The 270459-nt window shown below is 46.3% G+C and overlaps 1 protein-coding gene across 1 annotated transcript; it reads left to right on the top strand.

Annotated features, from left to right (window-relative positions):
* The first annotated feature begins 55898 nt into the window (after positions 1-55898).
* Positions 55899-200708, top strand: LOC141059050 (uncharacterized). Its single transcript, XM_073555259.1, has 16 exons — positions 55899-55942; positions 72020-72130; positions 72603-72720; positions 81043-81129; positions 88582-88734; positions 128444-128498; positions 131720-131771; positions 132316-132407; positions 144496-144633; positions 169110-169163; positions 170651-170791; positions 182415-182482; positions 182869-182923; positions 183145-183208; positions 183303-183364; positions 200564-200708. The coding sequence occupies exons 2-16, from the start codon at positions 72028-72030 to the stop codon at positions 200585-200587; spliced, it is 1266 nt and encodes a 421-aa protein (XP_073411360.1). The 5' UTR covers positions 55899-55942; positions 72020-72027; the 3' UTR covers positions 200588-200708.
* The last annotated feature ends 69751 nt before the right edge of the window (positions 200709-270459 follow it).

Genomic DNA, 270459 nt, shown 5'->3' with positions numbered 1-270459 from the left:
ACACTATCTATGGAAGATAGGGATAAGTTGGAGTCTCCTATCACAGTAGAGGAGTTGGAGATGGCTCTGCATGGCATGACTAATGAGAGGGCCCCGGGAGCAGACGGTTTTCCTGCGGAAATATACAAACACCTAGAAGAAATTCTGCTACCCAAGCTATTAATAGTGTTTGAGGAGGCTATGAAAGAAGGGATTTTGCCTGCGTCTATGCGGGAGGCGGTGATAGTGGTGATTCCTAAGGACGGTAAAAATCCAGGAATTCCAGATTCATACAGGCCAATATACTTGCTGACAGCTGATGTGAAAATACTGGCTAAAGTGCTGGTGAACCGACTAACTGGTGTTGTTGATACATTGATCCATATGGATCAATTGGGGTTTATGCCCAACAGATCAACAGCAGCCAATATACGGAGACTATATCTCAATCTGCAGTTGCCAGTCGATAACCCAGGTGGGAGGGTGATAGCCTCACTTGATGCCCATAAAGCCTTTGACTCTGTAGAATGGTCATACCTGTGGAGAGTGCTGCATAGTATGGGCTTTGGTCCTCAATTTACAGCGTGGATTCAGCTATTGTATACTCAACCCACAGCTAGAGTTAAGATTAATGGGGTAATGTCCGCGGGAATACAGCTGCATAGAGGAACGAGGCAAGGCTGTCCACTGTCGCTATTGCGATAGAGCCATTGGCGGATACTATTAGACGCAACAAGGCAATAAAGGGGTTTCAATATGGCGATTTGGAGGAAAAGGTGGCCCTGTATGCGGATGACCTTTTGTTATTCCTAGGAGACCCCTCGGCTTCATTGGATCATGCTGTGCAGACCATTGAGATCTCAGGACTGACCATAAATTGGTCTAAATCAAGCCTATTTAAAGTGGACAAGGAGGTGGTATGGACTCAGGAAGACATAGGGGCCAACAAACTACAACGTGTGGAAATGTTTATATATTTGGGGATACAGGTTTCCCTACCGGTGACTGAGTACCTTAATACTAATCTAGTACCCCTAATGGCAATTCTAAGAACTAAGGTGGATACTTGGAACAAATTACACTTGTTGGTGGTGGGAAGGATTAATATACTTAAAATGGTTTTAATGCCCAAGCTTTTCTATATATTACACAACTCCCCAATCTGGATACCACAGAAAAGGTTCGGAGTGGTGAATTTACTGTTTAGGGCCTTGGTATGGGGTAAGAAACAACCTAGAATAAGGCTTGAAACCTTGCAAAGACCAAAGGATGAGGGGGGACTGGCACTACCAAACCCAGAACTGTATTTTTTAGCTGCCCAAAGTCAACATCTCAGAGGGTGGTCTAATCAAGAGAAGGCAGGCGTCATCAGAGGAGTGCTGGAATACGTACTAAATAGAAGCCCGTTGATACTTGGCCTAGAGGATGGGAAGATGGGTGTAATGGGAGACGGGTGTCCCACTCTGCAACTCTTGCAAGACCTGTGGAACAGACTAAAGAGGGTGAGAGGGGTGACCGGGTTGACTAGATTCACAGTTATATGGGATAATAGTAACCTCCCAGAGATTCGGAAACTTGGGAGACTGGAAGGCTGGAAATGTAGGGGGCTGACATTAATGTCTCAAATTATGGATAACGGGGAGCTGAGACCATTTGTGCAATTACAGAGTGAGTTTCAGTTGCCAGATTCTGAATGGTACCACTACAGTGAGGTAAGGCATGCCATTACGGCTCAAAAGCTTTCCAGAAACCTGCAGACACAATCTGACATAGTGTTGGACTATATATGTGGTGGTGCTGGACTTACGAAAGGGGTAATTTCTAACACCTACAAAGATTAATTGCATACACATTTAATGGGCTTCCCGCTTAAAGCAAGATCCAAATGGGAGGGAGAGATTGGGGTGATGACTGACGAGGTATGGGGCAGCGTCCTAGAATATGTCCCCAAACTCACTATGAGTGAACCAGCTAGGTTGTCCCATCTTTATGTGATCCATCGTGTGTACCGTACCCCCCTTCTGATGTTTAAAATGGGGCTGAGGGACAACTCTGACTGTCCAAGGTAAGGGGGGTCTGATGCCGGAATCCTTCATATGATGTGGACTTGTCCCACGCTATCTGCATTCTGGTTTAATGTCATTAACAAAATAAAAGGGGCTTTCGGAAGTGTTATACCCAAAAACCCACTGGTCTGCATACTGGGATCTGTGGAGGAAATTGAAATAGTTAATAGTGCAAAGCTTGCTATAGCCAGACTACTATATGTAGCAAGGAAGCTGATTGCGAAGAACTGGATCAGGAAAGAACCACCTTCTGGGAGAGAGTTTGTGAAACAGGTGTCTTGTATCATCCAGTTGGAGGAAAGGATATATGCTAAAAGAGGCAATTCTAAAACCTATGAGAGGTTGTGGAATCCCTGGTTTCAATACAGTGCAGTTAACTGATGGGAATGTGCTATATTTTACAATGCTGGTGTTGTGGATAAACCATTAATACCCGGACATAGGAACATTTCTGATTTGTATGGTTTGATTGACAATATGGGTAAAGAGGATGACTAATGGTAAATTACGGTGTAATAGAAATCTTATGGAGAAAAGAGTTACCGTATATATGCTGTCTACATGGGGGGGGAACAGGGATGTTCAATTTGTAAATTTATTGTTTGTGGAAGATTTAAGGTATATTCTGTATTTTGAATTCTGATTAATAAAAATCTATTTGAGAAAAAAAAAAAAAAGATATTTCCACCACAGTTATACCAGGCCTCAGCCTGAGATAACAGACTGTATTAATTTCCTTTTAGGTTTTGTGTTATTTTTTGGAAAAAAAAATGAGTAGAACAAGGCTAGTGTAAGAAAAAGTCCTACTGAGAGCTGGAAGAGTCGGGAAGAAGTTCCACAGACGATCTCTTATCAAGCTGAGGTTGAAGGTTTATTCGGAGATACACGGCAAAACAGGTACAGAATAACAGAGGAGTTGGTATATGCGGGCAAAAACAGGAATTCAGACAGGCAGAGATTTGCTAGGAGGTCTAGCGGTGATAAGGCTCTGTGCCCTGGCCATGGTGAGGCACAGTGGCATGATGGCGATGGAATGGCTCTGTGCCCTGGCCATGGTGAGGCACAGTGGCATGATGGCGATGGAATGGCTCTGTGCCCTGGCCATGGTGAGGCACAGTGGCATGATGGCGATGGAATGGCCCCGATCGACAGTAACAGGGGCTTCTTATACATTACCAGAACAAAGAAAGCTGCATTTTACCGCAGAGGGCGTTAACATTATAATTCTAAGGCGTTTTCATGGTAATCTACAGAAACGTGGTTTAGAAAAGAGACTATAATGACATAATACGAAGATATTAATTAACATTTCTTCAAGCAACACTAAAACCCATAAGTCATTGGTATCTATGGCTACTGTCCTAAAATCTTATCATTGTCTCCAGTCTAGGTCCCTAAATTCTTACAGCCTGACATTTTAACTACTCTACACTTCGCTACCACACTATCACGTATAAGCATACTGACCATATATTTGGTAACCTGTGACCCTATTGATTGATCCAATCTTCCTCTACGCACATCGGCTGAGGTTGCTAGGAGACATGATCTCATTTTCCATCCTCCATTTAATACATTTTATCAGCTCTTTTGTAAAAGTTGAATCTTCTCTAACTTTCAACAAAATGGCTGCTAGAGACAACATGGCCGCTCAGTATATTATGACTGACCATTCTCTTACAGCTAGCAGACAGAACTATGCAATGTATAACTGTGAAGCAAAGATTTTAACACCAGGCCTCAGCCTGAGATAACAGACTGTATACATTTTTTTTTTGTTTTTGGATTAAAAAAGACTGCTGGATTTAACAAGAGTGACAGACTGCCAAAAAAAGGGAAGTTAGGCCTAAAATGTCTCAAATTTTGGCACACAGATGTATGAGGCGTTTCACATATAGACCCCACTGTAAACGGCCGCCTGTTTTTTAAGATAATGCAACATAGTGCTGGATGTAAGCACAGTTTCACCCAGGACAAAAAAAGAACACTGCCGTAAACTGGACAAACTTTGAGCACTCACAGATATGAGCTGCCACGGAGATACCACTATGACAAATATGTGGCCTGTATTTTTTTTTTTGGCTAAATACAGCTGTATTTAACCAAAAGTGACAGCCAGCCCAGAAAAAGAAAACAGACGTAAACTGGCCATACTTTGAGCACACACAGATATGAGCTGCACGGAGATACCACTAACCACTACAACAAATGTGTGGCCTGTATTTTTTTGGCTAAATACTGCTGTATTTAACCAAACGTGACAGCCAGCCCAGAAAAAGTAAACAACTGTAAACTGGCCATGCTTTGAGCCCACACAGATATGAGCTGCATGGAGATACCATTAACCACTACAACAAATGTGTGGCCTGTATTTTTTTTGGCTAAATACTGCTGTATTTAACCAAAAGTGACAGCCAGCCCAGAAAAAGTAAACAGCTGTAAACTGGCCATGCTTTGAGCACACACAGATATGAGCTGCCACGGAGATACCACTATGACAAATATGTGGCCTGTATTTTTTTGGCTAAATACTGCTGTATTTAACCAAAAGTGACAGCCAGCCCAGAAAAAGAAAACAGATGTAAACTGGCCATACTTTGAGCACACACAGATATGAGCTGCACGGAGATACCACTACAACAAATGTGTGGCCTGTATTTTTTTTGGCTAAATACTGCTGTATTTAACCAAAAGTAACAGCCAGCACAGAAAAAGAAAACAGCTGGAAACTGGCCAAACTTTGAGCACACACATATATGAGCTGACAAGGAGATACCACGCCAAAAAATGTGTGGCCTGCCTGTACTTTTTTTTGGCAAAATACTGCTGTATTTAACCAAAAGTGACAGCCAGCCCAGAAAAAGTAAACAGCCGTAAACTGGCCAAACTTTGAGCACGCACAGATTTGAGCCTGCACGGAAATACCACACAAAAAGTATGTGGCCTGTATTCCAATTACACCTGGGGCTAGCTATATACAGCTAATATATCCTACAGGTAGCAGCAGCAGCACCAGAACACAGGAAGGGAATGGACCCTCTTGATGTATGCAATGATATGTATATACACACATACAGTGCCTGCAGGCCTTGCACTGATATGTATACTGTGATGTACACTACCCTGCCTACCTAACACTGGAACCTATATACTCCTAAATTAGTCCTTAGAAGAATTGTTGGTTTAGCTGGATGTGAGTATTTAGGATGGTAGTCCCCACACTAGCTAATAAATCCCCAATTATGACCCTATTACATTCTCTCAATCCGGAGCTGAATGCGCCGAGCAGGGCGGCGTCCGGTCTTTTATAACTCTGATGATGCTATGTGGCCAGCCAATCACTGCACGACCACAACAAAGATGGCTGTGCTCGCCGAGTACACCGAGTACGGTGAAACTCGGGCGAGAACCAAGTAGTGGTGAGCACGTTCTCTCATCACTAGTAGAGTTGAGCGATACCGTCCGATACTTCAAAGTATCGTATCGGATGGTATCGGCCGATCTTTAAAAAAAGTATCGGTATCGCCGATTCCGATACCGGAAGTCCCATTCAAGTCTATGGGACTTCCGGTATCGGAATAAGAAAAACCCTTTCCTGCCCTTGTACAGCCTCTCTGGGGTCTGTACGGGCCTTTCGGGGGGCTGTGCCGGCCTGCCAGGGGGTCTGTGCAGGCTCCGGTGGTCTGTGCCGGCCTGCCGGTGGTCTGTGCAGGCTCCGGGGGGCTGTGCCGGCCTGCCAGGGGGCTGTGCAGGCTCCGGGGGGCTGTGCAGGCCTGCCGGGGGGCTGTGCCGGCCTGCCGGGGGGCTGTGCAGGCTCCGGGGGTCTGTGCAGGCATCGTCCGATGGGACTACAAGTGCCATCGGGCGATGCCTGCTACCATGACAGTGATTGACACATTAGCCAATGATGGGACAGTAGTAGTCCCATCATCCGGCTAATGTGTTAAATGTAAAAAAAAAAAAAAAAAAAAAAAAAAAATTACATGCTACATACATACAACATGCATACTACATACATGCTACATTCATACTACATACTACATACATGCTACATTCATACTACATAAATACTACATGCAACATACATACTACATATATACTACATGCATGCTACATACATACTGCATGCTACATACATACCACATATATACTACATACATACTACATGCATGCTACATGCATGCTACATGCTACATACATAACACATATATACTACATGCATGCTACATACATACTACATGCTACATACTACATATATACTACATGCATGCTACATACTACATGCTACATACATACTACATACATACTACATGCATGCTACATACATACTGCATGCTACATGCATGCTACATACATACTACATACATACTACATGCTACATACATACTACATATATACTACATACATACTACATACATACTACATGCATGCTACATACATACCACATACATAACACATATATACTACATGCATGCTACATACATACTACATGCTACATACATACCATATACATACTACATGCATGCTACATACATACTACATGCATGCTACATACATACTACATGCTACATACATACTACATATATACTACATGCATGCTACATACATACTACATGCTATATACATACTACATATATACTACATGCATGCTACATACTACATGCTACATACATACTACATATATACTACATGCATGCTACATACATACTACATGCTACATACATACCACATACATACTACATATATATTACATGCATGCTACATACATACTGCATGCTACATGCATGCTACATACATACTACATACATACTACATGCTACATACATACCACATATATACTACATACATACAATACATTCATACAATACATACATAGACATACAGTACATATAACATAGAGTAACATACTTACCAATACTTGTCACATTGTTCCCCGAAGCCATTGTCTTTTCCGGAATAAATATTAACATAACAAACCACAAAAATACTCACCCACAATCCGAAGCAGTCCACGAGTGTGTCCCACGACGATCTTGGGTAGAGAACTGCAGCATCAGCTGTTGCTGCCGTTCTCTACGGGCTGCAGGAATCCAATGACGGAAGGTAGGTATCCTTCCGCACTGTATTCCTCCGCCACTTAAAAAAAAAAAAAAGTCCCTAGTCTCACTTTATGCCATTGCTGTGTGGGAAATTCCCACGCAGCAATGGCATAAAGTGAGACTAGGGACTTTTTTTTTTTTTAAGTGGTGAAGGAATACAGTGCGGAAGGATACCTACCTTCCGTCATTGGATTCCTGCAGCCCGTAGAGAACGGCAGCATCATCTGATGCTGCAGTTCTCTACCCAAGATCGTCGTGGGACACACTCGTGGACTGCTTCGGATCGTGGGTGAGTATTTTTGTGGTTTGTTATGTTAATATTTATTCCGGAAAAGACAATGGCTTCGGGGAACAATGTGACAAGTATTGGTAAGTATGTTACTCTATGTTATATGTACTGTATGTCTATGTATGTATTGTATGAATGTATTGTATGTATGTAGTATATATGTGGTATGTATGTAGCATGTAGTATGTATGTAGTATGTATGTAGCATGCATGTAGCATGTAGTATGTATGTAGCATGCATGTAGTATATATGTAGTATGTATGTAGCATGCATGTAGTATATATGTAGCATGTATGTAGTATGTATGTGGTATGTATGTAGCATGTAGTATGTATGTAGCATGCATGTAGTATATATGTAGTATGTATGTAGCATGTAGTATGTATGTAGCATGTATGTAGTATGTATGTGGTATGTATGTGGTATGTAGTATGTATGTAGCATGCATGTAGTATATATGTAGTATGTATGTAGCATGTAGTATGTATGTAGTATGTATGTAGTATGTATGTGGTATGTATGTAGCATGTATGTAGCATGCATGTAGTATATATGTAGTATGTAGTATGTATGTAGTATGTATGTGGTATGTATGTAGCATGTAGTATGTATGTAGCATGCATGTAGCATGCATGTAGTATGTATGTAGCATGCATGTAGTATGTATGTAGCATGCATGTAGTATGTATGTAGTATGTATGTAGTATGTATGTAGCATGCAGTATGTATGTAGCATGTATGTAGTATGTATGTAGTATGTATGTAGTATGTATGTAGCATGTAGTATGTATGTAGCATGCATGTAGCATGCATGTAGTATGTATGTAGCATGCATGTAGTATGTATGTAGCATGCATGTAGTATGTATGTAGCATGCATGTAGTATGTATGTAGCATGCATGTAGTATGTATGTAGTATGTATGTAGTATGTATGTAGCATGCAGTATGTATGTAGCATGTATGTAGTATGTATGTAGTATATATGTAGTATGTATGTAGCATGTAGTATGTATGTAGCATGCATGTAGTATATATGTAGTATGTATGTAGCATGCATGTAGTATGTATGTAGTATGTATGTAGTATGTATGTAGCATGCAGTATGTATGTAGCATGTATGTAGTATGTATGTAGTATATATGTAGTATGTATGTAGCATGCATGTAGTATGTATGTAGCATGCAGTATGTATGTAGCATGCATGTAGTATGTATGTAGCATGTAGTATGTATGTAGCATGCATGTAGTATGTATGTAGCATGTATGTAGTATGTATGTAGCATGTATGTAGTATGTATGTAGCATGTAGTATGTATGTAGCATGCATGTAGTATGTATGTAGTATTTTTTTTTTTTTTTTCTTTTTTTTTTTTTTCAACATTTAACACATTAGCCGGATGATGGGACTACTACTGTCCCATCATTGGCTAATGTGTCAATCACTGTCATGGTAGCAGGCATCGCCCGATGGGACTTGTAGTCCCATCGGACGATGCTTGCACAGACCCCCGGACATCAGCACAGCCCCCCGGCAGGCCAGCACAGCCCCCCGGCAGGCCGGTACAGACCCCCACAGGGTGCACAGACCACCGGCAGGCCGGCACAGCCCCCCGGCAGGCCGGTACAGACCCCGGGCAGTCCGCACAGCCCCCCGGCAGGCCGGCACAGCCCCCCGGCAGGCCGGCAGAGACCCCCGGAAGGCCCGAAATGACTGCGCATCATGATGCGCACACACCGCGCATCATGATGACGTCAGGCCGTCAATCAACTGAACTTCCGATTCCGATGCCGAATTCCGATATTGAAAAAATATCGGAAGTCGGTATCGGAATTCCGATACAGCAAGTATCGGCCGATAACCGATACTTGTGGTATCGGAATGCTCAACACTAATCACTAGTTATTAATGAAAAAAAAATGAAAAAAAAAATTACACTCTGCAGCTCATCTGATCTAGACACACCCCCTCCCCTCATCAAACATGTCCCCCTGTGCTCCCCCACTCATCACACAGCACCGCTATCCTAGCCAAAGTAATAACAAAAGCATTAGTGGAAAATTGATGATTTACCGAACTGTAACAGAATTTTGCCCACTTTAAGTAAAAATGCTTGTGAAACCGAGCACAAATACAAGTGTTCTACGTTTCTTGCCAAATTTGAGATTGGCGATTGCTTTCCAAACACAGTTGCTCGTCTCTAGTGATATATGATGTTCAGTACATTATTCAGGCTTGAAGGGAAGACCAAGATGAAGCTTAAGGACATGACAGAAGTCCTGAAGGATCAGAAACTACATGTGACTGGTGCTGAAATGCTGGAAAGAGCAGCACGTACAGTATGTGCATTGTTTCTTCCTTGCTATGCATTCCAGTAAAACGGCAGGAAAAAGCTTGAAGTAAAACACCGGTTTTTATTTATTATCAAAATCTTTTTATTCGTTTTTTATTTATAATATTGCTTTACGACTTATGTAAATATAGAAAAATTTCAAGCAACAGATTTGTCATAACATTTGTATATATTGTATATATGGTCGAATACACACATAGATTTAACAATCCAATCTGAAATACATTAATCATCATATAGAAAGAAACTTGCATATTTCTAAAGGTAAAATAAAACTGAATACAACAAGTATTTAGAAAACAGCATGTCTGCAACTACTGTATTTGGGGAGGTAGGAAAGTGGGGTTGAAGAGTGGGGGAGTCGTTATTGTGCATATTGCTGAAAAAAGCTGGGTGGGCAAACTCAAGGGGCTATTATGGGACTGTAATTGCAACGGATTTGAGCAAAACACCTTATTTATTCAGCCAATAGCCACGTGATATGTGAAGTGTTATTCTTCATACATAATTAAGCTTTTGGTTACAAAGCACAGTTAAATAAAGTCACTGAACTTTGGGTGCCATTTACCTTTCTTCTCATTTCTCAATGTAGTCTCTGTTCAGCTCATGGATAAAATCAGCAATTGTTATTTTGCAGATGTTCACGGTCACTGCTCTAATTTCTAATGTTTTTCAAAGGAAGTAACTTTAAATGTGACAAAAAGAAGCTTGTGTTACAATAATATAGGTTTCTATTACCTTAGATAACATGTCAGAATATACTGGGGCACATTCATCATTCAACAAAGTTTCAAAACAATATGTTCTGCATAATAATGTGTGCAACTGTATACCCACTCATGGATGTCATACATTTACAACAGGATTTTTGCTCCAAAAATAATGAAAAATAATAAAATAATGAACAATGAACAAACAATACAGTTGTAGGATGGATATATTAGCCCCTTAACAACCCCCGATACGCCTTTTAATGGCGGCAGTTAAGGGTACTTATTCCTCAGCTCTGCTTTTTAATGGCGCTTTGAAATAAGTGTAGAGTGCCCCCAGAATCAAAAATTCTCCAGGGTCTTGGATACTGGGGGTAGCTGAGACCCCGGAGAACATGATTCGGGTCAGTTTTTACCGACCCCAGTGTTGCGATCAGCATTATTCACGGAATATTGGCGACCGCAAAAAAAAGTCTGATTTCCCATTTAATTTCTCTTTCCTCTGATGTGATTGCACAGCAGAGGAGAGAGAAATGGGGTCCCCCAAGCCCTCCCCAGTATGTTCGGTGTCCCTGGACCCTCCTGCATCCCCCGGTGATGTCCTCCAACTGTCGGCGACTTTTTCCGGGAAGAAAATGGCGGGCGCATGCGCCTTTCACAATGATCAAAATAAAAAATTACAAATCAAACTCCCCTTTATCACCCCTTAGTTAGGTATAAATAATAAATTAAAAAAAAAATTTATATCAAGAACCCTGCTGCAGACTTACAGCAGGCGTCTGCACACGAGTTCTAAGAGGTCAGAGAGTGCGTGAGGAGAGCTGCGGCGAGCTTACCTGCCGGAGCGCAGGGCCTAAAGTACTTGACCACCGGGGAGTGGCTGGAGGTGGAGTCAGACGAGTAGTAGCGGTGACCGGCAATGCCGGAGAGTAGTTGGAATGTGCCAAAGTCAAGCCGGGATGTCAATGTAGTGCTGAGGGGTGAGACGCAAAGAGTGGTCGGGACGTAGCAAAAGGTCAAGGAAGCTTAAGATAGTGGCGCAGTACAAATGAGGCAGGCAGGTGGGAAGTAAGAGTAATTAAGCCAAAGGTCAGAGCCGGAAACAGACAATAAGCACAGAGTCACAAGGAAATGCACAGAATGAGAAAACAGACCGAGTCGTACACTAAGAGGCTGTTAGGGCTGGTGGAAAGCACCAAATAATAAAAGATGGTAATAAGGTGCGTTCGCAGCCCGGGGTCCACCGTGCAGAGATGGTAGACTGCTGCTCGGTAATGGCGGACGGAAAGTAGCGGTATAGCAAACACACGGGTTAACGTCACCCGGTGAATAGGAGGCGGACCCTGTTGCTTCACAGGGCCGCGATCCCGCAAAGTGAACGCTAGTGTTTTGGTTACAGGACCCTGCCCCAAGGACATGGGGTTAGAGTCCCTCTAGACCCACTAGCGTTCGGCACCGCAACTGCGACGACAAGGAGAGACCCTTACTGAACGCTGTGCCCCGTTAACAGTCACAAGGTGCAGCTGATAGATAAATACCACACAAAGTACATACAGCGCAGCTCTGGCAGATGCCACTAACCAGCCTAAGCTTTGGTCTGGAAAGCGCATTAATGGCTCACGGCACCGCTCTGAGTGTAGTTGCTGAAAGTGCGGTACCCTAGTGCATAATGTAGTGTGGAGCACACTGGCACTAACATGTGATAGGAGCTGGGAGCACTGCAGCGCTAGGCAGTGCCCCTACTCAGCACTGACTTGAAACTCTAAACCCTACTAACTTTCGCAAAAGTCGGGTTTCATGAAACGAAACCCGACCATAGCGTGAGGTCGGCCACAAGGTCGGCGACCATGGCGCCAAAGTCACGTTTCAATGATGCTTCAGCGCCCTTTTTCAGCTAATGATGGAGGACGCACACTGTGGGCAACGCGATGACATAGGCAGCGGTCACCACCATCTTTGAGAAGGGCATGCAAGTGATTGGCTTGCTTTGTGTGGTGTCACAGGGGCTATAAAAGGGCGTGCACGCCGACCGCCATCTTACTTCTGCTGATCTCAGAATAGGGAGAGCTGCTGCTGCTGCTGATGATTCTGTAGGGAGAGCATTAGGCAGGAAAGAAGATACAAAAAACTGCTTCTGCTGCTAGCGATTTTGCCTGTACAACACACAAGTTAGTGTGCAGTGCAAGGGGAGGCTATATTTTGGTGCATCAGCTCTGTTGGTTATTAGGCTGCCTTATAAAGCTCCCTGGTTTTCACACTGCTGCGTAAACTGCTTTTTTAAAAGCAAAAATACTTTTCATCCTCTTTTTTTCCCAGTTACCAAGCGTTCATTTTTACACACTTTTGTCTGCAGCAGTCCTGCTTATTAGGCTGCCTGCTGCCATACTTGGGACTGAGAGCATCATTGTCAGCTTGCTAAAATCTCTAGGGAGATTCAAATTCTCCCCAGTCCTATATAGACATTTTATACAGCATCCAATTTCAGCCTGTTATATTGAGGTGTAATCTACACTGGGCCTGAGATAATAGTTCAGTGTCCTCAAGTCTGTAGGGAGATTCAAATTCTCCCCAGTCCTATATAGACATTTTATACACCATCCAATTTCAGCCTGTTAGATTGAGGTGTAATCTACACTGGGCCTGAGATAATAGTTCAGTGTCCTCAAGTCTGTAGGGAGATTCAAATTCTCCCCAATACTATATACACCTTGTACCTTGTTTTACAGTACCATATTGCTGGTGGTATTTTGGGTACATTTTCCCAAAAATGAGGAAGTGTGTTGGAAGAGGCCGTGGAAGTGGGCGGGGGTTGCCAGCTGGTAATGATGGTGTTGGTGGTGGTGGTGGATCTGCTGGTAGTGGCAAAAGCACAATAGCACCTAATGCAGGAGGTGCTGAGCCTGCATCATCGTCTGGCTCCACAAGGCCTTGAAGGCTCCCTTTTCGGAGAGTAGGTAAACCGCTTTTAAAGCCAGAGCTTCAGGAACAAGTTTTGGCTTACATTGCTGAAACAGCCTCCAGCTCTATCGCCTCCTCTTCTGAACTTTCAAAAAAATAAAAGCACTGAGTCATCATTGCAGGCTCATGGTCAGGAACCACACCTTTCCTTGTGTCCTTCACCCCTACCAAAAGTAAAGGATGCGGCAGGCCACACTACGCTCTTTTCACATACCATGCCTGGGTTATCAAATCAAATCGTGAATTACCCAGTCCTAGAAGAATCTGACATGGAGTGCATCTGCTGGTACATTCACTCAGAGCACTACATTGTCCTCGCAGTGTACTGAGCCAGAATCTGACCCTGATGAAACTCAGGTGCCCCTTCCCGCATACTATACCACCTTACATGGTGATACAGAGGAAGGTGCACATGACATTGAAGAGGAGGTGATGGATGACCAACTTGTTGACCCAGATTGGCATCCAATGGGGGAAGAGGGTGCCGCTGCTAATAGCTCAGAAGAGGAGGAGGAGCATCCGCAGCAGGCATCGACATCGCAACAGCTGTTATCTGGCAGGCCCGGAGCAGTCAAAAAACGGGTTACAAAAACCAAAAGAGTTGCAGGACAGCTAGGTCAGACGGTCAATTTAGCACAGCGTGCAAGGCCTCAAAATGTCTTCCATAGTAGGAAGAGTGCAGTGTGGCGTTTTTTTTTAACAAAATCCTAATGATCAGGCAAAGGTTACCTGTAAGAAGTGCGCAAAGACCTTTAGCCGAGGGAAAAATCTGAGAAATTTGAATACCAGTTGCATGCTTAGACATTTAACCACCATTCACTTGCAAGCGTGGACGGACTACCAAACCTCACGTACCACATGTGCAACTGCTCCCAATGAAGGTAATCAGCAACGCTACATCGTTTCCCCCACTGTAAGCCCACCGGTTAGCACACCACAGCAGCAAATGTTGAGGTGTCGTTGCAAGGCCAAAGCAGTCAGGGAATCACAATGTTATTGCTACGAAAGACTGAATCTAGGCCATCAGAAAGAACACCAACTCCATCACCATCATTAACCCTCTCTCAGTCCACCATGTCCACCGCTAGTTCCACCATATACAGCTCACAAGTCCAGTTCACCCTAGCAGAGACTATGAGTAGGACAAGAAAGTACTCATCCTCTCATCCATGTACACTGGGTTTGAACGCCCACATTTCCAAACTAATCTCGTTAGAGATGATGCCCTACCGGTTGGTTGAAAGCAAAGCTTTCCGCGAACTCATGGCCTAAGCAGTACCACGCTATGACCTACCCAGTCGGCACTTCTTTTCTCGCAAAGCCATCCCAGCCCTCCACCTTCATGTGAAAGACAGCATTGTCCATGCACTCAAGCAATCAGTGAGTGGAAAGGTGCACCTCACAACAGATGCATGGTCCAGTAGGCATGGCCAGGGCCGTTACGTGTCCATCACTGTGAACTGTGTTAATGTGGTAGATGCAGGGTCCACTGGGGACAGCGGCGGTGGGACAGTGCTGCCTAGCCCACGGTATAGGAAACAGTTGGGTGTAGGCGTTCGACCCGCCTCCTCCTCCAGAAGCGAAAGCTCGTCCACAGAGCGCAGTCGCACGAGCACTCCATCCGCAGCTGCCAGTGTTGCACACAAGGTGTCCCACTATCGAACAGCTAGTGGTAAGCGTCAGCAGGCTATGTTGAAGATGATGTGTTTGGGTGACAACAGACACACCGCGGAGGTACTGGCCGACTACTTGCAGCGACAAACTGAGTCATGGCTGGGTAGTCTACATCTTGAGGCAGGCAAGGTAGTTAGTGATAACGGCTGGAATTTTGTGGCAGCCATAGCCCTTTCAAAACTCCGACACATACCTTGCCTGGCTCACACCATGAACCTGGTGGTGCAGTGCTTCCTCAATAATTATCCGGAGTTAACAGGCCTGCTCCAGAAGGTCCGAAGACTGTGCTCGCACATCCGCCGGTCGCCCGTACACTCCAGTCGTATGCAGAAGCTGCAGCGATTGCTCCAACTTCCCAACCACCACCTAATTATCGACGTTGCAACAAGGTGGAACTCCACCCTGCACATGGTTGAGAGGCTGTGCGAACAGAGGCAGGCTGTAATGCATTTGTGGGAAGATACACGGCCAGGCACTTTGAGGGCAGACATGGAGTTGTCGGGTGTGCAGTGGTCAAAGCTGAAAGACCTCTGTAAAGTCCTTCAGTGTTTTGAGGAATGCACATGACTTGTAAGCGCAGACGACACCATCATAAGCATGAGCATCCCACTTATGCGTCTGCTCATGCAAACTTTGACGCACATTACGGAGCAGGCGTCTGCAGCCGAGGAGGATGAGGAAGAGGAGGGAAGCCTTGATGACAGTCAGCCACTGTCTGCTCCGGGACCTCTCCTGGATGAGGTGGAGGAAGAGGAGGAGGAGGATGATGAAGGGGATGATTATTTAGGGGAGGAGGATGCTTCTCGTGGGGCAAGAGAAAATATTGGCGTGGCAAGGTCAGGTACAGGGTTTGTGCATGACTGGAGGGATGTGGATTTGCCAGAAAGTGCTCCTCCACCCAGCACTCGCAGTGCATCATTGACACCTGGAACATTGGCCCACATGTGTGATTATGCCTTGCAGATCCTAAAAAGGGACCCCCGCATTGCCAAAATGATGAACGATGACGACTACTGGTTGGCCAGCATCCTGGATCCACGCTATAAAGGCAAATTCCAAAACATCATGCCACAGGAGAACCTTGACCTAATATTGGCTAACAAACAAGCAACTCTGGTAAACCGTTTGTTTGAGGCATTGAGCACACAGTAGCGGTGATGGTTAGCCAAGGAGCTGTAGGGGGCAACATGGAAGAGTTGTTCGTGGTGCACACATCAGAAGTGGCTTTGGAGACAGGGGTTTCATGACCATGTTGTGGACTGATTTTTCAAGTCCCGCTCACACGACTGGTAATACTGCATCGATTGAAAGTGACAGGAGACAGCAGTTGTAAACTAAGGTTACAAACTACTTCTCGTCCCATATCGATGTTCTCCCTCACAGGTCATTCCCCTTTGACTATTGGGCCTCTAAACTGGACGCCTGGCCTGAATTGGCACAATATGCCTTACAGGAGCTCGCTTGCCCTGCTGCTAGTGTGCTATCGGAAAGAGTCTTCAGTGCTGCTGTCTCAATCCTGACAGAAAAAAGGACCCGTCTGTCGACCCAAAATGTTGATGATCTAACTGTCATTAAAATGAACCATGCATGGGTTTCAAAGGATTTTGTCTTACCTTCCCCTGATGACACATAGGTTGCCAGAAAAATGGCTCGCTTTTGTCCTCCTCTTCCTCGGACTTCTCCAATTCCTCCATTTGCAGTTGCTGAATGTCCAACATCTGCCATTTTTTAAACCTCCCTAACTGGGCTGCCCCCCCCCCATGGCCGGGGTCACCACCTTGCGCACGCAACCATGCAAGTGCCATTGCCCTGGACAGGTGGGTGGGCCGACTCTTGGGCGCCAGCACTGGCACAGGGTCCCTCATAGTGCAATCAAGTGTCTCTGACAGTGGGGGCCCACACCCGCCGTCAGACACACCGGCATACTATGAGGGGCCCAGTGCTAGTACCTACGCTCACAAGTGGGCCCCCCTTGCTTGGGCAGGGCCCCAGCATTTGCAATATTTACCTCTCCCTGCTCCTCCACTCTGTAGTCTGGGCTGTCAAATCCTTCCCTGGGATTGCCACTACAAATTTGGTGAACTGATAGATGATGGTTAAGACATAGCTATGCCCTGTCCTGCTGGCCGGGCTCTAGCTTCAGATGATCAATGCCTTCCATTTCTTATGGACGTCGACTCACAATGAGATGCAGTGGTGGTTTATCATCAGCTTTCACAGTTTTCCTACTCACAGACGTGTGACATTCCTGCCCACATTTTTAAATGTGCCCTCTCATGCCAATCCAATAGAATTGCCTACAGCCTGTGGCTTCTGTCCTTTGCACTCCAAAGTTACCTGACAGATCATGATAGGCAGTGAGGACCATGTCTACATCTCTCCCTGTGATCAAAATTTGATGGAGATGAGTAACGGTGATGGGATCAACGGTACTGCAATACAGCAACCCTTTCTTCACAAAGAGCTGTTTTCGCTGTCTCCACACACAAAGTCATTGAGGGTCAGCATCGCCTCTGAGAATTCTCCAGGGAGTTTTTCCCGTGATTAGTAATTCCTAAATTTCTGCAATCACTCCACTTTATGTCTGTACTTTTATCCATCTCGTTTCCTCTTGTGGAGAGTCTGGACTGTCTTACTGAGACTGAAATATATATGAAGATTTAAAAATACCCCAACAGTGTATACTGGTGTACGCTTCAAAAACATTTCCTTTTTTCTACTTTTTAGATTGTTGTCTAATCCATACTGAGGCTGTGAGTGTCTTTGTCGGACTCAGGAAATAAACACGGAGATTTTAAATGTTTAAACTATGCTATATATACCTGTTATCCGGTGATATTGTACCCTTTCTCAACTTTCTGCAATCTTGTCGAATCCATACTGTGCCTGAGACAATCTGAGTCTGCCTCCTGATTACAGATGAGTGGTGTTTGAGTGGAACTGTTGGCCAAGTTCAAATTCTAGCTGTTTTGGGCAGTGTTAGATCCGTTCGTCGAACTACAACACTTTGATTAAAATTCGGCTGTTCGAGTTTCTGTTCGAGAACGTTTTATTAAACAAAAGTGTATCTTTTTTTTCACATTAATAATGGTTTTCAATGATAATAGACAGTTTTAGGGCATAGTAGCGGTGTCTGGTAGCCAGCGGTGTAGTACACCTGTGAAGGAGCTACACCGTGTGTTTCTAATAATTTTTTACCGCATATTGTCCTGAAAATCCTTTTGGGCCTAGTAACTGTGTCTGCTAATCAGAAGAGTAGCCCACCCATGAACCGAGCTATGCCGCCTGTTTATGAAAGAACCAGTTTTTGACTGCATTTACACCACTTAATACTTTGGGCCTAGTAACTGTGTATGCTACTCAGCAGAGTTGGCCACCCGTGAACCAAGCTATGCCGCCTGTTTATGTAAGAACTGTGTGCTGCTCAGCAGAGGAGCCCAGCTGTTAAGCAAGCTACAGCACCTGTGGTTTGGACACTTAATTTTTTCACATTCTTTCTGGAAGGCCGTTTAGGCCTAATTCCAGAATTACGGTTGACCTGCACTTACTGGGAAATGCTTGATCGCGGGGAAGAATTGTAATCCCAGATCCCCATCACTAACAGGGTTCAGCATGTTATCCGCACCTGTAAGCGATACACGCTGGTGCTTTCATTAGATTCAAAACACATGAAACATGCACAAAAACTGAACGGGTCAAAGACCCTGTTCACACCACCCAAGAACTAAGACACAGAAACAGAACACAGTATGACAAACGTGCATAAATACTCTGCTGTAAAATATATGTAACTGTAAGTAGCAAGTGCTAGCGTACATTTTTTTGCAGAAAAACGTATCAACAAAATACCCTGGTTTTGTTAACATCTTTTACTAGCACTTGCTACTTACAGTTACATATATTTTACAGCAGAGTATTTATGCACGTTTGTCATACTGTGTTCTGTTTCTGTGTCTTGGTGCTTTCATTGTAGCACCCGTGCAGCCCCGGACATGTAAGGGCATGACAGACCTGTTATTGGCCGATTTCGCGTGCCAGAGCCTCGCGTGTCCCTCTAGTAAGCTGGACGCGGACCACGGGGGCATGCCTGAGTCTCGTTCGTTAACGGAATTAAGCTTGCAATCTGTGCAGCTTTTTTGTGGATGGCATGGTTGAGGTTGCCCGTGTTGAGTCCAATTAAGCCGCAGGCTCCACTACTGGTGTTGCCCTTCTGGACATTCATTTAAGGTTCAGCTTTGCAACCATACTGCCCCCGGAAACCAAACACTTTTCCTGACAGTGACATTCTGGTCAAAGAGCGCGATGACATCACATCTGGACGCCCTCTGCCTAAACAGTTCAAGTGCAGAGAGATGGAAGATGGGGATGACGAGGAGTCCAGAGTACAGGGACTCCCTAGCGAGGAAACTTATTTAATTGTTTTAAAGGTTGGGAGCAATTTTTGGGGAGCACGATACTCTGGAGAATGATATCTGGGGTCCACCATACACTGGAGCATTCCAAAGGTGGACATCAGTCACTGGAGCAGAATTTACAGGGCCCATTATACACTGGAGCATTAGAAATGGGGCCCATTATATATGGAGCATTATTTGGTCCCATAAGACACTGGAGCTTCATCCATGGTGAACAACATATACTGTAGCATTATGTGGAGCTCATCATATACTGTTTGGAACATTATATGGGACCAATGATTCTGTATGGAGAAATATATGGGCCTCATTACTCTGTATGGCGCACTATGCGGTGGCCATAATACTGTATGGAGGAATATACTGTCTGTTTTTGGAGCTATTGGAGAATTTAAAATGGATATCAGTCATGTGATGTAAGAATTGAAGTATTTTTCATTGTACTGTACCGCTATTTCTCTGCCGTATCAAAGGATCATGAATTGTGTCATGTGTTAAAGGAGCCCAGCGACACTCTTTGGCCCTGAGCCCACGAAAATCTGGAGCCAGCACTACCCTCCCCACAACTTTAGCCAAATAATCCCCAGTTTTGAATGCCTAACTATTATTATAAAGTAAATTAAGGTTGACAAGCTTAAGGAATAAGAATTGATGTGTTGGCATTAAAATGGGCACTGTAGGTGTGTTTCCTGTTCTCCACTCACTGCCGACTTTTCTTCCCCATTGACTTACATTGGGTTTTGTGTTTCAGTCGGACTTCGACTTTTCACAATAATTGTCTGATTTCGTTCGACCCGACTTTTGCGAAAGCCGGGTTTCGTGAAACCCGACTCGACCCGAAACAAGGCAAAGTCGCTCATCTCTACTACTAACTAGAGAAGAGAGAGAGAGGATTCAAAAAGATATAAATAAACTGGAGCAGTGTTATGATTGGGTCACCAAGGAGGAAAACCAGACCAAGGTAAGCTACAGAAAACCAGAGAGGTTGGTAACTGAACGGATTGCAGACCCCTGATCCTATCCACACAACTAGCAGTAGCCGTGGAGCGTGCCTACGATGATTCTAGATGCCTCGTCACAGCCGGAGAACTAAATAAGCCTAAAGCAAGAAAAGGGGAAACCTAAACTGCCCCAGAGCAGACCCCAAAGGAATAGACAGCCCCCAAACATATATTGTCAGTGAGATAAGATGAAAACACAAACACAGGTAGGAAAATAGGCTGAGCAAACGATGGGGCCCACACTAACTAGAAAGGACAAGAAAGGAAAGACACTGTCTGCAATCACGCAAAATACCCTGCAAAAATGTCCAACACTTCTGATAGCAAAAACTCTGAAGTCACTAGACTTCTCCCACTATATCAGCACTCTGGCATATTCTGAAAGCAGAGCAAAAAGAGGTCAATCTAATAAGGGACAAAAAACAAACTGACACAAACAGTAACATAAGGATGGAAATTCAGCACAGCCCCAGCCGGGCTGGCTGAGCACACAAAACTGAATAGAGAAAACCAAATCAAATGTGAAAAATAGCATAGAACACTTAGCTTGAGCATGCAGGGACTGAACTGGAAACTAAGACCTCAGGAGGCAGGAAAAATCACCAGCAGGGATAGAGGGAGTCGGCTGTCTTAAATCCAGTCAGAGACTCCAGATGTCCAATCGTCGTCCTCATTATCAGGAGGCAGGCCTCTGTCAATTAGATCAGCTCCATTACATCCTGTAACCACCAGAGGGAGCCCGGAAAGAGAACTCGCGACTCCTCTGTCAATACAACCAGCTCGACTACCTTCACTAGCAATCAGAGGCAGGCCAGAAAGTGAATTCACAACAGGGCAGCAACTAACAGAATGGTTTTTAACAGGGAAAAATGCAAAGTACTACATCTTGGCAATAAAAATGTAAAAAGCATATACAAAATGGGAGGAATAGGGCTAAGCAACAGCACATGTGAAAAAGACTTGGGTATACTAATTGATCACAGACTGAATATGAGTCAACTGTGTGATGCAGCAGCAAATAAGGCAAATACAATTCTAGGATGTATAAACAGAAGCATACAGTTTAGATCACGTGAAGTCATTATTGCCCTCTACTCTTTGGTCAGATCTCATCTGGAATACTGTGTCCAGTTTTGGGCACCACATTTTAAAAAGACATCAACAAACTGGAGCAAGTTCAGAAAAGAGCGACCAGAATGGTAACCGGTCTGCAAACCCCTTCTTATGAGGAAAGGTTGCAGGATTTGGGAATGTTTAGCTTGCAGAAGAGAAGACTGAGAGGAGACTTATTTGCTGTCTACAAATATCTCAAGGGCTGTCACATTGTAGAAGGATCAACTTTATTCTCATTTGCACAAGGAAAGACTAGAAGTAATGGGATGAAACTGAATGGGAGGAGACACAGATTAGACATTAGAAAAACCTTTTTGACAGTTAGAGTGATCAATGAGTGGAACAGGCTGCCATGAGAGGTGGTGAGTTCTTCTTCAATAGAAGTCTTCAAATAGAGGCTGGACAGACATCTGTCTGGGATGATTTAGCAAATCCTGCTTTGAGCAGGGGGTTGGACCAGATGGCCCAGGAGGTCCCTTCCAACTCTACGATTCCATGATTCTATGCATATCAGCGGGAAGGGGTTTCGTAATGAGTCAGTCAGTGTTTCACAAGCATCCATCATCACACATGCCACTACAAATTTCAGACTATACTAGCGCATGGCCATGCGGCCGTGCAATCCTTTTATAGGCGCATCCTTCCGGGACCTTCCTGATGGCCCAATTAGAGCTGCTTGAAGACCTGAGCATGTGACCCCCAGCCTCCAATGAGAGGTCGTCCCATGGGCATGCTCAGAAGGCTGCAAAAAGGACAGCCTCTGGAGCTGCTTGCTGCTGGCTAGTGTGGATTGCCAAAGCTGACCCAGAGGTGGCAGCAGCAACCAACCTGACAGCACAAGCCTGAGCAAGACACTGGGAATGATGTCTTTGCTAAGCAGGCTCCTCTGCAGCTGGAACTGAATGGGGGACCACAGAAGGCAAGGCTCAAGATTCCTCCTGTGCAGAGGCAATCGGATAAAACAGTATACAAGCACACCAGGGGGTCAGACACACAGCCAAGAACGAATGTATCACTGACAAAGATCTCCAGACGGAGGCGGGCACATATAGCTCTCCCCAAACTAAAAGGAGGCCATATAAACTTAACCTTGCGAGAACAGGGAAGGGAACCCTGTCCACAACCATGACAATTTATTTCCATTTTTTCATTAGGGTTATGGTTGGGGCTATTGTTCGGTTTGGGGTTAGAGCTAGGGCAGGGTTTGGGCTATGGTTAGTGTTGTGGCTAGAGCTAGGGTTAGTGTTGGGCTAGGATTAAGGTTGGGCTGGAGTTAAGGTTAGGGTTGGGGCTAGGTTTAGGGTTAGGGTTATGGTTTTTGTTTGGGCTAGAGTTAGGGTTAGGATTGGGCTAGGGTTAGAGTTGGGCTAGGGTTAGAGTTGGGCTAAGGTTTGGGTTGGGGATAGTGTTGGGGCTAGGGTTAGGGTTGGTGCTAGGGTTGTGTGGGGGTTAGGGTTGTGCTGGAGTTAGGGTTGTGTTGGTTTTAGGGTTGTGTTGGGGTTAGGGTTGTAGTGTTGGGGTTACGGTGGTGTTGGGTTTAGGTTGGTGTTGGGGTTAGGGTTGTGGTTAGCGTTATGGTTGTGGTTATGATTGGGTTTAGGGTTAGGGCTGGGAATAGGGTTAAGGGTAGAGTTGAGCGACTTTTGGTTTTTTAGGGTCGCGTTTCGTTTCGTGAAACCCGACTTTTCCAAAAGTCGGGTCGAGCAAGATCGTCCGATTATAGGGAAAAGTCGGGGTCGTCCCGAAACATGAAACCCAATGTAAGTCAATGGGGAATAAAGGTCGGCAGTGAGAGGAGGACAGGAAACACACCTACAGTGCCCATTTGAATGCCAAAAGCATCAATTCTTCTTACTTAAGCTTGTCAACCTTAATTAACTTCATAATACAAGTTACGCACTGAAAAATGGGGGTTATTTGGCTAAAGTTGTGGGGGGGGAGGGCTGGCTGCAGGTTTTCATGTGCCCTGGGCGAAAGAGCGCCCCTTTAACACATACCACAACTCATCATGCTCCGATACGGCAGAGAAATAGCGGTATAGTACAATGAAAAATACCTCACTTTTTACATCTCATGAAGAGGCCCATCTATTTCTCCATACAGAATCATTGGTCCCATATAATGTTTGAAACAGTATATGATGAGCTCCACATAATGCTACAGTATATGTTGGTCCCCATGGATGAAGCTCCACTGTCTTATGGGCCCAAATAATGCTCCAAACATAATGGGCCCCATTTCTAATGCTCTAGTGTATAATGGGCCCTGTAAATGCTGCTCCAGTGTCTGATGTCCACATTTGGAATGTTCCAGTGTATGGTGGGCCCCATCTATCATTCTCCAGAGTATAGTGCTCCCCAAAAATTGCTGTCCCAACATTGAAAACAATCAAATAAGTCTCCTCGCTAGGGAATCCCTGTACTTGTCTGGACTCCTTGTCGTCCCCATCTTCCATCTCACTACACAGTATTTCAACTTTGCAAGTGCTGTGATCCTGAGCAAGCAGGGGGGGCCCACTCGTTGGCGATGGCACTGGCACAGGGCCCCTGATAGTACGGTGGTGTGTCTGATGGCGGGTGGGCCGAACCTGCACTTTCATCTGCAGCTTCCTCTTTGTCACCGTGTAAGATGGAACTGTATATGGGAAGGGTAACCTGAGTTTCATCAGGGTCAGATTCAGGTCGTGTAGCGTGCGAGGGGAATGTAGTGGTCTGGGTCAATGTACCAGCAGATTCATCGAGCAGTGGCTGGGCATCAGTGCACTTGTGTCGCCCCCAGGAGTACGGTCGCCACAGTGGCATTACCTTCTTCCTAGGGAGTGTGATGTCATGCTTGGGAGCAACGAAGGATCTCTCTAGCAGGTTAACTGATTGGGCGGCGTTATTCCCACGAGTCATGACCCTCCAAACAGCGTTCATGAAGGCAAAGTGTTTGTTTTACGTGGGCAGTATGGTTGCAAAGCTGAACCTTAAAGGAATGTCCAGAAGGGCACCACCAGGAGTGGAGCCTACGGTTAAATTCAACTCCACCTGGGAAACCTCAACCATGCCAGCTACAGAACAGATGCACACATTGCAAGCTTAATTCCGTTAACGAACGAGACTCCGTCATGCCCCGCGGTCCGAGTCCGGCTTACTAGAGGGACACGTGAGGCTCTGGCACATGAGATTGGCCAATAACTGGTGTGTCATGCCCTTACATGTCCGTGGCTGCATGTGCGCTACACTGAAAAGGCCAGCGTTTGTCGTTTACAGGTGCAGATAACCCGCTGAACAACGTTAGTGATGGGGATCACTGATTACAATTATTACCCGCGAACAATGATTTCCCAGTAAGTGCAGGTCAACCGCAGTTCCGGAATTAGGCCTAACCGTCATTCCTGAAAAAATGAAAAACTTACGTGTGCAAACCACAGGTGCTGTAGCTTGCTTAACAGCTCGCCAGCCGTTCTCACGCCCAGTATGGATTACACGTGATTGCACAAAGGTGAGAAAGGGTACCGTATCCCCAGATAACATGTATGGATAGCGTACACATTCAAAATATATGTCTCAGGAGGCAGGCTCAGACGGTGTCAGGCCCAGTATGGATTGCACGTGATTGCACAAAGGTTAGAAAGGGTACCGTTTCCCCAGATAACATGTATGGATAGCGTACACATTCAAAATATATGTCTCAGGAGGCAGGCTCAGACGGTGTCAGGCACAGTATGGATTACACAGCGGAGGAGCAGGGAGAGGTAAAGATTGCAAATGCTGGGGCCCTGCCCAAGCAAGGGGGGCCCACTCGTGGGCGTCGGTACTGGCACTGGGCCCCTCATAGTACAGCGGTGTGTCTGACGGCGGGTGTGCACCACCACCGTCAGAGACACTTGATTGCACTATGAGGGACCCTGTGCCAGTGCCCGCGCCCAAGAGTCGGCCTACCCACCTGTCCAGGGCAACGGCACTCGCACGGTGTCGTGCGCTAGGTGGTGACCCCGGCCATGGGGGGGGAGGCAGCACAGTTAGGGAGTTTTAGAAAGTGGCATATGTTGATGTTGGACATTCAGCTAATGCAAAAGGCGAAATAGGTGAAGTCCCAGGAAGAGGTGGACCAAAGCAAGCCATTTTTCTGTCACCCTATGTGTCATCAGGGGAAGGTGGGACAAAATCCTTGGAAACCCATGCGTGGTTCATTTTAATGAAGGTTAGATTATCCACATTTTGGGTTGACAGACGGGTCCTTTTTTCTGTCAGGATTGATCCAGCTGCACTGAAGACTCTTTCCGATAGCACACTTGCAGCTGGGCAAGCGAGCTCCTGTAAGGTATTTTGGGCCAATTCAGGCCAGGTGTCCAGTTTAGCGGCCCAATAGTCAAAGGGGAATGACCTGTGTGGGAGAACATCGATATGGGAGGAAAAGTAGTTTGTAACCATAGTTGACAACTGCTGTCTCCTGTCACTTTCCATCGATGCAGTATTACCAGTTGTGTGAGCGGTATTTGAAAAATCAGTCCACAACATTGTCATGAAACCCCTTTCTCCAACGCCACTTCTGCTGTGTGCACCACAAATACCTCTGCCAAGCTGCCCCCGGCCCGTACGGCTCGTGTGAGAACCATCACCGCTGCTGTGTGCTGGGAATGCCTCAAGCAACCGATTTACCAGAGTTGCTTGTTTATTAGCCAATATTAGGTCAAGATTCTCCTGTGGCATGATGTTTTGTAATTTGCCTTTATAGTGTGGATCCAGGATGCTGGCCAACCAGTAGTCGTCATCGTTCATCATTTTGGCAATGCGGGGGTCCCTTTTTAGGATCCGCAAGGCATAATCTGACATGTGGGCCAATGTTCCCGGTGTCAATGATGCACTGCGAGTGCTGGGTGAAGGAGCACTTTCTGGCAAATCCACATCCCTCCAGTCACGCACAAACCCTGTACCAGACCTTGCCACGCTAACATTTTCACTTGCCCCACGAGATGCATCCTCCTCCCCTAAGTAATCATCCCCATCATCATCCTCCTCCTCCTCTTCTTCCTCCACCTCGTCCAGGAGAGGTCCCTGAGCAGACAATGGCTCAATGTCATCAAGGATTCCCTCCTCCTCTTCCTCCTCATCAACATTGGCTGCAGACGCCTGCTCCTTAAGGTGCGTCAAAGTTTGCATGAGCAGACGCATAAGTGGAATGCTCATGCTTAGGATGGCGTCGTCTGCACTTACCAGCCGTGTGCATTCCTCAAAACACTGAAGGACTTTACAGAGGTCTTTCAGCTTCGACCACTGCACACCTGTCAACTCCATGTCTGCTCTCAAAGTGCCTGGCCGTGTATCCTCCCACAAATGCATTATGGCCTGCCTCTGCTCGCACAGCCGATCCACCATGTGCAGGGTGGAGTTCCACCTTGTTGCAATGTCGATAATGAGGCGGTGGTTGGGAAGGTGGAGCAATCGCTGCAGCTTCTGCATACGAACAGAGTGTACAGGCGACCGGCGGATGTGCGCGCACAGTCTTCGCACCTTCTGGAGCAGGGCTGTTAACTCCGGATCATTTTTGAGGAAGCACTGCACCACCAGGTTCAAGGTGTGAGCCAAGCAAGGTATGTGGCTGAGTTTTGAAAGGGCTATGGCTGCCACAAAATTACGGCCGTTATCACTAACTACCTTGCCTGCCTCAAGATGTACACTGCCCAGCCATGACTCAGTTTGTCGCTTCAAGTACTCGGCCAGCACCTCGGCGGTGTGTCTGTCGCCCAAACACATCATCTGCAACACAGCCTGCTGACGCTTTCCACTAGCTGCTCAATAGGGGGACACATCGTATGCAACAGTGGCAGCTGCAGATGGAGTGCTCGTACGACTGCGCTCTGTGGACGAGCTTTCGCTTCTGGAGGAGGAGGAGGAGGAGGGTCGAACGCCTACAGCCAACTGTTTCCTATACCGTGGGCTAGGCAGCACTGTCCCACCACCGCTGTCCCCTGTGGACCCTGCATCCACCACATTAACCCAGTGCGCAGTGATGGACACGTAACGGCCCTGGCCATGCCGACTGGACCATGCATCAGTTGTGAGGTGCACCTTTCCGCTCACTGACTGCTTGAGTGCATGGACAATGCGGTCTTTCACATGATGGTGGAGGGCTGGGTTGGCTATGCGAGAGAAGAAGTGGCGACTGGGTAGGTCATAGCGTGGTACTGCATAGGCCATGAGTTCGCGGAAAGCTATGCTTTCCACCAACCGAAAGGGCATCATCTCAAACGAGATTAGTTTGGCAATGTGGGCGTTCAAACCCAGTGTACACGGATGAGAGACTGAGTACTTTCTTGACCTACTCATAGTGTCTGGGAGGGTGAGCTGGACTTGAGAGCTGCATATGGTGGAAGTAGCGGTGGACAGGGCGGACTGAGAGAGGGTTGATGATGGTGATGGAGTTGGTGTTCTTTGTGATGGCCTAGAATCAGTCTTTCATTGATATAACAGTGGGATTCCCTGACTGCTGTGGCCTTGCAACGACACCTCAACATTTGCTGCTGTGCTAACCGGTGGGATTACAGTGGGGGAAACAATGTAGCGTTGCTGACTACCTTCGTTGTGATCAGTTGCACATGTGGCACTTGAGGTTTGGTGTTGTGTCCACACTTGCAAGTGCATGCTGGTTAAATGTCTAAGCATGCAACTGGTATTCAAATTTTTCAGATTTTTCCCTCGGCTAAAGGTCTTTGCGCACTTCTTACAGATAACCTTAGCCTGATCATGAGGATTTTGGTCAAAAAAGTGCCACACTGCACTCTTCCTACTTTGGCAGACATTTTGCGGCCTAGCACGCTGTGATCTTTTGACCCTTTGGACAAGCTGTCCAGCAACTCTTTTGATGTTTGGAACCTGTCTTTGGAGTGCTCCGGGCCTGCCAGATAACAGCTGTTGCGATGTCGATGTCTGCTGTGGATGCTCCTCATCTGAGCTATTGGAAGCAGCACCCTCTTCCCCCAATGGATGCCAATCTGGGTCAACAACTGGGTCATCCATCACCTCCTCTTCAATGTCATGTGCACCTTCCTCTGTGTCACCGTGTATGGTGGTATAGTGTGCGGGAAGGGGCACCTGAGTCTCATCAGGGTCAGAATCTGGCTCTGTACACTGCGAGGACAATGTAGTGCTCTGAGTGAATGTACCAGCAGAATCATCCATCAGCGGCTGTGCATCAGTGCACTCCATGTCAGATTCATCTTGGCCTGGGTAATTCACCATTTCACTTGATAATCCAGGCATGGTATGTGAAAACAGCTCCATGGAGTAATCAGTAGTATGGCCTGCATCATCCTTCAATCTTGGTTGGGGTGAAGGACACAAGGAAAGGTGTGGTTCATGAACATGAGCCTCCAATGACGACTCAGTGCTTTTACTTTTTACAACTGAAGAAGAGGAGGCGATAGAGCTGGATGCTGAGTCAGCAATGTAAGACAAAACTTTTTCCTGATGCTCTGGCTTTAAAAGAGGTTTGCCAACTCCTAGAAAACAAAGCGTTCGAGGCCTTATGTAGCCAGACGATGACGCAGGGTCAGCACCTCCTGCATTCGGTCCTATTTTGCTCTTGCCACTACCATCAGATCCACCACCAACACCATCATTACCAGCTGCCAACTCCCGCCCAATTCCACGGCCTCTTCCACCAGCCTTCCTCATTTTTGGTAGAAATGTAGACAAAATCCAACAAACTATATAGTAATGTAAAACAAGGTACAAGGTGTCTATAGGACAGGGGAGATTTTGAATTTCTGCAGACACTTGTGGACACTGGACACTTTTGGATTGTGTGAGGCCCACTGATATCTGAGCGCTATGTGACAGGCTCGATGGCACAGCTGTGACCAAAGTGACTAGAGGATAAGGGAGATTTTGAATCTCTGCACACACTTTTGGACACTGGACACTTTTGGATTGTGTGAGGCCCACTGATATCTGAGCGCTATGTGACAGGCTCGATGGCACAGCTGTGACCAAAGTGACTAGAGGATAAGGGAGATTTTGAATCTCTGCACACACTTTTGGACACTGGACACTTTTGGATTGTGTGAGGCCCAATGAATATCTGAGCGCTATGTGACAGGCTCGATGGCACAGCTGTGACCAAAGTGACTAGAGGATAAGGGAGATTTTGAATCTCTGCACACACTTTTGGACACTGGACACTTTTGGATTGTGTGAGGCCCAATGAATATCTGAGCGCTATGTGACAGGCTCGATGGCACAGCTGTGACCAAAGTGACTAGAGGATAAGGGAGATTTTGAATCTCTGCACACACTTTTGGACAATGGACACTTTTGGATTGTGTGAGGCCCACTGATATCTGAGCGCTATGTGACAGGCTCGATGGCACAGCTGTGACCAAAGTGACTAGAGGATAAGGGAGATTTTGAATCTCTGCACACACTTTTGGACACTGGACACTTTTGGATTGTGTGAGGCCCAATGAATATCTGAGCGTTATGTGACAGGCTCGATGGCACAGCTGTGACCAAAGTGACTAGAGGATAAGGGAGATTTTGAATCTCTGCACACACTTTTGGACACTGGACACTTTTGGATTGTGTGAGGCCCACTGATATCTGAGCGCTATGTGACAGGCTCGATGGCACAGCTGTGACCAAAGTGACTAGAGGATAAGGGAGATTTTGAATCTCTGTACACACTTTTGGACACTGGACACTTTTGGATTGTGTGAGGCCCAATGAATATCTGAGCGTTATGTGACAGGCTCGATGGCACAGCTGTGACCAAAGTGACTAGAGGATAAGGGAGATTTTGAATCTCTGCACACACTTTTGGACACTGGACACTTTTGGATTGTGTGAGGCCCACTGATATCTGAGCGCTATGTGACAGGCTCGATGGCACAGCTGTGACCAAAGTGACTAGAGGATAAGGGAGATTTTGAATCTCTGCACACACTTTTGGACACTGGACATTTTTGGATTGTGTGAGGCCCACTGATATCTGAGCGCTATGTGACAGGCTCGATGGCACAGCTGTGACCAAAGTGACTAGAGGATAAGGGAGATTTTGAATCTCTGCACACACTTTTGGACACTGGACACTTTTGGATTGTGTGAGGCCCAATGAATATCTGAGCGCTATGTGACAGGCTCGATGGCACAGCTGTGACCAAAGTGACTAGAGGATAAGGGAGATTTTGAATCTCTGCACACACTTTTGGACACTGGACACTTTTGGATTGTGTGAGGCCCACTGATATCTGAGCGCTATGTGACAGGCTCGATGGCACAGCTGTGACCAAAGTGACTAGAGGATAAGCTAGATTTTGAATCTCTGCACACACTTTTGGACACTGGACACTTTTGGATTGTGTGAGGCCCAATGAATATCTGAGCGCTATGTGACAGGCTCGATGGCACAGCTGTGACCAAAGTGACTAGAGGATAAGGGAGATTTTGAATCTCTGCACACACTTTTGGACACTGGACACTTTTGGATTGTGTGAGGCCCACTGATATCTGAGCGCTATGTCACAGGCTCGATGGCACAGCTGTGACAAAAGGGACTAGAGGATAAGGGAGATTGGATTGCTTTTAAAAAAGCAGTTTGCAGAGCAGTGGGTAAACAGCAATGCCAGCCTGTCAGGAAGCCTTAAAAGGCAGCCCAACAACCAACACCACTGATACACCACTATATAGCCTCCCCTTGCACTGCACACACAGTGACTGGTGTGTTGTGCTAGCAGCAGAAGCAGTTTTTTTGTCTTCTTCCCTGCCTAACGCTCTCCCTACAGAATCAGCAGCAACCTCTCCCTATACTGAGATCGGCAGAAGTAAGATGGCGGTCGGCGTGCACGCCCTTTTATACCCCCTGTGACGCCCACCAAAGCAAGCCAATCACTTGCATGCCCTTCTGAAAGATGGTGGTGACCCCTGCCTATGTCATCACGTTGCCCACAGTGTCCGTGGATCCTGATTGGCTGAAAAAGAGCGCAAAACAAACTTTTGAAACGCGACTTTGGCGCGTAAGTCGCCGACCTCGTGGCCGACCTCATCCTAGGGTCGGGTTTCGTTTCATGAAACCCGACTTTGCCAAAAGTCGGCGACTTTTGAAATTTTTCGACCCGTTTCGCTCAACTCTAGTTAAGGGTGTGTTAGGGTTGTGGTTAGGGTTATGGTTAGGGTTGGGATTAGGGGTGTGTTGGGGTTAGGGTTGTGGTTTAGGTTATGGTTACGGTTGGGATTAGTGTTAGGGGTGTGTTGGGGTTAGGAATGTAGATAGAAATGGGGGTGTTCCACTGTTTAGGTACATCAGAGGGTTTTCCAAACCCGACATGGCACCCACAATTGATTCCAGCCAATTTTGCATTCAAAAAGTCAAACGGGGCTCCCTCCCTTCTGAGCCCTACCATGCACCCAAACAGTGGCTTTCCCCCACATACGGGGTATCATGTACTCAGGAGAGATTGCACAAAAAAGTTTGTGGTTTATTTTCTCCTAATTCTCTTGTGAAAATAAAAAAAATTGGTTCCAAAGTAAATTCTTTTGTTAAAAAATATAATGTTAATTTTTTTCCTTCTACATTTCTTTAGTTCTCGTGAAGTACCTGAAGGGTTAATAAACTTCTTGAATGTGACCACCCAAACTGACTTCAAATGTGAGGTGGTCTCTAAAAAATGGTTTTGTAAATTTTGTTGGAAAAAAGCGAAATCGCTGGTCAACTTTTAACCCTTATAATATCCTAACAAAAAAAATTATGTTTCCAAAATTGTGCTGATGTAAAGTTGACATGTGGGAAATGTTATTTATTAACTATTTTGTGTGACACAACTGATTTAAGGGTAGAAAAATTAAAAAAATGTAAAATTGCAACATTTTCAAACATTTTGCCAAATTTCTATATTTTTCACAAATAAATGCAAGTTATATTGAAGAAATTTCACCACTACCATGAAGTACAATATGTCATGAAAAAAACAATCTCATAATCAGCGGGATACGTTAAAGCATTCCAAAACTATAACTTCATAAAGTGACAGTAGTCAGAGTTGTAAAAATTAGGTTGGCCATTAAGAACCAAATTGGCTCTAAGGGGTTAGACCAGTACAACATAAGTGTGAAATATTGTGCTGGTGCATAGCAGTTCTACGATGTTGCAATGCGTCTACATATTAAAAAGCACTTGTCGGCCATCTTGATTTCTTTAAGTAAATATAATTCTTCATAAAATAACAATTCTAGAGCAATTTTCCTTAGAAATATGTAATGTTTTGTACTGTACATTTTTCCTTCTAGAGAACTGAGAATTAATTGAAAATTGGTCATTAAAAGCAAGAAATGTGTTCCCACACATGGTAGTACTGTCCAGTAAGTGCTGAGAGAACTGCCAGCATTGTGTTAAAGTCTATCCATCACCATTGTGGTAGCCAGCCACATCCACAAGTAGAACGTGGTCATTGTCATTATTAGAGTTGAGCGAAACGGGTCGAAAAATTTCAAAAGTCGCCTACTTTTGGTAAAGTCAGGTTTCATGAAACGAAACCCGACCCTAGGGTGAGGTCGGCCACGGGCTCGGCGACTTTAGCGCCAAAGTCGCGTTTCAAAAGTTTGTTTTCCGCCCTTTTTCAGCCAATCAGGATCCACGGACACTGTGGGCAACGTGATGACATAGGCAGGGGTCACCACAATCTTTGAGAAGGGCATGCACGTGATTGGCTTGCTTTGGGGGGCGTCACAGGGGGTATAAAAGGGCATGCACGCCGACCGCCATGTTACTCATGCTGATCTCAGAATAGGGAGAGCTGCTGATGATGATGATTCTGTAGGTAGGGAGAGCGTTAGGCAGGGAAGAGGACACCAAAAACTGCTTCTGCTACTACCGATTTTGCCTGTACAACACACCAGTCACTGTGTGTGCAGTGCAAGTGGAGGCTATATTTTGCTGGATCAGCTGTGTTGGTTGTTAGGCTGCCTTATAAGGCTTCCTGATAGCTGCATTGCTGTTTTCCCACTGCTCTGCAAACTGCTTTTTTAAAAGCAATCCAAATTTGTTTTTTGTCCTGGTGAGGTACTGAGCGTGCACTATTTCACACCATACAGTGGTGTACGCTCCTCACACAGTACCGTGTAACGGCTGTTATCACGGCCACAGTGAAGCTATCTGTGTGTGACTCTGTAAGAATAAGTCGAGGACATGTTCTGTTCTTACAGACCTCCACCTTCTAGTTTTGTCTGCTTTTCAAACAGTTAAGTATATTTGCTGTTTGATCACATTCAAAACTATAGAAAGACAGCGTGTGTCAGTCCGTACACTTAAAAAACACGGAGCTTGACAATTTTACGGACACCGGACAGCGGTGTACGTGCACGCTCCTCTCTCAGTACCGTGTAACGGCTGTTATCACGGCCACAGCGAAGCTATCTGTGTGTGACTCTGTAAGAATAAGTCGAGGACATGTTCCATTCTTACAGACCTCCACCTTCTAGTTTTATCTGCTTTTCAAACAGTTACGTATATTTGCTGTTTGACCACATTCAAAACTATAGAGAGACAGCGTGTGTCAGTCCGTATACTTAAAAAACACGGAGCTTGACAATTTTACGGACACCAGACAGCGGTGTACGTGCACGCTCCTCTCTCAGTACCGTGTAACGGCTGTTATCACGGCCACAGTGAAGCTATCTGTGTGTCACTCTGTAAGGATAAGTCGAGGACATGTTCCGTTCTTACAGACCTACACTCTAGGGAGATTCCTATTCTGCCCAATTCTATATACACCTTGTAGTTTGTCATACACTAGCCAATTTCTGCCTGTGACATAGCAGTGTGATATTTACTGGGCCTCACACAATCCAACAGCGTCCACAAGTGTGTTCAGAAATTCTACATCTCCCCTGTCCTATAGTGACATTTTTCACACCTACGACATTGAGCCTGTGACATAGCGGTGTGATATTAACTGGGCCTCACACAACAGAGTCCACAAGTGTGTTCAGAAATTCTACATCTCCCCTGTTCTATAGTGACATTTTTCACACCTGCGACATTGAGCCTGTGACATAGTGGTGTGATATTAACTGGGCCTCACACAATCCAACAGTGTCCACAAGTGTGTTCAGAACTTCTACATCTCCCCTGTCCTATAGTGACATTTTTCACACCTGCGACATTGAGCCTGTGACACAGTGGTGTGATATTAACTGGGCCTCACACAACAGTGTCCACAACTGTGTTCAGAAATTTTACATCTCCCCTGTCCTATAGTGACATTTTTCACACCCGCGACATTGAGCCTGTGACATAGCGGTGTGATATTAACTGGGCCTCACACAATCCAACAGTGTCCACAAGTGTGTTCAGAAATTCTACATCTCCCCTGTCCTATAGTGACATTTTTCACACCTGCGACATTGAGCCTGTGACATAGCGGTGTGATATTAACTGGGCCTCACACAATCCAACAGTGTCCACAAGTGTGTTCAGAAATTCTACATCTCCCCTGTCCTAGTGACATTTTTCACACCTGCGACATTGAGCCTGTGACATAGCGGTGTGATATTAACTGGGCCTCACACAATCCAACAGTGTCCACTAGCGTTGAGCGAAACGGGTCGAAAAAATTCAAAAGTCGCCGACTTTTGGCAAAGTCGGGTTTCATGAAACGAAACCCGACCCTAGGATGAGGTCGGCCACGAGGTCGGCGACTTACGCGCCAAAGTCGCGTTTCAAATGTTTGTTTTGCGCTCTTTTTCAGCCAATCAGGATCCACGGACACTGTGGGCAACGTGATGACATAGGCACGGGTCACCACCATCTTTCAGAAGGGCATGCAAGTGATTGGCTTGCTTTGGTGGGCGTCACAGGGGGTATAAAAGGGCGTGCACGCCGACCGCTATCTTACTTCTGCCGATCTTAGTATAGGGAGAGGTTGCTGCTGATTCTGTAGGGAGAGCGTTAGGCAGGGAAGAAGACAAAAAAACTGCTTCTGCTGCTAGCGATTTGGCCTGCACAACACACCAGTCACTGTGTGTGCAGTGCAAGGGGAGGCTATATAGTGGTGTATCAGTGGTGTTGGTTGTTGGGCTGCCTTTTAAGGCTTCCTGACAGGCTGGCATTGCCGTTTACCCACTGCTCCGCAAACTGCTTTTTTAAAAGCAATCCCAATTTTTTTTTTTTGTCCTGCTGAGAAGAAAAAAAAACTGCTTCTGCCGCTAGCAATTTGGCCTGCACAACACACCAGTCACTGTGTGTGCAGTGCAAGGGGAGGCTATATAGTGGTGTATCAGTGGTGTTGGTTGTTGGGCTGCCTTCTAAGGCTTCCTGACAGGCTGGCATTGCTGTTTACCCACTGCTCCGCAAACTGCTTTTTTAAAAGCAATCCAATCTCCCTTATCCTCTAGTCACTTTTGTCACAGCTGTGCCATCGAGCCTGTCACATAGCGCTCAGATATCAGTGGGCCTCACACAATCCAAAAGTGTCCAGTGTCCAAAAGTGTGTGCAGATATTCAAAATCTCCCTTATCCTCTAGTCACTTTTGTCACAGCTGTGCCATCGAGCCTGTCACATAGCGCTCAGATATCAGTGGGCCTCACACAATCCAAAAGTGTCCAGTGTCCAAAAGTGTGTGCAGAGATTCAAAATCTCCCTTATCCTCTAGTCACTTTTGTCACAGCTGTGCCATCGAGCCTGTCACATAGCGCTCAGATATCAGTGGGCCTCACACAATCCAAAAGTGTCCACTGTCCACAAGTGTGTGCAGAAATTCAAAATCTCCCTTATCCTCTAGTCACTTTTGTCACAGCTGTGCCATCGAGCCTGTCACATAGCGCTCAGATATCAGTGGGCCTCACACAATCCAAAAGTGTCCACTGTCCACAAGTGTGTGCAGAAATTCAAAATCTCCCTTATCCTCTAGTCACTTTTGTCACAGCAGTGCCATCGAGCCTGTCACATAGCGCTCAGATATCAGTGGGCCTCACACAATCCAAAAGTGTCCAGTGTCCAAAAGTGTGTGCAGATATTCAAAATCTCCCTTATCCTCTAGTCACTTTTGTCACAGCAGTGCCATCGAGCCTGTCACATAGCGCTCAGATATCAGTGGGCCTCACACAATCCAAAAGTGTCTAGTGTCCAAAAGTGTGTGCAGATATTCAAAATCTCCCTTATCCTCTAGTCACTTTTGTCACAGCAGTGCCATCGAGCCTGTCACATAGCGCTCAGATATCAGTGGGCCTCACACAATCCAAAAGTGTCCAGTGTCCAAAAGTGTGTGCAGAAATTCAAAATCTCCCCTGTCCTATAGACACCTTGTACCTTGTTTTACATTACTATATAGTTTGTTGGATTTTGTCTACATTTCTACCAAAAATGAGGAAGGCTGGTGGAAGAGGCCGTGGAATTGGGCGGGGGTTGGCAGCTGGTAATGATGGTGTTGGTGGTGGATCTGATGGTAGTGGCAAGAGCAAAATAGGACCGAATGCAGGAGGTGCTGACCCTGCGTCATCGTCTGGCTACATAAGGCCTCGAACGCTTAGTTTTCTAGGAGTTGGCAAACCGCTTTTAAAGCCAGAGCATCAGGAAAAAGTTTTGTCTTACATTGCTGACTCAGCCTCCAGCTCTATCGCCTCCTCTTCTTCAGTTGTAAAAAGTAAAAGCACTGAGTTGTCATTGGAGGCTCATGTTCATGAACCACACCTTTCCTTGTGTCCTTCACCCCAACCAAGATTGAAGGATGACGCAGGCCATACTACTGATTACTCCATGGAGCTGTTTTCACATACCATGCCTGGATTATCAAGTCAAATGGTGAATTACCCAGGCCAAGATGAATCTGACATGGAGTGCACTGATGCACAGCCGCTGATGGATGATTCTGCTGGTACATTCACTCAGAGCACTACATTGTCCTCGCAGTGTACAGAGCCAGATTCTGACCCTGATGAGACTCAGGTGCCCCTTCCCGCACACTATACCACCATACACGGTGACACAGAGGAAGGTGCACATGACATAGAAGAGGAGGTGATGGATGACCCAGTTGTTGACCCAGATTGGCATCCATTGGGGGAAGAGGGTGCTGCTTCCAATAGCTCAGATGAGGAGCATCCACAGCAGACATCGACATCGCAACAGCTGTTATCTGGCAGGCCCGGAGCACTCCAAAGACAGGTTCCAAACATCAAAAGAGTTGCTGGACAGCTTGTCCAGAGGGTCAAAAGATCACAGCGTGCTAGGCCGCAAAATGTCTGCCAAAGTAGGAAGAGTGCAGTGTGGCACTTTTTTGAACAAAATCCTCATGATCAGGCCAAGGTTATTTGTAAGAAGTGCGCAAAGACCTTTAGCCGAGGGAAAAATCTGAAAAATTTGAATACCAGTTGCATGCTTAGACATTTAACCAGCATGCACTTGCAAGCGTGGACACAACACCAAACCTCAAGTGCCACATGTGCAACTGATCACAACAAAGGTAGTCAGCAACGCTACATTGTTTCCCCCACTGTAAGCCCACCGGTTAGCACAGCAGCAAATGTTGAGGTGTCGTTGCAAGACCACAGCAGTCAGGGAATCCCACTGTTATATCAATGAAAGACTGATTCTAGGCCATCACAAAGAACACCAACTCCATCACCATCATCAACCCTCTCTCAGTCCACCCTGTCCACCGCTACTTCCACCATATGCAGCTCTCAAGTCCAGCTCACCCTCCCAGACACTATGAGTAGGTCAAGAAAGTACTCAGTCTCTCATCCGCGTACACTGGGTTTGAACGCCCACATTGCCAAACTAATCTCGTTTGAGATGATGCCCTTTCGGTTGGTGGAAAGCACAGCTTTCCGCGAACTCATGGCCTATGCAGTACCACGCTATGACCTACCCAGTCGCCACTTCTTCTCTCGCAAAGCCATCCCAGCCCTCCACCATCATGTGAAAGACCGCATTGTCCATGCACTCAAGCAGTCAGTGAGCGGAAAGGTGCACCTCACAACTGATGCATGGTCCAGTCGGCATGGCCAGGGCCGTTACGTGTCCATCACTGCGCACTGGGTTAATGTGGTGGATGCAGGGTCCACAGGGGACAGCGGTGGTGGGACAGTGCTGCCTAGCCCACTTATGCATCTGCTCATGCAAACTTTGACGCACCTTAAGGAGCAGGCGTCTGCAGCCAATGTTGACGAGATGGAAGAGGAGGAGGGAATCCTTGATGACATTCAGCCATGGTCTGCTCAGGGACCTCTCCTGGACGAGGTGGAAGAAGAAGAGGAGGAGGAGGATGATGATGGGGATGATTACTTAGGGGAGGAGGATGCATCTCGTGGGGCAAGTGAAAATGTTGGCGTGCCAAGGTCTGGTACAGGGTTTGTGCGTGACTGGAGGGATGTGGATTTGCCAGAAAGTGCTCCTCCACCCAGCACTCGCAGTGCATCATTGACACCGGGAACATTGGCCCACATGTCAGATTATGCCTTGCAGATCCTAAAAAGGGACCCCCGCATTGCCAAAATGATGAACGATGACGACTACTAGTTGGCCAGCATCCTGGATCCACGCTATAAAGGCAAATTACAAAACATCATGCCACACAAGAACCTTGACCTAATATTGGCTAATAAACAAGCAACTCTGGTAAACCGGTTGGTTGAGGCATTCCCAGCACACAGCAGCGGTGATGGTTCTCACACGAGCCGTACGGGCCAGGGGCAGCTTGGCAGAGGTGTTCGTGGTGCACACAGCATAAGTGGCGTTGGAGACAGGGGTTTCATGACAATGTTGTGGACTGATTTTTCAAGTACCGCTCACACAACTGGTAATACTGCATCGATGGAAAGTGACAGGAGACAGCAGTTGTCAACTATGGTTACAAACTACTTTTCCTCCCATATCAATGTTCTCCCGCACAGGTCATTCCCCTTTGACTATTGGGCCGCTAAACTGGACACCTGGCCTGAATTGGCACAATATGCCTTACAGGAGCTCGCTTGCCCAGCTGCAAGTGTGCTATCGGAAAGAGTCTTCAGTGCAGCTGGATCAATCCTGACAGAAAAAAGGACCCATCTGTCAACCCAAAATGTGGATGATCTAACCTTCATTAAAATGAACCATGCATGGGTTTCCAAGGATTTTGTCCCACCTTCCCCTGATGACACATAGGGTGACAGAAAAATAGCTTGCTTTGGTCCTCCTCTTCCTGGGACTTGAAAAATTTCGCCTTTTGCATCAGCTGAATGTCCAACATGAACATATGCCACTCTCTAAAACTCCCTAACTGTGCTGCCTCCCCCCCATGGCGGGGTCACCACCTGGCGCACGAAACCGTGCGAGTGCCGTTGCCCTGGACAGGTGGGTAGGCTGACTCTTGGGGGCGGGCACTGGCACAGGGTCCCTCATAGTGCAATCAAGTGTCTCTGACGGTGGTGGTGCACACCCGCCGTCAGACACACCGCCGTACTATGATGGGCCCAGTGCCAGTACCGATGCCCACGAGTAGGCCCCCCTTGCTTGGGCAGGGCCCCAGCATTTGCAATCTTTACCTCTCCCTGCTAATACGCTGTGTAGTCTGGGCCGTCAAATCCATACTGGACCTGACACCGTCTGAGCCTGCCTCCTGATCTATAGACATATATTTTGAATGTGTACACTATGCTATCCATACATGTTATCCGGGGATGCGGTAGCCTTTCTCACCTTTGTGCAATCACGTGTAATCCATACTGGGCCTGACACCATTTGAGCCTGCCTCCTGATATATAGACATATATTTTGAATGTGTACACTATGCTATCCATACATGTTATCCGGTGATACGGTACCCTTTCTCACCTTTGTGCAATCACGTGTAATCCATACTGGGCCTGACACCGTCTGAGCCTGCCTCCTGATCTATAGACATATATTTTGAATGTGTACACTATGCTATCCATACATGTTATCCGGTGATACGGTACCCTTTCTCACCTTTGTGCAATCACGTGTAATCCATACTGGGCCTGACACCGTCTGAGCCTGCCTCCTGATCTATAGACATATATTTTGAATGTGTACACTATGCTATCCATACATGTTATCCGGGGATACGGTACCCTTTCTCACCTTTGTGCAATCACGTGTAACCATACTGGGCCTGACACCGTCTGAGCCTGCCTCCTGATCTATAGACATATATTTTGAATGTGTACACTATGCTATCCATACATGTTATCCGGGGATACGGTACCCTTTCTCACCTTTGTGCAATCACATGTAATCCATACTGGGCCTGACACCGTCTGAGCCTGCCTCCTGATCTATAGACATATATTTTGATTGTGTACATTATGCTATCCATACATGTTATCCGGTGATACGGTACCCTTTCTCACCTTTGTGCAATCACGTGTAATCCATACTGGGCCTGACACCGTCTGAGCCTGCCTCCTGATCTATAGACATATATTTTGAATGTGTACACTATGCTATCCATACATGTTATCCGGGAATACGGTACCCTTTCTCACCTTTGTGCAATCACGTGTAATCCATACTGGGCCTGAGAACGGCTGGCGAGCTGTTAAGCAAGCTACAGCACCTGTGGTTTGCACACGTAAGTTTTTCATTTTTTCAGGAATGACGGTTAGGCCTAATTCCGGAACTGCGGTTGACCTGCACTTACTGGGAAATCATCGTTCGCGGGTAATAATTGTAATCCCAGATCCCCATCACTAACGTTGTTCAGCGGGTTAACTGCACCTATAAGCGACAAACGCTGGCCTTTTCAGTGTAGCGCACATGCAGCCACGGACATGTAAGGGCATGACACACCAGTTATTGGCCAATCTCATGTGCCAGAGCCTCGCGTGTCCCTCTAGTAAGCCGGACTCGGACCGCGGGGCATGACGGAGTCTCGTTCATTAACGGAATTAAGCTTGCAATGTGTGCATCTTTTTTGTTGCTGGATGGTTGAGGTTGCCCGTGTTGAGTCAAATTACGCCGTAGGCTCCACTCCTGGTGGTGCCCTTCTGGACATTCCTTTAAGGTTCAGCTTTGCAACCATACTACCCACGTAAAACAAACACTTTGCCTTCATGAACGCTGTTTGGAGGGTCGTGACTCGTGGGAATAACGCCGCCCAATCAGTTAACCTGCTAGAGAGATCCTTTGTTGCTCCCAAGCATGACATCACACTCCCTAGGAGGAAGGTAATGCCACTGTGGCGACCGTACTCCTGGGAGCGACACAAGTGCACTGATGCCCAGCCACTGCTCGATGAATCTGCTGGTACATTGACCCAGACCACTACATTCCCCTCGCACGCTACACGGCCTGAATCTGACCCTGATGAAACTCAGGTTACCCTTCCCATACACAGTTCCATCTTACACGGTGACAAAGAGGAAGCTGCAGATGAAAGTGCAGGTTCGGCCCACCCACCGTCAGACACACCACCGTACTATCAGGGGCCCTGTGCCAGTGCCGTCGCCAACGAGTGGGCCCCCCCTGCTTGCTCAGGATCCCAGCACTTGCAAAGTTGAAATACTGTGCAGTGAGATGGAAGATGGGGACGACGAGGAGTCCAGACTAGTACAGGGATTCCCTAGCGAGGAGACTTATTTCATTGTTTTCAATGTTGGGACAGTAATTTTTGGGGAGCACTATACTCTGGAGAATGATAGATGGGGCCCACCATACACTGGAACTTTCCAAAGGTGGACATCAGACACTGGACCAGCATTTACAGGGCCCATTATACACTAGAGCATTAGAAATGGGGCCCATTATGTTTGGAGCATTATTTGGGCCCATAAGACAGTGGAGCTTCATCCATGGGGACCAACATATACTGTAGCATTATGTGGAGCTCATCATATACTGTTTCAAACATTATATGGGACCAATGATTCTGTATGGTGAAATAGATGGGCCTCGTCATGAGATGTATAAAGTGAAGTATTTTTCATTGTACTATACCGCTATTTCTCTGCCGTATCGGAGCATCATGAGTTGTGGTATGTGTTAAAGGGGCACTCTTTCGCCAAGGGCACATGAAAACCTGGAGGCAGCCCTACCCCCCCACAACTGTAGCCAAATAACCCCCATTTTTCAGTGCGTAACTAGTATTATGAAGTTAAGGTTGACAAGCTTAAGTAAGAAGAATTGATGCTTTTGGCATTCAAATGGGCACTGTAGGTGTGTTTCCTGTCCTCCTCTCACTGCCGACTTTAATTCCCCATTGACTTACATTAGGCTTCGTGTTTCGGTCGGACCCCCGACTTTACTCTACCCGACTTTTGGAAAAGTCGGGTTTCATGAAACGAAACTCGACCCTAAAAAAGCAAAAGTCGCTCAACTCTAGTCATCATCATTGCTGTCAAAATCATCACCATCTACTGGATTTTATAATCTGATTTGTCCTCTTCCTTCATTCCATCATCAGTTCTTCATAAATGATTGCATGACCATTATGCAAAAGTATTCTACCGCCTCAACGCATTAACCTAACTATCTTTGTGTTGCCCATTCAAAATTTTTACCATATCCAGGTTCTTCGTATCACGTTCTCACATGATTTATGCATTTAATAGCCCTCTGTGTCTGTACTGTTACATCCTTAGGCTGATAACCGGTACATGAACACCCGATTCTTACACTATGGCTGATTCAATCCCCTTTTTTCCTCATAGATTGTAAGCTTTATTGCTATTGTCTATACAAGTCCCCTCTAAAATGTAAAGTGCTGCGGAATATGTTGATGTTTTATGTTATCTGCTTGTGTGTCAACTATCTCCCACCTGGCCAAATTGCTGGTACTGCATTGTATTCCACTGTCTTTAGTCAACTGAGGTCATGCACTCAGCCTCAGTGAAGGATACCTATTATTTTATCTATTACCGTATATACTCGAGTATAAGCCGACCCGAGTATAAGCCGACCTCCCTAATTTTGCCACAAAAAACTGGGAGAACTTATTAACTCGAGTATAAGCCTAGGGTGGGAAATGCTCCATAGATTATTCCCCCATATGGTGTCCCCATAAGAAGCTCCATAGATTGTTCCCCCATATGCTGCCCCCCATAAGAAGCTCTATAGATTGTTCCCCCATATGCTGACCCCAGAAGAAGCTCCAGATTATTCCCCCATATGCTGCCCCCATAAGAAGCTCCATAGATTGTTCCCCCATATGCTGCCCCCATGCTGCTGCTGCTGCATGTAAAAATAAAAAAAAAGACATACTCACCTCTCCGTCGCTGGGTGTCAGGTGCCGGTGTCACTGCTGGCACCTGAGATACTCACGTGTCCTGCGTCCATGGCTGCTCACCGCTATCTGCCACGTCATCAGTCAGTGACGTTCAGACTGCAGGGGGCGCGGCGCGCACTAACCACGTCACCGCACCCTCTGCTGTCTGAAGTCACTGACCGATGACAGACAGCAGCAAGCAGCCATGGACGCAGGACAGGTGAGTATCGCTATACTTACCCGTCCTGATGCTGTGTCTTGAGCCCCCAGCTTCTCTGCGCTCTCTCTTCCTGCCTTCAGCGGTCATGTGGTACCGCTCATTAAAACTCATGAATATGCGCATATTCATGAGTTTTAATGAGCGGCACCACGTGACCGCTAAAGGCAGGAAGAGAGAGCACGGGGAGAAGCTGGGGGCTCAAGACACAGCGTCAGGACGGGTAAGTATGACCTGACACCCCCGCCCCCCCTCCCCCTCTGACCCCCTTTGTATATGACTCGAATATAAGACGAGAGGGGGACTTTCAGCCCAATTTTTTGGGCTGAAAATCTCGGCTTATATTCGAGTATATACGGTACCTCATGATTTCTTCAGAAAGCCATCCCCAGCATGGTGGAGAATGTGGGCTGCTCCTTGAAATAGTCATTTTGGTGGCAAAGAGTAGTCTATCATTGACAAATAGGTCAGGCATTATGGCCAAGAACAATACATGCCTTTCACAGTCCATTGGATCAATGTTTTGCTTACCACCAGCAATGATGCACCACTGCACACTGAGGCTAGCTGCTAGTGATAACGTCATGATCAAACAGGTTTGGTTCCAACATCAGACAGTGCTTATCTCATCTTTCCATTCCTAACAGCAGCAGTGCAAAGCCTTGATTCCACTCCCCCTCAATCAGTTCATATGTGTAAGCTGAGGTGTTGCCGTGTTGTCTTACAATTTTGCAGAAGAGTCTATCAGTCTGCCACAACTGAGCACCATAGTCAGTGACAAAGGCAGAAATTTTCTGGCTCTATTGTCATTGGGCTATGATTATATTCTCCCTGCATGGCAACATGTTGTAAATTTGGAGGTGTATTGTTTTTATGTTTTTTAAAAACCAATAGCAGCTTGAAGAAGGTTATGCCTATTGCCAAGAGTGTTAGCACATTTCAGCACATTCTTGGAATCAGTGGGATCCATTGAAACATTCCAGAGTTATGACTTTTACCAGTATTATCGAGTACAATGTGTCATGAAAAAAACATTCTTGAAATCAGTGGGATCCATTGAAACATTCCAGAGTTATGACCTTACAAATTGACAGTGGTCAGAATAGAAAAAACTATGAGAGACAAAATCTAAAAATAAAAACAGGAGATCACATTGTATGATTTTTTTTTATAAATAAATTGCATTTTATTGCATAAAATAAGTTTTTGATCACCTAACAACTAGCAAGAATTCAGGCTCTCATAGACCTGTTAGTTTTTCTTCAAGAAGCCCTACATTAGCACATTACCTGTATTAATTGCACATGTTTGAATTCATTACCTGTACAATAGACATGTCACAGGGATACCGCAACAGAGAGGAGCCAGAAGACCACAGCATCTGATTGCTCCTACTCCTGCGCTGAAAAGAAGCACTTCACCTTCTTTTTAAATGGTGTTAATTTTTTTGGCAGAACAGTGGTTAATTGGCCATGTTGGGAGATATGGGAGTCCGAGTTTTCAGCTGAGCTCAGTTAGCCACTCCTATCCCCTATATAATCTGGGTCCTTACTGAAACACATCATCAGAGCTAGATTATGCTGCACGACAGCTCCCCTCTTCCTTGGATAGGGAAAGGGAACAGATGGAGGGCTGATTCAGGAGGTAAGGCAAAGTTGGAGGCCCTGGTATCTTAAACTTCAGCAGTATCTCGGGGAATAAGGCGAGCTAGGGCGCCCCCTAGTATTAGAGACAGGGAAAGAGCACCTGGTCCTGGGTCACCCGACAGCTGAGTCGTGACATTAGCTCTGACCGTAACCATTTTTTTCTATCCGTTATGGATCCTATTACTGCTCTGACAGGGCAACTGCAGCAGCTCAGTCTTGAGGTGGCACTGTTGTTTTGCAGCAGTACTCTAGTACATCTGGTGTAGGAATCATGTCTCCCAGGCAAACCATAGAGTAGCACAAAATCGCTTTGCCTGATAGGTTCTCTGTGGGGGGCGTAACAAGTTTGTTGTTTTCACAAAGGCCTGTAAACTGTACTTTAGGCTACATCCTGTTCCCTCAGGTAATGAGGAGCAACGAGTGGGGATAATAATCATGCTCCTTCATAACTCCGATCTGGCTCCCAGTCACTTCAGATGGTGGAGGAATTTTTTCTGGCACTGGGTCTTATATACGATGACCCCGACCGCATATCCTTGACTGAGTTCACACTGCACCAACTTCAGCAAGGAGACTAGCTGGCGGAGAAGTATTGGAAGTGGACCACGAACCCTAGGTGGAATGACCCCCCACTCTATAGCCAGTTCTGTGAGGGGCTTAAAGTAAAGGTGAAGGACACCTTAGTCCTGTGTGAGCCTCCAGTTTCCCTTGAAGCGGCCATGTCTCCAGCAATCTGAGTTGATCGCTGTCTTCGCGGGTCAAGGGTGATTGGGACTGAGTCATCTGAGGAACCCATGCAGGTAGGTGTAGCAACTCACTCTGGAAAACTGTCTGTTGTTCTGCGCAAAGGGGAAGTATGTTTTTAAAAAGGGCCATTTTGTGGGCACATGTCTTTCCCTACCTCACAGTAAAAAGTCGCCGGAAAACTGAGAAGTCCGGGTTGCAGGGAGGTTAGCAACCCGAGTGTACTCATCACATCTGTGGGTAGAACACAATTTTTTCTGCCAGCTGAGATTCACCTGGGTGAAATTAAGGTAGATGTGTCTGCATTTCTGGACAGTGGGCCGGGGTTTAACTTGATCGATGCTAGGTTCATCCAGTTCCGAGCCTTCAACCCACATACTCTGTACAGACCCATACCCATAATCACCATTGACTATGCCCCTTTGAGACAGGGATATTTTATTCAAGTTAACCAAGTTTTACATCTTCAGGTAGGGGGCCTTGTACTCAAAGGTAATAGACTGTTATCTGCTAAAGGGTCTGCCCTCATCTGTGTTTCTTGGACTTCCTCGGCTCACTTTGCAAAATCCTGTGGTAGATTGGCAAACTCAGTAAGTGGTAAAGTGAAGTGAGTATTGTCAAGGACAATGCTTGGGCACCCAACTTGCAAGGGTGGAAATCCAGTGACGAAATACCTGTCTGACTTTGAGGATGTGTTCTCAGAGCAGGGCTGCCAAGAAATCCTTCTCCATCATCCTTTTGACTGCCCCATTAATATTGTTCCTGGGTCCAAGCTGCCTAAGAGCAGACTGTATAATATTTGTATTTTGGAAAAACCAAAGGTCCTCTTTATGTAAGGTTCAGGGAACATTATAATTCCATTAGTACGGGAAAAGGGGTGCCGCGGTTAATTGGGCATGTTAGAGAGATGCATGCGGGAGATCCAGGTGTCCTGTCCTTTGCTGGGCTTGAAAGGGTGTCTTTACCCTCCCAAGGAGGGGATTTGCATAGGCTTTTACTTAGGAGAGAAGCAAGATGGATTATGCGCACACGGGCGCAGAAATCCTCTGGCTTGAATGAGAGAATTGAAATGTCCATTTTTCTATGAAAGTCTACTCATTTATTATGTATATCTCTATGTGTACATTATGTATTTGTATTTTTTTAATTTTCTTTTTGTTGCTGCATTTGTGTTATGCGTCGGGAGAGTCCTTTTCTAGTGTGGCGCCCCTGAGGGTTCAGTCGCCACAGAGGTACTGCACCTCCTCCTGAGGTGTGGTACCCCACCATCCAGGTAAGGTGGAGACACCTGACTGACCACACTCCAACACCTGCATCCCACACAACATAGTAGTGTAGCAAAGCATCCTTTGGTGGCTCCCTGCTTGGAACACGAAGCGTGCTGGGAGGCGGGTGGAGTTTAGTTTTGCACCAAAAGAGCGGGAAGAGTGTAGGATTGGGTCAGTTGGTCACAGGAGTCTGACGAGGTCAGTCTGTGAAAGGAGATCCCCGGAGTGGGATGGAGGAAGGATGGAGGAAGGAAGTGCTGCAGCCGACCTCAGTGACCTGGGTGCGCTGGCACAGGAAAGGAACATTGATAGAAAGCCTGACTCTCCATAAGAAGGAAAGGATTAGTATGGAACAAATATATATTTGTATTTGAACAAATGTCTGAACCTATGCAATGCGATGGGGTTTTGTCTAGGGCGCAACATCGGGAGTTTAGAAGGCGTAATAAGCTGTGTATTTTCTGTGGAGACGCCTCTCATACTATTTCTTTCTGCCCTAAACGAGAGAAACGTGTTGCACACACATTTGCTTTTGGCAATTACTCTGATCTGATTCTTGTCCACATTTTCCACTAAGGCTTTTGTGGACTCAGGAGCAGCTCTGAATTTGATGGATTTGGAGTTTGCTAAACGTTGTGGTTTGTCCATGACGCCTCTGCAGATGCCTATTCCTTTGAGGGGTATTGATGCCACTCCCTTGGTGGAGAATAAACCTCAGTTTTGGACCCAGGTGATAATGCGAGTTGTCCCAGACCACCAAGAAAATTGTAAATTTTTGGTGCTGCATAATTTGCACGATACTATTATTCTGGGGTTCCCCTGGTTGCAAACTCATAACCCAGTTTTGGATTGGAAATCTGTCTCTGTGGTGAGTTGGGGTTGTCAGTGTGTTCTTAGGGACGCTCCTGTTTTCTCCACCTCTCCTCAGTCTCATGATGTTCCTGATTATGTGCTGATTTCTCTGATGTATTTAGTGAGAGTAAGTCTGCGTGTTTGCCTCCTCATAGGATTTGGCTTTTCAACTTATCTGTACTCGAACATGATGCTATGCGATCCTATATTAAGGAGTCGTTGGAGAAGGCTCATATTAGACCATCCTCATCACCTTTAGGTGCTGGGTTTTTTGTGTGGCCAAGAAAGATGGTTCATTAAGACCGTGTATTGATTATCGTTCCTTTAACAAGATGACGGTTAAATATCAGTACCCGTTACCTCAGATGTCTGATTTATTCTCCAGAGTTAAGAGTGCCTGATGGTTTACTAAGCTTGACCTCAGGAGGCGTATAATCTTATTCGCATCAAGCACGGGGATGAATGGAAGATGGCATTTAATACTCCGGAGGGACATTTTGAGTACCTGGTGATGCCTTTTGGGCTCTCTAATGCCCCTTCTGTCTTCCAGTCTTTTATGAATGATATTTTCCGAGACTTTGTGGATAAGTTTTTGATCATCTATCTGGATGATATTTTGATCTTTTCTAGTGATTGGGATTCCCATGTGGAACATGTCCGGACTGTGTTCTGGATTTTGAGGGAGAATTCCCTGTTTGTTAAGGGATCGAAGTGCCTCTTTGGTGTACAGAGGATTTCATTTTTGGGATTTATCTTGTCTCCATTGACTATTGAAATGGACCCGGCCAAGGTACAGGCCATTTATGATTGGGTTCAGCCTACTTCTTTGAAGGCTCTCCAGAAGTTTTTGGGTTTTTCTAATTTCTATCGTAAATTTATAGGTAATTTTTCTAGTATTGTCAAACCACTGACTGATCTTACCAAGAAGGGAGCTGATGTGCTGAATTGGTCTCCTGAGGCTGTCTCAGCATTTCAGGAGCTTAAGCGGAGATTTACTTCAGCTACAGTTTTACGGCAATCTGATGTCTCACTTCCATTTCAAGTGGAGGTAGACACTTCTGAGATTGGTGCAGGAGCTGTTTTGTCCCAAAAAGACCCTGTGACTTCTAAGATGAATCCCTGTGCCTTCTTTTCTCGAAAGCTGGTACCCTTGTTTTTACAACAGGTGGTTCGGTTACACGGGATTCCTGAGAACATTGTGTCCGATAGAGGGGTCCAGTTTGTTTCCAGATTCTGGAAAGTCTTTTGTTCCAATCTGGGAATTCAGTTATCCTTCTCCTCTGCATTTCATCCCCAGACCAATGGGCAGACTGAGAGAACAAACCAGACCCTGGAGTCTTATTTAAGATGTTTTATATCTGCTGATCAAGATGATTGGGTCTCATTTTTGCCCTTGGCCGAATTTGCGCTGAATAATTGAGCTAGTTCTGCCACTTTGATGTCACCCTTTTTCTGTAATTTTGGGTTTCATCCTCGATTCTCTTCAGGACAAGTGGAATCTTCGTCCTGCCCAGGTGTGGACACTCTGGTTGTGAGAATGCAGCAGATATGGGACCAAGTGGTGGATAAGTTGTCACTCTCTCAGGAAAAGGCCCAGCGTTTTTCCAACCGGCATAGGACCATTGGTCCCCGGTTTAAAGTGAGTGATATGGTTTGGTTGTCATCTAAGAATATTCCTATGAAGGTTGCATCTCCAAAATGTAAGACCAGATTTATTGGACCTTATAAGATTTTGGAGATTCTTAATCCTGTTTCTTTTCAATTGGCTCTTCCAGTTGCATTCAAAATCCATAATGTATTTCACAAGTCACTGTTGAAGATGTTTGTTGAGCCAGTAGTTCCTGTGGCGGCACCTCCTGACCCTGTATTGGTTAAAGGCAATGTGGAATATGAGGTAGAGAAAATATTGGATTCTCGTTTGGTTAGATGGAGACTCCAATATTTGGTCAAATGGAAGGGTTATGGCCAGGAGGATAATTCTTGGGTCTCTGCCTCTGATATTCATGCCAATAACTTGGTTCGTGCTTTTCACCGGGCCCATCCTGATCGGCCTGGTGGCATGGATGAGGGTTTGGTGACCCCTCCTCAAGGGGGGGTACTGTTATGTGCTCATTTTCTGCTCCACCAGTTGAGAGTTTTTCTTCCGTTCTCCCTCTGGTGGTGACAGGAGGTAGTGAGGTTGGTTTAAGTGGTAGTGATCTGCCACCTAATGAGAAGGATAACGTTTGGATCTCTGGAGTATCAGACTGGATATAAGACAGCCGACGCCCTATCCTGGTGCTGGTGATTCAGTTTGCTTCTCAGGTCTTGAACTTCAGCTCTCTTCCAGTCTTCTCAAGTTAAGTTTGTATTTTGCTAATGTTCACACTTGCGCTTGTTGGTCAATTCAGCTTCTTGTGTGGTCAGCTTGCCCCTGCTGGGGCCATGCTGAACTTCCACTCCTATTTATCTGTATTTGCCAATTTGCCTTTTTGTCCCTTATTAGATTGGCCACTTTTTGCTCTGTTTCAGAATATTTCATAGTGCTGATATAGTGGGAGAAGTCTAGTGAATTCAGGGTTAATTTTGCTATCAGACGTGTTGGACATTATTTTGGTAGGGTATTTTGGCAGATTGCAGACAGTGGCTTTCCTTTCCTGTCCTTTCTAGTTAGTCGGGCCCCATCGTTTGCTCAGCCTATTTTCCTGCCTGTGTTTGTGTTTTCATCTTGCTTCACCGTCAATACATGTGAGGGGGCTGTCTTTTCCTTTGGGGTCTGCTCTGGGGCAGTTAGTTTTCCCTTTTCTTGCTTTAGGTTTATGTAGTCCTCTGGCGGTGACGAGGCATCTAGGAACAACGTAGGAACGCTCCACTGCTACTGTTAGTTGTGTGGTTAAGACCAGGGATCTGCAATCTGCATAGTTACCAACCTCTCTGGTTTTCTGGGACTTAGCTTTTTGCTGTTCCTACTCGGTGACCCATTCATAACACCTGACTCTCCATAAGAAGGAAAGGATTAGTATGGAACGTGAGGAGAAGAAGAGAACTAAGGATTAGGGTTAGAGGAGAACCCTTCCCAAGTTCTAAGCGTAAGGCCGAGGTCCGGTCCCCGAGGTTGTATGGATACTAATGGTCCTGCAGCAGACACCGGAGGAATAGAAGTTGTCACCACTTTATTCCCACACCAGACTTGGGGGCACAACAGCATCGTGAGTGATCCGGCACTAGGTAGTAAGGAGTCCCCGAAGCAGGCTACAGCTGTCTGCCGTACAAGTAGAGTTCATAGGAACATCTGACAGGAGGAACTCCAGTGTAACTCAGTACTGTGAGTACTTCGCTAAAGGCACAATAAGGGAGACGTTCAGAAAAGGCACATGTTGGCGGAGTGTTGGAAAGGAGGACTTCATCTTGCCTGGAAGTTGGCTGAGCTCCTGACCCGGAGGACACGGCACGGATGAGGGCTCTGGTGCCACAACAGACTGTGAGTAAAGCTTTGGAACTACATGCCCTGGTGTCCTCCACTTATTCCTGCGTCAACCTGCTTGGCACTGCTATATCCCCCCCTGCGCCTGACACTACACCATCTACGTGTCACTTCACCTACTCTGCCCTGTGACTACAGCCCTGCCTGTGGAGGGCTATAACATCATTGCTGCACCACACCATCTGTCCCAGAGGATCTGTCTGCAGTGTCGGCTTAACATCTTCATTGCCGAACACCACAGGTGGCGTCATGACGCATTCATTCATAAACTCTAATCATCCTAAGCACACTGAACATTCCCCTTTTACAATGGGCGCCCAGGGCCACGGGCCGGGTCCCAGCTGCCATGACATCTCCCATTGAAGCTCATCGGGCCCGAGTACCCCACAGCCCTGGGAGGGCGACCCAACTAGCTTTCACCTTTAAGTTGCTACGTCAGCTCCACTCACCTGTGTGACCCGTAGAACTGCAACTCCAGCGCAAAATGACTATCATCTCCTGCACTTCCGCTCCCATCCACCCGATGTGATTGTTTTACTCATTGGAATAAACAGTGAGTTTTACCGGTGAGCTCCATCCACTTTTTCTTTTCTATTGAATTTGTATATCTCTGGTCCAGAGAGGCAAGCCGTAAAGGACTATATCGCGGAAAGTTTGACAGAGTCATATCAGACCATCCTCATCCCCCATTGCAGTGGGGTTCCTTTTTGTAAAGAAGAAAGCTGGGGGGTTATGCCCATGCCTAGATTTCTGCAAAATCAATATGATCTCGGTCCGGGATCCATATCCACTCCTTCTCATCCCGGCCGGACCTCTTTAATCAGATTGTTGTAGCAAAATGGTTTTGAAAGATGGAAATCAAAGGGGGAATAATTTTGGTGAGGCCATTTGGGTTGACGAGCACGCCCGCCGTGTTTCAGCACTTGGTAAATGACATCTTTAGTCACCTGGTAGGCAGATTTGTGGTTATCTATCTGGTGACATTAATTTATTCACCTGACCTTGAGTCACATCAGGTATATGTCAGGCAGATCTTACATATACTCAGAGAAAATAAATTATTTGTCAAACCGAAGAAATGTATGTTCTCAGTTGAGGAGATCCCTTTCCTAGCATATGTTTTATTATCCACTGATTTTAGCATGGATCCGGCGAAAGTACGGGGGGTATTGGATTGGGATCGTCCTGATGATTTGAAGGCGTTACAAACGTTTTTAGGTTTCGCCAACTGCTACCATCATCAAAATCTTTTCGGTAGTAAACAAATCCCTGACAGATATGAGTTTTCCAAGTGGTCCAGTCCAGCGCGGGAGGCATTCGATACTTTGAAGGCGTGTTTGAAGACTCCAAAACCTCAGGTGACCATCACCATGACTCTTTTATCCTTGAACTCCTCAAAATGGTGCTTCATAATAACTATTTTGCTTTTGACCATGTCTATATTAGACAAATTATTGAATATACAAGATTTAACAAAATTATCTTAATTCAAAATTAGACAAGCAAAACAAGATGTGATTTAAAAACAAATAAAAGACCCAAAGGTTTATAGATGAACAACAATATGGAAGGTCATATAAGTACCCTCCAGTCTCCTCCACTATGTTCAACGGGAGTATAGAAGCTTGCAGTGCTGCAATCCGTGCACAGTACTGACCTGGAGACTTCCTGGCATGCACTGCGCATGACACAAAGTCTCTCAGCTCTGGTAACCTGGATGTCATCATGACGACATTGGGTTACCATGGGAGCAATCAGGACCCCGCGTCATACCGCGGGGTCTCCAATCCAAAGGCAGAGGGGCTGTCAGCCCTGTATGGTGGCATCAGAATGCTGCAATCTTGTTTGATCGCAGTGTTCCGGGGGTTAAAGTGCCGGGAGCAGCCCGTGACCACTCCTGGCACTTAGTGCCGGGTCTCAGCAGTGAGAATCAGCCGACACCCGGCCGCGATTGGCCGCACCCCCCCGTGTGCATGGCCAATCGCTAATGACATAATATTCCATCAGATAGACGTAATAGAACGTCTAATGTCAGAGAGGGGTTAAATGGGGGGGCAGTCATGTTACTGTGCAGAGCGTCACTATGTCGCTTTTTGCTTTTCATCAGGTGTAGTCTAGAAGTTTGGAAAAATTAAGTAATGTATTCTGCAAGCGGTGCTCTAGCTAGCTATGCTATTTTCTCCAGAGACGAGCCCTGGCAGGAAGAAGTGATGGCAGTCTGTGCTGGATGAAGATGAAAAGCAAAGTTGAAGGACTTCACCTAGAGATGTCACTGGTGAGTCAGTGTGTTACCTGTACACTGACATTATACACTATATATTATATACAGTGGTCCTGTGTACAATGTCACCAGTGATCACTTTATTACCTTTACATTGAAACTATATACAGATCTCCTGTGTATAATGTCATTGATCACTGTATAACCTGTAAAATATATACAGTGCTTGTGTGTATAATGTTACTGTTGATCACTGTATTACCGGTATACTGATACTGTATACAGAGCTTCTGTTCATAATGTCACTGGTGATCACTGCATTACCTGTACACTGTACACTATACACAGAGCTCCTGTGTATAATATCACCGGTAATCACTATTACCTGTACACAGACACTGCATACTAAGTACAGATCTCCTGTGTATAATGGCATTTATGGTGATATTCATATTGTTTTTTTTATTAATGATCAGTCTTGGAGTATTCAGTCACTATGCAGTGGTAATGTTTTCTGGCCATGGTGTGGCGGTATTTGTTCCTTGTATGTGCTGTTATATGGTCATTATCTGGTGGTAATATGTGGTCTGGTCATGGTGTGGTGGTATTTGTTCCTTGTATGTGCTATTATTTGGTCACTATGTGGTGTTAATATTTGGTCTGGACATGGTGTGGTGGTATTTGTTCCTTGTATGTGATGTTATTCGATTACACTGGTGGTAATATGTGGTCTGGACATGGTGTGGCTGTATTTGATCCTTGTATGTGGTATTATAGGTCACTATGTGGTGGTAATATGGTGTTTAGCCATGGTGCGGTGGTATTTGTCCCTTGTATGTGATATTATTGGTCATTTTAAAAATTGAAAAATAAATAAAAATATGCCAAAATTGTATTGGATATTTTAACAAATGATTAATAGGTCAAAGTAGAGTAGTGCTCAGCCAAAAGAGTCTACCTTGTAGTGGTGGCGGCTTCAAAAATCTTTTGGCCAAAACAAAGGCTGCTGGCTATATGTGTGATCTGATGATGGGAACTGTTAATGTGTGATTGGTGAGAAGTGGAGTTTTTCCAAGAGAGAGCGACGGGGCTGTGCACAGTTCTAGGGGTGGAACCTGGGCAGAGTCTCAAGGGGGCCCCGAAAATTTTGCCAGTATGGGGCCCCAAAATTCCTAGTGGCAGCCCTGTTAGCACCACAACGGTGCTGAAATAAAAAAAAACCACTGGAGCGGTGATTTATCTTTATGTCTATGAAGAGAATGTAGAGCTCCGCATGAGATAAAGTAACTCTTGATCTCTAAAAAGATATTTAAAGAATTAAACAGAAGAAAATGCCTAGGCATGATATACTGTTAAAATTGGACATTTAAATTAATGTCTTCTGATTTTGTGTTTCTCTAGTTTTTGTAATTTTGCTGTGGAGTAAAGCTCCATAAAATCTTGTTTTCTTTTTTTTCTAACAGTAAAATTATTATAAATTCAACTATAAGGGCTTGCCAAAAGGATAGGTAAACATGACATTTACTTATCTTTTTTATTGGAATAGCATCAATGCTCATAAAGATAATCATAACTTGATATTATATATACTTCACTGAACAATTGTTTGCATTTTTATCCCTGTGTATATATTAAATGAAACAGCCAGTCGCTTGTTCCAAAAGAGTGGCACAAGAAGTCTGTCCCGTGAGAGGTTGTATGTTCTTGTTCTGTTATTTTCTATAGTTTTTCTTAATTTGATATAGTAGCTTAATAAGCGACTCTCTGTGAATATTTGTCTATAAATTAATTTCAAATACTAAAGTAAATCATAGATCTAATATGTATAGTTTCATATTTGGTAGGAATTTCACAAAAAGAAAAATATGGAGAGTTTTGTGACCAGGATCAATGCTATGAATGAGCATGTCCCGGTAGACTGTCAGGGAATTAAAGATTCTGGTTACAGCAGAGACTGTTTTCTTAATAAGATGTAGTGGACCTATACTGTATTATACCGTGACCCCCAATGATACTGGGAACCAAGCACTGAAGAGCCATGTACACTTCTACTCCATTCATTCTTATGGGAGCGAAAAAGACCAAAGACCAGCTGAGCACAATTTCTCCGCTATCTCTGGCAGTCCCACTAAAAGTTTATGGAGCAGCGTTTTGCAGCACCTAGTTTTTGAGATGAGTGGAGGTCCCACTGGTCAGTCCCCCATCGATCTCGAAATTATCCCCTATCCCATGGATAACAGATAACTTCAAAACTTGAAAATGCCCTTTAAAGGGCTTGGTCACACGAGCATATATCACAGCCGAGTACTAGCCGATTAGCATAATCAACCTGATTCTTTAACATGAGAGATGGCCGTAATACCCCAGCCAAAAGAAGATGATGGCAAAGAAAAATGTAAAAGAAGTAGCAAACACAGCAGTAGATTTGGTCACTAAGGGGTCAATTCAGCAAAGCTATTCTGCTATAAGACTGTTGTAAAACCTTTGAAAAAAAATTTTAGCAACAATTTTTTGCCATTTTTTTCATTGACTGTTCTGTTCTGGCTTTACTGGAACAAGAGAAAGGAGGAGATTAACTAGTAGGTAAAAAAGTGCTCTGAACAGCCCTGTCTTGCCAAATGTACACCAAGCACCTCATCGGCACTTTTGAACAGAGACCAATTTCTGGCAAATGCAGCAAAGGATTTTAACTCTAAAGGTACGAATTTTTTTATTAGGGCTGTGCTATAAGGTGCTATGATTAATTTGAGCAGCCACAGTCTCCAAGTTTTTTGGATGCCTAAACTTGTTTATGAGTTGTGTAAGAATGGGAAGCTAAAATAAAATTGTAATTTAAAATATCTAGCTTAGCAAATATTCAAAAAATTTAAATATAATGGAGGTGTAAGCTACATTTACCTGCTTTGGTTGTTGGAATTGGAAGGTGGTGCCATTAGGACTTCCCGCTAAAACACAGGTTAGGGCTCATTCACACATCAGTTTTTCTCATAGGAGTGCTATTCGTATTTCTCATGGATAGCTCTCGTAAACATAACAGTGAATGGAGCTGTTCAAAAAGCACAAAAACACGTCCAATATTGATCCGTGTGTCAGATCCAAATCGGCAATACAAGTTTATGGGACTGTAAAAAATTTGGCCAGACGAGTGTGGTCCAATATTCATGGACTGCTAGATAGGAAAAAGAGCAGAGCTTTTTGAATTTTCCAAATATCAGAAAAATTGATGACGCTCAGACTAAACTCTGATCAAGGTCTGATCCAAAAATTCCATCCCCTTTCCTTCTATGTAGAAAGTACTAATGTCTGAATGAGCCCTTGTGCAAAATATTTTCACACCAAGCTATATACAGTATGAGCCCTCCCTGGCATATTTCATAAATATTCATAAATATTAAAACATCATGAGAAAAAAGGGAAGAAAAGAAAAAAGGGGGGAAGAGAGGAGATGGGGGGGGGGGGGGGGGGGGCAAGACATGTCTTCCTCCTCTATTTGCTACTATTCGTCCATCCTTCCCCTGCATGTCTTTCTGACTCCTTGGACACAGTTTTTCCTTCCCACAGCCAGCCTTCATGTGTTATCAGCCGACAGCTTCAGACAGAAGGTCCAGTGAGTAAGTTATTTTGTGGACAGCACAACGATGCAAAATCAATAAACAATTACTGATAGAATCAAGCAATTAACATTATATTTGGAAAAGGTAAAATTATTGGATTTGAGTTATCTTTACGTGGAGCACACTTTTAATATTCTCCGTGGGTGCACGCAGATTGAATGATATTTTCAGCAGGACTACACTTTTTATTATAACTGTTTGCTTTTGCTTTTTTCTTGGATAATCAATGGACTGAAAATCATTAACTGTGCTTTGTCTTAATGGGTCTGCTTTAGTATGTATACTTAAATCTTTTGCTTAACATTTTACCAAAATTTTGGTTCTACTTTTGTATTTGCTTCTTACCGAGTGAGCAATGTGACAGATTCTCTCTTATTTATTTCTCTTAATTTCCCAAATACATTGTCACTCAGGATCTGTGTATCTGTCTGCAGCTTCTTCACATTCAGTCTATCCTTATCTTCAAGGCTCTAGTATATATATATATATATATATATATATATATATATATATATATATATATATATATATATATATATATATATAAAATGGTGTAGTAACTACTGTGTCCGCTAGGGGGCGCTGTGTGGGTGTCCCAGGACAGGCAGATAGCCATGTCCAGAGTGGTAATAGGAGCAGTGTCCTAAATGACCGTTATGTATCCCAAAGTGGGTGGCCTTGGGATGAAGGCTTGATTATGTGCTGATAAGCAGAGCTGATGTTTTGTTCCAATGTGTTAGGAAGAAGCCTTCAGGTGATTGGTGAGACGGGTGGGATCAATCACCTACAAAACCACCTAGGGGCGGGTGTTTAAAACGCCCATAGTAAAGCGTATGTGTACGACTGGTTGTAGGACCTGCGATGAGGTCATAGCCATGTGATCCCGGTGGGCGTGGCTATGGACCATATAAGGTGACCAGGGTAGGTCACATGAGTGAATGCTTGGACCCGGTTGGTCCGTATGGAAGGTCTCGTCTGGCTGACGTGTCTGCCTTCCTGAGTGCACGTGGAGACGTGTATCATGGCTGCACATGTCTGAGAGTTCCCAGGAGAGGGAATGAATGTCACTAGTGAGAAGCAGCTATGAGGTAACCCGGACAGGGGAAATAACTGTGAGGCTAGAGAGCCTGTGTACCGGATATAACAAAGCCTGTGTGACCACGGGGTTAACAGAGAGGAGCTCTGTCATGGCCGCTATGCTGATCTGATATGAACTTTATGTTGCTGTTGATGGTTTATGCTGAATAATAATCCGCATGGACTGAGTTATGTTTGAGAAACCCGTGCCGGACCTGGTTATTTGGCTGCAAAGTGAGTATCCCCAACCTGAATAACAAGCGCTACCTTACACTATATATATATATATATATATATATATATATATATATATATATATATATATACACATATATATATATATACACACACTCACTGGCCACTTTATTAGGTACACCATGCTAGTAGCGGGTTGGACCACCTTTTGCCTTCAGAACTGCCTCAATTCTTCGTGGCAGAGATTCAACAAGGTGCTGGAAGCATTCCTCAGAGATTTTGGACCATATTGACATGATGGCATCACACAGTTGGCGCAGATTTGTCGGCTGCACATCCCTGATGCGAATCTCCCGTTCCACCACATCCCAAAGATGCTCTATTGGATTGAGATCTGGTGACTGAGGAGGCCATTTGAGTACAGTGAACTCATTGTCATGTTCAAGAAACCAATCTGAGATGATTCGAGCTTTATGACATGGCGCATTATCCTGCTGAAAGTAGCCATCAGATGTTGGGTACATTGTGGTCATAAAGGGATGGACATGGTCAGCAACAATACTCAGGTAGGCTGTGGCATTGCAACGATGCTCAATTGGTACCAAGGGGCCCAAAGAGTGCCAAGAAAAAATTCCCCACACCATGACACCACCACCACCAGCCTGAACCGTTGATACAAGGCAGGATGGATCCATGCTTTCATGTTGTTTACGCCAAATTCTGACCCTACCATCCGAATGTCGCAGCAGAAATCGAGACTCATCAGACCAGGCAACGTTTTTCCAATCTTCTACTGGCCAATTTCGATGAGCTTGTGCAAATTGTAGCCTCAGTTTCCTGTTCTTAGCTGAGAGGAGTGGTACCCAGTGTGGTCTTCTGCTGCTGTAGCCCATCTGCCTCAAAGTTCGACGCACTGTGCATTCAGAGATGCTCTTCTGCCTACCTTGGTTGTAACGGGGGGCAATTTGAGTCACTGTTGCCTTTCTATCAGCTCGAACCAGTCTGCCCATTCTCCTCTGACCTCTGGCATCAACAAGGCATTTCCGGCCACAGAACTGCCGCTCACTGGATTTTTTTGCTTTTTCGGACCATTCTCTGTAAACCCTAGAGATGGTTGTGCGTGAAAATCCCAGTAGATCAGCAGTTTCTGAAATACTCAGACCAGCCCTTCTGGCACCAACAATCATGCCACGTTCAAAGGCACTCAAATCACCTTTCTTCCCCATACTGATGCTCGGTTTGAACTGCAGGAGATTGTCTTGACCATGTCTACATGCCTAAATGCACTGAGTTGCCGCCATGTGATTGGCAGATTAGAAATTAAGTCTTAACACACAGTTGGACAGGTGTACCTAATAAAGTGGCCAGTGAGTGTATATATATACAGCTCTGGCAAAAATTAAGAATCCACCACATCTAAACACTAGCCCAGTCTGCAGACCTGAACCCCATTGAAAACCTCTGGAATGTAATCAAGAGGATGATGGATTGTCACAAGCCATCAAACAAAGAAGAACTGCTTATATTTTTGTACCAGGAGTGGAATAAGGTCACCCAAAAGCAGTGTGAAAGACTGGTGGAAAGCATGCCAAGACGCATGAAAGCTATGATTTTTCCACAAAATATTGATTTCTGAACTCTTCCTGAGTTAAAACGTTAGAATGGTTGTTTCTATATGACTATGAACTTGTTTTGTTTCCTTTGCATTATTTCAGGTTTGAAAGCACTGGTTCTTTTATTTAATTTTGACCATTTCTCATTTTTAGAAAAAAAATACAAAATTTATTGCACGGAAATTCAAAGACATGTTGTCAGAAGTTTATAGGATAAAAGTGTGACGGGAGTATTCTCCAGAGCAAGGAGGGACAACAGGCCTGGGAACAATCCAACAGATTTATTGACCAGAACACAGGAACAACACGAAGGTAATTTGCAGAATCCCAAAATAAGTCCACAGGAAACTGATTCGGGGGCACCTCCCGACAATCCTTGTGCCAGATCACAAAACCATAGTCCTTTTAGAGTCCCAGAAATCCGCCACGATCACACTAAGGCCGAGGCTTCCTCAGACAGCCTCGCCCTTCTCTTTCAGCATCCAACTCACATCTGACTGAGTTGCACAGGGATCTAGTGTCTCTGCTCCTGGATCAGCCCATGTGTGTAGTGGAGGAGGGTTCCACTCCTCCTATGCAATGGTTTGGCCCACAGCAAGGCACCGCTGTGTCTAGGAGGATGTGCATTGTGAGTCCTCCCCCTGCTGAGGAGAACAATGGTGATTCCCCTAGCTGTGTTGACCCAATCCTGAATTCAATTATGGTCTAGATACACAAGTCTTGTGGAAAGGAGACAGGTTACTTACATAATTACATTATAGTCCCAGAGACACAGGCAATGGGGGAAGGAAACATATTGTTACAGGTACACACAAGACATTGCAAAGTATTGGGGAAAAATACATATCATGACAATCCCTTCCCCTCCTAATTTGTGTACGTACTAGGGACCTCTACAGGTCACTGGTTAAGTACACAAAGGCATGGCGTAACTTACATGTGGCTTCATGCAGCCACGAATTGGCATCGTAGCTTTCCCACATCATTGCCCAGGAGAACAGCTGCAGGCAGACCACCCATCACCCCAACCACACATTGCCTGACCCCAAAACCAAAGTTCAGATCCACAGTGGCTGTGGGAATAGTCCTCCATTGTCCACCAGCCAGTTCAATGACAATCCCAGGTCCTCTATGGATTGCCTCAGGCCGAACCACTCGGGGATCAGCCAGTGTGAGGAAAGCCCCTGAGTCACAAAATCCAACAAGTCTTTGTCCATCCAGCACGACCTCCTGCAAGTGCTTACCTCGATGAGCTGAAGTCGTCATAGCTGCGGGTCGCACACCATAAACTCCTAGTGGTGCAACATGGGTGGGTGAGGCACTAGGCCAGTCCTCACGTAGTGGTGACACGTCTTCCTCCATGGCACTTGGCTGTACATAATTAATAATATGATTGGGTACAGGATCAATCCTCATTTGAACAGCTGGGCAGGAGGCTTGCAGATGCCCCGGCTGCCCACATCGATAGCATCTGCTCTGTGTCTCACTCCATCCAATGCGTCCTCTTGGGCGAGGAGTAAGGGAACCTGCCGGTCGGCTCCCACCTGAAGGTGCTGTAGGGGTTTGAGGACGATTCCTCCATGAGCTGGCTGGACATGAGGCCTGCAGATGCCCCGGATGCCCACAACCATAACACCTGCGCTCTGCTACTTCCTCTCCTCATCGTATTCCAGAAAACGCAGTGGAAGCAACAGGAGGCACATTGACACAGGTATCAACACGAGGTGGTGGCTCAGAGGAACGGGGAACAATGGGGACAGAAGAACTGGGGGCCACCGGTGTTGTGGAGCTGGTAGGCCTCTCTCCATCCTCCAACAGAACTCTCCACCGAGGCTTGATGGTGAGAGCCTCATCAGCGAGAGATGCAGCTTTTTCCACTGTAGCAGGTTTCCTCTCACGCACCCATTCCCTGATCTCAGCGGGGCACTGGGCAAAAAATTGTTCTTTTAGGATAACCTGGAGACAGGTGTTCCAGGTTAAGGCCTCCTCTGCCTCCAGCCAGCGATTACATATTTGTTTGAGTCTGTGGGCATACATCTTGAAAGACACTTCCTCATTACAGGCTAAAGTACGAAACTGGGTCCTGTAAGTGTCTGGGGTCACAGCATAATGTTCTAGAACAGTCCGTTTAATCTCTGCATACTCACAGTTCCACCGAGGGTCCATAGCTCTATAGGCTGCAGCAGCTCCACCCTCTAAGAGCCCCACAAGATGTCGGACGTGCTCCCTTTCCGGGACTTCCATTAATCGACACTGATGCTCAAAGTCCAGGAAGAATCCCTCAATGTCACCGGAAGCCTCATTAAACGGCTTGAAGTCTTTGCGGGACACTCTGGGGAGTCTCTGCTCCTGGATCAGCCCATGTGTGTAGTGGAGGAGGGTTCCACTCCTCCTATGCAATGGTTTGGCCCACAGCAAGGCACCGCTGTGTCTAGGAGGATGTGCATTGTGAGTCCTCCCCCTGCTGAGGAGAACAATGGTCATTCCCCTAGCTGTGTTGACCCAATCCTGAATTCAATTATGGTCTAGATACACAAGTCTTGTGGAAAGGAGACAGGTTACTTACATAATTACATTATAGTCCCAGAGACACAGGCAATGGGGGAAGGAAACATATTGTTACAGGTACACACAAGACATTGCAAAGTATTGGGGAAAAATACATATCATGACAAAAAGAACAATTTACATTTTGCTCAAAAATATACCTATAAAGAGAAAAATCAGAAGAGAAAAGACTGAAAATTTTGCAGTGGTCTCTTAATTTTTGCCAGAGCTGTGTATATATATATATATATATATATATATATATATATATATATATATATATATATATATATATATATATATATATATATATATATATATATATATATATTGCATCTTTTATAATTACCTGGGAGGCAAACTTTTGAAACATTTGGTGTAAGTGTACACGTAGTTTTTAGGTTGTGCGGATTTTGTTGAAAAATCCGCAGGTAAATCCGCAGAACAAAAGCCCTGCGGCTTATCTGCAGATTAGCCTGCGGTTTTGCCCTGCGGTTTCACACCTCATAATGATAAGGTGTGAAACCACAGCGGAAACCGCACAAAGAATTGACATGCTGCGGATTGTAACCCGCAGCAAATCCGCAGCATGTGCACAGTGTTTTTTTTTTCCATAGGAAATAAAGGTACTGTACAACGCAGCAGAATCTGCTGCGGACCCGCAGAGCCAAAACCGCTGTGGATCCGCAGCAGAATCCGCAGTGTGTGCACATACCCTTGCTCAGATTAGAGCAGGGGAGAATTAGCTTTGCTTTCATAATATAGCTTGACATGGAAACATAAATTTGTTGAATTTGAGATTTTTTTTTGTTAAAACCTAGAAACCGCGTTGTTCGGTCTCCTTTGCAGACATAAGACATTATAGTAACATTATGAGGAATGACTCATTTCATCAAAACAAAGTGGACCAGCGATAGCGAAGTAAGGACATGTTGGACCTCATTAATTCACCCCTAGGCTGCGATAAAAAATATATACAGTATATATTGAAAATATAGAAATAACAAAGTAGCCAGGACTTTAAATATAATAATGTTAAAATGCGGGTTATTTATTGACCCTATACACATGTCCATATTGTACAATAATTTTACTAAAGAACATAAAGAAAGCGTACTCACAGATGGCTACATCATATAATATATCAGATTGACCAATATTAGAACTAAACGCTATCTGGTTCTTGACTATGTCACAAACAAAAAACAAATAGATGCACACAAAAGTAATGAGCTACAGTCAATCTTAAGAGAGTCTGGTTTCAGTTTTAACATGTGTGTAATGAATCAAAGCATTGGTCTCGTGTGGAAGTTTGTTGGCATCTTATAATAATACATTTGCCTCCTGTTGTCCTTACTTGGCCATCTGTCATTAGGTTTATATTGATCAAAATACTTATATTTTTAATCACAGTCATTGGTATCATGAGTAGCTTAGGAACAATTTCTAATAAGGAACAATTTCTGGATACTAATTGTTGGAAATTCCATCTAATCAAGTTTGTAAACTATCGCACGGTAAGTGCCCAAATTTAGGGTGGCAAACTTACTATACACAAGTAGCTAATTGACAGTGGTTTGCTTTACACTTATCCCTCTAGTGACATTATCACTGTGATTTTTTGACAAGTAACACTGCATAGGTGGGGTACAACAATGTTCTATTGGTTGATCCAATTAATTGATCAATTGACATTTTGTGTAACTAATGCAACGAATAGTCATTACCAAATTTGTTACTTATATGTGGGAAATTTTTGTGAATAACAGATGCATCTTAACAGCTTTCCTGGCTTCCACAAGCTCAGCTTTAGCTCAATTACTGTAAAAAAAATAGGATAGAAAAGTTGCATAAGTTTAGATGTATTCTTTAAGTTGATATAAAGGGGTTATTTTATAAAGAGGCCATTTTTATAAAATAACTGTACTCACCTCTGGTGCAGATTCCTTCCAACGATTTCAACACTGGCTCTCCTGGAGCTCAAGTGACAATATTTTGTCACACAATCCCTGCACCCAATCAGCAGCTGCATCACTCTCCACTGCACAGAAAAATCAGATATCCAAAGAAAAGAAAATAGGTATTAGACCTACCGGTAGTGATGTTTCCAGGAGTCCATCCTGATAGCACCATGGAGGACGTCCTCCTCCTCCTTACAGGGACAGGAAAAGCACACGAGAGGTTAAAAGGTTCTGCCCCACCCATCTCCCTCAGTGATTTGACAAGTACCACGATGTGGATAATGCACATAAAATTTTAATGGTACAATCATATTACAGCATATGGCATGACATATATAACATAATATAGCATAGTATAATATAACAGGGAGGGAACTACCCGTCCTGTCAGGATGGACTCCTGGAAACATCATTACCGGTAGGTCTAATACCTATTTTCCAGGACGTCCCCCTGACAGCACCATGGAGAGTACCAAAGCACCTCCCCTAGGGTGGGACTACCACCTGGAGAACCTTTCTCCCAAATGCGGTTTGCTGACTAGCCGTCACATCAAGCTTATAGTGCTTGCAGAAAGTATTAAGTTTGGCCCAGGTTGCTGCTGTGCAGATCTGATCAATCGAGGTGCCCGCCCGTTCGGCCCATGAGGCCGATACTGCCCTGGTAGAGTGGGCCCTCAGTGTATCTGGCGGGTTTGCGCCTTCCGCCTGATAGGAGTCGGCGATTACTGCCGTAATCCATCTGGCGATAGTTGCCTTAGAGGCTTTTTTCCCCCTATTTTTACCCAAAAAAAGGACGAATAGATTTGGGTTGATACGCCAACTGTTTGTGACTTCTAAATAATTAATAACCATGTGTCTCACATGCAGCGAGTGAAGACGCTGCTCTTTCTCGTTCCACGGATTGTCACAGAATGATGGTAACACTATCTCCTGGTTTATATTTTGCTGGGAGGCTACCTTTGGGATAAATGCCGGGTCTAATCTCAGAACTATACAGTCTTCTCTGATCTGGAGATATGGGTCTCTAGTGGATAGGGCCTGGATCTCTCCAATTCTTTTGGCTGTGGTAATGGCTACAAGGAAGGCCGTTCTGCGGGTGAGAGTTGAGATAGACATCTCCTTACCGGGAATGCCGGAATCCCTACATAAGAACCTGAGTACCAGGCCAAGGTCCCAAGGCGGGGTGATCTGTCTAATCGTGGGGCGAAGCCACTGTGTGGCCCTTACAAATCTTATTACCCAGGGATGAGATGCTAACGGGTAATCGAAATATGAGCTTAAGGCCGAAATTTGAACTTTCAAAGTGCTAGGCTTAAGACCTTTATCAGACCCTGCCTGTAAGAAGTTTAAACTACTAGGGAGGTCAGGGGTACCCCCCACAAGATCGGACCTGCCACCATCCAGACAAAACCTCTTCCAGATCTTCCGGTATATTGCAGATGTAACCAGCTTGCTGCAGCTGGCCTGTAGGGTAGATATGACCTGGTCTGATAAGCCCTTTGCCTTTAAGATGTTCCTTTCAGGATCCAAGCCGAGAGGTGAAGTCTTGCTGGATTTTGGTGGCAGATCGGGCCCTGGTGGATGAGGACCTTCCATGGAGGTAGCTCAACCGGGTTTCCCACTGCCATGGCTCCCAGTAGGGAAAACCAACTTCTCTTTGGCCTGTATGGAACCACCACTATTACTTTTGCGTGGTCCTCGCGGATCTTCCTTAACACTGTCGGTATGGGAGCCGGGGGTGGGAATGCATACGAGAGGGGTTCTTTCCGAGTCTGGCTCAGGGCGTCCACCCCTTCCGGGTGGTCTGCCAGGTTCAGGGAATAATATCTGGAGACCTTTGCATTTCTTTGATTTGCGAACAGGTCTATACTGGGGGTTCCCCAACATTGACACAGCCAATGAAAAATTTCTCCGTTCAATTCCCATTCCATCGGGTAGACCTGTTGTCTGCTTAGGTAGTCTGCCACCACGTTCAGGGAGCCCTCTAGATGGACTGCCGTTACCGAGAGCACTGTTCTTTCTGCCCAAGAGAATATTTTTCCCGCTAAAGCCTGGAGGGGTTGGTACCTGGGTCCTCCCTGGTGTTTCAGGAATGACACTGCTGTTGTGTTGTCGGATAACACCTGGACGTGTCGATTCTTTATGATTGGACGGATCCACAACAGAGCTTCCCAGACCACGTAGAGCTCCCTGTAGTTGGAGGTTTTGTTTCCGAACTCTGCCAGCCATCTCCCCTGGAAAATCTTCCTTTCTACGTGGGCTCCCCATCCCCACGTACTGGCATCTGTGGTGAGTACCACATATGGAGAGTTTGTCCATAAAACACTGACCTGGAGATTTCTGGCCCGTGTCCTCCACCGTAGTGACTTTCTCGCTGGCCCTGACAGCGTTATGGGTCCATCGAGCGAAGTCTGCCTCCTGTTTCATACCTTGAGGATCTGCTTTTGTAACGGTCTCGAGTGGAACTGGGCTCATCTGACACACGGGATGCAGGCCGTCATAAGGCCCAGGACCTCCATTGCTTCTCGTATGGAAGAGCGATGCTTTAAGAGGTCCCTGGCTCTGTTCTGAATTATCTTCAGCCTGCGCTCTGGTAGCAGGGATATCCTCTCTTGTGAATCCAAGAGTACACCAAGGAAGACCTTCCTGCGTTCTGGTATAAGGTCTGATTTTTGCCAGTTGATTTTCCAGCCGAGGAACTCCATTAGAGATGTTGTTTGGTTTCTGTTTCGGATGAGCGTTTCTTCTGATGCTGCCACCAGGAGGAAGTCGTCTAGGTATGGGATGATTATGATACCCTGACTCCTCAGGAAGGCCCCTACCTCCGCAACCAACTTTGTGAAGATTCGGGGGGCCGAGGCCAGGCCGAATGGAAGGCTGTTATGAATGGGTCACCGAGGAGGACAACAAAAAGCTAAATCCCAGAAAACCAGAGAGGTTGGTAACTATGCAGATTGCAGATCCCTGATCTTAACCACACAACTAGCAGTAGCAGTGGAGCGTTCCTACGATGATCTAGACGCCTCGTCACCGCCGGAGGACTACATAAGCCTAAAGCAAGGGAAAACTAACTGTCCCAGAGCAGACCCCAAAGGAATAGACAGCCCCCACACATGTATTGATGGTGAAACAAGATGAAAACACAAACACAGGCAGGAAAATAGGCAGAGCAAACGATGGGGCCCAAACTAACTATAAAGAACAGGAAAGGAAAGACACTGTCTGCAATCTGCCAAAAACCCTACAAAAATAATGTCCAACACTTCTGATAACAAAATTAACCCTGAAGTCACTAGACTTCTCCCACTATATCAGCACTCTGAAATATTCTGAGACAGAGCAAAAAGAGGCCAATCTAATAAGGGACTAAAAAGCAAATTGGCAAATACAGATAAATAAGAGTGGAAATTCAGCACAGCCCCAGCCGGGGCTGGCTGAACACACAAAAAACTGAATAGACCAACAAAATCAAGTGTGAACATTATCAAAAACACTTAGCTTTGAGAAGGCTGGAACAGAGCTGAAAACCAAGACCTGAGAAGCCAGAAGCAATCACCAGCACTAGACTAGGGCGTCGGCTGTCTTAAATCCAGTCTAAGATTCCTGAGGTCCAATCGTCATCCTCATTATCAGGTGGTAGATCTCTCCTGATTAAATCAGCCTCACTATCTCCTGTTACCACCAGAGGGAGTCTGGAAGGAGAACTCACAGCTGGTGGACCAGAGAATGAACTCACAACAGAAGGCATTGGAACTGGAAGTGGCAGGTCCGGGTTGGAAATTTCACTGCAAATCTTAGTAAACTCTGGGATGAGGGGTGGATAGGGACCTGACGGTACGCACTCTTCAGGTCGAGAGTGCACATGACCGCGTCTCTATTAACTGTATTGCAGACCGGATAGATTCCATCCGGAATCTTTTGTACCTGACCCAGGTATTTAGAGGCTTTAAATTTATAATAGTCCAAGCCTCGCCAGACGGCTTTGCGATGGAGAACAGGGAGGAGTAGTGTCCTCTTCCCCTTTCTGTCAGAGGAACTGGCACTATAACCTCTGACGTGATCATGTTGTGTATGTCCGCCCACATTGGTAAGTCCCTCTGGACTATAGTAGGGATAGTATATCTGTCGGGGGGAATAGAGCTCTTTCCTGTAGCCCTCCATGATGGTTTTGAGGACTCACTGATTCTGGGTAACCCGGGACCAGTTTGCCGCCAAATGGCGAAGTCTTCCCCCAATACCTATGGCGTCATTGCCTCCTAGATCGGCCCTTGCTTCTCCCGCCTTGGCCGTGGGGGCTTCTGTACGAGCCCCTACTAGACCTAACCTGGGTCCTAGGATCTGTCTGTCTCCTATAGAAGAATAAAAGTCAGTGATAAGCGGTCATAGAGGAGCGCTTAGGAAGCAACCCAGGGGCAGACAAAAATGTCAGGTCTCCACCACAGCTCCAGCCGAAAACCTCCAATGGAGGATAGGAGCAATGAGAAAATGGAAACGGTCTTAGGAGCGCACGGAAGAGACTCAGACAAGAGATGGGGTTAAACCACAACGCTTTTCGAGGGAGGATCCGTCTTCATCAGGTGGAAGTTTCCTCCGTCGAAACACGATGTGGTTTAACCCCATCTCTTGTCTGAGTCTCTTTCCTGCGCTCCTAAGACCGTTTCCATTTTCTCATGTCTCCTATAGAAGGGCACTCTCCGAAAGGGCTGGGGCCGCTTAGGCCTTTCCTCTGGGAATCCCTTATTTTTGTCGGACACCAGCTCCAAGATATTATCCAGGGCAGGTCCGAAAACTCTTAGACCTGAGAAGGGAAGGGAACAGAGTTTTGCTTTAGAGGCGTTGTCTCCTGACCATGATTTAAGCCAGACCGCTCTTTGGGCGGCATTAGAGAGGGAGCTATTTCTGGCTGCAAATCATACTGATTCGGCCAACGTATCTGACAGGAATGCCGTGGCCGACTTCATGAGGGGAAGGGAAGCTAGAATCTCAGACCTAGGGGTCTTGTTGGTAAGGTGATCCTCCAACTGCCCCAACCACAAAAACATAGATCTGGCCACCGAGGTGGCTGCTATGTTAGCCCTGATAAGGGCCCCGAGGTCTCCCAAGTTCGTTTTAATATAATGTCCGCCTTCCTGTCCATCGGATCCCGGAGACTAGATGAGTCTTTGAATGGTATGGCGGTCTTCTTGGTGACCTTGGCCACCGGAACGTCAATTTTCGGAACCTCCTCCCACGACCGTGTTTCCTTCGGGTCAAACGGCAGTCGACCTTTGAAGTCCCGGAATAGCACCAGACGTCTTTCTGCATTCTTCCACTCCTCGCGGATCATTGTCTTTATGTATTCGCTTACGGGAAACACTGTCTGAGTTCGAGACACAAGACCTCCAACCATTAGGTCCTGCCTGGATTGCGTTTTAGGAACTTCCTTCATTTGCATGGTGTTCCTCACCGCCTGGACTAAATCGTCCATGTCCTCAAGTCTGAACAGGTATTTCCTGCCTTAATCCTGCTTGTCCGCCAGGATCTCCCCTTCCTCCTCTGGATTTGAGTCCCGGAAGTCGGACCTCTCCTCGGAGCTTGGCTCGAACATCTCCGCCTCCCACCTGGGATGCTTCCGGCTTGGCCCTGGGCTGGTGGATCGCTGCTCAAGACTGCCTCTGGAGGCTCGGACCTCCTCATGAATCAGGGATCTCATCTCAGCTAGGAGAGATGGCTGCTCTTCACCTATCACCCTTGACGTGCAGGGCCCGCAGAGGGTTTTAGCGTAGGTGTCTGGCAGCTTTACCCTGCATACCGGGCATTTGACCCTTTTAGACGCGGCCTTTGCTGGGTCCTTGACCACTGTCGGGGTGGGCACTGGGGTTCCCTTATCTTGGTGATAGAGGGTAGGGTAATCAGGCTATTACATTGGCCGCAGAGGGTGGCATGGGGAGGGAGCTCAGCGCCAGGCGCACTTACCCCTCTGACCATCTATTCTGCGTCTATCTTTCCTGCGCTTCCAGAGAGATGCCAGGCTCCTGGAGCGCGCGGAGACATTTGAAAGCCGGCGCGTGACGTCACTGGAAGTGACGCGCGCTCTCTGTGATAGGCTGGAAATCTCCTCTGGCCACTTCCTCCTACGCGCCCCGCCTCCTGATGCCACTACCCACCCGACCAGCTGCCTGCGGGGGACCAGCGTTCGCCACACCGGTGGCCAAACATGGAGTCGAGAGCCTCACGCCGGGAGGAGCGGCTCCTCCAGGAGCGACGTCCTGCTCCTTGGCTTTGGGGCAGAGGGACTCCCCACCGGGAAGTTTCGGCCCTGGGCATCTTCGCAGGGGGAAGGCTTGGACCGGCCGCACGATCCCCCTGAGCCCGGTGAGTACGCTTGCTGCGCTCCTCTCGCGTGTCCCTCCATGCAGGGACAGGAAAAACACTGAGGGAGATGGGTGGGGAGGAACCTTTTAACCTCTCGTGTGCTTTTCCTGTCCCTGTAAGGAGGAGGAGGATTTCCTCCATGGTGCTGTCAGGGGGACATCCTGGAAAGAAAGTTTGAGCTGCGCATGGTGGGGAGAGTGAAGCGGCCTATGATTGGCTGCAGGGATCACACGACACCATAATGTTATGCAAGCCCTGGGAGAGCTAGTGCTAGTATAGCTGGAATGGCATCAGCACCAAAGGAAAATAGGGCTTCTGTTATTTTAGAAGGGGGAATAAATGATTGAGAAGAGGTTGTCTTAGTAGTGAGCAACCTTTTAAGCATTATTTTGTTTCTAATCTAAAACAGCTCTCAAGATGATGAAAATCATAGTGATTGGGCTTTTCTATAATTTGCTCCTACAATCATCCTGTGAATCGATGGTGATGGTGCAGCTTTGCAATGATATGTTTATGAAAGGTAAATGTTCCCAGTGTCCTTATATGTATGTATATAATGTTTATATAGAAGTGGTACACTCACATTGACATATTAGTTATGGTTGTTACTTTACAAGTCTTAAATCAAATTGAATAATGGAAAAGAAAGAACATCCTGAGAGCAGAGAAGGCCACTATTAAATCCATAAAATATCTGTGAAAATAAACTAGGGGTTAATTGTTATTGAATTTACATCAAATACCGTTTTTCTAATTTGTGAAATATGAAGATCCAAGAAATGAGAATTAGAGGCCAGCAAATTGTATATCACAAAGCTGTATTTGCCACATGAGACTGAAAACGACATAAGAGAACCTATTCTTTGTTATGGATGTAACAAATGCAGCTTTTTAAAAAAAAAATATGGAATTAGAATAATAATACAAATAGTGATAGTAATGCCTTCACTATTCTACTGAATTACTGTATCTTCTTAATACCTATTTTAAAGCCATTGAAACTTCTCTGAATCAATTCAAGCTATCTGAGCTGAAGAAATACATTGGAGATTACAGTACAGAACCTCGTTATGCTTATGGTCCCTTTGCCAAATACTATAAGGCAAAATTGTAAGTAATAAAACTATCATTATACCGTATAGTTACATTCATTCAAGAATTCACTTAATTTTATATAAAGTAAACTTTGAACATTTAAATTGTTAGGTAGTCGACTTCTGTCTGAGCGAGCGTACACTGCAGAGTATGGATTCCGTAAAAAGTCAAAGGGGCCGATTCACCAAGACAAAATCGCACTGTGCCAATCTTGCTGAAATAGTTGGTACCAAATTCATTAAGAGGATCATGCCACTTAATGAATTCAGTGCCTTCTTCTAAGTGGCCAGTGCCTCTGTATGCTGTGCCAGAAATACTAGTCCAGTCAGAGACTGGAATAGCTTTTTGCGTATAAAGGGTGCTGAGCGTTTTTTAATAAAGGGGTTTTCCCCTACTTGGACAACTCCTTCTTCAACTAAATGTTTGGAGCAGATAAAATATAAAAAGCTTATACTCACCTCCCGTGCCGGTGCCGTTTCAAAGGTGTAGGCACTCATTGTCCAGGGGCTCTTGTGCGGTTGCATGACATGTGATGCCTGGCATCTAATCAGCACGGTCGCTGCCTTTGAGCAAACTGAACATGAAGTGGAAGCCAGGGCTGCATCAACTCTCTGACATTCTATTCATGTTCAATTCCTCTGAAGATGGGGACTGTTACACCAGCGCTGATTGGGCGCCGGGCACCACATATCATAGTAATATTAATGTAATGAAAACAAACTCTGGAACTGCAGAGGAATTTAGGCATTATTATTACAATCAATATGTCTCTAAAACTTAAACCTTTCTCAGGAATGTTGCATATATATCACAATATTCCTTCCTTCCCGAACTGTGACACAGTGTATGCGAAATGAAAGTCGGTGCCAATCCGACCTGTGATGCATATGCTGTGTCATGGTGGGATCGCAATCCTGTGGGTCGGGTGATCATCTGCTCCCCCTCCCCTTCCCTCTACTCCCCCCCGCCTTCTGATCACCCCCCCTCCCCCCGGTACCCTTCGAGTCCCGCTGTGGCTCCCGGTGTCCCGCCATCCCGGATCATGGGTGCCGACATCTTGGAAAATGGTGGGCGCATGCGCAGTGCGCCCGTTGAATCTGCCAAACAGCAGATTCCATTCATTCATTTTGATCACTGTGATAGATCCTATCACAGTGATCAAAATAAAAAAAAAATAGTAAATCACCCCCCTTATCACCCCCATTGGTAGGCACAAGTAATAAAATAAAGAAAGTATTTTTAGTTTTCTATTAGGGTTAGTGTTAGGGTTAGAATAAGGGTTAGAATTAGGGTAAGGGTTGGAATTAGGGTTAGGGTTTTAATTAGGGTTAGGATTGGAATTAGGGTTAGAGTTGGAATTAGGGTTAAGATTAGGGTTAGAGGTGTGTTGGGGTTAGGGTTGGGATTATGGTTAGGCTTGTGGTTAGGGTTATGGTTAGGGTTGGGATTAGGGTTAGGGGTGTGTTGGGGTTAGGGTTATGGTTAGGGATGTGTTGGGGTTGTGGTTAGGGGTGTGTTGGGGTTAGGGTTGGAGTTAGAATTGAGGGGGTTCCACTGTTTAGGCACATCAGGGGTCTCCAAATGCGACATGGCGCCACCACTGATTCCAGCCAATTTTGTGTTCAAAAAGTCCAATGGTGCTCCCTCCCATCCAAGCACTGACGTGTGCCCAAACAGTGGTTTACCCCAACATATGGGGTTTCAGCGTGCTCAGGAAAAATTGCACAACAACTTTGGTGGTCTAATTTCTCCTGTTACCCTTGGGAAAATAAAAAATTGGGGGCTAAAATATTATTTTTGTGGAAAAAAATGATTTTTTATTTTCACAGCTCTGCGTTATAAACTTCTGTGAAGCACTTGGGGGTTGGAAGTGCTCACCAGACATCTAGATAAGTCCCTTGGGAGGTCTAGTTTCCAAAAGGGGTAACTTGAGGGGGTTTCTACTGTTTAGGCACATCAGGGGCTCTGCAAACGTAACAACGTCCGCAGACCATTCCATCAAAGTCTGCATTTCAAAACATCACTACTTCCATTCCGAGCCCCAACGTGTGCCCAAACAATGGTTCCCTCCACATATGGGGTACCAGCATACTCAGGACAAACTGGACAACAACTTTTGGGGTCCAATTTATCCTGTTACCCTTGTGAAAATAAAAATTTGGGGGCTAAAAATCATTTTTTGAGGAAAAAAATGATTTTTCATTTTCACGGCTCTGCGTTATAAACTTCTGTGAAGCACTTGGGTGTTCAAAGTGCTCACCACACATCTGGATAAGTTCCTTGGGGGGTCTAGTTTCCAAAATGGGGTCACTTGTGGGGCTTTCCACAGTTAGGCACATCAGGGGCTCTGCAAACGTAACATGACACCCGCAGACCATTCCATCAAAGTCGGCATTTCAAAACGTCCCTACTTCCATTCCAAGCCCCGACGTGTGCCCGACCAGTGGTTCCCTCCCACATATGGGGTACCAGCATACTCAGGACAAACTGTACTACAACTTTTGGGGTCCAATTTCTCCTGTTACCATTGTGAAAATAAAAAATTGTGGGCTAAAAAATCATTTTTTGAGGAAAAAAAATGATTTTTTATTTTCATGGCTCTGCGTTATAAACTTCTGTGAAGCACTTGGGGGTTCAAAGTGCTCACCACACATCTAGATAAGTTCCTTGGGGGGTCTAGTTTCCAAAATGGGGTCACTTGTGGGGGGTTACTACTGTTTAGGCACATCAGGGGCTCTGCAAACGCAACATGACGCCCGCAGAACAGTCCATCAAAGTCTGCATTCCAAAATGGCGCTCCTTCCCTTTTGAGCTCTCCCATGTGCCCAAACAGTGGTTTCCCCCCACATATGTGGTATCGGTGTACTCAGGACAAATTGCACAACAACTTTTGTGGTCCAATTTCTCCTGTTAGCCTTGTGAAAATAAATTAGCGGGCTAAAAATTCATTTTTGAGGAAAAAAAATGATTTTTTATTTTCACTGCTCTGCGTTATAAACTTCTGTGAAGCACTTGGGGGTTCAAAGTGCTCACCACACATCTAGATAAGTTCCTTAAGGGGTCTAGTTTCCAAAATGGTGTACTTGTGGGTTTTTTTCACTGTTTAGGCACACAGGGGCTCTCCAAACGCGACATGGTGTCCGCTAACGATTGGAGCTAGTTTTCTATTCAAAAAGTCAAATGGCGCTCCTTCCCTTATAGGCCCTGCCGTGTGCCCAAACAGTGGTTTATGACCACATATGAGGTATTGGTGTACTCAGGAGAAATTGCTCAACAAATTTTAGGATCCATTTTATCCTGTTGCCCATGTGAAAATGAAAAAACTGAGGCTAAAAGAACATTTTTGTGAAAAAAAAGTACTTTTTTTTTACGGATCAATTTGTGAAGCACCTGGGGGATCAAAGTGCTCACTATGCAGCTAGATAAGTTCCTTAGGGGTATAGTTTCCAAAATGGGGTCACTTGTGGGTCCAATGTTTAGGAACACAGGGGCTCTCCAAATGCGACATGGCAACCGCTAAATATTCCAGCATATTTTCCATTCAAAAAGTCAAATGGCGCTCCTTCCCTTCTGAGCCCTGCCATGTGCCCAAACAGTGGTTTATGACCATATATGAGGTATTGGTGTACTCAGGAGAAATTGCTCAACAAATTTTATTATCCATTTTATCCTGATGAAAATGAAAAAATTGATGCTAAAAGAAATTTTTTGTTGGAAAAATTAAAATGTCCATTTTTTCCTTCCACGTTGCTTTAGTTCCTGTGAAGCACCTGAAGGGTTAATAATCTTCTTGAAAGTAGTTTTGAGTAGCTTGAGGGGTGCAGTTTTTAGAATGGTGTCAATTTGGGGTATTTTCTGCCATATAGACCCCTTAAAGTGACTTCACATATGAGGTGGTCCTTAAAAAAAATGGTTTTGTAAATTTTGTTGTAAAAAGGAGAAATCGCTGGTCAACTTTTAACCCTTATAACTTCCTAACAACAAAAACTTTTGTTTCCAAAATTGTGCTGATGTAAAGTAGACATGTGGGAAATGTTATTTATTAATTATTTTGTGTCACATAGCTCTCTGGCTTAACACAATAAAAATTCAAAATTTGAAAATTGCAAAATTTTCTAAGTTTGCGCCAAATTTCCATTTTTTTCACAAATAAACACAAAAATTTTCGACCTAAATTTACCACTAACATGAAGCCCAATATGTCACGAAAAAACTTTCTTAGAATCGCTAGAATCCGTTGAAGCGTTTCTGAGTTATTACCTCATAAAGGGACACTGGTCAGAATTGCAAAAAATGGCCAGGTCATTAAGGTCAAAATAGGCTGGGTCATGAAGGGATGAAACGTTTATGTATACAGAAGAATTGTTTGAGTATTTGGGAAATTGACACCTTAGGCAAGATCTATGTATAAGCAAATACTGTCTAACTATTTTCAGACAACGGTCTTCATTAAAGAGACTTTCTTAAAATTGCTGTTCAGTAGCGCACTACTCTCTAGTTTCCAGGTTTTCTCTTTGACAGAGGCTGAGCGCTCATGATTAGCCGACAGTTTGAACCAGTGCCATGATTGTGGCTCTGGCCAAGCTGTGCACTTTCTAATGCTGCTGTGGGCATTTGGATAGCCTAGTCTTTGCAGCATTGGAGAAGCACATGAGCAATGAAAGCAATGGTCTAGTCTAAACGCTGCACTACTTTCCATGGAGGAGGGTCAGCACTGATAGACAGCAGCGGTGGCATGTATCTAAAGCAAATGGCCGTAAATAGCAGAAATAAAAATGCCTCCATTCTTAAGAACGTATATGATTTTTTGTAACAAATATATTTACTCATTTAAGATGCTGAAATAATACTTTTAATACAATTACTAGTTACATAAATAACATTTTATATTGTACAGTACTTAGAATTGTATTCTCTGCTATTTAAAGGGGTTATCTAATCTTCAAAAATTGATGGCCTCTCGTTAGAATAGAATCAGTAGAAAGATCAATTTTATTTTAATTAGTTATCCAATGGCTCATAAACAAAAAACTAATTATTAAAAGATACTTTAGTAACAATTCATTTAAAATTGAAAAAATCTCAAAAAATAGTCACAAAAATGCCGATCAGTATTTTTAAAAATCCAGCTTTAATCATAAATATATACAATAAATCACAATGCCAGGTGAGGGATGAACACTGTTTGACCCTTTAAGGCCCAATAACTTCCCCCTACCTAACAGCAGAGGTTGGCACCCTCTTGCAACCTCCACGGCGGCTGTCCCTGCTCACCCTGCTGAGTTCTATAAACAGAATGCCCAAATTCGGGAACAGCGAATGGCTGGGTTCAATAAATCACAGTCAAAAAACAAATACCTCATGCCAAAAACCACCATAAATAGAAAAAGGGTGAAAGAAGTAGCCGGAAAAACAATTACTTAAAAGGAAAAATGTGCATGGAGGAAAAAATATTATACTATACTACCGGTCCCTATTTAAAGATAACCCTGCCTAACAGCGGAGCTGTTTCACCCTAAGTTGTTCTGGTGCCCCCGCTCCACGTAGGCTATCCCTTACTGACCCTCTACAATGATACCAGGTCTCTTAAATAAGGGGGTATATAGAGCCTATAAGCAAAACAGACAATTATTGAAGATTACTGTCACAAAAATCCTCCAAAAAATCAAGAGGTAATACATCACAAAAAATCCAAAAACACAGATTTATAGCAGCAAACAATGGCAACTGATAATTTTAATTTCATGGGAGAACCGGACTCTTATCACTCATCCGGAATATACAGATTCTGACCTAATTCAAATACAGATACCAACCATTTCAAAGGTCATTTGCATTAATTACTATCATCTTTGCTCCCATAAAAAATAGGCCATTATCAACACAGCTCATACTGCTCGTATTCCTCTATTGCACTATACCCCAAGAAAGATCAGCAAAAAAAGTATAAAAGTATAAAAAACTTCACTGATAAGGTCTCGCCTCGATGTATTTCCCTCCTAAACAAGGAGTTCATCAGGAGGCCCATGATGCTATTATATGCTCCCTCAGAGCATCAGATGATGCGCCTGGCTGCAGGTGTCAATTAGAGTGTAGTGACTAGCGCTCATTTATAGTTACCTCACCGCTTAGGTCAAACAGTGGGGTAAGGGGTCATAATATTACCACCCCATACATGTCTCCACTTCCAGTGTTGCGCCTGCGCTAAATTATTAGACCTTAGAGGTACCTCATCCCCATTCTTCCGCTTCCTCTTGAGCACCATGGGAGCTCTACTTCGCCTGCGTTGATATTTTGGCACGTCCCCATATACTAATGCGCATGTCAAGACTAGAACAGAGGACCAACATAGGATCAATACACCGCGCAAGTCTGGCATGCATTCCCCAGCCACACTGCGCATGCCCGGTTCCCCCATGTAATAATGCGCATGTCCAGACTGAATTAGATGATCAACATATCACTTGAATACCGCGCACGTCTGGCATACACTCATCATATGTTGTGTGCATACTCGGGCCAAGGGCAGGAGAACCTCTCCCACTCCCGCAGTCACAATTCCGGGTGCTCGCTCCCAAACCATCACGCTCCTATCCAGACTTCCGATAAATCACCGGATGTGCTGTGTGTATTCAGATCTAGGATAGCTTCCCTGGTCCTTATTATTCCTCTGGGTACGCGCTCCAGTCCGGACGCGCCAATTCTTACTAAAAAACATTGGTCACTTACTATTTCATGTGTCCCCACCCCTATGTAGAATACTGGACCTTGCTACAATAAACAATATTAATCTGCTACAATAGCAGATATTTCCAAGATCCAATCCACAAAGAGGAGCACAGAATCTATTTAATTATAGCGCATATAGTCCAAAATTCTCTTGTATAGATAGAAAAACCGAGCCCTCCAAATTAACCCATATCGGACCTCACAGTATAAAAGATATGTGAAAAATAATAATTAAAAATGCCAACACATATGACATATTAAATATGCCAAACATCACACATATGACTCTAAATAGACATATTATTTTACAAAAGAGCCCCTTTATAACTTTAGGGGGTTCACTCCCCAAGGTATGATATTAGGTTATATCAGGTTACCACACTCATGATCCCCCTTTCCTTTGATAATATGATATAACAAAAATTAGCAATCATTAGGGCCAATGTCATAATTATGAGCACAAAAATTCCCACAGATCATCTCCTAGATCTATGGAGAGTCCAAGGTTTCCCTGTATTAATAACAATGAGGGCAATTGATTATCAGATATCTGTCATATTGGGTCCTCTTCAAATAAAGCACCCATACGTGAGTCGATCATTAAGGCCCTTGGGGGCCATGGATTCCATTTTAAAGATCCATCGTGCCTCTTTTTGTAAAATTAACCTATCCCAGTCACCCTGTCTACCACTTTGTTTTACCACCTCCAGAACGCAAAAAGAAAGAACATCTCCATTACCCCCATGTTCCTCCCAGGGTCAAATAGAGTGTTCATCCCTCACCTGGCATTGTGATTTATTGAATATATTTATGATTCAAGCTGGATTTTTTGAAATACTGATCGGCATTTTTTGTGCCTATTTTTTGAGATTTTTTCCATTTTTAAAAGAATTGTTAATAAAGTATCTTTAAATAATTAGCCTCTCGTTAGAATTGGCCATCAATCTTAAACCAGTCGGGGTCTGACTATCGGAACTCCTGCCTATCTTCTGTTTGAAGGGGCTATGCATGCTCTTTAATGTTTTCAATGTTTTCATTGGGTTGAAAGCTTTAGGGAAATTTTCCTGGGCCTTACTTTTGTTAGTGGTGGTGCATGATATTTTATTGCTGTCCCGTTCCCCTGAATGGGACTTTACTGTTAGGCCGGGATCACACACAGCGAGATACGGCCAAGTCTCGCAGATTAAAACCAAGCTCTGGCGCCGACACTCCGGAGCAGAGCGTGCAGCTGCACAGCAATACATGGAGCTGCATGCTCCGCTCCAGAGTGCCGGTGCCAGACCTTGGTTTTAACCTGCGAGACTCGGCCGTATCTCGCTGTAGTGTGACTCCGGCCTTATGCTTAGTATATGTTTGCTGCTATAAGGGTTTGGCCATAAAGACATTGACTTAGCCCATTAAGCAATAATACTTGTTAATACTGTTGCTTCCTTGTCAACTAGTCTTTGAACATTTTCATAACTATTCTCCAAAACGCTTTGAAGTAATGTTGAATTTTACGAGAGGGGGGGTTGTATTTGAGTATGTTAAAAGCTGTTTTATGCTAGATGGATTAGAGCAACCATAAATTTGTCATGTTATCATGCACAATCTCTTTTTGTGATTCAGAATACCAATCACAAGCGTCAAGTTTGAAGATTTAGAAATTACAAGGCCAACAAACATTAAAATCGTAATAACATATGGAGAAAAGCCGTAAGTATGATATTTTTTAACATTCTATATAGATTGGTGAAAATGAAATATAAAGGGATTGTCTAGGTTAGAAATTGAATTTTCGTATATAATTTTAGGAAATTTTGTTGACAGATGCATCAGAGGACCTGTTCTGACATGCATTACAGAGAAAACTTAAATGGACACTGTGGTGTCATTGGCGAGAAAATAAGCAATGCAATAGGTTTCCAGCTTACAACTGGTTATTGGGGTTCCAAACAAGGGGCTGTGTTTAGTCATCTGATTGTCAAGACACACTACTAAGTGATATGGGTAGTTCAAAGTAGAAATCCCTTCAAATAAAAGAAAACGTGATGTATTCAGTAAAAACAAGATAATGAGTGGGCAAAAACATTTATATGTATAGACTGTAAAGGTTCAATTAACATGTAGCATACTTTTGAAACTTTCCAATTACCGGTATATTTCCTTATTTTAATGATGACAAGCAATATCCAAAGGACCATTGAAAGTCCTAGTCTCCAAGAAAATTACTGATGTTTCTCTTGAGTCTTACATTTTCTTTTGTCACTCCCTATTCAAAAAACCTTTAAGAAGCTTGGTAACTTATAGGGTGACATCAATTCTCAGTCCTTACACTTTGGGTTCTCTTAGAGAATTTATCTTTATTTCTATTACCACGATCTTCAATTCGGTAGGGAAAAAACCACCACATACTATAAGAACACACAACCCAAAATAATAGTTTGAGGTAAAGGAGGTTGAATTGCGAAAAAAATAATTTAAATTTATTTTTTTATTATTAAAGTATTTAAAATAACAATTAAAATTCAAGCTATGGAACCAAAGTAGCACGCTGACACTGAAAATTACATTTGGAAACGACAGTATTGTCTAAACGCAATATATTATAGCTCAAGATGGTTAACCTACAGGTAAGTATATCATGTATATATAGTGGGAGTTGCTATTGGTTCTTGGAGAAACTGTGTTATCAAGATGATGTTTAGTGTGTTCCTCACTCATTAATGGTGGACAAAGTAGGTTCATAAATCAAAAAAGTGCAAGTGCATATCTTGAATTTTTATTGTTGTTTTAAATACTTTATTAATAAAAATTTAATTTTGAATGATTTTTTCGCAATTGAACCTCCTTTTCATAAAACTATCATTTGTGGCTGTGTGTTGTTATATCTTTATTTCTGTATGTGGGACATGCCCACTCTCCTCCTCAGCAACTAATATCCAACATTCTTTAATGGTTGATGCTGCCTGTGTTTTCTAGCTAAGCCAGATATTAGTGGGGTTTCACAATTCCCACCTTCTTTTTTGCACTATGAGAGGTTCTGGCCTTATGTTTCCTGAACATCTTGTCGGTAATCACCTGTCAATACTCTTTCACAATTATTTTCTAACTTTTCACTGAGATTTTGTTGTAATGTATGTCAAAAAACTGACAAAATAGGCAACCCTGGACAGATTTGACAAGAGTTACTCAACTTAACAACTCTGAAAACCATTCACCTATTCACCATTTCATGCCAATTCATGGATTTGGCCTTTCGGGCACACCCTTGAGCCGCACCCAAGACTAACTGCTTGTCTCTGGAGTGATTTTAGGAAGAGCTGTCAGTAAGTTGGTTGAAAACCAGAGATGAAGACAATGCTAAAATGGGATTCCAAAAAGATTTTCCAGTAGTAGATTCATGTTCAGGATGTCAGGCAGTTGCATAATGTAAAAGCATGAACTAAAGCTGGCCATACAGCTGTCAGCTTAAGGATGCTTTGGCCTATTTACAGTTGGGTCAACAGCCATCTCATGCAGCTCTTCCATACACTGGAGCGCTGTTTTGGCTGACAAGTTGGACAACATTTTATCACTGGGAGAAAAATGAGACTGTTAGCCCAAAATTGGACATATCCATCAACATCTCCCCAACTATCCATCAACCAATCATCCCCTACATTTTAGACTGTCAGCTGAACCCATTGCTATCAGTGGGTTCGGCTGACCTTAATCTAATATGTATGGTGAATCAAATTAAAATACTCTTTCAAAGATTAAACAAAGAGTAAACAAGTAACAAAGACACATCAGTAATCCAAGGACCATGACCATGTTGTAGCTGTTTTGTTCTGACCAAAAGTCAGAGTAGTGATCACCAACGAGTTCTAATTGAGGAACTAGATCCTCTTAGTCACAAGTGCTCAGAGGAGAGAATACACACTGGTTGTGAGCATAAACAGTTCTGTTTACTGACATATAAGCAGTGTTATTATACCATTTTCAGACAAAGTAACACTACATGCAAAGTTCCCATTGGAAGTTCAACCAGCTGCCTCCTTCTCAGAAGTATGTCAGAATAACTTTTAGCTATCATGTCTTTCCAGTATACTACCCATAACACACAATTTCTAACAATATCACATATGAAAAACACATATATTAGACTAAATATGAAATCTTAAACATCTTAAATATAATATGAGACTAGTTAACAAAATATAGAACTGAGAAAAATATTAACTCTTCTTTATCAATTTCCTCTTTTTGTAAATTGTATAATCTCTACCAAGGAGTTAGTTGGTAACCACATAGGGACTTCTGTCTCATGGCTTTAGTACCAAATAGGGGACTTCCTCCTTGCTTCACCCATCCACCTTCAATGTGGACATTCACACCCTATCCGTAATGGTCATCAATAGTGATGAGCGAGTATACTCGTTGCTTGGGTTTTCCCAAGCATGCTCGGGTGCCCTCCGAGTATTTTGGCATGCTCAGAGATTTAGTTTTCGTCGTCTCATCTGCATGATTTGCGACTTGCAGACAGTCTGAATATGTGGGAATTCCCTAACAAACAGGCATTCCACACATGTATTCAGCCTGTCTAGCAGTCGCAAATCATTCAGATAAGATGACGAAAACTAAATCTCAGAGGACACCCGAGCATGATTGGGAAAACCCGAGCAACGAGTATACTCGCTCATCATTAGTCATCAATTATCTGGGTACTATAATAAACTACAGATGATTCCATCCTAGAACTCTTGACACATGCTATTTAATATCTTTGGTATTACAGTATATTATCTGTGCTTTTGTGACTACAATAAACAAAGCAATAAAAACTTGCATGCAAGTATGTATTTATATGTATGCAGTATGGTGTCAATATCTCCCATGGTTCAAAGAGTAGGGCTAAATACAGCATAGTCCTGGAACACGTTGAACTGAGTGAAGATCCAACATTCCTGCAGCTTTTCTCTTTTCATGTCCTTTATGAGAGAAGTATGGTGCCAAATAAATGTATTATCCCAGTCCTCATTTAAAATTTTAGCCAGTGTCTATGTTAGGGGCAGTAACTCTGCCACTCTCAGCAGGAGAATTAGTAGAGCAGTCACTGTGGAGACTTACCTTTTTGAAGTGAATGGTATGGTTCCAGGTGGGCTTCTGCTCAAGTTTCATTGAGGAGGATGTGGTCAGCTGCACATAAAACAGACTATCAAACCGTGGATTCATGCTCCTTTTCATATGCCTGTGTAGGAATACCCAATCACCTGGATTTAGTTGATGCTCATCTCCTCTTGCATTAGGATCTGGAATAGAAGAAAACACATTTATGCACCACATCTTTCATGCAAGGCCTGGACATAGGCTGTCATAGTACGGTGATGCATCTGTAACACTTTCGAGAAGTATGGACCCATCTTTGGGGCACTACCAAAAAGGACTTCAAATGGCGACAAGCCTGTGTGTTTGTCTGAAGAGAACGCAAAAGATAGGCACTCTATGTTGTTCTTTCCTGTGTCTGTCATGGCCTTTTGAATATACATTAAATATTCTATTTAATCTCCCCACTTTTCAAATGCTTTGTGGATGATAAAGGGTATAAAATGCCTGTTCGTTTCCTAGTACCTAAAGAATTTTCATCATTACTTCCTCAGTAAAGTGTGTACCCCTATCAATTTCTGTGGTTTGTCAGACACCATAACTGCAGATTAGATCTTTCATTGGTTTGTGTGCAGTTGTTTTAGCATTAGTACTTTTTACAGGGCAGGCCTCACTTACCAGGACATATTCATACACTCCTACCTTGGGTATTTGTATTTAGTCACCCTGTAGTCTCTAAAATGGGTAGAGCGGCCTGGGTTTTGCTTTCTTAGGGACTTTTACTGTTTTTTCTGGGTTTTGTTGTGCACAGATGAGACAGGATGGTATGTGTTTGGAGGCTATGTGACTGAAACCAGTAGCTATCAGGAGGCATTTACCATGTTACACTTGTGACTCTTTGAGGCGTACATTGGGTCATGGGTTACCTGCATCATCATGGGTAACAGAGACCTTGGTACAGGTAACTTATCCTTACTTACCCATACTCCAATTGAGTTCAGCACAGCTCCCATTTTTCCTTTTCTGGCAGCCTGTTGCTGGAGGAATTTCCAGACATGTAGGCTCACCATGGCTTGGACTTGCTGGAGGGAATACTAGACATCTAGGCTGACTATGGCTGGGGCTTGCTGGAGGGATTTCTAGACATCTAGGCTCACCATGGCTTGGACTTGCTGGAGGGATTTCTAGACATCTAGGCTCACCATGGCTTGGACTTGCTGGAGGGATTTCTAGACATCTAGGCTCACCATGGCTGGGGCTTGCTGACTGCCTGCCACCTTCCTATGTTCCCTAAGCCACCTTTGTTGCTGTTTTAGCAGCCTAATTCTTCCTTCTGTGGCCATCTACTTACAGGGAGCTACCTTTAGTGTGTGTTTTCACATTGATTATGCCTACTTGGACTGGTAACAATGGTGTCTCTATTTAATGTTTCACCATTTAACAGGTTTACCTTTTGCCAGTCTACATACTTCAGTGAATGCCTCCTTCTATGTCTTCTGGGCTGACATGTGAGGAGGGAGCTGTTCAGCTTGGATTAACTCATAAGAGGATACTACCGCGTGTCCAATTTAGATTCGCCCATCCAGGTGGTATCTGGAGCCATCTATAAAGAACTCAAGATTTGCATTAGCACTTGGTTCATCATTAACATGAGAAGATCCTGCTATTTCCTGTTCCATTATTGCGTAGGAGTCATGCTCATGTTCTATTTCAAATGTGTTATTTTCACTGGCTACCAGCTGTGCTAAAACTGCACCCTTTTTTGGATCCAGCAGCAACAAAGTAGCTGGATTAAAAACTGCACATTTTTTTCGAATCACATAAAAGGGTACCACCAGTTGCAGTTTTATTAGGCTAAGCAGTTGAAATCACACTTGCCTATTTGATCACAGGGTGCTCATTTGCCACTAGATTATTGACTTTGTATGGAAACGATGATGAGTCTGCTACTTTCTGAGGTTTTTCTACTGTCTGGAGTAATGTCTATTTCCTTTGATTTTCCTGTGCCCTAGCACACATTACTGGTCAATTAATTCTTGTCTATTCAACTCCCTTAGCTACTTGCATAAGGTCTTTTGAGTCCATGCTTCAAGACTGCCTGTCTTTACTGCTTCCCACAAAACCTTAATCATACCATCAATGAATGCATGCATCAGTATTTTAACGTCCAGAAGGTACCTGAGACAGTACCCCATATCTACCCAACTCAGCTTCAACCATTCAAAATACGTTTCTATGCTCTTGCCTTTTTGCGGTGCTATATTGTTCAGAAATATAAATTACTCTAATTTCAGTGTAGCCCATTCTTTCAGCGCTTCACAGTACATCACTCCAGACTCTACAGACTGCTCATTCATTGAGTACATTTGATCCTTTGTCAAGTCCGCATGAGTCCTGATTATGCATCCCAGTACGTCACCTGCCTTTGAAGTCATCAAATTCTCTAGGTCCGCCCAAGTGCATTTATACAACCGGTGCAGTATCTTAATTTGTCTGTAACTGGAGGCAGTTAGGTTCTAGGGGTCAGGCACCTGTATCATCATTTCTACCTGATTAGAGGGGCTCCAGGGATAATAGTCCTGTGCTTGTTTGATTCTAGTCACACTGTTTGGCCTTAGTATGGCTGCTGGTGTGGTGGTAATCCCATGGCATTCAAAACTTCCCTCCCTCTCAGGGTTACTGTCAGTTTCCTCCCCAAAAGCCAGTGCTCCCACTACTCCCATGTCAGCATTCTCTGTCTGTCTAGAATGTGCTTAGAACCTTAATCATCGAGATAGTGAAACAGATATATAAGAATGAAAGGCCCACTTAGTCATGCGCACTGGGAGAAAAAAGCACACTGGTTGTGAGCATAAGAAATTCTGTCTATTGCACTGCTAGCAGTTTTATTATACCATTTACAGATGAAATAACACTGCATACAAAGGGCCTATTGGAAGTTCCACCAGCTGCCCCCTTCTCAGAAGTAATTCATGGTAACTTTTAGCTATCATGCCTTTCCCAGTGTATTACCCATAACACTCAGTATCTCAAAACATCTTATATGAGATTTTAGACAAAATACAAAACCTTGAAAAATCTTAAACATGATAAGAGACTACTTAATACTGAACAAAATATAGGACTGAGAAAAAATATTAACCCTTCAATATCAACCACAATAGTGCAGAAGAACTGATTCAATACTGGAATAGCTTGCAGGGTAAAAGTAAAGTAGGGCACAGTGCACCACTATTGTCCATCAAACCCACTCTCCTATTAGTTTGAGTACCTGCCTCAGCAATTAGGCGGTCAGCCAGAATGATCTTTTTTGTAATGTTTGTTTATACAAATATTCATGGCTGAGTAACATACAGTATAAAACCACCTAGCAATAAAACTGATTCCTGAGTGCAATGGGTGGCAAGGGCATTGATCAGCAGTGACATAACCTCCCTTGATGTTATTGACCCCTCCACAGTAGAGGCAGACATAATAAAAGGTAAATCTGTCACAGTTTTCAAACAAAAACTACAAAAAAATCAAACAAAAATAAAAGTAAAAAAATACACAATTGAATACATCTGTATAACAATTTCTCTAAAAATTCAGAATCAGATTTTTTTCTAAAAAACATTTAGTATGATGATAATTTCTAGATATATTGAAAAAAGAAAAAAGGTAGTCAGCTTACCCAAGTCTCTGTGGATTGTATCCAGACCAACTCCTGGCATGGATTCAGGCAGAGCAACCAGAAAGTGCAATAAAAAAGGGGAAAAAATCCAGCGTAGAGTGGAATGATAAAAATACTTTATTGACTAGTTACTTAAAAAGGAAAATTTCCATGCATTTATGCAGATCTTGACAAAGACCCACATCAAAACGCGTTGATCTGTCTCACATGGAGCTGTATCTGCCTTCATAAATACATGGAAATTGTTTTTCCTTTTTAAGTAACTAGTCAATAAAGTATTTTTATCATTCCACTCTACGCTGGATTTTTTCCCCTTTGATAATTTCTAGATAACTTGGTAGATTGAAACTTATTATATAGAAGTTGGTTATATAGTTTATCAGAAAGTGTGTATTTTGTTTTTGTAGGTTACAGAAGAACAGAATGAAAAAAACAGAAAACAGTTACCTCTCAATGAATATAGACATATTAACAACTCTGAATTTAGTAGTGAACAAAGGGAGAATTGGTTTTTCCATGCAGGATTGTGAAGTCTATCTAAGAGATTATGAAACCGATATGTAAGTATTATATACAAGATATTGCAACAAAACATAACTTGCTCAAACAAGAAAACTGTCATAAACATTTGTTTTATTGACCTGCAGCACCTGTTTTTAACTTCATAATGAGACAGCCTAGTTTGGTACTTAAAGAGGTTTTTTACCACTTCATCCAGGGGTTTGCTGGCAAATTTGTAGCCTGGGGGGAAAGCACACAACAGTGGCCCAAGAGTCGCAGCACATCAGTATTATATTTATTTACAAGTACTTCTCACTAAATTAGAATATCATCAAAAAATTAATTTATTTCAGTTCTTCAATACAAAAAGTGTAACTCATGTATTATATAGAATCATTACAGAATGATTTTTTTCATGTATTTATTTCTGTTAATGTTGATGATTATGGCTTACAGTCAATGAAAACACAAAAAATCATTATCCCAGTAAATTAGAATACTTTATAACACCAGCTTGAAAAATGATTTTAAAATCCAAAATGTTGGCCTACTGAAATGTATATTCAGTAAATGCACTCAATACTTGTTTGGGGCTCCTTTTGCATCAATTACTGCATCAATGTGGCATGGCATGGAGGCGATCAGCCTGTGACACTGCTGAAGTGTTATGGAAGCCCAGGTTGCTTTGATAGCAGCCTTTAGCTCGTCTGCATTGTTGGGTCTGGTGTCTCTCATCTTCCTCTTTACAATACCCCATAGATTCTCTATGGGGTTAAAGTCAGGCAAGTTTGCTGCCAATCAAGCACAGTGATACTCTTGTTTTTAAACCAGGTATTGGTACTTTTGGCAGTGGGTACAGGTGCCAAGTCCTGCTGGAGAATGAATTTTCCGTCTCCTAAAAGCTTGTCGGCAGAGGGAAGCATGAAGTGCTCTAAAATTTCCTGTTAGACGGCTGTGCTAACTTTGGTCTTTATAAAATACAGTCGACCTACACCTGCAGATGACTTGGCTCCCCAAACCATCACTGATTGTGGAAACTTCACAGCAAACTTATCAGTCAGACGACGTCAGAATGCAGTTAGTTCAGGATGTGGATGTTGGCGTCAAAGCAGTGGTGCGCAAGGGGTCCAATATGGTCCTGGAAAAGATGGCGTCCTGGATCCTGGTGGCGGCGATGATGCCTCGTGGTCCGGTGTAGTCATGGAAGAGATGACTTCTTGGCTCCTGGCAGGGATGGTGATTCCTCGTGGTCTGGTCAGTAATCAGTGTGTCAGGAAGCGACGAGCTGGACAGAGCACAATCTTTCCCCCTGTCATTGTACAGGGACAACAAGTGACTTGACTTAGGTACAAAGGGAAACCCCTCACAGCGGGTGTCCCAATTCTCCCGTCGGTGATTGCGTGTGCTGATGTCCTGACTGGGCGTCCTGTCACTCACAGTCAGCGTTGTCAGTGGGGACCAGGTACATTGTTGTCAGCAGTGTCTGTTAGCAGCTTTTTTCCTCTGCTCGTTTTGGCCCTCTCTGGCAATTGATTTATTCGCAGAAGCCCTGACACTGCCCTTTTGCGCGCTGCACTTTCCCACGGCAACCAACTGTTTTTCTGCGCACTGTTGCCCTTTTATCTAGCCACGGCCCCTACTCCTAGGTGCAGAGGTCGGTCCGGGGTCTTAGCTTTCCCTCTCGAAACCTGGGTGACAGCCCCGACAGTTACGGATCCGTCACAGAGTAGATAGACCCGGTACGGGTCTTCTCCTTACATTTCTTGACCCAGGTAAGATGCTTCTGGCGTTGTCTATTGGTCTTGAGTGGCTTGATTCTTGTAGCCCATGTCCTGGACACATCTGTGTGGTGTCTCTTGAAGCAATGACTGCAGCAGTCCACTCCTTGTGAATTTCCCCTAAATTTTTGAATGGCCTTTTCTTAACAATCCTTTCATGGCTGCAGTTATCCTGGTTGCTTGTGCACCTTTTTCTACCACACTTTTTCCTTCCACTCAACTTTCCCTTAATATGCTTGGATACAGCACTCTGAACAGCCAGCTTCTTTAGCAATGACCATTCATGGCTTATCCTTCTTGTGGAGTGTGTCAATAACTGCCTTCTGGACAACTGTCAAGTCAGCAATCTTCCCCATGATTGTGGAGCCTAATGAAACAGAATAAGGGACCTTTTTAAACGCTTAGAAAGCCTTTGCAGGTGTTTTTGTTATTTATTCTAGTTTACTGAGATAATGACTTTTGGGTTTTCATTGGCTGTAAGCCATAATCATCAACATTAACAGAAATAAACACTTGAAATAGATCACTTTGTTTATAATGACTCTATATAATTTACGAGTTTCACTTTTGGTATTGAAGAACTGAAATAAATTCACTTTTTGATGATATTCTAATTTAATGAGAAGCACTTATACCTCTGGCTGCTTCATAAATTAGGGGTAACAAGACTTTGAAAAGACAAAAATTGGTTGTTATTGGGATCACAGACACAGATACATGTTGCTGTCTATAATAGGGCAATCCTGACGATTTTACATTGGTCAGTAACATAAAACCATAATAACCTTATCACTAGTTATCTGTACTCAGTGTAAGGCTAGGGTCACATGACCATTTTCACTCTGTCAGAGAAAATCATAAGTTGATCAGAGTGGGAACTGATTTTGTCAGAGGTGAAGAGACAAAAAAAGTTTTTACACCTTCTCCATTATGTCAGTCCATAATGTTTTTGACAGACCCATAGACTAGAATGGCTGACTGTTATCTGATTCCCGGAGGCAAATTGTCCATGCAGCAATTTTTTTCTTGTACCACTCGGTCCAAGGTAAAAAAAATTAGACAAGTGCGCAGCCTCAAAGAATAACATGGGAACAATTGCTACTGTGGATAGCTCTCATCTCATTTAAACAGTTGTGTGCACGAGCCCTAAGGTGGTCATAAGTATCATAGTTTTACACCAGACCATTGTAATCTATGACTTGGTAAAGCGTTAGCTCTGAATACCTTGTTTGTGATTTTTCAAAGTTACTCGCTTGATCAACTTGCAAATGCACAACTCAACTCTACCACACGAAAAAAAGGTTCCCTCGACCGGAGCACTACAGCTTCGTATATTTCTATGAGGCTGTCATGCTCTGGTGGGGAGACCCGGTACCAGTCCGTGCATTGTGGACTGTGATTGAAACGATATCCACGGTCGTCTGCATGAGCCCTTATGCTGTATATAACATCTGATGTGTGTGTACATAGTATATTACTGTACATGAAGCATAAAGGAGAATATGCTGGCATTCCATGTCATATACAGGATAATAGGTGATTGCACCAGCATAGAATATCAGATATTGTACCAGCTGCATTTTATTCTGAATGTATCCTCTGTAATTGGCATATCATGTACCAGGTACATACTGTATTATCCTGGCACAATATACCACATACAGTGCATAGGACAATATGTAACTGGTATATCATACAATATGATGGTGTACTGGTATGATGATATACAGACATCAAATGTCAGAGTACAATATCTGATGGTATATATTATACTAAGAATATAGAACATCAGATGATATACCAGTCACATATTATCTTGTATATACAACCTGATGTCTGTGCACATAATATACTACATAGAGGATAATATGTGACTGGCAGGTCTGCCACTAGGAATTTCAGGGCCCCATGCTGGCAAAACTTTCGGGGCCCCCTTGAGACTCTGCCCAGGCTCTACCCCAGCGCCACCTCCATCCCTCGAACTGTCCACTGTCCCAACGCTCTCTCTTGGAAAAGCTCCACTTCTCACCAATCACACATTAACAGTTCCCATCACCAGATCACACATATAGCCGGCAGCTTTTGTTTTGGCCAAAAGATTTTTTAAGCCGCCACCTTAACACGGTAGACACTTTTGGCTGGCCTCTACTCTACTGTAACCTATTAAATATTTGTTAAAATATGCAATACAATTTAGGTATATTCTTGTTTATTTTTCAATTTTTAAAATTACCAATAATATCACATAAAAGGAACAAATACCACCGCACCATGTCAAGACCACATATTACCACCACAGAGTGACCTATACCACATACAAGGAACAAATACCGCCACACCATGTCCAGCCCACATATTACCACCACATAGTGACCTATAATACCACATACAAGGAACAAATACTGCCACACCATGACCAGACCACATACATTGGGGCAAAAAAGTATTTAGTCAGTCAGCAATAGTGCAAGTTCCACCACTTAAAAAGATGAGAGGCGTCTGTAATTTACGTCATAGGTAGACCTCAACTATGGGAGACAAACTGAGAAAAAAAAATCCAGAAAATCACATAGTCTGTTTTTTTTTCATTTTATTTGCATATTATGGTGGAAAATAAGTATTTGGTCAGAAACAAGCAAACAAGATTTCTGGCTCTCACAGACCTGTAACTTCTTCTTTAAGAGTCTCCTCTTTCCTCCACTCATTACCTGTAGTAATGGCACCTGTTTAAACTTGTTATCAGTATAAAAAGACACCTGTGCACACCCTCAAACAGTCTGACTCCAAACTCCACTATGGTGAAGACCAAAGAGCTGTCAAAGGACACCAGAAACAAAATTGTAGCCCTGCACCAGGCTGGGAAGACTGAATCTGCAATAGCCAACCAGCTTGGAGTGAAGAAATCAACTGTGGGAGCAATAATTAGAAAATGGAAGACATAAAAGACCACTGATAATCTCCCTCGATCTGGTGCTCCACGCAAAATCCCACCCCGTGGGGTCAGAATGATCACAAGAACGGTGAGCAAAAATCCCAGAACCACGCGGGGGGACCTAGTGAATGAACTGCAGAGAGCTGGGACCAATGTAACAAGGCCTACCATAAGTAACACACTACGCCACCATGGACTCAGATCCTGCAGTGCCAGACGTGTCCCATTGCTTAAGCCTGTACATGTCCGGGCCCGTCTGAAGTTTGCTAGAGAGCATTTGGATGATCCAGAGGAGTTTTGGGAGAATGTCCTATGGTCTGATGAAACCAAACTGGAACTGTTTGGTAGAAACACAACTTGTCGTGTTTGGAGGAAAAAGAATACTGAGTTGCATCCATCAAACACCATACCTACTGTAAAGCATGGTGGTGGAAACATCATGCTTTGGGGCTGTTTCTCTGCAAAGGGGCCAGGATGACTGAGCCGGGTACATGAAAGAATGAATGGGGCCATGTATCGTGAGATTTTGAGTGCAAACCTCCTTCCATCAGCAAGGGCATTGAAGATGAAATGTGGCTGGGTCTTTCAACATGACAATGATCCAAAGCACACCGCCAGGGCAACGAAGGAGTGGCTTCGTAAGAAGCATTTCAAGGTCCTGGAGTGGCCTAGCCAGTCTCCAGATCTCAACCCTATAGAAAACCTTTGGAGGGAGTTGAAAGTCCGTGTTGCCAAGCGAAAAGCCAAAAACATCACTGCTCTAGAGGAGATCTGCATGGAGGAATGGGCCAACATACCAACAACAGTGTGTGGCAACCTTGTGAAGACTTACAGAAAACGTTTGACCTCTGTCATTGCCAACAAAGGATATATCACAAAGTATTGAGATGAAATTTTGTTTCTGACCAAATACTTATTTTCCACCATAATATGCAAATAAAATGTCTGTTTTTTTTTTCAATGTGATTTTCTGGATTTTCTTTTCTCAGTTTGTCTCCCATAGTTGAGGTCTACCTATGATGTAAATTACAGACGCCTCTCATCTTTTTAAGTGGTGGAACTTGCACTATTGCTGACTGACTAAATACTTTTTTGCCCCACTGTATTACTACCATAGTGACTGAATAATATCACATACAAGAAACAAATACCACCACACCATGTCCAGACCACATATTACAACCACAGTGACCGAATAATATCACATATAAGGAAGAAATACCACCGCACCATGACCAAACCACATATTACCACCACAAAGTGACCAATAATAGCACATATAAGGGACAAATACCGCAACACCATGTCCAGACCACATATTACCACCACATAGTGACTGAATACTACAATACTGATCAGTAATAAAAAAAAACACAATACTATCACCATAATTGCCATTATACAAAGTAGATCTGTACTTAGTATGCAGTGTCTGTGTACAGGTAATACAGTGATCAATGACATTATACACAGGAGCTCTGTATATAATGTATAGGTAATACAATGATCACTGGTGACATTATACACAGGACCTCTGTATATAGTATACAGTGTATAGTGTCAGTGTGTAGGTAACACACTGACTCATCAGTGATGTCTCTAGGTGAAGTCCTTCATCTTTGCTTTTCATCTTTCATCGAACACAGATCGACATCGCTTCTTCCAGCCAGGACTCATCATTGCAGGAAATAACAGTTATCTACATGTAGAGCTCCACTTGCAGAACACATTACTTATTTTTTTCCCAACTTCTACATTACACCACATGAAGAAAAAAAGGTGACATAGTGTCACTCAACACAGTAAATGGACCGCCCCCCATTTAAAACAGTATACTCAAAAAATAAAATAAATACATCACTGCAGTAATAATATCCCTTAATTAGCCCCTATGGTAATAATATTCCCCATCCTGAACCCATGTGTCTCATTCCTGGCTTCAGCCATATGTTCTCCCATCCCGCCCTCATGAGTATCCATTCTTCCCCATATGGTCTCCCCATCCTGCCCCATCTGTCTCCATCGTATCCATCCTGCCCCATGATTCTACATGATCTGTCACCATTCTTGCCCCATCTGTCTGAAACCCTGCCCCATCTGTCTCCAACCATGCCCTGTCTCCAATCCTGCCCCAGTGTCTCCAATCCTGCCCCCAGTGTCTCCAATCCTGCCTCCAGTGTCTCCAATACTGCCCCTATGTCTTTCATCCTGCCCCGTGTCCCTAATCATGCTCCATATCTTCATTCTGCCCCGTGTCTCCAATCATGTCCCCTATGTCTCCAATCATGCCCCCTGTGTCTCCATTCTACTCCCTGTGTCTCCAATCCTGCCCCATCTGTCTCCAATCCTGCCCCATCTGTCTCCAATCCTGCCCCATCTGTCTCCAATCCTGCCCCCATGTCTTTCATCCTGCCCCTTGTGTCTCCAATTATGCTCTGTATCTCCATTCTTCCCCCTGTGTCTCCAATCATGCCTCCTGTGTCTCCAATCATGCCCCCTGTATCTCCAATCCTGCCCCTGTGTCTCCAATCATGCCCCATCTCCATCCTGCCCCCAGTGTCTCCAATCATGCCCCATCTCCATCCTGCCCCCAGTGTCTCCAATCCTGCCCTGTCTCCATCCTGCCCCCAATCCTTCCCCATCTCCATCCGGCCCCGTCTCCATCCTGCCACCCCGGCTTGCTGCAAAGCCCCTTTCCTCTTACCTTGCCGCACTCCAGCAGCGAGCAATCTGTACCCCAACTAGGAAGCGCACAGTCGCCGGCGACTGACAAAGACGTCAGATGCCAGCGATGTGGGCGCTGACGTCAGCTGCCAGCCTCCGATTGACTGGCAGCTTTAACTATTGCCATGCGGGCCTGCACGGCAATAGAGTAACTGAACCTGCATCCTGGAAGCAGGTTCAGTTACTTGATCGGCAGAATCCTGCCGCTGGTGACGGGACAGTGGGGTCCGATGGGTAGAGGTGATGGGGCCCGATGCGGACCCCCTGTGCTGATCGGGCCCCATACACCAGTCAGGTAGTAATGTCCTCATGGTGGCCCTGGTGACTGGTATATGTTATATTGTGGCTGCAGACCTCAGACAGTATACATAGGATAATAAGTGACTGTTGTATAATATACTATGAATACAGACATCATATATTACACTAGCTACATTTTATCCTGTATATAATATAGGATGTCTATGGAACAATACGTTACTGTTATGTAAGAGGAAGAACAAGAATGGGCATACCTTTCTCGCACCGGTTACCGGGACTGTCACCAATGTTGCAGGGGGGAAGATTTTCAGACAAGTACTGACCCTTGCATGTGACTGCTGTAGGCGGGGCCGGGTTGAAAAGCACTGTGCACAGGAAAAGCGGGACAGACCAGGCAGAAAAGCTAAGCGGGCAGTCGGGCGCGGTGTCAGCTGCGAAAGCAGAACATCCCTTGAGCGCAGGCCAACTTGACAGATCCCTTGTGTTCAGGTCCACTGTATGTGGACGACAGACTGCCAGTTCCCCGCTATCCTACATGTTGGGAGGTGACTCACAGTTGAAATCAGAGACTGTAACGTGCGTGCGGCGCAGTGAGAAGCAGGTGACTAGGCCAGAGCCTCTTAGCCAGATACCTGTATACACCGCGGAGTGAAGCCTCATTCCAGCGGTCCCTCGTACTGGATTGAACAGTGTTTGGCAATCGTGAAGGTGGGAACTCCCCGCACCCTTCAAAGACTCTTCATCCGCTCTGTGGATTGGAACCCTGTCCTCTACAGACACCTCCGAGACATCACGTGCCGCTGTTGTCGGTGCCACTATTGGAGAACCGAGATGCTGCAATCAAGAAGACTACAGACTGATAAGTTTGGCCTTTTTCTTCCTATAGAAATTTCATTCGTTCCTGCCCTTCTCCGTCCAAATTCCCAGTTCTGCCCTACTCCCTAACACACCCTCGTGTCCTGCCACTTCCTGCGCAGAGTATACTTGTTGTTAATAAACCTGTTAACTCTCGATCTGCCTCCTGTCTATGACGACATCCGACGTTCTTGCGATTTCTACATTTGGCGTAGTTGGCAGTATGTCATTCAATTGCGTGGAGGCAGCAGATCAAGCAGTTGGAGGGGGCCCTAGATCCAGTATCTCCCTGTGGGCCATGTTAAATAACCTTCTGAAGTTCACTGGGAATAACACTACGCTGTGGAGTTTGACTGAGCGTATAAGGGGGATGATGAGGATGCATCCCATGACTCCGGCCCTAGCAGCAGAGGTGGCAATGATGGCACTAGATGGGTAGGCTAGGAACTCTGTCATGCTTCGGCCCCCACAGGCGAGAAACACCCTAGAGAAAGTTTTGCTCATGCTTGAGGAGACGCATGGGGACCCCATGGACATAGGGTAGCTACATATGCGCCTGTTCAGCCAAGTTCAAAGAAAGGGGTAGAAGGTGACCCAGTTTATGAATGCGCTGCAGGAATTTTATACGACATAGGCACAGGGTCTGTAGACATAGTGCTGTTAGACCAATTAGTGATGGGCCTACGGAACGTGCTGCTGAAGCAGGCTCTGCGGAAGCGATTGAGAGTAAAACCCAGCATGACTTTCTCTAAAGCAGGGAGTGAGGTGCGCATGCATGAGCAAGAGTAGGAGGTGGCAGTTCCGGTTGGGATGGTCCGGAGTGGGGAGGTGTCCGCAACCATGGTAACTGCACCCCAATGGATAGAAGAATTGCAAAAGGAGATACAACAGATACACGAAGAGTTGGCTGATTCAAAGAAGGTACCCACAGTAGCTGCAAGCCCACCTGTAAAACGACATGAACCTTTCCCCCCACCATGAGACGAGAATGCCCGGCAGAGAAGGCCCCCCCACGTGTTATAACTGTGGAGAAGTAGGACACATAGCCCGGTGGTACACTCAACGGGGTAGGCCTATCCAACGCCGTCGGTTAAACTAAGGGGCTCCGAGACTGGGGGATGCCGCCCGGAGCTTGTACCGTTAAGAAAGAGAACTAGAAGTCCCGCAAATCTCATTTCCATGTTCCCCTTCGTCTGGGCAGAGATGAACGGTCGAGCTGTACGTTGTCTGGTCGATATGGGTTCACAGGTGACCACCATGCCCGAAGCATACTTCCGCCAGCACTTTACTAAAGCGATGCGGCCTGAATGGGGACCCATGATCAAGCACACGGCCGCCAACCAATTGTCCCGGTCGCAGGGGTGGTCTGGATGAATTTAGTGGTCTGTTGGAAAGACTTAGGGCAAAAAGGAGAGGTGCTGACAGCTGGAGAGACGAATAATGAACATACTGTCACTCTAGGCATGAATGTGTTTAGAGAGTTCGGAAGTATTCTTATTAATGAGTCCCCAAACAGGTTCCTTAAACAATGGAGTACCCACATACCTCAGAGGATAGTCTTCCAGCAGCTAATTAGGGCGGCTCAAGCTATAGAGACCTCCAGTGGTGGAAAGACACTGGGGAAAGTAATTGCCCCAACTTCAATCAATAGGGTCCTATCGCCGGGTCAAACCATGCTTACCCTGCTCGTCTGAGCATGTACTCCCCTGGAAGGCAAACAAGGGGATCCTTGGATGGTGACCGTGGACACTGCTTTGTCACCCGACCCACAGCATTTGAAGGAGGGACGCCGAATCCTGGAACAGATGAGAGCTGAGCTGACTGAACTCACACCTCAGCAGGTACAACAGGTGGAGGCTTTGTTGGGAATATAACAGGATGTGTTCGCGAGACATGAGGATGACAATGGGTGCACGACAGCAATCACAAATGAAATTCATACTGGAAGTGCTGCGCCTATAAGCGAGAGTTACCATCAAATTCTTCCCCAAATGTACCAGGAGGTGAAAGGCATGCTGACCCAGATGTTACAAAAGGGGTAATTCAAGAAAGTCAGAGACCCTGGACTGCCCCCATAGTACTAGTGTGGAAGAAGGATGGGACATTACGTTTCTGTGTGGATTACCACAAACTCAATGCCTGTACGGTATGGCATTCAATCCGCTGCCAAGGATTGAGGAGTCCCTGTCTGCCCTGGGAAATGTTAAATACTTTTCTACGATGGACCTCGCCAGTGGTTTCTGGCAAGTGCCGATGTCCGAGCAAGACCGAGCCAAAACAACCTTCATACTCCTCATGGGGTTATTCGAGTTTGATCGGATGCTATTCGGCCTGGCCAATGCCCTAAGTACGTTTCAGTGACTCATGGAGAGAATGTAAAGACACACTAGCTGTGTCTAAAGAGGGAATTTCTAGGAGGCACTGCATGAGGAACGTAGTCCAGCCAGGAGGCGCGCGGACACCGCAACGTGGATTGTGCACTAGAGCAGGACCTGGGGGATACTTGACTGCCGAGGAAGCAGCCGGGGGGCAGAGCCAACCCACACGAGTGGACGGGAGACAGCTGTCAAAGATGTGTCAGGGACGTAGTCAGGAGAGCCGAGGTCAGAAGCTGGAGAGATGTGTAAGAGCTGAAGGACAAGACAGGAGAATGGTGGGGGACGAGCTGAGGTACAGAAGCCAGACAGAAAAGTGGGATCCAGCGGGTAAGACAGGAGGAGGTCAGAGACAAAGCTGAGGATCAGCACCAGAGATTTCAGAGTAGTACCGAATCAGAAGGCAGAAGCAGAACCAGGGGCTAGCCGAGTCATACATGGGTAAACACACACACAGAGGAACAACGATATCAAACAGAGAAACCTGGGTCAGATGCTCAAGCCGAGTAATGGAAGTATCACTGACTCATAGCCTGGCAAGTAGCAGGTCTAAATAGCCCTCCTTGAACCAAAGAGAGGCTATACAAAGTTCACCCCAACCAAATCAGGAAGGGAGAAAAAACCCCGTCCTGAATCATGATAGTACCCCCCTCTCAATGGGGGGCCACCGGACCCCAGGCTTCCCGGGATACCTGGCATGAAACCATCGGACCAGACGATCAGCATGTAGAGAATGAGCCGGAACCGACGACCGATCCTCCGGACCTCACCCCTTCCAATGCACAAGATACTGTAAGGTACGACGAACCCACCAATAATCCATGATGCACCCCACCTTGTACTCCATGTGATCATCCACCAAGACTGGGGCAGCAAAGTAAAAGACTCCTCAACCACCCCCAACGGTTTCTGCAGGGCCTTATGGAAAACATTGGGGATCATGAAGGAGGGTGGAAGATGCAACCTAAAAGCCACAGGATTAATGACCTCAGTGATTTCATACGGGCCAAAAAACTTAGGCCCCAATTTTGCTGAAGAAACCTTAAGTTTAATGTTCTGAGTGGACAACCAAACCTTCTCCCCAACCCGGAACACTGGTCCAGTAACCCGCCTCCTATCTGCAAAAAACTTATATTTCCTCTGAGCTTTCCGAATATTTCTCTGGACCTCCTGCCACAATTCCCCCAAGCGCTGTACTGCCCCATCTACCCCAGGGTACCTGGATGCCAAACTCGAGAACTCCCCAAAATGTGGAATAAAACCATAGTTTGCCAGGAAAGGGGACATACCAGTGGACTGACTCACACGGTTGTTGAACGCAAACCCAGCCAAAGGTAAGGCATCACACCAATCATCCTGTCTAGCAGTGGAAAATTACCAAGACAACCCAACAAAGCAAATTCTATATATCACAATTAAAGATATATATTATGTATTGATGAATACTAAATAAGTGATATATAGTAGCTAATGGAAAGAATGGCAGACCATTCGAGACATAGGATAACACTGAAAGCAGGACAACTCGAACTTATGGTCTAAAGAAAGGAGATCATTAAATATATAAAAAAATAAATACAAATGAGGAAAATATATAGATAAAATGACCTTTATTCAGACATTAATGGTACATGGTAACACTAAAACAGAACGTGCCCATACTTGGATTTATATAATAATACATGCTAAATATCAATGATGAAAAAACAGGGGCGCGGGAGCTGGTTTGTGTCCGGGTCCTTCCAGTGGTACATGCGCCGCATCCACCACTGTCCCGTCTCATTGATGGTCACTTTTTGCATAAAAGGCATCCAATTCAGGTCGTACACCATCCCCTGACGAAGGATCTCTTGCATCTGAAACACGCGTCGGGGCTGTGCTGTCCTTGGATCGGTGGACCTCAAAGGTATACACTCCCATATAAGCTTTGTCCTTACCTTGGCGTTTTTGCACTTTAAATCACATATAGTGTATTTTTTACCACTACTTACACTTTGTACATTAACTTTGGTCATATATTTCAATTTGGCTCACTGCCTTATATATACTGCGTGTCATATATTTAAATTTTTAATTAATTAATTTTTTAATTTTTTATTAATTTTTCACATCTTTTCACCTTTTGTTTGAAAAAGCTTATGGGTTTTATACATGTACTTTTTGGTGTTAAATATGCATTAAAATACTAATTTATTTTATTTTAGAGTTTTTATCTTTGTGCATGTGTATGCATATTGATTTTTTTCATTTTTTGGTCCGCTGTGTTTTTTCATCTTTGATATTTATCATGTGTTATTATATAAATCCAAGTACGGGCACTTTCTGTTTTTGGTGTTACCGTGTACCATTAATGTCTGAATAAAGGTCATTTTATCTATATATTTTCCTTATTTGTATTTATTTTTTTACATATTTAATGATCTCCTTTCTTTAGACCATAAGTTCGAGTTGTCCTGCTTTCGGTTTTTGTCTAGCAGTGGACAAACAATACAGAATTTGTTCCAAAGATTGATTTTTTCGCTCCATCTGATCATTAGTCTAAGGATGGTATACAGAAGAGAAGGACAAGGTAATACCCAACCTTTTGCAGAACTCCCTCCAGAACTTGGAGACAAATTGTACACCCCGGTCAGACACCATATTCAACGGCACACCATGCAAACGAACCACATGCTGCACAAACAACCTGGTCAAGGTTTCTGCAGAGGCCAAGGTAGTCAAAGGTATGAAATGATATTGCTTAGTAAACCTGTCCACCACCACCCATACCTCCGTATTACCCCTGGATGGAGGAAGATTGGTGATAAAATCCATGGAAAGGTGGGTCCACGGTCTCTCAGGAATTGGAAAACTCCCCGGCCGGCTGGTTACGAGAGCTCTTAGCACGTGCACAAACCCTGCAAGCCGATACAAATTTTCCAACATCAGTAGTAAGCGAGGGCCACCAAAAAACCCTTGCAATGGCCCCCCGAGTAGCCGAGATCCCAGGATGTCCACTCAAGGCTGACTCATGGAAGCCTGAGACGAAACTGTACGGGAACAAACAGTTTATCATCAGGCTTAGACCTAGGTGCTAGCGACTGAGTCTCTAGAATCTCCCATTCCAACTCAGATGAAATATCAGCCACCACCACCCCAGGTTGAAGAATGGAGGATGGAGGCTCATGGGGGGGACACCAGATCCAGGCTCCGGGACAAAGCATTGGCCTTATCAATCTTAGATCCTGGACAAAACGTGATCGAAAACTGAAACCAGGAAAAAAAAGCGACCACCTGGCCTGAATTGGGGTTAACCTTTTGGCAGATTTAATGTAAGCTAGTGATGAGCTGCACTCTCCAAAAAATGCCTCCATTTCTCAAAAGTCAACTTAACAGCAAGAAGCTCCCGATTGCCCACATCATAATTTTTCTTGGCCAGGGAGGACTTCTTGGAAAAGAAGGCACAGGGTCTCAAATTGGTCAAAGAGGCAGGCCCCTGTGACAACACTGCCCCCACCCCCACTTCCGAAGTGTCAACCTCCACACTAAAAGGCTTGGACGGATCTAGTTGGACCAGAACCGGAGTGCACATGAGCCTCTTCTTTAATGACAGAAATGACACTACGGCTGAAGTTGACCAATTTTTGACATCAGCCCCCTTTTGTGTCAGATCAGTGAGGGGTTTGACGACCTGTGAAAACCCCTTGATAAACCTTCGCTAATAATTAGTGAATCCCAAGAAGCTTTGAAAACCCTTCAAATCTCAGGGCTGAACCCAATCGATGATGGCCTGAATCTTCTTGGGATCCATTCGAAACCCTTCCCCTGACACAATGAGCCCCAAGAATGACAGTTCCTGAACAAAAAATGAACATTTCTCCAACTTAGCAAAGAGTTGATTCTCCCTGAGCCTCTGAAGAACCATACGCAAATGACCAAGATGAGTTTATCAGATGAATAAATCAGAATATCAACTAGATATATAACCACAAAGCGTCAAAAAAGGTCAGAAAACACAAATAGATGAAATTCTGAAAAACTGCTGGGGTATTTGTCAAACCAAAAGGCATAACTAGATTTTCGAACAATCCCTCGGATGTCAGAAACGCAGTCTTCCACTCGTCCCCCTCTCGTACCCGAATCAGGTTATAGGCCCCCCGCAAATCCAGTTTCGAAAACCATTTGGCCCCAGACAATTGGTTACATAAATCATGAATAAGAGGAAGCGGATATGTGTTTCTAACAGTGATCTTTTTAAGTTCCCGAAAGTCGAGGCAAGGGCGAAGACCACCGTCTGTTTCTTTTTCAAAAAAGTACCCGGCTGCCACAGGAGAAACAGAAGGGTGAATACGCCCCTTACGGAGACACTCAGAAATATACTCCTTCATGGCAACCTGCTCAGGACCCGAAAGACTGAATAGACTGCCTTGGGCAATTTGGCACCGGGAATCAGGTCAAAAGCGCAATCCAAAGGGCAGTGTGGTGGCAAAACCTCTGCCTCACTTTCGGAGAATACGTCTTTGAAATCCTTTAGGTACTCCGGAATACCTTCCAGACCGAAAGATGATACAGATGTAGATTTCAAACATTTGTTAACAAAGTTCAGACCCCATTGAACAATCTCCCGAGATTCCTAATTGACAACAGGGTTGTGACATTGCAACCAGGGAAACCCCAGAACCAACCCCGCAGGTAGATTGTCCAAAACAAAGCAGGCTATGTGCTCCATATGTAAAGGACTCCATAGAGCAAAACTGGGGGTGCTTGAACAATGCTGAGTAGCTTGGATGGCAAAGTTTCATTATAATATCACCTACAAGAGAGGAGCAGAGAATACCCATGCCAATCCTTTGTCTTGAGTGAACTATGGGGAGCCAGGGCCTAACAGTGATGAGGAACTGGAGGCTGAAGAGGTTCCTAGATTCAGAAACTCTGCCAGGATGGTGGCAGCCACGCTGGAGCAAGCACAGACAACGTTTCATGCTTGTCTACTGGGACAATCCCGTGATGAGTGGGTCCGGATGCAACAGGAAGATGAAGAACTGGCTCAATTAAGATGGTGGGTGTCATCCAAACAACTGCCCAGCCATCAAGAAAGAGAAGCTCTGTCCCTTGGTACTCTGCAGATGCTGCGGCAGTGAGAGAGGCTGCAGCTGCGTGAAGGAATTCTGTACTGGAAGGTTCTACTGCCGCGGGAGCAGGGTGTCACCTGGCAAACCGTAATCCCTGAAGCGCTGCTGCCCCAGGTGGCTACAGAGGCCCATGAAAGAGGAGCTCACTTTGGACCAGAAAAGACCTTCCAGTGGCTGCAATGACTAATTTATCATCCTCAATTGAAAGCTGTAGTGGAAGAAATCTGTCAACTTTGTCGGAGCTACGAGTTGGCCAAGCCACCTGAAAAAATGGCCCCTATACAGGCCATAGTGACGTCTGCTACTCTAGAGTTGCTAATGATAGCTTATCTGACCATTGGCCCAGCTCATCAGGGATATGAACAGACCTCTGAATCTGCGGCATATGCCATCTGCAAGAACTTCATCCAGGTGTACGGGTGTCCAAAGCACATACACAGATCAAGGCGCCTGTTTCCTTGGAAAGGTGATGGAGGAGTTATATCAGTTGTATCAGATAGGGAAGTCTAGGATGACATTCTACCATCCCCAGGGAAATGGGGCCTGACAGCGGTTCAACCGTACTCTCATCCAGATGCTGAGGACCTTGGAGGAGGATAGGAAGACCCGATGGCCTGAATACGTGGCCGAGTTGGTATGGGTGTATAACAATCGAAAACACAGCACTACCGGTTACACGCCTTATACTCTCCTGTTTGGTCGACCAGGGAAAGAAATTACTGAACTGGAGCTAGAGCCCGAGGAAGACTACCCACAGACGGGGTGTCCACTTGGGTTCAAGAACATCGTCATCGGCTGCAGACTTTGCATAGTCTGGTACAGACACAGCTTCAAGAATTGGAACATTCCAGGACCGCTCCTCTGCATGGGTTAGCTCTCCAAGCGGGAGATCGTGTCCTGGTTTGAGAAAGGCGCCCTTGAGATATGCTGGAGTCCCGGTGGGAAAAGAACCCATATCGTATGAAGCATAGAGTCTACGCTAAGCGACCTGTTTATGAGATTCAGCCTGAGGGAGTGGAAAGTTCCCCCACTCACATAGTCCATCAAAACATGTTAAGTCCCTGCTTGTCAAAAGATCCTGACTAGAGTTGAGCGAAACGGGTCGAAAAATTTCAAAAGTCGCCGACTTTTGGCAAAGTCGGGTTTCATGAAACGAAACCCGACCCTAGGATGAGGTCGGCCACGAGGTCGGCCACTTACGCGCCAAAGTCGCGTTTCAAAAGTTTGTTTTGCGCTCTTTTTCAGCCAATCAGGATCCACGGACACTGTGGTCAACGTGATGACATAGGCACGGGTCACCACCATCTTTCAGAAGGGCATGCAAGTGATTGGCTTGCTTTGGTGGGCGTCACAGGGGGTATAAAAGGGCGTGCACGCCGACCGCCATCTTACTTCTGCCGATCTTAGCATAGGGAGAGGTTGCTGCTGATTCTGTAGGGAGAGCGTTAGGCAGGGAAGAAGAAAAAAAAACTGCTTCTGCTGCTCGCGATTTTGCCTGTACAACACACCAGTCACTGTGTGTGCAGTGCAAGGGGAGGCTATATTGTGGTGTATCAGTGGTGTTGGTTGTTGGGCTGCCTTCTAAGGCTTCCTGACCGCTGCATTGCTGTTTACCCACTGCTCTACAAACTGCTTTTTTAAAAGCAATCCAATCTCCCTTATCCTCTAGTCACTTTTGTCACAGCTGTGCCATCGAGCCTGTGACATAGCGCTCAGATATCAGTGGGCCTCACACAATCCAAAAGTGTCCAGTGTCCACAAGTGTCTGCAGAAATTCAAAATCTCCCTTATCCTCTAGTCACAGCTGTGCCATCGAGCCTGTGACATAGCGCTCAGATATCAGTGGGCCTCACACAATCCAAAAGTGTCCAGTGTCCACAAGTGTCTGCAGAAATTCAAAATCTCCCTTATCCTATCGTCACTTTTGTCACAGCTGTGCCATCGAGCCTTTGACATAGCGCTCAGATATCAGTGGGCCTCACACAATCCAAAAGTGTCCAGTGTCCACAAGTGTCTGCAGAAATTCAAAATGTCCCTTATCCTCTCGTCACTTTTGTCACAGCTGTGCCATCGAGCCTGTGACATAGCGCTCAGATATCAGTGGGCCTCACACAATCCAAAAGTGTCCAGTGTCCACAAGTGTCTGCAGAAATTCAAAATCTCCCTTATCCTCTCGTCACTTTTGTCACAGCTGTGCCATCGAGCCTGTGACATAGCGCTCAGATATCAGTGGGCCTCACACAATCCAAAAGTGTCCAGTGTCCACAAGTGTCTGCAGACATTCAAAATCTCCCTTATCCTCTAGTCACTTTTGTCACAGCTGTGCCATCGAGCCTGTGACATAGCGCTCAGATATTCAGTGGGCCTCACACAATCCAAAAGTGTCCAGTGTCCAAAAGTGTGTGCAGAAATTCAAAATCTCCCCTGTCCTATAGACACCTTGTACCTTGTTTTACATTACTATATAGTTTGTTGGATTTTGTCTACATTTCTACAAAAAATGAGGAAGTCTGGTGGAAGAGGCCGTGGAATTGGGCGGGGGTTGGCAGCTGGTAATGATGGTGTTGGTGGTGGATCTGATGGTAGTGGCAAGAGCAAAATAGGACCGAATGCAGGAGGTGTTGAGCCTGCGTCATCGTCTGGCTCCATAAGGTTTCGAAGGCTTAGTTTTCTAGGAGTTGGCAAACCACTTTTAAAGCCAGAGCATCAGGAAAAAGTTTTGTCTTACATTGCTGACTCAGCCTCCAGCTCTATCGCCTCTTCTTCTTCAGTTGTAAAAAGTAAAAGCACTGAGTAGTCATTGGAGGCTCATGTTCATGAACCACACCTTTCCTTGTGTCCTTCACCCCAACCAAGATTGAAGGATGATGCAGGCCATACTACTGATTACTCCATGGAGCTGTTTTCACATACCATGCCTGGATTATCAAGTGAAATGGTGAATTACCCAGGCCAAGATGAATCTGACATGGAGTGCACTGATGCACAGCCGCTGATGGATGATTCTGCTGGTACATTCACTCAGAGTACTACATTGTCCTCGCAGTGTACAGAGCCAGATTCTGACCCTGATGAGACTCAGGTGCCCCTTCCCGCACACTATACCACCATACACGGTGACACAGAGGAAGGTGCACATGACATTGAAGAGGAGGTGATGGATGACCCTGGATGACCCAGTTGTTGACCCAGATTGGCATCCATTGGGGGAAGAGGGTGCTGCTTACAATAGCTCAGATGAGGAGCATCCACAGCAGACATCGACATCACAACAGCTGTTATCTGGCAGGCCTGGAGCACTCCAAAGACAGGTTCCAAAAATCAAAAGAGGTGCTGGACAGCTTGTCCAGAGGGTCAAAAGATCACAGCGTGCTAGGCCGCAAAATGTCTGCCAAAGTAGGAAGAGTGCAGTGTGGCACTTTTTTGAACAAAATCCTCATGATCAGGCCAAGGTTATCTGTAAGAAGTGCGCAAAGACCTTTAGCCGAGGGAAAAATCTGAAAAATTTGAATACCAGTTGCATGCTTAGACATTTAGCGTGGACACAACATCAAACCTCATGTGCAACTGATCACAACGAAGGTAGTCAGCAACGCTACATTGTTTCCCCCACTGTAAGCCCACCGGTTAGCACAGCAGCAAATGTTGAGGTGTCGTTGCAAGGCCACAGCAGTCAGGGAATCCCACTGTTATATCAACGAAAGACTGATTCTAGGCCATCAGAAAGAACACCAACTCCATCACCATCATCAACCCTCTCTCAGTCCGCCCTGTCCACCGCTACTTCCACCATATGCAGCTCTCAATTCCAGCTCACCCTCCCAGACACTATGAGTAGGTCAAGAAAGTACTCAGTCTCTCATCCACGTACACTGGGTTTGAACGCCCACATTGCCAAACTAATTTCGTTTGAGATGATGCCCTTTCGGTTGGTGGAAAGCGCAGCTTTCCGCGAACTCATGGCCTATGCAGTACCACGCTATGACCTACCCAGTCGCCACTTCTTCTCTTGCAAAGCCATCCCAGCCCTCCACCATCATGTGAAAGACCGCATTGTCCATGCACTCAAGCAGTCAGTGAGCGGAAAGGTGCACCTCACAACTGATGCATGGTCCAGTCGGCATGGCCAGGGCCGTTACGTGTCCATCACTGCGCACTGGGTTAATGTGGTGGATGCAGGGACCACAGGGGACAGCGGTGGTGGGACAGTGCTGCCTAGCCCACGGTATAGGAAACAGTTGGCTGCAGGCGTTCGACCCTCCTCCTCCTCCAGAAGCGAAAGCTCGTCCACAGAGCGCAGTTGTACGAGCACTCCATCTGCAGCTGCCACTGTTGCACACGAGGTGTCCCCCTATCGAGCAGCTAGTGGAAAGCGTCAGCAGGCTGTGTTGCAGATGATGTGTTTGGGCGACAGACACACCGCCGAGGTGCTGGCCGAGTACTTGAAGCGACAAACTGAGTCATGGCTGGGCAGTGTACATCTTGAGGCAGGCAAGGTAGTTAGTGATAACGGCCATAATTTTGTGGCAGCCATAGCACTTTCAAAACTCAGCCACATACCTTGCTTGGCTCACACCTTGAACCTGGTGGTGCAGTGCTTCCTAAAAAATTATCCGGAGTTAACAGCCCTGCTCCAGAAAGTGCGAAGACTGTGCGCGCACATCCGCCGGTCGCCTGTACTCTCCGTTCGTATGCAGAAGCTGCAGCGATTGCTTCACCTTCCCAACCACCGCCTCATTATCGACATTGCAACAAGGTGGAACTCCACCCTGCATGTGGTGGAGCGGCTGTGCGAGCAGAGGCAGGCCATAATGCATTTGTGGGAGGATACACAGCCAGGCACTTTGAGAGCAGACATGGAGTTGACAGGTGTGCAGTGGTCGAAGCTGAAAGACCTCTGTAAAGTCCTTCAGTGTTTTGAGGAATGCACACGGCTGGTAAGCGCAGACAACGCCATCCTAAGCATGAGCATCCCACTTATGCGTCTGCTCATGCAAACTTTGACGCACCTTAAGGAGCAGGCTTCTGCAGCCAATGTTGATGAGGAGGAAGAGGAGGAGGGAATCCTTGATGACATTCAGCCATTGTCTGCTCAGGGACCTCTCCTGGACGAGGTGGAGGAAGAAGAGGAGGAGGAGGATGATGGGGATGATTACTTAGGGGAGGAGGATGCATCTCGTGGGGCAAGTGAAAATGTTGGCGTGCCAAGGTCTGGTACAGGGTTTGTGCGTGACTGGAGGGATATGGATTTTCCAGAAAGTGCTCCTCCACCCAGCACTCGCAGTGCATCATTGACACCGGGAACATTGGCCCACATGTCAGATTATGCCTTGCAGATCCTAAAAAGGGACCCCCGCATTGCCAAAATGATGAACGATGACGACTACTGGTTGGCCAGCATCCTGGATCCATGCTATAAAGGCAAATTACAAAACATCATGCCACAGGACAACCTTGACCTAATATTGGCTAGTAAACAAGCAACTCTGGTAAATCGGTTGCTTGAGGCATTCCCAGCACACAGCAGCGGTGATGGTTCTCACACGAGCCGTACGGGCCGGGGGCAGCTTGGCAGAGGTGTTCGTGGTGCACACAGCAGAAGTGGCGTTGGAGACAGGGGTTTCATGACAATGTTGTGGACTGATTTTTCAAGTACCGCTCACACAACTGGTAATACTGCATCGATGGAAAGTGACAGGAGACAGCAGTTGTCAACTATGGTTACAAACTACTTTTCCTCCCTTATTGATGTTCTCCCACACAGGTCATTCCCCTTTGACTATTGGGCCGCTAAACTGGACACCTGGCCTGAATTGGCACAATATGCCTTACAGGAGCTCGCTTGCCCAGCTGCAAGTGTGCTATCGGAAAGAGTCTTCAGCGCAGCTGGATCAATCCTGACAGAAAAAAGGACCCGTCTGTCAACCCAAAATGTGGATGATCTAACCTTCATTAAAATGAACCACGCATGGGTTTCCAAGGATTTTGTCCCACCTTCCCCTGATGACACATAGGGTGACAGAAAAATGGCTTGCTTTGGTCCACCTCTTCCTGGGACTTGACCTATTTCACCTTTTGCATCAGCTGAATGTCCAACATCAACATATGCCACTTTCTAAAACTCCCTAACTGTGCTGCCTCCCCCCCCCATGGCCAGGGTCACCACCTAGCGCACGACACCGTGCGAGTGCCGTTGCCCTGGACAGGTGGGTAGGCCGACTCTTGGGCGCGGGCACTGGCACAGGGTCCCTCATAGTGCAATCAAGTGTCTCTGACGGTGGTGGTGCACACCCGCCGTCAGACACACCGCCGTACTATGAGGGGCCCAGTGCCAGTACCGACACCCACGAGTGGGCCCCCCTTGCTTGGGCAGGGCCCCAGCATTTGCAATCTTTACCTCTCCCTGCTCCTCCGCTGTGTAGTCTGGGCCGTCAAATCCATACTGTGCCTGACACCGTCTGAGCCTGCCTCCTGAGACATATATTTTGAATGTGTACGCTATCCATACATGTTATCCGGGGATACGGTACCCTTTTTAACCTTTGTGCAATCACGTGCAATCCATACTGGGCCTAGCACCGTCTGTGCCTGCCTCCTGATGTATAGACATATATTTTGAATGTGTACGCTATCCATACATGTTATCCGGGGATACGGTACCCTTTCTAACCTTTGTGCAATCACGTGCAATCCATACTGGGCCTAGCACCGTCTGTGCCTGCCTCCTGATGTATAGACATATATTTTGAATGTGTACGCTATCCATACATGTTATCCGGGGATACGGTACCCTTTCTAACCTTTGTGCAATGACGTGCAATCCATACTGGGCCTAGCACCGTCTGTGCCTGCCTCCTGATGTATAGACATATATTTTGAATGTGTACGCTATCCATACATGTTATCTGGGGATACGGTACCCTTTCTAACCTTTGTGCAATCACGTGCAATCCATACTATGCCTAACACCGTCTGAGCCTGCCTCCTGATGTATAGACATATATTTTGAATGTGTACGCTATCCATACATGTTATCCGGGGATACGGTACCCTTTCTATTCTTTGTGCAATCACGTGCAATCCATACTGGGCCTAACACCGTCTGAGCCTGCCTCCTGATGTATAGACATATATTTTGAATGTGTACACTATGCTATCCATACATGTTATCCGGGGATACGGTACCCTTTCTCACCTTTGTGCAATCACGTGTAATCCATACTGGGCGTGAGAACGGCTGGCGAGCTGTTAAGCAAGCTACAGCACCTGTGGTTTGCACACGTAAGTTTTTCATTTTTTCAGGAATGACGGTTAGGCCTAATTCCGGAACTGCGGTTGACCTGCACTTACTGGGAAATCATCGTTCGCGGGTAATAATTGTAATCACAGATGCCCATCACTAACGTTGTTCAGCGGGTTATCTGCACCTGTAAGCGACAAACGCTGGCCTTTTCAGTGTAGCGCACATGCAGCCACGGACATGTAAGGGCATGACACACCAGTTATTGGCCAACCTCATGTGCCAGAGCCTCACGTGTCCCTCTAGTAAGCCGGACTCGGACCGCGGGGCATGACGGAGTCTCGTTCGTTAACGGAATTAAGCTTGCAATGTGTGCATCTTTTCTGTAGCTGGCATGGTTGAGGTTTCCCAGGTGGAGTCGAATTTAACCGTAGGCTCCACTCCTGGTGGTGCCCTTCTGGACATTCCTTTAAGGTTCAGCTTTGCAACCATACTGCCCACGAAAAACAAACACTTTGCCTTCAGGAACGCTGTTTGGAGGGTCATGACTCGTGGGAATAACGCCGCCCAATCAGTTAACCTGCTAGAGAGATCCTTCGTTGCTCCCAAGCATGACATCACACTCCCTAGGAGGAAGGTAATGCCACTGTGGCGACTGTACTCCTGGGGGCGACACAAGTGCACTGATGCCCAGCCACTGCTCGATGAATCTGCTGGTACATTGACCCAGACCACTACATTCTCCTCGCACGCTACCCGGCCTGAATCTGACCCTGATGAAACTCAGGTTACCCTTCCCATATACAGTTCCATCTTACACGGTGACAAAGAGGAAGCTGCAGATGAAAGTGCAGGTTCGGCCCACCCGCCATCAGACACACCACCGTACTATCAGGGGCCCTGTGCCAGTGCCGTCACCAACGAGTGGGCCCCCCCTGCTTGCTCAGGATCATAGCACTTGCAAGGTTGAAATACTGTGCAGTGAGATGGAAGATGGGGACGACGAGGAGTCCAGACTAGTACAGGGATTCCCTAGCGAGGAGACTTATTTGATTGTTTTCAATGTTGGGACAGCAATTTTTGGGGAGCACTATACTCTGGAGAATGATAGATGGGGCCCACCATACACTGGAACATTCCAAAGGTGGACATCAGACACTGGAGCAGCATTTACAGGGCCCATTATACACTAGAGCATTAGAAATGGGGCCCATTATGTTTGGAGCATTATTTGGGCCCATAAGACAGTGGAGCTTCATCCATGGGGACCAACATATACTGTAGCATTATGTGGAGCTCATCATATACTGTTTCAAACATTATATGGGACCAATGATTCTGTATGGAGAAATAGATGGGCCTCGTCATGAGATGTAAAAAGTGAAGTATTTTTCATTGTACTATACCGCTATTTCTCTGCCGTATCGGAGCATCATGAGTTGTGGTATGTGTTAAAGGGGCGCTCTTTCGCCCAGAGCACATGAAAATCTGGAGCCAGCCCTACCCCCCCCCACAACTTTAGCCAAATAACCCCCATTTTTCAGTGCGTAACTAGTATTATGAAGTTAATTAAGGTTGACAAGCTTAAGTAAGAAGAATTGATGCTTTTGGCATTCAAATGGGCACTGTAGGTGTGTTTCCTGTCCTCCTCTCACTGCCGACTTTTATTCCCCATTGACTTACATTGGGTTTCGTGTTTCGGGACGACCCCGACTTTTCCCTATAAGCGGCCGATCTTGCTCGACCCGACTTTTGGAAAAGTCGGGTTTCACGAAACGAAACTCGACCCTAAAAAACCAAAAGTCGCTCAACTTTAATCCTGACCAAGAACAGAAGGCACTGGATGCTCCAAATGTAGTTCCACCAGTAATTGCTGAATATGAAGAGGAGGAATCTGATGCCGATGGCTCAGTCGGGGAAAATGTATCTTCCATTTCCTGAGGACAACCTGATTCAGTTGCTCCAGTAGAATCTGCTGTCCCTTTTATCCTACGGTGCTTCGAACGATCTACAGGTGTACCCCCTAACAGATACAATCAGGATCAGTTCGTTTGGTGGTAAATAGTTCAAGAACTGCAAAAGTGTCAGTGTGAGCTATGAAAACTCTCACCCCTGGAATGATGAGCTAAAAGAGAGGTGAATGTAAGAGGAAGAACAAGAACAGGCATACCTTTCTCACACCGGTTCTGGAACTACTGGGACTGCTACCAATGTTACAGGGGGGAAGATTTTCAGACAAGTACCGACCCTTGCATGTGACTGCGGTAGGCAGGGCCAGGTTGAAAAGTGAGGCAGACCAGGCGGGAAAGCTAAGCAGGCAGTCGGGTGCAGTGTCGGTTGTGAAAGCACAGCATTCCTTGTGCGCAGACAGACTTGACAGATCCTCTGTGTTCAGGTCCACTGTACTGTATGTGGATGACAGACTGCCAGTTCCCCGCTATTCTCTACGTCGGGAGGTGAGTTCCAGTTGAAACCAGAGACTGTAACGTGCACACGGCGCAGTGAGAAGCAGGTGACTAGGCTAGAGCCTCTTAGCCAGGTACATGTATACACCGCCGAGCAAAGCCTCATTCCGGCGGTCCCTCGTACTGGACTGAGCACATTGTTTGGTGTTCGTGAATGCGGGAACTCCCCGCGCCCTTCAGAGAGTCTTTATCCGCTCCGTGGATTGGAACCCTGTCCTCTAAAAACACATCCGAGATGTCACATGCCTCTGTTGTCGGTGCCACCGTTGGAGAACCAAGACGCTGGAATCAAGAAGACTACAGACTGATAAGTTTTGCCTTTTTCTTCCTATAGAACCTTCAATAATTCCTGCCCTTCCCCGTCCAAACTCCCAGTTCTGCCCTTCTCCCTAACATACCCCCCGTGTCCTGCCACTCCTTGCATGAAGCATACTTGTTGTTAGTTAACCTGTTAACTCTTGATCTGCACGTGATGACATCCCACGCTCCTGTGATTTCTACAGTTATATCATATACTGGATCCTGCGATCCCCCCCCCCCCCATTATATTCACTGCTGGCTGCATCCTGAGGATGCAGACAGCGCTGACTTCAGGAAGCGAGTGGTGACGTAAAGGCATGGTACTGCCCTTGGGCCACCGTTTTCAGCTCTTTGGGTGTCTGAATCAGGTCTGTAAGAGCCAGGGGGTCGGATATGGCCTGTGGGCCTTTCTTTTCCCAGCGCTTATATATACTATACTATGTACAGACATCAGATATTACATTAGCCGCATTTTATCCTGTATTTAACATTGGTTGTCTGTACACATCCAGTATATGTGACTGGTATATCAAATGCTATGATACAAACATCAGATGTTATACTATATTTACATTGTAATATATACATACAACAATGTATATAGTGTATAAGATCTGATGACTGTAGTCACAGTATGTTGCATACCAGTAATGTATGTACTATATGTGCACTTACATTAGATCATATATGCACTGGACTGATCCTGCACCAGAAACCAGACATCACATTGCATAGATAGCAGTATATATATGTAATCTGTGGTGTCCTGTAGCCACTGCAGGATCAGTCCTGTGCAGGGATCTGCATAGTCAGGTCTGCAGTGTCTCTATCTGGGGCTCGATGTGATTTGAATATTAATACACAATCGGGTGCCGATGACTTCACACTGGCAGAGATTCCCTAACCTGCATGAAGGGTCAAACTACTATAATAAATCTTTCTGATCCTAAGAAGAGATGCCATAGATAAGATTTAGGGTATGTGTCCACGGTCCGGATATGCAGTGCTTTGGACGCAGCGGAAACCCAGCTCCGCCCAAAGCGCTGCCCCTTTTTGTGCACGTGATGATTCTGAATGTGCTCATTGAACACATGTGGAATCACCGCATCCTATTCATAGACAGTTATTTATCTTGCGGAGACGGAGCATCTCCGCAAGAAAAATAGACATGCTGCGGTCTATAAAGACACGCCGCATGTCCGTGCACGCATAGTGGAGATGAGATTTCATAACATCCCCTCCATTATGCTGTAACATCTGGATGCTGCAAATTGGACGCTGCAGCTGTACACAGCATCCAATCCGCAGCAGATCCTGAAGGAATCCTGACCATGGAAACATACCCTTAGGATTCGGGCAATGGACTTGTCAGAAGGTGAGCAAGTGTCCTGCCAACTCCTCACTCCACAAAAAGCATAAATCCTCTGCCCCCACAATTATCCAGAGCCTAGACTTACAAGGATGAATCAATGTATGACCTCCTGTACCGCGCTCAGTGCCTGAAGCTTCTCTATGGCAGGCAGAAGAATGTGACTAGTGTCTTATATGCTGTGATGCAGCTGCCCAGGCCAGCACATGCACACAGTTAAAGATACAGTGTCGTCCTGCATTCTCTAACGCAGTACATGGCTAGACCGCCTCCAATAGCTGCTTGGAGTCTTGCCCTGGGGGCATGTGCTCCTCTATCACCGAGCCCAGCCGAACCCTGACCCCATCAAATGATCGTTGACTTTTAATGGCTTTCATTGACTTTTAATGGCTTTTAAGGCTTTTAACCAGCTGTCAGTAATATTTGTGGACAGTAACATTTAAGTGGTTAGAATTAGATACATAGGTTGTAGTCTCAGAGGTTAGATAAAATTGCTTAGAGCAGTAAGTTGTTCCAAAGAGATACATATTACACTGCAAGTCTCCTGTCATGGTTAGGACATGGTTAATGTCCTGTTCTGACAGGGTTAACATTGCCGGCCTCTCTTTGGATCTGGGAGGGGTATTTATGCTCACTCCATACTGGCATTCTCTGTCAGTTATACTGCTATTCTGGTGTGTCTGACCCCTGGTGTGTGTGTACTCTGCATTGTTTGTTTGCTTCCCGTGTATGACCCGGCTTGTTCCTTCACTCTGTACTCCGTCTCTCGTTTTTGGTACCATTGTCTTTTCTGGTTCTGACCTCCTGGCTTGGCTATCGTTACTCCATTACAGTTTACCCCTATTGTACCGTCTAATACCTGTTCTGGTTTTCTGATCTATTGCTACGTCCTGACTATTCTTTCTGTCTAAGCCCTTTGGTACTGTCCTGCTATCTCGTGCTTTGACCCGGCTTGAACTGGTGTCTGTCTCTGTCTATGCTCCTTGGTAACATTGTCCTGTAGTTACCCTTCTAGGAGTTTCCCTGCAGCTCCTAGCTCTGTGGAGCTTAGGCCACGCCCCCAGCAGTCACGTGATTCAGGTCCTGGAGCATGCATTGTCACCACTGCTGCTCGCTCCGCAGGTATCTTTGTGCACAGTCTTTGTACTCAGGACACGCACCCTGGCTCAGTGAGCAAGTGCAGGGCGGTGTTCCTGACATCTCCTCAAAGTGGATAATTCATCACTGGTCACATAACTTTTATAGAACTCAAACAGTGGGAGGTCTGCAGTATTCATCACATAGGAGACACTGAGTCTGCTGTAGAGCTGTGTATACATCACATAGGATACTGTGGGGATGTGACTCGCTCAGGTGCAGCGGGAGACAATCAGGAGACCTGTTCTTCCAAAGTTCATGAGGTTTATTTCTGTCATAAACCATAAAACAGCGTATCACCAAAAATAGCCTCTAGCTTAGGCAAACAAAACATAAACCTTCGTGGTTGCAGACTCAGACCGCGAGTCTCAGCACATGCTGGGAGGTGTAGTCCTCCCCACATACAGCTCCCTGGTTCAGGAGCAGGTCACATTATAAGGCTGTAGCCACACCCACGTTCCCAGCAGCTGACTGGTCACATGACTGTGACCTCACCACAGGTCCTTCAAACAAAAACAATAACAATATCTGGTATGCTTTACTTCTGCCTTACATTATGGAGATAAGCCATTTATGAGACACATATCTCCCATCAATTACACGACCCTTAGCCCTGCCACATACCTCCCCCCTCTGCCTAAAGCCGTGGGGCTTGGCACTTTCACCTACCAGGCAAGGGATTCTGGAGAGGGCATCGGCATTCCCATGTAGCTTCCCGGCCCTATGCTCTACATGGAAGCTGAAGTCTTGTAGGGCTAAGAACCAGCGGGTGACCCTAGCATTCTTGCCCTTTGTTTCCCTCATCCACCTGAGTGGGGCATGGTCGGATATTAATCTAAACTTCCGTCCCACCAGGTAGTACCGTAATGTGTCCACTGCCCATTTTATGGCCAAACACTCCTTCTCTACAACTGAGTAATTTCTCTCACAAGGAGTCAACTTCCTACTCAAGTAGAGAACAGGATGCTCCTCCCCACGTATCTCTTGGGAGAGGACTGCTCCTATCCCGACATCTGAGGCATCTGTCTGGAGGACAAATTCATGTTTAAAGTCTGGGGCCACCAAAACGGGTTGCTTGCAAAGAGCTCCCTTCATTTCTTGGAAGGCTGACTCTGCTTCTTCGGACCAGCTGACCATCACTGACTTCGTCCCCTTAAGCAGATCAGTTAGAGGTGCAGCCATTGTGGCGAAGTTTGGGATGAACCTCCTGTAATATCCCACAATCCCCAGGAAAGCTTTAACTTGCTTCTTTGACAGAGGTCTCGGCCATGTCTGAATTGCTTCCACTTTATTGATTTGGGGTTTGATCTCGCCACGCCCCACTACATATCCGAGGTACTTGGCTTCTTCTCTCCCCAAGGCACACTTTTTCGGGTTTATTGTAAACCCCGCCTCTCTTAGAGCGTCAAACACTGCTTGGACCTTTTCCAGGTGAGTCTCCCAGTCCGGGGTAAAGATGACGATATCATCCAGGTATGCGGCAGCGTATAGCTTATGAGGTGCAAGGATTCTATCCATCGCCCTCTGGAAGGTTGCTGGAGCTCCCTGTAGGCCAAACGGCATCCGGACATACTGGAAGCACCCGTCTGGTGTGGAGAATGCCGTCTTCTCCTTGGCTTCCTGTGCCATGGGGATCTGCCAATATCCCTTGGTCAGATCCAAAGTGGTTATGTACCTGGCAGGTCCAAGTCTCTCGATGAGCTCATCAACGCGTGGCATGGGATAAGCGTCGAACTTGGAGACCTCATTCAGCTTCCGGTAATCGTTGCAGAACCTCCATTCACCATCAGGTTTTGGGACCAGGACAATCGGGCTCGACCAGCCGCTCTTGGATTCCTCAATGACCCCGAGCTTCAACATACGCTGCACCTCCTTGGAGATTACCTCTCGCCGGGCCTCAGGAATACGATATGGTTTCACGTTCACCCGCACATGTGGCTCGGTCAGAATTTCGTGCTCCACCACCTTCGTGCACCCCGGCAACTCTGAGAACAGGTCGCGGTTTTTCTGGAGTAACTCCCGGCACTGCTGCTTCTGGACCTTCGATAGAGTCTCCGCTATGGTAACGGCTCCAACCTCCCCTTCTAGGTTGCCCAGCAAGCACGGAGTTACCGCTGGCTCTCTATCTTGCCACGGCTTGATAAGGTTAACATGGTAAACCTGGTATGGCTTCCGTCTTCCGGGTTGGTGGATCTTGTAGTTTACGTCTCCCAGTTTCTCCACCACCTCATATGGCCCTTGCCACTTGGCCAAGAACTTACTTTCCACCGTCGGTATTAGCACGAGAACTCGGTCTCCCGGATTGAACTGCCTCACTCTGGCTGACCGGTTGTAGACCCTGGCCTGAGCCTCTTGTGCCTGACGGAGATGTTCTTTAACAATGGGCATCACCTTCGCAACCCTCTGCTGCATCAGTGCCACATGCTCAATGACGCTTCTGTGGGGCGTGACTTCGGCTTCCCAGGTTTCCTTGGCTATATCTAGGAGACCTCGCGGATGCCGGCCGTACAGAAGCTCGAAGGGGGAGAACCCCGTGGAGGCCTGGGGAACTTCACGGATAGAAAACAGTAAATACAGTAAGAGACAATCCCAGTCTCTACCATCTTCCTCTATGACTTTTCTCAGCATGCTCTTCAGGGTCTTGTTAAACCTCTCAACAAGGCCATCTGACTGTGGATGGTACACTGAAGTCCTCAGCTGGGAAATTTGCAAGACTCTGCACAATTCTCTCATCACCTTGCTCATAAAAGGTGTCCCCTGGTCGGTCAGGATCTCCTTCGGCAAACCCGTCCGGGAAGACACATGGACCAGCTCACGGGCTATACTCTTCGCAGAGGAGTTTCTCAGGGGAATGGCCTCAGGATAGCGTGTGGCATAGTCCAGGATGACTAATATATACTGATGGCCCCGAGCTGATTTAACTAAGGGACCGACCAAGTCCATGGCAATTCTCTCAAATGGCACCTCAATAATGGGCAGTGGCACAAGAGGGTTCCGAAAATGAGATGTGGGGGCAGTTAACTGACATGTCGGGCAGGACCTGCAATAGTTTACTATTTCCCGGTGACACCCAGGCCAATAGAACCTCTGTACAATCCGTTCCTGGGTTTTTTCCACCCCCAGGTGTCCCACCAAGATGTGTGAATGGGCCATGTCCAACACTTTTCGTCTATAGGGGCCTGGTACTATTAACTGCTCTGCCACCTCCTCCCTTATTTTCGTGACCCGGTACAACAATTCCCCACTCAACATAAAATGGGGAAACCTTGTGTCTGCTCCCGGCTCTTGTGCAACCCCATTAATGACGGTGACATTGTTAAAGGCTTCCCTTAGTGTGGGGTCCCTATGTTGGGCAGTCCCAAAATTCTCCCCGGCCACCCCTAACTCCGGGATGTCAGGTACAGGGGACCCTTCCTCTTCATCCCCAACAAGGACACATAAAGGGAACTCGTCTGCCTCTGGTGGTGGCGATACCTCAGTGGGGTGGATTGGTTCCCTGCTCTTGCTAGCACACTCAGAACCCATCCCCCACAGATCCCAAAACAGACAGAAATCCCGGCCAATAATTATGGGATGCAACAAGTCTCGAACAACGCCAACTTCATGCGACTCAGTGCCATGCGCCGTTTCAATCTTCACCCTAGCCATAGGGTAGTCCTTTGCATCGCCATGTATGCACCGAACACCAATCTTTTTACCCGGGAGTGTGTTTAGAGGAAAACTGGCCCTCACAAGGGTCACCAAGCTCCCGGAGTCCAGAAGCGCCATTACTGCTCGACCGTTCACCTTCACGGGACACGCTTGTGGCCCCTTGTTAGGTAGCGAGTTCACACTGCAAGCTGGATATGCGTAGTATGAACTACGGCGTCCCATGCTGCAGTCCATCTGCTCAGTGGTCTGGGGACAACGGGCCGCTATATGTCCTGGCCCATGACACTTCCAGCAAATAACACCCGAGGGGACCTTGGGCACCGCCTCCCCCGCCCCTTTTGACCTTGGACGCACCACCCCTTTTTGTGACTCCGCCCCCTGCTGGGACCCCCAATATGGAATGGGCTGCTTCCCCAAGGAACCTTCCATCCCCTGGTATCTCTCGACCAGCCCAACCAGTTCATCAGCATTTTGGGGATCACCCTGGGCAACCCAAGTCTGTAGAGGTCTCGGCAGAGAATGCACAAACCGATCCATCACAACTCGCTCTACCATCTGTGCAGGGGAAGCCGACTCTGGCTGCAGCCATTTCTGGACCAGGTGCAACAGGTCAAACATTTGGGAGCGCGGGGGGTTTGTCCCGGTGATAGGCCCAGCGATGAACTCGCTGTGCCCTGGTAGTCATTGTTACCCCCAAGCGTGCGAGAATTTCCGCTTTTAATTTGGGATACTCTCTGGCATCTTGTACCGTCAGGTCAAAGTACGCCTTCTGGGGCTCCCCCGTTAGGTAAGGGGCCAGTACCTCCACCCACCGCTCAGGCTGAAGTTTTTCCCTCTCAGCCACCCTCTCAAACACCGTCAGGAAGGCCTCCACATCATCCTCAGGGGTCATTTTTTGTAATGCGCGTCTTACCGCCTTCTCGACGTCGGTGGCATCAGCCCGACCTGGGGTTGGGGCGCTCGTCCTGCCCTCCTGGATGGCGGTTGCCAGAAGCTGCATCTGCTGCCGTTGTTCCTGCTGGCTCTGCTGGAACTGCTGCCGCTGCTCCTGCTGGCTTTGCTGGATCTGCTGTAACAACAGCTTGTTGGTTTCCTGCTGCAGTGCCTGGGACTGGACCAGGTGTTTCATGAGGTCCTCCATGATTCCAGGCAATGCTTGTTGCCCCGCTGCAAACTTCACCCAGGACATGCAGCAACTGTCTCAAGTCTCTGCTGGGACCGCTGCCCGCACGTGTACCACCAATTGTGGGGATGTGACTCGCTCAGGTGCAGCGGGAGACAATCAGGAGACCTGTTCTTCCAAAGTTCATGAGGTTTATTTCTGTCATAAACCATAAAACAGCGTATCACCAAAAATAGCCTCTAGCTTAGGCAAACAAAACATAAACCTTCGTGGTTGCAGACTCAGACCGCGAGTCTCAGCACATGCTGGGAGGTGTAGTCCTCCCCACATACAGCTCCCTGGTTCAGGAGCAGGTCACATTATAAGGCTGTAGCCACACCCACGTTCCCAGCAGCTGACTGGTCACATGACTGTGACCTCACCACAGGTCCTTCAAACAAAAACAATAACAATATCTGGTATGCTTTACTTCTGCCTTACATTATGGAGATAAGCCATTTATGAGACACATATCTCCCATCAATTACACGACCCTTAGCCCTGCCACAATACATTGAGACTTCTCTATATGCATCACATGGGAGAAACCAAAACTTCTGTATATACATCACATAGAAAACATCAAGACTGTGGTTTATACAATACATAGGAGACACTGAAACTGATGTATATACATCACGTAGGAGATACCAAGAATGCTGTACACATCACATGGATGCACTGAGTCTGTTGCGTGTATATTATGTAGAAGACACTGAGACTTCTATGTACATCACATAGAAGACACCAAGATTGCTGTATATAAATGACATAGGTTATACTGAGGCTGCTGTTTGTACTTCACACAGGATGCACTAAGCCTACTGTATATATGTCACATAGGAGACACGGAGACTGCTGTATAACTGTATATGCATTACAACATCACATAGGATACACTATCACTATTATTTATGCATCACATAGGGGACACCAAAACTTCTGTATATACATCACATAGAAGACAACGAGACTGCGGTATATACATAACATAGGAGACACTGAAACTGCTGTATATACATCACATAGGATACACCAAGACTGCTGTACACATCACATAGGAGACACCAAGATTGCTGTATATAAATGACATAGGTTACACTGAGGTTGCTGTATACACATCACGTAGGATGCACTGAGACTACCATCTATGCTTCACATAGTACACACTGAGACTGTTGTATATACATTGCATAGGATACACTGGTACTGGTGTATATTCAGCACATAGCAGATACTGGACTGGTGTATATACTTCACAAAGGATGCACAGGCTACTGATTGCATTACATAGGAGGCACTACAATTGCTGCCTTCATCATCAGGATGGGATAAGCATGCTAGGTCCAGCCACAAAGAAAATCCTGACTCTGGCACTGGAAATCCTTTGTTACATGCACTACAACATTCAGTCATTGAGATTCTGATTAAACATCACATATGATACACTGAGACTGCTGTATAAATAACGTTGAATACACTGAGACTGCTGTATATGCATCACATTAAATATACCCAGACCACAGATTATACTTTATAAAGAAAACACTGAGAATACTGTATATACATTACATAGTAGACACCAAGACTGCTGTATATAAATTACATAGCAAGCTCTGAGACTGCTGTATACACATCACATAGTAGACACCAAAACTGCTGTTATACATCACATAGGAGACATAGACTGGCATATATACAGCACATATGAGACACTGGGGCTGGTGTATATACAGCATATAGGAGACACTGAGACTGCTGTATATACATTACATTGGAGACACTGGAACTGGTGTTATAAAGCACATTTGAAACACTGAGACTGCTGGATATACATCACATAGGAGACACCAAAACTGCAGTATTTACAGCACATAAGAGATAATGGACTTGTGTATTTATAGCACATTGGAGACACTGGGATTGCTGTTATAAAGCACATTTGAAATACTAGGAATAATGAGACTACTCTATATAGATCACATAGGAGACACTGAAACTGCTTTATATACAGCACATAGGAGACATGGACTGGTATATATACAGCATATGGGAGACACTGGAACTTCTCTATACACAGCACATTGCAGACACCGTAACTGCTGTATAAACAGCACATAGGAATACTGGGTTCATTGTATATACACCACACAGGAGACACTGGGTGGTGTATATACAGCATATAGGAAACACTGGGACTGGTGTATGTACTGCACATAGGAGACACTGGAACTGGTGTATATACAGCACAAAGGATACACACTCTGCTGTATGCATTACATAGGAGACACTGTGATAGCTATCTTCATCATCAAGATGGGAGCACAGAGCGCACTGACTAAGGCCCTTTTACATTTAGCGATGCACCAGCGATCCAACCAGCGATCCGACCCGGTCAGGATCGCTGGTGCATCGCTAAATGATCGCTAGTGAGCTTTCATACAGAAAGATCTCACAGCGATGCAGCAGCGACGCAGCGCACGATACTTACCATTCACACACAGCGATCCTGCGTCCTCCCGCCCGCGTCCAGCGTCGCTCGTCGTCACAGCAGGAAGTCTCAGCAGGAAGCGCCCGACGAGAAATGGAGCCGGACAATCTCGCGCGATCAGCGATGGACAGCGGGGGAGCCGGTCGCTGGTAAGTATCACACATAGCGATATCGCTAGCAATATCGCTATAACGTCACAAAACCGGTGACGTTTTAGCGATATTGCTAGCGATATCGCTTAGTGTAAAACCCCCTTAAACCCAGTAAGACGATAATGGCACTGGCCAGCATTGAGACTTAATCCTTTGTTACGTTCTCTGCAGCATTCAAAACCTACAAGAGAAAAAAAGAGCAAAAACCCTGATGTAACCAAGTAAATAAAAAGCAAAAAGAGCACTTAAATAACAGAGTTTTCAGTAATATTGCTTTTGATCAAAAATAGCATAAAAGCCATCCCACCACGACAAGGTGACTCTGATCAGGATAGTCCGACACTGTCTAATATTAAAAACCTTACCATGTGTCAGAGTTGACCTCAGTGTGTGAATAAGGGCAGACAAAAGGACTGGGCCCAATCCATGGAACACCAGTCTGGGGAAGCTTTATATACAATTTCCAGTTTAGGAGAGGGAGGCCACACCCCGGCTTGCACAGAAAGCAATAATACAAAGAAAAAACACAAAACTTGAGCTTGACTTGAGTTGGTACACATGCAGCATATAAACGCATGTTCACATTGGCCATAAAACATGCAAAACCTACAAGAGAAAAAATGAATCTAAGTAAATAAAGAGCAAAAAGTGCATTTAAATAGCACAGAGTTTTTAGAAATAATGCTTTTGATCAAAAATAGCATAAAAGCCATCCCACAACGACAAGGTGACTCTGATCGGGACAGTCCTACACTGTCTAATATTAAAAACCAGTAGTGAACACTGTCAGAATGCTTGTACTGGCATTCTAGGGAGGAATTAAAGGACTGGCAGTCAGCAAAACAGGACGGGCAGCCAAAGCACTGTGGTCCCTGGACATCTGTCCAGCAACAGGAGGAAATTATATCTTGGCATAAAGCATCCTCAAATGTTGGTAAATTTTCACGCAACACAGTTTTCATGACAGATTTCATGAAAGAGTTTAAGGTTTCATGACAGATTTGGCCAGCACCGCCATTGTGGTCACAGCCGCCTCACAGCTTCATTAGTAGTTGCTAGAAAGATTATTCCAGTCTTTGACTGCAGTAACCTGACAGGGCACATACTGTACAAGTAATAAAATGCACCTAATTCATCCGCTGGCAATTGCATCCTAATGAATTAGGCAAGTCCTCATTCACCCTCATTAAGACTGATGCATGAAGTACCAGCCTTAATGAATCAGAGCCTATGTGGTAAAGTGAATGGAGTCAATTAAAACTACAAAATGGCTCATAAAAATCACCCCTCATGCCGCTATGTCAGCAGAATGATAAAAGTGATGGCTCTTAGAAAACAGGGAGGGAATAAAGAAGTGAAAAATAAAAACGTCATTTACAGTGGGTATTTTTATAATCTCTCTCTGCATTTTAAATATTCATACTCATATGCGAGCTTTTTTTCTCAGGACTAGTTGCATTTTAAAATGACACAATTTTGTAGTACCCAATATATGTATACTTTGTATTGTGTAATCTATATGATTTTTTGGGCGGCTGATAAGGTGAAAAATACAGCAATTCTGACAATGTTTGGGTTAAGATAATTCCAGAATTTACAATATTTTTAACAGTTAATGTTTTTATACTTTTGCTCAATACCAACATTAAGTAGGCTTCGGACTGCCATGGTAAATTATTAGTAACTCATTTTTCACCACTCAGTCTCATTATTGGGGAAAGGGGTAATGGTTTGCAAGATTAAGCCCCCTTCCTGTGTCTAACCACTAAGATGCGACAGCCATTATTTCATCATAAAAGGGAATTTGTCACAAGGATTTTGCTACCCTATTTGAGACCAGTGTAATGTAGGGCGCGGGACCTGGATTCTAGCAATTTACCACTTATTTTACTGGGTGTTGCAGTTCTTTGAATTGTAAGTGCTGTATAGCCCGATTCACACCACTGATTAGTAGCTTTCTATGTACACTATGCATAGGCACAAAGCTGCCAATAAGTGGTGGGGACGCGGTTGGATTACCTGTCAACGGGTTTACTGGTTGCCTTGTGATAATGTCCTGCTAATTAAACAATGATATAATAAAAACTACTCTAATCAGCCAGTAAGTAACACATAGCTGTTATCAGGGTTTCTTCTCGCACATTATGCTGCTCCGTAGATTAGGTAGCAAAACCTGGTGACATATTTCCTTTACCTGGAGCATCTAACTTGTGAAATGGCCGCCATCAGAACTACCTTAGATTCTAACCTTTACATCATGAAATCAGCTCTATAGTTCTATAGTACAGCTGCTACCCTCAAGTATTGGCATATGAGCCAGCTTTATCACTGTGCCATAATAGCATGATGGCTTTTGGGAATTCCTTTTTTTCTAAGCTATGCTATTCCTGCAGGGAGTAGTAAAAAACACTGAAATGCATTGTCTGATTTGGTCAGTTTAGTATAGATAATCATAGTATGTACCACTGCTGCGACCCCCAGTGATTAGATATGGGAGAATTTAGCAATAAATGTTACATTTCCCTGCACTTCAGAAAAATAGGAAGGAACGGACTGGCCAGGTAAAGGTATTACGTAGTGAAAAAATCCAGCACCAAGATGTTATACTCTAGTGAACTTTATTCCAAAATCTTCATCTAAAATCATAGACAACGGACAATAGAAAAAAATGGCAGAAATAGCAGAGGTCCCAGACACCAGTTTATGCGTTTCAGGTCCAAATATGCCCCTTAGTCATAACCTAGTGTTAGACCAGCGAGTCAGGGCTTTATATTGACCAAGGATTCAAAGAAACCCTGCCCCCATCACTTGGTTCAAATTTTTCACACCCACAAACAGTAAAAATCTTTTACCAGTGCAAAAATACAAACTTAAAACCATCAATATAATGCATTCATTATATACAGTCAAAAGGTCTGTGAACAGTATTAATAGAACAATATTATATCTGGGCGCTTATTTAAACCTGTGGGATGGGCGGTCTCCATCATCAGGATCCATTGGGTTTCTCGGCCAAGAAGTTTTTGTCGCCAAGCTCGGAATGAAAAGGGTTAGTAATCCCAGAAGGGGCGGAGCTTGGCAACAAAAACTTATTAGCTGATAAAACCATTGGATCCTGATGATGGAGACCGCCCATCCCACCGGTTTAAATAAGCGTACAGATATAATATTGCTCTTTTAATACTGTTCACTGACCTTTTGAATGTACATAATGACTGCATTATATTGTTGGTTTTAAGTTTGTTTTTTTGTTCTGGTAAAAGATTTTTAATGTTTATGGGTGTGCAAAATTTGAACCAAGTGTTGGGGGGGCAGGGTTTCTTTGAATCCTTGGTCAATATAAAACCTTGGACTCACTGGTCTAACACTAGGTTATGACTAAGGGGCATATTTGGACCTGAAACGCGTAAACCGGTGTCTGGGACCTCTGCTATTTCTGCCATTTTTTTCTATTGTCGGTTGTCTATGCTTTTATATGAAGATTTTTGGAATAAAGTTCACTGGAGTGCAACATCTCAGTGCTGGATTTTTTCACTATGTATTAGATTTTCCTGGGATGGCAGCCATGCACAAAGTGGACAGGTGAGCTGATTCAGGTAAAGGTATTGCTGGACTTGTCTTTGAAAGAGCTACATGCACATATAAATAGTTAGAGATGTTAAATCCTGCTGTGATTTGGAAATTATACTTCTAAGAATATAGAATATGTTCTCCATTTGCTATACTGTGTTATTTTTATCTTTTCATCTATACATTTTATTAAAGATTAGAAGACCTTGATATGGATACGGTGAAAGTCAGAAGACTATTAAAAGTAAAGGTAAGCAAAATATTTCTATACATCCTGCTCATAACGCCATTGGTCCACTCCCTATAGAACTATTTTTTTTCTAAATGCACTGCATATAAATAAGTTAATGATAAAATTCACAAGGACCACAGCCAGACAATGTGGGTAAGTAAGGTACCTACTGCCAAAAAAGCTGCTATTTTACTAAACTGTCTCTGGGGGTAGCTATATGTATAGCGAAAAAAGAAGAAATATGCAGCACTCACCGATATAGCTGAAAAACTGTGCGTCTTTATTTCACATAAATTCCATCAATAGATGTATGGACATGCAGGACGTTAGAGGAATGCTAGGGGAGGCAGGTGCCAGACAACGGCCGTTTCGCGATTACTCGCTTCTACGGGTCCAGTTTTTCAGCTATATCGGTGAGTGCTGCATATTTCTTTTTTCGCTTCACATTGAAATATTCATGTTTTTTCATGCAAGCACCTCCATTTTTTGACTGAATTATATGCCGCAATACTTTAAATAAATAGCTCCATCTGGTAATGTGGTGATTTGTGTGCCCTAGTATGCCGTTCATCTGTTTGCTCATAGCTACAGTGGGGAAAAAAAGTATTTAGTCAGTCAGCAATAGTGCAAGTTCCACCACTTAAAAAGATGAGAGGCGTCTGTAATTTACATCATAGGTAGACCTCAACTATGGGAGACAAACTGAGAAAAAAAAATCCAGAAAATCACATTGTCTGATTTTTTTCATTTTATTTGCATATTATGGTGGAAAATAAGTATTTGGTCAGAAACAAGCAATCAAGATTTCTGGCTCTCACAGACCTGTAACTTCTTCTTTAAGAGTCTCCTCTTTCCTCCACTCATTACCTGTAGTAATGGCACCTGTTTAAACTTGTTATCAGTATAAAAAGACACCTGTGACACCCTCAAACAGTCTGACTCCAAACTCCACTATGGTGAAGACCAAAGAGCTGTCAAAGGACACCAGAAACAAAATTGTAGCCCTGCACCAGGCTGGGAAGACTGAATCTGCAATAGCCAACCAGCTTGGAGTGAAGAAATCAACTGTGGGAGCAATAATTAGAAAATGGAAGACATACAAGACCACTGATAATCTCCCTCGATCTGGTGCTCCATGCAAAATCCCACCCTGTGGGGTCAGAATGATCACAAGAACGGTGAGCAAAAATCCCAGAACCACGCGGGGGGACCTAGTGAATGAACTGCAGAGAGCTGGGACCAATGTAACAAGGCCTACCATAAGTAACACACTACGCCACCATGGACTCAGATCCTGCAGTGCCAGACGTGTCCCACTGCTTAAGCCTGTACATGTCCGGGCCCGTCTGAAGTTTGCTAGAGAGCATTTGGATGATCCAGAGGAGTTTTGGGAGAATGTCCTATGGTCTGATGAAACCAAACTGGAACTGTTTGGTAGAAACACAACTTGTCGTGTTTGGAGGAAAAAGAATACTGAGTTGCATCCATCAAACACCATACCTACTGTAAAGCATGGTGGTGGAAACATCATGCTTTGGGGCTGTTTCTCTGCAAAGGGGCCAGGACGACTGATCCAGGTACATGAAAGAATGAATGGGGCCATGTATCGTGAGATTTTGAGTGCAAACCTCCTTCCATCAGCAAGGGCATTGAAGATGAAACGTGGCTGGGTCTTTCAACATGACAATGATCCAAAGCACACCGCCAGGGCAATGAAGGAGTGGCTTCGTAAGAAGCATTTCAAGGCCCTGGAGTGGCCTAGCCAGTCTCCAGATCTCAACCCTATAGAAAACCTTTGGAGGGAGTTGAAAGTCCGTGTTGCCAAGCGAAAAGCCAAAAACATCACTGCTCTAGAGGAGATCTGCATGGAGGAATGGGCCAACATACCAACAACAGTGTGTGGCAACCTTGTGAAGACTTACAGAAAACGTTTGACCTCTGTCATTGCCAACAAAGGATATATCACAAAGTATTGAGATGAAATTTTGTTTCTGACCAAATACTCATTTTCCACCATAATATGCAAATAAAATGAAAAAAAAACAGACAATGTGATTTTCTGGATTTTTTTTTCTCAGTTTGTCTCCCATAGTTGAGGTCTACCTATGATGTAAATTACAGACGCCTCTCATCTTTTTAAGTGGTGGAACTTGCACTATTGCTGACTGACTAAATACTTTTTTTCCCCACTGTATATGTATGCTGCCATTTTTAATTTGACCATGCAGCTTGATGAAGGAGTGAGTATTGAACTTTATATTGGAAAAATTAAGATCTAGCCCTTATAGAGATGTAATATTAAAGTAATCAACAAAGAAGGTTGGGCCTAAAATGACATTTAAATACGGTATGTAAAATGACTTTAAACATTCACTTATTTCTAATGTCTATATCCAGAATACTATTTTTGACTCTTTGCTCACCTACTGTACCTTAGTACAATACCTTGTAAATGTACAGTATGTGTATCTGGTGTGCATACTGTACATTATGTCAAACGCTGCAATTATAATACAAGGGGTCACCTATCAGTTACCCCATTTCAATGCCCCAATCTTTAGACATAGAAGAAATTTGCTAAGGGAAGTAGTTTCTCCATCTGAAAGACCCAATCTTAATAAGCACTTCATCGGCATTCCATTGACATTGATGAAAACTATGAAAAGTTGTTTTTCCTCTCCTATGGAGGTGCCGCAGAAGAATCAAACAATTTCTATTGTCAGCTAAAACACTAAGCTGAAAAAAATCGAACACTTTAGATTTGTCAGGAGTAATCTCATTCAGTGCCTATAGGAACATGTCTGTATGCTCCAAATACTCTGCATAGTAATGAAGCACCATAGACTTCATAGAGCTGTACTCTATGTAAACTATCTATTAAACTACTTCTCCTTTAACTGCTATCATTAAGGTCCCAAGTATGAAAGGTACATTACGAAGTGATTTTCAAACCTAAGACCCCCTTATAAAATAAGATTTTAGTTGAGTATTTATTGTATGGAATTCAGAGGCAATGAAGTCTGCACCAAAAGGAAGAAAAGTGTACAGCAAAAGCGGAAAAAAATGTCTCATATCCACCCACTATCCATGGCTATAAATATACAACTATCCTTCAACTCTACATCTGAATCATCTCAAATGTTTTTTTTACACTAATGTACTTAAATATTTTTTCCATTTCATTTTAGCTCACCATTTAACTATCTTTGCTTCACTAATATATTGGGTTTTTTTTTTAGCTTTGCAGTATTAGTCGTCAAACGGTTGACAATATGAATGAAAATTGGAAAGGTAAGCAAAGTCATTAAGGTAAAGTAGCAAAGTAGCAGGACATAAATCAAGAGACCTCACTAAAAATCAATCTCACAAACCAACCACTACAATAACTGTCAGATAGTATGTGACCCTTATAGTGTCAGTTGGATGTCACCTCTGCCCAAGTCCTAGAACATCTATCCTTAAATTAGGAAACTAGTGCATGCCGAAGCAGAATGAGAGCAGTCCGGACATTCAGTGGACCCTTCCCATTTATGTAGAGTCATTGCTGGTATGGAGTATGCAGGTCTTGAACCTCAGGTTCCAGAAAGGAGCGCCAACAAGCCATTCTGCCTTGAAAGGGGAATTTATACATAGGGCTATGGCAGAAAACAGAATTTTTGCCCAAGGTAAGGCAAGTAGCTGTGATTGCATTCGTGAATTACATGTTCAACAACTCCATTTCTGGTCAATTTAATTCATACAGTCAGTTTTATGGCAACCAGTCCAAATATAGATATAAAAGGTGTAAGCAGCTCTGCACAAGCAGGATTCCAAATCTTCTGTTATTTTTTTGCAGATTATTTGATCATTGATCCCACAGGTGATAAAAACCTAGTTATTAAATCTATCACCCAAGACATCCCTGACTGTCTGACAGCACAATTTAATGTGAGTATGAAATGGACACTTCACAAAGCATATCATAAAAACATAGGTGGGCATTACGATGGTAACACAAGCCCCACCAAACCATACACCGAAAAAACAGTAAACAAGAACACAAACAAGCTTATATGGATAAATATGGTAACGATGTTTATTAAAGGTAGCATCAATAAAATTATTACCGGGAGTTTAATTTCAATATTAATAATAAATAAATGACAATTAATCAAAATATCAAAACTTAACTATGTCCATCAGAAATCAAGTAGGGTGAGTAACCTACTAACTATGTAGCCAGCTACATGGTACCCCAAAACACCACAGCACTTTCTCAACCATATTTTGAATTCCAACATTAAAAAGATCAATGCCTACGTCTGAAAGGTGGACTAAATCTACTCCGTAAAGCCTTACTGCGAATCTCCTAAATCCGGATGCCAGGAGACCAACTTTTAAAATACCAAGACAATTTAGCAATTATCTGGGAAAAAATGACACCTGTTTCGGGTAAAAATCGCTTAATTAGCAAAATGTAATTCTTCTCTTTCAATAGATCTAAAGTTTTCACTTTGCCTGCAGAATAGATAGGTCAAGCATTCTTTAATTCACTAAACTCTTGAACAACACCTTTCCATCTAAGACCCCTGATACCAAACCATATTAACTTACAAACTGAGGGGTCAATAGATAGGTTCTCAGTATAACTTCTTACAGAAACCCTCTTCTGGGTCAAAAATATAAAAGAATGTCCTAATATCCAGAAAATGTGCTTCTTACCTACAAGAACATTTTCAATTGATAATTAAACTAGATTTATACATTTGGCTTGATACATATTTATACCTTTCAGAATCCCAAGTTCCCAAATTTCATTATTACATCTTTCTTTTAATCCATTCATTCTGTTTCAGTAGCTTATCTTTAAGGAATGAGCAAAGTACTTCAAAGACCCTAAATTTAAGTGTGCTAGACATCTTGATGCAGTGGAAAGGCACTTTCAACCTTAGACCTAACTAAAAGCCACTTCCTAAAAGCACTGGACATAAGTCTGAACTGACATATTTATTAATTCTAATCCATTTACCTTTTCCTGATACATCTGTTTTGGACCTTTTTATAAAAATACTAATATACTCTGGTTTCAGTAACATGTCCTCCAATAACAAATGATCCTTCCCATCTTTAGCTTTTACCACCAATTCACCTAATCTTAAAGCTGCAAAAAATGCCATAACAAAATCCGTTTTGAACAACTGTGACTAAAGCCAAGAAGCACAGACTTTACTGGGGGAAGACCATAATTCATACAACAAATCTAAAGATATGGGCCTTCTTTTTTTCTTGGACTAGAACATTCCTACAACAACCTTTAATCATTTATTTTACTGCAAAACAACTTGAGATGGGCTGAAAACTAAACATTTTAGTAAAAATTACACACCTGCGATCACCTTTAACATGGCGGAAAAACTCAATTCCTTTTTCATTAGGGAATAAATAAAAAATATTACTATATTTCCTTTGCCTTGAAGATTTGTAGGATTCACATTTTCACATATTTGAGTCCAAGCCTCCCATGCAGCCGATTAAGTGGTCCATGTTTCTGGAGCTATTTTCTCATATTATTTTGCATCAATTTAATATCAGGTTCCATAAATGATCCCAGCATGGTCTGCTTTCCTTCTCAACTCCTGAGTCCAAATCCCAGAATTGCTTCCACTGGTGATGAGATAAAGTGTCAGCTGTCTTATTGTAATAATTTTCAAAATAATTGCCCTTCAGCCAAATATTTTACTTCATGCAATAGAGTGCCAATTGCCTAATTAGTTTTATTACCTCAATAGACATCGAATAGAACCTCAAGAACGAAACCCTTATTACTCGAGTGTAATAAAATTCCCTTATTCTGGAAATTATGATCATCTAGTAATAAGTATATCAAAACTGGGAATAACTCAATTAAAGCAATGTTTTCATTCAATCCTTTTATAACCCAAGAATGAGACCAACATTCAGCTGACCACTCCCCTTCCTAATAAGCATAATACCCTAATGAACCTACTGAGCCTGTAAATCAAGAAATAGCTTTTGCAGCAATGAAATCCTATTGCCAAAGACAACGCCCATTGTCATACAAAATACTAAGATTCTTAACACAGGTCCAGTGAAGGGGCATTCACCCCCCTCCTCTCTCACTGAGAGTCTATCTAAAGGAACAAGAGCTTACACTCCTGAAGTACAATTACACAGTTTAACATATGGAAACTGAGGAAACTACATATGACAGAGAGATGAGGAAACTAAATAAAACTTCCTTTGCAGCCTCATCCATTAATCGTTGGCCAGTAATGTAATTGTCCTCACAATAGGGGGAGCAGAGGCCTGTTTGTGATGAAAAAGTAACTGCGGGGTGGTTCAGTGTGACTCCCTAGCTATGATTTTTGACAGCAGTGTAGGGATCTGCGTGGTCTCTCCTGGGTCATCTTCTGACTTCCATTAAAACTATTTATGAACTCCAGCCAAATAACTAAGTCCTTCTTTAATGATTGCTAATCTAACATGTGAAAAAGCAGATTTGAGGCCTTTCTTTGCCATATGAAGTCTTCTAGAAAATACTATTCCTACAGGAATTACCACAGATGTAAAATTAAGGAGCCCCAATAACTCCGTTAAGGACGTCTTTTCTTTTGATAGAATCACCATTATAACTGACCTAATGCTTAATTATTTTTCCGGGGGTAAACAACAACAAGTACTGCCTTCTCATCTGCAAGTAGGATACCAAAATAACCTGTTATTTCTTTAAATGTATTTAACTTTCCTAAACAATCACTAGAATCAAAGATTCCAACAAACAAAAAAACGTCTCCACTACCCAATGAATAAAAGATGCAAATGCTTCAAAATAAAAACATGAAAGAGAAAATTCATAGGCAGGCATCTATCAAAATAATATGCATTATCAAATTGAAACCCTAATGAATTAAAACCTGGCGTAGATATTGGAAGAAGTCTAAAAACTGACTTTATGTCAGCCTTTGCTTACAACGCCACCCGACCAAGCCTTTTCAATAAACTGAGAGCCTTATCAAAGGATGCATAGCTGGCGGAAGCAGACGATTTAACCACCTCATCATTAAGTGCATGCTTTTCAGAGCATGATAAATGATGGATCAATCTGATCTAATCTTTTTTGGAACTATGACTAACAGCGATATCTAAAATTGTTGAAAGGAGGTGAACTGAAAGGATAACCAATTCTACATAAATCCAGCTGTTTAGTCAACTTGTCTCTGACTATATCTTTACACATTGAAACCAATTTCAGAATGTAAATCCATACGCAACCAATCCTCTAAAAAAATAAGGTACAACAAGTTAGTTTTCTCTTTGTCTGAGTAAATTTCTAACCACGGTAACATTCTTCACATTATCACTGGTGCCGTTGCTCTTTGAATTCTCCTTTTTAACTCTGTTATGTTGCTGAAATCCAGTTTGACTTGATTTTTAATACATTTAGACATTGGGTTTGATCCCCTAAAAGGAAACATTCATTCCTATATCTGCAGTGGTTTAATCATTTATATTGGGATTCGTTGAAGGCAAAACAAACCCTTTTGCCAATACTAGTATTAGAGACAACATATTTTGACTGCTTATTCCTTTGTGGGAGCATTAGGTTTAGCCATAATTCAATGTCTCTTGCATCCCATTTCATTTCAGTTTATGTCGGAATGCTTTATCATAGTAAAACCTTGCCATACCACCAAAGTTGCCGAACGTTTGCAAAACAATATCATTGTGCTGAAACAGGCCACAACATTTATGCAGTTGCTTTTCTCCTTAAACTGCAGTATATACACAAAATGCCTGCAACCAATTGTTAAAGGATCTGAGAGCTGACCGTTATCAATCATCTTCCACTTTATCTTCTTTTAATCTATTTTTACAAATCCTCTTGATGAGGGCAATAATGATAACAAGTCGATATACTCACTGAGACAAATTTTGTCCTTTAAATGAGGCTATAAATGGAATCCCAGCAGAAAAATTTCACAGCTAAATGACTATGTGACATTAGATTCTAAAACCCGAGACACCTTACCAATCATTGGTACTGTATTTGATGTGCTAGAAAAATTAACCATATTCCTATCAGTCCACGCATTGGCAGAAGGATGAGATAATCAGATCGACTTCATAAAGCAATCAAAAATTGTTTTAAATAAGTACAAACCATTTAACCACAAGCAGACAATACATTTGGATTATTAATTTCACCCTCTGGCACCGATGGATCCATCTAAGCTAATTGTAAGGAAATAGGCTGTCTGGCTTCCACACCCTCAGTTTGATGATTCATAGGACTGAATTGCAATGCATTTCTCTCCACTCCACTGGGCTCTCGCTCCTTTCCTGCAGAATGGTCCATGCTTGACACTCAGTGCCTACTTGCATTATGGGGAGATGGAGTGTAAGCATCTCTTCTTAAACCTTCATAATCTGCTCTTGACCTGGCGCTTTGGTGTCTGCATACTGTGGTTCCACATCCTAACTTGACATCCCTGTTATATCCTGGTGCGTCACTGCAGTAGCCAGAACTGGATCTTCAACTTTTGAGCGCTGTGTTCAGGGAACCTGCACCACCAATGGATCTCTGCTGATTCATTGATACAGCACTTCAGCCACTCCTCACTGTCACTGGTTTCAGCTCTTTCGATGAGGTAGCAGAGGAGCTCCTCCATGACGAGGTCTGACATCATCTTCTTCTGTGATCTTAAGGCACTGAAACCCCAGGTACATCAGTTTTTGAGGGGAAATCTTCCCACACAAAGTCCTTGGTAGTCAATTAAGGAAGGCTCGAGGCTGACCTTCATCTAGCAACATCAAGTGGAATAAACTAGAACCTCACCGAGGAGGAAAACAAGATGAAGCCAAGCCACAGAAAACCAGAGAGGTTGGTAACTACGCGGATTGCAGAACCCTGATCCTAACCACACAACTAACAGCAGCCGTGGAGCGTACCTACGATGATTCTAGATGCCTAGTCACTGCCGGAGGACTAAATAAGCCTAAAGCAAGAAAAGGGGAAATCTAAAACTGCCCCAGAGCAGACCCCAAAGGAATAGACAGCCTCCACACATGTATTGACGGTGAGACAAGATGAAAACACGAAAACATGTAGGAAAATAGGCTGAGCAAACGATGGGGCCCACACTAACTAGAAAGGACAGGAAAGGAAAGACACTGTCTGCAATCATGCCAAAAAACCCTGCAAAAAGGTCCAACACTTCTGATAGCAAAAAATACCCTGAAGTCACTAGACTTCTCCCACTATATCAGCACTCTGGCATATTCTGAGAACAGAGCTAAAAGAGGCCAATCTAATAAGGGAAAAAAGCAAACTGGCACATACAGTGACATAAGAGTGGAATTTCAGCACAGCCCCAGCCGGGGCTGGCTGACCACACAAAAAATTGAATAGACCAAACCAAATCAAATGTGAACATTAGCAAAGACAACTAAGCTTGAGAAGACAGAAACTGAGCTGGAAACTAAGACCTCAGGAGGCAGGAAAAAAATCACCAGCATGAGAATAGGGAGTCAGCTGTCTTAAATCCAGTCTGAGACTCCAGATGTCCAAGCCTCTTCCTCATTATCAGGTGGCAGGTCTCTGTTAATTAGATCAGCTTCACTACCTCCTGCCACCACCAGAGGGAGCCCGGAAAGAGAACTCACAACTCCTCTGTCAGCACAACCAGCTCTCTCACCAGAAACCAGAGGCAGACCAGAAAATGAGTTCACAACAGTACCCCCCTTGAGGAAGGGTTCCCGAACCCTCATCCACACCACCAGGCAGATCAGGAGGGGCCCGGTGAAAAGCACGAACCAATCTATTGGCATGAATGTCAGAGGCAAAGACCCAAGAATTATCCTCCTGGCCATAACCCTTCCATTTGACAAAATGATGGAGTCTCAGTCTAGCCAAAGGAGAATCCAATATTTTCTCTACCTCATATTCCACATTGCCTTCAACCAATACAGGGTCAGAAGGCTCCGCCACAGGAACTACTGGCTCAACAAACCTCTTCAACAGAGATTTGTGAAATACATTATGGATCTTAAGCGTAACTGGAAGAGCCAATCGAAGAGAAACAGGATTAAGAATCTCCAAAATCTTATAAGGTCCAATAAATCTTGGCTTGAACTTTGGAGATGCAACCTTCATAGAGATATTCTTTGACGACAACCAAACCATATCACCCACTTTAAACCAGGGACCAATGGTCCTATGCTGGTTGGCAAACCGCTGGGCCTTTTCCTGAGAGAGTGACAACTTATCCACCACTTGATCCCAAATCTGCTGCATTTTCTCTACCACAGTGTACACTCCTGGGCAGGCTGAAGATTCCACTTGCCCTGACAAAAATCGAGGATGAAACCCAAAATTACAGAAAAAGGGCGACATCAAAGTGGCAGAACTAGCTCTATTGTTTAGCGCGAATTCAGCCAAGGGCAAAAATGAGACCCAGTTATCCTGATCAACAGATATAAAACATCTCAAATAGGACTCCAAAGTCTGGTTTGTTCTCTCAGTCTGCCCATTGGTCTGAGGATGAAACGCAGAGGAGAAAGATAACTGAATTCCCAGATTGGAACAAAAGGCTTTCCAGAATCTGGAAACAAACTGGACTCCTCTGTCCGACACAATGTTCTCAGGAATCCCATGCAACCGAACCACCTGTTGTAAAAATAAGGGCACCAACTCTGAGGAAGATGGCAACTTTGGGAGTGGTACAAGATGGACCATCTTAGAAAATCTATCACAAATCACCCAGATTACAGTCATTCTCTGAGAGACAGGAAGATCAGAAATAAAATCCATTGAGATATGGATCCATGGCCTCTTGGGCACCGGCAGGGGCGTCAACAACTCACTAGAGTGAGAACAGGGTTTAGACCGAGAACAAGTCCCACAGGACTGCACAAAATTCCTGACATCAAGAGATAAAGCAGGCCACCAAAGAGACCGACTCACCAAATCTCTGGTACCAAAAATACCTGTATGACCAGCCAATGCGGAGCAATGAACTTCAGACATCACTCTCTTCCTCCACTGGTCAGGAACATACAATTTTCCCATAGGACAACGCTCAGGTTTATCCTCCTGAAATTCCTCCATGGCGTGTCTCAAAACAGGTGAAATGGCAGAAAGGACTACCCCCTCACCTAGGATGGTAGTAGGCTCGGTCACAATAAGAGAATCAGCAAAGAACCTCCTAGAAAGGGCATCTGCCTTAACATCCTTAGTGCCCGGAAGAAAAGAGACCACAAAATTAAAACGCGTGAAAAACAAGGCCCACCTTGCCTGTCTAGTATTCAAGCTTTTGGCCGACTCCAGATAAATCAAATTCTTGTGGTCAGTGAGGACCACAACTTGATGTCTAGCTCCCTCCAACCAATGTCTCCACTCTTCAAATGCCCATTTCATGGCCAAAAATTCCCGATTCCCTACGTCATAGTTGCGTTCAGATGGGGAGAACTTTCGAGAAAAGAAGGCACAGGGATTCGTTTTAGAAGTTACAGGATCCTTTTGGGACAAAACAGCTCCCGCACCAATCTCTGAAGCATCTACCTCCACCCGAAATGGAAGTGAGACATCAGGTTACCGTAAAACCGGAGCAGAAGTGAATCTTCGCTTAAGCTCCTGAAATGCTGAGACACTCTTTGGAGACCAGTTCAGCACATCAACGCCCTTCTTGGTCAGATCAGTCAGTGGTTTGACAATACCAGAAAAATTACCAATAAATTTACGATAGAAATTAGCAAAACCCCAAAACTTCTGGAGAGCCTTCAAAGAAGTGGGATGAACCCAATCATAAATGGCCTGTATCTTGGCCGGGTCCATTTTAATAGTCGACGGAGACAAAATAAATCCCAAAAATGAAATCCTCTGTACACCAAAGAGGCATTTCGATCCCTTAGCAAACAGGGAATTCTCCCTCAAAATCCGGAACACAGTCCAGACATGTTCCACATGAGAATCCCAATCACTGGAAAAGATCAAAATATCATCCAGATAGATGATCAAAAACTTATCTATAAAGTCCCGGAAAATATCATTCATGAAGGATTGGAAGACAGATGGGGCATTAGTGAGCCCAAAAGGCATCACCAGGTACTCAAAATGTCCCTCCGGAGTATTAAACACCGTCTTACATTCATCCACGTGCTTGATGCGAATAAGATTATACGCCCTCCTGAAGTCAAGCTTAGTAAACCAGCAGGCACTTTTAACTCTGGAGAATAAATCAGACATCAGGGGTAACGGGTACTGATATTTAACCGTCATCTTGTTAAGGGAACGATAGTCAATACAAGGTCTTAATGAACCATCTTTCTTGGCCACAAAAAAAACAGCACCTAAGGGTGAAGAGGATGGTCTAATATGACCTTTCTCCTACGACTCCCTAATATAGGATCGCATAGCATCATGTTCGGGTACTGATAAGTTGAAAAACCGACCATTGGGAAATTTACACCAAGGCATCAACTCAATTGCACAGTGATAACTCCCATGAGGAGGCAAAGACGCAGACTTACTCTCACTAAATACATCAGAAAAATCAGCCAAATAATCAGGAATATCATGAGACTGAGGAGAGGTGGAGAAAACAGGAGTGTCCCTAAGAACACACTAACAACCCCAACTCACCACAGACACAGATTTCCAATCCAAAACTGGATTATGAGTTTGTAACCAGGGAAAACCCAGAACAATAGTATCATGCAAATTGTGCAGCACCAAAAATTTACAATTTTCTTGGTGGTCTGGGGCAACTCGCATTATCACCTGGGTCCAAAACTGAGGTTTATTCTCCGCCAAAGGAGTAGCATCAATACCCCTCAAAGGATTAGGCGTCCACAGAGGTATCATAGGAAAACCACAATGTTTAGCAAAGTCCAAATCCATCAGATTCAAAGCTGCTCCTGAATCTACAAAAGCCTTAGCGGAAATTGTGGCTAAGGAGCAGATGAGAGTAATTGCCAAAAGAAACTTAGGATGTACACTGCCCACAGCAAATGTGTGTGCAAATCATTTCTCTCATTTAGGGCAGACAGAAATAGTATGAGAGGCATCTGCACAGAAAAAACACAGCTTATTACGCCTTCTAAACTCCTGACGTTGCACCCTAGACAAAACCCTATCACATTGCATAGGTTCAGACATTAGTTCAAAAGGTGGTAACGCCTCTCGTGTAGTTTTACGTTCATGTAAACGCTGATCAACTTGAATGGCTAATGACATAGAATCATCAAGACCAGAGGGAACAGGAACCCACCATCATATCTTTTACGGTCTGTGATAAACCCTTCCGAAAGAGAGCTGCCAATGCACCATCATTCCATGTAGTAAGGACCGCCCACGTTCGGAATTTTTGATAGTATAACTCTGCAGAATCCTGACCCTGGTTCAATGCCAATAGGGTTTTCTCTGCTTGATCAATAGCATTAGGTTCATCGTACAACAACCCCAAGGCTTGAAAAAATGCGTCCACATTAGTCAGAATAGGGTTTTCAGGTGTCAGAGAAAAAGCCCAATCCTGAGGATCGCCGCGCAGCAAGGAGATGACAATTTTAACCTGCTGCACAGAGCTCCCCGATGAGTTAGGCTTCAAGGCAAGAAATAATTTACAATTATTCTTAAAATTCAAAAATTTAGACCAATTCCCAGAAAACACATCAGGAGTAGGGATCCTTGGTTCAACAGCATGTGACTGAGCGAGATAGGTGGAAATTCCCCGCACTTCAGCAGCAAGCTGCTCCACACGATCAGACAATTGCTTAATCTCCATTAGAGAAAAAATCCTCCTATGGCCCCAGAGAAAAAGAGGAAAAGATAAAAAAAAAAAAAATTGTCAGAATTTTTTTTTCAGATGTAATTTTTTCCTGCTTTTGAGTACCCTAGAATCTGCGGTATGGCTGGTGATTCTGTTATGAATGTGTCACCAAGGAGGAAAACAAGACCAAGCCAAGTCACAGAAAACCAGAGAGGTTGGTAACTACGCGAATTGCAGACCCCTGATCCTAACTACACAACTAACACAGCCGGAGGACTTAATAAGCCTAAAGCAAGAAAAGGGAAATCTAAAACTGCCCCAGAGCAGACCCCAAAGGAATAGACAGCCCCCAAACATATATTGTCAGTGAGATAAGATGAAAGCACAAACACAGGTAGGAAAATAGGCTGAGCAAATGATGGGGCCCACACTAACTAGAAAGGACAGGAAAGGAAAGACACTGCAATCACGCCAAAAAACCCTGCAAAAAGATCCAACACTTCTGATAGCAAAAAATACCCTGAAGTCACTAGACTTCTCCCACTATATCAGCACTCTGGCATATTCTGAGAACAGAGCAAAAAGAGGCCAATCTAATAAGGGACAAAAAGCAAACTGGCACATACAGTGACATAAGAGTAGAAATTCAACACAGCTCCAGCCGGGGCTGGCTGACCACACAAAAAACTGAATAGACCAAACCAAATGTAAATATTAGCAAAGACAACTTAGCTTGAGAAGATAGGAACTGAGCTGGAAACTAAGACCTTAGGAGGCAGGAAAAAATCACCAGCATGGGAATAGGGAGTCAGCTGTCTTAAATCCAGTCTGAGACTCCAGATGTCCAATCCTCTTCCTCATTATCAGGTGGCAGGTCTCTAGTAATTAGATCAGCTTCACTACCTCCTGCCACCACCAGAGGGAGCTCGGAAAGAGAACTCACAACTCCTCTGTCAGCAAAACCAGCTCCCTCACCAGAAACCAGAGGCAGACCAAAAAATGAGTTCACAACAAGAACCCTTATAAATCCTGCAAAGCTCACCCTAACATGACATCAATGGATAGAAACCAAAATACAAAGGAAAGGGGAAGAAACCAACATATACCAAAACATTACAATTTGGGGTGGGTGAGGCTGTGTTACTATACTCCCTCCCTGTCAAAGGCCAGCGGCCCTCCTTGTCATTGTGTGAGCCCAACCAGTAACAAAGAAACCAATATAATGCCAACACAACATATTAATAATTATATATTGCATAATTATGACCGGAGGGTTTTTCAAGAGAGACTTAAGGTTTATTTACACTGCATGATTATCAGGAATGCGTGTTCCTACAAACACTCGTTTCCCAAATATCAACCAGTCTAAACAGGCTGCCAATAACCGTAAGGATGAGCAAAAAGCTTGTATGTTGACAGAAATATTTTAAAAGATTGCTTAAAAATCATTGCCCCTAGCAGCACATTGTCCTATATAAATAATAATATTTCATGCACATAGATTGAAGTGTGCTCAAGCCATCTAAACTGGCTATTAAACAACCACCCATCCGCTTGCATGTCGACGATTGTTGGTCATTTCTTAGCTGCAGTTCACAGTGTGCCTTACTGTTCTACTAGATCATGCAGGCCTTGCAGTGCCAGAAAAACATTGATACTGTGCTTTTCTTAAAGCAAAAAATGTTGGCACAGTGCTGCCTTTGTGCCTTTTGTTTTACAGATTAATTTCAGAGGTGTAACTTTAATCTTCTCCACCCTATTTGAAAATGTGTAATAGAGACCAAATCTACCATCTGTCATCTAAAATACTGGTGATGGTGACATCTTACATGACATAAATGTCTTTGGGCCTGATCAAGAATCTGGACCTCGGTGCAAAAGTTCTCTTTGCTCTATCTGTAGCTCAAAGTGTAGGTTATAAAACTAAAATATAAACTGAGAATAGTAGATGTACAATAATAAAGAGGGCTAATACCAAATAAAAACACTGCTTCACCTTCTCACAATTCCATAGTAACACCCAATTGTGTTGGGAGGGAGCCCAACACACCCCATTTCCCATACTAGGGTCACCTAAATATGTAGTAACTTGAAAATGAACACAATTTAGCAACTGAAACAATACTTAACATGTTTTTGCTGATATATATATATATATATATATATATATATATATATATATACACACACCATATATATACCATATAAATATCACATAATTTTGCATTATTTTCTGTATTACATTCCAGCTTGCTGTTAGAAAAACTGAATTGATGTCAGCACAAAAACATGATGTCTTGGAAGGTAACAGAATGAGCTTGGTGAAGGATTATATTCGTGCCATGTTCACTCCTGATGTCTGTATGGAACAAATGAACAAAATTTTGGTAAGCTGCTTCGACACTATTAGTGTTAAAAGTATTTTTACCCCCTCTCTGCAGCAGACAGTTTGTTCTTTCATCAGTGTTGAACTGGGGTGCCAAGGGTCCACCAATAACAGTGACTATGGGGGGGATCCACTTTTCACCTTCTTACAAATATTGCACTACCCTCATAAATTTACTTATATCTCTAATTCTCTATATAATAATAAACTGGGTAGTTTGGGTAATGAATGATGGGATGCTGCTTTTTTCTGTACGGAGTGAATCAAGTGAATTCTGCCAAGTACTGCACATATAGTGGAGTTGGACGCCCATCGGGGGATTGCCCTGATACTCTATGGGTCAGTCTGAGCCTGGCTTTCATGATCAATCACTACCGCTACTACCAATTTGTTACAAATACCACTCACTCGTGACACAATGCTTCAGATGCTACTGTAAAGGGGGACTAAGCTTCCTACATGCATTCATCCACTCATATCTCAATAGGCTGACAATGAGCTAAGCACACCCACATGAAGTTCATACATCCACACCACACTTTTCACTGCCACCACTCGTCGTTTTGATAGGCCGGGGAGATGACTGCATTGGGTCACAAACTAGCACATACGCCAACCAACTTTCCCGAGCACATGATAGGTACTCTTCTTGCACTCAGGCATACGCAGGGTAAAACAACCAAGCTATTCTTGCCCTCCTCAGGGTTTGTGGGTACATTAAGTACAGAAATGAATAAACATATTATATTTTAGATTTAAAGGGGTTTTCCCACAAACAAAAGTGCATTTTAATCAATAGATCTTGTAATAATAATAACTTCCATAATTGGATAAGTTTAAATAAAATGTCCCTGTGCTGAGATGATCATATAAATGTGCCCCTGCTGTGTACTGTGTAAAGGCTGTGTTTGACCCTACAGGGTCATGGTCTGACCATACCACATCTGCTGGGCAGGGGAGGCATACAAAAGATTAATTAGGCTGGTTTCACTTTAGCGTTTTTTTGCGCAGCACATCGAGTGCGTCCATGCGCATGCATCATGCATACCTATGTTTAACATGGCATGCGCATGGTCTTGCGTTGCACGCGTTCGTATGCGTTTTCGTGAGCATGCGCGCGCCAGATGCAACCTGTTGCATTTTTGGGTCCACCGAAGGGCATAAAAAAACCGCATGCGCACGGAATGCGACAAAATAAGGCATTACAATCTATGGGAATGCAGGCGTGCGCATGGACATACATTCGTCTACGGTTTTGTGCGCATGCGTTTTTGGCATAAAAATGTGTAGACACTGGTTTTAACCTCTAGAGAATGAATGTGCATAAAAAACACAAACGCATGCAAAACGCACGATGCGCTGTGCAAAAAAATGCTTTTGTGAAATTAGCCTTACCTGTTCACAGCAAACGGTGCAGGAAGTGATCCAGTGCCAACAGCCTTTGATCTGTATAACTATAACTCCATTTATGACAATGAACAAACCCCATTTTTTTTAAATCTGATGTGTCAATTAATGTGGCAATAGCTCTGCAATGCTTAAACTTATCCCAGTGATTGTGAATATATTTTGGTATCACATTGTACTTTGACAAAACATTTGAAAAATGAGAGCAATTTTCAAACTTTTACTGCTCATACCTTAGATGTGTAAGGGGAGGCCAAGACTGTAGTCGTCACCCAAGATATCGCAGCATCTGTTTCTCGACCTTCCACTACAGAAAAGTGTATTCATCTTCTCAGCATACCTGCGTCTCCAAATTCAGGTCCCTCCAGGTACTTCCCAGGCGACGATGATCCCTCTTTCAGGCCACGCCCAGTAATGGAGACACAGTCCAGAATAACTTGAACATTCTCTATACTTAATACTTCACACATTACATCCACAGTTGGCACATCATGGAATTCACTTGTTTTCTTATCTTTCCCTGCGTTGCTGTCGCTTCTGCGCTGTAGACGCCCAGATCGGACCGTCCTAGACTGTTCCCCAGTTCCTTCCTGGCCTAACTTCGCCATGATGACAATTCCTTCTGCCTGTTTTGCCCCAGACTCGAAATCATCAGTCACCAGGTTTTTTTTTTTAAATTTGTTTATTTAAACGCAAAACAAAATGTTCAATATACATATTTGCATACAGGAGTAAACATTATACAGAGCATACACACTCCCATATATTATTGAACACAGAGCAATATGTGCACTCTTATTAATATGCAAGGTAATACATATTTAACCTACAGAATATATGTAAAGGACAATAGGCTGTACACTATGAAATATTTATGTCCTTTAAATTATACAAGCCCTTATATTGTTACACAAGTAATAAACCTATTCTAAGTTCCTAAATTACAACTGCAACTACAGCAACTACTATTTCGCCGCCTAATACTTTACATTATACTATCCTCTATGCGATGCCCCCACTTTGTAGAGTAAGATGAGAAGAGCTCCACCTCTCCCAAATTATCAAATTTACCCGGGCACCCCCTGTTCTGATACGATGTACGCTCATATGGGATAACCAAGTTCACCAAATCGAACCATGCTCTGAGGGAGGGACATGTGCCCCCCATCCATCGCAGTGCCATACCTTTCATGCCATAAATAACCTCTCGCAGAAAAATCCCAACATAAAGACCCCAAGTTTCCTCATCCCATACCCCAAACAAACAGACCAGTGGTTCAAGAGGAACAAGAGCTTGTACCAGGGATGTCAATAATGACGTCACCTCTTTCCAGTACTGTAGAATAATAGGTCACTGCCATATCATATGAATGAAATCTGCATCTGATGAGTGGCATCGAAAACATTCTGCTGATTGGAATTGACCCATCCTAAAGAGTCGTGTCAGAGTCAAGTATGATTGGTATATTATATATATCTGTGGCATTCCATTATGGAGACACCCTGATTGGAGACTCCAGAATCTCTTCCCATTCTTCTCCCCGCACATCGGGGATGAGCCTTTCCCACTTCCCCTTAATAGAACTTATGGCTGATTCCGCTCCAATTGATAGCATGTATGTATACAAGGAGGAGATAAGGCCCTGAGGACCCTGCAAGTTAAGGATTCCTATCAAAGGCAGAGACGAGATAGCACGGCCCATGTCCATACACTTCATGTGCAACTGAAATGCCGATCTTAGCTGTATGTAGTGGAAAAATTGGGACCTCGGGATACCATATTTAACCTGTAGTTGTTCAAAAGACATTAAGGTCCCATGATCATGCAAATCACCTATCGAGGAGACATTATACAGAATCCAAAAATCAGTGAATGGGTGGTTAAACAGTGCCGGAAAATAATTATTGTTCCACAAGTTCATTTCAGCTATGATGTCATTAAATCCAATTACTTTCTTATTTTGCCTCCAAACTGATCGCGCTAGTCGAAGTAGGGGCAATAGACAAGGGACATTGTTTTTTTCCAACTCCAGGAAGCCCAGTGAGATGTCAGCTCGTGCAGCATGAAGCAGATGACTTTCAGTATTGGAAAGATAATTACTAGGCATCCATTTACTTAGGGATTTAGCCTGCCCAGCCAGATAATATAGAAAGAAATCTGCTAACGCCGCCCCACCCCCCTGTTTAGGTCTCTGCAGGGCGGATAACCTGAGTTTGGGCCTAGTTTTCCACCATATAAAAGATGTAATTTGGGAATTCAAATTTGCAAGGAAGGACTTAGGTATCAGTACAGCACTGTGTTGAAGGGAATAGCTAAGTTTAGGGAGCAATATCATTTTGATCAGGTTAATACGGCTGGCTACAGATAGCGGAAGTTTACTCCAAGTTGCAAATTTAAATTTAACTAGTTCCAGCAGTGGGTAGACATTAAGTTGTAAGTCAAGTGTACTGCATTGAGATATGTGGATACCTAGATATTTGAAGCTAGATACAATAGGCAGCGAGGAGAGAGTCCCAAGTCGGGGCATCGGGACATGGGAGAGGGGCAATAGGGCAGACTTCTCCCAATTTATAAGTCACCAGGTTTGGTTGCCTCTGGTAAAGCATCTGGCCCGTCTGTACCGATCTCGTCGAAGCTCCAACTTCCTTCATCTCCTCAGTCCAACCGGCTCCTACCCTAAAGGCAACCACCCAGGCGATGAGTTGCCACATATTTCCTTCCCTGTTCTGGCCCACTGCTATGATGCACAGTGGCTATGGATAACATGGGCTATTGTGATTTAATGTAGCATGGCTGTGGAGCTGTCCGGGCATATAGCCCATGTGGACACTTAGGCACCCTGGTCCCTTCTGACCTAACTTCCTAGAAATTCCTGTCTTACCACCCGGCAGCCCCTCCTACACTTAACCCCCTATAACCATCCTATAAACTATACCTACAGTGCACACTAGTATTCCCCATCTAGTGCCCCATACAGGAACTACACTTACCCTTGTTAATAAGAACTATAATACTAAGGTGTCCTCCTCTAGTGTCTCAAAAGGATGCATCTTACTTTCCCTAAACTGTACATGAACATTAGTACACATCACATATATTATATGCAGTATTACACTAAAGGAACATAAAACAATATAATACAGTTCTCTAAAGAATGGTAACACATGTATGAATCTGGCAGTACCATAAATGTGAGCGATAATACATCTGATTATGTAGCAGTAGCGCAAATATTTATCATTTTTATCAACATTAGCATATGTAAACACCAAAGATGGAAGACAGTTAGGGTACAGTTACACCTAGCGATGCACCAGCGATCCCGACCAGCGATATGACGCGGTCAGGATCGCTGGTACATCGCTAAGTGGTCGCTAGTGAGCTGCCACACAGGCAGATCTCGCCAGCGACATCGCACGGTTCGGGGGTCGCTACTTTCCTGTCACACCCAGCGATCCTGCATCCTCCCGCCCGACTCCACGCGTCGCTCGTCGGCGCCACAGGAAGCCCAGCAGGAAGCTGATGACGAGAAACAGTCCTGGACATTCTCGCGCGTTCACCGATAACCAGCAGGGGAGCCGGTCGGAGGTAAGTATCAGACACAGCGATATCGCTAGCAATATTGCTGCAACGTCACAAAATCGTTGACTTTACAGCGATATTGCTAGCGATATCACTATGTGTAACGGGGGCTTTAGAGGAAGGGAAGCAAGGAGGTAATTCTATCTCACCCCCTTACAGATGCTTAAACCTTCAAAACAAATATTAAAATAGTTTAGCATATTTCTTCATTAATTCAGCATAGTTTTTCAAATGTCCTTTTATTTAGTTAGGATTTTAGTAGAGTTAAAATTTAGTACAAATTTTTATTTTCTTCAATGAAGTGTACAATTCCTATTTTTTACAAACCTATTTATATTTGAAGTGACTTTGCTGGGCTTACAGTGGGGAAACTAAGTAATTGATGCATTGCTAATTTTGCAAGTTTTCCTACCTACAAAGAATGGAGAGGGCTGTAATTTTTATCATAGCTACACTTCAACTGTGAGACACAGAATCTAAAGATAAAAAAACAGAAAATCACATGGTATGATTTATAAATAATTAAATTGCATTTAATTGCATGAAACTGTGTTTTTCTAATTATTAGACGGACCGGATCATAAGACGCATCTAGGTTTTAGAGGAGGAAAATAGAAAACAAAATTGAAGCAAAAAATGTTGTCAATTCTGTACTAATAGCCCCCATCCTGTTACATATATGTCCTTGATCCAGGTATGCATGGCCCCATCTTCCCTATCATGGTATGCATGGACACCTCATCCCTATCCTGATATACAGGGCTCCCTCATTCCTATCCTGGTAAGCATGAACCCTTCATCCCTATCCTGGTACGCATGGCCCCCTCATCTCTATCCTGGTATGCATGTGGAGCACCTACCAGGGCCGTGGGGATACTCGGTACCGGCTGGTTCTTAAGGGCATATGTTACGGCAGCACGGGCTGGTTTTAAAAATGTAAGAAACACCTCACGTAATTTTGTTTTAGTTTTCTTCTATTTATTTTACTCACTTATATAGCACCAATAATTACACAGCACTTCACACACATTTTCTGCAATGTCCCTTTTGGGGCTCACAATCTAAATTTCCTATCAATAAAGGTACTGTCACACTTAGCGATGCACAGGCGATCCCGACCAGCGATATGACGCGGTCAGGATCTTTGGTGCATCGCTAAGTGGTCGCTAGTGAGCTGCCACACAGGCAGATCTCACCAGCGACATAGCAGGGGTCAGGGGTCGCTACTTACCTGTCAGACGAGGCGATCCTGACGTCCTCCCGCCCGCGTCCACGCGTCGCTCGTCGGTGCCACAGGAAGTCCAACAGGAAGCTGACGACGAGAAACGGTCCAGGACGTTCTCGCGCGATCAGCGATAACCAGCGGGGGAGACAGTCGGAGGTAAATATCAGTTATAACGTCACAAAAACCAGTGACGTTATAGCGATATTGCTAGCGATATTGCTTAGTGTGACAGGCCCTTAAGTCTTTGGAGTGTGGGAGCAAACAACAGTACCTGGAGGAAACCGATGCAAACATGGAGAACATACAAACTCCTTGCAGCTGCTGTCCTTGGGGAGCGGGGTTGAACCCAGGATCGCAGTGCTTCAAGGCTGCAGAGCTAACTACTAAGCCACCGTGCTATCTCTGAAACTTACACTGCTGATAATTTTTTTGCATTGATGACTCGACGTTCCCAGGGTTGGAAGTCTATAACTGTGATGCACACTGCATGCAGCACTGCTGTCTTAGGGAAAACCACTCTTAAGATTGTCTGCAAATGTGTTTTGATACTCCAGCATGCACACGTCTCTTTCCAGGGAAGGAAGCATCTCGCAAAATTTCCTCTTGTGCCATGGATCTATCAGAGTGGCAACCCAGTAGTCAGCACTATTTCTAACCCTAAGAATAAGAGCATCATGTTGAAGACCGTGCAGCAAGAAGGTGTTCATGTGTCGAGCGCTTCCATGAGGTCAAGGTCCATGGTGTGTTGGTGGCGGGATAACACTCAAGGCTGCTTCCTCCATCCCCTCCCGCCAAGCACGGAAAACAGAGAGGGGATCATTATCCTCTTCATCTCCTGACTGTTGCGCTTCCATCACCTCTTCCCCCTCATCCTCCTTCATTTGTTCCTTGGCTCCTGCACATTCATTGTGTTTGCTACCATGAGCCCCCCTCAGTCATTGTAATCCACCCTTGCATGGCACTCGCCTGTGCGACAACACACTAAAGCTTAGAGATATTGTTATCCCTTCTGCATCCTCCTCTGCTTTCTCCTCTTCCTCTTAATCAGCTTGTAGATGAACAGCATAGTGATGCTGATAATAGTAACATCAGCGCTAACCATCTTAGTAGCCATTTTGAAACTGTGGAGAAAGGTGCAGAGTTATTTAATCTGTGCTGACTCCGCAAGTGTGATTGGCACCACATCGGTACTGCGCTGGCCCAGGCTATGCAAAAGGACATACTGCACCAGGGCTCATCACTGCTGCTACTGTCACTGCAAAATGTGCAGAGTGGAATTCCATTGTGTCAGAACATGACAACTCAAACGGTTAACTGGTAGGCCGAAGGACCTCTGTAGCAATGCAAGCAAATGACTTGCTGGGTGCGATCGTCAAAAGTGATCACACAAGGACCGTCCTTTCTGAAGTAATGGATCCAAGCCAGGATAGTGGCAGAGAAATTGCTGTACCACTAGGTTGATGAAGTGAGCCATGCAAAGCATGTGGGTGAGTTTGCCCTGGCGTATGACCTCATGAGGTTTGCATCGTTATCGTACATGGCCTTCCCTGCCTCCAGGTTCACTGGAGACAGCCATTGCACTAACTTGGCCTGAAGAGCTGTCCACAACTCTTGAGCTGTGTGACCGTGATCTCCAAGGAATATTAATTTTAACACTGCCTGATTGCGGTGAGCCCTGACTGCACAGCACAGAGTTCAGGGGGATTCTATCTGCACTGTTGTAAAGTAGTATAGTTTTCAATATTTTATTGTGTAGTGGTTTATTATCCAACCCTAGGTGTTTAGTAGCTTAGTTCTCCAACCCCTGTTGTCTAGCAGTTTAGTTCTCCAGGTTTTTTTGCTAATTTGGCAAATAACATGAATTGGTTCATCCTTTGCGGTCTCCAAAATGGCCCAAGCTAGTCAACCCTTGCTGCCCCTGTGAACTGCACAGTCGCGACCGATGCTGCCACAGCCAGAGTTGTGGCTGAAGATGCAGTGCTTGTCGTGGTTGTGGGTCGCCCTCCCAGGGCTGTGGGGTACTCGGTACCGGGCCGGTGTCAGCGGATGTGTCACAGCAGCAGTGACCCGGTCCGTGGCCCTGGGCGCCCAAGTAATAGGGGAAGTTGAATGGTGGAATGTATTTAATGGAATAGTTCGTGACGCCACCTGTGGTGTTCGGCAAGTGAGATGTTAAGCCGACGCTGTGTGCAGATCCACTGGGACTTGTGGTGTGTTGCAGCCAAGATGGTGAAGCTCCCCACAGGTGGAGCTGTAGTCCCAGGGCAGTGTGGATGTTGGGGTAGCTGAGAGGCGCAGGCAGGGTAGAAGCTAGTACCCAGATGTAGCAGTACCAGGTGTGTTGGCGCGAGAGTGAATGGAGGACACCAGGGCTTGTAGTTCCAAAGCTTTACTCACAGTCTGTAGTACACACAGGTGCCTGCCTCCGTGCCGTGTCCTCCGGGTCAGAGGCCCAATCACCTCCAGGTCAGATGGAATGCTCCTTTCCAAGGCTCCGCCAACATGTGCCTTTCTGAACGTCTCCTCTATAGCGCCTTTAAGTGTGAAGATCTCCTAGTACTGAATTACACTGGAGTGCCTCCTGACAGTTGTTCCCAAGAACTCTACTTGTACGGCAGATAGCTGTAGCCTGCTTCGGGGACTCCTTACTCCTGAATCCCGGCTCACTATCAATGTTGCTGTTGTGCCCCAAGTCTTAGATGGGAGTAGTGCATTTACAGTCCACAACTCCACTGGTGTCTGCTGCAGAACCATTAGTGTCCATACAACCTCGGGGACCGGGCCCCGGGCTTGCGCTTAGAACTTCTAGGCAGGATTCTCTCCTAACCCACGTCCTCTGTTCCCTTTTACTCCTTCGTTCCGTACTAATCTCTCCTGAAAGATCAGGTGTCAGCTCAATGTCTTTCTCCTTCTTTCCTTTCCCGTGCCAGCAGACCCCGGTCACTGAGGTCTGCTACAGCACCTCCTTCCTCCATCCCTTTCTCTCAGGGATCTTCGTTCCTCACTCCTCTCTGAGTGGCTTCCTCCCTCTGACTGACATGGGAATTCTAAACCTTCCCGCTCTTTTATGTATTCTCAACTCCACCCGCCTCCCAGCACATTTCGTGTTCCAAGCAGGGAGCCACCAAAGGTGCTCTGCTACACTCCAAGCAGGGAGCCGCAATGTGGCTTTGCTGAACTACTGTGTTGTGTGGGATGCGAGTGTTGGTGCGTGGTCAGGAGCCTCCAACTCACCTGGATGGTGGGGTACCACACCTCAGGAGGAGGTGCAGTACCTCTGTGGTGACAGAGCCTCAGGGGCGCCACAGTTGCATTACTTCATGTCTGTGCGGTAAACCGCAATGTAAACTCCTCATCTTTCTCCTCCTCCACCTCCTCTGCTGAACTGCTTACCTGTATACCTCTGGGTTCACACCAAGTTGGATCTAGAACCTCAGTCATCTTCTCTGTTCTCATGCTCATTATCCCGAGAGTCACCCTCCTTTTCTTCTTGCCCTGACACCACAGTACAGTTTGTGTGCGCTCCTGTGGTATCTGAGTCTCATCAGGATCACCTCCATCTCTGGTGGTTAATATCTGGTGACGATCGTCTGGATTTCTGCTGATGCTTTCCTCCTCTGGATTCTGTGAATCTTTGGAGCAGACCTCTGATGCCCATGGAATAGAATGTGTGAACAGTTCTGTAAAATGGCCCATCTGTGGTTCCCCATAGTCAGTTGGGTGTTTTGGAATGTGTGATGGGAAGGGAAGCAAGGATGATTAGGGTGTCACCTCTGAGGATTGTACTGTGTGTGATGTTAAGGTGGAGGAAGAGGAGGAGAGGCCACTTGATGTACACCTTGCCATTCACTGGAGCACATGCTCCTTCTGGACCTCATCTACAAGGCATACCATTGTGGGCTGCAAAAGAAAGGGCATGGAGTAGCCTGTCAAGTAACAAATGTTGTAAGTGGTCTTAGGATAGGACAAGACAGTGTTTGTTCAGTTGAGCTGTCATTAACATCTAACCCATGTACACGTCGAAAACCAAGCCTATTCCCCCTTTCCACCACAACCTTGCTTTTTGCCACTTATGTTGTATGTACCCTTCACCTATTGCAAGACCCCTTGTGTCTGGATGTTGTGGATGTTTTCTGAGCCCTGATTGTCTTCCAGATGTACACACATTAAGTTAATACAAAAAAAACATTATACTGTTCCACTCTTTTGACCTCTCCCTACCCCCATCCCCCATAAAACATGTCCCTGACGATCTTCATACAGTCATACAGAAGTAAAGAACGATCACATCCTTCTCTGCTTCTTCCTCTTCCTCTGAGACCACCACCTTCTCACGCAGACTATTTAAATTGTGCTCTATTATGTATATGACAGGAATAGAGATGCTGATGTCCGCAGCGCTAGCGCTACCCATCTTAGTAGCCATTTCAAAACCGTGCTGAAGGGTCCAGAGGTCCTTCACCCTTCATCTGTGCTCACTCCGCAAATGTTATTTGCTACACGTTCGTACTGGGCCAGATTATGCAAAATGTCATACATTTCCAGGTGTTGTCCCTGCTGCCACAGTCGCTGCAACATATGCAAAGTGGAATTCCACTGAGTCGGCACAGCACATATCAACTGGGCGAGCTGACCTAGTGAGGACCACCCTTTATAAAGGGAGTGTCGGGGCAGACCCAGTGGGTAAAGTACCATGACTGCTGGAACCAGGTGGCCGGCTTACAGAAGAGACCATGTCAGCAAGGAGAAGACGGGAACACGCAGGTTACAGGAGTGTTTAAAGCGTGGTGCTGAGCATGTAAACGGGGTTATGCAGGGTACAGGATAGTGCTGAGCATATACACGGGGACACGCAGGGTACAGGGTAGTGCAGGGCATGTACACGGGGGCACGCAGGGTACAGGAGTGTGTATAGCGTGCACTGAGAAGTACGCCTGGGTACAAGGCAAAACAGAGCGTGTGCTGGGAAACACACCTGGGTACAAGGCAAAGCAGAGCACATGCTGGGAAGCACCCCTGGGTACAAGGCAAAGCAGATCACGTGCAGAGAAGCACACCTGGGTACAAGGCAAAGCAGAGCGCATGCAGGGAAGCACGCCTGGGTACAAGGCAAAGCAGAGCACGTACTAAGGAGCACGCCAGAGCACAGAGCAGGGGACCTGAGTACAGAGAGTGGCCAAGCAGCGACTAAGCAGGTATATCAAGGAAGCCAGAACGATAATCAGGCGCCACCTACAGGAAGAGGCAACCTGATATAGGGCATGTGTGCTGGGACTTCCGGGTCAGGTCCTCCAGGACCATAGAGACATCAGGGATGGCACGGCCACAGTCAGGACAGTGGGATGAGCGCATGCGCGCTTGACGAAGCACTGGAGCCGAGTGTGCAGCCTTAGAATCAAGCGCGAGAGGTGCGCGTGTGAACCTGACGGGATCCCCAGACCGGCCGCGACACCGGAAGTGATGACATCTGGCTCTGTGTTCCAGCTCCGGGGGAGTGCGGTGAGAGTGGCATGACAGTTTAGTTCTCCATCCCCTGGTGTGTAGTGACTTAGATCTCCATCCCATGGTGTATAGTGGTTTAGTTATTAATCCACTGGTGTGTAGTGGTTTACTTCTCCAAAAGTAGGTGTTTAGTAGTTTATTTCTCCAACCCCTTTTGTCTAGTAGTTTAGTTCTTCATATTCAGGTGTGTAGTGGTTTTAGTTATCAAACCCTTGGTGTTTAGTAGTTTAGTTCTCCAACCCCAGTTGTCTAGTAGTTTTGGTTTCATTCTTATGGAGTGCAGTCGTGTTATAACTTTATATACTCTGTGTAATGGAGGTCAGTGACGTGGATCAGAAAAGAGGCCTGAGCTCATAGGTTTTCAGTTCTGTAGTATTTATCAGAATCAAGCAGGTTTACAGATAAGACACAGCAGGGTAAAAGCAGATGAAGATAACGCAGTGAGCAAACGTACAGACCGTGGAGACGTATGAAGTCCAAGTTGCCAGATCCGGAGACCTGGAGAGCAGGCCAGGCCTGCTAGCAGGAAACAGTCCTTGAAGTGGAGGTGGGTGCAGAGCTGATCCGAAGAAAAGCCGGATTACTTACCGGTAATGCTCTTTTAATGAGTCCACGACAGCACCCACTGGAGGTATCGGATCCGCCCATTTGGAACAGGAAACCCTACAGGAAAGATAAAAGGGGCGGTCCACCTTTCCTCCTCAGTTTTACGTTTCAGAGTACCAGAAGGACCGCCAAGGATTAGGCAATGTTCTCTTATTTTAACATCTTTCTTATCCATTATTTGGTTGATATACTTTAACTATTGATATCTTTAGGGGGGGAAGTGAGCGGGTGCTGTCGTGGACTCATTAAAAGAGCATTACCGGTAAGTAATCCGGCTTTTTACTCTTCGCCACGACAGCACCCACTGGAGAGATTCCAGAGACCTTCACCTGGGTGGGACCACCGTGCCAAGGATAGTCCTGCCAAAGCTTAAGTCAGAGGTTGATGAAAGATCGAGTCTATAGTGGTTATACAAGGTAGAAGGGGGATGACCAAACTGCCGCCTTACATATAGTTTCAATCGGAACATCTCCCTTTTCCACCCAAGAGGTTGCCATTGCCCTGGTGGAATGCACCCTGATGTTCCCTGGAGGATCTTCGTTTTTTGCGGAGTAGGCTAAACGAATGGCCTCTCTGATCCACCGGGAAATGGTGCTCTTCGTGACTCCATACCCCTTCTTACAGCCCTGAAATGAAACAAATAGGGCCCTACTCTGCCTCCAACTGTTGGACCTCTCAATACATTTTAGGACAGTTCTTTTGACGTCCAGAGTATGGAACTTCTGCTCTTCCGGAGTAGAGGGATTTTTTATAGAAGGTTGGGAGGAGTATCTCCTGAGATCTATGGTATTTTGTTGCCACTTTTGGCAGGTAGGCAGGGTCTGGTTTTAATACCAATCTGTCTTGGTATTCTTGGAAAAAAGGTGGATCTATTGACAAGGCCTGGATATCACCCACTCTTCTAGCTGAGGTCAGTGCTACTAAGAGGGCCATTTTAAGTGCTAAGTATTTGAAGGGTATTGTGTCGATCGGCTCAAAGGGGGTCTACCGTTAGGGCGTTTAAGACCAGATTTAGATCCCATGTAGGGACGGAGGGTATGTGGATTGGAGCTATTCGTTCACATGCTGTAATGAATCGAGTTATCCACTTGTTGCCTGCTATATTATGGCCATATAGTGCTCCTAATGCCGATATTTGTACTCTTAGCGTATTTACTGCTAAGCCTAAGTCTTTCCCTTTCTGCAGAAATTCCAAGATTGGGATTATCGGAACTTCTGCTGTATAAGGTACTGTATGGAATTGAAGAAATTTTTTCCATATACTAGTGTAAATTTGGGTTGTGGACTGTTTTCTACTTTGTAGTAGTGTAGTAATTAAAGACTCAGAGAATCCTCTTGTCCTCAGTAACTGCCTCTCAAATTCCACGCCGTCAAGTGCAAGCTGAGCACTTGAGGGTAGAAAAAGGGGCCTTGGGAGAGTAGATTGGGAATCGAAGGAAGGACCCAAGGATCTGTTATTGACATAATCTGCAGCCACGAAAACCACGGTCTTTTTGGCCAGAACGGTGCTATTAAGATTATCCTTGCTTTGTCGTCTCTGATCTTCCGAATTACTTGAGGTAGGAGGATCAATGGAGGGAACGCATACGCCAGGTTGAAATTCCATGGAGCTAGAAAGGCGTCTAGTATGTCTGGGTGATCTGACGGAGATAGGGAGGCAAATGTTTTTATCTGCCTGTTCTCCTTTGTGGCGAAAAGGTCCACCTCGGGTTGTCCCCATAAGGCTACTATGTCCCTGAAGACCTTCTGATTGAGGCACCACTCTCCTTGTCGTAGAGTGTGTCGGCTTAGGAAGTCTGCCTTTTGATTGCTCTCGCCTCTGATATGAAGGGCTGAGAGGGACAAAAAATAGTTTTCTGCTAAGTTTAAAATTCTTGCCGCTGAAGACATCAGAGTCTCTGATCGAGTTCCTCCTTGTCTGTTTATATAGGCCACTGTGGTGGTGTTGTCCGATAGGATCCTGACATGCTTCTGTTGGAGCTGCGGAAGGAAGTTGTATAGAGCATAGAACACTGCAGTCAGTTCTTTTAAATTAGATGAGTACTCGCATTCCTCTCTACTCCACCTTCCCTGATGAAACCCATTCTCCATGTGGGCTCCCCAGCCCTGGGGACTGGCATCGGTGGTTACGATACAGGATGGAACTATAACCCATGGAACTCCTGAACATAAATGGTCATCATCTAACCACCACTCTAGGGAAGTCAAGACTTCTTGTGACAGGGTTATTTTGTTCTGTAAATGACCACTATGTCGCTTATCCTCTTGGAGGATCTGGTGTTGTAGCGTACGGACATGGTACTGGGCCCACCGGACTGCCGGGGTGCAAGAATTTAGTGATCCTAATAGTGACATTGCTCCTCTCAAGGACACATGTGGTCTATCTATAGCTGCTCGTATTTTTTGTTTTGTGAGGGTGATTTTTACCTGAGGTAGTAGACATCTCTGGGTCAAGGAATCTAGTTGAAATCCCAGAAATGTCTGGAGAGATTGTGGATCGAGTCTGGACTTTTGGATATTGATTATCCAGCCAAGGCTCTGAAAAGCGGAGATTGCGTCAGTCACGCGTTCAGTACATTGTTTGACTGAATTCCCAATTATTAGGAAGTCGTCTAAATATGGCATGATCAGTGTGTCCTTTTGGCGAAGGTAGGCCATCACTTCTGCCATCACCTTGGTAAATATTCTTGGTGCCGTGGAAAGCCCGAAGGGCATGGCCGCGTATTGGAAATGACGAATCCTGCCCTCGACTTCCACTGCGACCCTTAGGTATTTCTGGAATCTATTGTGAATAGGGAGATAATAAGCATCTTTTAAATCAATCCCTGCCATTACGCAATTTGGGAAAAGCAGCTTTATAGTGGATCTAATTGATTCCATTTTGAAGTTATAATTTTTTATAAATGAATTAAGCTTCTTTAAATTAATAATGGTTCTAAACGTACCATCTGGTTTAGAAACCAAAAACAGGGGAGAGTAAAAGCCTCTACCCTGTTGTTCCTCAGGGACGTCAACTAAAACTTTTTTAGCTAGTAGGACTCGAATCTCGTCTTCGAGAGCCTTTTGCTGGACTGAGGAATTAAGGCGAGTTATAACAAAGAACTCATAAGGGATCTGAAGGAATTCAATCTTTATTCCTTCCTTGATTATGTTCAAAATCCATGGGCTTAATGTAATTTGTTCCCATTTGGTAAAAAAAATTTTAATCTACCCCCAACTGGTGGGTCTAAACTCTTAATTTTTATCTCTCCTATATGTTGGCCCTCTGAAGATGGTACCCTTCTGCTTTTCGTCTTTCATGGCCCATCTATTCGTTCTGTCCGATTGTCTTCTTCTCCCGAATGGCCGTCTCTTAAAGGTTTTCCTATAAAACGGAATGGGAGAATCACTGAAGGCCTTTTTCCTCTCTTTTGCCTTGGCGAGAATTTCATCTAAGGCTTTCCCGAAGAGGAACTCACCCTCGCATGGGGTTGCACTAATTTTGGATTTTGATTGTGCGTCCCCTTTCCAGCTTTTTATCCACAGCGCACGTCTGGCGTTATTCACCAGGGCTGCCGACCTCGCTGCCAGTCTTAGGGTGTCCGCTGAAGCGTCTGCCATAAAGGCAGCTGCACCTCTTATCAACGGGATGGCTGCACGCAGTTTCTCCCTTGACACTCTTTGCTCAATCTGCTGGTCTAATTGATCTAGCCATACCAGCATTGATCTAGCAGTACATGTGCTGGCTATTGCGGGTTTGAATACCCCGGTAGTGGATTCCCAGGACCTTTTGAGCGAAGATTCTGCCTTTCGGTCTAATGGGTCTGCTAACAATCCTGCGTCCTCGACCGGGATCGAGGTCTGTTTGGAAGTGGAGGATATGACGGCATCCACCTTTGGTATTTTAGTCCATTTTAATAGGTCCTCATCAGTGAACGGATACTTCCGTTTTGAGGCTGATGGGAGAAAACCCCTCTGGTCGTGTTTTTCCCACTCTGTTGATGAGGTCCTTAATTGCCGGTATCACCGGAAATGATCTCCTCTTTTTTTCTGCCAATCCCTCAAACATAATGCCCTGCGCGGTTTGGGCTCCCCTTTCTTCTTCACACCCCATAGTATTTCTAACCGCTTTTACTAGGTTATCTACGCTGTCCAGTGGAAAACATGCGCGTCCTTCCATCTCCGAGGATGACGATGAAGACGTGAATGTGGAGCCTGAGTTTAACTCCTGTTCTTCCTCTGACTCTGAACTAACAACGACCTGTTTCTTATGACTGGACTCTGAGGGAGTGCTGGCGCGGTTGATGGCTTGTATTTCCTCCCTAATTATGGCTCGGATATCTTTAGAAGATATCGTCGACCCCTGCCTGGTCTCTTTCATGCATTGTTTGCAGAGTTTTTTGGGGTAGGAGTCAGGGAGAGGCTCTGAACATAATGCGCATTCTTTATGTTTAGTTTTTTCTTTCTTCTTTGACTGAAGTGGGAGGTCAAAGGTAAAGAGAGGGGGGGGGGGAGGGGGAGGAGGTTAGCTTAATAGGTAGAGTATATACTTTGCACACTCACCCAGTGAAGCTTAATACCGGGTCGGATGGCTGAGACGGTCTGGATCGGGTTTCTGCTGCCTCGCTCCTGCGGGCAGTCTCTGTCCTGGCGCTGCGGTCCCTGGTGGAGTTGCCCCCAGCTGAATCCCCTGCTGGGGTCTGCGACTCTGCGGGGGACGACATGGTTCCATCGTTGCAGCGCTGTTTTATCTTTACTCCTGTCGTGCCCCCGGAAGTCGCCCTGTGTCAGGGCGCATGCGCCACGTCATCGCCATCCTACCCCGGAAGTTCAACCATTACTTCCGGGGTATAGGAGCATCGGGCGCCGGCCAGCTCCTGCGCCACCGCTACTCACACGCGCGGTTCGCGCGCTCATGGCCTCACCTCCCACGCTGTATCCCCACCGATGGGGGGGGTTCTGCCTCCGGATGCCGGACCGGCCCGCTCCCTGATAAGACCGGGCGGCCCTCCCCGGACCCGGTCATCACCACTATGCCACCAGACGAGGGGGGAGCCGTCAAACGGAATCTCCCCCGATGCTGCTTCCGGACCGCAGCCCCTGCCGTTCCCGAGGAGACCGCACAGGCGGATGCATGGCCCAGGTAAGATCCTGCAGGATCCTGCTCCATTTGGAACAGGAAACCAAAACTGAGGAGGAAAGGCGGACCGCCCCTTTTATCTTTCCTGTAGGGTTTCCTGTTCCAAATGGGCGGATCCGATACCTCCAGTGGGTGCTGTCGTGGCGAAGAGTAAAACAAGTCTTTACAATGAGACCAAGATTCACAGGCAGGCGGGGTATCCCAAGGTAACTAAGAGACGAGCTAGGTAGCAGTCCTTCCAGCTAGATAACAAGTCCAAGAACAAGTATACTCAAGCAATGAGTAATCATACAGAGCATCCTTATATACAGAGCAGACAGGAACAAGAGAGATCAACACAGGAAATAAGATGGCCCCCGTTGAGGCTCGTGACTCCATCTTGGATGAGGGCAAAAATGAACTAAACTAAGGGCAAAGCAGAAACTGAGCGACAGACATAAGGCAAGGATTTCAGAGAAACGGATATGTAGGCCAAGTCCTTACAAGTCGTTTAGTTCTTCAATCTACATCCCCAAGTGCCCTGCAAGCCTTAGGCATTCCAAGACTTGTGGAGCAGCCTCTTCCTCACCTACCCCCACAGCCACCAGAGTCACCCAGTGCCTAGTCAGCGAGATGTAACGTCCCTGCCCATGTTTTCTCATCCAGGTGTTAGTGGTGAAATGCCCCCTGGTAGACATAGATTTTTTTATGGAACCAGTGATATGGTCTGCAACATGCTGGTGTAGCGCCTAGTGAAGTAATGGTGACTGGGTAACTCGTACTAGGCAACTGCAATGGCCATCAGCTTTCGGAAACCACCTGTATAAACCAGATGGAAAGTTTGCATTTCCGTTGCCAAGAGATTGGATTGGCCAACAAATTTGTCAAGGATTTCATTCCATTATAACACAGATCACAGGCCAGGAGTAACGCTGAACCACCTGCTGTGATCTTTGGAGCAAACAGCTCTCAGCTGGCCCCTATCTTCCAGACAATTACATGACTGGGTGACCATCAAACGAGGAGGCCGCAGGCTGTTGCTAATAATTAGTTATCGGAACATGAACAATGAGCATACGGAATATGTGTATATATTGCCATAAAATCACTGCTAACTGCACGACAACCCCACACTACTCGCTGCCACCACCAATTTTTTTTTTAATAAATACAGACCGATTGGATGACATTCTTCTTTTGAGGTCCACACCATCAGTCTGTTCCTTCCCTTTCCCTCAGAGTAGCAGTCATATATCAGCCCCCAGGCTCACCCACCCACTTACTTCACCACTTTTGTGCCTGGCTGACGCACTTCATATCCTCAGAATTGCCAACTCTTACCCTGGGAAACTTCAACATCCCCATAAACAGCCCCACCTCCCCAACTGCATCCCAGCTTGTATTGCTAACTACTTCCCTTTGCCTTTCACATCTTTCAATCTCTGAGACACACAAAGACAGTAACACCCTTGATCTGGTCTTTTTTTCGGCTCTGTTCAATCTCCTACCTAGATAACTCACCTCTTCCCCTCTCTGACTAACCACAACTCAGTTTTAGGCAATCCCTAAAAACACATCCGTTTAGGGTGGCCTATCACCTTCCCTAATGAAAGTCCCTTTTTTATATTGCCCATTCTCTACTTCTCAGAACATAATTTGCCAACAAACTCCATGGCACCCAAAAACACTACAAATATTGGCTGGTGACTACCTCAGCCAGCCTTTATCTACCCCCATTTCCTCAAGATAGCTTGACCATGATTGCAAATAAGCACCTGTACTTTGTGTCACCCCCACCTCATTGTACATTGTAATCTCTTACGAACATGGTCATCATTATATCAGTGTGTCAAGAGTGGGAGAAGAGGGTTGCAATGACAATCCAATACAATGGTCAGCACTTTGAACACATTTTAGAAGTGCTCATGAACTTGTAAATAACTCTTAAAATAATAAAGTTACATTAAAACCAAGCACACCATTGTTTTTCTAGTGAAATTCTCAATAAGTTTGATGTGTCACATGACCCTCTTCCCATTGGAAAAAAGAAAGTTAATAATAAATAAGCCGTGTATAAACTTGCGCTAGTTGAATGTGTCCTGGTTAAAAAACATAAAATTGAAAGGAGATATCCTATGAAGAGATCTGTTACCTTTAATGGAGCTAAAACTGGCGAGCACGGAGAAGAGTCTTCAGAAGACAGATAAATGTCCAGGTCCTTCCCAAAGATACTCCCCGACACAGCGATATATAAAGTTACTGAAGCTAAAGGGTGCTACCTCCTAGCATGCCGCCGTCCCGGCCGGTGACTGGCGTGCAGCTGGAGGTATATCACGGCAGGCTGTAGAGGTAACAGCCGCCGCTTGCAAAAGCAGGCCTGCAAGGTCTGAAAACGCTGAAGGACCTTGCGTGACATCACAGTCACGTGGGAGGTCACGTGACAGGCAAAGAAGCGCTATGAGGCGCTGAAGGGGCTAGAATACAATGGATTTGCCATTGTATTCTGGCCCCTTCAGCGCCTCATATCGCTTCTTTGCCTGTCACGTGACCTCCCACATGACTGGGACGTCACGCAAGGTCCTTCAGCAATTTTGGACCTTGCAGGCCTGCTTTTGCAAGCGGCGGCTGTTACCTCTACAGCCTGCCGTGATATACCTCCAGCTGCACACCAGTCACCGACCGGGACGGCGGCATGCTAGGAGGTAGCACCCTTTAGCTCCAGTAACTTTATATATCGCTGTGTCGGGGAGTATCTTTGGGAAGGACCTGGACATTTATCTGTCTTCTGAAGACTCTTCTCCATGCTCGCCAGTTTTAGCTCCATTAAAGGTAACAGATCTCTTCATAGGATATCTCCTTTCAATTTTATGTTTTTTAACCAGGACACATTCAACTAGCGCAAGTTTATACAAGGTTTATTTATTATTATTTTTATGGAGACAATTTGAGTGGTGTGTTGTCTTAATACTTGCCGCTTTGTGCTCTGTGGTTGTACGCCTTAGCGCCATTGGTATATACATACATATATAGAAAAAAGAAAGTTGGATCCAAAACGACAGACTTCAAATTTGCCACGATGGTCACCACCCATCTTGAAAAGTTTCCCCCCTCCCATGTACTAATGTGCCACAAACAGGAAGTTGATATCAACCATTCCCATTTTATTTAGGTGTATCCATATAAATGGCCCACCCTTTACAAGTGGTAAGGTGCAAACCATTTTGAAAAAGGATGGAATCGTGTTCCAGACTACCATTCCATAAAACCCAGAACAAAATGGCATTGAAGAGAGAAAGAACTGTACTCTGTGTGAAAGTGGAAGAAGTATGTTGTTTGATGCAAATCTACCTACAACGTATTGGGGAGAAGACATCATGACAGCTAGCTATCTTCAAAACAGAGTGCCAGGTAAAGCCACAAATAAACTCCATATGAGCTATGGAACTGCAAGAAGCCTGTCCTGAAGCACCTCAGGATATTTGGAAGCAAAACGTTTATGTATTGTCACATGGACCCGTCCTGTGTGACGCGACCAGCAGGCCGGTAACTAATACAACAAGACGCGGCACGTGATATTGTCCTGTGTGACACGGCTCACAGGCCGGTAACTAAAACAACAAGACAAGGGGAAAAGGGAAACAGTTACAACGGTGTGCCCTGCAATAGGGAAAGGGGACGTGGAGACCTTCTGCACTCCCCTGAGTCAGTGTCCCTAAAGCTCCTAACGTTCCCTATGCCAGTTCCGCACCGGGCGCCTATCGCGACCCTGTTGCATAGCACATCCTACACCTATCCCTTGCTGGGGAGCTGGGTGGTGCAGGCACTGGCCCCACCGCTGCACTAATACACACGAAGGAAAAACACAAACGGGGAAACACCACTTAGCTTTACTCTGTTACACTTGCTCCTGGCAACAGAGTCCACCACCAGCATGCAGCTCTCCTCCTGAATCGCTGCCACCAAGCTCTGTCAGAGCTACAAGGAAATCCCCTCTGACTCCTTCCACAACAGGGCTCTGACTGAGCTGCCAGGACCTCTCTCTAGATCCTTCCTCCACCAAGGATGGTTGAAATGAACACTATCACCAACACTGATTGCAACACCTGTGACTCTTTTATAGCAGAGCCAGCAATCACACCTGCATAATAATCAAGTGCACTTAACTAAAGAAACTAGAGTGCAATGATGCTCACCACCACCGGGGCAAACTTAGAACAAACGACACCACAGTGCAATAATCCTAATGGCCACTGGGGGCAAAAACCAACCTTAAGCACAGCTTAGGGAAAAAAAAAAGGTTACCTGGCTTTTTTATCAGTCCTGATCCAGCATGGATCATGACATGTATGTTCCCAAAGAAAAACGTTCAAAGTGGGAATCACATGCAAAGCAAGGTGTCCTGGTGGGCTATAGCGAAACTCAAAAGGGATACAGAATCCTGCACTCCGAGTCCAACACAGTAACAATCAGCAGAGATGTAGTGATTGATGAAAAATCTGTATAGCTCAAATTACATGAAGTTTCAACAGTTACTCAACCTAAGAAGCAAATGAAAGAATCTCAATCATAAAGTGTGGATAAGTTCTGATACCACCTAGGAAGACACAGAAGAACCAACTCAAACTCCAGTCAGGAGATCAGAAAGGCCAAACAAAGGTATCCAAGCTAGACACTTTTCTTATATGGTCAGAAAACTTCCTGAACCAGAGCCACAGTCATGGCAAGAGATGCTAAAACTGCCTGTCCACGAAAAGCAGAAGTGGATAAATGCCGGAAGGAGAAGAAGATCTACTACCCAGCAATGAGAGTTACAGTCAAGCAGTGGGGGCGCTTCTGCACATAGCAACCACAAATTATCCGGATATCACAGCAACAGTTGGAATTCTCTACCAACGTGTAAGCAAGCCACGCCAAAGAGACTGGAATGCAATTAAGAGAATTCTTCAATATCTTAAAAAAACTCAAAGGCTAAATTTTAAGATATATCTGCATCAGGAGATCTCAGTCTCAGAGGTTATGTGAATGCAGATTGGGCTGGAGATTCAAGTGATCGGAAATGAACAAGTTGTTACTTGTTCAAGTTAGGAGAAAATTCAATTTCTTGGTCCAGCAGAAAACAAGTGTCAGTCGCATTATCATCTACAGAAGCAGAATATATGTCTGCTGCTTATGCAAGTCAAGAAGTAATTTGGTTGAAACAGCTTTTGGAAGATTTCGGCAAGCTCAACCAACAGTTATCTATGAGGACAACCAAGGATGCATTAAACTTGGCAGCAGTGAGAAGATTAGTGGAAGGACTAAGCACAATGATGTAAAACATCACCACTTACATGACTTAGTGGAACGTGGTGTACTCAAGCTTGTTAATTGCAAGTCTAACAAGATGATAGCTGATGGTATGACAAAGACATTATCAAGAGCCAAGTTTGTGGACTTCAGAACCGCAAAGGGACTAACAGAATAAGTAGTTGTTGAGTGGGGGTGTTGGAATATGTTTGGTGCAACAACTCCATTACTGTCTGAGTGTTTAGTTGCTAGATTTGTATGCTGTTTATAAAGTAAAAAAAAAAAAACTCCCAGAGGCTCACACAGGGATAGCATGTGACTGTGTTTCCTGTTTTCCTGTGTCTATATATGAGAGAAGCAGCCTGCTGTAGATGATGCACAGATTGAGACACACAAATGATTTATTCCTGTTTAATTAACTTTATCATATATTGTTCCTGAATCAAGAAGCTCTGTTGTCACACGCTTGAAGAGTATCCTGAATAATCCGCTGCCAAAAGTTTGATTTTGCCTCCCATTGAATTCAATGGGGTTCGTATATGTTGAACCGTTGGCGAACTGTTAGGCGAACATCAGGACGTTCGCTGAATCAGATCCGAACCTTGATAGGTTTACTCATCTCTATTTGTAAGCCAAAACCAGGAGTGGGTGATAACTACAGAAGTGATTACGTGTTTCTATTATACTTTTCCTCTGATTTTTCCACTCCTGGTTTTGGTCCAAATAAGTAAAGTTAAGGCCCCATCTCACATAACGAGATCGTTAGCGAGATCTCTGAAACGTCACAGATTTTGTGACACAACAGCGATCTCGCCAACGATCTCGCTATGTGTGACTCATAGCAGCAACCGGCCCCCCCGCTGGATATCTCTGATCGTGCTCGAATGTCCTGGGCCATTTTTAATCATTAGCGTCCCGCTGGCAAGCACGCATCGCTGTGTTTGACGCCGACGAGCGACCTCGTTGGCGACACAGAACTCAGGGACGCAGGCTGGAATTGTTCAGAATAGCTGCTGTGTGACAAGGTACCAACCACCACCGAGGTCATTATACGGATCGCCGTATTGTTACTGCATCGTTGAAAAGATCTGCCTGTTTGGCAGCTTACTAGCGACCATGTAGCGATGCACCAGCGATCCTTGCCAGGTTGTATCGTTGTCAGGATCGCTGGTGCGTTGCTATGTGAAATGGGAACCCTAGAGCCAGCTCATCCAGTCTGTCGTCTTTAGGAGATCTGCTCACTGCCAGGAAGCCACAGTTGAAATGGGAGAGACACACCCATGATGCAATATCCACAGAGAACAGCAAATAATTCCAGTGGATTCTTCCTACTTAGTAATTAAAATCCATTTTATTGTTCCATCTTTAAGATAATCCATTTAGCAGAAATCCTTATTACACACAAGGGGATTGAACAAAGGGCACACTGCTGCTATATGCGTGCAGACAACGCGTTTCGACCTTCTTAGGTCTTCTTCTCTGTCTGGATTAATTTAATGATGGAACAATAAAATGGATTTTAATTGCCAAGTAGGAAGAATCCGCTGGAATTATTTGTTGTTCTCTGTGAATACTCCTAGTTTTGGCTTACAAATACTGATGGTAAACACTGACTAAATACTGAACGTGTGAATGTAGCCTAAGCATAGTAGTAATATGGTCAAACGTGGAAGTAAACTTTACACTGACATCCGAACAAATATTCCTTTGTCCAGTGTAATGAAACTGCAACCAAATATACATAACATATTTTTCACATTGTCTCTTCAGGAGGAAAAAAAGGTAGAACTTTCAGCTGACGAACTCAACAGTTTAATTTCTGATGTAAGTCTACATTTCATTCTTACTCTCAAAGAACTCTACATTCATGGGCACAAATTTAAAATAAGAGTATTTACACAGATTTGTAGGTCGATTTGTCTGGCGGAAAATCCACTTTAAAAAAATCCTAACTTTTTGTTGTGTTTTCCTGAGTTTTTTTTTTTTCTACTTCAATTGATTCAGAAGTCATATTTGGATAATTTGTTGGAAAGCATAAATGCCTCAAGAATTGACATTATGCATCATTTCTCCTGTGGAATAATGTGAAAAAAAATAGCACCATGTGCAGTATAGGTTTATTTTCTCATTGCGATTATTAGGCCGGGATCACACATGCGAGAAACTTGGACGAGTCTTGCATCTTAGGGTGGTTTCACATTTGCGTTTTTTAGCGCTGCGCCTGGTGCGCATGCGTATTGCTCCCCTATATTTAACATGGGTGCACATGGTCTAGCGCATGCACGCATTCGTATGCGTTTTCGTGCGCATGCGGGGTTTTTTAGTGTGCGCCTGACGCAACCTGTTGCATTTTTGGTCCGTCCGACTTGTTTCAAAAAAACGTATGTGCACGTTAGCGCACGGAATGCGCAAAAAAACAGCATTACAGTCTATGGGAACACATGCGTGCGCTAGGACATGCGCACACATGCATTTAAAATCGCATGCGTTTTTGAGTTAACATGGTGACAAACTGGTTAAATCGCATGTGCAAAAAACAGCAAACGCATGCAAAATGCATGATGCATTTTTTGCATGCGTTTGGTATGTGCACGAGGCGCAGCGCAAAAAAAACGCTAGTGTGAAGCTAGCCTTAACACCTGGTGCTGCCGCCGGCACTCAGGAGCGGAGCGTGCGGCTGCATGTATTTCTATGCAGCTGCACGCTCCGATCCGAGTGCCAGCGGCAGTGCCTGGTGTTAAAATCTGAGACTCATTCGAGTTTCTCACATGTGTGATCCCGGCCTTAGAAAGCTTATTCAGAGAGTATTTGGAGTTGTTACTCACATGGATTTTGGAGCAGAATCTCCACATCACAAAATTTTATGCTAACAACTAACATACATTTAGGCAACTTTCATCTAAAAACCACTTTGAAATGCTTTTCTTTTTACTGCGGTTTTGTACAAACATGACTTTAATGTTTTATGCAAATTTGGAACCTTTTTTCAACGTGGCTTTTTTATATGTTTTTTAAGCATAATATAGAGTGTAGGAATTGGATTTTTATTTTGCTTCTGCCACAAAAACCTAGTCAAATACTACAATAAAAACTGTGGTAAAAATGCAGATTTTGCCACGATTTATGCATGAAAGCATTTCAATGAATTATCAATGCTTTTTTACACAGTAAAAAAAAGCAAGAAGAAAATGTGACTAACTCAAATTAATGAGAAGCTTGTTTAAGCATTTTCTAAAAGTACATTTTGATGCGGAATCCGTGCCAATAACCGCATCAAAGAACTCAAAGAATGTAAAATCTTCTGTTTACAGATGTTTGAAACAGAGCCAACTAGTCTGAAAATCACTATTGCAAAGATGAAATTGAATGAGGAAAATGAAACTATGACAATTGTAATGAAATTGCAAGGTTTTTCTTCAAAATCAGAGAAATGTGTCTTGGAAGTTACATTTGTAAGTAATGAATGTTTGTTTAAAAACCTAATCTAGTTGTGTTAGTAGGGTTTCTATGTCAATTAAAGGCTATTGTCATGCAATTTGCTATCTAAAAAGTATAGTATGAATACAGGGCAAAATAAATAGCCCTAGCCATGAAGTCCTTGAGGTACGATATGATGTAGGTTTTACAGGTAAATTTAGGACCTGAACCAAACAAGACTGTGGGCCTGACTCATTAAGGCTGGTTTCACATTTGCGTTTTTTAGCGCTGGAAAAAAAACGCACACCTGCGCATGCGTTTTTTCCCCTATATTTAACATGGGTGCGCATACCTGCGCGCTGGTAAGCGCATGTATGTGATTTTCATGCGCTGCGTTTTTTTGGGGTGTGCGTTGGGATTTTCCAGACGCAGCATGTTGCATTTTTTGGCCCTGCAAAAAAGCGCATGCGCACATATGCGCACGTTTTGCGCTAAAAATGGCCATTATAGCCTATGGATGCGCATATGTGCGCACTGGCATGCTCATGTATGCGTTTTTTTACATATGCGTTTTTTTTAAACCATGGAATTTAGGGGTTTGGGTTAGAGTTAGGGTTAGTTAAGGGGGTTTAGGGTTAGGGTTATGATCAGGGTCAGGGTTAGGGTTGGGGTTTGGGTCAGGGTTAAGTATGGTTTTGTTAAGGATTAGGGTCATGGTTAGGGTCAGGATTAGGGTTAAGTATGGTTTTGTTAAGGGTTAGGGTCAGGGTTAGGGTTAAGTATGGTTTTGTTAAGGGTTAGGGTCAGGGTTAGGGTTAGGGTCAGGGTTAGGGTTAAGTATGGTTTTGTTAAGGATTAGGGTCAGGGTTAGGATTAGGGTTAAGTATGGTTTTGTTAAGGGTTAGGGTCAGGGTTAGGGTTAGGGTCAGGGTTAAGTATGGTTTTGTTAAGGATTAGGGTCAGGGTTAGGGTCAGGGTTAGGGTTAGTTAGGGTTTAGGGTTTGGGTTAGGGTTAAGTATGATTTGGTTAAGGGTTAGGGTTAGGGTCAGGGTTAGGGTTAGGGTCAGGGTTAGTAAAGTCATGGTTTGGGTAGTGTGAGGGGCCACCTAAAAATGTTGGAAAAAAACGCAGACGCGGTAAAAACGCGCTAAAAACGCATACAAACGCGCAAAAACGCTGCGTTTTTTTCCTGCATGCGCACAAAAATGCTTGAAAAAAACGCAGCGTTTGTATGCGTTTTTTTAATGCGTTTTTTTGCGGGAAAAACGCGCTGCAAAAAAAAGCAAGTGTGAAACTAGCCTAAGACTGATATTTTGCACAGTTTTAAAGGTAATCTGTCACCAAGTTTTTGCAATGTAATCTGAGAGCAGCATGATATAGGGGAACAGAGCCTGATTTTAGCAATATGTCACTTACTTGGCTGTGTTTGCTGTTTTAATACATTCTGTGCTTTATCGGCAGGAGGTCATCAGTACAGGACAGCTGTCCTGTGTCTCCTAGTCTAACCACGCCTGCAGCACTGATTAGCAGCCCACTGTCACTAAGCAATGGACACAGAAAGCTGCTAATCAGTGGTGTGGGCAGTTATATACTGCTCAACATCTCAGGTCTTCTTAAAGGGAATCTGTCACCTACCCTTTGTCGGGCGATGAAAACGAGGTCGGTCCGGTCCGATGGGCGGTGTTCCCGATGTGTGCCGCCTCCCCATCCTTGCCCGCCGTCCGCAGGTTATTGCTGAATTGGAGTAGGTGTACGCCTTTTTTTGCACGTGCACTAAGCATTCAGAGCTAGCGCATGCGCAGTATGCTTTGCCCAACTGCGGGCAAAGCCGAAAAGCCGGACTGCGCGTGCGCCGGTTAACTAAGCCCCGGAACACAGCAAAATACTTCCGGTGACAGATTACCCCATGCCCTTCAACCCAGCAGCATTTGCATACATATGACTAAATTACCTGCCTAACCAGCTCTGTTATTCAGTTTATTTAATGTTTAAAAAATGCATTTATAAGGTCTGCTTTTCGTATGTTAATTAGAGCTTTGACTAGTCGATGGGGCATTAGTTTCCCAAAACTAGTCAGCTCTTTCCATATTATCACACCAATGTGGGCATCTCTGAAATCAGGGACTCAGTTCCTACCTCATCCTGTTGTTAGTCTAGTCAGTAGCAAAAACTTAATGAATTAGGAATAGCTTACAACTGGTGAAAGTCTTTGCCAGACATGTTACTAATATATTTTGATGATAATTTATGCCACTAAAATTTGCATATATTTTTATTAATTTGTCGACTTTGCTACATGCACTTTGGGGAAGCTGGTTGCTACTGGTATAGTGAAAGCAGGTTGCGGGATGCAGTGACAGACAGAAGGCAGAGCAATGGTTAACAAATTTGACAGTTTTAATTTAACAGGAGGTTAACTCCTCGCAGGGAGATGAAGGGTTAACTGGGGGAATAGCAGTCCAATTATAAAGGATATGAAGAGTTAATAAACAAAGTGACAGCAGTTCTTTGGTGCACTTATCGTGTCAAGAGTTTTTCAGACAGCAGGCACTACTTGGGGGTTGATAGCGCCGGCAATGGCTGGCGCAGTATTCGGCAAAGGAGATTCTGTGGGCAACGATAGTCAATCTTCTGGCGGCAGTGGTCAGTCTCCGGCACCTTCCACTGAGCCCCTAGTCCATGAGCATATGCGGCCAAAACCAACAAGGCCGCAGCACTATCACTGTCCACCATGGGCAGGCAGGGATATGCTGGTAAGGTGGGCCACAGACGTCTATCCATTAGCCGGTTCTCTCTCTGTGGCACCTGCGCTGTACTCACAGTAACGACACGCACGGCACTTCGCTTTCAGCCAGTTACCGGGCACACTGCGCTTCTCCCTCTGTAATCCCCGATGGTGACAGCGGAAGTACCAATACACAGGTCGGCGCAGTACCATTGCTCAAGGGAGAGAGACCACCTCTTTCTCTTCTGTGCGCTGCCTGCTCCCGCCAAGACTGACTGCTTCTGCGCGCATTGTCACTGTACTCTCTCAGTCACGCCCCTTGCTTCTGAGTGCAAAGGCCTGTCTGGTCTCTTACTTCTTCGCCCAGACAACAGGGGAGACAGCCCGACAGTTCCAGACCCGGCAGGTACCCATGGCCCAGTTCTCCTTCTTACACTCCACCTCTCCTTTAGCTTGACATTCCATGGGCACGAGATCTTGCAGCAAATGTGGACACTCCTCCATCTCTTGGATGATTAGTTGCCAAATAAATTGGTCCTGTTCATAACAATTGGGTGGTATTCCAGCTGTGGTTCGCTCTGTGCAACGTAAATCAGGTTGACTAGCCATATATGGTTGGGTAGTAGAGTCAGGTTGAGGGGGAAAGGGCGCGGATGTGCCCAGGATCAATGGAGCAGCCATCTTGGGATTTTCAGGCTCTTGTACCTCTTCTGGTTCAATGTGGAAAAAATTCTTATTCACAGTCGGGTATTGTAGAAGGGAGTGCTTTGGGGACGTTTCACTCCCTCTCCAAGTGATCTGGGTCTCATGACAAACAATGGTGTAGCATATTTCGATGGACCACTTGAGTGGGAATCATAGAATCGTAGAGTTGGAAGTGACCTCCTGGGCCATCTGGCCCAACCCCCTGGGCCATCTGGCCCACCCCCCTGCTGTCTGTCCAGCCTGTTTGAAGACTTCTATTGAAGGAGAACTCACCACCTCTCGTGGCAGCCTGTTCCAATCATTGATCACTCTGTCAAAAAGTCTTTTCTAATATCTGATCTGTGTCTCCTCCCATTCAGTTTCATCCCATTGCTTTTAGTCTTTCCTTGTGCAAATGAGAATAAAGATGATCCTTCTACAATGTGACAGCCCTTGAGATATTTGTAGACAGCTATTAAGTCTCCTCTCAGTCTTCTCTACTGCAAGCTAAACATTTCCAAATCCTGCAACCTTTCCTCATAAGACAGGGTTTGCAGACCGGTCACCATTCTGGTCTCTCTTTTCTGAACTTGCTCCAGTTTGTTTATGCTGGCAGTATTGCTATTGACATCTTTAGATTCAGGCCAGTCGCATTTTATTCCTCACCAGATCCATTAGAATTCAAGACAAGGACTCCAGGAACGTTCTTAAAATAAAGGCACGCTTTCAGGGTTCGTACCGAACATCTACTTTTCCAGGAAGTTCATGACACTATTGGGGTTTGGCACCCCGAACGTCGGGTGTTTTCCATGCTGTCTTCTGTATGACAGCATGAGAAACACCAGCGTCTCTGATCGGCAGTAAGATTATTGCTACCAGTCAGCACACTTTGGTTCCCACGCTGTCAGATGAGTACTACTCCCATCAGTCTACACCTACTGTCACTGATAACAGCGAGACCAAGCTTCAGCTGATGCGAGTATTCATCAGCTGGCACCTGCACTATAAATAAATATTTTTTTTTAAAAAATGATGTCGGATTTATCATGGCTGGTTATCAAGAATAGATGTGTCCCAATGATATTTTTTCATTATTTAATCCCTTTACCCCCAAGGGTGGTTTGCATGTTAGTGGCCAGACCAGTTTTTACAATTCTGACCACTGTTCCTTTATGACGTAATAACTCTGGAATACTTCCATGGATCCTGGTGATTCTGACATTGTTTTTTGTGACATATTGTAACTCATGATAGTGGTAAAATTGCTTTGATATAACTTGAGTTTATTTGTGAAAAAAACGGAAATTTGGCGAAAATTTGGAAAATTTTGCAATTTTCCAACTTTGAATTTTCATGCCCTTAAATCACAGAGCTATATCACATTAAATACTTAATAAGTAACATTTTCCACATATTTACTTTACATCAGAATAATTTTGGAGCCCAAATATTTTTTGTTAGGAAGCTATAAGGGTTAAAAGTTTTTTCTTTTAGGGACCACATCACATTTGAAATCACTTTGAAGGGGTCTATATGATAGAAAATACCCAAAAATGACACCATTCTAAAAACTGCACCCCTGAAGGTGCTCAAACAACATTCAAGAAGTTTATTAACCCTTCAGGTGCTTTACAGGAATTTTTGGAATGTTTAAAAAAATGAGCATTTAACTTTTTTTTCATAAGCAATTTAGTAGAGATCCAATTTTTTTATTTTACCAAGGGTAACAGAAGAAATTGGACCACAAAAATTGTTGTGCAATTTGTCCTGAGTATGCTGATACCCCATATGTGGGGGTAAACCTCTGTTTGGATGCAAGGCAGAGCTTGAAAGGGAAGGAGTACCGTTTTACTTTTTCAACGCAAAATTGGCTGGCATTAGGATCAGACACCATGCCACGTTTGGAGAGCCACTGATGTGCGCAAACAGTAGAAACCCTCCACAAGTGACACCATTTTAGAAACTAGACCCCCTAAGGAACTTATCTAGATGTGTGGTGACTGATGAGCATTTTGAACCCCCAAGTGCTTCACAGAAGTTTATAACGTAGAGCAGTAAAAATAAAAAATCATTTTTTTCACAAAAATGATATTTTCGCCCCCAATTTTTTTATTTTCACAAGGTTAACAGGAGAAATTGCATCCCAAAAATTGTTTTCCAATTTGTCCTGAGTACGCCGATACCTCATATGTGGGGGTAAATCACTGTTTGGGCGCACCGCAGAGCTCGGAAGGAAAGGAGCACCATATGACTTTCAGGGTAAATCACAGTGATCGAAATGAACCAATAGAAAAAAAATCTCCTATTGTTGCCGGGTACCGGCCATCAGATCTTGGCGGGAGCACTGCACATGCACCCACCATTTTCTCCTGAAAGCAGAAGCCGGCGGCCCGGGGGACATTAGGGGGGCCTGCAGGGAAAGCGAAGGTACCGTAGAGTGATCGCGGGACCAGGGGACCCTATTTCTCTCTCCTCTGATGTGCAATCACATCAAAGGAGAGAGAAATTAAATGGAAAATCTGCTTTTTTTGCGGTCGTATTTATACCGTTAATAACGGCGATCACAACACCGGGTCAGTAAAAATCGACCCGAAACATGTTCTCTGGGGTCTCGGCTACCCCTGTCAGCCGAGACCCCAGAGAAATTCTGACGCTGGGGGGCGCTATAACTTTAAACCTCAGCGCAATTAAGGTACCCTTAACTCCTGCCATTAAAGGCATATCAGCAGTTGTTAAGGGGTTAAATGTAACTCATCATTCTCCATTGCTTGCGCTGATCGCTGGCAGAGCAGGGGAGAATGATGAGAGCCGTATTCAGCACCCGAAGCCAGGGAACAGCGCTTACTGCAACGCTTCTTCCCTGGCGCCCGTCCGTGTGGTACTGATGGGGCATACACATGCCACACGTGTGCCGCAAGTATTACACACACGGACACTGACATCTCCAGTACCAGAAATATCAGGATGTGTGAAAGAGGCATTGTAGCGGGTTTTATGTTTGACAGCTGTCACACGCTTAAAGACACTTTTTATTGCAGAAAATAGTTTTTGCATCACCATATTTTGAGAGCTATAATTTTTCCATATTTTGGATCACAGAGTCATGTGAGGTCCTATTTTTTGCAGGATGAGCTGACATTTTTATTGGCACCATTTTTGGGCACATGACATTTTTTGATCACTTTCTATTCTGATTTTTGTGAGACAGAATGAGCAAAAATCAGCAATTCATGAATTTCTTTTGGGGGGATGTTTATACTGTTCCGTTTCTGGTAAAATTGATAAGGCAGTTTTATTCTTTGGGTCATTACGATTACAGCGATACCTCATTTGTATCTTTTTTTATGTTTTAGCACTTTTATCTAGTAACAACTATTTTATAGAAAAAATAATCCTTTTTGCATCACTTTATTCTGACAGCTATAACTTTTTTTATTTTTTGCTCATGATGGTGTATGGTGGGACTCATTTTTTGTGGGACAAGATGACTCTTTTAGCGGTACCATGTTTATTTATATCTGTCTTTTTGATCGCGCGTTATTCCACTTTTTATTTGGCGGTATGATGATAAACCATTGTTTTTTATGGTGTTTACTAAAGGGCTTAACTAGTGGGAAAGTTTAATAGGTCGGATCATTACAGATGCTGCAATACCAAATGTGTACTTTTATTATTTAGATTTTTTTTCATTCATATATTTATTTAGTGATAGAATAAATATTGATTTTGTATTTTTTTTTTAAATATTTTTACAATTATTTAATTTTTTTCTTTTTTTTTTTTTACTTTATTCTAACTTTTACACTTTGTCCCAATATGGGACTGTAGGGTTAGTAGGCCGGACTGGGGGGTGGTCCCTCTTTTACCGCACAGAGACATAACAGACAATTTGGAGGGAGGTTTCGGGTGCAACAGGTCCAAGTTTTATTCTCTCGCCGTCCACCTGACGGCCTCTCAGCACACCGCAATTCTCTTCAAGGCCCTCCGGTAGCAATACACTTTATCACACCGTATTCTTCACCAGGGACGTATATATACGTGCCGTCCCTTTTCGCTTATTGACACTCCTGACAGGTCCGTCACTGTGGCCGCCTTAGGCCCGTAAACTAACAGTAATTTTACTGGTCAGACGTCTTCCTCAATACGGTATGCTTTACCTCTATGCCTCGTCTATATTGCGGTCTTCGTGTCAGTACCACCCCCCTGACTTTCTCTCTCCTCAGTCCCCCTAGTTGGGTTTTCCTCACAGTGCCACAACTGTCACAGTGTCCTCGTCACTTGAGCTCCCCCTGGGGACTGGAACTTTCTGGAACCCTCCTGTCAAATTTATATCTTTCCCGCTTCCCTCTAACTCTGCCCCCCATGACCAACGGTTTCTTAAGCCCTAAGCTGATGTCGAGTCCTATACTCACACTCCTCCCTGCCCTCTAATGGTCAACCCAAGGTACTGCACGGCGACTACACTTTCCTAGCTGTTTCCCCACTGTTAAAACTGAAACCTGTCTAAACTGTGCAAACCTTCCTTTCTCTATTCTGACAAGTCCGTCCGTCCGTCCGTCCATCAGGTCACCTTCCCTACAGGACAATTATTTTTTGCAGGCTGATCGCTTCTATAGCATGCAGATGAAGCAGCATCTGCTTGCTATAGAAGCCGTTAGCGCTGCACTTTAGTGCACACTGACCTGAAAGACATCCTGATCATGCACTAAAGTTTCTCAGCTCTGGTATCCCAGATGTCATCATGGCAACATCGGGTTACTATGGCAGTGATCGGGACCCCGTGCCATGCCACGGGATCTCCGATCCAAAGACAGAGGGGCTGTCAGCCCTCTACCTGCTCCCGGAATGCTGCAATTGTGTTCGATCGCAGCATTTTGGGGTTAAAGTGCCGGGAGCAGTACATGACCACTCCTGGCACTTAGTGCCAGGTGTCAGCTGTGAGAATCAGCTGACATCTGGCCGCGATCGGCCGCACACCACCCGTGTTCGCGGCCAATCGCTAAGACATACTATTACATCCATGGTCAAATTGTCCCAGTGCACATGGACAGAATAGCACATCTGATGTCAGAAAAGGCTTAAATAAATAATTTTAAAAAAAGGTGTGGGGTCTCCCCCTAAATATTTATAAACCAGCCTTAAAAGTGCAGCCCTGAGATCAGAGAGTTCTCCACAGTTCACTGTGAGAATTTTTTTCTGTGAACTCACCGAGCTCAGCACTGCACCGTGAGAATTTTCTCATGATGCAAGTAGTGATGGGAGCGCAGCCTCAGCGACCTGCGGTAACCTCGATGGCATCACCACTATTCTTTGATGCTGCAATCACAGCAGCTCATTCTCTCTTGGTTTTAAGCCTGGATGGTCACACTTTGGCACTGTCCAGGTTGAAAAACAAATTTTGCTTACATGGATTATGGAGTAGGACAGTATGTTGGACAGGTGACAGATATTTTTTTTATTTTGCTTTTTTTTACAGGAGACCAGGGCCTCAATGGAATGGGCGTTAGGTGAGAATTGTTGTTGATTATTTTCTAATTTTTTTACAGGGGACGAAGGCTTCAGTGGAATAGGCATAAGGTGAGTATAACTTTTTTAAAATATAAAAGTAAAAACAGCATGTATTTTTATTTCAAATAAAAGACTTTATTCTCGCTCTGTGTTTATTTACAATATGACTATGGGGTTAATAATGGATAGGTGTCTTATGGACTCACCATTTATTACATATGGGCTTGATGTCATCTAAGAATAGAAAGGTGACATCAACCCCACAAATAGGACCCCATTTGCCACTGCCAAAATTGATGCATCTAAAAGATCCGCCTTTTTTGAGCTGACTGCTTGCTGGTGGGACTAATATCAATGGCCCCTTACCAGCTTGAGAATACCAGCCCCCAGCTGTCTGCTTTAGCTTGGCTGGTTGACAAAAATGCGGGGATCTCATGACATTTTTTAAATTATTTAAATAATTTAAAAAACTGTGTGGGGACCCCATTTTTATATTTATTTATTGCACAGGCACTGACTGAAAAATACTTCCATCAGCTGACACCTGTGACTCTCCTCACTCATTAGCCTTCTCCACTTAAACTCTCTGGACTTCTTCCTGTCACTAACCCACAATCCTCATTATGGGCCATCCCTAAAGTTAACCCTGTCATAATGCTCTGTATCACTGTTGCTTGTCAAACTTAACCTTTCACCCAGTTCTGCACAACAGTAAAAAAGGAGGACAGTGACATCTTGTGGCTTTCATTTAGTACTGTATTACACAGAGAAATTAACACTTGTTACCACAAAAAACATACTGCACACAATAATAACCATTACCATTTTGCCTCAACATCTTCTGGGGGGGAATAGAACTCAATGTCACCTGCTTAACCCAGCAGGAAGTACTGCGGTGTCTAAAAATCACTAAAATTGACAAATCCCCGGGCCCGGATGGGATACACCCCCGAGTACTGCAGGAATTAAGCACAGTCATAGATAGACCACTATTTTTAATCTTTAAGGATTCCATAATAACAGGGTCTGTACCACAAGACTGGCGTATAGCAAATGTGGTACAAATATTCAAAAAGGGGACAAAAACTGAACTTGGAAATTATAGGCCAGTAAGTTTAACCTCAACTGTAGATAAAATCCTGGAGGGTTTTCTAAGAGATACTATATTGGCGTATCTGGAGAAGAATAACCTCATGACCCAATATCAACGTGGGTTTACAAGGGACCGTTCCTGTCAGACTAATCTAATAAGCTTTTATGAAGAGGTAAGTTCCGGACTGGACCAAGGGAATGCAGTGGACGTGGTGTACATGGACTTTTCAAAAGCTTTTGATATGGTGCCACACAAAAGGTTGATACATAAAATGAGAACAATGGGGATAGGGGAAAATATGTGTAGGTGGATTAAGAGCTGGCTCAGGGATAGGAAACAAAGGGTGGTTATTAATGGAGCACACTCGGACTGGGTCACAGTTAGCAGTGGGGTACCACAGGGGTCAGTTTTGGGCCCGCTTCTTTTTAACATATTTATTAATGACCTTGTAGGGGGCATAGAGTGTAGAATTTCAATATTTGCAGATGACACTAAACTCTGCAGGGTAATCAGTACAGAGGAGGACAATTTTATATTACAGGAGGATTTATGTAAACTAGAAGCTTGGGCTGTTAAATGGCAAATGAGCTTTAATGGGGATAAATGTAAGGTCATGCACTTGGGTAGAACGAATAAGATGTATAAGTATGTGCTTAATTGTAAAACACTAGACAAAACTGTCACTGAAAAGGACCTGGGTGTATGGGAGGACGACAATCTCACATTTAGTGGCCAGTGTCAGGCAGCTGCTGCAAAGGCAAATAAAATAATGGGATGCAATAAAAGAGGCATAGATGCTCATGAGAACATAATTTTACCTCTATATGAGTCACTAGTGCGACCACACTTCGAATACTGTGTACAGTTCTTGTCTCCGGAGTATAAGATAGACATAGCTGAACTGGAGCGGGTGCAGAGAAGAGCGACCAAGGTTATTAGGGAACTAGGGGGTCTGCAATACCAAGACAGGTTATTACACTTGGGGTTATTTAGTTTGGAGAATCGAAGGCTTAGGGGTGATCTTATTACAATGTATAAATATATGCGGGGACAGTACAAAGATCTTTCTAATGATCTTTTTACTCTTAGACCTGTGACAGGGACAAGGGGGCATCCTCTACGTCTGGAGGAAAGAAGGTTTAAGCATACTCACAGATGCGGATTCTTTACTGTAAGAGCAGTGAGACTATGGAACTCTCTGCCATATGATGTTGTAATGAGTGATTCCCTACTAAAATTTAAGAAGAGACTGGATGCCTTTCTTGAAAAGTATAATATTAGAGGGTATATACACTAGTTTCCTTAATATTGCGTTGATCCAGGGAGCTAGTCTGATTGCCGTATGTGGAGTCGGGAAGGAATTTTTTTCCCCAATGTGAAGCTTACTGTTTGCCACATGGGGTTTTTTTTGCCTTCCTTTGGATCAACATGTTAGGGCAGGTTAGGACAGGATATGGGTTGAACTAGATGGACTTAAAGTCTCCCTTCAACCTTAATAACTATGTTACTATGTTACCCTCTTACACATCAATACATTTTAGCTGACTTCCTACTACTAAAGTTGCCATTTCTTTTCATGGAATAATACAATTATACTGTATGTCTTATGTCTCGCTGCCTTGATTTTCTCCCACTGTTGTTTTCCAGGGAGAAAATCTAATAGTAGAATATCTGTTAACTAATGGAGAACTGAAATTAAATTTACTGCCATCTGGGTACGTGTGGATCTTAAAACATATTAGCTTATACAGACGTGATCATCAATATCTTCTGTAAAGTTATTCATTAATGAGCATTCTAGCCTAGTCAATCCCATTTTTTATTTTGAAGTATTTTTGTAATGTTTAGTTACTTTTACAGATTGAGCATTTTAGAAGAGAAACTTTATTGTCATACAGACACTGTCTTCTCTGTTATGAGATTCCAAAATCCATTGCATATTGAGAAGTGTCATAGCTTTTTTGCATTGTGGCATTTTACTTGCAATGAAAGTGAGTGACGTTGCTTGCTTTTACTGTGCCACGTAATGCATATTAGAAACAGAAATTAGAAACAGAATTACTACAAGTCAATCTGTGATATATAATATTTTGTATTTTAGACATGAAGTTATACACACTTGGAAAAGTGAAATTGGAAATTCTGGTGATCTTGATGTAAGTAACAAAAGTAGGATGATTTCTCGACAAAATTCATGAGAACATTCATTATCTGTCCAGGTTAGGATTACTCCACTCCCCATTTCAAAAAAGCTTCTATAAGGTTTCCAAAGGTGGAGTTTTTTTCTGGCAAGCACTATTTTAATGTTTTTCCTCAATGTGTTCTTTTTTCTTTTAGTTTTACTTATTAAATGTTGAAAATCTTTGTGTTTTTACAGTACGAATACCTTAAATTGCTTATAACAAGACTAAACTACAAAACAATTTATCCTGCCATGAAAGGTAAGTTTACCGGAGCATTAAGGAGATTTTACTTTAAAAATACAATATTTTAAGGGTTTCTAATAAAGTTTGACTATTACAATTCCTTCCCTAGATTTGTCAACCCGTGTCAGAATACCGTTTGGGAATCTTTGCTCACAAGTAGTTGTGAAGTTGGTAAGAGCTATATTTGTTTCCTATGACTATAGATTCCAAATGAACATGCATTTTCATTAAACTTTGGATACAGTGTTAATAAAAATAACATAAACATAAAGTTAAGGTCAGTGTTCTGCTTTGGACAGTAAAGTTTTACCACCAAACTGGCCCAATCATGTTTATGCAGTGGGTGAAATAAGTATTTGATCCCTTGCTGATTTTTTAAGCTTGCCCACTGACAAAAACATGAACAGTCTATAATTTTAAGGGTAGGTTAATTTTAACATTGAGAGACAGAATATCAAAAATAAAATCCAGAAAATCACATTGTATAAATTATATACATTTATTTGCATTTTGCAGTAAGAAATAAGTATTAGATCCCTGTGGCAAACAAGACTTAATACTTGGTAGCAAAACTCTTGTTGGCAAGCACAGCAGTCAGACTATTTTGTAGTTTATGATGAGGTTTGCGCACATGTCAGGAGGAATTTTGGTCCACTCTTCTTTGCAGATCATCTTTAAATAATTAAGATTTTGAGGATCTTGCTTGGCAACTTGGAGCTTCAACTCCCTCCACAAGTTTTCTATGTGATTAAGGTCTTGAGACTGTGCTTCTTTTTGAGCCACTCCTTTTTTTGCCTTGGCTGTATGTTTTGAGTCATTGTCTTGCTGGAAGACCCAGCCACGACCCATTTTCAATGCCCTGGCAGAGGGAAGTAGGTTGTCCCTCAGGATTTTATGGTACATGGCTCCATCCATTCTCGCATTGATTCAGTGAATTAGTCCTGAGCCCTAAGCAGAGAAACCCCCCAAAACAATGTTTGCACCTTTATGCTTGACAGTGGGGACGATGTTCATTTGGGTCATAGGCAGCATTTCCCTTTCTCCAAACACAGCAAATTGAGTCAATGCCAAAGACCTCAATTTTTAATCGCATCTCACCACAGCATCTTCTCCCAATCACTCACAGAATCAACCAGGTGTTCACTGGCAAACTTCAGACGGGCTTACCCATGAGCCTTCTTGATCAGGTGAACCTTGCAGGCATTACAAGATTTTAAATCTTTATGTAATATAATGTGCTACCAATGGTTTTCTTGGTGACTGTGGTCCCAGCTGCCTTGAGATCATTAACAAGGTCCCCCTGTGTAGTTTTAGGCTGATCTCTCACCTTCCTCATGATCACCCCTCGAGGTGAGATTTTACATGGTGCCCCAGATCAATGTCAATTGACAATCATTATGTATTTCTTCTATTTTCTTACTATTGCACCAACAGTTGTCTTCTTCTCACCCAGCATCTTACTTATGGCTTTTTAGCCCATTCCAGCTTTATGCAGGTCTATGATCTTGATGATCTTGTCCCTGACATCGTTATAAAGCTCTTTGGTCTTGCCTATGTAGAGATACTCCTACTCTCATAAATGCTATGCACTTAGTACAAATCCTGCTCAAAATTACAAGCAGAGTCATCCATACACCCGTGAAGGCACTATCTGTAGTGCCTCATTCATTGTGGACAAAGTGTAGTTTTATTACTCCTACACTCATAAAAGCTCTGCACACAGTGCAAAGCCTGCAAATAATTACAGAAAGGGTCAACTATACACCCTTAAAGGCACCAACTGGAGTGTCTCAAAAAATGTAAGAAGTGTAGTTGTGGTATATCTACACAGGAAAACCAGGAAAAAATTCTAAGCAGGGTCATCCAGTCATTCATAGACCATAAAAGGCAACAACTGGCAGCCTCATTCAAATATTGAACTTTAAACCCCTTTGTACCCCAAGGTAGTTTGCACGGTAATGACTGGGCCAATTTTTATAATTCTGACCACTGTCATTTTATGAGGTAATAACTCTAGAATGCTTCAGCAGATCCCACTGATTCTGAGAAAAAAAAAAATGAACATTTAACTTTTTTTTTTTTCACAAAAATTTTACTTTAGACCGAATTTTTTGTTATTTTAGCAAGGGTAACAAGAAAAATGGATCCCGACTTTTTTTGGGCAATCTCTTCTGAGCATGCCAATACCCTAGATATAGGGGAAAACCACTGTTTGGGGGCATAGCAGAGCTTGGAAGAGAAGTAGCACAATTTGACTTTTTGAATGCAAAATTTGCTGGAACAATTATTGAAGACCACGCCCCATTTGGTGAGTCCCTGATGTGGCTAAACCCTGAAAATGCCCCATAAGTGACACTATTTTGGAAACTAGACCCTTCAGGTAACTTATCTAGATGTATGGTGAGCACATTGAAACCCCAGGTTCTTCACAGAGGTCTATAACTGAGCCATTAAAATAAAAAAAATGTTTTAGCCCAAACTTTTAGATTTTCATAAGAGTAACAGAAGAAATTGCACCATACAATTTGTTGTGAAATTTCTCCTGAGTTCTCTGATACCCCATATGATGAAGAAAACTACTGTTTATGTGCATGGGAGTACATGGAAGGGAAGGAGCGTCATTTGACTTTTTGAACACAAAATTTGCTGAAATCATTAGTGGACTCCATGTCCCATTTGCAGAGCCCCTGATGTGCCTAAACAGTGGAAACCCCATACAAGTGACCACATTTTGCGAACTAGACCCCTTATGGAATGTATTTAGATGTGTGGTGAGCACTTTGAATCCCCAGATGTTTCATAGAAGTTTATAATGTTGAGCCGTGAAAATTAAAAATCACATTTTCTCCACAAAAATGTTTACCCCAAATTTTGCATTTTCATAAGAGTAACAGGAGAAATTGCACTTTGTAATTTGTTGTGCATTTTCTCCTGAGCACACGATATCCAATATGTTAGGGGAAAATTACTTATTATGCACAGTGATAAACATAAATGACAGACCACAGGGCTGAGACAGAGTAACATCATATGTTATTTGTCAGTAAATTCAAATCATGGTAGAAACACTAATATCAGCCCATAATAGATCAGTGCAAGACACACTGCAAATAGACATAAGCAAAGAGGAGAAAAAAACAGTGCATAGATGTCCAAAATATGGTGAAAAGTCACAAAGCTTTTATTTAACAACACAGGTTAAAAATGGCACAATGGCAAGCAAAGGGTGACACAATTAGAAGCAGAGCTAAAAGGTACACAGTATCTATAGGGCCCTCATATCCAGAATCATATATTGTAACACCTGGTTATATGGATGGAAATAGTTAAATCTATTTATCTGATATTTAATTATAATGATCTAATGGCCACAGCACATAATAAATAGCAGGCCAGTTTATGGTACAATACGGGGTATAATCCCCAACCGGACAGCTATACTCAAGGAAGTCAAATTGCTTAGACCAAAAACTACACAGACACATACCAGGAGGGGAGGACACTGGACCCCAAGCTCTGAAAAACCCCGACGTATGTTTTGGAATAATCTTCCTTCCTCAGGGGGTGTGTCAGTGGGCCGCTAAGAGCGCTATATATAGGGGTCATTAAAACATAGCGCCAATCAGGTGGGGAGACGCAGCCAAACCCCCCCAAACTCCATAGCTGCCTAGGCTGGCGCTGACAGTGCACGGGGCCCCGTGACGTCAGACGCCAGACCACAGGCAGACGGAGGCAGAGCGGGAGGCGCGTCAACCCACGCATGCGCAGATGAACAGAGGACAACCGCGGCCATAATGGAAAAGGGCAACTAGCAGGGAAAAACGCCAGATCTATACAAAGCAATATGTGGCGCACAAAATTAGCAAAAAATGATAAAGTACCCAATGTGAGGGAACACAGAGGGGCATATATTGATGTGTAATGTCTAAAATAGACAATGGGGTAAGAAAATATAATAGAACTCGCACAATAGAAGAAAACATTACATGGCATAGCATACATAATTAAACACCATGCAAAAGCGCAAGTCCTAGGTAGGCAAAGGTATATCTATAAGAACAGCAAACAAGTAAAGTAGTAACATGGGTGAAAATACCTATAGCATAGACAGAAATATTAATGTCTATTCATGTACGATATATCGTGCTAGAAGGCATGGATTAGATAAATGCTAGCAACTCCAATACAGATGACACTTGGCCAAAATAAGAAATATATGCGAAAGTCACAATTATATAAATAAGTACATATATATATATATATATATATATATATATATATATATATATATATAAATCCTTCACTAAAGTTGAACACACATGATAATATCCCTAATACAGATGACACTTGGCTGTAATAAAGAGATATGTTCAAAAGTCCTAATTACACATATATATATATATATATATATATATATATATATATATATATAAGATTCTTCATTGGAAATGTGCACCAAGAGGTACATGGGACCTCCGGCACAACAATTCTCTCGATGAGGTAAGGATAAAGGACCACCAGTCTTCATCTTTCTTAGGAAAAAAATGTCCATCAAGTCCATCAGGAAAACCGAACAACCGCAACTCAGCCATGGAAAAAGTGCCAGACATTAAACTGAAATAAAAACAATAATTAAAACCAATGACACAAATTGTGACACCCAAACGACAGCAACAGAGGAGGAGCATGGAAAAAATATTTTTTTATAAAAAGTGAACAAACGACAGACACTCATTTAAACCGTGTGGATGGACCGTTTTTAATTTCCAGATCCACCTCGCTTCCAATTTACCCAGTCTCTTGGATAAACCCCCACCACGGATGTCTATTCTCAGAGCCTCAATACCACATACCTTAAATAAGGTTGAATCACACTTATAGTGATCTTTGAAGTGTCTGGGAATAGTCCTCAAAGTTGAGTCGTCCATGTGGCCCTGTGCTGCCTGAATCCCCAACACATGCTCTCTTACCCAGACCTTTAGTTGGCGTGTAGTTAGGCCCACATAAATAAGGTCACAAGGACACGTTGCATAATACACAACGTACCTTGTTGTGCATGTAATGCGCTGTCTGATGGTGAAAACTTGACCACCATCTGAGTTGCTGAAATTATCACAGCGAAGAATGTTGGGGCAAGCAACACAGTGGCTACATGGAACACAACCAGCCCTGGGGCCTGGGGTTGAAACCATCCAAGAATGTGGGTTTTTGACCTCCAGAATAGTGACTTGAGACCAAATGGTCTCTCAAATTTTTCTCCCATCGAAACGCCATAGACGTTCTCTCTGTGATAAATTTATTGATGACTGGATCAATACGGAGGATGGGCCATGCCTTTTGTAGGGCAGATCGAACAGCGTTGGATCTAGAATTAAAGGTGGTAACAAACCTCACTAGCTGTTTCCCCCTAGATACCTCAGGTGACCAAGGTTTATACAATAAGTCCTGTCTGGAGGCATGCTTTGCCCGATTAAATGCTCTCTTAACAGATTTACGACTGTATCCACGATCCAAAAAGCGTTGACGAAGCTCTTCCGCACGATGAAAAAAAGTTTCATCCGTAGAGCAGATACGACGTAGTCGTAAAAACTGTCAATGGGGACTGCTTTGATAACATGCTCCGGATGTGACGATGTAACGTGAAGCAAGGAATTTGTAGCTGTAGTTTTTCTGAAGATGTCAGTCTGCAGAAACCCGGCAGGGTCCCTCCTTACCGTAATGTCCAGAAAATCCAAAACATTTGGATTATATACAAACGTAAGATGAATGTTACGATCGTTGTTGTTTACACTGGATACAAGCTGCTCAAGGTCGACAGGCGTGCCCTGCCAGATGAAGAAGACGTCATCAATGTACCGTGTCCAAAAAGGGACACGGCACACTGACACGCCCTCATCAGACAAAAAGATCCCTCTCCCACAGCCCCAGAAAGAGACCAGCATAGGTGGGCACAAAGGCCGCCCCCATTTCGGTACCCTGGAGCTGCAGGTAGAAGGACCCCTTGAACACAAAAAAATTGTGTGTGAAGGTGAACTCTAATAGTTCCAGCAGAAGGTCCCTCAGGCCCAATGACAGGCCAGATGTATTGAGAAAAAAATCTCACAGCTCTCAGACCATCAGTATGTCTAATATTAGTATAGAGGGACTCCACATCTGCTGAAACTAGAAGAGTATCACCCTCAAGGCAAAGCCCGTCGACCCTGCGCAGCAAATCTCCAGTGTCACGGAGGAAGGAAGGGAGGCTGGTCACAAGAGGCTGTAGATGATAATCTATTCATCTATTAATGTTCTCCAGAAAGTTGCCCCGTCCAGATACAATAGGTCACCCGGGTGGCACAGAGATGCCCTTATGTATCTTTGGGAGTAAGTATAGTGTAGGGATCGTTGGTTCTGGGACTAATAGTGCTGAAAATAATGACTTGGTGATAATGCCATCCTGTAGAGATCTTTTCAAAATAGTCTCCAGCTGAGAAGAATATGCTGAGAGGGGGTTATATGTCAGCCTCCTGTAACAGGTCTTGTCATTTAATTGACGAAATGCCTCCCTCTCGTACATCTCAACTGGCCACAGGATGACATTACCACCCTTGTCAGCCGGTTTAATAAGCACACCCGGCAATTTTTGTAAAACTCCCAATCTACATCTTTCCTCCCTTGTAAGATTATCCCCGACAATAAAGCTGGGGATTTTGTACAACTCCTTCGTAGCCACCCGGATGAACATATCGATGTTAGCACATGAAGACAAAGATGGAAATTTGGTAGATCGTGGGCGAATTGAGGGAGGAATCTTACCTCCATCAGGGCAATTTTCCGAAGAGAGTTTTAACTACTTCCATCCTTATTACCAGGTGTTACAATATATGATTCTGGGTATGAGGGCCCTATAGTGTACCTTTTAGCTCTGCTTCTTATTGTGTCACCCTTTGCTTGCCATTGTGCCATTTTTAACCTGTGTTATTAAATAAAAGCTTTGTGACTTTTCACCATATTTTGGACATCTATACACTGGTTTTTCTCCTCTTTGCTTATTATTATGCACAGTGCAAAGCTCAGAAGGGAAGAAGCACTATATTGGAGTTCAGATTTTGCTGGAATGTTTTGAGGGTGCCATGTCACATTGGCAGAGCCCCTGAGGTGCCAGAACAACAGAAACCCTCCATTTTACAAACTACAACCCCCAATGAATTCATCTAGGGGTGCAATGATAACATTGACACCACATGTGCCTCACAGAATTTTATATCTTTGAGCAGTGAATTGCATTTTTACCACTAAAATGTTGTTTCAGCCCCAAGTTTTACATTTTTCTACTGACTAATAAGAGAAATTTTTACAACAAAATGAGGTCCATTTTTTCCTGAGTGCACCAATACCCTGCATGTAATCTGGAAGTACTTTTCAGGCACAGTGCAAAACTCAGAAGGGAAGGAGCACAATATTATAGTACAGATTCTACTGTTGTGGTTTGCAGGTGCCATGACCCACTGGGAGAGAGTGACCCCATTTTAAAAACTAAACCTCTCAACAAATTCATCTAGGGGTGCAGTGATCATATTGAGTCCATATTGGGTGTGTCACATAATTTTATATCATTGTGCGGTGAAGAAAACATTATTGCAGTTTTAACACCAAAATTTTGTTTTAGCCCCAGATATTATATTTTCACACAATAAGTGGGTAAAAATTTCTCCAAATGTGTCCCACAATTTCTACTAAACGTGGCAATACCCTATATGTGGCTCTACAGTACTGCTTAGCCACACGGTGAGGCTCAGGAGGGACGGAGCTCTATTTGCCTTCTGGAGTGCAGATTTTGCTAGAATAGTTTGTGGACTCCATATACAGAACTCCTAAGCATTAGAAGAGAAGAATCCCTTCAAGTGACCCCATTTTGAAAATTGTACCCCTTTGGGAACTTATCTACAGGTGTAGTGATGATTTTGATGCCTGGGTGCTTTCTAGAAACAAGTAGCAGTGGATGTTGTAAAGACGAGTACGTTGTAGTGTCCAGTACCTTTGAGTGACCAGCACATTATGCCCACCTCATGCTTCTGGAGATATGCACCCATAAATTAGGAGGGCTCTCATAGCTACAGAAATGCCAAATACATGGATGCTATATGTGGTTTAGGCACACTGGGGCTCAGAAGGGAGGGGGGGATTTGGATTTAGGAGCACAGAATTTGCTGAATTTCTTTTGGAGGGTGAGGAGCCATTTCGTTTTTCCAGAGGCTTTGTACTACCAGTAACGTGGAAGCCCCCTATATTTCCATTCAAATGAAACCCCTGAGGAATCCATTCACTATAATGCAGCAGTAGAGTTACTCTGGACTCTTATCTCTGTTAAACTGTGTACTTCTTTTCAGAAGAGCACAAAACTGGCCAACTGCACTTTTATGCACATCTAAAAAGATGGACTCACCGTATCATAGGCCAGACGGCATCCATAGTGACTCCATATGCTTCATTATAGGGAATCTTCCGCCTGGGTTTTTGTTTGAATCACATATTTCAGAAATTTACACAGAAACCCTGATGTAAGCGCTCATCAGGATAAATGTGCGCCAAGCCTTACTGCGACCTTTGGAAGGCAGAATAAATACCATTGTGAACAAATAAACAGCAGGTGAAGAATTTATATTATTTATTTTTTACAACATTCCTCGTGTGTTTTAAGTGATTAGGTGACTATTCTTCATGTTCTTTGAGTTATATGTTTGGCAGTTGTCAAACACTAATTTTTTTTTCTCCAAATTTTTACTTCCCAATATTTTGGGAGCTATAATTTTTCCATATTTCGGTCAACAGAGTCATGTGAGAGCTTGTTTTTTGCGGGACGAATTGACTTTAATAAATTAAGTAGATAATTCCAGTAACCGCGTTGGTAAGGGTATTCCTGGACATGTGCTGGTACAAGTTGGAGCCGCCACAATGGGAGAAACAATAGTGGCTGGGGAATGAACACCGAAGGACCAAATTTGTACACCTGCAGCTGGACAATTTTTGTTTTTTTCATTTCAAACCAGTGAAATGTCACACAAACCAAACTCTACAGTCTACAGTATATGACAGTAGTCAATTTTTGTACAAACAACTGTAGCAGGCCAATTTAGGTTTTTATTTCAAACCAATGAAATTAAACATAAACCAAGTTCTAGAGTATATGTGGCAATAGACAATTTTTAACCAACAAAATTTCTACATCTCAAGCCAATTTTGTTTTTTTTTTTAGTTCAAACCAATGAAATTTCACAGTATTTATGAAAATAGTCAATTTTTGGAACAAAAATATTTTGTAAACTGTACCATACCAAGCGGTTTTTAAAAATTTTAATCCACTGTAATTTTACACAAAGCATGCTAAACTGTATGTATGACTAATTCAATCCATAAAACATTTTGGAATTTTTTGGGGAGTTTTATATACCACCATAATGTAACAAGAATTGCATAGAACTGTATGGATGAATAATTGAATCCATAAGATTTTTTCAAAGGTTTTTTTTAGTTTTACATACCACAGTAATGTAACACAAATCACATATTACACTATGGACAAATCTAATCCTGAAGAAATTTGGAACGTAAGTATTTTGAAAGTGTAATCAGAAAAAAAATCCATAAAAAATCATTTGAAAGGTAACTCACCAAACCCTGACTAATGCACTGGCAGGACGCAGCAGAACCCCATTGATAAAGGTTTAGGCAGCACAGGTGCATTCCACTGATGAGGACAGCCAGTAACCATTTGTGGTCCGGCTGCCCAGTGGAAATGCACACAGATGAGGCTTGCATAAGGCATAAGTCACACTGATAAATGTGATGCAAAAGTGTCTGAGCAGCCTATTGATCACGCCCATAGTATTAGCAGGCGGGCTGCTCTGCACTATAGATACATGCAACACACAAGGAACCAAGCCAAATATAAAGGGTTCTGGCTGCATCCTGCTGAAAAGTGCAAAAAAGATAAATAGATATGGGGTATTGGTTACTATTTTGGCCAAAGCAGATAAGCTCACAACCCAACGTCAAGGGTCCCCAGATATTGTGAGTCCCTAACACTAAATATAAACAAACACTAATCAGAAAAAAATCCATAAAAAATCATTTGAAAGGTAACTCACCAAACCCTGACTGATGCACTGGCAGGATGCAGCAGAACCCCATTGATAAAGGTTTAGGCAGCACAGGTGCATTCCACTCATGAGGACAGCCAGTAACCATTTGTGGTCCGGCTGCCCAGTGGAAATGCACACAAATGAGGCTTGCATAAGGCATAAGTCACACTGATAAATGTGATGCAAAAGTGTCTGAGCAGCCTAATGATCACGCCCATAGTATTAGCAGGCGGGCTGCTCTGCACTATAGATACATGCAACACACAAGGAACCAAGCCAAATATAAAGGGTTCTGGCTGCGTCCTGCTGAAAAGTGCAAAAAAGATAAATAGATATGGGGTATTGGTTACTATTTTGGCCAAAGCAGATAAGCTCACAACCCAACGTCAAGGGTCCCCAGATATTGTGAGTCCCTAACACTAAAATAAACACTAATCAGAAAAAAATCCATAAAAAACTGGGCAGCCGGACCACAAATGGTTACTGGCTGTCCTCATCAGTGGAATGCACCTGTGCTGCCTAAACCTTTATCAATGGGGTTCTGCTGCGTCCTGCCAGTGCATCAGTCAGGCTGGTTTCACATTCGCGCTTTTTAAGCGCACGCACGGCCGGGGGTAGCTCCGCCCCCGAGCCGGCTCTCTGCCCGGCGTGCCCGCCCCTTCCTTGTAGCGCCGCCTCCTAGCGCACAGCGGCGCCTGCGATCGGCGCACCCTATCTTTAGCATAGGGTGCGCAGATCGTGCGCAGGCCGTGCGCTAGTTGCGCTTTGACCTGCGCTGCGCACTTTTGACGGTGCACCGTGCGTGCCAAAATCAAACTTTTCGGATTTTGGCGCGCACGGCGCACCGTCAAAAGTGCGCAGCGCAGGTCAAAGCGCAACTAGCGCACGGCCTGCGCACGATCTGCGCACCCTATGCTAAAGATAGGGTGCGCCGATCGCAGGCGCCGCTGTGCGCTAGGAGGCGGCGCTACAAGGAAGGGGCGGGCACGCCGGGCAGAGAGCCGGCTCGGGGGAGGAGCTACCCCCGGCCGTGCGTGCGCTTAAAAAGCGCGAATGTGAAACCAGCCTCAGGGTTTGGTGAGTTACCTTTCAAATGATTTTTTATGGATTTTTTTCTGATTAGTGTTTGTTTATATTTAGTGTTAGGGACGCACAATATCTGGGGACCCTTGACGTTGGGTTGTGAGCTTATCTGCTTTGGCCAAAATAGTAACCAATACCCCATATCTATTTATCTTTTTTGCACTTTTCAGCAGGACACAGCCAGAACCCTTTATATTTGGCTTGGTTCCTTGTGTGGTATCCTGCATATTGCGTGTCCGCTAGCATTTCTCCAACACTGGTAATGGCTTGCCTCCTTATCTCTTCCGACCAGCTTAGGCCCCACAGTCCACTCACTGGTTGCTGGATCCTGGCTCTCCAGTCTGCAGTTCGCAAGAACCCCAGCAGTGAAGGCTGCAACCAGGGTTTGGATCTTGGTAGTTCTGGGAAAGCAGCTGGTTTCAAACCACCGGCTACTGTCACCTCCACTGTTGCACCAGCTTGGTTTGGCTCTGATATTCCTTGAGTTCTTCCCTCGGGAGTCTCGCTGGATTCTGCAATCTTTGTCACCTTCTCACCCAATAATCATGTTGCACTGTATGGATTACTAATTAAATCTAGAAAAAAATTGAACTCTTTTTTTGGAGAATAATCTCACTGAAATTTACCCCAAATCACGTAATATTCTATAGATGAATAATTTAATGCTGAAACATTTTTTAACGCTTTTATGGAGGGTTTTAATATGTACTCCAGAGTATGTAATACTCTATGCATGAGTAATTGAATACTGAAAAAAATTTTAATTGCTTTTTTGGATAGTTATATTCCACGGAAATGTACCCCAGAATACACAATACTCTATAAATGAATACTGAAATAATTTTTAATGCTTTTTTTTTGGAGGTTTACATTCCACCTAAATGTATGCTAAAGCACTTAATACTCTATGTATCAGTAATTGAATACTGAAAAAATTGTCAACACATTTTTGAAGTTTTACATACCATCATAATGTACCCCAGAACACGTAATACTCTATGGATTATTAATTGAATACTAAAAAATGTTTAATGCTTTTTTGGAGAGTAATGTGCCAAAGTAATGTCACCCCAGAGGACAAAATACTCTTTGAATGAGTAAGTGAATACATAAAAAATGCAATTGCCTTTTTGGAAGATTATATAACCCAGAAATATACCCCAGAGGACATAATACTCTATGGGCGAATAACTGAATACTGAAAAAATTTTGACCGCGTGTTTGGAGCATTACATAACAAAGAATTGTACTCCAGAGGACGAAATACTCTATGGATTAGTAAGTGAATTCATAAAAAATGTTATTCCTTTTTTGGGGGGTTATATAATACAGACATATACCCCAGAGGAAGTAGCACTCTATAGATCAGTAATTGAAAACTAAAAAACTTTTTAAATGCTTTTTTGGAGGGTTATATACCACTGCAAATAACCCCAGAGCACATAATACAACTTTCTAGGCAAGTGTTCTGTCTCTACTGCCCGATAGTTGAATGAGATGTGATGATGGGTCCCAAACTCTTCTATGGAACCCCATTTCCGCTTCCGATCAAACTTAACAACCTCCCCCAGGATGCCAACTTTTGTTATCTTGCAGCTAGCGGGTCAGATAGCATTTCTACAGCCCCGATGTTGGATCACCTTCTTGTCTTTTCTGACTAGCCCAGGCCCAGCAGTCCGCTTACAGTTCCTGGATCCTGGCTCTTCGGTTTGCAGTCCGCAAGAACCCCAAATGTGAAAGCTGCAGGCTGGGTTCGGGCCTTAGTGGTTCCAGGAAAGTGACCTGTTCCGGACCACAGGCTCCTGCCTCCTCTGCTGTTGCACCAGCTTGGTTTGGCACTGAAATTCCTCCAGTCATTCCCTTGGGAGTCTTGCATGATTCTGCTATCTTTGGCACTCACTATACATGTTACACTGTATGTATGACTAAATGAATCCAGAAATTTTTTTTAACTCTTTTTTGCAGTTATATGTCACAAAAATATACCCTAGAGCATGTAATGCTGAATGAATGAGTAAATGAACACAGAAATTTTTTTTCAATACTTTTTTGGACTGTTATATGCCACTGAAATGTACCCCAGAGCGCAGAATATTCTATAAATGAGTAAGTGAATACAGTAAAATGTTTCAACGCTTTTTTTAGAGTGCAATGTAGCACTGAAATCTTCCACAGACCACGCAATAGTATATGAATAAGTAATTGAAAACAGAAAAATGTTTCAAAGTTTTTTGGACTGTTAAGTAACACTAAAATGTACCGAAGACCATGTGATATTATATGGATGAGTAAGTGAATACAGAAAAGTGTTTCAATGTTTTTGGACTGTTATATAACATAAAAATGTACCACAGACCATATAATAGTATATGGATGAGTAATTGAATACAGAAAAATGTTTCAATGCTTTTTTGAAGTGCTATATAACACAGAAATGTTCCACAAACCACCTAATACTCTATGGATGAATATGTAGTCAATGTTTTCACCCTAGAAAATAAAAAATGTGGTAAACTGACACAGCTATATGCTTAGCAATGGATTGCAAAGCCCTAATCCCTGCCTAGAGACTGTATTCAGCCACTCTCCCTGCTCCTGCAACTCTCTTCTTCCCTAGGCTAAGTCCAGATTGTACTACCAAGAACACAGAGCATATCACCACAAGAATATTATCATAAAAAATGACACATTTATTTCACAATAAATAATGATAACAAGTAAATGCAAATCACAGAGTAATCATTTCAAAACCAGAGAAGTTTGACTATGGTTAAGGGTAAACCATATTTAAAGACTGACCATCCTGCCCCCCGAGGAAGTTGACACGAAACGCACGTAGGTGCAAGTGTTCAACCCCATGGACGCTGATATGGTAAGAACCTATTCCTGGAACCATATTGCCTTCAGGTTGTTTGGCTGTATTAGCTAAATGGTCACTGACCAGTGATAATCTCTATGATTATACTCTAGCTAGTAGCAATGTGGCCCACTTTATTCATGTCTCTATGCACCATGTTCCAAATTATTATGCAAATTGGTTTTAAGTGTTATAGCGTTTTTGTTTTCAGTGAAACCCATTGATGGTATTGTGTCTCAGGGTTCTTTGGATCACTGAAATCAATCGCAGATACCTGTGATAATTAGATTGCCATGTGAGCCCAATAAAAGAAAAACTGGATGTTCCACACTATTAAGCAGGCCAGAGTTTTCAAGAAACATACGAAATAAAAAGGATCTCTCTGCTGCTGAAAAGCATCAAATAATGCAATGCCTTGGTCAAGGGAAGAAAACATTAGATATTTCCCAAAAACTTAAGCGTGATCATCGTACTGTTAAGAGATTTGTGGCTGATTCTGAGCACAGATATGTTCGTGCTGATAAAGGCAGAATGAGGAAGGTTTCTGCCAGGCAAGTTCATCGGATTAAGAGAGCAGCTGCTAAAAAGCCATTACCAACCAGCAAACTGATATTTGAAGCTGCTGGTGCCTCTGGAGTCCCTCGAACCTCAAGGTGTAGGATCCTTCAATGGCTTGCTGTGGTGCATAAACCTACTATTCGGCCACCTCTAAACAGTGCTCACAAGCAGAAACGGTTGCAGTGGGCCCAGACATACATGAAGACTAATTCTCAAACAGTCTTGTTTACTGATGAGTGTCAAGCAACCCTGGATGGTCCAGATGGATGGAGTAGTGGATGATTGGTGGATGGCCACCATGTCCCAACAAGGCTGCAACGTCAGCAAGGAGGTGGAGGAGTCATGTTTTGGGTCAGAATCATGGGGAAACAGCTGGTAGGGCCCTTTAAGGTTCCTGAAGGTGTGAAAAGTACCTCTGCACAGTATGTAGAGTTTCTGACTGACAACTTTTTACCATGGTACAAAAAGCAGAAATGTGCCTTCGGGAGCAAAATCATCTTCATGTATGACCATGCACCATCTCATGCTGCAAAGAATACCTCTGAGTCATTGGCTGCTATGGGCATAAAAGGATATAAACTCATGGTGTGGCCACCATCTTCCCCTGACCTCAACCCTATAGAGAACCTTTGGAGTATCATCAAGCAAAAGATCTATGAGGGTGGGAGGCAGTTCACATCAAAACAGCAGCTCTGGGAGGCTATTCTGACATTATGCAAAGAAATCCAAGCAGAAACTCTCCAAAAACTCACAAGTTCAATGGATGCAAGAATTGTGAAGGTGATATCAAAGAAGGGTTCCTATGTTAACATGTAACTTGGCCTGTTAGGATGTTTTGGAGTTAAACAGCTTTTTTATTCAGTGAATGTGACCTCCTAATGCTGCAAATTCCACAAATGAGCATTTTCAGTTCTTTCAAACATATCAAATGTTTAGAAATTCTACTGTGCCTAATAATTTGTGCATTTTGAATTTTTATTCATTTTGGAGATTATACTGTTATCCTTGGGAGGTTTCTTCAATAAAATTCGATGTATACTCTAACAGGTGATGACTTTTATTAGACTGACTGTCATTTGTACCAACTATTTAGGAAAATCAGAGAAAAATATAATTTGCATAATAATTTGGAACATGGGGTAGTTTGGATTTAAACCTAGTGCACTGTCATTTCACATTGTGTATCCAAATAGTTTTTCTTGGTTCTGTGAGAGAATTCTCTGCCCATGTTTGTGCTTATGGGGGTCACACTTAATCTTTTAATATGGTGCACCCTTAACCGTAGTCAAACTTCTCTGCTTTTGAAATGATTACTCTGTGATTTGCATTTACTTGTTGTCATTATTTATTGCGAAATAAAAATTGTCATTTTTATGATAATATTCTTGTGGTAATATGCTCTGTGTACTTGGTAGCATAATGTTGATTTTGAGCTCTATTGGATACTATCCGTGCTATTCCTAGCTGACGACCTTGGGACTATTCTTTTTACAATAATCTGGTATCTGTATTTGAGATTGTATTTTTTTTTTTTTAAGTGCAGATTGTATCTGATACAAAAAGCAAAGCACAAGATTAGCCCTTATACTCGTTATGCTGTACACACACAGGCCTGGACAACACTCCCTACAGTCATTTTTGAAGGTCAGAGAGCTGTACAGTACAATGGCGTTAGTGTGCCGAGCCTGGCGGCGCCTGTCCTTTTATAGCACCTGATGATGCCAGCCAATCACAGTAATGCCACTACCAAGATGACTACATCATTATAGCGATGTACAGGCATTCTCTGTATTCTCATTAGCTGTGTAACACTCACCAAGCATGCGAGGCGGGATTTAAGTTTGAAATCGAGCACAGCTAATCGTCTAATGCTCGCCGAGTAACGAGCACATTCTAGCACCCAGATACTTGAGTGATACTCTAGTATCACCAAGCACGTTCACCAATCCCTAGTAAGTATATGAATAATTCAGTACATGCAAATGCATATACAGTAGTGAGTTCCACAGTAAAGGGTATATAGATAGTCTGCATAAGATAGTGAGTCTGTCAAGCTTACAAGACAAATTATAAGTCCTACTGCTTACATATGATGCAACTGGTTTCTGCGTGACCCTGCCACACATAAATAAAGCATGCTATACCATACTATTGGAAAAGGGAAAAGAGAACAAAAGATTGTGAATATAAATTAGGATGTAACTTTTATTCATATTTGATTAAAACTGTTTGAGTGTTCCTTTTTGTTTTTTATAAATTTTAATTATTACATAAAGTCTCCTATGCCTCGATAATGCTTAGCTACTTTATTATAAAGTCTCATCCTAGGTTCGCAATAGGGTGGGGGAAAAGACATTAAAAGGGTTGTGCCCTATTCCAACAACCCTTTCTCAATGACTAGGTTAACACTTATATGTACCTCAGGTGCCAGTGTTTTTCCATTTATGTCAGCAATTAAGTTTTTGTGGCTCCTGTGACATTAATAGGTCAAACAATTCCTGCAATCAATCATCAGATACATCATTCTCCACTTCTTCAGACAAATCAGACATCCGGAGGAAACAGCCTCAGCTCTCACTTCCTCTGGATGTCAGTTAATAAGGAGCAAAAAAGCATAAATTATTGCAATATCTATACATATGCTGGATGGTTTTATAACACACCAGCTAAAAGGTGTTACACGTTTCCATAAACCAGTCAAGCTTTTAAACTCCCTTTTTATTACATTAAGGTGTTCTATTTTTCTTGCAGGAAACTGTTGAGATTCTTCTATAAGAAAGAAAACGAGCAGTTGGCTGATTTTGGACTTCATAATAACAGAACTACTGAAAAATTACAAGTAAAATGATGGATTAATGCATTCATTATGTGTTGATGATTTTACTGAAAATACAACAGTGCAACAACAATTCTAAGTTTTTGTGTATGTTATTAGTGTCCATAGCATGTTCAATAGTGGGCTGAATGCTAATGTTCTCTTTAAAATGAATTGGTCAGTTGTGTGGTTCAGTGTGGAGGAATCTCAGTTTCTCTAGCTTTGGGTCAGTAATACTGATTAGTGATGGGTGAGCACTAAAATGCTTGGGTGTGAAGCGATGGCCAGGGATACCACCACCGTGCAGAGAGACTACGGTACACAAGATGAGGTGCAAACAGCAAAGGGTAAATTTATTGAAAGGCAAGGAATATAGTGATAGGAAGGAGTAAACAGGGTTATGCAATGACAAAAGACAATTTACAAGAGTGATATTCTTTAGCTGGGCCATCAAATAGCATGGTGCTCCAATTATCACAGAACAATATATTTCCCAACAGGCAAAACAACACAGTAAATGCAGTATGATGCTACTCTAACTATAGTCTACCTGGCCTCTGCTACACAGGCCACACGGCTGCCGTGCTCTGTCTATTGTGGCCTATCCTAGGCTCTAACATGTGCACATACAGGGTTAAACTCACAGTAATGTTGGAGACTAAGTCTGGTCCCGGGGGCCCCCTGCAGTCCTATACGATGGTGCGCACGTCTCTCCAGAAGCGCTGTGAAACATTGTCCTTTCCTTGCTTGACAGTCCTGGAGATGCTCCTGGAAACTAGAGTCCTTTCTTGTTTTTCTTCGTGGCTCCTCCCAGTAACACAGGACAGCCACCTTTATTATCCCCAGAAGAGTCTACACAATCTCAAAAGTTCAGTCAGCCTCAAGCCATCTGTCTTCTTCTCACAGCTGCAGGCACACAAGCCACTGCAGCGTCTACAGCTCAGAATCTGCACATAGGAGCCAAACCCCTCCTCTCACCAGTCTTTGCAGAACAACACACTGTCTTTTGCAGGGGATACAGAATGTACCATTACACCAGCCAATGGGTGTGCTGTCTCTTAAAGTGGCAGCGTGTCTCTTGCTGTCCATATCAACACCACCCCCTTACATGCCTCCTACTTAAAGATGGTCGTCCTCGGCCAGCACAGTATCAAGATTGCAGTGTGATGAAGAAACTTGCAATGCGAAATAGCATCTATAGGGGAGGCGACACAAGCGGTAAAACAGACAGAGAACACTGTTCTACATATCGGACTGGTGGAACCCCTGCAGTAGACCTCTGGGATCACAGGAGCTCTTGACTATCTTCCAGGGGAACTCTTGCTGCAGGAGTCATAGTAGGCTCTTTTCGGGATTCGTCATCACGTGACGGAACTGGTACATCCAAAAGATTACCTTCTCTGTCTGGCTGAGGACCCCCAACGGTTCAGGTGCGGTCCACCATTCATCATTGATTTCACTAGCAGACAAAGGTTCAGGAAGTGGAGCAGTGCCTTCAGGCGGCAATGGTACAGAATGGGCCTCAGACCGGCATGGCCGCAGCATATTTCTGTGCAGTAACCCACGTGCAGATTTCCCACTCTCAACCTGCACCTTGTAGACCGGGCCGTCAGCATACACTCGCTGGAGTATCCTGTAAGGCTGTACTTCCCATCTCTCACTTAGTTTACCCTTGGGGTGTCTCTCTCTGACTAATACTCAGTTCCCAGGCTGGAGCAGTATCTCTTGAATTGGTTTATGGCCAATATGTTATTTTTCCTGCAGCTGTTGACCCACCAACTGCCGTATCGTTTGCAATCATTGCCGATGTTCTTTCACCCATGAAGTGACAGTTTGCTTCATCAGCTCCTCTGGCTGTTCCAACTTCAACTCAATGATCTCTCGTCCAGCTCTTCCAAACAGCAGTAGATATGGGGTGTAACCCGTGGTGGAGTGGACCCGATTGTTGTAGGTCCAGACCAACTCTGGCAGGAATTCTGGCCAGCATGCCTTCTTATCCTCCTCCAATGTCCTCAGCATTTGAAGTAAGGTTCGGTTGAAGAGTTCACATGCTCCATTGCCTTGAGGATGGTAAGGGGTGGTCTGGGACCCCTCGATGCCATTCAAACGATACAGTTCTTCCATCACCTTACCTTGGAAATATGCACCTTGGTCAGAGTGGATGCGCTTTGGGCACCCATACACTCGGATGAAGTCTTGACAGATGGCCCACGCCGCTGACTCGGCAGTCTGATCTCTAGTCGGGGTGACTACTGCAAGCTTAGAGAAATGGTTGGACATCCCCAAACAGTACTGTAGCCCTCGGGCTGAGTGACCCACGAGGAGATAGTTGATCATCAAGACTTCTAGCGGTTCCTTAGTTTGTATGGTCTGGATGGGTTCCCTTTGTTCAGTACTCGTAATGAGGTCGCATACCCGACATTGCCGGCAAACCTCCTCCACCACAGACTCCAACGGGGGGCAGTATATGTACTGTTGTAACCACTGGTAGGTCTTTGTGGACCTGAAGTGGGCTCTGAATTCGTGGGCTTCTTTAGCCACTACTTGGGCCATTCCTCCTGGGATGACCACCTGCCACCTTACTTCCATATCTTTTGGCTGTGGTCTCTTACGATATAACACCGATTCTCACACCTCCAGCCTATCCCACTGGTGTAAGACACTCTTCATCTCTGCGTCCAGACTCTCTCTTTCTTGTTTGCCTGGCTTCCGCTTCTGCGTTACCCAACATTTCATCTGTCTGAGCCCTTTGTCTGTATCCTGAATATATCCCCATTCCTCATTGGTTCTCCCCAGGGATCGGGGTAGTGCACAGGCCTCCCTACTTGACTGGACCGCAACCACTGGGGGCCTAAACTTACGGAAATCTGGGGTTTCTTCCTCTTCGAGTTGTTCATCGAGGACCCCCACTGGAGTTTCCAACGTCACTCGTGACAGCCCATCAGCATTTGCATTTTCAGTAGCAGAGCGATAACAGATGGTAAAGTCAAACTTGGCTAGGCGAGCCACCCACCGTTATTCCAAGGCCCCCAACTTAGCATTCTCAAGGTGGGTCAGGGGATTGTCTGTTTGAACTTTAATCTTGGTCCCTGTCAGGAAACCCACAAACTTCGTTATGGCCCACAACAGGGCCTGGAGCTCTAACCGGAAAGATCTGTAATTGTGGGGGTTTCTTTTGCTGTCAAAACTGGCATTCGTTATGACTCTCTTGTGTCCATCCTGTATTTGAGAAAGTACTGCACTGAGTCTATGAAGGCTACCATCTGTGTACAAAAGGAACGGTTGATCGAAATATGCGTAAGCTAAAATCGGGGCTGAAGTAAGAGCATTTTTTATAGCCTGGAAGGCCTCATCTTGTCTCTGGTCCCAAGGGATGCACTAGTTCTACAGCACTCCGGCGATCCCCCTCAACAGCTCTTTGCAAAGTCTTTGACAAACCGTCGGTAGTACTCGGCGAGCCCAAGGAAGGCCTGAAGTTCCCTTACTATTCGAGGGACTGGCCACTTCTGGATAGCAGTCACTTTTTCTGGTGAAGGCAGGACTCCATCTTGTGACACTATGTGGCCCAGGTACTCAATCTCCCTCTTGAAGAGGTGGCACTTCTTTGGCTTCACCTTCACGTTATGAGCCCGCAGTCTTCCGAGTACCTATCCAAGCCGGGCAAGGTGCTCTTCGAACGAGGCAGAAAACACAATGATGTCATCCAGATTGATCAGAGTAGCTTCAAAATTGAAATTTCCATCAGCCGATGAAACTTGCCCAGAGCATTGGAGAGCCCGAAGGGCATCCGGTTAAACTCAAACAATTCCATAGGGAGGATGAAGGCGGTTTTTGCTTTGTCTTTCTCTGCCACGGCCACTTGCCAATATCCGCTTGCTAGGTTCAAGGTGGAGAAATACTTGGCTTTCCCCAATGCTGTCAAGGATTCCTCGATTCGGGTTAACGGGTATGAGTCTCGTACAGTGTAGGCATTGAGTTTCCTGTAATCTACACAGAACCGGATGGTCTCATCCTTCTTCTTGACGAGCACAACCGGGGCCGCCCAAAGGCTCTGACTACTCTGCACTACTTCTGAATCCAGCATTTGCCTCAGTAATGTCTTCTCCTCTTGGTACATCTTGGGCGGGATTTGCTGGTATCGTACTCAAATTGAACGAGCATCCCAGGTTGGTATCTCGTGCGTGATGACTTTGGTACAGCCGAAATCTTCGGCGTGACTGGCGAATGCGGCCTTCTGACTCACCACTTTGCCCTTATGTAGGTACACCAGGGCCAGATCTGTCCCTCATGGCAATGTGACCTCCTCGGGGCCCACATTCAAAGCGCTTATGGGGAGGTGTCCTCGCTGGACCACAGCTATCATATGAGCTATCATGATTTCTTGGTCCACTCCTCCACCTACCACAGGCTGAACAATCACTTCCAACCCATCGAGGTTGCTGAGTAGTCAGCAACCTCGATGGGTTGGAAGTGATTGTTCAGCCTGTGGTAGGTGGAGGAGTGGACTAAGAAATCATGATAGCTCATATGATAGCTGTGGTCCAGCGAGGACACCTCCCCATAAGCGCTTTGAATGTGGGCCCCGAGGAGGTCACATTGCCATGAGGGACAGATCTGGCCCTTATGGGGAGGTGTCCTCGCTGGACCACAGCTATCATATGAGCTATCATGATTTCTTGGTCCACTCCTCCACCTACCACAGGCTGAACAATCACTTCCAACCCATCGAGGTTGCAATGAGTCCCCACTGGAAAGTGTATTATACCTTCTCGCTCGGGAGGCAGGATTACAGGCTCTTTCCCAGGGGCCCTGATGACCCCTACCATCTTCTGTGCCCACAGAGGCGGATCAGTCGCTGAAGGGCTTCTTGAGTATTCTTGTGTGTAGCAGCCTTCTTCCAATAATTGGGTCCCCGTTTGGTAAACATTATCTGATAGAGTTCTCGTAGGATATTCATTCCCAGTACTATAGGCACATCTTCTTTGATGGGCTCAGGGACTAGCAAGGTCCCTTTTTTTCCCACTTCTTGCCCACAGAATATTCATCCACATGACCCCTGTGACCGGGATTGGTTGTTGATTGGCAGCAAACAACGGGATCAATGTCTCCTTCTCTGGCTTGGCCAGGGCCTGAAAATGCTGCTTGAAATACAACTCTGGCATCATTGTCACTTGTGACCTGGTATCTATCAAGCAGTCCACTGGTACACCCTCAAATTCAGCATGCAGGATGAGACTCCCAGAAATCAAGTGTTCATTATGATAAGGAGCGGCCTCTCTCCTCACCTCCCCGACAGAGCACTGCATTACTGCGGGGGTTGGTAGTTTAACGGTGGCTGTTGCTAGCTTTAGGCATAATTCCAACAGTCCCTGGCAAGGTGCCCCTGTCCTCCACATTCCCTGCATTGAATTCCTCCTCTTCGCCGGGGGGCACCTCGTGCCTGTCCTCGTGCCTCTGATGTCTGACGGGAGGGAGCTTGCACCCACTGATCCCATATAGGTCGGGCCGAAGGATGGTTGTATGAGTACGATGGGTTAGACTGTTCTCCCATTCTCTGCTCTCTCTGGGTTAATTTTTTTTGCATACTAACAAGAGACCGCTGCAAGTCTTGCACTACCTGGACCAGTGCCTCCTGATAATTTGAGTCCCCTCTGGTATTGGTGCCCTGTACACGCATCACCCCAGCCGCGTAACTGTCTTCCTTACTTCGGGCCACTGCTTCTGCTAGGATTTGACGAAATGAAAGAGATGGATCTGCCCGGACCCATCATGACAGTGTGCTCCTCAGGTACATGCTGTGCAGTCCCAGAATGAATTTTTCTCTGAGTATCCGGTCTTTGGAGCCACCAAGCCCATCCGACTCCTTTATGTCACGAAGTGACTTGCCCTGTGTGACTCGACCAGCCAATCGGTTGGTAATTAAAAACAACAATACAAACAAGGGAACACCAGGGACACAATTACAACGATGGGCCCTATAATAGGGAACGGGGACATGGACACCTCCTGCACTCAACTGAAACAATGTCCCAGAACACGCCTCACGTTCCCTATACAGGTTCTTTCAACCTGTCGCCGATCAGGATACCTCAGTCCCTCACTAGCCCTGCACCTATCCCTTACTAGGGAACTGGCTAGTGCGGACACTGGTCCCACCGCTGTACTAATAAACACCAAGGAAAAACAACAGACAGGGAATAACAAACAACTTAGCTTTTTCTGCTGCCAATGCTCCTGATGCAGCAGAGTATGGCACATGGACACAGCTTCCAGCTGAAACACCAAGGCTCTCAGATGAGCTGTAACAGCACTGCCCCAAATAGCTCCTCTCTCCTCCAAGGTTGGTTAGGAATGACCACTATCACCAACAGTGATCTGAGCACCTGCTGGCTTATTATAGGAAGGAGGGGGGTAATCATACCTGCTGGCTAATTTAACATGTAGTAACGCCAGCGGCCACCAGGGGCAAAAACCCATTAGCAGAGCAACTAATGTTGTAGTAACGCCAGCGGCCACAGGGGGCAAAAACTAACATTAAGCCAGACCGCACACAAAACCCTATAGATGATTATAACGGCAAAAACTCAGAACAATATTAATCAACCACAACAAAAATAAGTTTAAATTGCCAAAATATACAAATTTTTATTAAGCACAATCTGCTACACAAAAATATCCAATCATTACAAATTGTTCACAGATGACAAAAAGGGGATACTGCTATCTAAACAGGGAGCCATATTGCACATTTGCCCATAAAAATAGCATACACTGTGACTTTATGATTCTAAACAAGCATAGCCTGTATACAATTGTAATAAGAATTTAATCACAGAGTATGCCACTAATTAGTACAAACAACACCTATACTTGTTATGATAATGTGTACTGGGTAAGCAAATTTTAATAAAAGGAAAACTCCTTAATTAAAGCTGGCACAGCCTGTATTTAAATACATAAAGAATCAAGTTCCAAAAATATGCCACCTATCAATTTGTGTTGTGTACACAACACCAGACGGTGATATAATGGTGTGCAGCTAATTAAATAAATATGTTGGAGAGAGACTCCCAAAGAAAGGGCTCTTACATGTTTGTTAGTTAATCACGCTGGCTTCCCCGTCGCCCCAACACGCGTTTCGCTTCTTCGCCAGAGACTGAGAGAAAAAAAGGTTATATATGAGCCCAGGTCTGCAACAGATCCAAAAATGGATCGTGACAATACCCCCCTTTCAATGAGGGGTCTCTGGACCCTCAACACTGCACCACACCAGAAAACCACCCACTGTGAGGATGCCCAGATCCACCATAGTTCACTTCAGCGACTACCTGACTCTCAGGTTTATGGAAAATGTGGGCAGATGGAAATGGCAATGTATGCTCCGAAGGCACCACAAATCTCCAGAGCGCCGACCTGGGGAACGAGTTGTGTATAGGCATAATTGGGGGTAACTCCAGCTGGTAATTCCCCGGGCCGAGACTGGCCGACACCCAATACGGCCCGATCACCCGAGAGCTCCAGACCCCTGCAGCACACTTCCACAGGATGTTTTTGGTGACCACCCATACATATTCGTTCACACACACAGGTCCGGACCTGAACGTTTATTGCCAGACACATGTTTACCTCAAGATGGTGAACTCTTTAAGAACCAGACAACAGAGGCGTCCCCCTGTGTCACCACACTCACACACCCGCAATTCACAGAGGGAACCACCACCCTCCTCTGATGCCTCCTCCTACGAAGACTCCACCTCTCAGGGTTGGCTAATCGCGAGGGTTGAGACTTGCCCCTACTCCCTGGCAGCACCTCTGCTGCCCCTACTGGAGAAGAAGGGGATGGTTATAGAAAGACGGCAGAGACAGTAGCCCCCAGGCAGCAGGCCTCACACAACTGACCCCGGCAGACTACTTCCCTAGACCGCCAATCAATTACTGAGTTGTGTTTTTTCAACCAAGGGAAGCCTAAAATGATAGGTGATGGCATTCCCCGCAAGACGCAGCATGACAGGGACTCTTCATGATGAGTCCCTATACGCAGATGTATGTTATCCACGACTTGGGTCAACCTCCCCTGGCTCAATGGGTCAGAGTCAATGGCATGGACGCTTAGGGGATTGGCTAGCATCCTACACCTCAGGCTATGAGTCTGGACAAAGAGGGCGACCACTAAATTGACTCCTCCTCCACTGTCCACAATCACCGATATGCCCTCAAGTACCCCGCCAACCACGACTTCAGCTGATAAGGTACTCTTAGAGGGCAAAATGGAGGAAATATACACTCCCTGGTCAGCTCCCTCCATACGACCAGGGAAACGTGGCTTCTTACCTGGTACAGATAATTTGGCGCGCGCTGGGCAGGCCTTGAGGAAATGATCAGTCTGCCCACAGTGAAAACATGCCCCCACCACTCCATGAACCGTAGGTGACACTGTTTGGAAACTCGCTCCTCCTACTTGCATGGATTGATCCGAAAGTTTGGCATGCACTGGGCAGGCTCCTATAAAATGGCCAGTTTGCCCACAGAAAAAACATGCCCCCACACCATGGCGAACCGCAGGCAACTCCTTTTTAACATCAACTACTCCGAGCTGCATGGGTTCCTCTGTCCGCACTGGTGTGTCCTCCCTAGCAAGGACTATAGGGGGCACATATGATGTATGTCTCTCCCTGAGGTGTCTATCCACTTGGATGGCAAGGGACATGGCGGCCTCCAGTGACCTGGGGGCGGCGTACTGCACCAGAGTATCCTGCAACTTTGGAGACAGACCCTGCACAAAATGACTCCTAAGTGCAGGGTCATTCCACTGCGTGTCCATGGCCCACCTCCAAAACTCTGAGCAGTACTCCTCAGCAGGCCGGCCTCCCTGCTTGATCTTACGGAGTCAGGTTTCCGCCAGGGTGACGCCATCAGGATCTCCATACATCAGCGCCAATGCTGCAAAAAACTCGTCCACTGATCGTAGAGATGGTGAATCGACCGGCAGGGAGAAGGCCCAGGATTGGGGATCACCTTTAAGAAGGGACATAATGATTCCTACCCGCTGTTCCTCACTCCCTGATGAACGAGGACAGAGCCTGAAGTATAACTTGCAGGCCTCCTGAAAAACCAAGAATTTATCTCTCCCTCCAGAAAACCTGTCAGGGAGAGATATCTTGGGTTCTGGTTGAGCCTTCACCTGAACCAAGGCCCCAAACCCTACCAACTGCTGCAGTTGCTGCACCATCTCACCACGCAGCACCCTAATCTCATCAGTGAGGGGCTGAAGCAGTTGGGCCAATGCCTGTATTTGGGTCATGGCTCACCAGAAAAAATGGGTAGGTTGGTGATAATGTCACAAAGTGACTTGCCCTGTGTGACGCGACCAGCCGATCGGTCGGTAATTAAAAACAACAAGAAAAACAAGGGAACACTGGGGACACAATTACAACGGTGGGCCCTATAATAGGGAACGGGGATGTGGACACCTCCTGCACTCTCCTGAGGCAATGTCCCTGAACACTCCTCACGTTCCCTATACAGGTTCTTTCAACCTGTCGCCGACCAGGATACCTCAGTCCCTCACTAGCCCTGCACCTATCCCTTACTAGGGAACTGGCTAGTGCGGACACTGGTCCCACCACTGTGCTAATAAACACCAAGGAAAAGCAACAGACAGGGAATTACAAATAACTTAGCTTTCTGTGCTGCCAATGCTCCTGAGGCAGCAGAGTACGGCACACGGACACAGTTTCCAGCTGAAACACCAAGGCTCTCAGATGAGCTGTAACAGCACTGCTCCAAATAGCTCCTCTCTCCTCCAAGGTTGGTTAGGAATGACCAGTATCACCAACAGTGATCTGAGCACCTGCTGGCTTATTATAGGAAGGGAGGGGGGTAATCACATCTGCTGGCTAGTTTAACATGTAGCAACGCCAGCGGCCACCGGGGGCAAAAACTAACATTAAGCCAGAGGCTGAAAGAAAAAAAGGATATACAGTATATGAGCCCAGATCTGCCACAGATCCAAAAATGCATTGTGACACTTTCTCTGCACTTCTGCTAACACTTCTTGCAGTGCTGTCACATACTGAATGATTCCTTCTTCTTCCCGCTGCAGTCTAGAGAAAAATTTGGCATGGAGGTGTCCCGGGCTAGCAGTCTCGCCATAGATCTCTTCCAAGAATTTCACTAGCTCCTTCAGGGTACTATGGGTAAGTTCCGGCTGTAGGCAGACGTTTCTATGGGCCTCTCCCTCTAGGGCAGTCAAAGCAATGTCCACTTCAAGGTCTGTGCTGATGTTATAAATCTTCAGGGTGCTTTGCAACCGGGACACTCAATCAGACAGGGGCATATTATTGCCGTCAAACTTTGGTAGCACACTAAATATGGTGCCCATAGGGCGTGTCCTTGCAGGGGTTCCACCAATGCCCACAGCATCCCCACTACCAGTAGCATTCCCGCCGTTGCTGCCTGCTGCCTCCATCTTGGTGACCGTCACCCTGCTCGCAGCACCACTTGAAGTGATGGCCAGGGAAGCCACCACCGTGCAGGGAGACTATGGTACACAAGATGAGGTGCAAACAGCAAAGGGTAAATTTATTGAAAGGCAAGGAATATAGTGATAGGAAGGAGTAAACAGGAGTATGCAATGACAAAAGACAATTTACAAGAGTGATATTCTTTAGCTGGGCCATCATATAACACGGTGCTCCAACTATCAAAGAACAATATATTTCCCAACAGGCAAAACAACACAGTAAATGCAGTATGATGCTACTCTAACTATAGCCTACCTGGCCTCTGCTACACAGGCCACACGGCTGCCGTGCTCTGTCTATTGTAGCCTATTCTAGGCCCTAACATGTGCACATACAGGGTTAAAGTCGCAGTAACATTGGAGACTCAGTCTGGTCCTGGGGGCCCCCTGCAGTCGTATACGATGGTGGGCACATCTCTCCATAAGCTCTGTGAAACATTGCCCTCTCCTTGCTTGACAGTCCTAGAGATGCTCCTGGATACTGTATAGTCCTTTCTTGTTTTTCTTCGTGGCTCCTCCCAGTAACACAGGACAGCCACCTTTATTATTCCCAGAAGAGTCTACACAATCTCAAAAGTTCAGTCAGCCTCAAGGTATCTGTGTTATTCTCACAGCTGCAGGCACACAAGCCAATGCAGCATCTTCAGCTCAGAATCTGCACACAGGAGCCAACCCCTCCTCTCACCAGTCTTTGCAGAACAACACACATAGTCTTTTGCAGGGGAGACAGAATGTACCATCACACCAGCCAATGGGGGTGCTGTGTCATAAAGTGGCAGCATGTCTCTTACTGTCCATAGTAACACCACCCCCTTACAGGTGCTCATTGCTCGGGTCGAGCAAATTGGAATACTCAGGTACTCGGACAGAACAACGAGCCCGATGCAAGTCTATGGGAGACCCAAGCATTTTTACCACGATCCCCCGGGGTCCTTTTAAGGTCTAAAAACGTCTGCAAATGATGGAAACACTGCTCAAATTACACAGGGACATCATGGGGATCGCCCCTGGAAGCATTCCTGACTCCTAGTTCACAGCTTTAAACAATGTTTTCAGAGTTTCATGCCATTTTTACCGGTGCACCAAAAAAATATGCCAAAACGGATTTTGCTGGGAAATATGTTAAGGTACATCCTTTCCAGGTTAATGACTTGTATATAAGGCAAAATAAATAACCTCAAACCAAAATGTTCCTCCCCCACTTGGGCTATGTTCAGATGCCACATTTTTGAAGCGTTTTTCAACTTTAACATTGCTTTCAACCAAAACAAATGCATTCACTGGGAAATGATATTTACCAACCCTAGCTGGCCATGTGGTGTGTGACACATAAGCAGACATATCTTGTTTCAGTAATGAAGGAGAGACTCTTAAAGTCACAGAGCCTATTTTTACAGGGGCATCAGGCAGCATTAATCTGCTTAAAGGGCCATTGGGTCTCCTAAACTGTTATAGCCTATGCAGTTTGTGGATTTGCTACCAAGAATAATGACGCACCCCAATACCCCTTTCACGAGATGTCTAGGAGGGCTTCCCTAAAAAATGTTGCATTGAATGCAAGGCCTGCTCTGCTACCAAATCTTATGCACCAAATAAGCCTTTGAACCCACATAACGGATGGGCCCAGGAAAATCCACTTCACATTATGCATTTTATACTCCCATTCTGTTTTTTTATGGATTGACTGCAAGGCCTGCCCTGCTTCCAAGTCATATGCACCCTGATACGCCTTTGAACCCTCATACTGGATGGGCCCAGAAAAATCCACTTCATATTATTCATTTTGTACTCCCATTCTGTTTTCTTATGCATTGTCAGCAAGGCCTGCCCTGCTGCCAAGTCATATGCACTCCAATAAGCCTTTTAACCCACATAGTAATATAATAAATTTTATTTCTATAGCGCCGACATATTCCGCTGCACTTTACATTTCAGAGGGGATTTGTACAGACAATAGACATTACAGCATAACAATAATCACATAGATTACAACAAATACCAAGAGGAAAGAGGGCCCTGCTCACAAGCTTACAGTTCATGAGGAAAGAGGTAGACACGAAAGGTGGGTGGTAACAGTTGCCCTGATTGTATGGACCAGCCATAATGTTAAGTGTGTAACAGTACAGACACAGAGGGCTAATGGATGCATAAAGCATGTGGGAACATGATGCGGGGAACCTGGTTATGGTAAAACTTTTGGCTGTGCCACACAGGGATAGATTAGGCTAATGTGTTGAGGCGATAGGCCAGTCTGAATAAATGCGTTTTCAGGGCACGCTTAAAATTGTGGAGATTGGGGACTAATCGTATTGACCTGGGAAGTGCATTCCAAAGAATTGGCACAGCACGTGTAAAGTCTTGGAGACGGGAGTGGGAGGTTCTGATTATTGAGGATGCTAACCTCAGGTCATCAGCAGAACGGAGGGCGCAGGTAGGGTGGTATACTGAGGGTAGCCAGTGTAATGACTGGCACAAGGTAGAGGCATCGGTGTAGCGATTGGTGAGGAATATGATCCTGGCTGCAGCATTCAAGACAGATTGGAGAGGGGAGAGTTTGGTAAGAGGGAGACCAATTAGAAGAGAGTTACAATAGTTGAGACAAGAATGAATAAGAGAAACAGTAAGAGTTTTAGAAAAGGTCGAATTCTAGAAATGTTTTTGAGGTGCAGATGACAAGAGCGAGCCAGTGATCGAATGTGGGGGGCAAAGGAAAGCTCGGAATCAAGTATGACCCCAAGACAGCGGGCCTGTTGCTGGGGAGTAATAGTAGAACCACACACAAATGGCAATGTCAGATATAGGTACATTAGTAGAGGGAGGAAACACCAGGAGTTCAGTCTTTGACAGGTTCAGTTTCAGATATAGTGAGGACATGATGTTAGACACAGCGTTTAGACAATTGCCAGTGTTTTCTAGAAAGGCTGGCGTGATGTCAGGAGAAGAAGCGTATAATTGGGTGTCATCAGCATAGAGATGGTACTGGAAACCAAATCTACTGATTGCTTGACCAATAGGGGCAGTGTACAAGGAGAAGAGGAGGGGGCCTAGAACCGATCCTTGAGGAACCCCAACAGTAAGGGGAAGGTGTGAGGAGGAGGAACCGGCAAAAGATACAGTAAAGGAGCGGTCGGAGAGATAGGAGAACCATGAGAGAACGGTGTCCTTGAGGCCAATGGAACGGAGCATAGTGAGGAGGAGCTGATGATCCACAGTGTCGAATGCTGCAGAGAGATCCAAGAGAATTAGCATGGAGTAATGACCATTTGATTTAGCTGTTAGTAGATCATTAGAGACTTTAGTGAGGGCAGTTTCAGTGGAGTGTAAAGAGCGGAAACCGGATTGGAGAGGGTCAAGAAGAGAGTTATCAGAGAGATAGCGGATAAGATGGGAGTGGACCAGGCATTCCAGAAGTTGAGAGATGAAGGGAAGATTAGAGACAGGTCTATAGTTAGTGGCACAGTTTTGGTCGAGGGATGGTTTTTTAAGTAGTGGATGTATGATGGCATGCTTAAATGAGGAGGGAAAAATACCAGAAGAGAGAGAGAGGTTAAATATTTTAGTTAGGTGAGGGGTGACAGCAGGGGAAAGGGACTGGAGGAGATGTGACGGAAATGGGTCACTGGTGCAAGTGGTTGGGCGAGAAGATGCAAGGAGCCTGCTTACTTCTTCTTCTGTGACTGGTTCAAAATCAGAGAGTGAGCTAGATGCAGTGGGGGAGGGAGGACAGTGCATGGTATGAGGTGATTGGGAGATAATTTCCTGTCGAATCTGGTCAATTTTTTCTTTGAAGTAATTGGCCAGATCGTCAGCTTGGAGCTCCGTGGTTGGGGCCTGTACTCTTGGGTTGAGTAGAGAATGAAAAGTGTCAAAGAGACGTTTCGGGTTATTGGACAGCGAGGTGATGAGGGTGTTGAAATAGGCTTGTTTGGAGAGATGAAGGGCAGTGTTGTATATTCTAAGCATAAACTTAAAATGGATGAAACATACTGGATGGGCCCAGGAAAATCTAATTCACATTATTCATTTTGTACTCCCATTCTGTTTTCTTATTGATTGACTGCAAGTCATGCCCTGCTACTAAGTCATATGCACCCCAATAACCCCAATTTCCCCTTGGAGGAAGCATGTAGGAGGGCCTTTTAACAAAAAATGTCCCATTAAAAAGGAGCGGGTCTCCTAGACTTGTAATGCCCATACACTAAGTGTGTTTGCTGGCAAACATGTTCCCCTGTGGAGTACACTTCAACCTTTTCCATAGCAAGTATCTCACGCCCAGCAAAACCACCCACCCTTGTTTGTATGACGACTCCTGGAGTGGACCCTCTGGGCCACGATACCAACTCACCCCGGGCGAGCTGACCTAGGGATGACCACCCCCTATACAGGGAGGGTTAGGGACAGGCGCAGGGGAATAAAGTACCACGACTGCTTGAACCAGGTCATCAGCTTGAAAGAGGCACAAGAGACCGTGTTTAGCAGGGTAAAGATGGGGGCACGTAGGGTACAGGAATATATAAAGCGTGTACTCGGGGTACGCTGGGTACTGAATTGCGTAGAGCATGTACACGGGGGCACGCAGGGTACAGGATGGTGCAGGGCACGTACTGGGAAGCACGCCTGGGTACAAAACAGAGCAGAGCGTGTGCTGGGAAGCACGCCTGGGTACAAGACAGAGCAGAGCGCGTGCTGGGAAGCATGTCTGGGTACAAGACAGAGCAGAGCACGTGCTGGGAAGCATGCCAGAATGCAAGGTAGTGGACCTGAGTACAGAGAGCCACCATACAGGCACCAAGAAGGCCTAGCAAGGAAGCAAAAGCAATAATCAGGCACCGCATACAGGAAGAGGCTGCCTAATATAGGGAATACGCGCCGGGACTTCTGGGTCAGGTCCTCCAGGACCATGGAGACATCAGAGACAGTGCGTGAGCAGTCAGAGCTGCGGGTTGTGTGCAAACGCACACGGTGGAACCTGGCACAGCGCACAACCACAGAGTCAAAAGCGCTCGGCACGCACGTGCACCCTATGGGACCTCAGCTCCGGCCGCGAGACCAGAAGTGAAGAAGTCGGGCGGTGTGCACCAGCTCCGGAGGTACGCGGTGAGAGCGGCATAACAGTTCGGAATTTGACACTGGCTGTTGCAGCACGGAACACATTAACACTGGTGATCTAGTGGCGGAGGATGATGAGATGTGGAGGAAAGCCTCATTAAAACTAGGCCCAATTTAAAAAAGCGGGTCTCCTAGACTCGCAATGCCCATACACTAAGTGCATGGGCTGACAAACATTTCCCCCTGGGGGAATACAATTGTTAAAAATATTTTATGGGCACCATAGACACCCTTGCCAAAGATTGGACTGGCTGTAGCAGCACAGAACACGTTAACCCTGGTGATCTAGTGGTGGAGAATGAGGAGACATAATGATAAATCATACTGAAATCAAACAAATAAATAAAAAATGTGAATCCACCTATGAAAGAAAGTAACAAAAGGGAGAGGCAAACACAGGTACTGTATATAGATATGAAGTCAGAATGTGTTCAACAAGATATGTTTGTCCCTAGCAACAGCTCAGAGAAAGGGGTACAAATAAAAATATAACATAAAAGGATTTCACTATTTTTATATTGGAGAGGTATACACTAAGTCATAAGATGATGTTCCACAAATTGGAAAAATGGAAAATATAAGAATAAATGGGAAGAATATACATACATCTCATTTTTATGAGATTTCCCCCTGGGGGAGTAACATTTGTTTTGGCTTGAAATTAGTGACGGGCATCATAAAAACACCTTGCCAAAAATTGGACTGGCTGTAGCAGCACAGAACACGTTAACCCTGGTGATCTTGTTGCGGAAAATGTGGAGACATTGATGAAGGCCTCATTAAAAACTAGGCCCAATGTTAAGGAGCGGGTTTCCTAGACTTGTAATGCCCATACACGCAGTGCATGGGCTAACACTTCCCCGTGGGGAAACATTTTGAAAAAATATACTATGGGCATCATAGACACCCTTGCCAAAAATTGGACTGCCTGTAGCAGCAGAGAACACGTTAACCCTGGTCATCTAGTGGTGGAGAATGAGGAGACATAATAATAAATCATACTTAAATCAAACAAATAAATAAAAAATGTGAATCCACCTATGAAAGAAAATAACAAAAGGGAGGGGCGAACACAGGTATATAGATAAGAAGCCAGAATGTGTTCAACGAGATATGTTTGTCCCTAGCAACAGCTCAGAGACAGGGGTATAAATAAAAATATAATATAATATGATTTCACTATTTTTATATTGGAGAGGTATACACTAAGTCATTAGACGATGTTCCACACATAGGAAAAATGGAAGATATAAGAATAAATAGGAAGAATATACGTACATCTCATTTTTATCAGATTTCCCCTGAGGGAGTAACATTTGCTTTGGTTTCAAATTAATAATGCACATCATAACTACAGCCTCGCCAAAAATTAAATTACTTTTGCATCACGGAATACGTCCACCCTGGTGTTCTACTGGTTATTTGAGGTTATGTTTCACTGTTTTCATTTGATGGTGTACCGAAGTCTTGCCCAATCCAGCCCTTGTTCAATTTGATAAGAGTCAGCCTGTCAGCATTGTCAGTTGACAGGCGGATGCGCTTATCTGTTATAATTCCACCAGAAACCCGCTCTGACAGAACGCTAGCAACTGGGCAGGCCAGGACTTCCAAGGTGTAGAGAGCCAGTTCATGCCACGTGTCCAGCTTGGATACCCAATAATTAAAAGGCACAGAGGAATCCCAGAGGACGTTTGTACGATCTGCAAGGTGCTTCCTCACCATCTTCCCAAACATTGCACTTCTTGTGACACACACCACCCCTTGCCTCTGTGGCGGCACAATGGGAGGATCTGAGAAAACTGTCCCAGAACTTTGACATTGTTCCTCTGCCTGAACTGGATTGTACTTCTGTCTCTCTCGCTTGGATTCCTTGGCTGTACAAGAAACTCTGACGTCTGCTGCCAGCATTCTCACATGGGAATTTTTTCATTAATTCCAATACAAGGGCCCTAGGGTACGGCAACATTTTTGTGCACCTCTCTGCCTCTGGAAAAGGAGAGATTGAAAGTTCTCCTTGTAGCGGGGGTCTAGAAGTGTCACCAACCAGTAATGAGTGTCATTGAAAATTTTTATAATGTGATGGTCACGGGAAATGAAGCGCAACATAAAGTCAGCCATGCGTGCCAGACTGATAACAGGCAAGACTTCCATGTCCTCACCAACAGGACAACTGACCATGCTGTCCTCCTCCTCATCTTCCTCCTCCCTGTCCTCAGGCCATCCCCGCTGAACAGACAGTATGACAGCTGTGCTTGTAGTACCGTCTATATCGCATGAAAATAGCTCCTGTTATTCCTCCTCATTGTTTACTAATCCACGTTGCAACGACATGAGGCTAGGCTGAGTGTAATCACCCAGTATGTTTCCTTGCTCCATGTCCTCTTGCTCTGCCTGCAATGCCTCATCTTTAATTGTGAGCAGAGAGCTTTTCAAAATGCTGAGAAGCGGGATGGTGATGCTAATTATGGCATCATCGCCGCTCACCATCTTTTTGCAATCCTCAAAGTTCTGGAGGATGGTACATATGTCTGTCAAGTCGGCGGTCGGGCCTGCTGCCGTTCCATCAGCGGTGGGGTCCGCCGCTGCCTCCACTCACTGGGCTGCGCCCTGCCGCACTGCTCTCACCACTCGCGTGGTCCTGCTTCTTGCTTCCTCTTTTCCTCCCTCCCGGCCAGCGGCTGTGCCGCGCATGCGCCATAGGCCACGGGCGTGCGCACTGCAGGATTCTTAACCCTGCAGTGGGTGTCCAGAGCCTCTGCCGGCCAATCATCCACCAGCTCAGGGTTTATCAGGTGGCTCCTCCCTATGGGGGATGCCTGATTATCGTGTGTCACTCTTGCTCTAATCTCGGCCGACTTATAGGGGTTCTATAAGTTATTCCTCCTGTCCTGTTGTCCGTCTAGTCTCCTGTCCTGGTGATCCTGCCTGTGTTCGCTTCGATCCTCATCCTGTTCTCTCGTTCCTGTGTCCGTCCTGGTCCTCGCCCTGGTTCTCCTGCCTTGTGCCTGTCCCTTCCGTGTTTCTCTCCGTGTTTTTTGCGCAGTATCCTGTGCCCAGTCTTGTACCCACCACCCGGTACCTGCTGTCTTCTAGTACTCTGTACCCCATCCGGTACTCCAGTCCCATTCCGCTGTGCCCTGTCTGGTACTTGGGTCCTGCCTATATCATACCCCGGTCCTTTGAGCCGCCCCTCTTGGGTCCAGCTGTTGCAGTGTCTGATCCCCACAGGCTTGACCCAAACGGTCCCTGTATTGGGGTCGGCTCCACCTGTTGCACTTGCCCCTGGTGGCCTCAGTTCCGCGACCCAGAGGATCCACTCTCAGATGCTGCCTATCCCTGCCCCGTCACAGAATAATCAGGCCATGGACCCCGCTGGTGCCGCGGCGGCTACACAAAAAGAATTGCTCTTCTTGCGGGAGAACCAAACCTGAAAAATGTCCTTCATGAAGTCCATGGACACCCGGCTTTCCGCCCTTCAGACCTCCGACCCAGGGAATGCCTCCCTGTTAGCAGGCCTCCAACAGGAGCTCGTGCAGCAGCGCGATGCCCAGTCACGCATCCTGAGCTACATGGCATACGTCGATGATCGACTGCTCTCCTTGCAGTCCTCTGCTGCCGCCTCGGGTCTTCCCCGGGACCCAGCATGTCACCCGCCCCCTCATTTAGGAAAGCCTCCCAGGTATAGAGGGGATCCCAAGTTATGCCAGGGTTTTTTGAACCAGTGCCATTTGCACTTTTAGCTCCTGCCCCAGCAATACCCCTCAGACCGGGCCAAAGTGGCGTTTATTGTGTCCCACCTTGAGGGGAAGGCCTTAGCTTGGGTGAATCCTCTGTGGGAGAGGGATGATCCTGTGGTATCTAGTATACAGAATTTTCTGGATACTTTTCGCATGGTATTTGATGAGCCCGGACGGTTGGCTTCTACTACCGAGGCCCTTTTTAATCTCAGTCAGGGTTCCCTTACCGTAGGACAGTACGCTATCTGCTTCTGGACACTGTCCTCGGAGCTAGGCTAGAATAATGAGGCTTTAGTTGGAGCCTTCTGGAGGGGGCTCTCAGGCAAAATAAAGGACGAGCTTGCCGGTCGGGACACTCCTACCACCCTGGAGGACCTCATATCCCTGGCCACCCATATAGATTTACGGTTTCTTGAGTGCTCTCGCGAGTCAGCTAGAGAGAAGAGACCCTTTTGACTTTATCAAGCTCCCATCCCTCATTCCTCTGTGCTGCCTACTAGTTCCATCCCTGAGCCCATGCAGGTAGATAGGATAAGATTGTCAGAACAACGGCGGAGGGAGAGAATGACGCAGGGCCTGTGTCTTTATTGCGGCGGAGCCAATCTTTTTTTGCATACTTGCCCCGAGAGATCAGGAAACGCCTCCACCTAGGACAGGTAAGAGAGGCCTCCCTAGGTGACTCTAATTCCTCTCTGCCCCTTACTATTTCGGCTCTAATTATTCTAGGTCGGGAGCGTAGATCTGTGGAGTCGTATGTGGACTCGGGCGCGGCTGGTAATTTCATTCGGCTCGAAGAAGTGGACAAGTTCCAGATTCCAGTGGTCACCCTAGAAAACCCACGCGCGATCACCTCTGTGGACGGCAAACCGCTACCTGAGCTCATCACCATGGTTACCGCCGAAGTGGAGTTACAAGTTGGAGCACTTCATCTGGAACGAATAGCCTTTTACGACTGCCCAATCGACTTGATTCCGGGGGCTACTCCTCCCAGAGGAAGAACTTATCCACTATCCTCAGCAGAGACCTCGGCCATGTCGGAGTACATTCGGGAGAACTTGGCCAAGGGTTTCATTTGGAAATCGTCATCCCCTGCGGGCGCTGGGTTTTTCTTTGTTCGGAAAAAAGACGGATCCCTTCACCCATGTATTGACTACCGAGACTTGAACAATATCACCATCAAAAATAGGTATTCTCTTCTGCTAATTCCTGAGCTCTTTGATGGCCTGCGGGGGGCCTGGATCTTTACCAAGTTGGATCTGAGGGGGGCCTCTAATTTGTTCCGAATCCGTGCTGGGGATGAGTGGAAGACTGCCTTCAATACACGAGACGGCTATTATGAATATTTGGTCATGCCTTTTGGACTCTGTAATGCCCCGGCGGTGTTCCAGGAGTTTGTTAACAAAATCTTCCGGGACTTGTTGTACTCCTGGGTTGTGGTATATTTATTTGACATCCTCGCCTTTTCACCTGATTTATCCCCCCATAGGAGAAGTGTTCGTCTGGTCCTGCAACACCTACGGGAGAATCGGCTGTACGCTAAGATTGAGAAATGCCTGTTTGAGCAAACTTCGTTGCCCTTTTTTGGGCAATATTATCACGGACTCCGGGTTGTAGATGGATCCCGAGAAGCTCTCTGCCATACTGAAATGGCCACGTCGAGTTGGAGTAAAAGCCATTCAGCGGTTTCTTGGCTTCGCAAATTATTATAGGCAGTTTGTCCCACGCTTCTCCTCGGTGACCAAGCCCATTTCGGCCCTGACCCGAAAAGGAACAAGATAGAACGTTTTGCCTCCTGAGACTGAAGACGCTTTTCTCGCCCTGAAATGCTCCTTTGCGTCAGCTCCGATCTTACACCGTCCAGTAGCAAGTAGGCCCTTCGTCCTAGAGGTGGATGCCTCCTCCACCGGAGTCGGGGCGGTCCTCTCCCAGCGGCCATCTTCGGGGCATCTGGTTCCCTGTGGGTTCCTCTCTAAATCTTTTTTCCCCGCAGAATGCAACTATTCAATTGGAGATCGGGAGTTGCTGGCCATAAAAATGGCTCTGGAAGAGTGGTGGTACCTTCTGGAGGAGGCGGTTCACCCCTTTACAATCTTCACTGACCATAAGAACTTAGCTTATCTTCAGTCAGCCCAAAGGCTCAATTCCAGGCAAGCAAGATGGTCTTTGTATTTTCCCGCTTTGATTTTAAACTCCATTTTCGACCCTGGAATAGAAACACCAAGGCGGATGCACTTTCCAAGTCTTTGCAATCGTCTGAGACGGAGGAGGTCCCATTGCATATCATCGAGCCTGCCAAAGTTATCACAGTAGCTCCAGTGAGTCTCTCCTCTCTCCCACCAGGCAGAACTTTCGTTCCACAAAGCAAAAGATTGTAGGTGCTAAGCTGGGGGCATTCCTCCAAGATTGCAGGACCAAGAAGAACCTCATCCTCCTCTCTCGCTATTACTGGTGGCCTTCTCTTCGCCAGGATGTGATGGATTTCGTAGACTCCTGTATGACATGTGCTCATAACAAGGTACCGAGGGTCTACTTTCCGGTCTTCTTCACCCGCTGCCTCTTCCGGAAGCTCCTTGGCGGCAAATCGCTATGGATTTCGTTACCGATTTGCCGCACTCCTCTGGATGTACTACTATCCTGGTGGTAATAGATCGTTTCTCCAAGAAGGCCCATTTCGTCCCATTGCCCGGATTGCCTTTGGCACCTGAGTTAGCCAAGATTTTCATCCACCAGATTTTCAAACTGCATGGTCTCCCTCAACTAATTGTATCTGATCGAGGAGTCCAGTTTACCTCCAGATTCTCGAGAGCTCTCAGTCGGCTCATGGGTATATCTCTGGATTTCTCCTCTGCCTATCATCCTCAGACCAACAGGCAAGTGGAACGGATTAACCAGTTACTGACATCCTACCTGCGTTACTTTTCTAACGCCCATCAAGACAACTTGGTTTCACTCCTTCCTTGGGCAGAGTTCGCCCATAACAATCATCCTAATGAATCCACCTCCAAGTCACCATTCTTTGTGGTTTCAGGCCAGAACCCTGGTGTTCCACTGCCCATTTCCACATATTCAGGGGTTCCTGCAGCAGATGCTCTCGCCTTAGAATTTTCACAAGTCTGGAAGGAGACCAGGGAGGATCTCATAAAGTCCAGTGTCCGGATTAAAAAGCATGCAGACAAGAGACGGAGGGATCTCCCACCATATCATCCTGGCGACAAAGTCTTGCTCTCAACCAAGCATATCTGCCTGAAAGTCCCTTCTTACAAGTTGAGTCCCTGGTACATCTGTCCGTTTGAGGTACTTGGACGTATTAACAACATGGCCTATAAATTGAGGTTGCCGGCTTCGCTCCGGGTCCCTAACGCCTTCCATGTCTCGCTCCTTAAACCTGTCTTTCTCAATCGCTTTCACCCTGCACCAATTCCTTCCCCTCAGCCAGTTGGGGTTGATAACGACTTTGAAGTAAAAGACATCCTGGCTAGAGTTGAGCGAAATGGGTCGGTCAAATTCAAAAATCACCGACTTTCGCCAAAGTCGGGTTTCATGAAACGAAACCTGACCATAGCGTGAGGTTGGCCATGAGGTCGATGATCCACGCCCCAAAGTCGCATTTCAAATGATGCTGACAGCACCTTTTTTCAGCCAATGATGGAGGATGCACACTGTGGGCAACGCGATGACATGTGCAGTGGCCACCACCATCTTAGAGAAGGGCATTGAAGTGATTGGCTGGCTTTGTGTGGCGTCACAGGGGCTATAAAAGGCCGTGACCGCCGACGGCCATCTTACTTCTGCCGATCTAAGAATAGAGAGAGGTGCTGCTGCTGATTCTGAATAGGGAGAGCGTTAGGCAGGGAAGAAAAAACAAATTGCTTCTGCTGCTAGCGCTTTTCACTGCACAGTTAGTGTGCAGTGAAAGTGGAGGATTTTAGTTGTGTGCAGCAGCGATGGTTGTGATTAGGCTGCCTTTTAAGGCTACCTGATAGCTGCATTGGTGTGTGCACACTGCTGTTCCAACTGCTTTTTTCAAAGCACTCAAACTTTTATTATTTTGTTCTGCTCATTTACAGAGTGTTCATTTTTTCATACACCGTATAGCGGTGCACGCTCCTCACACACTACCGTGTACCGGCTGGGATCACGGACAAATACAAGCTGTGTGTGACTCTGGAAAAACAAGCTGAGGCGATTTGCCAGTTTTCCAGACCTACACCGTATAGAGCTGTCGGCTTTGCAAAGTTAAGTATATGTGCTGTTTGATTATGGTCCAAACTATACAGAGACAGCGTGTGTGTGACACTCTTTAAATACATATACGGAGATTGTTAGTTACACAAAAAACGTATTCAGCTGTACACTTCTGATACAGTACCGTATATCTGCTTGTTGTCTTACGGTCAAATACATACTGGGAGAGCATCTGTGACTAACAAAAAATATACGTAGATTTAATTTTTTTAATACACCTTACACAGCTGGATGCTCCTCATACAGTACCATCTCTCTGCTGGTATTTTGGGCACATTTTCCCAAACAAGAGGAAGTATGGTGGAAGAGGCCGCGGACGTGGGCAGGGGGGCGCAGCTGGTACTGATGGTGGTGGTGCATCGGCTGGTTCTGGCAAAAGCACAATAGCAGCTAAGGCAGGAGGTGTTGAGCCTGCGTCATCGTCTGGCCCAAGAAGGCCTGTAAAGTTCCCTTTTCTTGGAGTAGGAAAACCGCTTTTAAAGCCGGAGCATCAGTAACAGGTTTTGGCGTACATTGCAGAAACAGCCACCAGCTCTATTGCCTCCTCTTCTGAACATTCCAAACCTGTAAGCACGGAGTCGTCAGTGCAGGATTCTGGTCAGGAAAACACCTTTCCTTGTGTCCTTCACCCCCACCAAAAGTGAAGGATGCGGCAGCCGACACTTCAGATTACTCTATGGAGCTCTTTTCACATACCATGCCTGGGTTATCCAGTCAAATCCTGAATTCCCCAGTCCAAGATGAACCTGACATAGAGTGCACTGATGCACAGCCACTGTTAGATGATTCTGCTGGTACATTGACCCAGAGCACTACATTGGCCTCGCACTCTACTTAGCCAGAATCTGACACTGATGAAACTCAGATGCCCCTTCCCGCATACTATACCACCTTATGCGGTGACACAGAGGAAGGTAAAGAGGAAGGTGCAGATGACTTTGAAGAGGAGGTGATGGACGACCCAGTTCTTGACCCGGATTAGCATCCATTGGGGGAGGAGGGTGGCTCTGGCAATAGTTCAGAAAAGGAGAAGGATCCGCAGCAGGCATTGACATCGCAGCAGCGGTTATCTGGCAGGCCCGTAGCTGTCCAAAAATGTGGACCAAAAAATAAAAGAGAGCAGGACAGCTTGGCCAGACGGTCAAGTTAGCAGAGCATGCAAGGCCAGAAAATGTCTACCATAGTAGGAAGAGTGCAGTGTGGCAATTCTTTGTCCAAAATCCTACTGATAAGGCAAAGGTTACCTGTAAGAAGTGCGGAAGGACCTTTAGCCGAGGTAAACAACTCAGAAATTTGAATACCAGTTGCATGCTTAGACATTTAACCAACATGCACTTGCAAGCGTGGACGGACTACAAAACGTCAGGTAGCACGTGTGCACCTGCTCCGACTAAAGATAGCCAGCAACGCTCCATCGCTTCCCACACTGTAACACCACAGCCACCGTTAAGCACACCACCAGCACAAAATGTTGAGGTGTCATCGCAAGGCCAAAGCACTCAGGGAATCACAATGGTTTTGTAACACAACACTGAATCTAGGCCATCAACACCAATAATATCACCAACCCCCTCTCACTCCGTCCGGTCTACCGCTAGTTCCCCCATATGCAGCTCTCCAGTACAGCTCACCCTACCAGACACTCTGAGTAGGACAAGAATGTACTCATCCTCTCATCCGCGTACACTGTGTTTGAACGCTTACATTGCCAAACTAATCTCGTTAGAGATGATGCCCTACAGTTTGGTTGAAAGCGAAGCTTTCCGTGAGCTCATGGCCTATGCTGTCCCATGCTATGACCTAGCCAGTCGGCACTTCTTTTCTCGAAAAGCCATCCCAGCCCTCCACCTGCATGTGAAAGACAGCATTGTTCATGCCCTCAAGCAATCAGTGAGTGGAAAGGTGCACCTCACAACAGATGCATGGTCCAGTAGGCATGGCCAGGGCCATTACATATCCATCACTGCGCACTGGGTTAATGTGGTGGATGCAGGCTCCACAGGGCACAGCGGCAGTGGAACAGTGCTGCCTAGCCCACGGTATAGAAAACAGTTGCCTGTAGGCTTTCGAGTCTCCTTCTCCTCCTCTATAAGCGAAAGCTCGTCCACAGAGTGCAGTCGCACGAGCACTCCATCCGCAGCTGTCAGTGTTGCACACGAGGTGTCCCACTTTTGAACAGCTAGTGGTAAGCGTCTGCAGGCTGTGTTAAAGATGATGTCTTTGGGTGACAACAGACACACCGCGGAGGTACTGGCGGACTAATTGCAGCAACAAACTGAGTCATGGCTGGGCAGTCTACATCTTGAGCCAGGCAAGGTAGTCAGTGATTACGGCCGTAATTTTGTGGCAGCCATAGGCCTTGCCAAACTCACACACATAACTTGCCTGGCTCACACCTGGTGGTGCAGTGCTTCCTTAATAATTATCCGGAGTTAACATCCCTGCTCCATAAGTGCGAAGACTGTGCTCGCACATCCGTCACTCGCCCGTACACTCCAGTCGTATGTAGAAGCTGCAGCGATTGCTCCACCTCCCCAAGCACCGCCTAATTATAGATGTTGCAACAAGGTGGAACTCCACCCTGCAGACATGGAATTGTCGGGTGTGCAGTGGTCAAAGCTGAAAGACCTCTGTAAAGTCCTTCAGTGTTTTGAGGAATGCACATGGCTGGTAAGCGCTGATGACGCCATCATTAGCATGAGCATCCCACTTATGCGTCTGCTCATGCAAAGTTTGACACACATTAAGGATCTGGTGTCTGCAGTGGAGGAGGAACAGGAGGAGGAGGAGGGAAGCCTTGCTGACAGTCAGCCATTGTCTGGTCAGGGAACTGTCCTGGACGAGGTGGAGGAAGAAGAGGAAGAGGAGGAGGAGGGGGGTGTTTATTTTGGGCAGGAGGATGCTTCTCAGGGGGCAAGGGAAAATGTTGGCGTTCCAAGGTCAGGTACAGGGTTTGTGCATGACTGGAGGGATGTGGATTTTCCAGAAAGTGCTCCTCCACCCAGCAGTGATCATTATTGACACCTGGAACTTTGGCCCACATGTGCGATTATGCCTTGCGGATCCTAAAAAGGGACCCCCACATTGCCAAAATGATGAAGGATGACGACTACTGGCTGGCTAGCATCCTTGCTCCACGCTACAAAGGCAAAATACATAACATCATGTTACATGAGAACCTAGAGATAATATTGGCTAACAAACAAGCAACTCTGGTAAACCGTTTGTTTGAGGTTTTCCCAGCGCACAGCAGCAGTGTTGTTTCTCCCATGAGCCATAGTGGGCACAATGGAAGAGGTGTTCGTGGTGCACACAGCCGAAGTGGCGTTAGAGACAGGGGTTTCATGACCATGTTGTGGACTGATTTCTCAAGTACCGCTCACACGACAGCTAATACTGCATCGATTCAAAGTGACAGGAGACAGCAGTTCTCAACTATGGTTACAAACTACTTATCCTCCCATTTGGATGTTCTCCCTCACAGGTCATTCCCCTTTGACTAAACTGGACACCTGGCCTGAATTGGCACAATATGCCTTACAGGAGCTTGCTTGCCCTGCTGCTAGTGTGTTATCTGAAAGAGCCTTCAGTGCTGCTGGATCAATCCTGACAGAAAAAAGGACCCATCTGTCAACCCAAAATGTTGAAGATCTAACCTTCATTAAAATGAACCATGCATGGGTTTCCAAGGATTTTGTCCCACCTTCCCCTGATGACACCTAGGTTTCCAGAAAACTGCCTCGCTTTTGTTCTCCTCTTCCTCTGACTTGCCCAATTCTGCCATTTACAGCTGCTGAATGTCTAGCCTACACATCAACATATGCCATTTTTTAAACCTCCCTAACTGGACTGCCCACCCCCCCAAGGGCTGGGGTCAACACCTGGCAAGTGCCGTTACTCTGAACATTTGGATGGGCCCACTGATGGCCGACTGCACTGGCACAGGGCCCCTCATAGTACAACACAGTGTCTCTGACGGTGGGTGGGCCCACTCGCCGTCGGACACACCAGCGTACAATGAGGAGCCCTGTGCCAGTACCATCGCCCATGCGTTTGCCCCCCCTGCTTGGTCATGGCCACAGCACTTGCAAGTTGCAATACTTACCTCTTTCTGCTCCACCGCTGTGTAGTCTGGGCAGTTAAATCCTTCACAGGGACGGCCACTAGTAATATGGTGTATTGATTGATGATGGTTAAGATGTAGTTATGGCCTGTCCTGCTGGCCTCTACCTTCAGATGATCATTGGCTACCATTTGTAATGGACGTCAACTCACAATTGGATGCAGTGGTGCTTTATGATCAGCTTTCACAGTTTTCCTAGTCACAGACGTGTGACATTCCTGCCACCAATTTTCAATGTCTCCTCTCATGCCAATCTAATAGAATTGCCTATGGCCTGTTGTTTCTGTCTTTTGCCCTCCAAAATGCCCAGACACATCACGATAGGCAGTGAGGACCATGTCTACATCTCTCCCTGTGATCACAATTTGATGGAGACGAGTAACAGTGATGTGATCCACGCTACTGAGATAAAGCTATCCTTTCTTCACAAAGAACCGTTTTCACTGTCTCCACAGACACAGTAATTGAGGGTCTGCATTGCCTCTGCAACATCTACTGTGAGGTTTTCCCACGATGAGTAATTCCAAAATTTCTGCAAACAGTCGACTTTCCATCTGTACTTTTATCCATGTAGTTTGCAGTAGCGGAGAGTCTGGACTGGCTTACTGAAATTGAAATATATACGAAGATTTAAAAGTACCACAAGACTGTATACTGGTGTACGCCTCGAATACTTTTACCTTTTTCTACTTTTTAAATTTTGGTGTAATACATACTGAGCCTGTGAGTGTCTTTGTCTGACTCCGGAAGTGTAGGCGGAAATTTACAATTACCCCTAGACTGGATACACCTGGTATGTTCTGATACAGTACCTTTGTTCAAAATATTTTAGTAAGGTATCCTCCATAGTGAGTCAGCGTGTGTGGTTTCCACCTTCTATATAGACGGTGAATCGGAGATACCAATTTTCACTCTATACTCGATATAGCTTGTTTCTTGTTATACAGTACCTTTGGTCAACATTTAGTGTTACGGTCACATCCATACTGAGTAAGCGTCTGAGAGTGACTACAGGACTATGTATACAGAGATTTTAATTGTACCCTATATTATATATACTTGCTATCTTGTTATCCAGTACCTTTTTAACAACATTTTTTATTATGGTCAAACTCAGACTGAGTGAGCGTGTGAGGGTGACTCTGGAAATATATACGGAGATTTCAAATTTGGCCAACACTGATTACAGCAGTACGCTTCTGATACAGTAACCTTTTTTGCTATTTAGTTTCAGGTGTAATCCATAATGAGCCTCTGAACGTCTGTCTGTTACTCCGAAAATATATTTGGAGATTTAAGATTACCCCGACACTGTATACAGCTGTACGCTTGTGTTACATTACCCATTTACAGACATATTCTTGTGTAATCCATACTGGGCCTGAGAGCGTTTGTGTCTGCCTCCTGAAATATATACGGAGATTCAGAATGTTTACTCTATACTATATATACCTTGTATCTGGTGATACTGAACCCTTTTTCAACATTTTATTTTATTGGGTAATCCATACTGAGCCTGTGAGCGTCTGTGTATGACTCATGAAATATATACGGAGATTTACTGTTATCCGTAGACTGTATAGAGCTGTACTCTTCTGATACAGTACCATATATCTGCTGGTATATTGGGTCTATTTTTCAAAACATGAGGAAGTATGGTGGAAGAGGACGTGGATGTGGGCATGGGGGGCCACCTGTTGGTGATGGTGGTGTGATGCATCTGCTGGTAGTGCCAAAAACACAATAGCAGCTAGGGCAGGAGGTGTTGAGCCTGCATCATGGTGTAGCTCCGGAAGGCCTGTAGGGCTCCCTTTTCTGGGAGTAGGTAGACTGCTTTTAAAGCCGGAGCATCAGGAACTGGTGTTGCCTTACATTGGTGAAACAGCCTCCAGCTCTATCGCCTACTGTTCTGAAGTTTAAAAAAAACAAGCACTGAGTCATCAGTGCAGGCTTCTGGTCAGGAGCAACCCTTTTCCTTGTGTCCTTCACCCACATCAAAAGTGAAGGATGCTGCAGCGCACACTTCAGATAACTCCATGGAGCTCTTTTCACATACCATGCCTCGGTTCATTAAAAATGGGGCCCATCATATACTGGAGCATTCCAAATGGGGGACATGAAACACTGGAGCAGCATTTACAGGGCCCATTATACACTGGAGAATTAGAAATGGAGCCCATTATATATGGAGCATTATTAGGGCCCATCATACACTGGAGCATCATCCATGAGGCCCATCATATACTGGAGCATTCCAAATGGGGGACATTAGACACTGAAGCAGCATTTACAGGGCCCATTATACACTGGAGAATTAGAAATGGAGCCCATTATATATGGAGCATTATTAGGGCCCATCATACACTGGAGCATCATCCATGAGACCCATCATATACTGGAGCATTCCAAATGGGGGACATCAGACACTGGAGCAGCATTTACAGGGCCCATTATACACTGGAGAATTAGAAATGGAGCCCATTATATATGGAGCATTATTAGGGCCCATCACACACTGGACCATCATCCATGAGGCCCATCATACACTGGGCAAATCCACTCAGCACTCTGGTTCTGACCCCAGGCCCCTCTTAAAGGGATCCCCAGTATGGAAGTGAGGGCAAATCCACCCTGCGCTCTTGTTCTGACTAGTGATGAGCGAGTATACTCGTTGCCTGTTTGTTAGGGAATTCACACATGTACTCAGGTTGTCCAGGAGCCGCAAATCATGCAGCTGTGTCGACAGAAACTACTGTAACTCTCCGAGCATGCCAAAATACTCGGAGGACACCCGAGCATGCTCGGGAAAACCAGAGCAACGAGTATACTCGCTCATCACTAGTTCTGACCCCAGACCTCTATTAAAGGGATCATTGGTATGGAAGTCAGTGCAAATCCACTCTGCGCTTTGGTTCTGACCCCAGGCTGATGGGATGATGTGGCCTATTAGGGGTAGTAGTCCGGTGGCTCTGGCTGACAAGATGTTGAGGGATATTAGGTGTAGGCTAACAGAATGATGTGGGATATTAGGGGTAGTAGTCCAGTAGCTCTGGCTGACAAGATGATGTGGATATTAGGGGTAGTAGTCTGGTGGCTGTGGCTGACTGTATGATGTGGGATATTATAGTGAATGTGGCTATGCGTGCGGAGTGGGTGGGGCTATACAATCAGCTTTATATATAGATATAATCATTATAATTTGTTTTAACAAACCATAGTTAATTACTATGCCCGGGCAACGCCAAGCTCTTAAGCTAGTATATCTATATATAAAAATGAATGTATGTGTTTGAATGTGTGTGTAACGGCCACACCCACTCCACATAGCCCCATCCAATCACTAAGCATCTTTCATTTCACCAGAGCTGTTTAAAAGATGCTGAGCTGTGATTTGTTGCTATGAGCAACAGTTTTCCCACTCTACAACACCTCAGCAGACACTGACCGGGTGGGAGTAATCTAGGATCCCCGGGAACATAAGCTCTCAGCCATTGTCTGTCCCCAGAAAGGAGCAGAGAGCACATGACAGAAAGGAATCACCCCCTCCCTGCCCATATACCCATCACACATCCTCCATCCCATAGTCCCATAGGCACTTCTTCCCTCTTAAAGGGATCCCAGGTATGGAAGTTAGGACCGCTCCACTCAGCGCTGTGGTTTTGACGCCAGGCCTTTCTTAAAGGTATCTGTCACGATCCATTTTTGGATCTGCCAGTTTGGGCTGCTCACATGGACACTCATGGACACTGGCTTCGAAACACACACCTCAATGGAGTCTGTGCGTGCAGCGGTTCGGGCTGCATTAATTGCGGAAATCAACTGAATAATAATAACTAGATGTGTATTTCCTAAAGGAAGTACAGCTAGTGCTTTGATATGGTGCCTGAGCTGCCCATTTAAGAGAGACTTGCCTGCTGCCCCTGCAAGACTATCAACTCAGGATCCGTTTTAACTGTTTGTGCCTCTCAGGCGCCACTTTGGCCTGTGGGGCCCCTCAGGACCTGATTGGTGGGTGGGGCCCCTCAGGATGCGATTCGGTGGCCTGGGCTCCTCAGGGCTTGAATTGGTGGACAGGATCACTCAGGGTCCGATTTTGTTGGTGGGGCCCCTCAAGGTCCAATTTTGTGGGCGGGGCCCCTCAGGGTCCGATTTGGTGGGCGGGACCCCTCAGGGTCCAAATTGTTGGGCGGGGCCCCTCAGGGTCTTATTTGTAGGGCAGGGCCTCTGAGGGTCCGATTTGGTGGACGGGGCCCCTCTGGGTCTGATTTGGTGGGCGAGGCCCCTCAGAGTTCGATTTGGTGAGTGGGGCCCCTCAGGGTCCAATGTGGTGGGTGGGGGCCCTCTGGGTCCGATTTGGTGGGCGGGGCCCCTCAGGGTCCGATTTGGTGAGCGGGGCCCCTCAGGGTCCGATTTGGTGGGCAGGCCCCTCAGGGTCCGATTTGGTGAGCGGGGTCCCTCAGGGTCCGATTTTGTGGTTGGGGCCCCTTAGGGTCCTATTTTGTGGTTGGGGGCCTTCAGGGTCCGATTTTGTGGGCGGGGCCCCTCTGGGTTCGATTTTGTGGCCGGGGTCTCTCAGGGTCCGATTTTGTGGCCGGGGCCCCTTAGGGTCCGATTTTGTGGTTGGGAGCCCTCAGGGTCCGATTTTGTGGGTGGGGCCTCTCAGGGTCCGATTTTGAGGTCGGGGCCCCTCATGGTCCGATTTTGTGGGCGGGGCCCCTGAGGGTCCGATTTGGTGGGCGGGGCCCCTCTGGGTTCGATTTTGTGGCCGGGGTCTCTCAGGGTCCGATTTGTGGCCGGGGCCCCTTAGGGTCCGATTTTGTGGTTGGGGGCCCTCAGGGTCCGATTTTGTGGGTGGGGCCCCTCAGAATCCGACTTGGTTGGTTGGGACCCTCAGGATCCGATTTTGAGGGTGGGGCCCCTCAGGGTCCGATTTTGTGGCCGGGGCCCCTCAGGGTCCGATTTTGTGGCCGGGGCCCCTCAGGGTCCGAATTTGTGGTTGGGGCCCCTCAGGGTCCGAATTTGTGGTTGGGGCCCCTCAGGGTCCGATTTTGTGGCCGGGGCCCCTCAGGGTCCGATTTTGTGGTTGGGCCGCTCAGGGTCCGATTTTGTGGCCGGGGCCCCTCAGGGTCCGATTTTGTGGGTGGGGCCCCTCAGGGTCCGATTTTGTGGCTGGGGCCCCTCAGGGTCCGATTTTGTTGGTTGGGCCCCTCAGGATCTGATTTTGAGGGTGGGGCCCCTCAGGGTCCGATATTGTGGGTGGGGCCCCTCAGGGTCCGATATTGTGGGTGGGGCCCCTCAGGGTCCGATATTGTGGCCGGGGCCCCTCAGGGTCTGATTTTGTGGCCGGGTCTACTCAGGGTCCGATTTTGAGGGCGGGGCCCCTCAGGGTCCGATTTTGTGGGCGGGGCCTCTCAGGGTCCGATTTTGTGGGCGGGGCCCCCAGGGTCCAATTTTGTGGGTGGGGCCCCTCTGGGTTCGATTTTGTGGCCGGGGTCTCTCTGGGTCCGATTTTATGGCCGGGGCCCCTCAGGGTCCGATTTTGTGGTTGGGGCCCCTCAGGGTCCGATTTTGTGATTGGGGCCCTCAGGGTCCGATTTTGTGGGTGGGGCCCCTCAGAGTCTGATTTGGTTGGCGGGGCCCCTCAGGGTCCGATTTGGTGGGCGGGGCCTCTCTGGGTCCGATTTTGAGGGCGGGGCCCCTCAGGGTCCGATTTTGTGGCCGGGGCCACTCAGGGTCCGATTTTGTGGTTGGACCGCTCAGGGTCCGATTTTGTGGCCGGGGCCGCTCAGGGTCCAATTTTGTGGGTGGGGCCCCTCAGGGTCCGATTTTGTGGCCGGGGCCCCTCAGGGTCCGATTTTGTGGCCGGGGCCCCTCAGGGTCCGATTTTGTGGTTGGGGCCCCTCAGGGTCTGATTTTGTGGCCGGGGCCCCTCAGGGACCAATTTTGTGGGTAGGGCCCCTCAGGGTCCGATTTTGTGGGTGGGGCCCCTCAGGGTCCGATTTTGTTGTTTGGGCCCCTCAGGATCCGATTTTGTGGTTGGGGCCCCTCAGGGTCCGATTTTGAGGGCGGGGCCCCTCAGGGTCCGATTTTGTGGGTGGGGCCCCTCAGGGTCCGATTTGGTGGGCAGGGCCCCCAGGGTCCAATTTTGTGGGTGGGGCCCCTCTGGGTTTGATTTTGTGGCCGGGGTCTCTCTGGGTCCGATTTTGTGGCCGGGGCCCCTCAGGGTCCGATTTTGTGGTTGGGGCCCCTCAGGGTCCGATTTTGTGATTGGGGGCTCTCAGGGTCTGATTTTGTGGGTGGGGCCCCTCAGAGTCCGATTTGGTTGGCGGGGCCCCTCAGGGTCCGTTTGGTGGGCGGGGCCTCTCAGGGTCCGATTTTGTGGGCGGGGCCCCTGAGGGTCCGATTTGGTGGGCGGGGCCCTTGGTGGGCGGGGCCCCTCAGGGTCCAATTTTGTGGGTGGGACCCCTCTGGGTTCGATTTTGTCCGGGGTCCCTCAGGGTCCGATTTTGTGGCCGAGGCCCCACAGGGTCCGATTTTGCGGTTGGGGCCCCTCAGGGTCCGATTTTGTGGTTGGGGCCTCTCAGGGTCTGATTTCGTGGTTGGGGCCTCTCAGGGTCTGATTTCGTGGTTGGGGCCCCTCAGGGTCCGATTTTGTGGCCAGCGCCCCTCAGTGTCCGATTTCGTGGCCGGGCCCCTCAGGGTCCGATTTCGTGGCCGGGGCCCCTCAGGGTCCGATTTTGTGGCTGGGGCCCCTCAGGGTCCGATTTTGTGGATGGGCCGCTCAGGGTCCGATTTTGTGGCTGGGGCCCTTCTGGTTCCGATTTTGTGGCCGGGCCCCTCAGGGTCCAATTTTGTGGGTGGGGCCCCTCAGGGTCCGATTTTGTGGTTGGGGCCCCTCAGGGTCTGATTTTGTGGCCGGGTCTACTCAGAGCTCGATTTTGTGGGTGGGGCCCCTCAGGGTCCGATTTGGTGGGCAGGGCCCCCAGGGTCCAATTTTGTGGGTGGGGCCCCTCTGGGTTTGATTTTGTGGCCGGGGTCTCTCTGGGTCCGATTTTGTGGCCGGGGCCCCTCAGGGTCCGATTTTGTGGTTGGGGCCCCTTAGGGTCCGATTTTGTGATTGGGGGCTCTCAGGGTCCGATTTTGTGGGTGGGGCCCCTCAGAGTCCGATTTGGTTGGCGGGGCCCCTCAGGGTCCGATTTGGTGGGCGGGGCCTCTCAGGGTCCGATTTTGTGGGCGGGGCCCCTGAGGGTCCGATTTGGTGGGCGGGGCCCCTCAGGGTCCGATTTGGTGGGCGGGGCCCCTCAGGGTCCAATTTTGTGGGTGGGGCCCCTCTGGGTTCGATTTTGTCCGGGGTCTCTCAGGGTCCGATTTTGTGGCCGAGGCCCCACAGGGTCCGATTTTGCGGTTGGGGCCCCTCAGGGTCCGATTTTGTGGTTGGGGCCTCTCAGGGTCTGATTTCGTGGTTGGGGCCCCTCAGGGTCCGATTTTGTGGCCAGCGCCCCTCAGTGTCCGATTTCGTGGTTGGGGCCCCTCAGGGTCCAATTTTGTGGGTGGGGCCCCTCTGGGTTCGATTTTGTCCGGGGTCTCTCAGGGTCCGATTTTGTGGTTGGGGCCTCTCAGGGTCTGATTTCGTGGTTGGGGCCCCTCAGGGTCCGATTTTGTGGCCAGCGCCCCTCAGTGTCCGATTTCGTGGTTGGGGCCCCTCAGGGTCCGATTTTGTGGCCAGCGCCCCTCAGTGTCCGATTTCGTGGCCGGGCCCCTCAGGGTCCGATTTCGTGGCCGGGGCCCCTCAGGGTCCGATTTTGTGGCTGGGGCCCCTCAGGGTCCGATTTTGTGGGTGGGGCCCCTCAGGGTCCGATTTTGTGGCCGGGGCCCCTCAGGGTCCGATTTTGTGGGTGGGGCCCCTCAGGGTACAATTTGGTGGGCGGGGCCACTCTGGGTCTGATTTGGTGGGCGGGGCCACTCTTGGTCCGATTTGGTGGGCAGGGCCACTCTGGGTCCGATTTGGTGAGCTGGGCCCCTCAGGGTCTGATTTGGTGGGCGGGGCCCATCAGGGTCCAATTTGGTTGGCGGGGACCCTCGGGGTCCGATTTGGTGGGCGGGATCCCTCGGGGTCCGATTTGGTGGGCGGGGCCCCTCAGGGTCCGATTTGGTGGGCGGGGCCCATCAGGGTCCAATTTGGTTGGCGGGGACCCTCGGGGTCCGATTTGGTGGGCGGGATCCCTCGGGGTCCGATTTGGTGGGCGGGGCCCCTCGGGGTCCGATTTGGTGGGCGGGGCCCCTCGGGGTCCGATTTGGTGGGTGGGGCCCCTCGGGGTCCGATTTGGTGAGCCGGGCCACTCTAGGTCTGATTTGGTGGGCGGGCCACTCTGGGTCCGATTTGGTGGGCGGGCCCCCTCAGAGTTCAATTTGGTCAGCGGGGACCCTCAGGGTCCGATTTTGTGGGTGGGGCCCCTCAGGGTCCGATTTTGTGGTTGGGGCCTTTCAGAATCCGATTTAGTGGGCGGGGCCCCTCAGGGTCCAATTTTGTGGGTGGGGCCCCTCAGGGTCCGATTTTGTGGCTGGGGCCCCTCAGGGTCTGATTTTGTGGCTGGGGTCCCTCAGGGTCTGATTTTGTGGGTGGGGCCCCTCAGGGTCCGATTTTGTGGTTGGGGCCCCTCAGGGTCTGATTTTGTGGCCGGGGTCTCTCAGGGTCCGATTTTGTGGCTGGGGCCCCTCAGGGTCTGGATTTGTGGGTGGGGCCCCTCAGGGTCCGATTTTGTGGGTGGGGCCCCTCAGGGTCCGATTTTGTGGCTGGGGCCCCTCATGGTCTGATTTTGTGGCTGTGGCCCCTCAGGGTCTGATTTTGAGGGTGGGGCCCCTCAGGGTCTAATTTGGTGGGCAGGGCCCCTCAGGGTCCGATTTTGTGGGTGGGGCCCCAAAGGGTCCGAATTTGTGAGTGGGGCCCCTCAGGGTCCGATGTTGTGGCCGGGGCCCCTCAGGGTCTGATTTTGTGGCCGGATCCCCTCAGGGTCCGATTTTGTGGGTGGGGCCCCTCAGGGTCCGATTTTGTGGCCGGGGCCCCTCAGGGTCCGATTTTGTGGGTGGGGCCCCTCAGGGTCCGATTTTGTGGGTGGGGCCCCTCTGGGTCTGATTTGGTGGGCTGGGCCACTCTGGGTCCGATTTGGTGGGCGGGGCCACCCTGGGTCCAATTTGGATGCCAGGGTGGCTCAGCCTCCTTTTTGTAGGCCAGGGTCTATCAGCCTCCGATTTGGAGCCTTGGGTCACTCAGCTTTCGATTTGGCGCGCCGCCCCTTTAAGACTCATTTTGGTGCGCCGGCTCTTTAAGAATCACTTTGGCGCGTCGGCCTTTTAAGAGCCAGGGTGACTCACTGGGCTTCTAAATCCACTTTGGCGCACATTCTCTCTCAGGGGCATACGTCATGTGATGAAGCTAGATTTGCATTTGTGCTGTGGGTTTTGCTTTAAGAGCTGATATTATGTGGCAGAAGCTCTGTCTTGGAGAGGTCATGTGACGTTCGTAGGCGTTGGCATAGTAACTGGGTCTGCCTGCGCATATCAATGAGCTCACCTGCCATTTCAATCGCCTCAGGGCATGTTTTGTCTATAGCAAAATTTCCCCATTCAAATGCATTGAGACAGTGCATTCCAATGACGGGAAAAAAATTTTCAAACGCAAATTGCGCAAAAACTACAAATCCGATCGACACGAAAAATACTTAGCACACCTCTCATGGACGCTGGCTTCGAAACGACACCTCAACGGATTCTGTGCGTGTAGCGGTTCGGGCTGTATTAATTGCGGAAATCAACTTAATAATAATAATAAGAAGAAGAAGAATAAGTTAGCAGCATTCGGATTACAATATAGTGGTTTTTTCAAACCACTATAACTAGATGTGTATTTCCTGAAGGAAGTACAGATAGTGGTTTGAAATGGTGCCCAGGCTGCCCCTTTAAGAGAGACTTGCCTGATGCCCCTGCAAGACTTTCAACTCAGGATCCGTTTTAACTGTGGGTGCCTCTCAGGGGCCACTTTGGCCCCAGGGTCCGATTTTGTGGGTGGGGCCCCTCAGGGTCCGATTTTGTGGCCGGGGCCCCTCAGGGTCCGATTTGGTGGGTGGGGCCCCTCAGGGTCCGATTTGGTGGCCGGGGCCCCTCAGTGTCCGATTTGGTGGGTGGGGCCCCTCAGGCTCCGATTTTGTGTCCGGGGCCCCTCAGGGTCCGATTTGGTGGGTGGGGCCCCTCAGGGTCCAATTTTGTGGCCGGGGCCCCTCAGGGTCCGATTTTGTGGCCGGAACCCCTCAGAGTCTGTTTTTGTGGGTGGCCCCTCAGGGTCCAATTTTGTGGCCAGGGCCCCTCAGGGTCCGATTTGGTGGGTGGGGCCCCTCAGGGTCTGATTTTGTGGCCGGGGCCCCCCAGGGTGTGATTTTGTGGCCGTGGCCCCTCAGGGTCTGATTTGGTGGGTGGGGCCTCCTAGGATCCGATGTGGTGGCGGGGCCCCTCAGGGTCCGATTTTGTGGCCGGGGCCCCTCAGGGTCCAATTTTGTGGTCGGGGCCCCTTAGGGTCCGATTTTGTGGCCGGAACCACTCAGGGTCCGATTTGGTGGGTGGGGCCCCTCAGGGTCCGATTTGGTGGGTGGAGCTCCTCAGGGTCCGATTTGGTGGGCGGGGCCACTCTTAGTCCGATTTAGTGGGTGGGGCCCCTCAGGGTCCGATTTTGTGACTGGGGCCCCTCTGGGTTCAATTTTGTGACCGGGGTCTCTCAGGGTCCGATTTTGTGGCCGGGGCCCCTCAGGGTCCGATTTTGTGGTTGGGGCCCCTCAGGTTCCAATTTTGTGGTTGGGGCCCCTCAGGTTCCAATTTTGTGGTTGGGGTCCCTCAGTATCCGATTTTGTGGCCGGGGCCCTTGAGGGTCTGATTTTGTGAGTTGGGGCTCAGGGTCCGATTTTGTGACTGGGGTCCCTCTGGGTTCGATTTTGTGGCCGGGGTCTCTCAGGGTCCGATTTTGTGGTCGGGGCCCCTCAGGGTCCGAGTTAGTGTTTGGGGCCCCTCAGGGTCCGATTTTGTGGTTGGGGCACCTCAGGGTCCGATTTTGTGGCCGGGGCCCCTCAGGGTCTGATTTAGTGGTTGGGGCCCCTCAGGGTCTGATTTGGTGGTTGGGGCCCCTCAGGGTCTGATTTTGTGGCCGGGGCCCCTGAGGGTCCAATTTTGTGGGTGGGGCCCCTCAGGGTCCGATTTTGTGGGTGGGGCCCCTGAGGGTCCTATTTTGTGACTGGGGCCCCTCTACGTTCGATTTTGTGGCCGCTTGTCTCTCATGGTCCGATTTTGTGGTTGGGGCCCCTCAGGGTCTGATTTTGTGGCCGGGCCCACTCAGGGTCCGATTTTGTGGGTGGGGCCCCTTAGGGTCTGATTTTGTGGGTGGAGCCCCCTGGGTCCATTTTGGTGGGCGGGGCCACTCTGGGTCCGATTTAGTGGGCGGAGTCAATCTGGGTCCGATTTGGTGGGCGGGGCTCCTCAGGTTCCGATTTGGTGGGCGGGGCCCCTCAGGGTCCGATTTGATGGGCGGGGCCCCTCAGGGTCTGATTTGGTGGGCGGGGCCACTCTGGGTCCGATTTGATGGGCGGGGCCCTTCAGGGTCCGATTTGGTGGGCGGGGTCACTCTGGGTCCGATTTGGTGGGCGGGGCTTCTCAGGGTCTGATTTGGTGGGCGGGGCCCTTCAGGGTCCGATTTGGTGGGCGGGACCACTCGGAGTCTGATTTGGTGGGCGGGGCCCCTCAGGATCCGATTTGGTGGGCTGTGCTACTCTGGGTGTGATTTTTTGAGCGGGGCCACACTGGGTCCGATTTGGAGGCCAGGGTGGCTCATCCTCCGATTTGGAGGCCGGGGTGGTTCAGCCTCCGATTTGGAGGCCGGGGTGGCTCAGCCTCCGATTTGGAGGACGGGGTCGCTCAGCATTCGATTTGGCGCGCCGGCCCTTTAAGACTAATTTCGGTGCGCTGGCCCTTTAAGAGCCAGGGTGGCTCACTGGGCTTCTAAATCCACTTTGTCGCACATTCTATCTCAGGGACATGTGTCATGTGATGAAGCTAGATTTGCATTTGTGCTGTGGGTTTCACTTTAAGAGCTGATATTATGTGGCAGAAGCTCTGTCCTTGGGATGTCATGTGACGTTCGTAGGCGTTGGCATAGTAACTGGGTCTGCCTGCGCATATCAATGAGCTCAACTGCCATTTCAATCGCCTCAGGGCACGTTTTGCCATTACCCATTGAAAATCATTGGAGACAGTGCATTCCAATGACGGGAAAAAAAAATTTCAAACGCAAATTGCGCAAAAACTACAAATCCGATCGACACGAAAAATACTTAGCACACCTCTCGTGGACCCTGGCTTCGAAACAACACCTCAACGGAGTCTGTGCGTGTAGCGGTTCGGGCCGCATTAATTGCGGAAATCAACTGAATAAAAAGAAAAAGTTAGCAGCGTTCGGATTACAACATTAATACTAGATGTGTATTTCCTGAAGGAACTACAGATAGTGGTTTGAAATGGTGCCCGGGCTGCCCCTTTAAGAAAGACTTGCCTGCTGCCCCTGCAAGACTTTCAACTCAGGATCCGTTTTAAGTGTGCGTGCCTCTCAGGGGCCTCTTTGGCCTCAGGGTCTGATTTGGTGGGTGGGGCCCCTCAGGATCTGATTCGGTGGCCTGGGCTCCTCAGGATTTGAATTGGTGGCCGGGATCCCTCAGGGTCCAATTTTGCGGGTGTGGCCCCTCAGGGTCCGATTTTGTGGGTGTGACCCCTCAGGGTCCGATTTTGTGGGTGGGTCTCCTCAGGGTCCGATTTTGTGGGTGGGGCCCCTTAGGGTCGGATTTGGTGGGCGGGGCCACTCAGGGTCTGATTTTTTTAGCGGGGCCATGCTGGGTCCGATTTGGAGGCCAGGGTGGATCAGCCTCCGATTTGGAGGTCGGGGTGGCTCAGCATCCGATTTGGTGCCTGGGGTCACTCAGCTTTCGATTTGGCGCGCCGGCCCTTTAAGACTCAATTCAGTGAGCTGGCCCTTTAAGAATCACTTTGGCGCGTCGGCCCTTTAATAGCCAGTTTGGCTCACTGTGCTTCTAAATCCACTTTGGCGCACATTCTCTCTCAGTGGCATGCGTTATGTGATGAAGCTAGATTTGCATTTATGCTGTTGGTTTCGCTTTAAGAGCTGAAATTATCTGCCAGAAACAATGTCCTAGAGAGGTCATGTGAAGTTTGTAGGCGTTGGCATAGTAACTGGGTGAGCCTGCGCATATCAATGAGCTTAACTGCCACCTCACGACTGTCCCATGTTTTCCCTATGGCAACATTTTCCCATTGAAATGCATTGAGGAAAATGTTTTTTCAAACGCAAATTGCGCAAAAACTCCAAGTCCGATCTACATGAAAAATACTTAGCACACCACTCGTGGACGCTGGCTTCGAAGCGAGGCCTCAACAGAGTCTGTGCGTGTAGCGGTTCGGGCCGCATTAATTGCGGAAATCAACTGAATAGTAATAATAATACTAGATGTGTATTTCCTGAAGGAAGTACAGATAGTGGTTTGAAATGGTACCCGGCTGCCCCTTTAAGAGAGACTTGCCTGCTGCCCCTGCAAGACTTTCACCTCAGGATCCGTTTTAACTGTGGGGGCCACTCGGGGGGCCGATTTGGTGGGCGGGGCCAGAGAGAGAGAGAAAGAAAGAAAGAAAAAGAACAGAGAGAGAGAAACAGAGAAAGAAAAATTCTATAAAGATACTATAGCAGCCCAGCTCCCATTGTAGTGCCTACCTGAGCCTCCTGGTGCAGGACATATCATGATCTGCTCACATGGCCGACATCCCCGATTCCAAGGCGATCCACTGTCCGCGCTATCAGAGGAGGACACGGTAATGGATCTGAAGCATTCTCTGAAGTGCCTCCATGGTTCTGTCACAATCTCCTGCCGAAATTACCTCATTTCTGGTCAGCTTCCAGCACGTCACTTCCGGTAGAAAGTTACGTGCAAGTTTTAAATTGCTCCTTGGGGCTCCGCTGTGTACTCCTGTGTCTCGCGGGGAAAGTATGCTCCCGGCTGGGGCAGTCTCTCTCTCAAAATCGGGACTGTCTCGCTGGATCCGGGACAGTTGGGACACGGGAGGTATAAATGCTCCCCACCATACACCTCGTACACCCCCGGCTCTGCTCCGCTCCATAAACACATGGCTCTGCTTCATAAACACTCAGCTCCCCTCCGTACCCCTCGTACACACACGGCTCTGCTCCGTACACCTCGTACACACACGGCTCTGCTCCGTACACCTCGTAGACACACGGCTCTGCTCCGTACACCTTGTAAAACCCCTCCTGACCCCACACAAGTACACACACGGCTCTACTACATCCACCTTGTAAACCCCTCCTGACCCACACAAGTACACAAATGGCTCTGCTACATCCACCTTGTAAACCCCTCCTGACCCACACAAGTACACAAACGGCTCTGCTACATCCACCTTGTAAAACCCCTCCTGACCCACACAAGTACTCACACGGCTCTGCTACATCCACCTTGTAAAATCCCTCCTGACCCCACACAAGTACACACACGGCTCTGCTACATCCACCTTGTAAAACACCTCCTGACCCACACAAGTACACACACAGCTCTGCTACATCCACCTTGTAAAACACCTCCTGACCCACACAAGTACACACATGGCTCTGCTACATCCACCATGTAAAACCCCTCCAGACCCCACACAAGTACACACACGGCTCTGCTACCTCCACCTTGAAAAACCCCTCCTGACCCCACACAAGTACACACACGGCTCTGCTACATCCACCTTGTAAAACACCTCCTGACCCCACACAAGTACACACATAGCTCTGATACATCCACCTTGTAAAACCCCTCCTGACCCCACACAAGTACACACACGGCTCTGCTACATCCACCTTGTAAACCCCTCCTAGCCCCACACAAAGTACACACACGGCTCTGCTACATCCACCTTGTAAACCCCTCCTCCTGACCCCACACAAGTACACACATGGCTCTGCTACATTCCCCTTGTAAACCCCTCCTGACCCCACACAAGAACACACACGACCCTGCTACATCCACCTTGAAAAACCCCTCCCTGACCCGACACAAGTACACACACGGCTCTGCTACATCCACATTGTAAAACCCCTCCCTGACCCCACACAAGTACACACACGGCTCTGCTACATTCACCTTGTAAACCCCTCCTGACCCCACACAAGTACACACACGGCACTGCTACATCCACCATGTAAAACCCCACCTGACCCCACACAAGTACACACATGGCTCTGCTACATCCACCTTGAAAAACCTCTCCTGACCCCACACAAGAACACACACGGCCCTGCTACATCCACCTTGTAACACCCCTCCCTGACCCCACACAAGTACACACACGGCTCTGCTACATCCACATTGTAAAACCCCTCCCTGACCCCACACAAGTACACACACGGCTCTGCTACATCCACATTGTAAAACCCCTCCTTGACCCCACACAAGTACACACACGGCTCTGCTACATCCACATTGTAAAACCCCTCCCTGACCCCACACAAGTACACACACGGCTCTGCTACATCCACATTGTAAAACCCCTCCCTGACCCCACACAAGTACACACACGGCTCTGCTACATCCACATTGTAAAACCCCTCCTTGACCCCACACAAGTACACACACGGCCCTGCTACATCCACCTTGTAAAACCCCTCCCTGACCCCACACAAGTACACACACGGCACTGCTACATCCACCTTGTAAAACCCCTCCCTTACCCCACACAAGTACACACACGGCTCTGCTACATCCACCTTGTAAACCCCTCCTGACCCCACACAAGTACACACACGGCCCTGCTACATCCACCATGTAAAACCCCTCCTGACCCCACACAAGTACACACAAGGCTCTGCTACATCCACCTTGTAAACCCCTCCTGACCCCACTCAAGTACACACGCGGCTCTGCTACATCCACCTTGTAAAACCCCTCCTGACCCCACACAAGTACACGCACGGCTCTGCTACATCCACCTTGTAAACCCCTCCTAACCCCACATAAAGTACACACACGGCTCTGCTACATCCACCTTGTAAAACCCCTCCTGACTCCACACAAGTACACACATGGCTCTGCTACATTCACCTTGTAAAACCCCTCCTGACCCCACACAAGTACACACACGGCTCTGCTACATCCACCTTGTAAAACCCCTCCTGACCCCACACAAGTACACACACGGCCCTGCTACATCCACCATGTAAAACCCCTCCCTGACCCCACACAAGTACACACAAGGCTCTGCTACATCCACCTTGTAAACCCCTCCTGACCCCACACAAGTACACACACGGCTCTGCTTCATCCACCTTGTAAACCCCTCCTGACCCCACACAAGTACACACACGGCTCTGCTACATCCACCTTGTAAACCCCTCCCTGACCCCACACAAGTACACACGCGGCTCTGCTACATCCACCTTGTAAAACCCCTCCTGACCCCACACAAGTACACACACGGCTCTGCTACATCCACCTTGTAAACCCCTCCTGACCCCACACAAGTACACACACGGCTCTGCTTCATCCACCTTGTAAACCCCTCCTGACCCCACACAAGTACACACACGGCTCTGCTACATCCACCTTGTAAACCCCTCCTGACCCCACACAAGTACACACGCGGCTCTGCTACATCCACCTTGTAAAACCCCTCCTGACCCCACACAAGTACACACGCGGCCCTGCTACATCCACCTTGTAAAACCCCTCCTGACCCCACACAAGTACACACGCGGCCCTGCTACATCCACCTTGTAAAACCCTCCTGACCCCACACAAGTACACACACTGCTCTGCTACATCCACCTTGTAAAACACCTCCCTGACCCCACACAAGTACACACATGGCTCTGCTACGTCCACCTTGTAAACCCCTCCTGACCCCACACAAGTACACACACGGCTCTGCTTCATCCACCTTGTAAACCCCTCCTGACCCCACACAAGTACACACGCGGCTCTGCTACATCCACCTTGTAAAACCCCTCCTGACCCCACACAAGTACACACACGGCACTGCTACATCCACCTTGTAAAACCCCTCCTGACCCCACACAAGTACACACACGGCACTGCTACATCCACCTTGTAAAACCCCTCCTGACCCCACACAAGTACACACACGGCACTGCTACATCCACCTTGTAAAACCCCTCCTGACCCCACACAAGTACACACACGGCTCTGCTACATCCACCTTGTAAAACCCCTCCTGACCCCACACAAAGTACATACACGGCTCTGCTACATCACCTTGTAAAACCCCTCCTGACCCCACACAAGTACACACGCGGCTCTGCTACATCCACCTTGTAAACCCCTCCTGACCCCACACAACGTACATACACGGCTCTGCTACATCACCTTGTAAAACCCCTCCTGACCCCACACAAGTACACACGCGGCCCTGCTACATCCACCTTGTAAACCCCTCCTGACCCCACACAAGTACACACACGGCTCTGCTACATCCACCTTGTAAAACACCTCCCTGACCCCACTGTCCCACACATAAATGTTACCTCATCCATCCAGACCAGCACCATAATGACAAGCGACCAGCACAGCAGAGTCCTGCAGCCGCCCTGATCATGTGACCCCTGACTCCTCCCCTCCTGTGACCTCATCACAGGTCCTGTGACAACACCGCACAGAAGATTACAGCCGAAGGAAGCGATGACCATTGCTGGCAGTAAGGCTGTGTGCACACGATGCGGATATCCAGTGGATCCGCAGCGGATTTTACAGCGCAGAAACATTGCATATCCGCATTGTGATGTACAGTAGCCTTAACATCAATGAAAAAAAAAAAACGTACAGCAGACGCTGCGGATTTTTCTGAGCAGTTTTCCTGCGGTACAAAATCCGCAGCATGTTACTTCTTTTGTGCGGTTTTCCATCTCCCCTGTCACCAAATCCGCAGGAGGAAAACCACAGAAAAACCGCAAGAAAACCGCAGGAAAAATGGAAGAAATCCGCAGGAAAAATGCAGGTTATTTAACCTGCGGATTTCTTCCATTCTGAGTGGAAAAATCCGCAGGGCTAAAAAGTCGTGTGCACTCAGCCTATGGGGCTGCGTCACTGCGTGGGTCCCTCGTGGAGGGCGCAGGATGGGGTCAGTACATGGGGGGCGTGGCGGCGGCCGGCGGGTATCCCAGACAGCGTGAGTGGGTCCTCCCATCTCGCCAGGGCCCCGGCACTTGCCCGGGTGCTGACGCCGGCCCTGGCCTACGCATATCAATGAGCATAACCGTCACCTCACGACTGCCCCATGTTTTCCCTATGGCAACATTTTCCCATTAAAATGCAATGAGACAATGCATTCCAATGACAAGAAAATGTTTTTTCAAACGCAAATTGCGCAAAAACTACAAATCCGATCGACACGAAAAATACTTAGCACACCTCTCGTGGACGCTGGCTTCGAAACGACACCTCAACGGAGTCTATGCGTGTAGCGGATCGGGCCGCATTAATTGCGGAAATCAACTGAATAGTAATAATAATACTAGATGTGTATTTCCTGAAGGAAGTACAGATAGTGGTTTGAAATGGTGCCCGGGCTGCCCCTTTAAGAGAGACTTGCCTGCTGCCCCTGCAAGACTTTCAACTCAGGATACGATTTAACTGTGGGTGCCTCTCAGGGGCCACTTTGGCCTCATGGTCTGATTTTGTGGGTGGGGCCCCTCAGGGCCTGATTTTGTGGGTGGTGCCCCTTAGGGTCCGATTTTTTTGGGTGGGGCCTCTCAGGGTCCGATTTTGTGGCCGGGGCCACTCAGGGTCCGATTTGGTGGCCGGGGCCCCTCAGGGTCCAATTTGGTGGCCGGGGCCCCTCAGGGTCCAATTTGGTGGGTGGGGCCCCTCAAGGTCCGATGTTGTGGCTGGGGCCCCTCAGGGTCCGATTTTGTGGCCGGGGCCAATCAGGATCCGATTTTTGTGGCCGGAACCCCTCAGGGTCCAATTTTGCAGGTGGGGCCCCTCAGGTTCCGATTTTGTGGCCGGGGCCCATCAGGGTCCGATTTTGTGGCCGGGGCCCCTCAGGGTCCGATTTTGTGGCCGGGGCCCCTCAGGGTCCGATTTTGTGGCCGGGGCCCCTCAGGGTCCGATTTGGTGGGCAGGTCCCCTCAGGGTCCGATTTTGTGGCCGCGGCCCCTCAGGGTTTGATTTTGTGGCAGGGGCCCCTCTGGGTCTGATTTTGTGGGCGGAGCCCCTCTGGGTCCAATTTGGTGGGAGGGACCACTCTGGGTCCGATTTGGTGGGCGGGGCCTCTCAGGGTCCGATTTGGTGGGCGGGGCCCCACAGGGTCCGATTTGGTGGGCGGGGCCACTCTGGGTAAGATTTGGAGGCTGGGGTCGCTCAGCCTCCAATTTGGAGGCCGGGGTCGTTGAGCTTCCGATTTGGAGGCCGAGGTCAAAAAGCCTCTGATTTGGAGGCCGGGGTCGATGAGACTCCGATTTGGAGGCCGGGGTGGCTCAGCCTCCGATTTGGAGGCCGGGGTGGCTCAGCCTCCGATTTGGAGGCCGGGGTGGCTCAGCCTCCGATTTGGAGGCCGGGGTGGCTCAGCCTCCGATTTGGAGGCCGGGGTGGATCAGCCTCCGATTTGGAGGCCGGGGTGGATCAGCCTCCGATTTGGAGGCCGGGGTGGCTCTGCCTCCGATTTGGAGGCCGGGGTCGATCAGCCTCCGATTTGGAGGCCGGGGTCGATCAGCCTCCGATTTGGAGGCCGGGGTCGATCAGCCTCCGATTTGGAGGCCGGGGTCGATCAGCCTCCGATTTGGAGGCCGGGGTGGCTCAGCCTCCTATTTGGAGGCCGGGGTGGCTCAGCCTCCTATTTGGAGGCCGGGGTGGCTCAGCCTCCTATTTGGAGGCCGGGGTGGCTCAGCCTCCTATTTGGAGGCCAGGGTGGCTCAGCCTCCGATTTGAAGGCCTGGGTCGATCAGCCTCCGATTTGGAGGCCGGGGTGGATCAGCCTCCGATTTGGAGGCCGGGGTGGATCAGGCTCCGATTTGGAGGCCGGGGTGGATCAGCCTCCCATTTGGAGGCCGGGGTGGCTCATTGTCCGATTTGGAGGCCGGGGTGGCTCAGCCTCCGATTTGGAGGCCGGGGTGGCTCAGTCTCCGATTTGGTGTGTCGGCCCTTTAAGACTCATTTGGGTGCGCTGGCCCTTTAACAATCACTTTGGCACGTTGGCCCTTTAAGAGCTAGTTTGGCTCACTGGGCTTCTTTTAAATCCACTTTGGCGCACACATTCTCTCTCAGGGGCATGTGTCATGTGATGAAGCTAGATTTGCATTTGTGCTGTGGGTTTCGCTTTAAGAGCTGATATTATGTGGCAGAGGCTCTGTGCTGGGGTTCAAGTGAAGTTCGTAGGCGTTGGCATAGTAACTGGGTCTGCCTGCGCATATCAATGAGCTCAACTGTCATTTCAATCGCCTCAGGGCACGTTTTGCCATTTCCTATTGAAAAGCATTGGAGACAGTGCATTCCAATGACGGGAAAAAAAATTTTCAAACGCAAATTGCGCAAAAACTACAAATCCGATCGACACGAAAAATACTTAGCACACCTCTCATGGACGCTGGCTTCGAAACGACACCTCAACGGAGTCTGTGCGTGTAGCGGTTCGGGCCGCATTAATTGCAGAAATCAACTTAATAATAATAATAATAAGAAGAAGAAGAATAAGTTAGCAGCGTTCGGATTACAATATAGTGGTTTTTTCAAACCACTATAACTAGATGTGTATTTCCTGAAGGAAGTAGATAGTGGTTTGAAATGCTGCCCAGGCTGCCCCTTTAAGAGAGACTTGCCTGCTGCACCTGCAAGACTTTCAACTCAGGATCCGTTTTAACTGTGGGTGCCTCTCAGGGGCCACTTTGGCCTCAGGGTCAGATTTGGTGGGTGGGGCCCCTCAGGGTCTGATTTGGTGGCCGGGTCCCCTCAGGGGCTGATTTGGTGGGTGGGGCCCCTAAGGGTCCGATTTTGTGGCCGGGGCCCCTCAGGGTCTGATTTGGTGGTTGGGGCCCCTCAGGGTCCGATTTTGTGGCCGGGGCCCCTCAGGGTCCGATTTGGCGAGCGGGGCCCCTCAGGGTCCGATTTGGCGAGCGGGGCCCCTCAGGGTCCGATTTGGCGAGCGGGGCCCCTCAGGGTCCAATTTGGTGGGCGGGGCCCCTCGGGGTCCGATTTGGTGGGCGGGGACCCTCGGGGTCCGATTTGGTGGGCGGGGCCCCTCAGGGTCCGATTTTGTGGCCGGGTCCCCTCAGGGTCTGGATTTGTGGGTGGGGCCCCTCAGGGTCCGATTTTGTGGCCGGTGCCTCACAGGGTCCGATTTTGTGGTTGGGGCCCCTCAGGTTCCGATTTTGCGGCCGGAGCCTCTCAGGGTCCGATTTTGTGGTTGGGGCCCCTCAGGATGTGATTTTGTGGCCGGGGTCCCTCAGGGTCCGATTTTGTTGCCGGGGCCCCTGAGGGTCCAATTTTGTGGGTGGGGCCCCTCAGGGTCCGATTTTGTGGGTGGGGCCCCTCAGGATCCGATTTTGTGGTAGGGGCCCCTCAGGGTTCAATTTTGTAGGTGGGGTCCCTCAGGGTCCAATTTTGTGGTTGGGGCCCCTCAGGGTCCGATTTTGTGGGTAGGGCCCCTCAGGGTCCGATTTTGTGGGTAGGGCCCCTCAGGGTCCGATTTTGTGAGTGGGGCCACTCAGGGTCCGATGTTGTGGCCGGATCCCCTCAGGGTCCGATTTTGTGGGTGGGGCCCCTCAGGGTCCAATTTTGTGGCCGGGGCCCCTCAGGGTCCAATTTTGTGGGTGGGGCCCCTTAGGATTTGATTTTGTGGGTGGGGCCCCTCAGGGTACAATTTGGTGGGCGGGGCCACTCTGGGTCCGATTTGGTGGGCGGGGCCACTCTGCGTCCGATTTGGTGAGCTGGGCCCCTCAGGGTCTGATTTGGTGGGCGGGATCTATCAGAGTCCGATTTGGTGGGCGGGGCCGTCAGCGTCCAATTTGGCTGGCGGGGACCCTCGGGGTCTGATTTGGTGGGCGGGATCCCTCGGGGTCCGATTTGGTGGGCGGGGCCGTCAGCGTCCAATTTGGCTGGCGGGGACCCTCGGGGTCTGATTTGGTGGGTGGGATCCCTCGGGGTCCGATTTGGTGGGCGGGGCCCCTCGGGGTCCGATTTGGTGGGCAGGGCCCCTCGGGGTCAGAATTGGTGGGCGGGGCCCCTCGGGGTCAGAATTGGTGGGCGGGGCCCCTCGGGGTCAGAATTGGTGGGCGGGGCCCCTCGGGGTCAGAATTGGTGGGCGGGGCCCCTCGGGGTCCGAATTGGTGGGCGGGGCCCCTCAGGGTCCCATTTGGTGGGCGGGGCCCCTCAGGGTCCCATTTGGTGGGCGGGGCCCCTCAGGGTCCGATTTGGCGGACGGGGCCCTTTAGGGTCCAATTTGGTGGGCGGAGACACTGAGTCTGATTTTGTGGGTTGGGCCCCTCAGGGTCCGATTTTGTAGCCGGTGCCCCTCAGGGTCCGATTTTGTGGTTGGGGCCCCTCAGGGTCCGATTTTTGGGGCCGGGGCCCCTCAGGGTCCGATTTTGCGGGTGGAGCCCCTCAGGGTCCGATTTTGCGGGTGGAGCCCCTCAGGGTCCGATTTTGCGGGTGGAGCCCCTCAGGGTCCGATTTTGTGGCCGGGGCCCCTCAGGGTCCGATTTTGTGGCCGGGGCCCCTCAGGGACCGATTTTGAGGGTGGGGCCCCTCAGGGTCCAATTTTGTGGGTGGGGCCCCTCAGGGTCCAATTTTGTGGGTGGGGCCCCTCAGGGTCCGATTTTGTGGCTGGGGCCCCTCAGGGTCTGATTTTGTGGCTGGGGTCCCTCAGGGTCTGATTTTGTGGGTGGGGCCCCTCAGGGTCCGATTTTGTGGCCGGGGTCTCTCAGGGTCCGATTTTGTGGCCGGGGCCTATCAGGGTCTGGATTTGTGGGTGGGGCCCATCAGGGTCCGATTTTGTGGGTGGGGCCCCTCAGGGTCTGATTTTGTGGCCGGGGCCCCTCAGGGTCCGATTTTGTGGCCGGGGCCCCTCAGGGACCGATTTTGAGGGTGGGGCCCCTCAGGGTCCAATTTTGTGGGTGGGGCCCCTCAGGGTCCAATTTTGTGGGTGGGGCCCCTCAGGGTCCGATTTTGTGGCTGGGGCCCCTCAGGGTCTGATTTTGTGGCTGGGGTCCCTCAGGGTCTGATTTTGTGGGTGGGGCCCCTCAGGGTCCGATTTTGTGGCCGGGGTCTCTCAGGGTCCGATTTTGTGGCCGGGGCCTATCAGGGTCTGGATTTGTGGGTGGGGCCCATCAGGGTCCGATTTTGTGGGTGGGGCCCCTCAGGGTCTGATTTTGTGGCCGGGGCCCCTTAGGGTCTGATTTTGTGACTGAGGCCCCTCAGGGTCCGATTTTGTAGCAGGTGCCTCTCAGGGTCCGATTTTGTGGTTGGGGCCCCTCAGGGTCCGATTTTTGGGGCCGGGGCCCCTCAGGGTCCGATTTTGCGGGTGGGGCCCCTCAGGGTCTGATTTTGTGGGTGGGGCCCCTCAGGGTCCAATTTTGCGGGTGGGGCCCCTCAGGGTCCGATTTTGTGGCCGGGGCCCCTTAGGGTCCGATTTTGCGGGTGGGGCCCCTCAGGGTCCGATTTTGTGGTCGGGGCCCCTCAGGGTCCGATTTTGTGGCCGGGGCCCCTCAGGGTCCGATTTTGTGGCCGGGGCCCCTCAGGGTCCGATTTTGAGGGTGGGGCCCCTCGGACCGATTTTGAGGGTGGGGCCCCTCAGGGTCTAATTTGTTGGGTGGGGCCCCTCAGGGTCCGATTTTGTGGGTGGGGCCCCTCAGGGTCTGACTTTGTGGGTGGGGCCCCTCAGGGTCTCACTTTGTGGGTGGGGCCCCTCAGGGTCTGATTTTGTGGGTGGGGCCCCTCAGGGTCTGATTTTGTGGTTGGGGCCCCTCAGGGTCCTATTTTGTGACTGGGACCCCTCTAGGTTCGATTTTGTGGCCGGGGTCTCTCAGGGTCCGATTTTGTGGTTGGGGCCCCTCAGGGTCTGATTTTGTGGCCGGGCCCACTCAGGATCCGATTTTGTGGGTGGGGCCCCTTAGGGTCTGATTTTGTGGGTGGAGCCCCCTGGGTCCATTTTGGTGGGCGTTGCCACTCTGGGTCCGATTTAGTGGGCGGTGCCCCTCATCGTCCGATTTGGTGGGCGGGGCCCCTCTGGGTCCGATTTGGTGGGCGGGGACCCTCTGGGTCCGATTTGGTGGGCGGGGTCAATCTGGGTCCGATTTGGTGGGCGGGGCTCCTCGGGGTCCGATGTGGTGGGCGGGGCCCCTCAGGGTCCGATTTGATGGGCGGGGCCCCTCTGGGTCCGATTTGGTGGGCGGGGCCACTTTGGGTCCAATTTGATGGGCGGGGCCCTTCAGGGTCCGATTTGGTGGGCGGGGTCACTCTGGGTCCGATTTGGTGGGCGGGGCTTCTCAGGGTCTGATTTGGTGGGCGGGGCTCCTCAGGGTCCGATTGGTGGACGGGGCCCTTCAGGGTCCGATTTGGTGGACGGGGCCACTCGGAGTCTGATTTGGTGGGCGGGGCCCCTCAGGATCCGATTTGGTGGGCTGTGCTACTCTGGGTCTGATTTTTTGAGCGGGCCACACTGGGTCCGATTTGGAGGCCAGGGTGGCTCAGCCTCCGATTTGGAGGCCGGGGTGGTTCAGCCTACGATTTGGAGGCCGGGGTGGTTCAGCCTACGATTTGGAGGCCGGGGTCGCTCAGCTTTCGATTTGGCGCGCCGGCCCTTTAAGACTCATTTCGGTGCGCTGGCCCTTTAAGAATCACTGTGGCACGTCGGCCCTTTAAGAGCCAGGGTGGCTCACTGGGCTTCTAAATCCACTTTGTCGCACATTCTATCTCAGGGGCATGTGTCATGTGATGAAGCTAGATTTGCATTTGTGCTGTGGGTTTCACTTTAAGAGCTGATATTACGTGGCACAAGCTCTGTCCTTGGGATGTCATGTGACGTTCGTAGGCGTTGGCATAGTAACTGGGTCTGCCTGCGCATATCAATGAGCTCAACTGCCATTTCAATCGCCTCAGGGCACGTTTTGCCATTTCCTATTGAAAAGCATTGGAGACAGTGCATTCCAATGACGGGAAAAAAAAATTTCAAACGCAAATTGCGCAAAAACTACAAATCCGATCGACACGAAAAATACTTAGCACACCTCTCATGGACGCTGGCTTCGAAACGACACCTCAACGGCGTCTGTGCGTGTAGCGGTTCGGGCTGTATTAATTGCGGAAATCAACTTAATAATAATAAGAAGAATAAGTTAGCAGCGTTCGGATTACAATATAGTGGTTTTTTCAAACCACTATAACTAGATGTGTATTTCCTGAAGGAAGTACAGATAGTGGTTTGAAATGGTGCCCGGTCTGCCCCTTTAAGAGAGACTTGCCTGCTGCCCCTGCAAGACTTTCAACTCAGGATCCGTTTTAAATGTGGGTGCCTCTCAGGGGCCACTTTGGCCTCAGGGTCTGATTTGGTGGGTGGGGCCCCTCAGGATCCGATTCGGTGGCCTGGGCTCCTCAGGATTTGAATTAGTTGCCGGGATTCCTCCAATTTTGTGGGTGTGGCCCCTCAGGGTCGGATTTTGTGGGTGTTTGCCCCTCAGGGTCCGATTTTGTGGGTGGGTCCCCTCAGGGTCCGATTTTATGGGTGGGGACCCTCAGGGTCCGATTTTGTGGGTGGGGCCCCTCATGGTCTGATTTTGTGGGTGGGGCCCCTCAGGGTATGATTTTGTGTCCGGGGCCCCTCAGGGTCCGATTTTATGGCCGGGGCCCCTCAGGGTCTGATTTTATGGCCGGGGCCCCTCAGGGTCTGATTTTGCGGGTGGGGCCTCTCAGGGTCCAATTTTGTGGGTGGGGCCCCTCAGGGTTCGATTTTGTGGCTGGGGCCCCTCAGGGTCCGATTTTGTTGATTGGGCCCCTCAGGGTCCGATTTTGAGGGTGGGGCCCCTCAGGGCTTGAATTGTTGGCCGGGATCTCTCAGGCTCATATTTTGTGGGTGTGGCCTCTCTGGGTCTGATTTGGTGGGTGGGGCCACTCTGGGTAAGATTTGGAGGCTGGGGTTGCTCAGCCTCCAATTTGGAGGCCGGGGTCGTTGAGCTTCCGATTTGGAGGCCGAGGTCAAAGAGCCTCCGATTTGGAGGCCGGGGTCGATGAGCTTCCGATTTGGAGGCCGGGGTCGATGAGCCTCCGATTTGGAGGCCGGGGTGGCTCAGCCTCCGATTTGGAGGCCGAGGTGGCTCAGCCTCCGATTTGGAGGCCGGGGTGGCTCAGCCTCCGATTTGGAGGCCGGGGTGGCTCAGCCTCCGATTTGGAGGCCGGGGTGGCTCAGCCTCCGATTTGGAGGCCGGGGTGGCTCAGCCTCCGATTTGGAGGCCGGGGTGGCTCAGCCTCCGATTTGGAGGCCGGGGTGGCTCAGCCTCCGATTTGGAGGCCGGGGTGGCTCAGCCTCTTATTTGGAGGCCGGGGTGGCTCAGCCTCCTATTTGGAGGCCGGGGTGGCTCAGCCTCTGATTTGGAGGCCGGGGTGGCTCAGCCTCTGATTTGGAGGCCTGGGTCGATCAGCCTCCGATTTGGAGGCCGGGGTGGATCAGCCTCCGATTTGGAGGCCGGGGTGGATCAGCCTCCGATTTGGAGGGCGGGGTGGATCAGCCTCCGATTTGGAGGCCGGGGTGGATCAGCCTCCGATTTGGAGGCCGGGGTCGTTGAGCTTCCGATTTTGAGGCCGAGGTCAAAGAGCCTCCGATTTGGAGGCCGGGGTCGATGAGCTTCCGATTTGGAGGCCGGGGTCGATGAGCCTCCGATTTGGAGGCCGGGGTGGCTCAGCCTCCGATTTGGAGGCCGAGGTGGCTCAGCCTCCGATTTGGAGGCCGGGGTGGCTCAGCCTCCGATTTGGAGGCCGGGGTGGCTCAGCCTCCGATTTGGAGGCCGGGGTGGCTCAGCCTCCGATTTGGAGGCCGGGGTGGCTCAGCCTCCGATTTGGAGGCCGGGGTGGCTCAGCCTCCGATTTGGAGGCCGGGGTGGCTCAGCCTCTTATTTGGAGGCCGGGGTGGCTCAGCCTCCTATTTGGAGGCCGGGGTGGCTCAGCCTCTGATTTGGAGGCCGGGGTGGCTCAGCCTCTGATTTGGAGGCCTGGGTCGATCAGCCTCCGATTTGGAGGCCGGGGTGGATCAGCCTCCGATTTGGAGGCCGGGGTGGATCAGCCTCCGATTTGGAGGGCGGGGTGGATCAGCCTCCGATTTGGAGGCCGGGGTGGATCAGCCTCCGATTTGGAGGCCGGGGTCGTTGAGCTTCCGATTTTGAGGCCGAGGTCAAAGAGCCTCCGATTTGGAGGCCGGGGTCGATGAGCTTCCGATTTGGAGGCCGGGGTCGATGAGCCTCCGATTTGGAGGCCGGGGTGGCTCAGCCTCCGATTTGGAGGCCGAGGTGGCTCAGCCTCCGATTTGGAGGCCGGGGTGGCTCAGCCTCCGATTTGGAGGCCGGGGTGGCTCAGTCTCCGATTTGGTGTGTCGGCCCTTTAAGACTCATTTGAGTGCGCTGGCCCTTTAACAATCACTTTGGCGCCTTGGCCCTTTAAGAGCTAGTTTGGCTCACTGGGCTTCTTTTAAATCCACTTTGGCGCACACATTCTCTCTCAGGGGCATGTGTCATGTGATGAAGCTAGATTTGCATTTGTGCTGTGGGTTTCGCTTTAAGAGCTGATATTATGTGGCAGAAGCACTGTGCTGGGGTTCAAGTGAAGTTCGTAGGCGTTGGCATAGTAACTGGGTCTGCCTGCGCATATCAATGAGCTCAACTGCCATTTCAATCGCCTCAGGGCATGTTTTGCCATTTCCTATTGAAAAGCATTGGAGACAGTGCATTCCAATGACGGGAAAAAAAATTGCGCAAAAACTACAAATCCGATCGACACGAAAAATACTTAGCACACCTCTCATGGACGCTGGCTTCGAAACGACACCTCAACGGAGTCTGTGCGTGTAGCAGTTCGGGCCGCATTAATTGCGGAAATCAACTTAATAATAATAATAAGAAAAAGTTAGCAGCGTTCGGATTACAATATAGTGGTTTTTTCAAACCACTATAATAATAAGAAGAAGAAGAAGAATAAGTTAGCAGCGTTCGGATTACAATATAGTGGTTTTTTCAAACCACTATAATAAGTTAGCAGCATTCGGATTACAATATAGTGGTTTTTTCAAACCACTATAACTAGATGTGTATTTCCTGAAGGAAGTACAGAGAGTGCTTTGAAATGGTGCCCGGGCTGCCCCTTTAAGAGAGACTTGCCTGCTGCCCCTGCAAGACTTTCAACTCAGGATCCGTTTTAACTGTGGGTGCCTCTCAGGGACCACTTTGGCCTCAGGGTCTGATTTGGTGGGTGAGGCCCCTCAGGATCCGATTCGATGGCCTGGGCTCCTCAGGGCTTGAATTGGTAGCCGGGATCCCTCAGGTGGGGGGGCCCAGGGTCCGATTTGGTGGGTGGGGCCCCTCAGGGTCCGATTTGGTGGGCGGGGCCCCTCAGGGTCCGATTTGGTGGGCGGGGCCCTTCAGGGTCCGATTTGGTGGGTGGGGCCCTTCAGGGTCCGATTTGGTGGGCGGGGCCTTTCAGGGTCCAATTTGATGGGTGGGGCTACTCTGGGTCCGATTTAGTGGGCGGGACCCCTCAGGGTCCGATTTGGTGGGCGGGGCCCCTCATGGTCCGATTTGGTGGGCGGGGCCACTCTGGGTCCGATTTGGAGGCCAGGGTGGCTCAGCCTCTGATTTGTAGGCCAGGGTCGATCAGCCTCCGATTTGGAGCCTGGGGTCACTCAGTTTTCGATTTGGCACGCCGGCCCTTTAAGACTCATTTTGGTGCGCCGGACGTTTAAGAATCACTTTGGCGCATCAGCGCTTTAAGAGCCAGTTTGGCGCACTGGGCTTCTAAATCCATTTTGGTGCACATTCTCTCTCGGGGGCATACGTCATGTGATGAAGCTAGATTTGCATTTGTGCTTTGGGTTTCGCTTTAAGAGCTGATATTATCTGATGGAAACTGTCCTGGTGGGGTCATGTAAATTTCCTAGGCGTTGGCATAGTAACTGGGTTTGCCTGCTCATATCAATGAGCTTAACTGCCGCAACTGGTTCTCAAATTTTAATCGCCTCACGACTGCCCATGTATTCCTATGGCAAAATATTCCCATTGAAATGCAATGAGACAATGCATTCCAATGACGGGAAAAAAAAATTTCAAATGCAAATTGCGCTAAACTACAAATCATGCTAACCCCGCCCCCCACATTACTCATCCCCGTTCTAGTGATTTGGGGATGTTTTTAAGTAATTTTTTTACACAGTCAGCCTTTGGGGGTGCCTTGATCCTAATGCACACACTTAAAATTAAATCTGTGTTGAAAAAGTCACTTAGATCCCGTTTTTCAGGGTATTTTTTCATCGCAGTGCAATTTTAATGTGTGCATTAGCATCAGCTAAGGATTCCTTAGATTTTCCCGCAAAAAACGCTTATGCGTTTTTTAAAAAACGAATGCATTTTTTGCGGGAAAATCTAAGGAATCCTTAGCTGATGCTAATGCACACATTAAAATTGCACTGCGACGAAAAAATACCCTGAAAAACAGGATCTAAGTAACTTTTTCATCACAGATTTAATTTTAAGTGTGTGCATTAGGATCAGGGCACCCCCCAAAGGCTGAATGTGTAAAAAAATTACTTAAAAACATCCCCAAATTACTAGAACGGGTCAGAGTGAACTTTCCTTCACAGATTGCCTCTGACAACCTGCCCCAGTCTCTTCCAGCCTCTGACAACCTGCCCCAGGCTCTTCCAGCCTCTAACAACCTGCCCCAGGCTCTTCTAGACTCTGACAACCTGCCCCAGGCTCCAGCAGCCTCTGACAACCTGCCCCCAAGCTCTTCCAGCCTCTAACAACCTGCCCCCAGCCTTTGACAACCTGCCCCAGGCTCTGACAGCTTCTGACAACCTGCCTCCAGCCTCTGACAACCTGCCCCAGGCTCCGACAGCTTCTGACAACCTGCCTCCAGCCTCTGACAACCCACCCCCTGCCATTTGAATCACCTCACGACTGCCCAATGTTTTCCTATGGCAAAATTTTCCCATTCAAATGCATTGAGACAGTGCATTCCAATGACGGGAAAAAAGAATTTCAAACGCAAATTGCGCAAAAACTACAAATCCGATCGACACGAAAAATACTTAGCACACCTCTCGTGGACGCTGGCTTCGAAATGACACCTCAGCGGAGTCTGTGCGGAAATCAACTGAATAATAATAATAGTAAGAACTAGATGTGTATTTCCAGAAGGAAGTACAGATAGTGGTTTGAAATGGTGCCCGGGCTGCCCCTTTAAGAGAGACTTGCCTGCTGCCCCTGCAAGACTTTCAACTCAGGATCTGTTTTAACTGTGGGGGCTACTCAGGGACCGATTTGATGGGCGGGGCCACTCGGGAGCCGATTTGTTGGGCAGGGCCACTCGGGGGCCGATTTGCTGTTCGAGGCCACTCGGGGGCAGATTTGGTGTTCGGGGCCACTCGGGGGCAGATTTGGTGTTCGGGGCCACTTGGGGGCCGATTTGGTGTTCGGGGACACTCGGGAGCCGATTTGGTGTTCGGGGACACTCGAGGGCCGATTTGGTGTTCGGGGACACTCGGGGGGCCGATGTGGTGGGCGGGGCAACTCGGGGGCCGATGTGATGGGCGGGGCCACTCGGCGGCCGATTTGGTGGGCGGGGCCACTCGGCGCCCGATTTGGTGGGCGGGGCCACTCGGCGGCCGATTTGGTGGGCGGGGCCACTCGGTGGCCGATTTGGTGGGCGAAGCACCTCAGGGTTGGACTTGGTGGGCGGGGCCACTCTGAGTCTGATTTGGTGGGCGGGGCCATGCTGTGCCCGATTTGGAGGCTGGCGTCGATCAGCCTCCGATTTGGAGGCCAGGGTGGCTCAGCCTTCAATTTGGAGCCTGGGGTCACTCAGCTTTCGATTTGGTGCGCCGGCACTTTAAGACTCATTTTGGTCTGCCGGCTCTTTGAGAATCACTTTGGCGCGCTGGCCCTTTAAGAGCCAGGGTGGCTCACTGGGCTTCTAAATCCACTTTGGCTCACATTCTCTCTCAGGGGCATGCGTCATGTGATGAAGCTAGGTTTGCATTTGTGCTGTGGGTTTCCCTTTAAGAGCTGATATTATGTGGCAGAATCTGTGTCCTGGAGGGGTCATGTGAAGTTCGTAGGCTTTGGCATAGTAACTGGGTCTGCCTGCGCATATTAATGAGCTCAACTGCCATTTCAATTGCCTCAGGGCATGATTTAAGTTTCCCTTTGAAAAGCATTGAGACAGTGCATTCCAATGACGGGAAAAAAAACATTTCAAGCGCAAATTGCGCAAAAACTACAAATCCATTCGACACGAAAAATACTTAGCACACCTCTCGTGGACGCTGGCTTCGAAATGACACCTCAACGGAGTCTGTGCAGAAATCAACTGAATAATAATAATAGTAAGAAGAAGAACTAGATGTGTATTTCCTGAAGGAAGTACAGATAGTGGTTTGAAATGGTGCCCGGGCTGCCCCTTTAAGAGAGACTTGCCTGCTGCCCCTGCAAGACTTTCAACTCAGGATCCGTTTTAACTGTGGGTGCCTCTCAGGGGCCACTTTGGCCTCAGGGTCCGATTTGGTGGGCAGGGCCCCTCAGGGTCAGATTTGGTGAGCGTGACCCCTCAGGGTCTGAATTTGTGGTTGAGGCCCCTCAGGGTCCGATTTTGTGGCCGGGGCCGCTCAGGGTCCAATTTTGTGGCCGGGGCCGCTCAGGGTCCAATTTTGTGGCCGGGGCCGCTCAGGGTCCAATTTTGTGGCCGGGGCCGCTCTGGGTCCAATTTTTTGGCCGGGGCTGCTCAGGGTCCAATTTTGTGGCGGGGGCCGCTCAGGGTCCAATTTTGTGGGTAGGGCCCCTCAGGGTCCGATTTTGTGGGTAGGCCCCCTCAGGGTCCAATTTTGTGGCCGGGGCCCCTCCGGGTCCGATTTTGTGGCCGGGGCCCCTCACGGTCCGATTTTGTGGGTGGGGCCCCTCAGGGTCCGATTTTGTGGGTGGGGCCCCTCAGGGTCCGATTTTGTGGGTGGGGTCCCTCAGGGTCCGATTTTGTGGGCGGAGCCCCTGGGTCCAATTTGGTGGGTGGGGTCACTCTGGGTCCAATTTGGTGGGGGGCCCCTCAGGGTCCGATTTTGTGGCCGGGGTCCCTCAGGGTCCTAATTTGTGGTTGGGGCCCCTCAGGGTCCGATTTTGTGGCCGGGGCCCCTCAGTGTCCGATTTTGTGGCCGGGGACCCTCAGGGTCCGATTTTGTGGCCGGGGACCCTCAGGGTCCGATTTTGTGGCCGGGGCCCCTCAGGGTCCGATTTTGTGGGTGGGGCTCCTCAGGGTCCGATTTTGTGGGTGGGGCCTCTTAGGGTCTGATCTTGTGGGCGGAGCCCCCTGGGTCAAATTTGGTGGGTGGGGCCCCTCAGGGTCCGATTTTGTGGCCGGGGCCCCTCATGGTCCGATTTTGTGGTTGGGGCCCCTCAGGGTCTGATTTTGTGGCTGGTGCCACTCAGGGTCCGATTTTGTGGGTGGGGACCCTTAGGGTCTGATTTTGTGGGCGGAGACCCCTGGGTCCAATTTGGTGGCCGGGGCCACTCTGGGTCCGATTTGGTGGGCGGGGCCACACTGGGTTCGATTTGGTGGGAGGGGCCACTCTCTCTCCGATTTCGTGGGTGGGGCCCCTCTGGGTCCGATTTGGTGGGCGGGGCCACTCTGGGTCCGATTTGGTGGGCAGGGCCACTCTGGGTCTGATTTGGTGGGTGGGGCCCCTCAGGGTCCGATTTGGAGGGCGCTGCCACTCTGGGTCCGTTTTTGTCGGCGAGGCCACTCTGGGTCCGATTTTTTGAGTGGGGCCACGCTGGGTCCGATTTGGAGGCCAGGGTGGTGCAGCCTCCGATTTGGAGGCCGGGGTGGCTCAGCCTCCGCTTTGGAGCCTGGGGTCACTCAGCTTTCGATTTGGCGCACCGGCCCTTTAAGACTTATTTCGGTACGCCGGCCCTTTAAGAATCTTTTTGGCGCGTCTGCCCTTTAAGAGCTAGTTTGGCTCACTGGGCTTCTAAATCCACTTTGGCGCACATTCTCTCTCAGGGGCATGTGTCATGTGATGAAGCTAGATTTGCATTCGTGCTGTGGGTTTCGCTTTAAGAGCTGAAATTATCTGGCAGAATTTGTGTCCTGGAGAGGTCATGTGAAGTTCGTAGGCGTTGGCATAGTAACTGGGTCTGCCTGCGCATATCAATGAGCTTAACTGACGTTTGAATCGCCTCAGGGCATGTTTTGTCTATGGCAAAATTTCCCCATTCAAATGCATTGAGGCAATTCATTCCAATTACAGGAAAAAAAAATTTCTAACGCAAATTGCGCAAAAACTACAAATCCGATCAACACAAAAAATACTTAGCACACCTCTCGTGGATGCTGGCTTTGAAACGAGACCTCAACGGAGTCTGTGCGTGTAGCGGTTCGGGCCGCATTAATTGCGGACTGAATAATAAGAATAAGTTAGCAGAATTCGGATTACAATATAGTGGTTTTTTCAAACCACTATAATAAGTTAGCAGCGTTCGGATTACAATATAGTGGTTTTTACAAAGCACTATAATGAACAAATTCAATAGTGGAGCATGAACTCTCTTCTTAAATTCAAGCCTGATGGTACACGTGTTTCAAGCAAATGTATCCATAATGCTTCCTTATTTCGTAGTGATTTCTCTCTATCACCACCACGTATTTTCTTTTTAATATGTTACATCTGCATAAATTTTCATATGGGATAAATCCCTATTGTGAACAGAAATAAAATGTTTTGGTAAGTTAGACATATTTCTATCTGTAATATGAAAACCTGGCACTCAACTTAATGCTTGGTGAGGCAGTTTATTGTAGTACCAGAAAACGTTTCGGTCGATATAGACCTTCATCAGTTATGTGCTAATTAGATTTGAGCGAAACGGGTCGAAAAAATTCAAAAGTCGCCGACTTTTGGCAAAGTCGGGTTTCATGAAACGAAACCCGACCCTAGGTGAGGTCGGCCACGAGGTCGGCGACTTGCGCGCCAAAGTCGCGTTTCAAAAGTTTGTTTTGCGCTCTTTTTCAGCCAATCAGGATCCACGGACACTGTGGGCAACGTGATGACATAGGCACGGGTCACCACCATCTTTCAGAAGGGCATGCAAGTGATTGGCTTGCTTTGGTGGGCATCACAGGGGGTATAAAAGGGCGTGCACGCCGACCGCCATCTTACTTCTGCCGATCTTAGCATAGGGAGAGGTTGCTGCTGATTCTGTAGGGAGAGCGTTAGGCAGGGAAGAAGACAGAAAAACTGCTTCTGCTGCTAGCGATTTGGCCTGCACAACACACCAGTCACTGTGTGTGCAGTGCAAGGGGAGGCTATATAGTGGTGTATCAGTGGTGTTGGTTGTTGGGCTGCCTTCTAAGGCTTCCTAACAGGCTGGCATTGCTGTTTACCCACTGCTCCGCAAACTGCTTTTTTAAAAGCAATCCAATCTCCCTTATCCTCTAGTCACTTTGGTCACAGCTGCGCCATCGAGCCTGTCACATAGCGCTCAGATATTCATTGGGCCTCACACAATCCAAAAGTGTCCAGTGTCCAAAAGTGTGTGCAGAGATTCAAAATCTCACTTATCCTCTAGTCACTTAGGTCACAGCTGTGCCATCGAGCCTGTCACATAGCGCTCAGATATTCATTGGGCCTCACACAATCCAAAAGTGTCCAGTGTCCAAAAGTGTGTGCAGAGATTCAAAATCTCCCTTATCCTCTAGTCACTTAGGTCACAGCTGTGCCATCGAGCCTGTCACATAGCGCTCAGATATTCATTGGGCCTCACACAATCCAAAAGTGTCCAGTGTCCAAAAGTGTGTGCAGAGATTCAAAATCTCACTTATCCTCTAGTCACTTAGGTCACAGCTGTGCCATCGAGCCTGTCACATAGCGATCAGATATCAGTGGGCCTCACACAATCCAAAAGTGTCCAGTGTCCAAAAGTGTGTGCAGAGATTCAAAATCTCACTTATCCTCTAGTCACTTAGGTCACAGCTGTGCCATCGAGCCTGTCTCATAGTGCTCAGATATTCATTGGGCCTCACACAATCCAAAAGTGTCCAGTGTCCAAAAGTGTGTGCAGAGATTCAAAATCTCCCTTATCCTCTAGTCACTTAGGTCACAGCTGTGCCATCGAGCCTGTCACATAGCGCTCAGATATTCATTGGGCCTCACACAATCCAAAAGTGTCCAGTGTCCAAAAGTGTGTGCAGAAATTCAAAATCTCCCCTGTCCTATAGACACCTTGTACCTTGTTTTACATACTATATAGTTTGTTGGATTTTGTCTACATTTCTACCAAAAATGAGGAAGGCTGGTGGAAGAGGCCGTGGAATTGGGCGGGGGTTGGCAGCTGGTAATGATGGTGTTGGTGGTGGATCTGATGGTAGTGGCAAGAGCAAAATAGGACCGAATGCAGGAGGTGTTGAGCCTGCGTCATCGTCTGGCTACATAAGGCCTCGAACGCTTAGTTTTCTAGGAGTTGGCAAACCGCTTTTAAAGCCAGAGCATCAGGAAAAAGTTTTGTCTTACATTGCTGACTCAGCCTCCAGCTCTATCGCCTCCTCTTCTTCAGTTGTAAAAAGTAAAAGCACTGAGTCGTCATTGGAGGCTCATGTTCATGAACCACACCTTTCCTTGTGTCCTTCACCCCAACCAAGATTGAAGGATGACGCAGGCCATACTACTGATTACTCCATGGAGCTGTTTTCACATACCATGCCTGGATTATCAAGTGAAATGGTGAATTACCCAGGCCAAGATGAATCTGACATGGAGTGCACTGATGCACAGCCGCTGATGGATGATTCTGCTGGTACATTCACTCAGAGCACTACATTGTCCTCGCAGTGTACAGAGCCAGATTCTGACCCTGATGAGACTCAGGTGCCCCTTCCCGCACACTATACCACCATACACGGTGACACAGAGGAAGGTGCACATGACATAGAAGAGGAGGTGATGGATGACCCAGTTGTTGACCCAGATTGGCATCCATTGGGGGAAGAGGGTGCTGCTTCCAATAGCTCAGATGAGGAGCATCCACAGCAGACATCGACATCGCAACAGCTGTTATCTGGCAGGCCCGGAGCACTCCAAAGACAGGTTCCAAACATCAAAAGAGTTGCTGGACAGCTTGTCCAGAGGGTCAAAAGATCACAGCGTGCTAGGCCGCAAAATGTCTGCCAAAGTAGGAAGAGTGCAGTGTGGCACTTTTTTGAACAAAATCCTCATGATCAGGCCAAGGTTATCTGTAAGAAGTGCGCAAAGACCTTTAGCCGAGGGAAAAATCTGAAAAATTTGAATACCAGTTGCATGCTTAGACATTTAACCAGCATGCACTTGCAAGCGTGGACACAACACCAAACCTCAAGTGCCACATGTGCAACTGATCACAACGAAGGTAGTCAGCAATGCTACATTGTTTCCCCCACTGTAAGCCCACCGGTTAGCACAGCAGCAAATGTTGAGGTGTCGTTGCAAGGCCACAGCAGTCAGGGAATCCCACTGTTATATCAACGAAAGACTGATTCTAGGCCATCAGAAAGAACACCAACTCCATCACCATCATCAACCCTCTCTCAGTCCGCCCTGTCCACCGCTACTTCCACCATATGCAGCTCTCAAGTCCAGCTCACCCTCCCAGACACTATGAGTAGGTCAAGAAAGTACTCAGTCTCTCATCCGCGTACACTGGGTTTGAACGCCCACATTGCCAAACTAATCTCGTTTGAGATGATGCCCTTTCGATTGGTGGAAAGCACAGCTTTCTGCGAACTCATGGCCTATGCAGTACCACGCTATGACCTACCCAGTCGCCACTTCTTCTCTCGCAAAGCCATCCCAGCCCTCCACCATCATGTGAAAGACCGCATTGTCCATGCACTCAAGCAGTCAGTGAGCGGAAAGGTGCACCTCACTACTGATGCATGGTCCAGTCGGCATGGCCAGGGCCGTTACGTGTCCATCACTGCGCACTGGGTTAATGTGGTGGATGCAGGGTCCACAGGGGACAGCGGTGATGGGACAGTGCTGCCTACCCCAGGGTATAGGAAACAGTTGGCTGTAGGCGTTCCACCCTCCTCCTCCTCCTCCTCCTCCAGAAGCGAAAGCTCGTCCACAGAGCGCAGTCGTACGAGCACTCCATCTGCAGCTGCCACTGTTGCACACGATGTGTCCCCCTATCGAGCAGCTAGTGGAAAGCGTCAGCAGGCTGTGTTGCAGATGATGTGTTTGGGCGACAGACATACCGCCGAGGTGCTGGCCGAGTACTTGAAGCGACAAACTGAGTCATGGCTGGGCAGTGTACATCTTGAGGCAGGCAAGGTAGTTAGTGATAACGGCCGTAATTTTGTGGCAGCCATAGCCCTTTCAAAACTCAGCTACATACCTTGCTTGGCTCACACCTTGAACCTGGTGGTGCAGTGCTTCCTCAAAAATTATCCGGAGTTAACAGCCCTGCTCCAGAAGGTGCGAAGACTGTGCGCGCACATCCGCTGGTCGCCTGTACACTCCGTTCGTATGCAGAAGCTGCAGCGATTGCTCCACCTTCCCAACCACCGCCTCATTATCGACATTGCAACAAGGTGGAACTCCACCCTGCACACGGTGGAGCGGCTGTGCGAGCAGAGGCAGGCCATAATGCATTTGTGGGAGGATACACGGCCAGGCACTTTGAGAGCAGACATGGAGTTGACAGGTGTGCAGTGGTCGAAGCTGAAAGACCTCTGTAAAGTCCTTCAGTGTTTTGAGGAATGCACACGGCTGGTAAGCGCAGACGACGCCATCCTAAGCATGAGCATCCCACTTATGCGTCTGCTCATGCAAACTTTGACGCACCTTAAGGAGAAGGCGTCTGCAGCCAATGTTGATGAGGAGGAAGAGGAGGAGGGAATCCTTGATGACATTCAGCCATTGTCTGCTCAGGGACCTCTCCTGGACGAGGTGGAGGAAGAAGAGGAGGAGGAGGAGGATGATGGGGATGATTACTTAGGGGAGGAGGATGCATCTCGTGGGGCAAGTGAAAATGTTGGCGTGGCAAGGTCTGGTACAGGGTTTGTGCGTGACTGGAGGGATGTGGATTTGCCAGAAAGTGCTCCTCCAACCAGCACTCGCAGTGCATCATTGACACCGGGAACATTGGCCCACATGTCAGATTATGCCTTGTGGATCCTAAAAAGGGACCCCCGCATTGCCAAATTGATGAACGATGACGACTACTGGTTGGCCAGCATCCTGGATCCACGCTATAAAGGCAAATTACAAAACATCATGCCACAGGAGAACCTTGACCTAATATTGGCTAATAAACAAGCAACTCTGGTAAATCGGTTGCTTGAGGCATTCCCCGCACACAGCAGCGGTGATGGTTCTCACACGAGCCGTACGGGCCGGGGGCAGCTTGGCAGAGGTGTTCGTGGTGCACACAGCAGAAGTGGCGTTGGAGACAGGGGTTTCATGACAATGTTGTGGACTAATTTTTCAAATACCGCTCACACAACTGGTAATACTGCATCGATGGAAAGTGACAGGAGACAGCAGTTGTCAACCATGGTTACAAACTACTTTTCCTCCCATATCGATGTTCTCCCACACAGGTCATTCCCCTTTGACTATTGGGCCGCTAAACTGGACACCTGGCCTGAATTGGCCCAATATGCCTTACAGGAGCTCGCTTGCCCAGCTGCAAGTGTGCTATCGGAAAGAGTCTTCAGTGCAGCTGGATCAATCCTGACAGAAAAAAGGACCCGTCTGTCAACCCAAAATGTGGATGATCTAACCTTCATTAAAATGAACCATGCATGGGTTTCCAAGGATTTTGTCCCACCTTCCCCTGATGACACATAGGGTGACAGAAAAATGGCTTGCTTTGGTCCACCTCTTCCTGGGACTTGACCTATTTCGCCTTTTGCATCAGCTGAATGTCCAACATCAACATATGCCACTTTCTAAAACTCCCTAACTGTGCTGCCTCCCCCCCCATGGCCGGGGTCACCACCTAGCGCACGACACCGTGCGAGTGCCGTTGCCCTGGACAGGTGGGTAGGCCGACTCTTGGGCGCGGGCACTGGCACAGGATCCCTCATAGTGCAATCAAGTGTCTCTGACGGTGGTGGTGCACACCCGCCGTCAGACACACCGCTGTACTATGAGGGGCCCAGTGCCAGTACCGACGCCCACGAGTGGGCCCCCCTTGCTTGGGCAGGGCCCCAGCATTTGCAATCTTTACCTCTCCCTGCTCCTCCGCTGTGTAATCTGGGCCGTCAAATCCATACTGTGCCTGACACCGTCTGAGCCTGCCTCCTGAGACATATATTTTGAATGTGTACGCTATCCATACATGTTATCCGGGGATACGGTACCCTTTCTAACCTTTGTGCAATCACGTGCAATCCATACTGGGCCTAACACCGTCTGAGCCTGCCTCCTGAGACATATATTTTGAATGTGTACGCTATCCATACATGTTATCCGGGGATACGGTACCCTTTCTAACCTTTGCGCAATCACGTGCAATCCATACTGGGCCTAACACCGTCTGAGCCTGCCTCCTGAGACATATATTTTGAATGTGTACGCTATCCATACATGTTATCCGGGGATACGGTACCCTTTCTAACCTTTGTGCAATCACGTGCAATCCATACTGGGCCTAACACCGTCTGAGCCTGCCTCCTGAGACATATATTTTGAATGTGTACGCTATCCATACATGTTATCCGGGGATACGGTACCCTTTCTAACCTTTGTGCAATCACGTGCAATCCATACTTGGCCTAACACCGTCTGAGCCTGCCTCCTGAGACATATATTTTGAATGTGTACGCTATCCATACATGTTATCTGGGGATACGGTACCCTTTCTAACCTTTGTGCAATCACGTGTAATCCATACTGGGCGTGAGAACGGCTGGCGAGCTGTTAAGCAAGCTACAGCACCTGTGGTTTGCACACGTAAGTTTTTCATTTTTTCAGGAATGACGGTTAGGCCTAATTCCGGAACTGCAGTTGACCTGCACTTACTGGGAAATCATTGTTCGCGGGTAATAATTGTAATCAGTGATCCCCATCACTAACGTTGTTCAGCGGGTTATCTGCACCTGTAAGCGACAAACGCTGGCCTTTTCAGTGTAGCGCACATGCAGCCACGGACATGTAAGGGCATGACACACCAGTTATTGGCCAATCTCATGTTCCAGAGCCTCACGTGTCCCTCTAGTAAGCCGGACTCGGACCGCGGGGCATGACGGAGTCTCGTTCGTTAACGGAATTAAGCTTGCAATGTGTGCATCTGTTCTGTAGCTGGCATGGTTGAGGTTTCCCAGGTGGAGTCGAATTTAACCGTAGGCTCCACTCCTGGTGGTGCCCTTCTGGACATTCCTTTAAGGTTCAGCTTTGCAACCATACTGCCCACGTAAAACAAACAATTTGCCTTCATGAACGCTGTTTGGAGGGTCATGACTCGTGGGAATAACGCCACCCAATCAGTTAACCTGCTAGAGAGATCCTTCGTTGCTCCCAAGCATGACATCACACTCCCTAGGAGGAAGGTAATGCCACTGTGGCGACCGTACTCCTGGGGGCGACACAATTGCACTGATGCCCAGCCACTGCTCGATGAATCTGCTGGTACATTGACCCAGACCACTACATTCCCCTCGCACGCTACACGGCCTGAATCTGACCCTGATGAAACTCAGGTTACCCTTCCCATATACAGTTTCATCTTACACGGTGACAAAGAGGAAGCTGCAGATGAAAGTGCAGGTTCGGCCCACCCGCCATCAGACACACCACCGTACTATCAGGGGCCCTGTGCCAGTGCCGTCGCCAACGAGTGGGCCCCCCCTGCTTGCTCAGGATCACAGCACTTGCAAGGTTGAAATACTGTGCAGTGAGATGGAAGATGGGGACGACGAGGAGTCCAGACTAGTACAGGGATTCCCTAGCGAGGAGACTTATTTGCTTGTTTTCAATGTTGGGACAGCAATTTTTGGGGAGCACGTTACTCTGGAGAATGATAGATGAGGCCCACCATACACTGGAACATTCCAAAGGTGGACATCAGACACTGGAGCAGCATTTACAGGGCCCATTATACACTAGAGCATTAGAAATGGGGCCCATTATGTTTGGAGCATTATTTGGGCCCATAAGACAGTGGAGCTTCATCCATGGGGACCAACATATACTGTAGCATTATGTGGAGCTCATCATATACTGTTTCAAACATTATATGGGACCAATGATTCTGTATGGAGAAATAGATGGGCCTCGTCATGAGATGTAAAAAGTGAAGTATTTTTCATTGTACTATACCGCTATTTCTCTGCCGTATCGGAGCATGATGAGTTTTGGTATGTGTTAAAGGGGCGCTCTTTCGCCCAGGGCACATGAAAACCTGGAGCCAGCCCCCCCCACAACTTTAGCCAAATAACCCCCATTTTTCAGTGCGTAACTTGTATTATGAAGTTAATTAAGGTTGACAAGCTTAAGTAAGAAGAATTGATGCTTTTGGCATTCAAATGGGCACTGTAGGTGTGTTTCCTATCCTCCTCTCACTGCCGACTTTTATTCCCCATTGACTTACATTGGGTTTCGTGTTTCGGGACGACCCCGACTTTTCCCTATAATCGGACGATCTTGCTCGACCCGACTTTTGGAAAAGTCGGGTTTCACGAAACGAAACGCGACCCTAAAAAACCAAAAGTCGCTCAACTCTTGTGCTAATATGTTTGAAAGTAGCTTGAAGTAGGGCGCTTTTTATGTTAT

The sequence above is a fragment of the Dendrobates tinctorius genome, unplaced genomic scaffold, assembly GCF_039654945.1.
Source record: "Dendrobates tinctorius isolate UK_male_01 unplaced genomic scaffold, ASM3965494v1 ptg000223l, whole genome shotgun sequence".
In the NCBI taxonomy this organism is placed as follows: Eukaryota; Metazoa; Chordata; class Amphibia; order Anura; family Dendrobatidae; genus Dendrobates; species Dendrobates tinctorius.
Note: the sequence above shows the minus strand (reverse complement) of the source record. Positions and strands in the feature narration are given on the sequence as shown.

Coding starts and splice junctions, on each gene's coding strand:
- LOC141059050 (XM_073555259.1), top strand. CDS start 72,028: ATGATGAAAATCATAGTGATTGGGCTTTTCTATAATTTGCTCCTACAA. Junction 132,408..144,495: donor GTCTGACAGCACAATTTAAT/GTGAGTATGAAA, acceptor ATTACATTCCAG/CTTGCTGTTAGAAAAACTGA. Junction 183,209..183,302: donor AATTTATCCTGCCATGAAAG/GTAAGTTTACCG, acceptor TTCCTTCCCTAG/ATTTGTCAACCCGTGTCAGA.